This window comes from Enoplosus armatus, chromosome 4, assembly GCF_043641665.1.
Source record: "Enoplosus armatus isolate fEnoArm2 chromosome 4, fEnoArm2.hap1, whole genome shotgun sequence".
NCBI classification, from domain to species: Eukaryota; Metazoa; Chordata; class Actinopteri; order Centrarchiformes; family Enoplosidae; genus Enoplosus; species Enoplosus armatus.
In genome coordinates this window covers 8,057,341-8,294,531 of record NC_092183.1, presented here as the reverse complement: position 1 = coordinate 8,294,531, position 237,191 = coordinate 8,057,341, and the positions used below count along the sequence as shown (strand labels likewise).

Below are 237,191 nucleotides of genomic sequence, written 5' to 3'. Positions count from 1 at the left end.
TGCTGCAGTCCATAAAGTAAATTCAAATGACCACAATTTGAAAGATTTTTTAATTCAGTTCAGACAAATCTAAACAAGCTTTATTTTTTTAGTGACACTATTTGTGGAACAAGTAGATGCAGTTGTTGATGTAGAAAAATGCATCAGCCTCAATCTATTTAAATGAATAGCCTACCATAATAAAACTATAAATACTTTTTCCATGGATGTCATGGGAACATTAATCACCCACTGAGCTCCGAAGATCTTACATACATATGTACATATGTAAAATAGTAGTACGCTGTTTACTGATTCAAGTTTTTACTCAATGTCAATTGCACAACGGCCCCGCCCTCTGGCGGAGGTCTGATTTGCGCATGCTCAGTCCGTCAGTCTCTGCTTTCTCCTTCACTGTGCCCCGCTGCACCGAACAACGCTGAGAAACTCTGCACGCTCCGCCCCATAAACAAAGGTAAGAAATAAATGACTTTAGCAAATCCTTATTTTCAAAAAGTTACTGTCTAATGTCGGTACATCTGCATTTAGCGTTTGTCAATTGTGGCAGTCAGTGAGATATGAGTCACACATAAAGGGGTGGGAGTGCAGCAGCGGGTATGCCAGGGTTTTGATGCCAGTCCAGGCCTGTAGCTACTTCTCATTAGTTGGATAAAATACACAACGGTAAACTGCCTGAAAATTGATCCTCACATAACACTAACCAAAACGTGTTTGCGAAATGGGATGGAGACAGGGGACCCGTTAATTGTTGTAAATGTAAATGCTATGAAGTAACATATTTGTTTACCACTGTTGTGCAACATCTAGAATGTAACAACTGAAAAAGAAAAGATTTTGTGTATGAAAAAGTTATCTGTTCCAGTGTTAGTAACCCCCCACAGCAGACAACAGTCGTCTTATAGACGCACGAACAATGGAAACCAGAGGCGGACGCATCTGGCAATTAATAATACTCGTCCACTTATGGGACAGGTCGACGTGATGCCATAAATCTTGTTCAGACGTCTTATCTGGCTGTTTGTCAAAAGGCACAAGGTCCATGAACAGCTACATAACAAGAACAGTTATCTTTTGGCATTGCCACCTTTACGCACGCTCCCTCCCCTGTAATTACGGAGTCTGCTCAGTGCTATTAGACACAGAGTGGAAGTGAGTATTTATCAGGCAAATTGAATATCATGGTCAGCTTGAAGGAATAAGCGACAGTAAGACCTATATTATTTTAAATTGTGTTAATAGTCAAACTGTTGTCATTGTACACCGTGAAACCCCACAGCATGTGACTCTCATGCTGAACAGATCAAACTATGGAACAAATACATCACTACCTCATGCACTTTACATTGAAGCTATAAATTGTCTTAGTGTAACTTGACTGCACTTGACCTTATCTCATACCCACACATTCCTCCCGTTATATGCCACACACACACACACACACACACACACACACACACTTGGTTTCATCTTATCTGCAGGTTTGGCCTGTGTTGGGAAACTGCCTGTTTACACAGTTTTATAGTTTACTTGTTCAGTATCTATTCATTAGCAAGGTGTCTATCATCAGTGTTTTCTATATCTAAATTATGTCAAAATTATCGCTAAAATTAGTCGTTTAGATACTAAGACAAATGAATAGCCAATACCAATTTTCATGGTTGATTAGACATTTATTAACTTAAAACATCCAACACACCTTTACAAATTTATATCAACACAAATTGAACATTTGCTCTCGATACATTAATTGTATCTGTATAATCAGTTTGCGGTTGTTTTTGACATTTCATAGACAGAGGAATTGAGTATTTAAAGAACCATTTTCAGTAGATTTCTCAATAATGATAACAGGTTGTTGCAGACCTATAGTCAAAATCAAGATTAGCCTTTTGTTTATATGAATCAATGAGTGGATGTAACACACTGGTGATCTGTGAGAGGACAAACAGCTCTCTAATCAGTCAACTGAGAATAATTGGAACCAAAAAACGGACAATTTACACAGATTGTGCCGTGTATATGTATAATATTTTAACAGCCTGATTTTTAGGAGCAGCTCTCTGATATATGATCTTGTATGTGTGATCTTCTTTTGTCGTACAAATGTAATAATTTGTTAGGACTAAATTACTACAAGCACATAAGACAGCGTTATCCATGTTAGACCAACATGAAAAAAATAGGTCATTGGGAAATAAAGACTTTGTACTGTTTTAAAGATACAGTGTTTGTCTGTGTTTGATTGTTGACAACCATAACCACCATCTTGTTGCTTGTGTGGGCACCGTTTTCCTTACACATGCCTCTGTTGTCGATGGTAGCCATTCCGACCTTTGAGCTCAGTCAAGGCTGTCATCTGGTCGCAGCTCATGAAAGTGTTACGATGAGTAACATGAGGAGTGTGTTTGTGTATAGATTCAGTGTGAAGGTACAATACAGACACATGAATCCATATTCGTAAGGGTTTTAATAGGCTGAACCTGCAGGAGGAGACATGTTGAAACCCTAGTCACATGTGTTGTAGTGTTAGGTTTACCTGAGCTAAATTTAGAGCGTTGAGACGGTTGAGACTGAGGGATGAAGGCTGGGAGGGACAGGGTCAAAAATGGACTGTGTGGTGGAGGTGGTGAGGGGGTACAGAGTCGAGAAGGAGTGCGGGTGAAATGACAAAGACAGCCCAAGAATTGCACGAGGTCAGTGAAATGCAGGTCAGTTGAGAAATGAAGAGCAACACTGAGACAGCAGAGACAAACAAGACTTAGAATGGTATAAGTTGATAATGTTGCTCTGTAACTGCTGCATGTGTAAATAAGCAGCTTTTTGCTAACAAGTTCATCATATCAACCTAAAAGGTGATGATTATGTCAATGTTGCTGCCCCCAAGGGGCCAGAAAAATCAGTTATTGCAGGTTCAGTAAAGAACTAAGGATGCTTCCAAACTTTAATTATCATAAATATCATAAATATTCAGTGTTACAAAGAAATACTTAAGATTTGAAACCAAGTTTTCAGGGTCTTAAAGCAGCACACCACCTCTGAATGTTTGGAGAGATTACTGACTCTGCTCATCTTGCCTGTAGGTGACATGTGAGAGGTGAATGACACTGTGACATCAAGTTGCATCACAGGCGCTCTAAGATGCTGTTGATGTAATACTTGTGGACTGAAGCTTACCTGTATGATGTGCTGTGTTTTCTGTGCTCTTGTATAAGGGGCACAGAAGCTTCTGTATCATCATTTTGTACCCATTCATGCAGCTAATCAGTATTCTTTGTCTGATAAAAACGCCATCTCTCAGTGCCATACAAGGGCTGTATCCTGTTCAAATGTTGTGCACAAAGTACACGCGTTCATCGTCTGCTGGCCCATGTACATACTGTACAATGTGATGCAATAGTTTGCCAGTTATCTGCATAGAAAGTACAGCAGCTCTGACTGAATGCCAAAGAAACATGCTAATATTCACCGCAGCTGCAGACAAACCCACATATTGTCCACTGTTGTTGTCAAAACAAGTGCAGGACTACTTGCCAAAGTTTTCTATTGTCCCTCCTTGCACTTCTCTCCTTTGAAGAGACATGGCAGAGAAAGGAATGGGGAGTGTGGTGCAGCAGGACAAGACAGGAAAAGGCAAGCTGGCAGAGAACAAAGGCCACTGTGTGACATGTCAGCACCACGTACCCAAGGGACATGGTGAGTGGGGGGTGCTTCTAGAGAGACAGATGACGCATCATCAGGGTCCCTGAATTGAGTTTTGGCTGCAATTACATTAATCTGGTGAGGCCAGACTTGGATATATGGGAAATTCTTGTAGCTTATAGAGGTTGCAAGTAAAGTCTTGTCTCCATCTTCTGCAGAAAAGATGAGATCAGTGAGATTAGTAGTGGAGGGAGCAGCAGGACAAAACCACAGATAGGAAGGCGAGTCAGTAGTAAAACATTAAACCAGCTTTAGGTAATAAGTGAATGCAGGATATTCTAAGTGCTCCCTGCAAAGTCACCTTGTCAAAAAAGAGCATGCACACACACTGACCCAGGGGACCCTGATGACTGTCTGAAGCCCGGTGCAGTGCAGTGGTGTGCAGGACTAGTAGTTGCTGACTAACCAAACCTGCTACTGCTTAGGATAGCTCTACTGTATTGGCTTGCATAGTATTTCTTTACACGTCATCATGCATATTATGTTTTCTTCACAAACATAGCATACTGGAGATGTTACAAGTGTTGAAAAATATGGTAGTGAGTCTAAATTTCTCTGTCAGATAGCTTTGTAATCTTAAAATATTTCTAGTCCCTTCCTCCTAGAGAATCAGTCCCATTTGCTTAACAACCTCCGCTGCTTGCTAATGGACTGCTGCCAGGCAATCAATAGGGGTCACATGGAAGATGAAGGGGGAGGAGAGAAGCTGTATATCACCTGCACCCTCCAGATGGCTAGGGTCTCCCAACCAAGACAAATATGTATACTGTTTGTTTGCAATTAAATATTTGGTAGAAAACGCTATCTGCAATGCATTATGTGTGAAGGAAAATAGCTCTATGTGTTTATGTCCTCTCTGAGTTGCTTTACTCAGCTTCCACAAAGGTGCAGAGCTCCACGTGTTCGCAAGAGGTATTCTGCTTCTATTTGTTCTAGCATTTTGATTTAAAGGGGCACTCCACTGATTTTACACAAGATCAGTTTAGTCCTCAGTCTGTGATAACGCTTGTATAATATCTTTAATAATGTATTTTGTGGCGGGGTTGTCTCAGTTTGGGCTTGAGACTTCATATTTTTAACAGAAAATCTGTGTTACAAACTGGAGGAGTATGAATGACAGATGCTAACAAGTTACATCATGGGAAATGTAGGGTCCATCATTTTTGGAGTGCGACCCATGCCAGGGACTAAAAATCTGGTTATTTCGGCCTCTGCTGCATCAATTGTGATTGAGTGTTTTTTTTAATCTGTCCCTTGTTAGTCCTCCAACTTCATGGAAGTGCATTACTCAATTGCTGGAGTATCCCTTTGATTATACCTTTAGACAGATTGATGCAGTAAAGTGTGTATTTGTATGCGCGTGTTATTGTAAAAACTGAATGTGCATGTCTATTTCCTCAGACACAATGGCCGTCCCTCCTGCATACTCAGACTTGGGGAAATCTGCCAAAGACATCTTCAACAAGGGCTATGGTAACTCAACAAATTCTCCTAACGTATACTATTGCTATGATGTTGCCTTTTAGTTTGAACTGTTGTGGATGAGTGCTGAAGCGGGACTGATATTGGAGAACATTTTGTTTGCTCTGTCGCTTTAAATGCAGGCTGTTTATTTTTTGCTGCAGCTGTTTTAGAGCCATGCTGTGCAGTACAAGGATGTGAGTTATTTTTCCACCCTTTCTGTTCTTCTGAATTTCCCTAATTTTCCTTTGTCCCCAGGCTATGGAATTCTCAAGCTGGACGTTAAGACCAAGTCCCAGAGTGGTGTTGTAAGTACTACTGTTGTCTCCCTCTCTGTAGATCAAACAGCTGACTCATGGCCTTGTAGCACTTCATGTCAGAGTGTGTTTGCTGCCTGACATGTACACAGTCCAACCTACAGAGTCAGCAGGGTAACACTGTCTGCCACACAAATGTACACCTTACTCTTTTCCCTCAAGCAACATGTTCTATCATGGTGGGGAAGAAAGTGCTCCATTTCAGTGTTAAGTTTGCTCCAGACATGCTGTGCGTCTGTGTTGCTATAAACCTGTTGCCATGGTAAAACCATAATGAGCACTTGCGTACAGAGGTTCCCACATGCCACAAAACTCAAACCTGAAAAAAACCCATTGTAAACTTATTTCCTCTGCATCTAAACTCACAGGTTTCCGCTTTCTGTTGCGCTGCTTTTCATTTTCCCAGTGAGCGGATAAGCTCTGCGTGGTTCTCCCTAACTTTCTCTCTTTTCTCTTTTTCTGCTTTCTTCTTTGGACGTTCCTGTCAGATGGTAAGAGAGAGAGTGTGTGTGTGCATATGTAATGATTAAACACAGGTGCACCACAGGGTAAGCCAGTGATACCAGTTATGTGTTTGTGTGCAGATGATGTGTGCAGGCTTTCTGCCAAGTGTTTCTTTGCAGCGGTAGCTCTTCTAAGTGACACCATTATTTCAGCTGCTGCAGCCGTAACAGCACTGACCCTCAAGTACACTCACAACCAACCTCTCCCTCACAGTCCTGCCTATATTTTCAGTTTTCCCTCCCAACTCATTTGTCCATCTTAAAGGTGTAGTTCTTCTTTTAAATAACCAGCCATACAAACCTGACAGGGATTGTGTGGCAGATGAAAAAGCAGATGCTATACTTGTTTCCCTTGTCTGTGATTTTTCTTATTTTTTCTCCGTGTATGTTTTTTCGTCCCTTCTGCGTCTAGTTTATGTCGTTGTGCTCTAACGTAGCAATGTGCTGTTCTGCTTCCTTCCTCACCTCATTTTCCATCTCCATCTCCCCCCACCTCATCACACCATCCCTCTTTGTCCTGCAGGAGTTCGCCACGTCTGGCTCCAACAACACCGACACAGGGAAGTCAGGAGGCCACCTGGAGACCAAGTACAAAGTGAATGAGCTGGGCCTCAACTTCAACCAGAAATGGAACACAGACAATACTCTCACCACAGAAATCACCATGGAGGACCAGGTGGAGTCACACAAACAAGATATTTAATTATGTTCAAAACATCAATATATTCACTTTCAGATAGAATATTAGCTCATGGTCTGTGTCTCCTGTCTATTTGTCTGTTTGTAGCTGGCTAAGGGCTTGAAGCTCAGTCTGGACACATCGTTTGTGCCCAACACTGGGTAAGAGCAACTCTGTTCATGCTAAGGAGTTTTCAGTGTTTTCAATAAACTGACAGCAAAGTGAACAAAATAGTCAATCAATACACATGTATATTATATGCGTATTAATAATGCAGTACTGTTATCTAAATGAATACATTGTTATTCCTTCTGTAGCAAGAAGAGTGCCAAGCTGAAGACTGGCTACAAGCGTGACTTTGTCAATGTGGGCTGCGACCTCGACTTCGACATGGCCGGTCCCACCGTCCACGCAGCTGCTGTGCTGGGCTTTGAGGGCTGGCTGGCCGGCTACCAGTTGGCTTTTGACACTGCCAAATCTAAACTGACCCAGAACAACTTTGCCCTTGGATACAAGGCCGGTGACTTCCAGCTTCACACCAACGTGTGAGTCACTGCATCACAGTAAAGAGAGGCGGGAAAAGGGAGTGACGAGGGCAGCAATGAAAGAGGAAGACTTTCCCCAACATGAAACATGAAGTTCAGACAAATGTCCACTGCTGCTAATCTCCACCTTTTGTATCTGTGTTTTGCTATTGTATTTCAGTAATGACGGCACAGAGTTCGGTGGGTCCATTTACCAAAAGGTGAACTGCAGCTTGGAGACAGCGATCCACCTGGCCTGGACAGCTGGCAGCAACAACACACGCTTTGGAATCGGAGCTAAATACCAGCTGGATAAGGATGCCTCCCTGTCTGTAAGAACTGACTTCAAAACATCATGGACACATCTAAATTTTTTTTTTTAAAATCACTGGGGTTAGCATTGACAATGACTGCAGTGCATAAATAATGATACACTCCAATTGGGGAGAAAACAGGAAAAATCCTACAATTACATTTAGTAGACAGACAAGTTTAACAGGTATATTTGTTTACTATGTTCATCATCTTAGTTTAGCGTGTTAGCATGTTAACATTTGCAAATTAGCACTAAAACCAAAGTACAGTTGATTTTATTCTTCAGCTGATGGAAATGTCATTAGTTTTGCAGGTCTGTGGTAATAAACTGAAGTGCCAGACAAAGTGAAATGTGACCTGATAATGCCAGTAAGTGGAAAGTCAGGGGATTACCAAAGCTATTAGAATTCATCCTGAGGGGGACATGAATGTGTGTTCCAAATATCATAATAATACATCCAACAGTTGTTAAGATCTTTTGCTAAAACCCAAAAGTGTCAACCAGCTGGTGACACTAAAGGAAAAGCCAGATAGTTGAGTCTGGACCAAAGTGGTGGACTGATGGAGCAACAGGCCAACATTGCCATCTCTGGAGCCACACTATCGTGGCTAATAAAAAACTCCCTGAACCAACACTCTGCATAACGACCTGACATACTTTTCAAGCCATCATCTAACTCTTCTGCAGTTGTTGACCTGAGGCTGATTTATCCATTTATATATATATATGATAAAAATCATGCAACTGCATCCCAGTTCCGATTTATGTACTCTCCTAATTTGTGTTCATGATTATCTCACCTGTCCATGACGTTTTGTTTCTCCTCACAGACCAAAGTTGACAACGCCTGCCTCGTTGGAGTTGGATACACACAAACCCTCAGGCCAGGTTAGCTGATTGCCTTTTTGTTTATTGTCTAACAACTATGCATAGGCATGGTTACTTGATACATAATCTGACACTCTTCCCTGCAGGAGTGAAGCTCACCCTCTCAGGTCTGATTGACGGGAAGAACGTGAACGGCGGTGGACACAAAGTTGGCATGGGTTTCGAGCTGGAGGCATAAAAAAAGGACAGACCAGGAGATAGGAAAGCAACACAGGAGAAGAATTAAGAGCCCAAATGTGGAAACACGGCAAAGGTCCACTCAGCGACACGTAAACACATCTTCCCTCTGAGTCCTACACACATATGCACACAGATACACACATTCTTTGGCCTTAACCCTGACCCCCCCCCCCCCCCCCCCCCCAAAGCCCCAAAGCCTCCAAGACCTCCAGTACTGTAAGTTTAAAGGAATCAAGCATTATTTTGTGTTGATTATTTTTAAATTTTACATTACTTACAGGTCCCACAACCAACTTTTCAGCATATATTATGCATTATTATCAGAATACAACAAAAGAACAAGGCAATTCATGCAAAACCACTGTTCTACAAATAATATGCTACTTATGACCGGTTTGATGAGACAAAGTGCACTTTTCATAAATCATTTGTGTCTCAGACATATCTGTTTTCTTCCTGAAATAAGATTTAAAGCACCTTTTTATTTTGACTGTGGTCTGCTCATTTTTGTTCAGATATACTCTGGGTTTTAGACATTGGTAGGATTATTAGAGGGTGCTTGTTTTGGTATATTGTGGTTTTGTTGCATGCTTTCGAGGCTAGAGGGAAGTTTTTGACTTTTCAGTGTCACATTGACAAGTACAGTGACTGTAAACTGATGCAATAAAAGCTGGAGAATTAAGCAGAAAAGAGCAGCTGATCCTCCTCAGACTGACTTTGTTTCTACCATTTGACCTCAGTAACACAGTTATAAACTGTGAACCTTCAGTTGCCTAAATGTCTATTTTTCAGGTCCTGTTTGGTAAAAGAAAGGAACTCTGTGTCACCTCTTTGGTATTGTTTCGTGTCCTGTACCTGTTCAACCTTTACCACTACATTTCACTTTATCTGTGCTGTGCTTTGTATAGGAGTATTTGGCAGTTAGGACCTCAAACAGATTTTATTGAATTAATGGAATAAAGAATGTTAAACACTATGATCTCGATAGGTGTGTTTTTTTTAAATTAAATTTTGGATTGCATGAAGCAGGTGAAGGATGAATGAAAGAAAACATCGCTTACAGTAAATCACTATTCAAGGTACAAAATTCAGTTTTTTTTGGAAAATGATAGAAAAAAAGAATGTCGAACGTTTTGTTATTCTGACATTTTTACAATCTTAACAGCATACAGTATGTACACAAATAGTCAACAAGATATCACAGACACAGGTAACATCTCTCATCCCGTTGTATGATCTACATACAGTGAAGACTCCCTCCAATAGTTGGGATCAACATGATGCAACTGTACAATATCAAACTGTTGTAGCAGTCACATCTATATTCAAATATAGATATATTTGATATTCAGATATTCAAAAGTAGAGGTAAAGTATTCACTTATTGGTATTGAAATATTAATTTAGCTGGCTTTGTAGCTGTTTTCACAGTTTTGCTTCAATCCATAAATTTGACTCTATTCTTGAATTTTCAGTAAAACAAGAAAATGTTTGAGGTTTAGACCATAATTCATCTGTTTATCACCATATTGGACAAAGCCAAGAGAGTTTTGGGATATGTTGGTGTTGTTTTATGGCCACAAACATTAACACATAGTCAACCTCTCTCACACAGTCTCAACATGAATTTAACATCATAAGCTTCACTTGAAATTATTGGAGGGACACTGGACTGCACCATATTGAACAGGTGTTCTTGTTATTGTGTCCACCCTCCATATAAGTAGCAGTGGATTTAAAAAAAACAAAAACCCATCACATTCATGCATACATTCATACAGTTATAAACATCACTCATGACATTCAATGATTGTCTTACTAAAATACAATTTGTAATAAAAATAATGGTCCAGTGAGAAACACATAACAACTGATACACATTTACATTTAGGTTCATAACACACAGTTCAAGGCAGAGATACCTTTAGAATATAACAAAAACCTGCTTTTTTTTATACTTGGGATAAAAGTACATAAGTCTTAAAATATAATAGTAGTCCACCAAACATGGTGAAACAAATGTAACTAAAATATATAGTTTCAAAACATAAGACAAATGTTTCTGTCTGTCAACATTATTTACATTCACGAATTATCTCACTTCTAAATTTCAGGATAACATTTGCTCTTTGTGTGTGTCATCTGTTTTAAGAGTTTGACACTTTGTGCAGTGTGCAAGCCTCTCCTCACACTGTAACACAGTAGGAATGTACTGTATGTACTAATAGGTATGTTCTGTTTTCTAAATGGTTTGTATGTAACAATCATCTTATTTGATCCATGATACCAATGGAATGAATGGTTGATGCAACTTTACCCCAAAACCTTTTTTAAGTTTTGTTAAAATTACATTAATAACTTCCTCTAGGGATTTGAGATTGGCTTGGTTTACCCACTCCTTAATCTCATTAAGCAAATATGTGCCAGCAGCTATTACTCCGTTCACATTGTTAAACAAACAGGCTGCTACCGCCTCCTCATGTAGTTTGACATCCCATCCACACAGAGGCAGCAGGGTACCACATGTACACAAAGAATGAAACCCAATTCAGGAGAGGTCGCTGGAGAAATTCTGGCCTCCCTGAAGCCACGTCCACTCGCTCAACATCTGGGACAAAAACAAAGGGAGGGGGGTTTAATAGTCATCACACATAATTCAGAGAAAAACAATGAAATGATCATAAACCACGCCAGGCAGCTGCTTGGCATCAGAACAAGACGAGTGTGAGAGCCGAAGAAGGGAGAAATATGTCGTTTGGTGGGAGGGATTGTGAGCACGAACGTACCTCCATACTGTTCTCTGATTCCTGGATGGTGTCATGCAGCAAACTCTGCAGTCGACTCTCAAACGTCCTGCTCTCCTCCACAAGAGACTCGTCACTGCAGACACACCCAAAGTGATTCAAGCAAACGTTTAATGAATTCAAAAGAAATTGTCAAAGTTATTTTTTTGTGTAAAACTTGTGTCAAGTCAAGTGTATTTTCTGTAGTCCCTAATAACATTTACAAAACATGACTCTTGACCCCTGAATGGAAAACATCCTTTAAACCCCAGTGTGTACATGTGTGTGCGTGTGTGTGTTAAAGTGCACTCACAACTGCTGTAAGCTGTGTCTGGGGGTCAGTAGAGGCGGCACTGAAGAGGGGGTTCGTAATCCATCAGGACTCCCACTCACCGGGCTGCGAACTTTACTCTACACAAGACAAGATGATGCACTTTATTCAGCGTTAGTTCATACAGCACCTGCTTATTGTGGAAGACATGACAGAAGTTGTTATGGTTACATTATTTACTTGGCTTTTGGCATTTGTATTTCTGACATCGAAACAATGAGTGTTGGAGCAGATATAAACATACTGTAAGCGGTGCTTGAGAATTAGGTAAATTCAACCGAAGTGAAACATGCTGCTATTCTATGATTATTATTTGTGGCATATCTTGATTTATAATTATATGCAATTAACAGGCATCCGTAAAGGGAAAGCAGAGCTGGGAGAGGGTCTGTGTCTGTGAGCAGCTCATGTATCCTCACACAGGCGACTTTGAGCAGGTTCCACAGCTCCCTCTGTCGCTTCTCCTGCAGACTCATCAGCACTTGTTCGCTCTCGGCCATCCTCTGGACCACGCCCTCAACTTTCGGCAGCAGCTCCATCACGCGCTGACGGCACACGGCTGTCTTACTGCGAAACACACACACAAAAAAAAATGGGATTCCCAAATTGTGAACAGGAATGTCCCGACCCATGGATTATTCGATCCCCTCTGTGTTCTGGAAGTAGAGCCTCCGAGCCTTCAGTCTTTTATTGACTTAGAAACATTAGTAACTGCAGACTGGAGCGCTTATTCTAAAAGTAAATCTTTCATTAATAAAAGGTTGTGACTTTTTAGACTTCGTTATAAATATCGGTATGCCCCTAATTAAGAGTTGAAAATTTGCCACCTTACACTTAGACATCACATTACAGTTGTAAATGTGTTGTATGTTGTAAATTCTTCCTGATTAGACCTCCTCTCAGGACTGTGTGGGTGTCTATATACCAGATAGACTGATAAATACTTTACACTCTCCTGTTTGCTTCTTTGTTCCTGTAGACATATTTCAGGGCAGATATTTTCACTTGTTATAGCAGGAAATGCACAGGTGTAGCCGATAACACCAATGGTTGTTCCGGTAAGCCACAACAGTGCATAAACATGCACAGACGGGTCTAAATAGTAACAGTATTTACACCTGTGCAGAGTTACGCAGTGCAACCACAGAGCTGCTCAGGACCCATTCAGTTCCCTAACCCACATTTTCCCAAACATGATTGGTTATTCTTCCACAGCTGTGCGAGCCATGTTCTAAGTGATCTGGGAATTGTATCCAGAGTTTAATAAAAATGTAGTGTTTTGCGTGAGTACCTGAGGTGTGTGTAGAAGTCTCTGAGCTTCCTCTCGTAAAACTGCACAGCCTGAACCACCAGGCGCACCACCTCCTGAGTGTCCCCCGAACACCTCTGGTCTGAGCGGAGGAAGGAAAAGGAAAGCCGGAAGATTGTAAAAGGAGGTTTACTTTCACATGAAAACGCTGTAACAAATGTTAGGTAAGAAGTGAACAGATGCATGACATCCAAACCTCTGCGTTTCTCTCTGAGTTTGCGGAACAGCTCCATGGCCTTTCCTTCACTGAGGAACAAAGAGGGGAAGAGAGCAGGGTCCAGGATCACAAAGCAGTTGTTTTTATAGCTTTGCTTTACAGTTAACAGTTTACAGTTAAGTTTGGTTCAGACTTACAGTGTGTCCAAGGCCTCTCCACTCCGCCACGGCTGCCTCTGCACATCCACTATGTCTGGCTGCAGCTGCATCATCTCCTCCTCCAGTTCACTCACCTTGGCCTAGACACACACACACATGGGTTTTAGACTTTTTAAAGCACACAAGAATACTCCTTACACACACATACACACACACACACACACACACACACTCAACTCTACCTGACCACAGCTGACAGCAGTTTGTTCCATCTCCCTCCACACGCCCAGGAGTTTCTCTGACGCTAGAAAAAAGACTAACATTAGTCAGTGGCGAGCTAAACTGGTGAATTCAGTTGCACTTTCCGCCTGAGGTAAACAGGACAACCAAATTAAGCCATTAATAATTACGATTAAAGAACAGATTAAATGCAGTTTTGGCAGTTGTAGCGTAAACTTCCTGCTATCTACCAACATGTTTTTGTAACATAGTACCGATCCCGGTGGCTGTCTGCTCCTGGTATTTGTCCATGTCTATGTGAAGGCTGGTGGTGAAGAAGTCCAGCTTGGCCGTGAGTCTCTGGTGCATGGACACCATCTCATTCTTCTGTTTGGACAGTGAAGAGTTGTGTCTCAGCAGGCTCATGCTGAAAGAAAAGAGGAAAAGAAATGTGTTTGTTTTTACCAGTTAACAGTTAATGCGTGTGTATGTTGAGTGTGTATTTGTGTGTGTCCTACATGGCAGCTTTCTGCCCCTGCTGCAGCCTCTGCCAGTCTTCCTTCAGGGTGCGGATGGTGTGCCACGCCTGGCCGCAAGTCCTCCTCAGAGGGCTGTAAGCCAGGACGTGTCTAGGGTCGATTTCTATGACAAAGACAAACAACGAGAGAGAGACACACACACACACACACACACACACACACACACAGTCAGACAAACCCAAACATGTTTATTGTTATTTTAAAAAGAGCTTTTTCCCCCACAGAGGTTTGTAGTTCATATAAGCCTCATACCTTAAAAGTATCTCAACAATGAATTCTGAAGGTGTATAATGTTCGTTTTCTCCGTATATGAACAGTATGTGTGGTTTAAATGTGTAAGTGTTGATTTGTGAGATTATCTTTTTTAACAAAACGTGTATGTTTTTGTCTTTTTTTATTTTATTTTCTGTATTCAACAAAACCCCAAAGCAAAACTTTCACTGGAACTCTGCTGTGGGAACCCTGAGTGGAACAAACATCCCAGTTGATCCACAAAAAAAAAAGACTTGAGTCCTCAATTAATCAGAAAGTTTTAGCAAAAGTGTTCAAAGATTCACCTGAAATCAACAGAGAGAAGAAGAAAGACAAGCAAAGAAAAGAAAAGCTTTGCAGGGAACTACAGGTTGTTTTGCTGTGTACTCACGGACGAAGCGAATGTTTTCTGGAAGAGTGCGAGGAGCAAACTGAGGTTCATAAGTGCAAGAGGAACGATCAAACAGGAAGACCAGAGGCACGTCTGTCCGTCGGCCATCTATCTCCTACAGAAGCAGATAATAAAAATACTATGACTCAGTCCATTATTACATTGTGCTGTAATTCTGTGAAGGTATTGTGTGTACAGTGTTTATGTTAGATATTACTGTGTAATCTATGGCACACTGTGTGGCCAGTCCATGAGGCTCCAAGGCCAACCCCGCCTCCAGCAGCAGCTCCTGATTGGCTGCAGGGATGCTGGTGTCTTTTTCTATCCTCAGCTGCAGGTCTGCCACAGTCTCATCGTCCGAGACTGAGTACGTCAGGATCTTTGCAGACATCATGTTCAGGACATGCACCAGCTGAGGGAAAAGACGAGGACCAATCACATTGCAGAAAAAACAAGTAAATGTGTGTTGGGCTGAAAAGGTGCACAATCCCGTCAAGCTGTAAAGATGTAACTCTCTCTATAAATTAGTCAACATACCAGACCAGTGATATCTGAGTAACAAAAGAACAACTTGTCCACTTGGAGGAAAATGAGACAAAGTGAAAGAATTAATGACTGAATTACTCAATGAACCTTGAGCTGCAGTATGACCTCCAGCTGGGAGAAGCAGTCGCTGGGCGTCGCCTCAGGGTCTTTGCCTCTCTCCTGAGGAGACCACTTTAACATCAGCTGCAGCCACCTCTCCAGTTTCTCTAATAACAGACTGTCAAACACCAGTTAACACGTTAGACTGATATAATACAAGTCTTAAATGAGCATGTTTTTGTGTGTCACAGATAAAATCACCTGTTGAGGTTGTTGGGCTGGGGCAGATGTTTAGAGAAGCGGACTTCTCCTGAGAGGTCCTCATAGACGACAATATCATTGTCCTGCTTCAGCCTCAGTTTATTGTGCCTGAAAAGGATACAGATGGATTATATGAGAGAAAAGCCCTAAACATTAGGTTTGGAGTTGCATATCTTTGTCTTTTTGTGTGAGTGCACAGATGTTTTTATTTCCCTTCTATCCTCAATTTGATCATAGGAAATTTTTTGACCTGCGAACACAGCCAGGTACGTGCCAGGAACTGAACCTGAGTTTTTGCAATAATGGGAGAGTATTTTTCCTCTATGTAACCCAGACCCCCCTAGAGTTTCATATCTGTCATTCATCATATTAGCGAGGCACGAGGGGCACTGATGTGGGCACAACCCACATTTCCTGCAATTCTTTGCTTTGGCAACTCCTGTTTATTTATGTATTCCTTGTGTGTTACAATCCAGTCCCGTAACAATAATATTTACTAGGAATTAAGCTTATCATTGGTTAACATTCAAAAATGCCATTGTTCAGCTTATTTTGGAAAGGCTAGACTTTAGTCACGGAGTTTCAAAAGCATAAAAAATGAGAAGGTGAAATTGTGGAAATTTTAACATGCATCACCCTCGAACTAGTTTTGGGAAAACATGACTTCACTTGCTTCATGATGACTTTTGTGACATTTGAAGAAATCACCCAGTTGGTTCACATATATGAATTTTTGAAATATGATACTACCAAGGAACAGGTTGCCAGGTTGGTAAGAATGGGCGAAATCCTGTGATGCACTCAAACACCAAGGTCCCGAAGCTCCAGTAGTCCACAGTGACCGTGTACTTCTGTCTCTCAATGAGCTCTGGAGCCTGGAAGACAGAGGGAAGAACTAGTTCAGCTGTTACTGTCTACAATACGGTGAGAAGATCGTGTGTCGACTTGTGTTTTCATCACTTACTAAGTACTGAAGTGTTCCCACAAATGAGGTGCAAAGGCTGCTCTGGTCCAGCTCTTTAGCATAGCCGAGATCTATAATCTTGTGGATCAACTAAGGTTAAGAGAAGAGGAAAAAAACAAAGTGTTCTTAGCAAAAATTTAATAAGCAAAATGATTACAAATGGACACTTTGGGAAATATGCTTATTCGCTTTCTGGCTGAGAGTTACATGAGAAGATCGATGCCACTCGTTGCTGTACGACAGAGCCAGACTGTTTCCCCGTTTCTGGTCTTTCCTGCGAAGCTAAGCTAACCGGCTGCTGGCCCTATACTGTATTTAACGGTCATCCAACTCTCCACCAGAAAGTGAACGAACGAACGTATTTCCCAAAATGTCTCACTATTCCTTTAAATCCAGAGGGACTCTGGACTTAGTGCAAATAAAGTCTGTTTGGTTCAATTTCTATAAACACAGCAATGTGCATAAACATGAATATATAACCTCTTTAATATGTCTGGCCTCATTTATACAACATTCTTCATTTTCCTGTGTCCTATTGGCTGGAGGATGAGGATGTGATTTGTTACATAACGAACAAAATAAAGGGAGGCCCAGAGAGGAAGGTAAGAGCAAGGCGGTCCCAATAGTTCCTTGTAACTGCAAGGACTGAGTTTTCCGCATTAAATATTCAGTGCAGCAAAGTTGTGCTCAGCTGGTGAGGGTAGACATGTGGACGTGAGAGAGACGAGTCTCCTCCACTTATTCCACATAACCCACACACAAACAGGCCTGCATATGAACTCTTTGTTGTGGTTTGGGTGTATTTGTCATAACAAGATGGTTCACAGGGTCTTTAACTCACTCTCTTCTCTCCCTGCTGCAGCACAATGTTTTCTGGTTTCAAATCTCTGTGGATGATCCTCTTATTATGGAGGTACGTTAGAGCCGAAGCTGAACGGAGAAAGAAGAAGAAGGGATAAGAGTCAGAGGAAAAGAAGAACGCAGAGTTAGAGTTGCATTGTAAATTATTTGCTTCAAGGTTTACTCTCATGTTAAAGAGGGTAATGCTGCATGTAAAGCAGAGCTAGGGCCAATGTATAGGCTGATATTAAAGCTGATGGAAGATATATACAGTAGGTATTGGCGTACATATAGGGCCATAAGTTAAAAGAAATCAAATACAATCAAATACAGAGGAAGGAGCTGGTGACAACATCTTTTTCTCTCAACAAGCTGCTCTAGAGGGACCCCATAGTATTTTAGTTAACTGATTTATTCAAAGCACAGTTGAGACTCAGCACACATCAATGGTGCATATACACAGATTAACCTCAAAGTGTAACGTAAAAGAGTACTCCACAGATTTAGCTTTGCACTCCTTTAACATTGTCAAACTCATGATGGTCAGTTTAAGTATAAAGGAATGAAGGAATATCATCTTTTTTATTTCACACATTCTTCTTTCTTGTCAAAACCTAGTATCTACATTGCCCACGATGCAACTTGACCACTGACAGTTTGTGTGTGTTATGCTAGTGGTGGCTAATGTAGCCTCGAGCCGCTAGCCTCAAGCAGAGATGAGCAGCGAGCTACAGAAGCTGGTCCTGACTTCTTTCTAACTTCACACCCAGATTTTATGTATGCAATTGTACTCCCCAACACCTGTGAACAGACTTTAACACCAGGCGGAGAAGCAGTTTTACACCTTACCACATCCAGGGTCACTGATGGATGTCATCAGAAGTGACCTCTGTTGCACCACAAACAAGTGATGTCACAGTATACTGACACACCCTGGAGTACACTTCTACGTCACTGCAGCAAGGTACTATGCTAAATTAGACCACTAGAGGTCAGCAAAAACAAGATTCTCAGCCAGTGTTAAGTTTCTCTTTAAAAAAGTAAATTGAAACCCTCTGAAAATCTTGTTTTTGCAGACCTCCAAGGTTTAGAAAATTTCAACCAGAGAGGACAGTAAAACACTGCTTTTCAGCCTGGTGTCACGTCACTCTTTAATAAGAGCCATAAGAAGATAAGACTCGTATTTACATTCTGTAGCCTTTAATCTGCAGGAAGTCTAATTTACAACTGAAACTATAATGTGTCTTTACGTGTGCGTCAAAGGGTGACTAGTGTGTGTGCTGGCAAAGGGTGTTCAACAAAGCAGAACTCATAACCTTTGAGCACCTGACTGTGTGTAAGTGTAAGTATTTGTGTGTGTGTGTGTGTGTGTGTGTGTGTGTGTGTGTGTGTGTGTGTGTGTGTGTTTGGGTGTTTGGGTGTTTGGGTGTGGATGTGCATGCCTATGTCTTTACCCTCGGTCATGGAGAAGTTTAAAGGGGATCACTCATTATCAGGAAATGTACACCAGTGGGTAACAGGAAAAGGAGTTTCTGTGTGAGTGTGTGTGTGTGTGTGTGTGTGTGTGTGTGTGTCTTACTCTACTACTACTACTACTCTGTGTGATCCATACCATATGTGTCCTCTCTCACACCTGTTTATACAGCGTGTATTATACAACGTCTTGTTGATGTGAGCATTCGTACATCATGTTTGGGATACAGTGTTAGTGTCCGATGGTTGACGTAAGCCTCTGTCAAGCCATGGTGACTAAGAGGTTGGTGGTTTAGGGTCACCGATGACATCATGATACTGGTCACCAGGACCATTTCCTCCATACTACAGGAAACTAATCACACTGCCAGCTCACTCCATCACACCATCAATCTATCGCTCTCACATGATTTAAAATGTTACAGTGGTCACATTGAAAGCGGGGATCGTGCAGGATACTCACAAATGTCAAACAAAAGAATCAGAACAGAGCCCTCCCTCATTCCACAGCAGTTGTCCAAGAGGTTCAGACACTGCAGAGAGCACAAACACAGACTCTTGATACTTAAATAACATGAACCACGGAAAGAAAACAATACAAGCGGACACAGTCACAGTCTTAATTTACATCCATTAAGTACATTGTGTTTATAAGGGATCAGAGATACATTAGAGGTCATGAACAGGCTCAGATTCAATTCTCTCTAATACATAAATAGAACTTTTTCACAAGGCTGTCTGATCTGATTTTTAAGAGCATTTCTGGTAGCGATGAAGTTTTGCAAATTGGCAAATCAACACTTTTGTTGTAAAGCCTTTGATTTGTTTTACTTTAAACAATATATTTAAAGCGTTCCACTGCTGGAAACTTGTGGCAGGCCTGACAAAAGAGGATGGTGCTGTTTTCCGCTCTCTCTCTAACCACTCCATCTGCCCCCAATTCAACCATCTGGGATGCTTTGAAATTTTTATGACACTGCGGTTTGTGATAGTTGGCATTTTCCTCCTCTACTTGCTGTCCGGTGCCAACATTGTTTATCGCCTCAGGCTGCACACTCAGTTGATTTCGGATTGAAAACTGCTCCAGATTTCTCCTCCAGACAAAAAGTGCAAACAATCGCCTGGTTGTTGGTCCAAACAAATTAGTCACATTCATGTGTGAGTATCTCAAACTCAGTGCTTCATAAAAAAAGTGGTTCAAAAAGGATCACCACACATGATTACTGCTCCTTGTTCATTTTTTGTGATTCAACGCTTTGACCAAAAGGTCTATGGTCTCACATCCAGTGTCCTAAACCACATGAGTGCACAGGCTCTCACAAACACACCACAGACTTTTACCTTTCTCAGATCCCCTCCCTGACAGTACTCCATTGCCAGCAAAGGAAGGTCATTGGTGGTCCCCAGTTTGTGCATTCCCTCAGGAACCTCTCTGGCTGCAACAACGTTAACATGATCCAACCTGTGTGAGCAAAGATGAGCAGGCATCAGTCAGTGGGGCTGCACAATCATATTTTCATCATTGCTGAAATATGAATTTCCACAATAATCCCCCACTGCCAAGTTCTGCCATATTAGATGTCAGAGATTCATAACTCAGAGTTGTAATAAGAGTAATAGTCTTCTTTGCAAGGCTTGAAACAGGTAGTGAAATTGATGTGATGACAAAAGATAATCACAGAAAAATGTGCAAATCTAGATCTGGACCGGTGTTTCCCAAAGTTTTTGGCTTGTGACCCATTAAAATGAAGCAATGTCAAATGGATTTTTTTCTTTGTCTTATTTGAACAGGTTTCAACGTTTTAGAGGCCTAGAGAGATTATCTAGTAATTAATATAATTTTCTACTTCCCTTTTCTGTTGGTCTACTTCTCAGATTTATCTTGCAACCTTTTGGGGGTCCTGACCCCCAGGTTGGGAACCACTGATCTAGACCAACTTTTATGAAGCTCCACAGTTACACAGCTACATTATTTTCACAGTATATACCTGCACCACATCAGACATGCAGACCTTTTCTTTTTTTTCTTGCATCTCTCTCGCTGTGTCCAACACATTTATCAAAAAGGGTGCACTTTCACAATTACTTTCACAAATACGTGCAAACCTTTTCATCAGTTAATTAATCACCTTTAAAACTGATTACATCATTCTCTTCACCCTACTCCCTCTGTTATTTGACCTGCTCCATTATTTTGTCTGTTTCTAATTCTTTGCTGTTTCATAACTCTGATTGAAACAATGTGTGTCTGACTGTCACAGGGTCGGGCTCTCTTTAAAAAAGCAAAGGAGAAACATAAAGATAACAAACTCCAACTGATACCAGATCTACCAGGAAGATAATTTACACTGGAACAATAACATTGTACAACATGTGAACAGTGTGTGATTAGCAACGGATAGTCATCACTACAATAATAAGCTAATAACTTGTTGCGTTATTATCAGTCACTAGCATGTTTTCTTACTTTGAAACCTAAGCTGTTTGGTCAAATGAGTGAACACTAAACATAATTAGAAGTACTATAATCATATGGTGTTACTGTAGGGGGGACAAGTGCTATATATATGATATGATGTGGAAAATATTTCTCTCATTTTTGTTCTGCCTCTCTTAAGCTTATTTGAAAACAGAATAAGAGAAAGAGAGAGAGTGGGATGAAATAATGAACCTGTATGAGTTTGTGGGATAATTAAATATTTTTTCCAAAACCTTCAGCTGATGAAAAAGTAATGCAATACAAGCTCTATAAACACATCATAAATCAAAAACATTGTGAAAGTGATGTGTTTTCCAGTATGTGTGTATGTGTGTTAAGTAGCTGTAATAATATAATAGCAGGTTGCCATGTATGTGTCCCCTGCCCTGTGGTTTTTCCACGAGCTGAGCGTGGGTGCACGGGAGGGTTGTGGTTGTGACCATGTCTGTCTGAAAACAACACACTTGTTAAACTGGGACTAGGAAAAAAATGGTTTTATGCTCATGTTTGCACCCGCAAATGACAACACACACACATACAAGCGCATGCACGCACGCACACACACGCACGCACGCACACACACACACACACACACACACACACACACACACGCACGCACAGACACACACACACACACACACACACATACACAATCAAAACCCACATTAGCTGCCATCCAACTCCAGTGACCCGACACCCAAACTGAAACTGTTAATAAACAACACAGATGTGTGTGGAAATGAAACACACACCACAGCACAGCGAAATGAGGAGGCGGAACATTATCCCGTCAGAAATAACCACCAACAGACCAAAATAACCTAAACTCCCATGCTGTTCTAATTATTTAATGTCTTGTGTTCTTGACTTTTTCAGGATACAAATTTAGTTTTTGTATTTTGAGAAAACTTGTGAAACATACAAGTACATCAAAGTCAAAGCTTGTCATGGAATGCACCACAGTGAGTCACAACACGTCAAAACCAAAACTACTCTCCCATGCCAAAAAGAGCTTTAAGGCAAAGCATAAAAGAGTTTTGAAGGTAAAAACAAACGGGGAAATCACCGATTTCTTCAGCAGAGTTAAAAAAAATAATGTGTCACACAACAAGATGCATAACTGTGGAAAAAGAAACCCTGAATCTTTTGTAAACAGAAAGACAAGCTCAGGCAAGATGCTGTGGTCTGTAAGCCTCTGTAAGAGTAAAACTAAAAGATAAGGCAAACATATTGTGCCTTCTGTACTTTTTGTAGTACAAGTCGTAAATAAATATTTGACTCTATAATGTGATCTTAGCATGACCCTTTGCTTTATTACCTAATCCTGAGTGCAAGGCCTGAGTCTAAAAATCAGGTTTATAGTTGTATTATTTTAGGCAATGGTGTGCTTATAATGTTTTGTATGTAAAGTCAAAAATATAATGAAGCTGCCATGTGTCTGCTGTGTGTCAGTATGTTGATGCATGAGAGAGCGAAACTGACCTCTTCATGATCTGGATCTCCAGACACCATCTCTCTTTGTTTCTCTCACTCAGCTCCTGGCGGCACTGCTTTATAGCAATCTGTTCCTCCGTGTCCTGAAAGCACATAAGAACACAAGAATTTATGTTACAGTTCATTGTGGGTTTACATTTAGGGCAACAACCTTATTTTCATAATCGATTAATCTGCCGATTCTTTTCTTGATTTATCTATTAATTGTTTGGTCTATAAAACATCAGAAAACTATTAATTCATTGTGTACACCACAATTTCAAATGCCTTTTTTTGTTCGACCAACAGTCTCAAATACAAAGATATATGTATGTATAACCACCACAAATGATGAGCAACACGAGTGCATCTCACTACCTGTTTCTCATGGCATCATCAAGGAAAAGGCACCCACCCTGCTTCCCATAATGTGAATCATGAACTAATAATAGCCCACAGTATTGTCATTTATACAGGAAGACAGGAAATGTCCTATAGAGGAAGTTTAATCATCACGGCAGCAGCAGTGCCCTCTTCAGTTATGCCTCTTAAACCCTGGTCTGCCGTGGCACTGATGATCAGCAGTGCTTCACTGTGATTAAACTGTTAAACAATACATCATTTACTCTTGAACATTACTTCCTTGATTACTGTAAATAGGAATGCAGCCACTTAGGGAGCAGTGATGACAAGCATTTACATAAAAATATTTTATATTTGAAACCGCGATCAAATTCTCGAGTGCTTTACTCCAGTTTCCGACTCTCCACCACTTGTATATCGACATTCACATGATGACGCTGCCTGGCACAATGCCAGCTCTAAGTTTGCCTTGAAAGTGAGTGTGAGTAATACGACTGTACAGTACAGTTTTAAAGAGAGGAAGAGGAAGGTCCTCTAAGCGGGCATGTTCATATTCCCATAGTGTCGTCTTTCTAATGATGCAACTCTACAAAGCTCTCATCCTCTGACTAGAAGTGATGTCATTACAACAGACACCATTTCTATTGGTCTGGGAGCACAACTAAGCCAGCTTCCTGGACTGATGTTATAGTATTTACAACGGTGCAGGTGAAAACCCATTCTTAAATCAAATCCAGGATCCAGGATTAATTTGTAAATAGGACAAGAAGGTCTTTGTTTTTTGTTCTCTGTTTTCATTCGGCCAACTATGATGTCCTATCACAGCCTCAAATAAAACCAGATTTTCCCACAGAGACGGCAAAGACATAACAGTGTGTTAAGAGTGTGTAGGCTGTGTACCTTATTTTGCCATCTTGTGACTTTACCAAAGCCTCCAGTGCCCAGCCTCTCCTTCAGCTCCCAGGCCCCACAGCTCTGCTGCTGCTGCAGGGGGACTCGATTCATGGCCTCCTCAGCTGGTCCTACATCCAATACAACAAATAACAAGAGTAACATTGAGTCCACAATCATACTAGAAGCCCTGTGACGCTCACACCAGAAAACAAAAATGTTGGATTAACAGAGAATAGAGAAACAACTTTGCTGCTCTTAGATAAATAACATCACTAGGGCAAAAAATTGTTTGGCCTAAGAAGATGCCTTGCTGTTGTCTAAATAAAGAGAAATTTTAATATTTTTTCATCAGTCTACACTGTACTTTCAGCCTTAGATGTACCAAAGCTCAACTGGTCTTTGAGCATGTTAGCATGCTAACGTCACCATGCTAAAAAGAGTTGAAGTTTGGCATGTATTTATAATGTTAATTTTAGCATGCGATGTTAGCATTAATCTTAAAGTACAGCTGAGGCTTTGGTCTGAGAATTTACTCTAGTTCCCAAACGATTAATCGATTTATTGATTAGTCAATCGATAGAAAATTAATCACCATCAATTTTGATTAGCAAGTAATTAAAGACATTTATTAACCAAAAATGCCAAACATCCTTTGTTTCAAACTTACTTTTTTCTCTGTTTTATGTCATTACAAGTTAATAATAATAATATCTTTGTGTTTTGAACTGTTGAGTGGACAAAACAAGCACACGGGACCTCTGGGAAATTGTGATAATGACTCATTGAGAAAAATAATCATTACCTGCATCCCTAATTTGGTCATTAGTCATAAGTATAAAGAGTGAAGTTTTATCTGATCCATCCTATTCTTACTGAGACAGTTCACTCTGGACTGTCACAGAATCGATATAGGAATGTGTAGTCAGGTCTAGTTTTACAAAGTGCTCCTTGTATATATCTGTATATAGTTATACAGTTACAGTAAGTTTATTATAGTAGTAGTAGTAGTATACCAGTATAAGGTTATTACCAGGCCTATTCAGTACTGTACAGTACTGCAACGTACAATTGTGACAGTGCATGCATCAGGCTGCTTCAGTTTTTTTGACTTTACTGTTAATACAGACCTCACCTGCTCATAACAAAAGTATGCATTCAAACACACAAAAAGCACTTTACGTCTTTCCTGGAGTTATTAAAATGTCGCCTACTACAACGGTTTCATTTTCATGCAGAGAAGCGTTTCAACTATTAACAGTATTATTTCAACTAAATCCTACCTTAGACTTCGGAGGTAGCGTTCGCAAGTTTTCACACCTGATTATCTTTGAACACTGTGTGTGTATCCGGTTTTTAACCGAGTTAAACTTTTAACACTAACGATACATAAGTATTTTTGGCGACACAAGTCTGAAAAACTCTCTACTTCCTGATACTGATGTTTCCTGTAAACCTGAGGAGACCCGCCCACAAGGAGGCAGAGCCCTCGGCTCGGACCTCCAGCTGCTGGTTCCACGCAGATGTTTTCAACCAATGACGAATGATGAATCTGTTTCAAGATGATGTTATGTGAAAGCCTTAAATGTCTAATATATTTGTGCTACTTCATTTGAGGTCTGCAGTTACATTTACACAACTCATTTTCCTACATAGAACAATTTAAAATATACAGTTATTTAATGTTTTTGTAATTTAATGAAATACTAATAACAACAACAACAACAACAACAATAACTCTAGGTAAGCACAACAGCTTCTGCTATCGCAGTCGTGAAACATACGACCTGTCAGATGCTACGACTTATGCAGTTATTTTATGTTTAAGAAATACTAAAAAAAAAATATACACACATTCACATAAAATAAAAATACCATGGCCTCTTAAAATTGTCCATTCTGATTGGCTGGGAGGTGTCCATTAATTTCAAGTAACAGCACAGTATAACCGAACACCTATGATGCAAGTGTTTGCTTTCAGTTTCTAAATGAATGTGCCAATAACTCTAATAACAACAACAACAGGTTCTGGTATGGCAGTAGTGAAACGTACGACCTGTCAGGTACTACGCCTTACAACACCGTTTATTAGCTACATGACAAAAAGAGGTGTTGAATTTTGAATATCTGTGCTACAAAAGTGAAGAATGCATCTCTGCAAATGAAATATAATCATTGCTTCTTGTAAAAAGGTAGCAGGATTATCTTTAAGTTATATCCTTGTGTTGCTATATTTGTGTGTTGTAGGCCAGTGGTGCCCAAACTGTGGTTCAGGGGCCCCAAATGGTCCTTCACTATGCTTCAGTGGATCCCATAGGCATTATGAGGATTAGTTTTAATAATGAGGCAAAATGAAGTATGACATTTATCATTCCTGGGGAATAGTCTGTTAGTGTATAAGCTTACAAAAGCACAATTAATGTTGACTTTTGTTATTATGGAGCCTGTAGCTGCCACTATTTTGGGAATGGATATAATACACTCTCGCTAATGCTTGGATCAACTTCCCAAACCTTGCAGGACAGCAGAGTCACCCCCATTTCAGCTTCCATGACCTGACAACTCATCTTACTGTAAGTATTACTTCACATCTCTCTTGAATTACACCTCTTCTCTTTAGTTGTGAGAACATTTTTCTATCTTCCGTTTTCTGGCTGGATCTTGTTTTTGTAGCTTAACTTAATCATAACCATATCAGAAATATATTATGTTACACACAAGGACGTCTTTTGATGTGTTGGCAAGATATTATGTTTCAAATAACACAATTCTGTAATACAGATGTTGTCATTTTCAGGTAGATGTGGTGTACCAGATATACTATGTACGTTTCTGTGAAGATTGAGATTTTCAGATCATCCAACATCTCACTTTCATGGAGGTTGAAATAAAGTCAAGTTAAAGAGTGTCAAAACACTCAAAAGACAATCTTATTTGAACTGGCTTCAAATCATTTCAGTATTCAACATCGTCTAACTTTGCCAAGTCAATGTTGATCCAACAGATATTTGGAGAGGATGCACTTCAGAATTTCCAGAGTATTAACAGTGATGCTTTTCCTTTCATCACCTGTTGTTCTTGGATTTACTAGCCTTGTTCAGTTGAAACTGACGACACACTCTGATGCAACTAGCAAACTTCATCTACTTGATGACATTTCTCTGACGTGATCTGTGGGTGTATATTTAGGTTACTTTATCTGATTGGAAATGTTTGTAAGAAAAAAAGGCCTTTTCTGTTTATACTAACTAAATATGGTGCTGCTTCCTTATCATTTCCAGTGAATATAGTGCACAACAGAGAGGACTTCATGAAAGTCAAGAATAAATGCAACTCATAATGACAGACCTTTGTTGTCTTATTTAGCTTTGTTTTGTCATGTAAACCTAGTCTGTGGAAATGGCTCAATTGTTGTCCTCAATTACATATTATTAGACGTGCTTGTTCTGCCACCAGCAGTTAAGCATTCTGTTGCTAGTAGCAACCCTTACTAGCACAGTTCCACAGCAGTTTAACTGGCATTGTTACAGCCACCATTTTGTCAGCTCTGTGACTTGATAGACATCTTTTTTGTACCCCAGATTCCCTTGTTGGAGCTTTATCTGTTGATACTTTTTTTGTGATTGTTGATTTGTGACTTGTTAATTAAGTTTCCCTGCAAACTGCTAACCAATCAAGCCATTACACTAAGCTAGCTGTCCGAGGCTAATGCGCTGCTAATACAACATTCTAACTGTTGTAGCATTACACATTTTTCCAAATACACTCATTTGTCTTCCTGCCAAGACTTAGTTTTATGCAAAGGTCAGTACCACTCTCTTAACGTAAGCCTACAGCCAGCAGTTAGCTGGTTAGCTTGGCTAAGCATGAAGACTGAAAACAGGGGCTAGCCTGGCTCTGCGCAAAAGGTAAAATAATGTGCTCATTAATTAACACATTATATCTTGTTTGTTTAATTCGTTAAAACAAAATTATGTGTAAGATTGACAGTGGTTTTATGGCAGGTTATGTGCAGCACTATCTCTAAGCTGTAGTCTTTGTATGGATGAAACAAACGAGAAATAGCCTAACATATTATCTGGTGAGCTGAGGTGCAGGTACGAGGATTTTGTTACCTTAATTTGGACAGAACCAGGCTAGCTCTTTCCCTCTGTTTCCAGCCTCTATGCTAAATTAAGCTAGACTAAGCTAAACCAAGCTACTGTGTACTATTTGGTGTAACTCTTGTTTATGGTGCCCCATTGTTTTCTGGTTTGTAATCCCTATTGTTGAATTTGTTGTCCACTACTGTTTTCACTACTGTGTTCACTGGAGAGTCTTTCACATATGCTTCTGGTAAAAACTGCAAAGGCCAACTGCTGTCTTTAACATTTATTGGAAGTGTGTTTAGCTCGTATTTTTTAAAAGTATTTCTTTACTGTGATATCTATACTACTGGTGTATGGATCTGATGTAATATATATATATACAAATATGATAGCCTCTTTATGTGAGGTTCTATTATCATATCAGATTGGAAACTCTTAGTTGTGTGCTCAAACTTCACCAAGACAGATTCTTGTACATTCATTATACGTGGCACTTCATACTTTGTTTATGGATTTGGAGAGTCTGAGTCCAGGGAATCATGAAAACATTCACCCACACATTAAGACAGAAAACAAAAATGTTTAAAACAGTGGTTTGCGTAGTTTCTGTAATTCCTCCACAGACTTTATAAATGCCTTTCATTGCATAATGTAAATAATGGGCAGTCAAATCAAGGATAATTTAGATACTTTTTTAATCACTCAACACAAGCGAGGAGGCGTGCAGTAAATGATCATTTGTGTTTAATGAATTTGATATTCTGTGGTAAAAGAATGGAGAATAACTAATAAACAGAAAACAGATGATTTAATGCATAACTTTCTGCTTGAGCCATTTGTAATATTTTACATTTTTAAAGTAACCCTCTCTACTCAATGTGTGTGTGCGTACGCTCTAATCTAACACAGATGGAAAACAAAGAAGACAGACGCCAAACTAACTACCCCCGCCTATTATATCCTCGAGTACCATGTTCTCAGCTGTTTAATGTGGAGTTAAGAGACAGTAAAAGCAATGAACATGAATTATCCAATTCAAATAAAATCACTGTTGGTACTAAGAAAAGATTCTTGAGCTATTCTTGAGGCTAAGTGACTGATTTCCTGAGGAAGGGATGGGTTGAATAAAGAGGATATTGGCTGTAACAAATGACTCCTGGTGCCAACTGGTTAACCAGACAGATACAGTGTCGCACAGACTGCCAGAGGTCACTAATGGTGTGAAAAATCAATAGTATGCCAGTCTACACTTACCAGAGTCAGTTTAAAAGCTCCAGTAGTTTTAGAGTGGCTAGAGTAACACAATATATATATGTATATATATATATATATATATATATATATATATATATATATATATATATATTCATGAGGTTACATCCCTCATCCGTAATATGCATCTGTTTTTGTACTTCCTTTTGCTCTTTGACACTTTTTTTAAACCTGTGGGATCAATGAAGTTTAACTTATCTTATCTAACAACGCTAATCAACAATATATATATATATATAATTGGTGGGTTGTTTGAATAAAACATCTTGACAAAGATCGAAGTGATATTACTACATAAACGCTGACTGTTGACTTTTAAATAATTTAAATTGAAAATTGATTGGCCTACCTAATGATTTCCTGTTACAACTCCCTCAGATTATTTCTGTTAAAGTGTGTGATTTTCTCTGGAGCCCCTGGGACAGTCCCGTCCGTAACGACACCGCCCAGCAGGCTGCATCATCATCCGCCCGGCCAGCCTCGCCTCGCTTCCCCGCTGAGGTCACAGCAGCCCTCCCCCTACAGCACACCGGCAGGACCGGAGCTCTCCGATAAAAACCGAGAGCAGAGGTGTAACAAGTTCAGTCCGAGCGACAAATCCCAGGGACACTCACACTACTCCTGCAGAGACACAGAGAGGTTAGCGATTCAGAAGAGTTTGAACTTGGTAAGTTTTTCATATTTGTTTTACTCAGATGCTCTCGCGGTAAAGATTTATACAGATTATACATCAGGCTGTCATCTGAACAGCTTCAGTTCTTATTGTGTTTCATTCTGAATCGTTTTGCATGTTTTTCATTTGATGTGTCAAAGGGAAATAGATACGTTATGTTACATTTGATTGTCCCATTTGCATTTGATTCAAAGTGGGCTAATTAAAATTGTAACTGAATATCAGTTTGTGTGGCAATGTACAATGTTGTTGTATGAAGTCTTACACTAGAATCTTATATGATTAGATGATAATATGGAGTTATCTTGACACACAGTTCTCTTATTCAATGTTAAATTGATTAATTAAAATCAAAAATGAAATTAGAAATACAGTAGGGAATATACATTTAAAACATTAGTGCTACTGTGTAGTAACCTGCAACTCGGTATAATCAACAATTGGTTCAAGGTGACACAGTTTGTATGGATATGGTGATTTTTGTGATCATGGTGTTTGCTCATTCGAGCAGCTTTTTACTGACTTCTCTCCATCAATCTGTAATACAACTGTACAAATTCCCTCCCAGTGTCTCACACATACACACTCTTCATCTCAAACTTTTCTCAGAAAATGGAATCAGTAATTTGTGCCGTCAAGGTCACTTCAAATCTTAATTGCAACACACAAATCTGAATGTTACAAATGTTCTGCTGCTGGACTCAGTGTGTATTTGTTATCGAGGAACATCCCTGCTATGATGCCAACTATGTACCACTCTGAGCCAAGCAGGCTCTTATCAGGCTAATGAGTTGGACTTGCGTCTGTGCCGGCACTTTGGGAATTCTCCTCCCTGTTATCCGTCAGAGCTGATACTCTCCATCACGTTGATCCTCTATACTGTTGCATGTTGTGAAAAGAGTTTGTATCCATTATCTGCATTCCCGGGCAGTGATGTTTGTGACTCACGGGATCAGCGGGCTGGGTCTTAAAGCTGTAAGTTAAGAGTAGGTCAGGCAGATGATAGTGCTGGATCAGACTGTAGGAACATTGACCAGAAGGTGACGCTGAATCCTTTGAGAGCGAATCCCTCAGTACTGAGCTTTCACTGGAATATGGACAAAGCCCCTCTTTCACATCTCTTTAACTCTCTTCTCTCTACAATTTTTAATTGTATCTTCATCAAATTGCCTTGATATTGGTTATAAATCCCATCCATGCCTCCCTCTGTCTCTGTGCAGTCCTGGAAGCTGGGGTGACTCAGGACTACTCACTGTCTTTCTGCTGACCTCTGGGATTTAATTTCATCTCCCTCCTCTCCCTTCTACCCTTTCTCTCCTTCCTCTCCCCTCTCTATGCCCTGCTCTCTCCACCCTTTCATCTCCTTCCATATAGCTGTCTCATGCTCCATTATCCTCCTCAGATTTATACTCTATATTCTAATGTCAACACCTTCTCTTTCTTTCTTTCTTTCTTTCTTTCTTTCTTTCTTTCTTTCTTTCTTTCTTTCCTGTCTCTTCTGGCTGCATGAGTCTGTGTTTCTTTCTGATAAGGAGTTCAAGGCTTCATATTGTGCACAGGGGGAAGCCATAAGGCAACAATACAGCCCTCTGTTCTTGGGGACTTTACAGAGAGGGATCACAGCTGGTTTACTGAAGCTTGACTGAAAACCCCTGAGTGAACAATGCATAATGCCTGCTAAGTACCTTACAGACATGACATTGCCTGCCATAGCACATCAACAAACATACTACACACATGAAAACTTTTGAACTATTGAAACTGAAGGAGCAACACCTAAACTGAAGCTACTGTAAAGGTTGAATGCAGGTTTAGGGATCCCAGCAGGTCAAACCAGTTCAAGAACGTGTTGTAAGGTTTTCTACCGGAAACTGACACTGCCAGCCTGCTGTGACAAGAGAATGGGAATAGTGTTTCCAATCCAAACCCACAAATGTTGAGCTCTCTAAATATTGTATAATATATAATAAATTGTTAAGAAACTAACTTCAGTGCCAAACGACTATAAAAGTGCTACAGTGCTCACTGTAAAGGTGTTTCCTCTGCCATTTGCATAGAAGAGAGACAGGAAAAGTAACCTCAGGGATGCTTTAAAGCGCACAACGAAACATAACTTGAACTTCACAGGCAGATTCAACTATGTTCCCTGCGCGCTGTCTGACCGTTCTCACCGTTTCAGACTTCGACATTTCAGCCTTGTTACTGGAAGACCAGAATGTCTCACCTACGACCTTTACAACCTCAGCGCACCATCATCATTACACACCCTCGCTAATGGTCCGGTGAACTCACCGCTGAGATGTCAAAGATTGTGGTCAGCACTTAAGACCAGTTCCTTTAAATACACTAAAGCTGCACACTAAGAGGACATTAATAATGATGAAAGAGAACATTTACTTTCAGTTTTTCATATATTCTCTCTCTCTCTGTCTGTGTGTGTGTGTGTGTGTGTGTGTGTGTGTGTGTGTGCGCCTTATCATCTCTTGCATGTGTTTGTTCTACCAAAGTGGAGCATTTTCAAACTGCTGTTGTAGCTGCTGCTGACTCACAGTCTGGCTGCTGCAGCTCCAAAGATGTTTTCATTTCTTCCATTCATATTTGACCTACTAGGGGAACCACACTCTCCTCAGGCTGCATACTTGGTTGTACATGTTTCAACTATTAACTGATTGGGTGTAACAGACAAATACATTAACCCCATCAATGCCAGTGGGATGCTTGTTTTTTGAGAGAGGCTTGCGCATGAAGTGGTTGCTGTATCTCAGTCAACATATTAATAGTGCTGGTCCTAGATGTGTTGTTATGGCGATTCGAAGTTTGGTTGTGTCCCATTCTCCTTAAATGGAGAAGAGGCTGAATCAAAGGTATTTTTTGGTAAATGTTTGTTGTTGCACTTTAGCATTTTTTGCACGTTTTCTTTAACGGTTAAGAGGTTGTTGTGAGCCCATAGTTGTGGCCAGTTACACCAAAAACCTCACATATATCACGGATTAGTTGGATTACGGTTCTGTAATGAGCTATCGTATTTGACACCTTCAGAATTCTAATAAAATACATTTTATAACAGAAATTATCCAGGCGAGCCTAAATTCACATTAAAGAAAACGAGCAATACACCTTTTTTGCAAAGCTAATAAGTCATATAAATGCAAGTAACACAAATACTGCTGTTTTTGGCCAGAGATTCTAAAAGTTGTTAGTTCCACTGTATACCACATAAGACTAAAAGAGCAGCCGCAGTTCTACTTTGTATCCTGTAAATGACACATGTTTATGTTGTGTTTGTATGTCTGTTCATATGCATTAAATGTTGTGACACAGACCACAAAAACAGCTAAAACTCAGGCCAACTGCATTGTGGGATTGTCGAAGGAGCAGTGTTGATGGCGCCCCAAACAGGGCCTCTGCATGTCAGATACCGCAGACTTTAAAAAGGGTGGGATACACATATGTTTATATCCGATGTGTGCATGTTGGTGTGTGTTTTTCTGTGTGCATGTGTTGATATGTACGCACATTTCCGAAATGCATGGGGCCTGTACTGGCAGTATTTCAGCAGGAAACACATGTTTTCGGCTGACAGGGCTGGAGAGAGGGGCGACTAGCGGAGCTGAACAGCTGCACAGAGGAAACAAAAAGGAAACTAGTGTGTTGTTGTCGCCCAGCCAGGGAGGCTCAGTTGGGGGTGAAAGCGCAGGTCACCAGGGTTTTTATTTGTTAGAGGCAAGGATCGCTTTCAAGGGACCTGTCCTCTTAATGGTGAGTGTGTGAATGCATGTGTGTGTCTCTGTTTTAAGAGTCAAATCCTGAGAGGGAGTCTTTGTTGAGTAGAACAATGAGATGAACTGAAATCTTTGTGTGCAGGGGTGTTCATTAGCTCCACGTTCCTGAGCACTTTGTGTATGTGTGTGTGAGAGAGTATATATGTGTGTGTGTGTGCAGTTGCCAGCGTAGCTGTTTTACCTCACTGATATATCAAAACACAGCGCTGTTTGCTATTAGCACAGTCAACCACAGAAGGTGAGTCAGTGGAGAACCAGTCGACAGAGAGGAGAGTATAAAAACGTACAGGCATGTAGGCACATGGTTATTATAGTATGTCTGGGTCCTTGTATGCATGTGTCTGTGGAAGAAGTGGTTATTTTTAAAGCATCTTTTACTTTTCAGCCCTCATTGTGTGCAACTTTCTTTTTCTTCTCTTTCCCATTTTCCTCTCTACTCCGTCTTCCACTCACCCCCTCTTTCTTTTGTGACTCATGTTTACTCACACTTGATTGAGGAGCAACAGACGCTCTCCTCTATACCTCTTTTTCTGCATATGACCATTTAAAACAGAGAAGGGGAACAAGTCTGATATCAGACATCTTTTTCTAAGTATAAAAGGGAAATATGAGTTTCCTTGACTTTTTCTTGCTCCAGGCTTTCCTCCTCCTTCCCTTTAATGTCCTGACTCACTTTATCCTCCCACAGCTGCTGCTTTGCTCTGTTAGAGAAGGAATGCTGTCACTATGGTGCAGAAACTCTCTGCTGTGCGTGCTGCCTTTCATCGCTCCAGGGTTGTCCAGATTGCGTTATTTGATACGGTGGTCAGTGCCCCATTTTTTGCATAAAGCAAAGATAATCTGCTTCCTGTTCATTACCAGTGGGGAAGTTATAGAGGCATTATGATAATAGGGAAATGAATTTAAGCAGGACAGCAAAGATATATACAACACAAATTTGTTGAACTCATTCTCCTATCAGATGGTCCTGTACAGGCTGTTAAAACTTCCTGTCTGAGTCAAGAAGTCAACACAACTTCAAGACACTAGAAATTACCTCTGATTTCCCACAAGCCCCCCACCTTGCCCACCCTTTCCTCTCCAGTGGACTCCCTCAGTAGCAGGCGTAGGGATGGAGGAAGGAAACTGAACAGAGAAACAGTATAGTTGGGAGAAGGTGACCAGTGTCAGTCGCTTTCCTGCAATTGTTGGCTCAGTGTTAATGACAGAATCATGACAAAAGATTTACACGGATGGAGATAAAACAATGAAATAATTTTCAGTCACTCACTCAACCTTCTCTGGCTTTTCACCAGTTTTGTATGTGTGTGTTATGTCAGTATTGATTGTTAATATGTTATATGTATGTTCTTATTATTGACAACTTATTTGGTGATTTCAAGTATTGCTCATTTGCTACTTTAGACTCTTTGTAGTCAATTTGCCAGAATCAGATTCTGCATAATTGTACATTGTTCTTAAGTTCCTCAGTGAAGAGTAGAAAATAATATGTACATCTAAACTGTATTAGCTTGTAAAATCTTCTGTCAATGATTGTGTTGTTTGAAATACATGTTTCTAATTTATATCTAAATTTACATTTATATTCCACTTCCAGACCTCTACACTTGAAGACCACTTGAGTAGCCATGACCAGAACACTTGGACTGTCAATGCTCCTGTCCACTCTCTGCTGCTGCCTAGTGGACAATGTAAGCGCTACATCCTTGTCATGATAGGCCCAACATGTGGTTTCTGCATACTTATTAAGGGTTTATCTTAATACATTTCAGTCCATGTGGTTTATAATCCTTCTGAAGAAACATTTAGTGTTTTTGAACATCGGCTTGGTTGAAAACACCTCCCTGGTGGTGCCTGAAAGTTCAACATTTGAGACTTAACATTTTAATGCAAAACACTACTTCATTAATCTTTTAACAGAAAAAATATTCATTCTTTATTTCGATGGTTTGATTTTGAAAAAATATAGCCCATAAACTCACTGCTGTCCTGCAGCTAACTCTCAAATCTTGGGTATTGGAGTGCTACTGCACTGTATGTACCAACAAGTGATGTTTGACTAAAACTTAAAGGCAGCTTGTGAAGCAAGTTTCAAGTCTCTGCAAGTTTATTTTCACATCCAGTATCCAGAAGAAATGAAATAAAAGCATTGGCTGCCTGGGATGGAAACCAGTACCATGCAACCATTTCCCATGCACTGCTGCTCTGTGTTTAACGTATCTGTTCTGTTGCAGGTGGAGCTGCTCCGCACTAAGAGAGGGACTCGTTTTTACAGAGGTGAGCCTGGCAGGCAGCCAGCTAGACGGACGCTTTTGATTATTCATGTCGAGAAGTCTTCACCTTCCTTTGACACCTCCTGTGAGCCCCATCACACTTCTGTTTGTCTAATAACACCATCATCATCAACACCATCCTCACATTCTTTTAACTCACTCTTCATGTGTTTGTGTTCCTCTGTATTTTTGTACCTTTATGTTTGCAACCGCTTTTACATGTGAGAATGATTTCGTTTTCTGTGTCTTGGCTGTATACTTATTGTTTGTGTGTGTGTGTGTGTGTGTGTGTGTTTTCTCTCAGTACATTGTGTGGATAGTAAGACGTCAGCTGTGCGTAATTTTGGGGACACGTGGCTGCGATGGAGGGGACAGCGTGTGGAGTATTGCCATTGTGCATTAAGAGGACGAGAGCGTTGTCATGTTGTGCCCGTCATCAGTGAGTGTGACATGGATGCATACACACACAAACACATGTGGACTGGTTGAATTGTCTTACTTTCTTATCTCTTATCTCAGCAGACTTTTTTTGTTTGCAATGAGCAGAATACAACCTTCAGTTTGTTCATGTGTCTGTCAATCTGCTTGCCTGTCCTTAATGACCTCTCTGTATAACTTCCCTTTACCTCTAACTTGCTGTTACAACCTCAGATGATTATTTTTTGTTGGCTTGCCTCGCTCGAGTCTCCAAATCCCTGTTATTTCAGTGCATCCAAACGAAGAGCTGTTGGGTTTCTGTGTTTTTGAGTGGGCGCAGTTTAGTCTGAGATTTTTTTGAAATACTCCTGCCAGACGAGCCGTTGTGCGCACTTTCACCCCCATTGACGAATTCTGTGAGGCATGACTGCCCCTCCCGCACCCAAATTACAACCACATTTACAGTCTGTGAGCTCATACCACTGGGAGTGAGTGGGGTGCTGTTATTCTGAACGCCAGCCTTTAGGAAATGTTGAAATAATAAATGAAAAACCGGACTAGTGATGGCATAAAACCAGTTCTGAAACCCTTGGTGTGACATGATATTTTAAAAGTGAAGCTATGAAGATGTTTGCCTGTATGTAAGAAGAGAGTCAGGATGAACCATGCACACAGACACAGACCTTTTCACACTAATCAATGTTGCTACGTCAAATGTGACGCACAAGGCCGAAGCCACAAATTTTACTCTCTGTTTACGCAAGTGGCCATGATCACTCAATCATATTCTGAAAATTCAAATTGTTTGTGTGCTGAAGAGCTGGATGACTTATGACTGACTAACCGGCTCTCTGTCTGCCCCATCCAGACTGCTACGTGTCTCAGTGCTACAACGGAGGAACCTGTAAGGAGGCCGTGTACACTTCAGACTACATTTGCCAGTGTCCTCCAGGCTTCAGTGGGAGTCAGTGTGAGATCAGTAAGTACTCAACAAACTCTTTAATTTTGGGCACAGTTATTTTCGATTAACCTGCAAGCATTTTTCTCAATTAATCGGTGAAATTTTCTCTCTAAAATGTCAGAAAATAGTGAAATATGAACATTATTATTTACCAGTGTCCAAAGTGATGTCTGATTTTGTCCGACCAGCAATCCAAAAATGCTGTTTTATATCTGTTTTATAATTATATAAAACAGAGAAAAGCAGCAAATCATCACAATGGAGAAGCTGGAATCAGAGAAGGTTGATCGACTAATGAATCAATTGACTTATCAGCTCCACCCTGGCTATTCCAACACATCTAGTATTTGCATTTGCACATTTTACTTTAAAACAACAATAAACCAAGTGATTTCCATAACAGGGTGGCCAGTGACACAACACTGATTAAAGCTTTCTACGAACTTGTTAATGACACTAGATAAAGTCACAGTCTGACTGTGTGACTCAAACAGTAGACGTCATGGGCCTGTGGTTTGGAGAGAAGAAGAAAGGATCATAAACCATGGAAAGACATTCTGGGATATGAATGTTTTTGTTTCTGTGGGCAACTTTTTGAGGCTTTAGGGACACCCCACCCACTCAGTGGGATTATTACACAAACCCCAGTGGTCACAGCCAAGTGATTTAAGCATAAGTGTAACAAGTTACGATGGCCAGACTCAATAAATCTGATTGCATTTACGATCATCATAGTTTACGTTTGGTTATTGTTTTCCACCACTAATTGGAAAAATACTATATAAATGCCATTAGGACACAAGTTGTGAGTTTAATGTCTTAATAACAATTAAAAGTATTTTGAATGGCCTATGTTCTCCCAGATCCAATAAACATGCTTTATTGTGTCAGAATAATTGAATTAGGTCAGTTATTAGAGTGATATCAGCCTCATATATAAATGAGTGAGACTATCCAGTTTAACTTTGTCTCTTTCTCCAACAGACACCAATGAGAAGTGTTCTGTGGGGCAGGGTGAAGGATACCGCGGCACATGGAGTATCAGCCGTACAGGAGCAGAGTGCATCAACTGGAACTCCACGTCTCTGAGAGGAAAGAAGTTCACAGCTAGAAAACTGGATGCCAGCAGTCTCGGACTGGGCAACCACAACTTCTGCAGGTATGTGACCAGTGTATAAACAATAATGCAAATATTCATTGTTACCATGCATTCAAATCAAGGAAGGTGTCTGATCATCCAAAACATACTGGTCAAATTTTAATGAACCCCGCTGGAATGCATTTGCCACAGTTTTCTGGCATTTAATTACATTAATTGATTGACCTGATTGTGACACTATAGTGGAAGGTGAGAAAGTGAAAGGCAAAAACTGATATGCCATCTTTGTAACAGCTCAGTTTACCAAAAGCACGTCTCACAGACATATATATATATATATATACCTTGTTGGGATGATGCGTTTTTTTCATCATTTATGTGAACCATGCACATGTTTACTCATTGTCCTTCCCCTCAGGAACCCTGACAATGACAGCGGCCCTTGGTGTTACGTCTACAAAGGCTCTCAGATCAACTGGGAGTTCTGTTCTTTGCCCAAATGTCCAGAAGGTACAGCTTTATAAAAAGCCGATAAGCTGAAATGCTAATAATTAAACAATTAATTGCTTTAACACTTGGTCTCTCTGCGTGTTTTGGAGCAGATAAGTACCAAGGCTGTGTGCTGGGCTCCGGTCAGACATACAGAGGCGCAACATCTGTCACTAAGAGCGGCTCTCGCTGCCTCCCGTGGGACTCTAATGCTCTCAAGCGCAAGCTCTACAATGCTTGGAGATCTGATGCATTGGAGCTGGGGCTGGGCAGCCACAGCTTCTGCAGGTAGAGATGCCCACAGCACACACAATGTGATAAAACTAACAAACAGGAGAGGTTCCCCTTGCAAGCAGACAGATCAGAATAACTTCATTGTATTTATTCTTCCTTTATCCAATAGGAATCCAGATGGTGATGAGGGTCCATGGTGTCACACCTACAAGAACATGCAGCTGACCTGGGAGCTGTGTGACATACCTAAATGCTGTGAGTTACCTTATTATCATGGCTTAATTTTGCAGCAGTGTTGAAATACAGAGCTAAGATTATCAAGACTGACGCTAGAAATTTAGTTTAGGAACTAAAATCTTACGTGCAGCAATGTGCTATCAGACTGTTCATACTGGTCCCCTCTTTTTTAGCGAGAGGTCCGTCTATCATCTCCACTCTCGGCCCACGTGCCCCCACCACTAATAACAATAACAGAGGTAGGTCATCTTCGCATCCAATGAAAATCACCCAGAGTCCATTTCCTCTGATGTGTTTGGTGTGTAGTAATTTTACAATTATTTAACCATCATCCTGCAACCTGTCCTCTCTGTAGCAACATGTGGCCAGCGATTAGACAACACCCTGAATATCCCGGCGTTCCGCATGTTTGGGGGCAGAGAGAGTGACATCACAGAGCAGCCGTGGCAGGCGGTCATCAATGTTTACCAGGCCCGTCACAAACAACACTTTCACCGATGTGGAGGAGTCCTCATCGACTCCTGTTGGGTCCTGTCTGCCGCACACTGCTTCGAGGACAAGTAAGAATGACTCACATCCTTTTACTCACACAAAATACACAATTTAACATGTTTGCCATTCAACAGACAAACATATTCTCTATTTCTTTCAGTGAGAAAGCAGAAAAATTGCAAGTGATTTTGGGAAGAACGTTTCGGAAACAGAATTCCAGCAGCGAGCAGATTTTCGAGGTTGAGAAGTACTGGATCCATGATAAATTTGACAAGGAAACATATGACAATGACATTGGTGAGTGAACATTTCAAGAGACAATAGTCATATTTTGAAAAGTTTTGGCAGGCCATAAAGTGAATCGTGAAAATTAAATGAGACACTTTAGCAACCATATTTTCCCCCAGCAGTGATGATATGGAACTTTAAGTGGGCAGCAAAGGCTTGTTAAAACTTTAAATCATCCCTCAGTCTCCATCCCACATGTTCCCAGTGCATTACCCTGACTTTCCTCCGGCCACTTTCCACTTGCAGCTCTCTTGAAGCTGAAGACCGACATTGGCATCTGTGCTGTAAACTCTCCAGAGGTTCTTCCTGCGTGTCTGCCTGAACGTGGGCTGGTGCTGCCCGACTGGACTGAGTGTGAGATCTCAGGCTATGGAAAAGACTCAGAATGTAAGCAAACCTCCCGCCTAATTCGTGGCATTCTCTAATTTTGCATGGCTGCTATTGTGGCAAATGTATCTCACAAGCAAGTTGGTCACATTTACTGACCAGCAGAGGGCAGTGTAAGCTTTTCCACCTTTAACTTTAACTTTACTAATTGATTTATTTTTGGATAGGAGATGCTGATGAAGTACTAATTTAAACACTCTCTCCACAGTTTCTGCAGAGTACTCCGAGCGCGTTAAGAGAGGTTACGTCCGCCTGTGGCCCAAAGAGCGCTGCGTCCCAGATGTGCTGTCTGGACGCACAGTTACCTCCAACATGCTGTGTGCAGGTGACACCCGAGGCCTGGACGATGCCTGCAAGGTGAGAACGCCTAACTTTTACACTTAACCTCCTCATTAAAACAATGCTGATAACATTACTTGATCTAATGTTTCCTTTCTCTCTCTTAATTTTGCTTCTTGAACTTCACCCACAGGGAGACTCTGGTGGCCCGCTCGTCTGTCGAAATAATGACAAGATGACTCTAATGGGTGTGATCAGCTGGGGCGATGGGTGCGGGAAGAAGGATAAGCCTGGGGTCTATACCCGTGTGACCCATTACATCGACTGGATCAATGGCAAAATTAAAGCAAACCCAGTCTAAAGTCAGAAAGACTGCAAAGACATTGTTGAAAGATGACCATACCCATAAAAAAGTGGGTAAAACAACAAACGCAGATGTGTTTATCATTGAGAAGATAGACAGAGAGATCTACAGGACTCTGTTCAGAGCTTGTTTATCTGTTGATCGAAAGACAAACTGATGGAGGTTTTAAACCGGCAGGACCACTCCTACAGAGGCGCACAAGAGGGACCTCACTCATGAGTGTTGATGCTCAATGAAGCTCCATGTTCTCAAGTTTTCTGTTCCTTTCTGTGTTGAATGTGACAAACTCTCTTTCCTCCTTCTGGGCCATGTTGATCTCAATAATATTTCAAGTTGTGTTTTCTCAATATTTCGCCTGCATAACTGGAGGTTTACACAGTGACACTAACAGGCAAAATAGGAGCGATCTATATATTCCTCTGCTCTTTCTGCTGGTTTATACAAAGATGTCACAGTGGTGGACTTCAGGTCGGTAGCACTTAATCCAAAAGAACCCTCCACTCAACATAAGCATTTACTTTGCACAGTGCAGTAAGTCACATAGGAATGTTTTTGCTTCTCCAAAGAACATTTTTTTAAAGATTGTTACAGACTTGTCTTACAGATGTGAGGTTATGTTGGCTTAACCAGTTTTATTTTCAGCATTTGCTTATTTTGGGGCTTGAGGGGTTCCAGACCTTCATCCAAGACACAAAATGTATCTGCTGGTTCAGATTCTGCTTGTTTTTGCAGTTTTAGCCCCGCGCCGCCTTGTAGATGGGAATAGATTTGGACAGATACTCACTCCATTCAACAAACCTGTGTCCTGCTCCTTAAGCTTCATGATCGAGGAAGAGCAAATTCTCACTTGTTCTCAACTATTTCTTTTTTACCACATTTCCAGAGCACTTCTCCATCGGACGCCTGGGTTGAGCCCAGCATGTATATAACATTTATATTGTCTGAATATTGATTTTACATTTAAAAAAACCTTCTGTTTCTTTCTGTTCTACATTAAAATGCTTGTTGACTGCAAAGCTTATCTCCTTTGTTTTGGGACTGGGTTTTAGAGGTTTTGTACTAAGTTAATATTTATGTGTATTTTATATTGTTTTGGAGAAACTACTTTTTTACTGTGTGTGCTGTCACTGTCATTATAACCACATCTGGCAACATAACCCTTTGTCAATAAATTAAATTCAGAATAAATCTTTTCACGATTTTCTTTTCATGATGATGTGGCATTTTATCATCTTCAGTAAATCACCGATAGATTTGTTACACAATGACAGCTAACGGATCAATAAGCTAAAAGTGATACTTAAAAACAGCTCAGTTTATAGGCGCCTGAATGAAATGAACACCTTCCTGCATCATGACTGATGAAACTTTGGAAATTCTGTCTGAAATTAAGTGATAAAGTTTCTTTGTATCAGTTGAATTAATGTTGTTTTGTTTATCATTATAACATTTTTGTTTCAACATTCACCCATATCTCACATACTGGAACATTACTGGAGCTTTTCTATGAACCATAATGTGAACATAAATCAGAGAATACTTCTGAGACTAGTGTGCATGGTTTTTCTTTGGCCTTTAATATTTAAGTTTAATGTTTCAGATGAACTCGGTCAAGTAACACGGGTCTCCCCAGATTTCAGTTTTCTCGCTGTCAGATTTGTAGGATCCCATCCCAGCTATGTTTTCTAGATCACAGCCTCTTTAAATGTACTTTCAGGCCTTTACTTTCATGTGTTGTAATTTTGTGGACCTCTGCCAGTACCCGTTACTAGTTCAACACTCAAAATGACAAGAGAAGATGTTATCAATTAAGAAACAGTAAGATATTTAGCTAATTTGAAAGAAGAGTGTTCAAGATTCAAGGTCAAGTCTCACTAATCATTTGATATTTCTCCCTAAAAGCAAATTATTTCTCGGAGGCAGTAAGTCTGACTGACCATACTGATATTTTCACCAGTAATTCAGCAGGCAGGGAACATTATCCAGTCATGAATAATAAGGTGACTTGTTGCCAAAAAGAAAACATATTGGGGAGGTATTCAAACCTACACTTAGTTACCAATTTATTAGGTGCACCTAAATATATGTTAAATATAACACAGTCATAGTCCCACAATAAATCCTTCTTCGTGAAGGTTAATTGAAGGTTGAATTAATTTTAGAGAGGTGTTGATTCAATCTTATTGTCATTTTGGAAGCCGCAGTTTGTGGTGCTGTTGAACTGTAGCTATAGTACATAATAAACAGGCAACTGAGTGTATGTTGCAGATAGTTTGTTTCATTTTGAGTGCACCCTGCATACTCTGTGGGATTACTATTGCTCACTTCTTGTGTTTTTTAACCTTGTATCAATGCTGTCTTTCCACTTAATGACAACTTAGCTTACTGAGCTTTATTACTGGCATGTGTGTATCAAAAGTTAATAATTAACATCTCATTTTCATTGCAGATGGAATACAAAGGAGATGTTATTTATCAGCTACAGTACATTAAATAAAATTCAGTTGGTTATATGGTCATTAGCAGGTTGCAGAAAGGTCATTTGTCGCCATGTTTGGGCTGCAGCTCATTTAAAGGCAGGCAGTGCAGCAGCAGGTGAGGCTATTTATCTGACACAGGTAGGAAATGCAAATGAGGTCAGTTAGAGCTGCTCTCCACATTCTCGCTGTATTGCTCACTTTCAATCTTTAAAACCATTTGCATCAAAGAACCGAAACAAAGACATTTCCTCATGACTGAGCTGTGAGACTCGACCCGCATCATGACAATGGTAAAGTTCTGTTTTATTTTTGTCATATTTTGGTTTACATTCCGGTAACTTTGGGTGGAGTGAGAAGGAAGTGAGCAGGTGTTGTCGATGCAGCTGAAAACTTTCCATGTAAACTTTCCATGTTGTTACTTTCATTCCAGCATTTTTTTCTTTTACAGTTTTGAATGGGGGTAAAGATATGATGGCAGCTACACTGTTAAAGTTGTGATTGCGTGGGAGTGTGAAGGCAAACAGTAAAAAGAACTCGGACAACTAGTGTTTGCAGATAACCTGAAAGTAAACACAGCTACAGTACAGACATCAGGAATGTGCTTTACTATAGAATAAAGTTCTCTGAAGGGTCAAACAAGTTTGCTAAGCTTTCTTTTATCTTTGCTTAACAATCCTGCATAAAATCTGTTTCATAGTTGACTAAATTGGATTTATTAGATTTGTTGGTTTGTTTTTGACATATGCTTCATCCCTGGCACATTTTAAACTTTCGCCTGAAATTCAGATGAAGTATTATCTGTTTTTTAAAAAATCTGAAATGTTAATGTTTCGTAGATATAGATTCAAATAAACTGTGAATCTAGCAAGCAAAAACATGCATACGTATTATTTGTTTCAGGTTGTCACTTCTACAAACTTGAATATAGCATGCCAAGCTTCATATTTAGCTCCTAGCTGAGGTATTTGAACCATATTCCTATCTGAAATGTAGTTACTTTTATTGATAACGGTATTGCTGTCACTTTCCTATGATGCATTTCAGACTGTCTTTCAGTAAACATGACCATGCAGTTGTTTAAAAGGTGCTATGGTTCACTCAGAGATGGTGTCCAGTCTGCAATGTTTCAAGCAGAGAAAAATATATTTATGATTCTGAGATGAGTTTGTCTTTTAAGCTTGGTTGTGATCTTTTTGTACAGTTTTTATTCTGTTGTCCAGAGCAAATGTTCCCAAATTTCTCTGAACATAACGTGTTTGCTCATATAGCTTTCCCTCTCTAAACCATACACAGATATCATTTGTATAAGTGATATCTAACCACAGAAGTATTCTCAGATGAGGTTTTAGTAACACAAAATCTTGGGAAAGCAGCTTTATGGTCTCGCGTGACCCTTTGCTGCCAGTCTGACACGACAGAGTTCAATTTCCCCTCTTTGGTGCAGACTATTGACGCAGATAAAATGTTTTGTGGTTGGAGGAGTTCCCCGTATGTTCACACGTTGAAAACAAACATTAAAAGGTACAGGTAAGAAGATCCAGTCTGTGATGATGAATGAACTGAAACTAGTGCGTAAAAGGCAGCGCAGACAGTGTGAGCACAATACAGTGTTTGGTGAAAAACTCTATTAGCAATCAGTACTTTCATGGCACATGCTTGTGAAGTTGGTTAACATAACATATGGTATCTTAACATCTCTGTCAAGAAAAAACTTAGAACTCAGAATGATACTTCACTAGCTGTTCATTTTTTATTTATATCTATAAATAATGTAATTGCTTTCGATACCTCTGATACACCCATTCTATTGTCTAATAGTGAAGCATTTGAATGATGCTCAGCGTGTCCTGTCCTTGTTTGCATCAGATCAGGTCACTTCATGGCTACATAACTTTTTCCTTTTTCCTCCTGTTGGCCTCCTCGGCCATTGACGACACTTTACAGGTGGTTTTCAAAAATGTCCCATCAGAGAGAAAGCAGTTCAACACTGTGGTCGGCACAAAGCAGAACATTGTCACTGTAACTTCATCTGACCCTTACAGATATTTTTGGGTTTACTGTTTGAGGAAAAGGCCATAAATAGCATTACATAACAGTAATATAGTTCTCTTCATCCTTTTTTATCACCTCTCAGCAGCTCCTCATTTATCAACAGTAAAGCAACAGTTGTCTCACATTTTAGGTGCCAAAGTGTGAGAGACAGAAACTCTGCAGTCCCTCCCTCTTTCCCTTTCTGTCTGTAATAACTTACATCAACACTTCCTCTACGGCTGCCTGGCACTGTGGGAAAACACAGAGATACAGTCACTCCACTTCCTGATTTCGCTTGAGGTGTTTGATTATCTCCGCCTCCTCCTGCCAGCCTCAGTTACATCCCTGTAGATTCACTTCTCTGCATTTTAACTGATAATGTTACTTCAAAACAGTATTGATTGTGAATTAATTGTAGCAGCAAAAGTCATAGAGAAACAATTCATGAGGACAAGATTCACAAAGACTAAATAAGTTACAGTCACTGAAACGCCAGCCTCCTATTTAACAGAATGGCTCATTTCAGAATAACGTATGTCATATTATTTATTTATAATTATCTGATCTCATCATTTATCTGTTGATTATAAGTTGTATAACATCTATTAATCCAAATCTGAAAAGTGACTAGTAACTAAGGTCATCAAGTAGTGGAGTAAAAGCGTAAAGTATCAGAAAATTGTTGTAAAGTACAACTACCTCAAAGTTGTACTTAAGTACAGTATTTGAGTAAATGTACTTTCCACCACTGCAAATAATAAATGGTTTATAACAGACTATAAAACACTATTATGTACTTATTAGCAGATATAAGGACCTATGAATGATATGTGTTTTATTATTTTATAAAATAATTTCAATGCCATAATCTAAATCTAAGCAGGCTGCATTTACTGTACATTGCCACCTTCTGTATGTATACAAATTAAATTAACCTCTTTACACTACCGCTTGCACTGTAGGTATACTTGTTTACACTTTCCAGAACAGTTTTCACTTGTACTGTATATAGACACTGTATGTTGTTATATATTTAAAAACTGTCAAAGTGTTACCTAGGTGTTTTTTTTACTGTACCAAATCACCTTGCGTACTAGATAAAGCTCTATTGTTCATCATGTTGACGTTCCCCAAAAAGCAGCCACTGACTCGGGTCTGAAGCTGATAGATAACTAAAAGTAAATGATTACCAGCCAGGCTTGCAGTCTCGTTTATTTTGTTGATGTTACATCTCTGAATACTTGATCTGAGGTTTCTGTGTTTTTCAGAGCTTCTTTGGAAAACTGAAGAACCTGTAAGTATTGTGGCCATTAGCAAAGCCTCACTTGTTTTGCTTTTAATGTATTATGCATGAAATAAAATGGCACTGCAGCATCTTACTTCTCCTCTTCCCATCAGACACAGTGGACCTCCGGCTCCACCCAGAAGGACAGGTGAGATTTAACCTCACCTTGGAATTAATGTCTTTGTTTCTTCACTGGACAACAGACCTTAATATCTATTATTCACTTATTTTTTTAATCTGTCTGCTACAGATAACAATGCAGGGTGGCCACAGGATGAGTTTGTAAGTAGAATGACGACAAGCTCCTGAATTTGTGCTTTTACAGGTTTTATCCACATGTTGTTAAAGGTGCTAAATGTGGCATTTCTAAACATTGTTATCTCTTTCTGATAATATTGCTACCACATTTCCTATAAGCTCTGTTACTTCTTTTTGTGGGAGACACCTTATTGCTGCTTGTCCTCCTCTCTACACCTCTCTTTCATTTTGCTTTTCTGAGGAGGATTACTTTTTTCTTATTAATTTAATTAACTGAATAACTGAATAATAATGTAATTCTTCTATTGGCCTTTCACTCACTCGTCAACAAAAGCTATATTGCTTCTACAGACCTCCAGCAGATTTCCTGAAGTTTTATGCTGTTGCACATAATGTACTGTAAAATGCTGACATAGGGCTTCTAGTTGTATTAGCTATGGTTTCATTTAACTGAAACTCTTATACTAATGTCTCAGTATTAATGTGGTAATGACTATTTGTGAAAATGCTAAATGCACGCACCGTTATATTTTCTGATGGCAGGATGACGAGGAAGGTGACACGTATGAAGCGCCTCCCTGCGAGCGTCCGGCTGTGAAAGTCCCACAGAGACAAGTGGAGGAGAACGTTTATCTGGGTAACAGCACTGAGTCATTACTGCGGATAGGGTTAACAGTTTTAAACCCTGTTCAGCATAGATACCTCTGACAATATAAAACTGACCATTTCCCCAAAATTCTGTTTCTTGATGCTACTTTTTGCAGAGAGGACTTCCAGTCCAGTTGTTCCACAGAGGCTGGCTGCTCCTCCACCCAGACCAGGCAAAGCCTCGGTAACAACAACAACTCAGTGTCCTGGAAGTCTGTTTCTGTGTGTTTCTCTGCATCTGTCAAATGTGTTTCAAGATGTTGCATTTGTTTTAATGAATTGATCTCACCTCTGTCATGCAGAAACCTCAACAACGTGCTGAGGATTTCTTCCATGATCGCAACACCAAGAAACGTGAGCCATTCATCTGTTTTTGTTAATTTTGTTAATTTATTCATCTCTTTAACATCTTTCTTCAATGTGGTACAACTACATCATTCTCACTGCCAGCACCTGAGATAGACAGAAATGACAAGCCTGGGAGAAAGAAGAGGATGCCTCCTCCACCAGTCCGCTCTACTTCAGCTCCAGTTCCTGCACCCAGCGTGGAGGAAGGTGCAGTAGTAGTTTAGTTCTACTGAAACAAATAAATAATGATAATAACCTTTCATAAGAGTAACTGACTGACTGTTGACTGAGAGGAAGGTAAATGCTTTTATCAGTCATGTGCTATCTACAGAAATATAACACACTCCATAAACCACCTGTTGTCTTGTAGATTTTTCGCAGGAAAAAACCCCACACGATCAATAAATATTGTTTTTTTTACAGCTGCAACAGCAGTTTGTTTGGAATAAATACATACAAGCAGAGTTAAGCAGAGATTGCAGCTGTGACTGAAACAAAGAAGAGAGTGCCACCTAGTGTAGTGCCGCTGAGCTGCACCTTCAGTGCCTCAGAAGCTCAAACTGATTGCAAAGAAGAAGTCATCACTTTGCCCTGAAAATGTTGTCAAAATTAGAAAGACAAGGACTCAGTCTGTCCCTCGGCAGAACATTATTTCCACATTCTCTGGCTTTGCCCAATTGTTCAAAACGTCAGGTCAAAGGTCATGAGCTAACTATCTGAGATTCTCTGCTTGAATATTGCTCTGTGCCTCACTGTTGCACTGCTCGCAGAAATCTCTCTATTACACATTTCTGAACACCTCAAACCTTTTCTGTCAACCTCAATAACCGTAGCCAAGAAGATGATATTACAAAACTGGAAAGACAGAACAAAATTGTGTATAAATGACCGTTAAACTTCATGACAGATCATGCAAATCTAGAGAAACTTACAACATCAAGACAATGTACAACACCTTGAAAAAACCTGGTCCCCTTTCTTAAACCACATCTTCACAGTAAAACTTATTTATCAGCAGTCCTGCTAGTTATCACACTTACCACGGTTTACATGCCATTAAATGCCTCCTTCTGTGATATTAATGTGCATGTTCTCTGGTTACCTGTGTTTGACTGTATGCACTGTTAAGTCTTCATCATACTTTTTCACCACCACAAGAGGCCTGTATGATACCACAACAACACAGATCACTGCAAGTGTTTTCTTTCTGCATTTCAGATGTGTATCTGGATCCAAATGAAGAACAGGTCAGTTTAACTTATCCTCACTTATTTCATTTTTTTCCTTTAATAGGACAGATCAAAGAATATGATTAATATGTGGAAAGGTTTATGATACCAGAGGGACGGTTTATTAGTGGCTCTTTGTAGGACGAGGGGAACTAGATAAACATTGATGGTGGCTGGACTACTGAGTGGGCAAATGAAGCTGCCTATCAAGCCAGTTGAGCCAATCACAGATGGATTACTGAATTGGCCTGCCAGGCACAGGCCCGGGCCCCCAAGGGGTCAGGGGGGCCCTAGGCCAGAGCATCTGTTTGCTCTTTTAATATCTACTATCTGACAACAAAATCTAATCCAATATTTGTGTTGATGTTTATTTTTTTTCTTCATATTATCGCTGCACATCATACTGAGGGTCAAATCACACCAGCAGCTTTAAGAAAATAGAACCTGCATCTCAGGTTTTCTTTGATAGTTTCCTGTAATATTTTGTGTACTTTGTTGTAGTATTGTGTATAATATCTGCAGAGGAGCGTCAGTGTTGATCTGCTGTGGCAACAGCAGCACCTGTGTATTGATAAATGTGCTCATATCTATTATCATGATATGACGTCATCTATCTTTTTGTGTTTCAGGAAGATAATGATGACCTCTATTTAGAGCCTACAGCTGGTAGGTTTGCATCACACTATTAAACTACAATTGCATTAAACTACAATTGTAGTTTAAGTTGTATTAGGTTTGCATGAACAGTTTGATCCGAGAGTCAACTTAAACATACGGCCAGATTTCATTTCCAGGTGATGGAAAGTCTAATAAAAATGATAATTTCCTTTATTCCTGCTCCCCAGCTTGCTCTCCTCCCCCTCGTGCACCGATGAGGATGCCTCCATCTCCCAAGAGAGCACTTTCTCCCATACGCATGTAAGTGCACTTCATCGTGGGTCAAAGCCAGCTTTCAACCTACTACCTAACCAGAGCATGTGATATGCACTAACCTGAAGTAACCTGAGATATAATCTGTGTGCATAACTTCATGCTATATGTCACATCAGACAATGATGCTGCTGTGTTTTTGGAAGCAAAATGCAAGTGTGGCAGATATAGTAGTGGCATTATACATTAAATTCCTGCCAATAAACATGCAATGAAAAGTATCATTTGCTCTGTCTGCAGGATGAAACCTCCAGTTCCCAGAGCTATGTCTGTGAGTGTGTCTATTCATCTCAGTGCTTAGTCTCATCATTTCCTTATGCTAAGCTCTGTCCTCATTTAAAGTAAGACTGTCAAGATAGAGGCTGAATTAGAAATGGAAGTTTGAATTCTCACTCAATGTTTCCATTTCCTAAATAGGAAATTAAGCTCAGTAACTTTTATTTCCTCCCTTTCAGAATTCCCACTTGCCATCTTTGAATGAGGTAAAAACAGGTAAAGATCACATCTTCTGTACTTATTAAAAGCTGATCAAATATCAGTACAAACCACATCCAAGAGAAATTACTTTGATCGTGATGATGTAGAGCACATATCTTCTGTAGCCCCTTCAGTTGAAGCAAGACGTGCCACATTTCCTACCAAACCCCCTCCACCAACTCCCAGTGTTAAGCCACCTCTGCCAGCAAACCTGAATCAAGCTAAACCCAGGTACGAGGCGAAGAATACAGAGAGGGTGGAGAGGTTTGTTATACAGCTCCGCAATGATTTACATTTATTTCCAGCTTGTTTTTGCAGTTGACCCCATCTGCATACACATGAATACATCAGAATTAAATTCAGTGTATAACATTAGCCTTCCTGTCTTTATTCCAGCCCTCCAAATCCTCCTATGGCAGACACTAAGCCTGTGGGTAAGCTCACTTTTTTTTTCAAAAAGGGAGTTTTTTAAATCCAGAGGGATGACTGGATGACTGTGATCATTTGGGATCTGCTTAGATTCTTCTTTTAATGTAATCCAAACATTACATGGATCATACTTTACTTCATTAAAAATTGTTGCCAAATACAGATTTCCTGAAACCTGTGCTTGACACATAACATGTTCTATATGTTTTAAGCCTCCTCTGGTGCTGTGAAGGCAACCAAACAATCTGGGAATGAGGTATGGTGTCCATCTGCATGGAAAATCTTAACACATGTTAGTGAGGAGTGGCTTACTGTTTATTGATAGATTTATCATATTACAGGACAAAGAATGGTTTGCTGGAGATTGCAACAGAAAGACAGCGGAGGACCTCTTGCTGAGGGTCAACAAGGTCAACCAAATAGTTTTATGTTTCATTTCATGGTATAATAATCAGCTAACGATGGGAGAGTCATTTCAACCACAATCAGTTTTTATTTCCAACCAAATAGGGCTTAAGGCAAGGGTGTTACACAGACAAATGCAGAGATTTTATGTGCATGTTGTTGCTGACACTCAAAGCCGAAGCTCAAGTAAAAACCAAACCTGAGTTAGAAACCTTCAGGACTTCCATTACTGTGATTATTTTTTTCCATTTCCACCTCTTACTCTGCATGATACGTACAGTCTTTTTACTTTCCCTCATTTCTTAATCCCTCACTCCTTCCCTCCCTCATTCTCCTATCAAAGCTTCCCAAACTTTCCCTCTCCATCCCTTTTCATTTCCTGTTCTTTGTGTCAGTTTTGCTCAGATTTCCCTGTTTTCCTTATTGTAGGACGGCGCCTTCCTCATCCGGCGCAGCTCAGCCCAGAGCGCCCGCCAGCCATACACCCTCGCTGTGCTCTACCAGCAGAAGGTGTACAACATTCCCATCCGATTCCTTGAGGAGACACAAGGTTACGCCCTCGGGAAAGAGGGCAAGAAGAACGAAGAGGTGAAGGCAAATTAGACAACAGGTTTCGGAGAGGGGAGTGGGCTATGGAGAGAGACAGGAAGGAGATGAAGAGAAAGGATTCTGGCAGACTTTTCATTTAATTACCTCTCTCCCTTTATCTTTCCCTCTTTCTCTCAGACTTTCTGCACCCTCGACGAGATGATTTCCCACCACAAGAATAACCAGCTGCTTCTGATAGACAGCAAGAGCCAGGCCAAGCACACAGCATATTTAACCCACCCTGCACGCCCTTAAAACTACACGTCTAGGAGCTTCTCTTACATTCATAAGAGTTATATGAGGATAATTGCACAGTTTGACGGTTTCCTACTTGGAAATACTGTAGGTCTACTGTGTGTCACAAAAGCGTAATTACAACTCTTTGAAATCAGTTATACAGCTGAAATACTATTTTCTTTATGTTGTTTATAATTAGAAATAGACAATGCAAACTTTTGATGCACTGAAATGTAGTATGTGAATGTCACAAACAGCTGCTCCAAGACTCTCAGCTGCCACATGACTTTCCTGTTTTGTGCCATTTCATCATGTTAGCAATAATTGCACAAGGTTAACCGTCTCTCGCGAAAAGGAAAATGTGTCATTGTTCAGTTCAGTGGGGATGTTTCCGAAACCAGACCTTTCAACATATAAACTGTATATTTCTGCTGTTTTAAGATATCAAACCACATAACAAGAGCCTCCAAATGTGCAGCTAAAGTCTTCACCATTACTTTATGCCTCATTTCCATTATCATGGTCATATGTGATGAACCATTGAGATAAATGTCTCCATGAACGTCATTTTCATTTTAGTCACGATTAGGGATTTGGTGTGTATCTTTTCACTAGTTTAGTTTGTTTCGTTAGTTGACTTTTCTGTGTGATATTGTAGATATTGTGTAATACAGACCCAAAGTCAGAATGCATCTGCTTTACTTTGTTTTTATTTTATTCATTTTACCACAGTTTTCCTGCATTTCCTGTTGTTGACAGTAACCGGTCAGTTAACCTGGACTTTATTTGGGGTTTCTGTGGTGTGTGTGGTTCATTTAGAGGATAAAGTATATTATCAAAGGCTTAGTGTGGTGAGCTGGGGGTTCGTGGCTTTAACTGAGACACCAGCTGCTGTGTGTGTGTGTGTGTGTGTATGTGTGCGTGAACTGCCTTCCAGTGGTCACTGACTGCTGGTTACACCTGCTTCCTGTCAGAGTGAAACCACCTTCTCTGTGGCCAAAACATAAATCTAAAACCTAAGCCTGTCGGCACACTACAAGGCAGAATCCCTCGAGTACGATTTAACAACAAGAGTGTAAAACTCAACATTATACACATATCAGAGTTAAATCTTACACTTAAATAATGTTGATTACCTCCTTCAGAGTGATATCAGCTCATTAAGTGGGACTTTTAATAACTGCCATTAAAATCTACTGTAAAGCGTGGATTCAATCCAAACTTGAAAAATAAGAAAAAGCCGAATTATGGCTGTAATGTGCCTGAAAGTCATGATATTACATGCAGAGCGAGCAACGCGCTTTTTCAGTTTAGCACACCAGACATTGTCATGATATTATGTCTTTTAGTTTTTAGAGTTGACTTGTGTTTTTACAGTAATAACACAGTTTCTAATCAAGTTTCAAGTTGTCTAATCATACTACATGCTGTAGATTTCAGTACAGGCTGAAAATGTAGAGGCTTGTACAACTGTAGCTGCTGTATTTGCATAGGCCGGTGGTGTAAATGAGCACCAAATAACTTCCTGGAGCCAGTGTAATTTGGCAGGTGGGTGTAAGGCATCTTGTAGCTCTGTTACAGGATAATTGCTGGGATGAAAAACTGATATATTCCCAGGATCCCAACCCCAACAACACTGCGACACACAGTACAGCAGCTCACCGTCCAGATCTTACAGAATCACTAACAACAATGTCTTTTTCATTTGTTCAGTTAAGTTACAGATTTTATTTTGCAGTTTTAAGGGATGTTTTGCTTGTAGAGCCAGCCGAGAGATGGGAGGCAACAAAGATCCCTGGTCGGACATCTCCATTACATGGCCAGTGACTGCCACCAGGACACCCCAAGGTTGAGATTTTCATTAAGAAATACAACTAATTAACTATAATATCATGGAGACCTATTGCCACTGGTCTATCACCATAGGTAAATAACAAGACTTAACATATCCTCTGCTTTATTAACCGTATAAAAAGATTTAAATCTACTGTGAACACAATGAGTGAACCAGCTGCTTTCCAGGGTGATCATAAATGTTTATACAGCACCTAATTCAAACAGGGGAATTAAAACTTTTTAAGTTCCTTTGGAACAGAAGCTTTTTGATTTCAGATGATGTCTGCGCTGTTCACATCCTGTGTGTAATCCTGACTCACATCAGTCTTGCGTAGGCCTCTCCTCTATCTGTCAGACCAACCGCAAACTGACAGCGTCTAAATGATTATGACTTTTAAATAGACCAAACACTGAGTTTTTATTCTGTTTTCCATTTTTTTTCCCACGTGCAAAAATGTGTCCACAGAGTCAGTCTCATCATATGCATTTAACATTGAATAAGGCAAGAATGTTTTTCTTAATAACTTAACTTACATCTAAGAGTACATTTTTTTCAATTGTGCACAACCTGCTGCTCACCAGGCACAATGAAAAGGAGGATGACGATGATGAGAGTAGAGGGCCATAGATGAGATCCTGTATCCTGTGCTCTCTGGTACAGATCTATGCGTCATCCATGCAACACACTTTATTTGGAAAGACGAGTGTGTTTGAAGAAATCATGCAAAGGTGGGGCGCTTGTCACGAGCCCTGATTTTGAAGTTTGTGGAAAGGAAGGGGGAAGGGGCTGCGGCGGAGGGGTACAGACTGCACATCCGACCGCCTGCATTGACAGCTCTGAGAAGAAAACAAAAATCCACGGCACCGGCTGCTTATGCGAAGTCATCACTTACAATAACCCAGCGCGGATTTTTAGGACAGCCCTGTATCCTTACATGGCTCGAGGAGGAACTGGTTCACGCACGGGGCTCAGTAGTAGTTGAAGTGGACTAGTTTTCTTAGCGGAGGCGCGGAGTTTCTGATTCAGGACTGGCGTAGGGGGGCTACTGAATGGGAGCAGTCACTGGATTCGTGTGATACCAACGCAAGCCACCCAGACTACCTACTACTGCCCATCATATTTGACTTCTGGGGACGTTTAGGGCACAAACAGAACAAGATCACCTCTATTCCTCCTGCTGTCCCCTTCCCCTTTCCTTCCTCACAGATTCTTCAGAAAGACAAATCCTCCAGAAATGGCTCAGATACTGCCGATACGATTTCAGGAACATCTGCAGGTAAGCAGACGCAGAAAAGCCCTAAAATTAATCTCAGCTCGTGCCTTTTTGCGCAGCTCCTCGCCCATGTAGCTCCGCACACACACGGCACATGTCGCATTTAAATGGAATCTGAAATAGGGCTGCAGGGTGGTGCTCAATATAGCTACAGGCCTAGTTTTCTCCTGCCGGGCAGATGATGACTTGTAAAAATTGACCAGTCAGTTCGTATACAGCTCCAATGCGGACCGGTGTGTGTGTGTGTGTGTGTGTGTGTGTGTGTGTGTGTTTGTGTGTGTGTGGATACGCCGCAGTTTTCCCCTTCAAGTGGAAAAACGCCGCTGTCATTTTCAATCGGTGCCGATGCAAACTGCGGTGTTTTGACACTTTGCTGTTGCAGACAACTGAGCTCAGCTGTTGGTGGTTGCATTGTAACTGAGACCTGAAAGGCACTTGCACTCAAGCTTTGTGGCTTCCATGTTGTTGTCATGTCCTGCGGCGACGTATTTCTACTTTCTAACCTTCAACAACAACAACAACAACACTGGTCAGTGTGTCTCTGCAAATGTCCAGTTTCTGCGCTGAGCTGGGCGGAACTGACAAAATCATAATATATAATATATTGTTAATGTGAGGTGTTTGGTGTAGACTGGTGTCCTTTTAGAGTAGGTGTGTGTGAAGAAGTAGAAGCATTTATTTTGCACTCACTCCGTTACAACAGTTAAATAAATTCAGAAAACTGCATCACTTAGCTGAAAGCAAGAATCAAGCAAAATCTTGCAATAACTCAAATCCTGCATGAAATCTAGTTTCACATTACAGCATCAATGTTATATTGATCTGGTGTGTCTCCCAGCTGTGCTTGTGGTATTTTCATGCCAGAGGAGCATCTGTGCAGCTTCAGAATGATCAACATCAACATGACAGAGCAGCAAAGGCCCCATAGTCTCTCACTGGCAGTCTCTTGGTGGAAAAAAACAACAACACAAAATGCCCTTTTATAATCTGTGGACAAAAAAGGAAAACAAACAGCCAGTTATTTGGTCGTCCGTAGAGGAACTATTTCCACTATGGCCCCCTTCTTCTCCCTCTGGTTTGGACTTTGATAATCGTTGTCCCATAGCAGCCCCAGTGCTTGGTGTCTTGCAGCCAAAAGAGAAACTTTGTGACGCACCCCTCCACCTCCCTCGTCTGTAGCCTGTTGTTATGGTAACAGCAGGCAGTGAAATGGCCTTTCACTAGAAAAAAAAAGCACAGAACCCCCACCCCCCTCTCTCTCTTTGCTCCCTTCCTCTGGCCAGTAGCCCCACTTTCGTTAGCCAAAGATCCTTTATCCCCCCCAAAAAAACTGTGCTGGCCAAGAGAGCTTGCAGGCTACCAGGCTCCTCTCCTCGCTGACAGGACTGGTAACACTGTTGCTCGCTGATGGAGGGCAGTGCAGTACCTGGCAATGTCTGGGTTGTTAGTTGAAATTGCTCTCAACAGCGCATACCTTTCCCTTATACATCTCCTAAGAAAATCTCGCCCTGAGACAGTGATAAGCAGCAGACTGCTTTACGTTCCACGTCCACCGTGAAATCCTTTGCTCTGCCCCAGTCGTATCCCTCTGTGAATCTAGGTGGCTCCAGCAGAGTGAAAAATGCTTGGAATTTGCAAACCCAGGACTTTGGGCCTCAAGTTGTTTAGCTTTTTTTTCTTGGCCTGGTATTTACAGCTCGGTGTCTGGGTTTTAGGAGTGTAACATGGATGGAGCCGGCTTCATGACGAGGTACCAGCCTGTTGAACTTGCGGTTTGCGTGAGATAAAGAGGAAACCAAATGCTCCAAATATCTCCACTCAAAACTGTTCTTTAACACGACTCTGGTGTTTAATGCGGACGTGGAGGATGAAGCCTGGATCTCACAGCTATTGTTTTAGCTGTGAGAGATTCAGTAGCATTCATTTTCTTACTCACTCTGGTAGCTATGGATTGCCTGCTTACCTTACATTGTCATTAACGTCTCCCTCTATCATTACTCTTTGTCCTCCTTGCTTGTTTACTTTGGTATGATTTATGATCCAAGGTCCAGGCTGTGTACAAGCATGTCAAAGTGTGCCATTAATTGACCAAATGGATCAGTGGCCTAGTTCGATGTGCAGAGCTGAATGTAGGCTACATCACTGTGGCCTCCAAACTGTGTTTTTTTTCAAGTTTCAAGTTTCAAGATGAAGGAAGACAAGTACAACGAAAAGGTGTGTTTAATTATGAAAGTGCTAAAGTGAGAGTCATTTGCCGCTCATGTGGCTCTGCTGCTGGCTGTCGGTGCAGCGGCCTACGTATTGTAGCAGCTTGTGTAAGTGCAAAAATGTCCTGCAGCCCCGAAGTGCCTGAACATTGTCCTGTCGAGCTGAGTTAGGAGAGTCCAACCTGCTGCTCTGCGGCTGTTTACAGCATCCCGGTGTGCTGCTGTGTCTGTACTCATGAAATAATGCCACCCGTCAAACCAACGGATGTGATAGACAGATGAGGTAAGCAGGCCCTATTTAAGTCTAGCAAATCACATCAGGATAGGAGGCAGGATGACAGAACAGTCTAACTCAGTCTTACAGAACACATCTGTGACCGCAGCAGTGGCTGGACACCAAAACTCAATCATGAATGCATTGAAAGAGCAGCCATTCACACATACAATACGCACATTGTGTCATTGTGTTATGTGACATGAATCACGGACTGTTAAACCTGAAATCACTGATTTAGGGCTGTAAGTTAACTAACGGTTATTGAAGATTGATTTGCAGATTATTTTCTAGATCATTTGAATCATCGTTTTGTCTGTAAAATGTCAGAAAATTGTTCCATTATAATTTCCTATTTCCCATTATGATTTGTTTTATTCAGCCAACAAAATCTAGAATCCAAAGATATTGAGTTTACTGTCATATATTACAAAGAAAAGCATCAAATCCAGTGAACCTTTGGCAACTTTGCTGGGAAAGTGACTGAAATTATTACTTTTGAAAATATTTGCAAAATAATTTTCTTTTGATCATTTCAGCTCTAAACTGATTTTTTTGGCCACTTGGGGGCAGCGGAATCAAGTTTTAAGCACAACACTGACGTATTATCTATCATATTAGATAAACGTGTTAGCCAACAGTTGTTAATTTACTCATCTAGCAGATAAGGAGCAACACTAGCATTCATTTGGAGTCGTGTTTCCATCAGCTGATGAATTTAAGTCCAGTATTCACTCTCCTTTTAGCTCGGTTTTGGTCTCCACCACCATTCTGAGGAAGATATCGGGTTCTTTAGCAGCTAAATGCTCCACTATGTTCTCCAGCTAGTTGCTAACTTTATCTGTCTGCTGTTTATTCTGCTGGGCAGGTTGCTTATTGCATTTTTAGAGCTTTTTCAATGAGAACAGCTGAAAACGGTGCAGATGAGAGCGGTGAGAGTGAACCAAAATAGTAAAGTTGTGGGAAAACCAATGAGCTGAAAGATGCTGTGAGTTGGGTGATAATTATATGTGGGGTTATCACTGTGAGCGTATTCATTTGATCCATTATATAAAATATTGATTAGAGCAGCTAAGGTTTTTCATGATCTCCTACACTCTATACCTCCTAACCTATAGGCTTCATACCTAACCTATACCTTCCTCTTGTGCAAGAAAGTGTGAAGTAACAAGACCTCCATGTCCTTCTGCTGCTTCCCTCAGTTTTAATTGTGCTTGTGTAATCTCCTCGTGAACCCAAAAGCCTCAGCTGCTGATGTGACGTGTCAGCGCCTCAGCAGTGTGTCCACCCAGTCTATGACTCACCAAATACCGTCAACGCTGTATCATCAGGGAAGTTCTGTCTGCCTTTGTTATAGTAATGCTGTTTTTTGTGGTTGTACATCTCAGCTGTTTAGAGACGAGGACTTCTAGGAGTCTGTGTGTGTGAAGATGTATTACTAGAGGTAGTTTGCAGGTCACAGGAGACAGTAGGTTGTAGTTAAAGTGTGATTTTAGTCTGGAATGTTCTACTTAGTGCGCCGGGGGGGGGTTCTTCCGGTGAGTCAGTTGCCCCACCCTGAACTGTATATTGCCAAAGGCCTGTGTTACTGGAACTGCACTACACAGGCCTAGCTCTCATCCCTCCTTCTTCATTTCTCATAAAAGGCACATTTATCACTTCTTCACACCGGTTCTCTCCTAACACCCACCCTCCCTTCGTATTTAGCAGGATGCTGGGTTGTGTCTTGAACTCCTCCTTTCACTCCCATCCTTATCTTCTCCCTTGCTATCTTTATTGTGGTTTCCCTCCCCTCCCCTCCCAGAGATAGTTTTGGCAGTCTTGAGGAGATGCAGCATATGGCTCCAATCCTCCCTCAGGTCTTCTCTGTGGCCCTTTCGAGAAGCCTTTATCTTGAACGTCCCCATAACCTCACAGAAGCCAACTGTACATTGAGTTGTGGCTGAAATCATTATTGCAGGGCTGCAACTATTATTTTCACTCTTGATTAATCTGCCAATCATTTTCTTGTTTAATAATTTGGTCTAAAAAATGCCCATCACAGTTTTCACACAAGTCTTCTTATGAAATTATGAGATCATACCGAAATATGCGTCAGTTAAAAGTTGAGAAATTATAATATTAAAGCTGCTGAACATAGGGTGGATGTGAGCAGAGTTTGCGGGTCATCAAACCAAAACAATGAGCTAAAAGAGATTAAAAAGCTCTGTAGAGCTTAGAGGAGCTACAGAGTTGGGGGATGGTTCTCTGTGGGTTTGTCACTGAAATTGACTCCTTTCACATTAAACACAGTGATTTGATCCAAAGTGAATGTAAAAACTATTGATTAGTGCAGCTTTAAAGGATCTTTCAGTCCTACCTAGTTAATTGAGTCTCAAAAGGCTATTTCTTGGACATAATGAAAGAACTTCACTTTCTGGAAAACAGCTTCTCACATCTGAACCCCTTCTGTCCATAACCACCCTGATGAGTGTTACATCCTTCCTGTTTTGCAGATGACATGATTTAAATGGCTCAGCAGTCATGATTTGTTGTCCTGCTCTACCAGCCAACTGCAAGATAGTGCAGTCCTTGTGATGAGCGTAAGGATTCCTTTCCGCTTGCCTCAGACTGCATAATGCAGTCAGTTCAGTCATCAGAGGGAGAGTGCATGTTTCGGTCTGCTCTCTCACTTCACAGTTAGTTTGACAATGTGCACAATAATTCCTCTGTTCAGCAGCTGTTAACCTTGGTGGAGTGTTTCATGTTTGTCAGTTCGGCTCAGATTTGACACAGCAGAAATTGACATCGGCTCGGTCTTTCGGTGTTGTTGCGTCTTGGGACTTCTTTTCATTAGAAAAGTAAATATGCTGAATAATGGATTGGACTCGCTGATGGTGCTTTATTAAAAGATTCTCATTTATTCTTGGTTTCATCTCTATTGGGGATTTTCTTTGGTGTTGTCTCAGACTGGTTAAGGCTGAATAGTCTTAATAGTAAAACTTCTTTACAGCCAACTGCTTACATAGATGATGTGTCACAGTTTAATTACAGGCTTTGCTGAAATATAGTAGCGCTGCACTTTTTCAGTATAATTGAGATGTGATGATGGTTACAATAATGGCAGTGCACGTAAAGAAGCAAAACATCTGTCATTAAACATAAAAATGCTTCAGTAAATCCAGGGGACTCTTAGCAGCTATAATAAGAGTGTAAAATAAAGCTCTGTTGAGTTAACATCCATTGGGCCCATGCTTGTTCCCTGGCTCCGTTTACCACCAGACCTCCTGTTTGGAAAACAACCTTTAAGAACATCCCTGGAAAATTGGAGCAGACCTGCTGCTATTTTAATCAAAACGCTGTTTTGGTCTGCTACTGGCTGCTTTTTCCCCCGGCGAGGCAAATGTCAGCTGCTGCCATATATACAGTATATTTTTTCCCACTACATTTTTTTGTTGTTGTTATGGAGGCGAGACTCCTTCAGAGGTCTTAAAACTCACGTTGGAATATTCCACTTCTAGCTGAGTTTTACTTTTAACACAAATGTAGGAAACAGTTGGCACACTGTAACGGAGAAGTCGTCTGTGTTTTCATACATTTTAACATGTTTTGGTTCAACCACTATTAAAACTATGAGGTGAATACTAACTCATAGCTCATCTTGTCCAATGACTGTTAGGTAAAACTCTCCCTATCTAGAATTTATAAGCAGTAAACAATGAGTAAAACGTTTGTAACAGATATGTGTTTGTTAATGCTTTCTTTTCGTGTGTAAACATATGTAATTGATGGTATCTGTCCCCTAAATGCTACAACCAGCAGCTGGTTAGCTTAGCATAAATACTGGAAACAGGGGGAAACTGCTAGCCTGGCTCTGTCTGAAAGCAACATAATCTGTCTACCAGGCCAGCACCTCTAAAGCTCAATAAATAACACTTTGCATCTTGTTTCTTTAATCCTTACAAAAACCGGAGAGTAAAAATGACAATTTGCCATTTCACAGGGAAGGTTTGTGCACGACTTAGCTGGGAGCTCTTGCCAGGCAAAGAGACTCCAGGCTTCGGCACATAAGCCCCGCCGTAAAACGGCAAATTGTTGTTCTTATAATTCGTTTGTTGTAAGAACTAAACAAACGAAATATAACATGTTAATTAGTGAGCTTTAGAGGTGCTGTTACCGTTGGACAGAGCCAGGCTAGCTGTTTCTTTCTGACAAACACATTAATCAACTCTACATCTACGTATGTGTTATAACAGTTTATTAAGCGCTATTCTGCATTAAAATGCTAAATAGGGTTAAAATAAAGTTACTCGATTACAATAAAGATTCTCATTGTTCCTGTTCTTTTCATATTTCCAGTTGCAGAACATGGGTGTGAACCCAGCCAACATTGGGTTCAGCTATCTGACCATGGAGTCGGACAAGTTCATCTGCATCAGAGAGAAGGTGGGCGAGCAGAACCAGGTGGTGATCGTGGACATGTCCGACCCCACCAACCCAATCAGGAGGCCGATCTCAGCTGACAGTGCCATCATGAACCCCGCCAGCAAGGTCATCGCCCTGAAAGGTAAGAGTGCGTATGGTAGCCACTCCACTGGCTATTAGATGAGAAACACTGTGTTGTTGTGAGAAAAAACAGTTTGCTGGTATTGTCAGTGGCTTTATACCAAGAGCTTAGGTTATTTTTGTTATTTACATTCCCAGGATGAAGTCTGCATGGCATTCGCACTGTTTATTTGTCTCTCGTTTTAACAGATTTAGCCATCTACAAGTATTGCTGTGGGAATGCCACAGTCATGCAATGAGTAACGCTCTGTCAATGCTGTAAATATGTAGAGTGCACTCAGTTTTATTGCTTAAATGTACTAAATTGGTTTTGCAAATTGATTTTATGCCACTGAATCTAGCCCTTTGAGCACAATCACAAGCGCTGATCAGGATGATTTGCCTATAATGCCCCCCCCCCCTCCCTCTGAGGTTACTATGCCCCTGTTTGCCCTTTCCCTCTGGTCTATCTTTGTCTGCTCGTTCTTACCTGATTGACTCTTTGCTTTTTCTCCCTTGCTTTCTGTCATTTCTCAGACGGTGAGTTGCTTTCTGTCTGTCTACCCGTCGGGCACTCTGTTGTGATGATACGGTAGCCATGTCTCTCCATTAAAGCTTCCCACATACCCCTCTCAAGTGCGCAGAGCTATTTTGACCACTAATCAATCAAAAGACGGACGACCGTTTAGAGACGACTTCTGCTGCCAGTATATTGCCTCACACCCCTGCTCCGAGCTAACCTGCTGGCACATATCCGACTTTTATGAGAACTATACATGTGTTAGCATGACTTGTTGTATGCAAGAAAGTATGAGTGTACGTGTGGTATGCATCATCAGATATTACACACTGAAAAGAGATGGGGGAACACCTGTGTGAGCGTGTGCCAGCAGCCATATAAGCATTCAGGTCTTTCCTTGCTGCATATAAGGGATTTCATAATCGTATCATGTGTGTACTGATACCGCTCCAGTGTTCACCTGTTCCATGCATCACCTCACCTGTTTGTTTCTATGTGACTTTATTGGTAAATGGGGGTTGTTGCTGGTCGTGTATTATGGCTCAGCCAAACCCGTAGTATCTCCAGGTTTAGTCAGTTAGTTATTATGACCTTCTTAAAGCTGCAGCCAGAGGTCAGGAAGTGTCAGCCAGGTTACTGTGTACAGAGGGTTCCTTGCTTCCTTGAACACCCAGATTGACAAAAAAACAGACTTTCTCTGTCCTAGTGGTATCTACGTAGCTATGCAGATCGTTTTGGTGCTCACAGCATTCAACAGGAGTTACACCATCACCTCCTTTACAGAAACTATGTCTCTGTTACTCTAAATCTCTACTCCACAGAACATGCTGTCAACAGTTTTCTTCTCCAAACAAATAGTCCCAATAAAAAGTAGTCCTGTTTAGTTTCAGTGTAGTTCCAAAGGGCTCCCATTCAAACCTGTTCATATGGAGGTCTGTGGATTATTCAGAGTAGCAGTTATGTTGTTTTTTTAATGTACCTTTTCAATGCTGTAAGCTCCACAAAGAAAATTCCTTTCAACTGTATTGTATTAAGGTGGCAGCAGAGATTTCAGAGGCAGATATCTTAAAACCTGCACAAATAAAACTAAACCTGTATGTGTGGCTAGATACCACAAGATATAAGTGAGTAAATACGTTTTTTCTTATAATTTGTGTGAACTGAATGGCCTTGCTGGAACAGTGAAACTTCACCGATACCAGAAAATAAGTAAAAGAGTAAAGTTTGCTCCACTCTGTGTGTTTGGTAAAATAAAAATATTTCCTGTATGCAGTTGGGTGGCCAGTGAGAGTGTAGTTTGGGACAAGGGGCCGCCACTAGGGTCATATATATATGTATATTTTCACAAAACAGCTTCTAACATCCACATATTCATTTATATGTCAGTTGAAATGTTGTTTTTGTTTCTGTTATTTATGCCTAAATAGGTTGAGTGCCGCTTTCCTTTATTAGAAAAAATAGGCCAGTACAAATAGTTAAAAATGTTAGTCAGCAGAAAATGCAATACAGACTTTTAGTAGTCGTTTACAGGTAGTAAAAACAGTGGTGTTTTGTAACCAGTGTTAAATAAGATATTGTTAATTTGTCATGATTGAGGTAAATGTGTGAAATGATGATGATTTTGATTAGAGGTTACATTACCCAGCTCTACTTTGAATCTACTGACACCTCTCTCTACCCTCTGGGCTCAGTTATCACCTGTTTGTCTCACGTCTTCGCTCTGTTTCTTTACCTCCCCTCAGCTGCCAAGACGCTGCAGATCTTCAACATTGAGATGAAGAGCAAGGTGAAGGCTCACACTATGACAGAGGAGGTCATGTTCTGGAAGTGGATATCGGTAAACACTGTTGCCTTGGTGACGGATACGGCCGTCTTTCACTGGAGCATGGAGGGGGATTCCCAACCTGCCAAAGTATTCGATCGGCACGCCAGTCTGGCGGGATGTCAGATCATCAACTACAGAACTGACGAACAACAGAAGTGGCTACTGCTGATAGGGATTTCTGCGCAGGTATGGAAGCACACATGTGACAGTGGAAGTGCATGTGAAAAATATCTTTGAAAGGAATTAGGTGTATCACTCTCTCTGATCCCTTTTCTACAGCCTCATATCTCACATTCTCTGTGTAAGTTAGCCTGCATAAGTGATGATGGAGAGCAGGAAGGGACAGAACGGGTGTTTAGCAAAGTAAATGGAGCTATATTAAAGACATGCAGATGTCAATAATGATTTCATTGGTTGGTAACTGAAAGAGGAGGAAGAAGAGATTCAGCCATTACTGTGGAGTTTCACTGAGGGTGCAGAACTTCACAAAAACAACCTGAAAACAGATTTAGCTGCCTTTGCTTGCTCTTAGGCTGTGTACAGCAGCACCAAGTTCCACCAGTCAAATTCCCAATTTCAGTCATAACCAACCTCCCAGAATTGTATCCTGATCTTAAAGACATAGTTCTATGCATTTTGGTAAATTCCCTTTCTTGCCGAGAGTTAAATGAGAAGATCGATAACGCTCTCATGTCTGTCTGTTAAATTTGAAGCTGGTATCCAGAAGGTGGTTAGCTTAGCTCAGCATAAAGAATGGAAATAGAGGGAAACCGCTAGCCTGAAATACGCCTACCAGCACCTTCAAAGTTCACAGATTAAAAGTTATATCTAATTTGTGTTAAAGCCGAAGTGCAGAAACAACAAGTTGTGGTTTTACAGAGGATTATGTGCTGGACTATTTGTTCTTGTCGCTGTGAGTTTGACTCTATCTTCTTGTCTAACTCTTGACTAAATACCAAATACAGTACACAAACTTAACCATCTGTAACCTACTAATTACTAATTACCTACTAATACAACATATTGCATACCTGTTAAGATCTAATGTCAGCATTTGCCTTGAACCTAGAACCATCTTTGATCTCTAATCATTTGATCAATATGGAGGTGCTTCTGACTTAAATACATCAATAATTTCTCTCACTCTTGTTTTGTCTCTTCGTCCTGCAGCAAAACCGCGTGGTTGGGGCGATGCAGCTGTATTCTGTTGACAGGAAAGTGTCCCAGCCCATCGAGGGCCACGCTGCTGCCTTTGGGGATTTCAAAGTGGAGGGAAATGCCAAACCCTCCACCCTCTTCTGCTTTGCTGTGCGCTCACAGGCTGGGGGAAAGGTGAGAGCCCCTGGATTGTACATATGGATTTCACTCATGATGCTATCACAGTGTACTGGGTCCCTGAACAAAGGGCTCTGAAGTTTTAGTTTAGAAACAACCTTTATGCTTCATGCTTTTTGGTCACCAAAATAGCTCCTGAATGTTGACATCAAGAAAAGTCAGAGTTCATTAGAGTGCATGGACTCCCCTCTGCTGTCCGTCATGTTCCTATTTGCTTTACTGTGGTTGTTTGTGTACTGTGGTCATTTCTTTATGAGGGCTTTCTTCTTCCAGTTGCACATCATTGAAGTTGGTCAGCCAGCTGCAGGAAACCAGCCATTTGCTAAGAAAGCAGTGGATGTATTTTTCCCTCCAGAGGCCCAAACAGACTTTCCTGTCGCTATGCAGGTAAGGAAAGACCCCTGCTGCTCATGCGTTTTTGGGGTAAACTAAAGTCGACTTAAATTCTCTCTCTCTGATCGTTCTCCTCAGATTGGTAGTAAGCACGGTGTCATATATTTGATCACAAAGTACGGTTACATTCACCTGTATGACCTGGAGTCTGGAGTGTGTATCTACATGAACCGAATCAGTGCAGAGACCATCTTTGTAACGGCCCCTCATGAAGCCACCTCTGGAATTATTGGGGTCAACAAGAAGGGACAGGTAAGAAACTAGCAGTAAAGTTTTTTTAATGAAAACTGATGCTCATGGTTATTGAATTGTATCATTAACGTTTTCTATTCTTTTCTTTCTAGGTCTTGTCTGTGTGTGTCGAAGAGGAAAACATTGTCAACTATGCCACCAACGTCCTGCAGAACCCCGATCTAGCTTTGAGGATGGCTGTGAGGTCAAACCTCGCTGGGGCCGAGGAGATTTTTGCCAGGAAGTTCAACACTCTGTTCGCCCAGGGAAGTTACTCAGAGGCTGCAAAGGTTGCTGCATTAGCACCCAAGGTACGCCTGTATCTACTGCTACACTGTAGTGTTTGCACATCCTAATATGCACCAGGTGCATTGGCAAAAAGTCAAACACAATTCTGTGAAAAGTTGAACATCATGTTGATATGAAATTCTAGTTAAATATTTAATGGAATTACTCACTCTTTCACTTTTTCTGCTCCCTTGTTTTTTTCCTTTATACCCATAATTCCTCCATTCTTCGCTTCAGGGTATCCTGCGGACGGCAGAGACTATCCGTAAGTTTCAGAGTGTCCCGGCCCAGCCAGGTCAGGCCTCCCCGCTGTTGCAGTACTTTGGTATTCTGCTGGACCAGGGCCAGCTCAACAAGTTTGAGTCTCTGGAGCTGTGCAGACCTGTCCTGCAACAGGGCCGCAAGCAACTCCTGGAGAAATGGCTGAAGGAGGACAAGGTAGGACTGGAGGATTAGAACCACAAGGTAGCTTTCAAAAGCCTGCGCTGATCTGTAGATATACATTAGAATCCCAAAAAGTGATAATGGAGAAGTTCTTAACCTATAAATGGTACGTGTATACCTGTAGTATCATCTACGAGATGATCATTAACTCACAGATGGTAACTGTGATTGTATATGTGTTGTAGCTGGAGTGCTCAGAGGAGCTGGGAGACCTGGTGAAGGCCTCTGACCCCACCCTCGCTCTTAGTGTGTACCTCAGAGCCAACGTCCCCAACAAGGTCATCCAGTGCTTCGCTGAGACCGGCCAGTTCCAGAAGATAGTGCTGTATGCTAAAAAGGTAATCACTTCCCTTTCCCATTCCCTTATTTAACTCTGCATGAAAAACTTTATTTACCTTGTTTTGCAGGCTTTCAGGAAATGTGTGCAGCATTTGGATGGAAACACATTGTGGTTGAATGTTAATTGTAAATGTTGTTTGTATGTTGAGTACATGATATAATACTGGATGTCAAAAATGTATTTGTATGAATTCATTATTACTGAATTTTCATCCCACTGTACTTCTGTAGGTGGGCTACACCCCAGACTGGGTGTTTTTGCTGAGAAATGTGATGCGTGTCAATCCAGACCAGGGACTGCAGTTTGCCCAGATGCTGGTCCAGGATGAGGAGCCGCTGGCCAACATCAACCAGGTAACTGAGGCCAACTTGACCGCCTCCCTCACTGGAGACGTACAGTGTTACTTCTACACATGCCCTCCTTTTTAAAATCTGCACGTTTACCCTCACACATACACGCAAACACACAAAGTGCCCAGTGTGGGAGCCTCCGTCTGTGTTATTCCAGATGTGCCAGCAATGCCAGGAATTCACTGAGTCAGTGACCCCCTCCTCCTTTTTAAAGCCACATCATCACTCTGCTCAGTCCAAATGTCTACCAGAGAACTTGACGACTTGATGCTTCTCTAAGTCAATGTGCCCGCCCTGTTTCTGTTGTGGCCTCCACAGATGTTGTTAAATATGAAAAGCAGAAACATCTGGCTACCGGGCCTGTGACTCTTAATAGTGTGTGCCTCTAATCTTACCTTGCATGCTATCTCACATCATTGTTCACAGATGGTAGGAATTCAAAAAATTTTTCCTTACTTTGTTCATTCTTTTCATTCCTCTTGTTTCTCTCTTGCCCTTTGGTAGATCGTAGATGTGTTCATGGAGGGCAGCCTGATCCAGCAGTGCACTTCCTTCCTGTTGGATGCTCTGAAGAACAACCGTCCAGCCGAAGGACACTTACAGACACGTCTGCTTGAGATGAACCTCATACACGCCCCCCAGGTAAACATTCAGACTAAAGCGACTGTCCTGATTACAAAAAGTCAACTTCGCCTCATGCGCCATATTAACCACAATATGTGTGTTCATGTGTGTATGAACTTCTTTAGGTAGCAGATGCAATCCTGGGGAACCAGATGTTCACCCACTATGACCGTGCCCATGTTGCTCAGCTGTGTGAGAAGGCAGGTCTACTGCAGAGAGCTCTTGAACACTACACCGACCAGTATGATATCAAACGAGCCGTGGTGCACACACATCTGCTCAACCCTGAGGTACGCCTGTGGATGTTCGGTCACGCCTGTGAATATCACTCTCTCGGGAGCATCCACTTTTTACTGTTTTGTTGACGATGCATGAAAATGCCTCTTGAACCCCCATCCTCTCCTCCCTTCTTGCCCTGCTGTCACACTTTCTCACTGTCTTCTTATTTTTTTCTGCGTTCTGATTCTCCTTTTAGTGGCTGGTGAACTTCTTCGGCTCTTTATCAGTAGAAGACTCATTGGAGTGTTTGAGGGCCATGTTGTCGGCTAACATCAGGCAGAACCTGCAGCTGTGTGTCCAGGTAGCGTCCAAGTATCATGAGCAGCTGGGGACTCAGTCATTAGTGGAGCTCTTTGAATCCTTCAAGAGTTATGAGGGTAGGTGTCACACATGAGTGGGGGTTTGAGTGCAGACTGAGTGCAACAATATTCCCATTTTTAAATCATCACAGATTGAGCTGACTGTCTGTGCTGTTTCTCCCCTTCTATCTCCATTCAAGGCTTGTTCTACTTCCTTGGGTCGATTGTGAATTTCAGCCAGGAGCCTGACGTTCACTTTAAGTACATCCAGGCTGCCTGTAAAACGGGCCAGATCAAGGAAGTGGAGAGAATCTGTAGAGAGAGCAACTGCTATGACCCGGAGAGGGTGAAAAACTTCCTCAAGGTAAAAAGGTCCAGAGTGTTAGTGATTGATTTTATCATTCAGCAGCAATTGTGATACATTTTATTACCCGTTTCATGTTCTTCCCTTTCGTAGGAGGCCAAGCTAACAGACCAGCTCCCTCTCATCATTGTGTGTGATCGCTTCGACTTCGTCCATGACCTGGTGCTCTACCTCTACCGCAACAATCTACAGAAATACATTGAAATCTACGTACAGAAAGTAAGATCAAGGCTACTGCTGAGACTTCATACATATCTGGTTACTACTTAACCCAAGCCTTATTTGGGCTCCATGTTAACATGTTCATTTAGAAGTTGTTGCACTTGTTTTCAGGTGAACCCCAGTCGTTTACCTGTGGTGATAGGTGGTCTGTTGGATGTGGACTGTGCTGAGGATGTCATTAAGAATCTGATCATGGTGGTTAGAGGGCAGTTTTCCACTGATGAGCTGGTGGAGGAGGTAGAGAAGAGGAACAGGTAAGACTAAATGATAAATGGCTTCCACTGCTTCTCCTCATCTTGCATAGTTGCTTCTGTAAGTCTCATTGGATGCAACATCTCATTCATATTTGTGTGTCAAAGTGACTTTGTTCCTATTGCAAATGTATCATGTGTATCTCAGTAGGTACCTAATAATAGGTGTTTAACTGAACCTCTTTAAATGTGTAACAAGATGTAGCGTTGTATGTAGATGTTGGTTATAGAGGCTACGCTTTAACCACTTCATACTGTACATTTTTCCGATAATGACAAAATGGGTCAGCTAGAAGAAAGACCAGTGATCATCATGTCGCAGAAGCCTAAAAAGAAATACTGACTTCTTCTCTTTCTCAATAATGTTTGAAAGGATCAACAGAAATAAAGTCGGAAGCACCTTGCTTGCTGAGATTTTTGTATTTTTAAAAAAATAAATCACCAAATGTGCACACACAAACAGAAGAGACTGAAATATGCGTAATAAATATGCAGGCTCCTCTGTTTGTCTTTTGCTCTGTGTATGCTTGGCAGTTTCTGCACTAGCTGAAATAAATATTTTTATTTCAGGATGAAAGATACTTCTAATGTTGGCTCTCTCTGGGATTTTGAACTGTTTCGCCACAGTATTTTAAGTGGATGCCTCAATATTTCTTGACAGATTAACAGCTCCTCAGCTATTTCCGGTGCAAATCCAAATTGTTTGCATTATGTATCAGAAAATGTGAATGTGAGAAAGCGTAAACATGAATACTTTGGGAGCTTTTTGAATGAATGACACTGCTGAATGCACAACACTGCCATCTAGTTTTGTGGCTGTGCATTACACTACAGAAAAACTACAGCGTAACATCAACACAAAAGTATAATTCTGTTTTATAAGCCTGGGCTATGAAAATGCATGTAAGTTAAAAGCTTCTTCTAAATGTTATTTAATGAAGCTGATATTTAAAAACAGCGTGTAATGTTCTGATTACCTCCTCAGGTTAAAACTTCTGTTGCCATGGCTGGAGTCCCGTATTCATGAAGGTTGCGAGGAGCCGGCTACCCACAATGCCCTGGCCAAGATCTACATTGACAGCAACAACACACCTGAGCGCTTCCTGAAGGAGAACCCGTTCTACGACAGCGCCGTGGTTGGAAAATACTGCGAGAAGAGAGACCCCCACCTGGCCTGTGTGGCTTATGAGAGAGGACAGTGTGACCTGGACCTCATCAAAGTGTGTAGTCCAGCATTTAGAGACGATCATTTACGTCATTCTGATGTAGATAAATCTTTAATCACTTAATATCTTTTCTCCTCAGGTGTGCAATGAGAACTCATTATTCAAGAGTGAAGCTCGATATCTGGTGCGACGGAAAGATCCAGAGCTTTGGGCGAACGTGTTGGAAGAAAACAACCCCTTCAGAAGACAACTCATCGACCAGGTTAGGTGTCATCCAGCTTCGCTCCTGACGCGACGCAGACTGTGAAAGAGTTGTATGTTTATTTTTGTTTTCTACTTATTTTACCTCACGACAGGTGGTGCAGACAGCATTGTCAGAGACCCAGGACCCAGAGGAGGTGTCAGTCACAGTCAAGGCCTTCATGACCGCTGACCTGCCCAACGAGCTGATTGAACTGCTGGAGAAGATTGTACTCGATAACTCTGTCTTCAGTGAACACAGGTACAGCAGCCCTGCAGCTTGTTAGACATCATAATAATTCAGCCACAATACTTTTTGTCATCTTTTTAATAAACCGTCTGTTCCGGGTATTTTCCCCAGAAACCTGCAGAACCTGCTGATTCTGACAGCCATCAAGGCAGACCGCACTCGTGTGATGGAGTACATTAACAGGCTAGACAACTACGACGCTCCAGACATCGCTAACATTGCCATCAGCAATGAGCTCTTTGAAGAAGCGTTTGCCATTTTCAAGAAGTTTGATGTCAACACCTCCGCCATACAGGTAAAATAAATGTTTTACTGCTCGAGCTGGACTGATACTAAGGTCTGAGGTAGTGTCATTTTGAATTAATAATCCCAAAGTTCAGGCCATTAAAAGTATCGATTTTGGTATCTAAAACTGAGTGTGAGTATTTAGAATCTGTATTGGCAATTGATGCTGCATGTTGTATTGGTGTATCTCCTAATTACTGGATTATTGCTGGAAATAAACTGTTAATTGGAACTGTTAAAACCTACTTTTATTCCTTTTGTGAATACCTGTATGTCACTGATCATAAAATGCGACTCTCTCCTCATTTCTCTAGGTATTGATAGAGCACATAGGGAACTTGGATCGTGCCTATGAGTTTGCTGAGCGCTGTAATGAGCCTGCGGTGTGGAGCCAGTTGGCCAGAGCTCAGCTGCAAAGAGATCTGGTCAAGGAGGCCATTGACTCGTATATTAAAGCCGTCGACCCCTCAGCATACATGGAGGTGGTCAACGCAGCCAGCAAGAACAGTAAGTCTTTTTGCTTTGCAGCACAACCCTGCCGCACACACCAGCAGCTCAGATTGGTTGTCTTTCTCGTGTGATTGATCTGAGTTGATCTTTAAGGTGTCGTTTGTATTTTGCAGATAACTGGGAAGACTTGGTTAAATTCCTCCAGATGGCTCGAAAGAAAGCGAGAGAGTCGTACGTGGAGACAGAGCTGATTTTTGCTTTAGCTAAAACGAACCGTCTGGCTGAGCTGGAAGAGTTTGTCAGTGGGCCCAACAATGCTCACATACAGCAGGTAAGCGTTGAGAGGATTTTGTAGCTGTTCTGCATGTTGTTCTTTGCCAGAACATTTACTAGGAACTGCATATTTATTTGCCAAATTTCTTGTTCTCCTTCTCCAGGTGGGCGATAGATGTTATGAGGAGGGTATGTATGAAGCAGCCAAGCTCTTGTACAACAATGTGTCCAACTTTGCTCGCCTTGCATCAACTCTAGTCCACCTCGGAGAGTACCAGGCAGCTGTGGACAGTGCCAGGAAAGCCAACAGCACACGGACATGGAAGGAGGTAACTGGCAAACAAACAAGTTTAGTCTCTGTTCAACTAGCCTTTGCCTGACAATAAATTATTGGGATTCTTTCTTCTTTATCATAGAAGGTTTTATCAGACTGTCTGTAAAGCTGATGTGCATATTCTAAGATAAATTAGTATCTGATACTGTATTGCTTTGTCGAATTAGCATTCAAGAACAACATACTCCTTGAGTCTTATGTGGGAGCAACTGTAATAACTTGTTTAAGTTTACAACTTAAATACATCCAAGTCGTAATTACTACTGGGTAATTCGATTTATCCGAAATGGTCCTCAATAAAACAACAATGCCTGGACAAGTAAACAAATATTGATAAAGGTAAAAGTCTAAAGGTAAAATATAGGCAAAATTAATGGGTATAGTGCTTTATTGACCACACATTGTATTTTTTAACCCCCATAAGACCCAACTCGGCAATCATAAAACTGAGTGAGCCTCATGGGAGATGTAGTTTTTGAATACTAGCAAACTAAAAAGCTTTTTAATCTTGATTGATATGTATATTTATAGTAGATACTCATTTATTAGAATGCGGACAGAAGATTTCAGAAATATCACCATGGAAAAATAAGAGTTTGGACTTTTATGGAAAAGTGACTCACATTTACTTAAAGAGAGGCACATCTGAAAGGTTCTTATGAGAAGCTAAGCTCAGCACGGTGCAGGACTTTGGCTCTCCGTCACTGTGTAATCCGATTGATGAATATTGATATATGGGAGCTTTGACTAGATTTCTTTCATTGTTTTTCTTTCCTCTTGCTAACTCTCGTCTCTTCGCTCCCGTCATCAGGTGTGTTTTGCATGTGTGGATGGCGAGGAGTTTCGGCTGGCACAAATCTGCGGCCTCCACATAGTGATCCACGCTGACGAGCTGGAGGACCTGATCAGCTACTATCAGGACCGCGGGTACTTTGAAGAACTCATCGCTCTGCTGGAGGCCGCGCTGGGTCTGGAGCGGGCCCACATGGGCATGTTCACCGAGCTCGCCATCCTCTACTCAAAGTTCAAACCTCAGAAGATGAGGGAGCACCTGGAGCTCTTCTGGTCCAGAGTCAACATCCCAAAGGTAGACCATGTCTCTCTCTCTCTCTCTCTCTCTCTCTCTCTCTCTTCACATTATGATTAAAAACCCAAAGATGGCTGAAATGATGAGTCTGCAATTTATTCAGACTTACACGATTTCTTGATCTGACAATGTCATGAGCTAAAGTTGTGATGTCTGTTTCGTTTGTTCTGTGATTGGCAGTTGATTAGTTGAATCTAGTTTTAAGATTTTGACAAAAGGGGCCATATAAATAAATGATCTTTATGATCTTTATCTTCTCCATGTCATGTTTTGCAGTTTGAAACCTGAATGACTTTGACATTGTTCGGTGTTTTCTGTGTTTACCAGGTCCTCCGTGCAGCAGAGCAGTCTCATTTATGGTCAGAGCTGGTTTTCCTTTACGATAAATATGAGGAGTTTGACAACGCTGTCCTCACAATGATGTCTCATCCGACAGACGCGTGGAAAGAAGGGCCGTTCAAAGACATTATTGCGAAGGTAAACAGAAGTATTTGTGACAAAACTGTTGATTTCCTTTTCAAACATCTTTACTTTTTGTAATCTTTGTATGTATTTTTTTCCCCTCCTCAGGTTGCCAATGTGGAGTTGTACTATAAATCTCTTTCCTTCTACCTGGAATACAAACCCCTCCTACTGAACGACCTGCTGACCATCCTGTCTCCACGGTTGGACCACAGCCGAGCTGTCAACTTTTTCAGCAAGGTAACCAGCAGCGAGGTCAACCTCTGTGAACCAAAATCTTCTGTATTTGGTTGACTTGACATGACTTGGGTTGTTGTTTGCTTGACCAGGTGAACCAGCTGAAGTTGGTCAAGCCTTACCTGAGGTCTGTCCAGAATCACAACAACAAGTCCGTCAACGAAGCCCTCAACAACCTGCTGACAGAGGAGGAAGACTACCAGGTCTCTCAGCCATTCTGTTACTGATGTTGATAATAGAAAGAGGACAAAATAATGTAAACACTTGGAAAAATGGACTTAAACTTTCCCAGTAAACTGGTTTGTTTGAGCTTGTGGTCAGTGTTCCTTGTTGTCGATACACTTTATCTGGGTTCAGCGTGTTGTAAAGGTTTTCGAGGCTGTTCTCTTCACACATTAAATAACTTTGTAGTGTAGACATTTGACTAATGTTTCTGCAGGTAGGACACAGTTGATTTGTCTCCTACGGAGCTGTGTTAGTTTTGAAAACATGACATTTAATCTAATGCGACATTTGTAGCAGTTTGTGGTTATTTGTGGTTAGTATTTGTTTCAGTTAAGTGTTGACATTGTTTGTCCATCCCCTGCATGTTGAAGATGGCATTTTAGGGGCACATTTGATGTAGTAAACTTAAATAGTAGTAAATATACCCAACTTCTGAGGTCATTAGGTGGCACTGAGGTTCAGGTATCCCTCGTCTCACTTTTTGGTCTGTGATGTGATATGTTTCCATTCTGCGTGTTATCCGCAGGGCCTGAGAGCATCCATCGATGCCTATGACAACTTTGACACCATTGGCCTGGCACAGAGGTTAGAGAAACATGAACTGATTGAGTTCAGGCGCATCGCTGCTTACCTGTACAAGGGCAACAACCGCTGGAGACAGAGCGTGGAGCTCTGCAAGAAGGACAAACTCTACAAGGTGAGAAGCGTTTAAAGACAATATTTGAGAAAATAAAAAGCTCTTACGTGTACCTGCATGTTCCTATAGGTGGCACTGTTTGTTTATTCTTTAGAGAGATACGCAGTATGTGGAGATACGGTAGATACATGGACCAACTAATGTCAAGACGTCTTCACAGAAACTTGCACTGTATTTCTGTCTTTTTTCAGGATGCCATGCTGTATGCCGCGGAGTCTAAGGAAGCTGAGCTGGCAGAGACTCTGCTCCAGTGGTTCCTGGAGGAGGGCAGGAAGGAGTGCTTCGCTGCCTGCCTGTTTGCCTCCTATGACCTGCTGCACCCCGACGTGGTGCTGGAGCTGGCCTGGAGGCACAACATCATGGACTTTGCCATGCCGTACTTCATCCAGGTCATGAGGGAGTACCTCGCAAAGGTTAGTGCTCCACTGAAGAACAATACAAATAGATGATGTTCCTAATTGTTAAGTTTCAAGTAGGTTTAATTATTGTAGTTTTTTTTAGAGGAAACAGGTTTGAAATTCTGCATATCTACTGTGTACTAAAATGTGTTTACTTCTCTTAGATTGTTTAATTTCCTGTAGAAACTTGTCGTGACAGGTGAGGTCTGTAATATCTCTGCAGGTATTGAAAAACAGGTCATACAGACAGATAATTACACAGATGTGCTGAGACGAGAAGAGAGAAAGGCTTTCTTAAGTAATGGTAGTTGAGTATATTTTGCCAGTGAACTCCCTCTGGTCATCATGATGTCCGTAAATGTTGACCTGTAGACATGTGAGGTCACTTGGGGTCATCTCTTTGGGTTCTTTTCCAGGTTGATGAGTTTGCAGCGAAGGTGACGGTCTCTGGCCCTCTTTTTATATCTCTTATGTGTTCTGTCTGTTTTTGTTGTAACTTATCTCTTAGGTTTCTGATGTAGGAACCTAGCATGGACTGTAGACCGAGTACGGCCTAACTAGCTCTGGTCCTGGAGAGCTGTAGTAGTATGTGCAGGCTTTTGTTCCACTTCAGCACCAACACAACATGTTTTTAATGCATTTTGAGTTCGAGGCAGTTTCTAAATGATCCTCCTGGGGAACCTCATTGTCTCGTTGGTATGAGTTGATTTAATTTTCATCTTCAAATAAAGCAGTGGCGCAGAAACAAATTCATAAAAAATCAAAGAAATAAGTTGAAATAGCGTATTGTAAGTGGCATCTCTTTTGCAGTTTCTACCATGGAATTTGATTCGAGAAATGAAAGAGTTCATGACTATAAAGGTTTAAGAACCACTTTATAAAGGAATATATCTGCTACCTGTTAACAATGGAAATATAATTTGCTGCTGCTTTTGTGTAAATATGCAACAGTTAAGGAAGTTGCTGCTGATGAGAGATTAAAATCATTCTACAGGTGCACTAGTTTGGTAGGTTATAACGTATTTTCTATAGACCCCTAACTTGCCGACATTTTGATCAGACTGCCAGATTTTCAGGTATAATGTGGTCTAAAGAAGAAGCCTCGGACCAGAACTTTAAACGCTGTGTTGATGGCTGGAGCCAAAGCCTGTGTACCATCTTGCTCTTCAGGACCAGGATTAGCCTGTCCTGGCCTAACAGATACCTCTCACCTTCTAACTCCTCTCTGTTGGGGCTGCATCTAGTGTTAAGTGGCATTTTTTTATTATTTACAATTTCAGTTGTACCAATGCAAAATCATGAGATAGACGTTATGGTACAATACAGTCTAATATAAGAAACATGGTGATCTTCCCACCTGGCTAACGCACTCCAAAGACCAGTAATGACTGCGGGTGAGGAGAGCGAGCCACTCTACACGTGTTAGATGCATCCCCATGTTTCTAACTTCAGGTTAGCAAGTTAGACCAGTGCAGGGCTACAAACACTAACTTAAGGTTACACAGTCCCCTCTCCTCTGCCTCTGGGGAAATTCTCTCGGTTTATTTTCTAGAGAGCAAACGCTTTGTTCCATAAATCACTGGTCAAACTGGTAGAGGTTGATTCTAGCAGCTGGTCAGTGCAGCCATTCAGGACGTGAAATACCAACTCCTTTTACTTGGTAGTAGTTGAACACATACCAAGAGACAGCACCGACATTATTAGACGTTATGGCCCCTATCTTCTGTTGGCTATCCACAGGCAGCATAGCCAAGTGATGTCTTGTCTTATATACTAAAATAACATCAGTTTCTATTAGATGTATACAAATTATTTTTTATTCACAGTCTATATAATATTTCATATACAGAGAAGTGCTTTACAGGTGCAGTTTAACCTTTTCATGACTCAACAGAAATTCTACATTTCTTTTTTTATTTTACATGAATTGAGCTGATCTGTTGTTCAAACCGACCTCCACTTACATCAGAAACCTTTTGCGTTCAGCTGTCTCCTCAGTTGAAGCACAATGCCTGATTCTTTCTTTGCACTTACCGGCTAGGAAAACAGACAACTCACTGCGCAAATACCAGTATGCCTGGCGAGGATGAGCTTAACCTGTGAGCTTCTAATATGTAGCTTGATTTTAGTCCAGAAGTACACTCAATGAAAATCAGTCAGGAGGGCCTGCTTACAGCCATGAATGGGATGCATGTGGAAGCTGTGATTAATTGATATGAGACTGTTAACTGTGAATGGCTGGACATGTAGCATCAGCACATAGGCATGTATAGCTTCCCCTTTACTTAATACACAATGTAATATTTCTTTAACCTTGAACCCCACTATAATTCTACTTTTTAAAGGGTCGGTTCACACAAGTCACTACAAAAAAACAAAACATTTTCCCCCAGTGGTCTCTAGCCATGATGAAGTTTTGTTGTTGTTCTTCAGGTTCCTGCCACTGCCTTGTCCCATCGATGTGAATCTACTTTTATTTCTGGTGCTCAAAACATTAAAAAACGGACATTTTAGAAACTCAAAAGCAGTCCCTTTCCGAGTATAACGTCCGTGTGATCTTGTTATTCATGATAATCCACAGACCTTGATGTCAACAGTTCTCATTGGAAACTGTTTTCTGCTGTAACGTAAAAAAATAGTCGACAACGAGGTCCGTGAATTATTTGATGATGAAGAAGGACATTATATCTGGAAAGACACGTTGCTTTTTAGGTTTTTTAACATGTTATTTTTTCTTCGATGCTTTGAGCAGCATACATGACGTTGTATTCCATTGAATTGGGGTGATAGTAGGAGTACCACCGGCATGGTTAGATACCACGAGGGGTTAAGTGGCTATTTCGTTTTTTTGTGATTTGGGTGAACGGATCCTTTCATTGTTGACTTAACATTTGTACTGGAAGCTGTTTTAGAAATTCTCACCAAACCTGCATGGCATCTTCTCTCAGGTAACCTTAGCTGCACTGTGAAGTACTGTGTGTTTTGTCTTTCAGAAGTGGGTACGATAAATCTACTGTGATAACAAGTCATGTTACTCAGTATTTATTAGTTTGATATGAAATAAAAACTTATGTTTAGTCTTGTAACTGAAGCATTAGAGTTTATGGTCTATTGTAGTAAATAAGAAATGGTCATTTAAATAAAACTGTACATCACTGAGATCACTACAATGTAGGTGTCCAGCAAAAATCTTTTATTTAGATTATTTTCATTGACAGATGACACTGTCTTATCTCTTTTATATCTGGACTGGACTCATTTTGAAATTTGCTAGGATTTCAGCTTAATCAGAGTTACAAGATTTGTGCAGGATACCTACGTGTTTTATTCTGTACAGCGTTTGAGTGATCCACGTCTGATCTCTCCTCTTTTCTTTGTTGCCCTCAGGTGGACAAACTGGAGGAGGCAGATAGCCAAAGGAAAACTGAAGAGGAGGTGACAGAGCCTCAGCCGATCGTGTTCGGTAGGTTTACAGATGGCACGTCACCCTGAGGGACGGACGATTGTGTTTCCTAACTTGGAGAAAATTGCCTCCCGCTGTGAAAACAGCAGGATGTGAGCTGCAGTATTCATCTGTCTGTGCCCAACTGTCTGTTAAACCTGCATGGAAAATGGCTGTTGGTGTTGAAATTCAGCATTTACCAAATGTATACTGAGTGGATGAAGGTAATGTTAAATCAGTTTGCTGAAACTTTAGGCACACATGCAAATCTGTCTCCTTGTTGGAAAAACAATTGTACTGCTATTGTCTTTTCCTGGCGAAAACCAGACAGAGGAGATTTTCCATTTTATCTGTTTTTACATTTTGAAATATTACAAAGAATGAATGTAGCCTTCTCAGCTAGTTGACCCATAATGAACAGAGACTCCTGTTTGTGATGTTATGAACTGAAACTACCAACAACTTATTCAAAAAGGGCTTTCATCCGAAGATACTTTCATACTACTTCATGAATACAAATTTCTGGCACAAAATCAGGACACTGAAAAGTTGTCTGTTAGCGTGTAACCTTGTGCATGTGTTTGTGTGTGATTAGGCCAGCAGCTGATGTTGACGGCCTCTACTGCTCCAGTGGCCCCCCAGCCAGCGTATCCGGGCTATGGCTACCCTGCCACTGCCGCTGCCGCCGCCGCTGCCGCCGCCACCGCAGGCTACCCTGCTCAGCCCCCCGCGTATGGCTTCAACATGTAGAGGCCTGACAGCGCCTCTCCCACCCTGCTCCCCTCTCCCCTCTCTCCCCTACACACACTCACACACCTTGGACCTGAACCACACTGAACCGTGCTGCTCTGGGTCTCAAGTGGCCAACTGACGGCCTGGAAACCCCTGAAACTCAACTGGGCCTTCATTCCCCAATGAGACTGAAACTGCAATAGAAACCCCTCATCTCTACTTTCTCCACACACACACACACACACACACACACACACACACACACACACACACACACACACACACACACACACACATCAAGGCTGTTGGACCCTCCCTCCCCCTCTCTCTCTCTCTTCTCCACTTGGACGTTATAACTGCATCACTGATCTACACAGCATGACATCACCTCTCAGCTCCTAGAGGAATTAACATACCGAAGATAACATTAATGACACCAAACCACTCTGTCCTGTTGCTGTTCCATGTAGACTTTATTAACCATAGAGCAGCTTTTCTTTTTCTTTTTGGTAGAGATTCAGCACTGATGAGGAAGAGACTTTGTTACCGAGGAGTCGAGGGGAATGTGTGTGTCTCCCCCTCCCTCCTAAAGCACTGCTACGGCCTTATATACTTTGAGGAGGTGTCAAAAAACGGGCTCATTTGTTCATGTTTAATTTCACAACTGTCTCATGCTCTGATTAGAAAGGCAGTAACTGTGCAATAGTTTTGTTTGTCCTCTCACAACAGGTACAAAGTGTTTGCTGTATACGGACTAAGAACGCTTGTTAATGAGGTTATGGTACTGTCTATGTGTGTGTGTGTGAGTGTGAGAGAGAGTGTGTGTGTGTGTGTGTGTGGCCTCTAAAGCCTTCGAGGGATACGTCACCAAACCAAGAGACACTCAATGAAATTTACACTCCCGTGCAGCCGCAAACCTTTTGCTTTGTCCGAGACGTTTGATCTCGTCAGTCAGCTCTGGTACCGGACATCAGGAGTTTCAGGATGATCGTGACAGAAAGAAAGAAAAGAAAGAAAGAGAAAGAAAGAAAGAAAGGAGGTGAAATAATAAAAAAAAATGCTATATGCTGTAGTCTGTGCATGTGCTGCCAAACTATAAAGCTGCAACCAGGAGCACAATTTTCATGTTACACTCAAGTATATCAAGTATTACTAATGTTGTGTCAAAAACGAAGTGATGTTCAATGAAACTTTCTCACCCAACTAACAGAAAAATGATGATGAAGCTCAGACAGACTTGAGGAGATGAAAACACGGGAACATTAGCTCACATCCTGGTGCCAGTTGGTTAAAAAGAAATCATTATTGTACTGAAAACAGTGTATAATTTAAGATATATTGAAATACCTAACTAATCAAAGAAGTCAAATATTATGGAATACCGTATGTATTGTCTATAGTGTGTTGTTGTAGTCTTAAAAAACATAATGATTTTTGTAAGAAAAGGACAAAATGCAAAAACAGCAGGTTAATAAACGGCAAAGTCTTGAAGCAAGGCTGCTCAAAGTGGTGACAGTTGAATTGTTTACTTCCTGTGCTGCCCGGCAGTCCCTGTAAGACACACACCGAGCTCTGTGGTGTCAGCTTTGGAAGCGGAAGAACCTGAGCTGCACACGAAGCACTCCCTGCACAAGTCATGCACACAGAAAGAGGAATAAAGTTTACACACAGCGTTGTTGCTGCATTTTCTTTTTTATTCATTCACATCAGGAGGAAGATTTACAAGCTCTCTGGAGGGTTCAGCCTCTATTGTTGATGGTGGGGAGTTTTACAGCTGTGAATGTGGTTCATGCCGCTACTCCCTTATTGCCGTCCCTTGCAGGACCCAGACTGACATTTTGGTAACCAAGCTGCCAAGACCTGATTGATGGTTTCTGTCTCCGTGAGAGCTGCAGTCTCTTTGTTTGGAGAGGGTGTGGCTGGGCTGTGTGGACCTATATTTTTGCCTGCTGCCGGGGAAATCCGGAAAGGTTTTGGTGGTGAAAGCTTTAACTACAGGGGAATCAGATTTTATTCTTCCTCGCTCAGCTGCATTCATATGGTAATACTAACAGGGAGGCTGCGCCCCGCCCTTCTTCTGATGTGGCCAGTCTCCTCTCTCACCCTGCGCTCATATAAGCACCCACAGAGTCACCCACTGGACCCGGTCACACAACAGGCTCGCCGGTTGTTGAAGTTCACTCGCTTCACGGGAGAAATTGCCAAGTTCCACGCGGCAGCAGGATACGGACACAACTCTTTTGTCCGCCCCTCCTTGCTTCCGGGTTGCTTTGCTCTCTTACGTACTACTGTCGTGATACGGCGTTGCCATGGTTACAAATAACAGGTACTCGACATAGTACATCCCAACTTCCTCGACAGCCCCCCCCCCCCCCGGTGTCCGCCCACTGTCAACAGAGAGAGCCGCTGGAGTCTCCGGACGCATCCGAGATCACCTGCATCAGGAGAGCGCACCAGACAGCAGCCGTCCTTGTGTTGCGCGCTCCAGTCTACTTGACAACAAAACTGCCAGCTGCCTACTTCAAGATAAACCTCATTAGACCAGAAGCTTTTTTTTTTTGTAGATTGTACTGTGTGTTTTCCGGTAGTTATGCAGGGTAAAGGCACATTTATCAGCCCTTTCCCCAGACCGCGGTGTCTGGCGGCAGCGGCGCCGGCGGGGAAAGCGAAATTAACTCACCCGGGGAAGGCGATCCTAGCAGGTAAGTTCATCATCATCAAGAGTCAATAGTTGGACAAAATGTCGCTTTTTATGCGAGTTACGATGAACTCATAGTTGAATGAAACAGTTTTCATATATTGTCACATACACAGCTTGTTTTTCTGGTGCGCAGCGGAGCGAAGTAGGTGTAACACTTATTAATACTAAAAGATAGTCTAAAGACTAAACAGCAAACCATTAAAACAGCGGAGTAAAGAAAGTCAACTCAAAAAAATAAGGTGACTGTGCCTTTTTTTTGCTTTTTGGTTTGTTGCAATGAGCACAAACAAGGCGTTTCTCTCTGAAGTGACACGTTTCACTTTATGCTTTGGGAGCTGAATGCTTGAAGTTAGTCGAGACTGTGTAAGAGCTGCAATATCGGTTTCTTAACAGAGTTACTACATTTTCCACCAACTTCTGCCACTTGCCCTCAAACCATGCTGACCCCGTGACCCTTGTAAAAGGGAAATGGTTTAGAGAGCTCAGTGCCAAAGAAGCAATTTTCTTCCTCTGTCCAGACAAACAGAGCTGTCCTGTCACGGTCAGATCTTACCTGCTGCTGCACTGATGTGATTTCATCCCTCTAATCTAAAGATCACCTCTAGTGCACTTTACTTAATGCTATTAGAGCAGACTGAAGCATGCAGCAGTGAAGGGGACACTCACTCCTGATGCAACACAACGCATTTAACGTTGAGCTTTCCTGCTGAATTGCAGATGTTCACATTTCCATTATTTTCTGAGCGTTTAACGGACTTCCTCGTCCAAAACTGGGCAAACAGACACTTCATGAACAGCTCCTGGTCCTCCTGGTCATTCTGTCAGTTCTGCTCTTTTATACTGTGACAGTACCAGAAAATATTTATCCATTCTGTCGTCTCAGTGCTGAAACAGGAATGGAAGGAGTTGCACTGAAGCTGTACCCAGCAAAGATTTTCTATTTTTGCTTGACAAATGTGTAAAATGGTTCATCAATTATCAGCATTTTGACCAATCATTTGATTGACGGTTCAGCACGACTTCAGTCATTCTTGTTTTAGCCATCTCTGTGATTCATCGGTTTATCCCCCGCTGAGGTTCAGAGACTCCAGGCCTCCTCTCCTGCTGCTCTGCCCCCCTATACCCTAAACCCCCTGACCCCCTCGAGTGTTGATGATCAGGATGCAGCAGCTCCAGCTGATGAAGAGCCACTCAGAGATGCTCCTTTATTAAGGCTACATGCTGGTGTTTGGTAGCACTCTGTTGATTTCAGCCTTGTTCGCTGGCAACGGTTACATGCTGAATATTTTATCATTTTGAATGAATTCCTTTTGATTGAGGATTTAAAACAAACATTGATTAATCAATGAATCATTTTAGCTTTAAAATGCCAGAAAATAGTGAAAATGCTCATTATATGTTCCCAGAAGCTGAGGTGTCTTCAAATTGCTTGTTTTACCTGGCCAACAGTTCAAAACCCCAAAATATTTAGTCTGCCTTCATATATATGACAAAGAGAAGCATCAAATCCTCACATGAGAAGCCGAAATGAGAAAGCAAATGTTTAGTATTTTTGCTGGAAAAATGCTTGAAATGATGAATCTATTATAAATCAATGGTTTGCTGGTGTCTGCTGCTGTAAATCACAAAAAATGTTATAAGGGGTATACATTTACACATTTAAATTCAGATTTCGATTCAGATTATTGACTTCAGACCATAGTTACATGATGTGGAGTACAAGCGACATATACCATCCAATAATGACGAAAGAATAGCACCCGGCTGAAATAAAGTACAACATAAATCACTTAAACAGTACGTACAACAATTTATATATAACTTTTGGCTTACAGTATGTAGCTGTAATAACAAAATGAATTTTAATATTGATTAAAAAATTGTCTTTCCCCTATTATTCCCTATATTTCTTCCTATATATTGTTTGCGGATTTGGTGTTTCTTATCATGAAGTCACAAGTAGCCTGTATGTAATTTATGTCTTTATGTCTTGTATGACTTTAACCTTTAAAAACAACTGTAGAGTTACTGATTTTGTGGTAAATAGAGTGAGAAGAGGAGAAGAAAATCTCCTCTCCCGACTCATGTCGCCCTGTCAGCCTCTGGGAAATGGAAATGTGGCCGTGATGAGACCTTCCCCTTCCCCCATCAGCCCTGTGCAGCCTGATTGACTGGATATGGCCCAGTGTTGCTCCCTCTTTCCCTCGCTGTGGCGTTTAGCTCGTCTCAAGCCTGTCTGTCCAGTTTTGCAACAGCAGCACGATTGCATTCACTCTGTCTCAACCCTGTGCACCCTCTGGCTCCTCCCGGGCCTCGCTGTGAAGAAACCATTGATTTATTACTGTCTTTCAAAGGATTTGGAAATGAAAGTGTGTGTCAGCGTGTGTAGTTTGATGAAAGTACATGTTCAGAGCATCACTGGGATGACTCAGTGGTAGATAAACTGTCACTGACTGTCTGACCTGAGATATCGTCCGTCAGAAACTCACAGCTGATTTTTTACATCGTCAGGATACAAACTCTTCTTACTCAGCTGTGGCAGTTCATAAATCCAGTTGACACGTCTCGCAGTGTGACATGCTAATGCTACTTTAAATTTATCTGTTATGGTTAACAGTATGTGTATGTGCAGAGAGCCTCATGTACACGCCCGAAGGCTCTAAGAAGACAAAGCAAGAAGTAGAAGGTCAAAGCTTAATGGATTAGAGAGCCCACATAGACAGTGGTTGAGGAGGAGGGGTGCGCATTTCACATGTCCAAAGCTTTTAGAGGTCCGTGAGCTCTTTCTGCTCCCATTGGCTAGTTCAAGTCGTCTCTCAACAGCCACTGGTGATGACTGAAGTTGAGACACGGAAGGAGGGAGAGTTTTATCTGTACGAGGCCTGAGGGAGAGAGAGAGAGAGAGCGGTCTAAATGGGTCTCTGGTCCTGATTTGCTGGCATTCATACACTGTTGTGGCTTTCATGTATGAGCCATCTGAGAAGCAGAGGGATGGACGGAGAGAGAAAGTTCCTTTTTTTAAAAAAAATCTTGATTTCATGATAGATTGGATGATTTTCCACTGAGACAGGCTTTCTTTTATGTCACTTTTCCTGCTCTCTTTTCTTTCTTTTCCTCTCCTCCGTCTCTCTTTCTCTCTTCAGCCTCGGGGGCAGCCAGTTAGGTTTTCTGAGTGGCTGTCTCCTCTCAGGCTCAGCGGCCTCGTCAAACTGTGCGCTTACTCCCTGTTTCCTCACGTCACAGGTGACGCACACGGTCGCCTGCCCTCCGCTGTTCAGACCCCGAGTACCGGGAGGCGAGATAATGAATGACAGTGCACTCCTCTGTCCACACCCCTCCCCACTGTAACAGCTTGTCAGATAGATGTTGGTATAAGGCAGCCATGGACACACAAACAAATAGCAGTGCAGAAATTTGTACAATAATTTAATATACAGCCGGCTTATACATTTTCAGTCTTTGCATTGCGTTTGTGGACGTCTTGGAGATCAATTACAGCTCCAAATTGGTGGTTTTACAAATCACACATACTGAACATTTTGCCCACCATTTTCTTCAACACACCTGAAGTTTTTTGACTGATTTTCTGCCTTTCAGTCACCACTTTTGATTCACTATTACGTAGAAATTAACTTGCAGAGACTTGAAACTTGTTCGAAGAAATCGATCAAGGTGAACATCTAATTGCCATACATTTTAGTCAAAGTTATATAATCAAAGCAGGGCAATTCATTTTCAAGTAATTACCATGTTGGGTTCAGAAACACGCTGCCATCTTAGACTTGAAAGATAGTTATTCAAAAACAATCTGTCAAAGGTCGCAATCAATTAGCTTGTTAGAATGACGGGCTGTGTAATCCTGAGTCTCTATGTTCACCAGCTAGTCGCTAACTTTTGCCTTTTTACATACACATAGTTATGTGATTGTGAATATAAAACTAATGATTATAGCCACCTCTGTGTTTATTTATTCTTTGTTTTGGGGCTTTGAAAGTTTGTGAATACAGATCAATGCGTAATAGCAATTAATGCTTGAATCTTAGATGTCAGAGCGTCCTTGAATGCACCAAACAAAGAGGAGTTTTCAAACGCTCATATTTGCATGAACATGTAATATGCACTCTGCAAGTTGATTTTGATACTGTAGAAGTAACTTTAACCAATGGCTGACTGGTCATCAATCAATGAAAGTAATCAATCAACATAATATAGAACAGAATAGAATAAGTAATGTAAATTTAAAAGCTGGAAACCACACTGTTTTAACCATTTGGCTTTAAAGAGCCTGGCCGCCTTGTCTACAACTGTACACACTGTCAAAACAACTTGTGAGTAGTTGTCCTCTTTGTGTAAATCACTGTACAGTCTGCTGCAGGGGTCTGAGCAGTTAAAACAGTTCCCATGTGAAATTAATCAGCATCCCTCCTGTAATTAAGTTAATCAGTGTAGCATTAGGGAGTGTTGTTCGGGACAGAGGAAGCCTAAAAGGCCAGACGTCAGATGAATAATTCTTTTCATGTTTTGTGCGAACGCAAACAGAAATATTACGGGTCTATTAATAGGGCACCTCATGTTTGAAGTACATCAGTCCTCTGGCTGTGTTCTTCGTTTGGACTGGACATAATAACATCTTTCCCTCAGACTTGACTCCAGAGAATTTAAAGTGAGAAATAATAATCTAAATAAGGAACATCTGGATGAATAATAGATAGATTCTGCTGCAGAACGGCTTATTAATTTGCTGGCACATGCACATATACTCACAAGTACAAACACGCACGCAGATACACATAGTTGACTGTTTTGGGTGAGTTTCATTGTCTGAATTGAACGAAAATGGCATCACTGAAAAAGAATCTTAATTTTAGGTTTCACTGCCACAGTGCTTTAAAAAATCCACAGCCTCAAATATGTTTAGAGCCTGTCACACTCAGGGGCCACGCTAGATTGTCATTTCCTTCTAAGAAGAAAGGAAGTTTCTTAGTGGACCAGATGTGTTGGAGGCTCATTAGAGTCACCGAAGCAGGCAGGACAGGATTTCAGAGACTGTTCCTCCCTGTCAGCTGGCTGTCTGCCGGCTCACCTGGCTTCCTCTGTGCCTCTCTGTACTGCGAAAGAAGTGGCTGTGAATTTGTGTTTGTGTGCATCTTGGATTCATGAATCATGGTTCAAAAGTATTTAGAGCTGAAATGATTAGTTGATCAACAACTTCATCGTTGAAGTAATTTTTACACTACCTATATCCAGCTTCTCATTTGTGAGGATTTGCTGCTTTTCTTTGTCTTATTTGACACTAAACTGAATATCTGTGAGTTTTTGAAGATGTCACCTCTTGTTTTAGGTAATTGTGAGAGACATTTTTATGGCAAAGGTGGCGACGTCGGCCTGTTGTTCACCGCTTAGGTGCAGATTGAAATATCTCAACAACTGTCAGATGGATGCCTGTGCACAAAGCCAGGCCCATAAATCAACGAGAATTTGGTGTGGAAGAACTTGATTAGAGCCCCGTCCTCAGCACCATCAAACAGCTTTGGGATAAATTTGAAGGCTGACAGCGAGCCAGGCCTTATCACCCAGCATCAGTGGCCGACTTCACTAACGTGCTTGTGGCTCAGTGGGAGCAAATCCAGCTTCAACATTCATGTAGAAAGCCTTTTCCAGAAGGGGGAGGCTGTTATAACATCATATTAATGCCTTCGCTTCTTGAATGATATGTTCAACAATCACATATGGGTGTAATTATTATCGCACGTCCACTTACTTTTGGTCAGGCAGTGTATAAATCGTAGCAATATGAGCTGGAGCCAAGCTGTGAAGTCTGAAGAGTGCTGATTAAATTATAAATATACCTTGTTCGAGCACAGTGCATGTCTGATTTATTAAACTGCTGTTTAGCTTGTAGAAGTTTCAAGTCTCTTAGAGTCTAGAGAAGCAGATTTGTATCAAACACTACCTGTTTTTCACCGCCTCTGGGCCCTGAATATCACTCCAATGCCATTTCCATTTCTTTTCGTGTAATAGCAAGTGTCGAAGATCTATGTGGATGCATTGATTTTATGACACAGTGTGGAGAAGAGTGGCCGGGGGATGAGGAGAGAGGAAGGAAGGTGCTGCTGGGAGAAATATTAACAACAGGAGAGGAGAGCGAGCCAGTGAAGATAAAGATTAATGGCCGTTCTGCTCATGTAACCCACGTTTGACAGCTACACCGGAGTCGTTTAGGGTGTCATCTTTGAATGTTTGTGTAAAATATGGGAGTGTGTTTTGGATGTAGGCTGCAAAATGGACAAGAAGACAAACAGACTGCTTCTCCTCCACCGGCTGAGGCGCTGTGTGCCTGATGAGGATTGATCATGTGCGCTGTGGGTATCTGTTAATGAGTCGCTGCCGGTTGGTTTTCACGTCGCTGTCTTGGCTGAAAACAGATGAATGAGGTTTATTGTTTCTTCCTCCCCAAGACACACTGGCCCACTGATCCCGGATCAGGGCGGCTGGGATGGAGCGTTGTAACGCTCATGTGATTTCTGTCTCAGCTGGCTAACATTTACTTACCACTCCACTGGGATTAGAAGAATTACAGCTCACTGGCCTGGTGATGAAAGTTTGTGTGTTATTACTGAGCGTGTGTGTGAGATCACATGAATGTCATGAATCAGCTTAATGAATGAACGAATTATGATTTGTGCTGATCAGGTGAATTCAGGTCTAATCAGTGATGGATGATTATTATTGTGTCAGTCATCCCGGCTTTATCTCAATACTGATGTGCTGATATTAACTAAATACTCAAAATCACAAAGTGCAAAATCAAGCAAGTACAAATCACATTTAGGCGAAATTCTAACTTATCGTTAATATATAATAATTAGAATTTTGTCACAATACAATCATATGGAGAGACGATAAATGAGCACATTAGATTAAATTGTGCAGCCTTAAATAAAAGCCATTTTCCCTTATTGATTTCTTTTATTAAATTAGCCCCACTCACAGAAGAGGAGATGTAGATGAAGTTAGAGTTAGTTTGCGTTGCAATGCCATCTACTTATAGTCCTAAAATGTATGTCCTGGGTTAAATATATGTTTTTATCTTTAGTGGACGCTCTGCTTCTAAGTGCCACAGTGATAAATGTTGTGGTGGCACCAGTAACGTGAGGAATGCCAAATTGCTGAACTAAATGACATGTATGCATGCTTATAAGTGGTGTGTCTGGGTGTCCGTATGTGGAAACGAGTAAAATACCCCAGCATCAACAGATAATTAACCTTCAAAACATGAAGGGAAATTCTGCCAGTGTTCCCAGTACAGCTTTCATTATTTCAAGAATCTTCTAGAAATTAATCATTATCTTGAAACTAGAAACAAGATAAGTTAGATCTCTGCACAGAAACATCTGGAAACTAGTTGATTTGAAATAGAAACATATGAAATAATCTCTTGTGCTTCAAGAAATCACTGGTTAAAGCTCTAAGGTTAGGATTAGAAGATATTCTGGCAATTTGTAGTGAAAGTATCACAAGAGACCATGAATACCCCACAGATCCAACATTGTGGAAGAATGGGATCCAAGCAGCACATAGACTGCAACAATGGGAAGGATGCTATAAACATGAATATTCTACATATAGGGGCTTTCAGATGGACATTGGACGTTTTTCTTCTTTGCAAATACATATTCATCGCTTCAGGTTTCCTGACTTGGCACAAATACACATCATGTACAGTAAAATGTTCCTCATAATTAACCAGAGGAATTATTTTAGATTGGGAATTTCTTTCGTTTCCTGGGGGGCATGTTTCTGTGTGTTTCTGTGTAACCGCTTGATATGTGTGTCTCCATTGTACAGTGTGCCTGTGTGTGTGTGTGTCTGTGTCATTGAGTTAATGGAGGGTCTTGGCCTGGGTAATGGAGCCCCTCCCTGCAGGCTGAGCAGATAATTTAATTAATGTCAGCCCTCTTTCCATCCTCCCTCCTCCCCTCGTGACTCATCTGTGTTGTGCATTAGCTTTTGGACACTTGTCCTCATCTACTCATCGACTGTGGCGAGTTTCAGGCTGAACCCTCTAGCGGTCACTCACACGTTCATTCATTCACTTCATTACTTTCTTTCTGTATATTTTCTTCTCTGCAATCATACACATTTGAGAGGCAGCTAAATTTGCTCACACAACCTCCTCTCGTGTTGACTTCCTGTTCATTCCTCAAACAGCACAGTCGCTGTGTAGTTTAGTCGTAGCAGAAACAGTTGATTTATCTTCGCCCGGCTCGTTACTCTTCCTCCCTCGGCAGCAGTGCTTTTAATGTTCATGGAGGGAAAGCCATTTGTGGAGTCACTGTAATGATCCATGGCGTAATGGCACCTCCTTATGATTCATAAGGGTGACTGGGCGCTGAATCAGGCTTGGTTAGGCTGCAGCTAGGCAGACATGGTATGCTAATAAGTTTAGGCAATATGTCAACAAAGCTTCCTCTGCACTCACTTTTTGATCAGTTCCAGGATAATATATGTCTTTGCTTCATGTTCTTTGTATTGATAAACATCTGCTCTGGTTTTCTGTGTTTTTCAGGTGGAATTGCAGGTGGCATCGAGATCTGCATCACCTTCCCCACAGAGTATGTCAAGACCCAGTTACAACTGGATGAGAGGGCCAATCCACCAAAGTACAGAGGAATAGGCAAGTATGACGTGTGTGTGTGAGGAAATGTTTCAACAGCTGACCTTCAGCTTTAGACCGTTGTATCATTTTTCCAATAAATTGAGCTGCATGTGGGATTTATTTTAATATCAGATATTTGCCAGTTCAGACAGCCACCACTGATATAAAACAATAAACTTTTCAGTACCTTTAAATTCAGCTAAATCTATCTATCTATCTATCTATCTATCTATCTATCTATCTATCTATCTATCTATCTATCTGTCTGTCTGTCTCACAGTATATTCTGTTCTTCATCCTGCCTCTCTCAGGAGCTCATTATCTAATTACCCATCATGCAGGTACATTAGGGATTCTGGCAGGCTGTCACTGTGCTTGTTTATATGACTTAGAACAGACCACTGCACACATGCACACTCACCATCCATGCATACCAGACTACACACACACACACACACACACACACAGACCCAGGATGTGTAATGTTGGCTGGAGCTCTGAGGATCGGAGACCATGCTAATGAGCGCTCAAGACAGCTGTTGCTTTTTCAGCACTGTTGTGCATTTGGCTTGAAGATAGCAGAACGTGGATCTCTGGACTGATTTTATTTTGTAATTCATTGAATGGGAAAGTTTGAGCCCTGTGCAGTCAAACAGCAAAATACTGACTTGTATGCAGTAATACATACAATCTTATCTTATTATCATTCTGTAATATGTGTGTGTGTGTGTGTCTTCCCCCAGGTGACTGTGTGAAACAGACGGTACAAGGTCACGGTGTCAAAGGACTGTACAGAGGACTCAGCTCACTGCTGTATGGATCCATACCCAAATCTGCAGTCAGGTAAGATAACTAAAAATAACTGAAAGGATTCTGAAATATTTAAGACTAATACATTTACTCAAGCCCAGGTCAAATATATTGATTTCCACGCAGTTCTTAAAGGACGAGATGAGTTCACATTTGATTCCTCCAATAATAAAAAGTAGAAATGACTGAATAAAGCGCACAAAGTAAAACCACATAACTCCTCTTTACAATGGTCCAGCTTCTGCTGCTGTCAGTATTTCTCTGCAACAGATTCATTTTAGGTGATGCAACGTCTAACATCCATCCATGATGATCCATGGTTTCATTCTAATAAATATAAAAGGTGGGGTGTACATGTGTGCTGTAAAGGCTGGAATAAAACGAACACTTTTAGCAAAGCCGTTGTGATCTTCTACCTGGAACCACTAACTCACACGTTCCAATTATTCTAGTCCATTACCCACAATGCAAGCTATAAATGCCACAGTAGCCTTCAGTATAATTACGTTATTCTTTCACAGAAATGACATTTATCTCCAGTCAAGTGTGCACACTGCAGTGCCTGTACGCGCGCGCACGCACACACACACACACACACACACACACACACACACACACACACACACACACACACACACACTCATGTTGCACGACTCAGACGCTTTTATTGTTACTGTTTTTTGTTCTCCACTTCATTCTTTCATTCCTTCCCTCTCTTTCTTTCTTTCTGTTTGTGTGTGTGTGTGTGTGTGTGTGTGTGTGTGTGTGTGCATGTTATGCTGGAGGGTAGAGCCTGTCTGTACGATGGAGAGACAGGCCCAGCCAGGCGGAGCAAAGATGCCACTCAAACTCAGGCAGGGTCTCAATAGGGGTACAGAGAGGGAGACTTGTGTTGGTACTCTGTCAATGGGTGTGTGTATGTTTATGCGGCCTACAGTATTTCTGTGTGTGTGTGTGCACATATGAGTGTGTCAGTCAGCCTTTAGCACCCTTTCCAGAGGGAGTCTGAATGGTTTTGTAGAGTTTTCTCTGAGGAAGTATGGCATGGAGAAGTACAGAGGTTTAGGCCATGTCGTCTTTCTGCTCTTGTTGTCTCATGACATTGTATATAAACATGCATATATGTGGCTACATTGTATATAAAAATATAACCTACTATGTGCAAGTTATATACATTTTGACTGAATTATTTAGCTCAGTGGTTCCCCTTTTTAGCTTGTGATCCCTTAAAAGGAATCACATCTACTTGTGACCATCGGTTTTCAGATGTCTATGGGCTGTTCAAACAAAGTGGGTTCTTTTTCCTTGTCTTATTTATTTATTTAATACTTTCTTGAAGCCAAAAGAGAAAAGATTCAGTAATTCACAAGAAAAAGCAAAGTTCAGAGGCAAGTTTGAAGAAATATACACATAATTTTGGGGAGCAGAAATATGTAATATTTTCTGTTTTCCTATCTTGTTAATAATCTCGTTAATCCTCAGATTTATAGTGCGATCATTTGGGGGGTTGCTGATCATCAGCTTGCGAGAACTGATTTAGGTGATATAGCAAAACATGAAAAGGTGAATAAGAAAATGAAACATGACGGAGAGATTGAAAGCTGCTGAGATGGGAACAGTTAGATTTGATTTATATGGCACTTTTCCATTGACCACAGAGCCACCGTGCTTTTCTTACTTCCTCTATCTTCCCTCCCCTCCCCCCTTCCTATCGCTCCTTTGCCTCCTCAACCCTCTTTCTCCTCCATCCCATTAACTGATTGCCTGTGCACCATCATGCACCACAAAGTCTGCTGGAGGGTTGCTACGGAGGTACGAGAGGGACAGACAAGAGAGCCTTTGATCTTTTCCTCTCCTTAACCCTTCATCCATATTTACATCCCACTCTCTTGTCCGCCTGGCCTTCTTTCTTTATTTCTGTCTTTCGTATGTCTTCTCCAGCTGAGTCTTTTCTCTCTCCTTCACCTCCTCTTCTCATCAGCACAACCGACCTTGTAGAAAGACCCACTAATGAAGATTGGGCAGCTCTCTGCTGTCCAGAATGACTCATCTCTGACTGTGGATGTCGGCCAAAACCTGACGTGTCATATTCTGTAAAGTTTAGTCCACTTGTTAAATGGGTAGGGGGGATTTGGAGAGTAAATTGGCACAGGAGCAGGCCTGACAGTGGCATATTTCTCTCCAGCAGCTTTTAATGAATAGCATTTGTTTCACAAGGTTAGTTATTAAGTGCACTGCCATCTCCGTGCAGTCTAAGCAAGCTGCTGGGAAGTACACTTTTTCATTCTCTCTCCAAAGCTAAAAAGCTGTTTGTAGTCAGCAAGTGGTGTGCATGAAAGAGAGAGACGAATGGATTTATTTTTATGTGTTGTTTGTTCCTGCTTGACAGTGGGAGTCGGTTAATTGTGTGGAGCCTGTCTTTCAAAACAAACTAAATCTGTGCGAGGAGTGAGACACAGAAACAGATGTGGAAGGTTAATGAGCTGAGGAAAATCCTGCCATAGAAAGGCAGATGGAGAAAGAAAACTGAAATCGCATGAGTCGAGTATAAGAGATGAATTTTCGGCAGGTAAATGGTTCAAGAAGACTGAGAGGACAACAAAGCATTCATCAAGACCAAGTGTCTGTCCTCCCCCGCCCTTTTGCTAAATGTACCGGGCAGCGTCCTGCCTTCACCACAATTCAATTCTATCTATAAATAACCTTTCTTGTAAAGGACCCGCTGGCACAACATTTTCTGATTGCAGAGATACATAAACCATACCTCTCTCTCTCTCTCTGGGCTGGCTTCCATGGCAGCTGTTGCTGGTCACTCATTGGTTACTGAGGCACTACAGTTTATTGGTGCATCTTTAATGAGGACGCATGCAGGACAATAAAGTAAAAGCCTTAAGCACATTCTGCACTTTCAGCAGTTTGTCTCCACTAAAAAATCTGAGGTGGAAGGAAGTTTCTTGCCTTGAGGTGCATCTGTGGTTCAGCTTTTATTTGTACTCAGTGAGTCATGGAGTGGAAACGTCGTCCTCCACTCGCTGATATCTGCTGATGAGGAGCAGCTTAATTATCTTTGTATCTGGGGACTTTTTCTTATACTGTAGTTGTAGCGTTAATGTCTGAATACAAGGGATCTCATTATGTTTGATGGTAATATTGTCATCTATTTGTTTTTCACTTTAACCTTTTACCTGAGCATTTTTAGTAAACACATTAAACATTATCTGGAAGATGATCTTGGATCAAGCTGCAGATTGCAAAATGAAAGAAAGAAAGAAATATTTCGGCCTTAAAGGAGTCAAATAAAGTTCCAACAAACAAGAGCAAAGCCTCAACCAACATACAAATAAAACAACATATAACTTCCAGCATGCCATGTTAAAAATTTAGGTTCTTTGACTAAGTTGCATGTAAGATGTGTTTTTATAGCTTCCAGGATTTTAAACAAAAGTAGGCAGTTGAATATACAGTATAGAGATGTACTGTGTAATTACAAAGGTCCTCCTCTTTTAGTAATACAAGAATAATATCTTTTTTTCCACATAAATAATAATTATTCACTTGTCGTGCAGCAGTCCTGGTCAGTTCTGCGTTAACGTCTTGCTGGCTGCATTCTGTTTCTCAGGTTTGGGGTATTTGAGTTCCTCAGCAACCGTGCGAAGGATGAGTCCGGTCGACTGAACAGCACCAGAGGCCTGCTGTGTGGGCTTGGAGCCGGGGTACTGGAGGCTGTTTTGGTGGTCTGTCCCATGGAAACTGTGAAGGTGTGTCACCAACAGATCTGTGGTCAGATTTCTGATTTGATTTGTTTGATTTCTAGTGTCATGCACACTGGGTGCGTGATTTTTGTTAAATAAGCATATTCTCTAGGACGATATATATGATGAGAAACATTTCGATATGAAGCACTCTTCTCAGCTAATTATATTTTCAGGAAAACTGTTCGATATTGTGTCTCTGCCCTTTCACTGAACTCATTTGAAAGTCTCTTTGAAAGAGATCTAGACTAAACATTTGTGCAGTTTTCACCACCTTCTGTGTGTCTTCCTTCTCTGTAATAGTAAAGCAACATTTTCTGTTTTGGAAGACTGATCATCCTGTTCCTTTTCTTATCTCCCAAGGTTAAATTCATTCATGACCAGACTTCAGCCAACCCCAAATACAAGGGCTTCTTCCACGGAGTCAGAGAGATCATCAAGGCACAAGGTAAAGACCAGCGTCAATGCATGTGATTCACCTGACATCTACTGGTCAGACAGGGTAATGCAGCTGAAAACATGGTGTTTGAAAAAGTGTAGCATCCAGACATGATGTTGTTTACTAAATGTAAGAAGAGCCTAATAAATGTACCCACTTGTCATGCCTTACCAGGATTAAGAGGGACATACCAGGGACTCACTGCCACGGTCCTTAAACAAGGCTCCAACCAAGCTATTCGATTCTTTGTGATGACCTCTCTCAAGAACTGGTACAAAGGTCAGTTTGCATACGGCTGTATGTGTTTGTCTGTAGAGTGTTCATATGGAATTGGGACACACCTATGATCTGAGGTACCAGGACTGCACTGTTACTGACTCCTCTGTTATGTCCTTTCATTAGGTGATAACCCCAACAAAGCTATTAATCCCTTGGTGACTGGAACCTTTGGAGCTATAGCTGGAGCAGCTAGCGTCTTTGGAAACACCCCACTGGATGTCATCAAGACAAGGATGCAGGTATGTAATATGGTGACCGTTATAAAGCGCAGGTTTTTGTGTTCCTTGCTGGTGTTCTAATCAAACGGACATTGATTAGAAGTAACAATGCCTTTCTTTTCTTTCCAAAGGGTCTGGAAGCACATAAATATAAAAGCACGTTGGACTGTGCTTTAAAGATCATGAGATATGAGGGCTTGGCAGCGTGAGTACGCCTCCACTTTGTTTTAGTTTAGCTTTGGTTTATAGTGTTAGTTTCACAGCAGGTTTTTATCACAGCAAGCCTCAACTGAACTCAAGTTACACACATACACATATAGGCTTTAGTTCAACCCTAGTATTAAACATATCTAATCAATTATGTCTACATCAATTAAATCTACGAAGATTTACCTCCAGACACCTAATCAAGATTTGGTCTCTCTAAGAACATTCAGACATTCAGTAGGATTTTTAGAATTTGATTTATTTATGGCTAAATTTAAAATTAGAACTTTTGTATAAAATGTCATGACTACATGTTGCTGTATGTACTGTACAGTTGTATCAGCCATCGATAAATGTGCCTTTTCCTAAACACTGATATTATATATTCACCTCTCTCTCTCTCTTTGTGTCCATCTGCAGTTTCTATAAAGGGACAGTTCCTCGGCTGGGCCGTGTGTGTCTGGATGTAGCCATAGTTTTCATCATCTATGAGGAGGTGGTGAAGGTCCTGAATACAGTCTGGAAGACGGACTGAGCTGCTGGACGTACAGAGAGGGCGGCGGCTTCTTGCTTCCCAGGCATCCGACACAGATCCGAGTTTCACAGACCTCTTCTGTATCATAAAACCAGACGCTGACGGGGTGAGACAGAGACCTGAACTTAGATCAGTGTCATATGCTAACCAGGAAGTTAAAGAGCTCATAGACAGGGGCAGCAGAGAAGAAGTAAAGCCTGAAAACAGGCTCAGTGTCGCCCACATCTGGACAGATTGTGAGAAGTGAATGCAGAGCTTTGCTGCTCAGCACCAAGACACCTGACAAGACCATGGATCAATTTCACAAAGTGGGATTATAAATTTAGCCAAACAGTTATGAAAAAAAGATGCTTAATCCTGGAGATATGTCACCAATTTCTAAATGTGAAACAAAACCTGAGTATTAGGGTCAACAACAGGATTCCTTTAAACATGTTGATGACTGCTTATAAACAACATATTTGCAGAAATGTCAGCCTTTTTTCAAGTTATCTGGTTCACTTTCTTTGCAAACCTGCTTTGTGAAATAGCCTCCTTCAGTGAAGAACATACTTTCTGGTCATTCACAGCTGTTTTACTGATGTTTACTGCAGGTATGCAGGTGTCATACTGGACTTTCTTGAGTTAGTGTTGCTCTCTGTCTCTTCTTGTGCCTGATATGGTTTTAAATCCAGAGGAGCCAGACTGCAGCTGGTTTATAGTCACAGAAACTGCAGTAACTTCCATAACTAAGCCTTTAATAGAATGATTTTACATTTATAATGTGTCACTTATTTTTATACAGTGCATATTCTAATTTAGTTCATTACCAGCATTATATTTTTTCTGTGAAGTACGATATATTTTATTCCTGTGCCAAAACCTATTATACTATGAAAGTGTGTTCAGAGCAAGAACATGCAAAAGTAGCCTATTGATCTTAAGAGAAGAGCAAATATTATGACTTATATTGTGACTTTATAGATGTATTTATTGAAAGTTGAATGTTGAATATCTAGATGGGTGAGAGACTATTTGCTGTTGATTTGTGCCACTATGTAATGGGGTCTGGGTGTTTTTAAGATGTTAGGAAAATATTTTATTGCTGTATTTCACTGTGAGACACTGACAAAGTAACCTCAGACCTCTTTTTCCCGCTCAATGGAAGCACTACTGTTCATCAGGTCATATTCTAACACCAGGTTCCTACCAATGGATGGTTATTTGTCTTTTGTTTACATTTGAAGCAGTTTTCAATCTTCTAATAATGTTCCCTACACCAATGGTTCCCAACCTGGGGGTTGGGACTCCTCCAATGGGTCACAAGATAAGTCTGAGGGGTCGTGAGATAATTAATTGAAAGAAAAGAAGAAACATATTCCTCTCCTACACAAACGTATCTTATTTTTTTCACAGTTGAGGGGTATAATAAGTAGGCACTGCGTCATCTACTGTAAAGGGGTCAAACACCAGAAAGGTTGGGAATCACAATCTCTTCAAGTCCATTTCCAGTGCCGTTCTGTTTAGGTGCCATGTTTCATTCAGGTTTGTTTTTACTTCTCACTCGTGCCTTTTACTGTCGTGTTTGTTGGTAAATGCTTCTTGAGAAATATCCGCGTCTATTATCAACCTGTTAAAATCTTTAATCATTTTACCGGCAGATTTCTGTGGTCCAGTCATTGTTTTTATATAACAAGTGATCTCAAGAGCTGCTTGTCCTCCTTGTGTCGTCACTGGTGACGTGAAAACAGTCTAAATGTGTTACTGTAATAATTGTATTCAAATACAAATGGATTATGTTTCCCTATTTCTGAAATAATGGTCATGTTGGGTTTTTTTGTGTTTGTGCCAAACAAAATGGGTGCGTTCTCTACTGCCAAATAGCCAAGAGAAACTGTTATTGTTATAGCAAATCAATGTATTCCAAGGCTGTGTGTGTGTAGGCTAATGTGTCTGGTTCTTTATGACGAAGCTTGTGCAATAAACACCGTCCCCTCATTTTGTCTGTGCTTAAAGGCCTTTGTTGTAGGGGGATTTCAAAACTCATTAAAACAAGCATCTGAAAACTTGAAAGTATGCAGACTGGTTGTTTTTTTTTATCCTCCCTCTCGTTCGTCTGTTGTTCTGCCCTTCTGGTTACAACAGATCACGTTGGGACAAACCATGGGGGGCAGGTAGGGGAGGAATCGAACAGGGAACTCATTGTTCCAGTTTTGGCTGATGGTCATGCAGGGTGATTCAACTATCCATCTCTCTCTCTCTCTTAGTCTCTTTCTCATGCACTCTCTCTCTCTCTCTCTCTCTCTCACACACACACACACACACACACACACACACACACGCGCTTCAAATCCCTGGTGCCCCAATGTTTGTTGTGAGAAGGAATGCACAGCTCTCTGCAGAAGATGGGAAGTGTACTGAAATACTATGTGTGTGTGTGTGTGTGTGTTTGTCAGTGGTGGAAGAAGTACTCAGATCTGTCACTTAAGTAAAAGTACCACAGTGTAGAAATACTTAAGTAAAAGTCAAGCATTCAAAGTTTTGAGTAAAAATACAGCTAAAGTATTAGCATGAAAATATACTTAAAGTACCAAAAGTAAAAGTAATCAATAATCAGAATGTCCCATTTCAGATTAATATATATATACTTTTATTATTTTTATCAGTTATTATTATAATCATTGATGTGTTCATGTACGTATCATTTAGTGTTGCAGCTGGAACTAATTGTAACTACTTTATATACTGCTGAGTAGTTAAATCTATCATAAGACATCATTCTGACAGGTGTGTGTCAGAATCAGTGCACCATGCAGCACAGAATCTGGGTTTATTATCTATAATAAGTTCATAAATATCAGTGTAACAGGAGAGAACGTGGAATGGCAGCATGTGACAGTATTGAGACACAAATACAGCACATGCCAAAACGTACATCTTGAACAGTAGGTGGAGCTGTTGCCAGAGCCTCAAACACATCTGTGAATCTCTCCTTCCCTACTGCTCTGGCACACACACACACACACACACACACACACACACACACACACACACACACACACACGCTGATGAGAGAGGCCTGCTCTCTCTTCATATCTGTACAATAGGGCTTTATGAGAAGGGTCAAAGAACCTACCAACCTCCCTTCATTTGAACATCATCACTCCCTCCTCCTCCTCCTCCCCCTCCTCTCTGCTGCTGGAGAGACGATTGGTCCAGAATTGCCCAAAAATCTCTCATCATCATCATCATCATCATCATCATCATCACAGACATTATCCACACAGCTCAGGCCTTGAGATCATCTTTGAACTCTAGAGAGGAGAGGAGTCCAACAGTGACTTTATAGCTTCACTTTCTGCCCAACATGTAGGGTACAAATACTCAGAGGTGGAAATTAACAAAGTACATTCAATGAAGTACATAGTTCCACTACATTTTATAGCTGGAATGACTTAAACCCTGGTATGCAACCTCTTAAGATTTACACTTAAGAAGCAGTGTCCTCCTTGTAACATATATTCTCTTCCTCATACCTTTAATTATCTAGTGACCCTTTAGATTTAGTTTGGGACCCCATGGGGGGTCCGGACCCCCAAGTTGGGAACCATCACTCTATATTGTATCCCATTATCTCGTGGCTTTTGTTGATTACTTTGCAGACTTCCTACAATGAGCTCCTATGTTAAAGTTTAAATAACCAATAGGCCTTTAAACAGCAATTAAACCAGCAAATCCTTATCCTTTATTATTATTAATACAGAATGCTTCTCGCAGAGTAATGCATCAAACACAACATGAGAATGTAGTACTAATATTTGCTTATGCAATACAATGTGAAGTAGAACATTTACAGTACTTTTGATCTAGTAGTTTTCCACAGACCTCTGAAATTGCTTCTTTAACTGAAGTAGGAGATTTGAATATTAATAATTACAACAATGGCGACTGTCTTGTGTCTTTCTCGTGCTGATGCCCTTTTACAGTATCCACCATTACTGAGTTTCTCCCCGAGAGCCTCCATTCACTCAGAACCAGTGAAGGGTAAGTAATGTTATTGTTCTCCAGTCAAAAGGGTGGATGCTCTTAGTGCTACGGGATGAGCAGAGATCATTCTGTTGCTGCACCTCTCGTCACTTTGCGCAGTAGCTGTTGGCTGAATCTTATTTTCATGGAAACTTCAGTTATATTTACTCATTTTGATATTAAGTGGCTGCGCCGCTGTCCGTGGTGCTGAATTTAAACTGATCTAGACGGGTTTAGACGCATTTCACAGATATCCTTCCGCTTGTGTGTAGCTAATCTTTTGGATTCCTTCCTTTGGATGTTTTTGGTTTCAGCTTTGGTGCAGCGGTGCAAGTCACTATAAAGACCTCCATTGGGGCTTATTTTGTGTGCTTTGGCAGTCTTTCCCAAAAAATGAACATCTTCTTGATTTGCATCTTACTTGTATCTCAGCAGCAGAGGTGGTCCAACGCCCTCTGAGAGAATAATAAGACATTGTGTAATACCACTCATTTGTTGAGTTGCAAATTGCACAACCAAGCGAGCAGGAGAGAGAGAGAGAGAGAGAGAGAGAGAGAGGGAGAGAGAGAGGTTGGTACTGTACGTATTTCCTAATAACCAACAGTAGCTCTAAGGGGCGGTGTCCGGCAGACGGATAGAGGGGAGCTGGTGAGCACACAGGCTCCACTTTTACGCATGAGTTGTTCGTGTAGGTGTCAATGCCAAAGTTACCCTGGATTTGGATTTTATATAGAAAATACAAGTGTCCTTATAATATAATTCAGGTTAAAGCAACATACAAGAACAACAAGTGACACATACACCAGCGGAGTGTGTGTGAGTGTGGAGCAAGTGGACCCAGAAAAGTGTCCGTCATGGGAGCGCATGGATGGAGCTCAGCGCGTCTTGGGTTTGTCGTTTGTGGATACTTCGCGTTTTTCTGCGGGGGGATTGTTCCACAGGCCGAAGCGGGCTGCAGGGAAAGGGAGAGCCCAAACTGCTGCACCGGCCGGAACAACGAATGTTTTGAGTACAGCAAGAGAAAAACAGTGTGCTACTGTGATACCTACTGTCAGAAAACCGGAGACTGCTGCGAGGACTATCAGCGCGTGTGCCAAATATCTGGTGAGTTGCTTGTTCTATCCTGGTCGCTGAAATTTGACATCAGATAACTTGATGGTGCTTTTAAGGCTTTAAAGCTCAAAGTTTGGGGGAAATAAACACCTATACTGTGCAGATTTTATGTGGATTCCAACTGTGCCCTGTCCAGTGACGCCTGTTGTTAATTGTTGACCAGTTTGAGCCAGAGATGGCTGGCATTGAGGTGACATGGAGACAGTGAGACATACTACACGTAGCTGTCTCTAGTGCGCCCATTAAGGCTATTTGTTTTAGGTGACCAGCCAGAGGTGACCATTTGTAGTGGAGACTTGGAGGGGTATCTCCTGTCTTCAACAGCAGGTTGTGTGTATGTGTTTTTGAGTTTGCAGGGTTGACCCTTGACCATTAAAGCTGCAAGTTGCACGACCTGGCCGTGAAGTGGTTGGAAAGTGGAGTCACAAACCAGCATGGCAGTCTCTTCTTCAACTGCGAAAGAATAAACTGCGCTTTGAATCACGAGCTCAAGGTTAATTGTTCACAAAATCCTTAAAATGTGACTGTGGATAACCTCTTCCCTCATCATCCTGGCTGCTGCTATATATGGACAAATTAGGGAATGGACACCATGGGAACAGACGGCCAAAGATGGTCAGGATTACAGTAGAGCTGTGTCTCGGATGGGACAGAGGCAGCTCTTACAGTATGTCGAAACATCCCAAGTTCACGAGGAGTGATTATTTGTGTATAGATACACTCAGAGTGTGACCCATGTCTTAAGTGCACCTTAACAATCACCTGCAGGGTCAGTCATACAAGTCAAAGAGCACTTAAAACCCTGCAACTATCCCTCTATTTAGGCACATTTGGTGTATACATAGTGAACCTTTGTTTCAGTGTTGTATCTGTGCTGTGATGTGAACAGGCTGCCTGATCCAGACTTGAATTAATCACTTAAAAGTGTGTACAAAAGTACTGATGGAAGCTGTAATACACTTTGTTCGACCTCACTGTTTACTGCAAAGATAGCTGAACCACCTGTTAATCGCTGCAGCATGTTATACTACTGCAGTTATTTTAAAAAATCAATTTCCTGCAACACTTGTATGCTTTACATTACAACTAGCCTTTTGTAAAGCATATAGTTTTAGTTAATTGACATTTTAATGCATTTTTACAACTTGAGGGTCCCTTCCTTTCAGTATAAAATCTGTAGAATTTCAGTGAAAATCAGTCTGTATGTTGTACAGATTGTATAGAAATAAAATCTACTTAAGTCTGAAGTCTTTAAATGTACTTGAGACAAGCATCATGTCTGCTTTTATTTTGGTTAGAGTGGTGTTTCTGTCATGTGGTCACGTATTGCAGACTTTTCTAATCAATCTACAATTCCAACTGCATTATGTTAAATGCTAGAAAGGTTTGCCTGTAATGTAAATTAAATGTGACTTCTAGACCGGTAAATGGGCCAAAACATTAGATGTGCATGGAAAAAGAGGGTTCTTGCAGTGAGGCTTTATCAGTATAAATTAATACATTCTGCCATGTTGCTAACAGCAGAGGCGTGGCTACTAGCAACTAAAACTACACATAGGAAGAAATATTGCAGACACAAATCTCATTTTGTGTTTTTTATCCACCAATCAGTCAAAGAGCCATGTAGAGACAGCATTTACCATCCAGCAGCCAGCTGAGTGCAGTCCAGGCATCACCTGATCCATCCCATGCGCCTGCCAAGCTGAAACTTAACAGAATAAGCACAGGAAAGCACCTCAGGTCAGTGTTGAGTCATCACTGTAGTGTTCAACAGCAGCTGGTCCCTCAGAGGTCAGCTAACGGCTGCCATGTGCATCGTTTCGATCACGTGTCGGATGAGGATTTTTAGCACCGTGAATCTGAACAAGAAAATTATGTCAACTTGGCTTTGACCTTTAAATGCTGTATGGATCAGTGAGCGTCGAGTGATGCTGGGAAAAGCACCTTGACTTCCTCCCTCTGCAACCTGAGCATCTTTACAGTATAAACACGAAGTTTGTGGTTTGGCTCAGTTCCATCAAAGTGTCCCGATGTTTTCTAATCCACATTACACTTTATCTGATCCTGATCCTGCAGCTCTGTAACGCATCAAGGAGTCTGTCTGTGTACTGTCTGTCACAGTCTGTAATTTAGTCGTGTCAGCTGCAGCCGAGCAAAGAGCTTGGAGTGGGTGACATCAGAGGAGAGACAGAAACAAACGGCAGACAGTTTACACCACTTGGACACAAACACTTGAAGCTCTTTTGATTGTGTGGAGGATGTTCCTGTGCACTTAATGTTTCCATTACTCTGTTGAGAGCTGTGAGGTATTTACTTAAAACAAGTGGAGTCGGCGGTGCAAAGGAAAAAGAAATCCTCTGTACAACGCATACAGTGAAATAACTTGAAGTGATGTGCCAAGTATTTCTGGGCCCATTTTGATCCACTCATTGTGGTCTGACAAGTCTTTAAGTCTAAGTCCCTAAGAAAGAGACCTTATTTTGAAACTTACAGGGAGAAATGCATCATGGGAGAGGCAGGGAAGATGCATATTTCTGCACTGACTGAAGATTCAGTATATCAGAATTCAATGCAGCCTCAATTGTTGCTTCTTTAATTAGGCTTATGAGACATTTTTGACTGGATAAACTTTCTCTTTCTTCACCTTGCTATGCTATTACTAGAGGACACTAAGGGTTGTTGACAGAACATCAGTAATGAATGATGCTGCATGTACAGTGTTAGAAATCCAATAGGGGAGTTGTCTCCTGTTGTAGGAGTATCTTTGGTACATCACAGCCCTACAGTACGTCTCTGATTGCTCATTCCTCTTCATTGACTCTAGAGATGATGCCGGCCCTCAGGAGGATGGTAGGGGCAGCTCCTCTCCTCTCCTGCTGTGGCGTCTGGTAGTTCTCACTTCAGCAGGAAGACATGTTGTAGCCTCTGCCTCAGATACACCAGAGGTTTGCTCATCTGTCTCTCCTGACGGCACTTCTGCTTCTCACTTCTTTCCTTTAGGGTGCACCGCGGTATGCTGTCATGCCATGATGTTTGCTTCTTTCCATCTATGTTCACTCCCTCTTTTTCTTCCTTGCATCCCACATGTTGTTTCCTTAACCACTATGAGTTGTGAATGTTTTTACCATGCCTGGCTGAAACGGGCCAGCTGCTGTAGTTTTTGGGACAAACACCTTATCGTCCAGTTTCTCCCGGAACTCATATACTTGATGTCCTTCAGCTGGCCTCTTCATTTTGAACATGAAGGGTGTCAACACTTTTCATAGGAACTTTCTTAAGTAGCACTGACATTGCTTCTTGGATTGCAAGGTAACGTAAGCGTAACGTAATGAGCAAATCTTTTATATTTTTATTTGGGTGAACCAGCCCTTTAAGAACAATTGCTTTATTTAGATACAATACATTCTCTATGGTTGACAATGTTGCTCTGTCTTGACTGAAATAACTCATCATCTACTTGATGAGTTCCCTTGACTTTTCCTCTAGCGCCAGCAGCAGGTTGACATTTGTAGTTTTGAGTGAAATCTCTCAACAACTACTGGATGGATTAGCATGGAATTTGGTTCACACATTCATGTCCCTGTGTAATAATGTTGGTGATCCCTTGAATTTTCCTTTAGCGACACCATCAGGTCAGCCTCGGCTGTATTTTCTGTTCTATTTAGCAAATGTTAGCATGCTGACGAGCTAAACTAAAACGATGAACATGGTAAATATACCAGATAGGCATCAGTATGTTTGCATTGTTATGGTGAGCATGTTTGTATGCTGCTAGCATTTAACTTGAAGCACCGCTGTGTTTATGTACAGCCTCACGGGGCTGCTAGCATGGCTGGAGACTCTTAGTTTGGTTAAAGTGAGCAAAACACATTGTGTTGTTTTGAGTGCAATTCAGGATCAGTCATCTTTATTATTCCCCGAAGGCATTTGTCTAACTTATGATGTTGATGAGGTATTCTCTGCCTAAAAGGGGGGGACCAGCTGTCCACAATTTTCAAATACATTTTTGCAACTGAGTTATTCGTGCAAGCTTCCACACTAGAGTACCCACTTTTGATGTTGCCACAACTCTGTGAATTAGTTCACTTTGTTTTTGAAGGTAGCAGGTGAACCTTCCACTGACAAGAGCACATATTTTGTTTCATTTCTTTTTGTTGTTGTATTGTTGTTAGGACATGGAGTCAGTATTCAGAAGGTCTTCTTCTTAGGTCCTGCAATTTTAACAGAAAAGCTGTCTCAGCTGTGTTTGTAATGAATCCTTTTAATTAGTTGGTTTGTTTGGCTCCTCTTTTCAAGGTGTCTACAGGAAACATTTATGTGCTAACCTGTTATTAGGGCTCAGTCCCGTGTCCTTCACCCCTATTAGCAGGCTTATGGTTATTCCTTGTGTTGACAAACATTATAAGGCTCATCTGATGGGACCAAGGCCCAGTTCTCTACATGGGAGGGAGGTTGGCTTGGGAGGTTTTTGGGGTGCAATGGGCCTCCAGAGCAACTGGACATCTGGGTCCCATCAGAGAGGAGATGGGGGGTGGATAGAGGGGGTGGGAGTGTGAAAAAGAGGACCAAAAAAAGGAGACAGATGGGGGAGAAAGAACAAGAGAGAGTGTAGGACAAAGTGATAAAGGGAGAAGAAGATAAAGCAAATTGGGCGGGCAGGTCTGATAACTCTTTTGTTATGAAACCCTAAAATGGAAGCAGAATTCAGGGAGAGTGAAAGAAAAAGCAAATGAATGCCAATCTGAAAAGCCAGATAGTACGCTATTATCTCACTGTATCAAGTGTGACTGGAGATTGGCCGACAAGTCGGGAGATAAAAGTGCTGATGTTGGATACACATTCAGTTGTTGGATTCAGTTAGTGGCGTTTGTCTGAAGCTCTGCCATCTGCCAGGGAAATCAGCCATACTGCCTCAGACTCTGCAAAGTCCTATTACTCTCAAGCTTAGATCAGATTTGATCAGATCAGATTTAATTGACGGTGGCGCAGGAACCACCAACTATTTTGAGATTTTGATTCAAATGCTGCTAAATCCTGCACGGTGCATAGAAATATGTGACTTCCAACTTATACCCACTCACTCCAAACTGGTGAAAAGAGCACAAAAGAAACAGAGAAATCTCTCAGGTGAAATAACAAAAATGGTTTTGATTTTGGCAGAAAGGTGTGTGTTCATGTAGGATCCCTTCATTTATAGTAAGAAGCTGATTGAGAAAATATGTTTTAAGGGCCTTTAAGTTTAGCAGATTCTGTAGATGGTATTTTCAGTGTTTCAAAGGTCACTCTAGCGTTAACCTTGTGCTCCAAAAGATTAGAGAAGACAGATATAAAGTCAGTCGCAGATAAAACACTCTCTTTGTTTAATTATAGAAGTCTTCTTTGAGGGGAAACATTTAAACTTTAAAGCACTTGAAAAACACTTTGTAAAAATATCAGATCACAAAAAGACAAAAGCTGAACATGCTGACGAGTGCCATTTGTTTCCTGTATTGGGGTCAGAGGTCAGAGGTGGTGGCAGGCTTTCCAACTGGGGACTTTCTCGTCAACAATGGGGACAGGGGACAACGGTGGCTGTAAGCTCTGTGGGTCAGGCTGTGTCAGACTGTCAGCAGGGTTATCATGTGGGTGGTGGGACTGCCGCACTGGTGGTACCAGAAACAGAGCGGGGGACCACCACAGTTTGGTAATTGCCTTTTGACCTCTGGTGGCTTGGGGCCAACAGGCTGTGACTCCCAGATTTAGTCCTGTCCTGTTAGTGTGTATGTTGGTGTCGATCAGAAGGTTAATAGCCCTATTTCCCCTCGGGTGCGGGAACTCCCTGACCCTATCGGTTTCATTGCACACCCTCTGTAGTAAAGACCTCGAATGCCTTGCTTGCTTGTTTTTTTCCCCACTATGTGAAAGAAAAACAGCAACATAAAAACTGCCCCTGTGAACGTCAGAGGATGCAGAACAGGGAAGGAAAGGCGAGGAGACAGGAGTAAGGATAAGAAGAGGTGGAGGAGGCAAGAGTAGGAAGTTGATATGGCTGCGGTGTCTGATTCGATCACGCCCCTCTGTGTTCTTTCAAGAAAGTTCATGTCACTCTACAAGTCTACACGGGGTAATGTGTATCCGGGTGTGTTAGGGTGATGACTTAAGGTGGAACAAGCCCAAGTGGGTGGGTTTAATCTGAAAGAAATTGTTTTCGATGTGTGTGTATGTGTGTGGTGATCTGGGAAAGGCGAGTGTCAGGTGGGCAGCACTAATGTGCAGGAATGCAGAGATTCCACAGTGGCTTTGTGGATCGGCTGTGTCACTGAGACAGCCACCCCCCCTCCAAAACCCCAACAGGACCATGGGAATGAACTGAACAGGCGGCACCTTGAAAGCTCTCTCTTTCTCTTTCTCCTGTTCACACACACATACTTATTCACTTGCAGCATTGTACTGTGCTGTGAGCGTGTATTATAAAGACAGAGTGAGGTAGATTAGATGGCGAGGGAGGATTAGATTCAGTTATGGTATATTTATCCCCTCCCTCCCTATAATTTCCCCAAGAACATCCAATAGCTTCAAGCTGTGTGCACCTGCTCTCATTGTATTAAACTTTTATTGTCTACAAAGACGCTCCACACCAATATCAGGCCTTTTGAGTAAAGTATTCTGGTGTAAATGTACATGTTTGCATTTATTAATTTGTGTGTGGTGTGGGCCTTTCCTCCCTAAAACAAGGCTGTTGAATGTCTGCTGCTATTAAATCTCTGTGTTGGACGAGGCTTGATTACTGCTGGAGACTCTTGGCTTTGATCAGAGCAGCCATCTAACTAATACGGTTTCCTCTTAGCCTGATGTAATTGGCTAAATCAGGCTACTGAACAGGGAGCCTGATTGCTGCTGCTGCTGTGTCTATGTGGTGTGCTGTATTTGTGTGTGCGTGTGTTTAAGTGTAGGGTAGAGAGAAACCAGAGTGAACAGGATGTAAAATTAGCCCCTTATTTAAATGGCTCCCACATATGACCTGGGTCACAGACTTCCTGAGTCTGGGGTTTGGCCAGTCTGACATTAGTAGATGGTAATGACCCAGTCACTCGTTTGCCACCCACCTACCTGAGTAAATGGGTGTGTGTTGCAGCGCACAATTTTCAGCCATGCAGTTAGGCATGACAGCAAAGATTAGGGGAAAGTTTACAACTGCCTCTGGGGTAAAGATCCATTCATTTTTCAGAATTAGAGCATTTGTTGTAACAGCACAGCTGGAGAGAGCTCATCTGTGTTTCCTTCTCGTACTTGACCTTCTCTGCTTGTAACACTGAGAAAACCGAAAGCAACCTAAAATCACTACAAGAGACCCCAGATGCTCTTTCTATTTTTCCTCATTCATATTTTACGACTCTTCGCCCATCTTTGGACTTAATGTTTTTCTCCTGACGTTTTTATCTAAAACCCCCAGCTGATCTCCCTGTCTTCCTGCTTCCCTAGCAGCCATTGACTGTGTGGTGGGATCATGGGGTCCCTGGTCATCATGCACATCTCCATGTGGAGTTGGCAGCACAGAAAGGAGTCGGCAAGTGTCTGTGCCCCCTAGAAACGGAGGCACGCCCTGTCCTGACCTCAAACAGCGCCGAGGATGCTTTGGAAACAACGCCATATGCAGCACTGCGAAAGGTGGGAACATGACCTTTTATACGTGCCCCTACACATCTGTTCTGAGGCCTTATCTCCAGCTGCACTATTTCAAATAACTCAGTGATGCTCTTTACCATTGAATCACTTTGCCAGTAATACAACACCACACACACACACACACACACACACACACACACACACACACACACACACACACAGATAAACGCTTCTCCAAGTAGGAGATTTCCAAGGAAAACTGAGTACGCCACTTTGAGTCATTTGATACACTGAGTCATTTTGAGTCATGGGATGAGCTGCTACAGATGAAATGTGGGATGTTTATACTTCCTCTGACTTTTCTGTCATTTAAAAAAAAGATACTCTTCAGTGGAAACAAGAGCTTATCTGACATGATTGTTGCCTCTTTCATTTCCACCTTTTCACCCTCACACCTGACCTGCAGAGGTGGCAAAGATCCTGCCTGATTCTTTCAAGAGGAACTTCAAGGACCCTTGGAGGCGACCACACATGCTGATGAAGGAGGAGAAGGCCAGGTAAGGCCTCTATTATAAGACTGCAAACAAACACACAGTCGACTGCTCACGACTGACCCAGCCAGCCCACTTTGTTTTCGTCTGTAGCGCTGGCTTTCATGTGCCATCGATGCAGAGAGGGGGTAATTACAGCAGAAGTGTGTGGAGCAGAGACTGAGATTTTGTAGCAACTGAGGAGCTTTATTTCAAAAATGCTATCTATGCATTTTGCGTGAAATGTATTCCTCCATATTTCAAAAGATTTGATACTATCCTTAAAAGCACAACTCTTACACATGTCTACAATTATAACCAACAATATGCTATGCCTTTTTTTGTCAGCAATCATTTTACATAAGAAAACGTTCAAATGTTAGCTCTCTTATTTTGGCATAAAGTTCTTTTGTTCCAGCTCCAAAGGTGCATTTCAACTTCTCTGATATACGAAGCTGGATTTTACTTCTGTTTCATATCAGTTTTTCTTCGGCTTTTCCTTAGTTTCAAAGGTCACTTTAAGATCAACGTTGTGCTCCAATAGATTAGGGAGTACAGACCAAGGCCGAGGTTGCCATAGCACGCCGAGCCTTGAAATTGCTTTGACTGTGTAACATGAACACCGTCATCAAATACTTGCATCATGAGCTGACCTTTACTGATAAGGCTACCATAATCCATGTAAAAGGCAAACCCTCCCTGCATACATGTCATCTTTGATCTGAGCTGATTGCAGATGTTCTCAGAGCTGGAAAAATCAGACACCAGGGAATAAAATCATGGCTGGTTTCCTGACAGCCCACAGCCTTTTACGCTGATTAAAATGGACATTGGATACCTTTGTTTTGACTGAAATACAAAGCATCAAGGGATTGGAAGCACATTATTCATAAATGTGAGCCATTCGGCGTGGGCGACACACAGTGATTTCACACAGACATCTGGTGCCCCGATATGTCCCTGGTGTTGTTATGGAAATTGACCCAGGAAACGAGGGGTTAAAATGACGTGAAACGATGATCAGTAGTTGTCTTTGGATCTCTAGTTACATCTGTGACATTATCTGTATGAATAATATTTCACAAAGATGTGGAAGTTGCCAGGAGGCTATTATGGCTGAACACAGATCTGTGCTAATATCTGTCAGGAATGAAGACATAACTGTATTGTGTGTTTTTATAGTACAGCATTTTTAGTGGTATGAACTGGGATTTACAGGGACAAACGTAAGGAAACCCCCCTTCTGCAATGTGGGCATGTACTGAATGTGTTAGAACTTCATTATATACTAACAAAAATTGCTGATAGAATCCATCAAACATAAGTGATTATGTTTTCTCCACTTTCTCTACCTTGTTCACTTCTTTTTATTTACATTTGCTTGTTTGCTTTGTAGCAAAGCTGTCTTCAAATTGCATGCATGAACACTTAGATCGCAACAAATCAGAATTTAATTAATTAATACTGCTTGAGCTTAAAATATATATATTTGGCCATTGTTACTGGTGGACAATGTCTTCAAGAATCACTCTGAGGAAAAAAACTGCAGATTTATGTTTTCTTGACAAACCACCACACTGGGGATGGTGTTTTGTCATAGCTGACTGAATCAGAGACAAAATAAATAGTGCAGAAGTTCAAAGTGCCTGCCAGAGAACACAGTGAGCAGAAAAACAAGACTTTATTATTGTTTCCAGTACACAGGCTGAGCTGTGTTGATATTAGGATACTGCAGGTGACCATGGCACTGCTGGATCTCCTTCAGATGGAGCAAATCTCTTATCGGGAAGTTTGATTTGTCTTTTGTCTTTTTGTTATAGTCGTGATCAAGAACAGCTTGCTGGGTTGGGTCACCACTTGGCTTTTTATCAATCAAGCCACATTGGATGGCTTTTTACTCTTGAACTACTTCAAGGGAAGGGAAAAGGGGATGTGCCGTTTTTAAGAGAGTTTAAACTTGTCTCTTTGTGTCTTCATCTGGACGTTTTCCATTTGCTTGGTTTGTTGTTGATGTTGCAGTGGTATATGTGAGTGAATGATAAGAACAAAATATTAGATGTTGAGGTCTTGGCTACAGAGCATCCTGTTTAGTTCTTACAAGATTACGTCAATAGGTTTATGAACCCAAAAATGTGTGATTTGACTTTTTGACCCCTGTATTTTGCCAGATTTAAGAAACAAATGTAAGTGAAATTGAGTCAGTTATTTTGTCTTTACTATTATGTCTCTGTGCTTGCAGTTACTGTGTGTACCTGCGGGTGAAACAGGCCAGTGCAGCGTGTAAACTCAAACTGTGGAGTGCTCAGCTGGTGAGAGAGAGGCTGGTCTGTGCAGAGTGTCAGAGTGATGCCATGTCGAAGTCAGACCGCTGTGGAGGCGACGGCCTAGAGAGCACCAGGTAAACCAAACAACCAAAAGAAAACTAAAGATATGTTCAACCATTACACTCCAGGGGTGTAAAGGGAGAGGGAATGAACAATTTATTTTCCCCTGTCAGCAACCAGTAAGTGAAGAGCCCATGAGCTAGACACTTAAAGGAACTAGGCTGAATGATGAGCTTAGCTTAGCTTAATTAATGGATGTCTATGGGATCAAGTAGCAGCTGCCTCTGAAAGAAGGGAAACACCTTCCACAATGCTGATGGTGTAATACTTTGTACTGCAAATATAACAAAGATATTTATTATGTAATTTTTTTTGTTAGTTGTGCAATTAGCAACTTCACAAATATGTAAAGTACAGCATAAGTCTGAATCAATCTGTGAAGAATTTTCCTAGTGTTTTAAACTCCTTTTCCCTTATTGTCACGAACTGCTTCATGCCTGATATGATCCTTTTCTTCCTAGAACGTTCTGGGCAGCAGCTTCTGTCCCGGGCTGTCATGGTTCCTGGGTGCGGGAGTCGTCTTCGGAGGGCTGCCGGTGTCCTCCCTACTCTGTGCTCTTTGTGTGAGCCGACATGCAAACCCCAGACATCCGTATGCAGGGACAAGATTTCCCGCAACACCTCCTGCTAAATGTGGAGAGCCATGCCAGCCAAGCCAGACCCCTGCGATCCAGATTACTGGATGGGTAAATCAAGGAGATCAGCAGCATCCTGCCACTTTTTCCTATCACCTCATACTCTGTACTGTACTATTGCTAAGCACACAGAAATTCTTGCATATAACTTCAGATTTTACAGCCACATTATGTACTTATTCTCCTCCAAAGCACAGCAACATCTATATGCCTTTTTACCTCTGAATCTTTGCTATCTACCTCCATCAATGCAAGTGCATTTGTTAATGCATAATGTATAAATATATAAATATATTATTTTGCTTTATACATTTTCTACTTTTGATTGTGTATGTGTTATGTATATGTGTCTATATAGCTACACTTATTTGTATCCAACAGTTTAAACACCAAACAGCAGTTGCTGCACCCAGTTTAAGCCCCAATCCAAAGAGTCATAAATCACCTGCTGGTTGGAGATGCTGAAAACTGGTTCATCCAAATTGTATCCATTGCTAGAATCATTGAGTCAATATATCTGTGTTTTACAGTTTTGTTCCTATTATTATTTCTGTTCAACAAAAACATTTATACCAGCAAGTCAAGTTGAATATCAGGTATTGATTCTCAGGTGATGAGATTTGTGTCTTCGTCTCCCTTCAAGCTTCCTCTTTCGTGTCTGCCTCCTCTGATGGTCACTGATGTTTCTAGTATTTTAAAGTGACTCATAGCTGAAATCAGTCCCATCTGTTCAGGACTAATATTGTTGGAGAGGAAAAAGAGCCATTTAAGAGAATTTCACTGTGGTTCTCTCTGTCCTCCGTGTCCAAGACTTAGAATAATTGCGTTATAACTATGTTTTCTCTCACTCCCTGCCCGGCTCAGAAATCCTATTCATCAAAGTATCATCCAATAAAACTATCACACACAGCCATGTTACTCCCATTTTATTAATTAACAGAATCTCCTCCCAGCACTCCCCACAGCTCCTGCATCTGCTCTTCTTGTTCTTCTCTGCCCTTGTTGTCTTTACAGACGTGGTGTTTTCTTTAAAAGAAACTGCCACAGTGTCACCATCTTGACTTAAAAACAGGAGTCAGTCAACTGACTCAGTACGCCTTCCCGCATCTCTTGTACTGCTGGTTTAAGAAAAGGACAAGTGTAGTCCCAGTAAAGGGCTTTTCTCTCTGGAAAGCTGAGACTTTCTCTTTCTCTCCCGTGTCTGTGTCTGTGTTTGTGTGTTTATTTATTATAAAACAAGTGATGATTTTATTAGTGCAGCACAGCATATTCTGTACACTGTCCATTAGCGAAAATAAACAACTATACTGTCATTTCTCCCCCTCTTGTCATATGTTCTAATGTGGGTATTTCATTGGATCATTGCATTTAGATTAAGCAACACTTGGAAGAGTGTGTTTTACACAGACCACCATTAGCATTTCTGACTTCTCCCCTCTGCAAATTACTACTATGAGCACAGCAATGCTAAGTATATCCCTCACTTTGACCAGTGTTTACATGCAGCACTTCGCAGTTAAAAGACGAGCGCCGTTGAACATACGTAACTTAATGCAAACATGTACCCATCAACATATTTTTGTTGCATTCTTTGCATTTTTTTGTTCCAGCGGTGTAAACGGGATGACGACAAGCAAAAAGACCACTAATGTGTATAATCCTTGGTGTTTTAATTTGGGGTTTGTTTTTGTGATGTAACTGCCAGAGATGATGTGTGGACAGGCTTAACACGAGACCTGAGACACTGGACAACTTACATCATCTGAAAATACATCTGTCACTCACATTTTTTTGTTTTTACAGCAGCTCTGGACAATTTGAAAGCCGGTTCGCCTCCTCCTTCATGTGATGTATGGACTAGTTAACTGAACATGGAGGAGGGGATGTCTAAACCTTGACTCTGACCCTGAAAGTTGTTTATAAAGCCATTGCTCCTTGCCCTTGAAGACAGTTTCTAAACATTTGCCAACCACATGTCACACAAATAATATCTGTAAAACCGCAGTGTCAGAACCTTGTAATGTTTTCCATATTATCTCGCCTTGTGCAAAACCCACTGATGTATCCATTTCATTGCTTATTAGACAGGCTACTTAGTGTACAGTATATCCCTTCATCACAAGCAGGGGTGTAAGCAGGAAGGTAATGAGACTCAGCACAGGAAAGGTGAGGTAAAGGATGGATTTGAGGATGTAAACATTACATATGGCACCTATTTAGGTTTTAAGTTGAGAAAATGTTAAAGGCCACTCATCGTCTTTATGAACGAAGAGCATTTTTTGTCTGAAAAATTTGAAAACTTGTGTGTTTGTGGAAAACGAGACGACCCAAGATATAACAAATCAACACTTCCCACATTAGTCCTTTGAGAAAAATTCATACTCCTGGCGACTTCCATGTGTTTCATCTCAGAGGCACTTGAACTTTACCTCCTCCATTAATCTCTCCAGCCACCCTCCCCCCTTTCTCTGTACTCCTCCCTCCCTCCTCCCTCTCCCCAGCTCCCTACCAAACTCCCCTCCGTCAGCACAACTCTTTATTTTCTCTTACTACAACAGTGGCAATAGAGTGCTGTCAGCCTGACCGTCCATCCCCTCTGAAGCAGGCTTTACCCCCCTGGCTGCCCTGCCTCTGCTGCTAACCCGCTTTCCAAAGGGCAGGAAGGCCCATCTCTGGCCCAGTGCCTGATGGGCTCCGACAGCAGTGTGTTCTGGGATTACGCCCGCTGAAAAGGGGGGCATTCCAGCACCGGCAGCCTTTGTCACAGCACGGCCACTGTTTGCTTTTGACAAGACAGCTGTTCAAAGCCCTCCCGGCCCCCACGGATGGCGTGAAGGGAAAGAACCTAGGGGTGACTTCCGTTTATTGGTGGTGTCGGTGGACGTGCGGTGCCACCTCCACCTGAGATCCCTTCAGCAGCATAGTTATCCGTAGTCCCAGTTTGTGCATCTTAATCACATTGTTTTTACATGATTCCATTTGAGTCACAAAAGCAAGTAAAACACTTAACAAACTTGAGACTTTTCCATCCTGCAGCTACAAAAATATTCCCTCCAACTGGGTGCATCTCCTTGATTTATCTGTACGACTCATTGCTTTGTCTACTGGAACATCCTTGATCCTCTCCAGATGTGTAGATGATGCTGTGATTACCTGCCACTCTGTGTTTCCATCTACCTTGTTTACTTGTTTGTTTGTGTGTACACCACATGTGCAATAGGAGGAGTCACATTTTCTGTGTTAAAGTGAAAGGTTGTAGCTTGGAATTATCTGCCCTATACACCCCTTCACCACCACTGCCATCTGCGTCCACCCACAACTCAAACACAGCCCGATACATTCATTTACTGATCAATTAATGGACTCTCCCTACATGAAATATGTTTTTTGGACACTGTTGATAGTGCTAATCAGATAATGTCCTAACCAGTAGCCTCCCATTCAAATCACTGCCTATTGTTGAGAGAGTTTGTTGGTGGTTGTGCAGCATTCAACCAAGCCAAATAAAAATAAAATAAATAAAATATTAAATACCTACAAACACATGCTTGAGAACTTGCAAAAACACCTTCTAGTTCAGACATGCAGGGGCCTCTCTCAGCTTGGGGCCCTGGGTAGTTGGTACCCCATTTTCCCCTCTGTGTTGCCCCAGTGTTGTATATTTATGTGTTTTTGGGAAGTGTGTACTGTAATTAGCAAGTCATCCTAATGAGGGCCTCTGTAGGAGCAGCTGGTCCAACACAGAGGAATGATAATGAATAGACACCTCGACATGAGGACCCGAGCCACACACAGCAGCACAGCTGGTACACAACAGAGCCACACGCATCCTATGATGATCATATTAAAAAAACAAAAAAACAATCATCAGTCATCTTGTTTTTAAGGACTGATCATCATTACCAGACAGAATATTTCACAGCATTTGGTGTATTGTAATTGCAGTAAAATATGAACTATATGAAATGTGAGCTTTGGCTAAAACTAAATTCACTTAATAATTTCTATTTTGATGTTTGAGACTTTTCTTTGAGAAGAGCGTACAGAGTTTTGAAATATATGTAAGAAGTTTTCCACAGTACTCGGATTGTAAAATGGCACCTATTCTACTTTCAAGTAAAAATATCACAATGCATAAAAAGATACTGTGTTAACATACGCAATACATACATCTTCCTGCAGGAGCTCATTCAAATTCCACCCTAGAAATTTGGCATCACCTTGTGGTGATTTTGACTTCCTGCTCCATTTTAACAGAAACAATGTATAAAAGACTTGAAACTCCCCTTATAACTGTTTTTATTTGGGTATGTGGTTTAGATTAGAATACATGATATAAATGGCAAAAATTAAACCTTGTGATAAATCCTCATTTATCTAATTTCTGATAATTTTATTAGAATAACATTTTGTTTTGGTTCATCTACTCATTAAAGTATCCCAGGTAAGATATATACGATTATGGCCAAAGAGATATTCCTTCGGTTTAAAGTGTTTATAGTCAAAGGGAGCTTGTTCACATTGTTTATGCTGTACAACCATTCACTCAAACACATTCTGTGGCATTCAACACAATGTTTTTCAATATAAACCATTCATATAAAGCTAGGGAACATCACATGAAAAGACTTCAAAAAAATATGTCACAGAATCAAACAAAGTGAAGCATCTCACGGTCAGATGAACCAGTGGAGAAAGAATCATGGCACAAAACCAAAAGCTCGTCTACTGTACATACAATGTATATGTAAGGCAAAAGTGACTTGAGCTGCACATCCAAAGTCTTTTTGTACATATGTGGAAGCAGGTCCAGGAGTTCACACCGACATATGAATCATACAAACAAAACATTCCAGTTTTAGACAGATGCCATGTTCTTGTCCATTTACAAATTATTAATTCAATGCGCTTCCTCATTTGTCAAACCATTCATCAGTTTTGCCCGACTGATGACCAAAACTCTTTGTCTTTGACGATCCAGAAAAACTGATCAAACTGATACTCCAATCACCCAAACCAATGCAAATTCAACAGACTACATTCAGACAGAAGTGCAGTGGGGCTTGATGGAGAAAAGGAGCAGACAGAGTCCCTTACATCTAATACACAGACATGGAATAGAGTCTTCCCTTCAAAGCACATAAATCAGTGAGGTGGCTGGGGGAAAGCTGTGCGTAAATCTAAAACAGAAATTACCTTTCAGTCATTCAAGAAGAAAACAATATGGATAAAATGTGTTCACTTGCTTATCTGCCAGTTACATGTTTCAATCCATAAAAATCAAAGAACACAGTTTATTCAACAGAGGCCAGGATAGAGAGCCACGTGAGAGGATGACCTGGTGACATTGTTTGTCTCTTCTCCATAAGGTCAGTCCAAGTGTTTGTTTTATTTGAGGTTTTTAATCTGTTGGTTTGTGTTGTGGATCTTGAGGTCCATCTTGTCCACTTTATTCAGCAGAGAATCAAGGGAGTCGTCCTGGTCGTCAATCTCAGACTGGAGACCAAGTCCAAGGTTCTTCAGTCTACTCAAGCCATCGCACATCTCATCTAGGTAATTCACAAAGGACATTAGACATTACTTAAACTGTGGATTAGCAGATAATACCTTTTTAAAAACATAATCACACATAACATTTTACACCTAACACAGAATATACAGTACACTGTTATTTTAGATTCTCCAATGGATATTCTATGGTTATACTTTTGAAAGAATAAAACATTTCATTGTAAAGGTGTCTTGAGGTAAGGTGAATTGCATTTATTTTGTCATACAAAAATGTTAATTACAATACCTAGCAAAATCAATAGAATTATCATTTAAACATTACCAAAAGCTTTAATGTCATCTCCTTGTGCCTTTCTTGTGACTGCATTGTACTGTATTATAATCAAGTAGAAATACAAGAGAATTTGACAGAAATGTTTTTTTTTTACCTAAATTTTTGTCGAGGGTCTGGTGAGCGTCCCTGAGGTGTCTGTTCTGAGAGTATCCATTCTGTCTAGATGAGCTGTCATCTATTGATGCAGAAGCTCCAAATCCTGGAACATTGAAATGAGAAATGATGGCAGCCAGTCTGTGGTATGGTTATGCCATACTGAGGTTCTTGTGCAAACTCTTACCTCCTGTATCCAACTTTCTTAGGTTGGGGTGGCTGGCTTGGTACTTATCTTCATGTTCTCTGCTGTGGGACATGGCGTTCTGTAATCTGAGGAATCAGATAAGCATTGTTCAACCATTTAGTGAAAGACAGTCAATGACGAGAAGCTGGAAATAGCTACAGCAAAAATGTTATGGTAGCATTACTCAAACACTAATTCTAAGTCATCTTTATAATGGCTTTGTTGTAAAATATGATCTCCAACCTGGCTCAAGAAATCTCAAATACATAGAATCGATCCGTATGTGAAGCAGAGCCCTGTCCGGTGTTGTCATATTAAACACAACCGTGTCTGTCTGGCTGTGACTTACTCTTCATTAGACTTTGTCTCACACTCTAGGTAAGAGGTTACCCTTACAACTGGAAGAAATATACCAATATCAAGGGTATACTAAAGGAATAGAGACTATAAAATATCTGCCAGGGGAGATGAGCTGGTACAGAGAGTTGTGTCTGCCATAATTCACAGAGTCTGCTACATAACTGACTGTTAAAAAAAGGTTTGGAGAGGAAGATACTGCCCATTTCCTGTCAACTTAGGAGGGTGAAGTACTGCTACACCTGAGCCTGAGGCCTTTCTATTGTTGACCCAACATACTGAGTTAGAGAGCAAAGGACAAACAAAGTATATTTGAGCAGTTGGTGTTAGGAGTACTCTACATTGCAACATAAAATTTTTATCATGTTAAATACCTGTCACTGGCCTGGTAGGCCTTTGGCTGCTCAGGTGGTGGCTTTGTCTCTGGCTTGCCCTTGAAGTAATTGACAAGGCCGCCCCACACACTCTTGATACCGTTTATATGCTTCTGGCTGGTTTTCAGGTCCTGATCCATGTTGTCCAACATCTTATCTGTCCTCTTTAGAACCTCACCCTGTCGCATCAGCTCCTACAACGACAGAGAGAGGAGAATGAGAGAAACTATTATTTTCACAATTATTTTTGTTGACTGTCACCCTCTCAGAGACAAGGAAATTCTTGTGTGCCAAAGTAAAGCTGATTGTGTAATTTCCCCCCGGGGATCAATAAAGTATTTCTGATTAGTTGGGACATACCTCTGCAGTTTCTACACCCATCTTCTCTGATTCAAAGATGAGGCCGAGGGAACGGTGACTGCTGTCCACAGCAGACTGAGCTGTACGCATCACTTCCTGCTGGAGGTACTTCTGCCTCCTCTCTGCTTCACTCATCCCACTGTCACTGGGGTCGTCATCAAACCCCCTGCTTTTAGGCTTAAAATCTTCCTCATCATCATCATCTGCAAACGGGTTGTGGGATTTAGGGTAGGCCATCTGTGGAGCAGACAGACAGTGTTTTGACAAAATAATCTTAACTCAACGTCTAATAGCCTTTTCCAGAGCTTTCAACTGTATCTCATGATCTTCATCTTCAAGCGATGCCAAGATACTATTTCTGGAACAAAATTAAACTATTAGCTAGTTTTAATAATCATTAACTTTACTGATTTGTTGATCAAACATTCTTAATACAGCCTCGCAAATGTCAAGAGTTGCTTTTCATATTATATCATTACAAATGAAAAAGTAGGTCAGTAGTTTGGGTTGTCAGGTAAGAAATACTACCACTTACTTTATTTTTGGGCTCTGGAAGCTTGCATTAATCAGCTTTTTACATTTCACAGACTATCTGGTTAGCAAACTACTAAGTTAATGAATAACGTTAAAGAATGCATAACATAAGTTAACTAACGCTAACGTTATATCAATTGGTAAAAATAATGCTTTGTTGTATCTCTACAATAAACAATTTTACGGATCATATGAGAATCAGCTGAAATGTTGATTCGGCAAATGGTATTCCAACTTTGAGAGAAATGAACTCTAGCTTTAGCCTGTTAGCTTCAGCTAGCTACAACTTCCACACAATACAACTAGTTTTGAGCAATGGAGAAAGTCTGTCAAAATGTTTGACACTATCTGCCACTACAACTACTGGGTTGTATTAGCGGAAAGTAATTAACATTATTGCTACAATATCTAATTATACTTGTGTTTCGAGTGTTAGTTCAAAGCTAGCTAACTGGTGTTGGCTAGCTAGTCAACCGTTAGCTAGTTAATTAACGAGGATTGACAGCTATTTAACCAAATAACCACACCCATAAGCCAAGACAAGACGGCGCTGTGCAAACATTGTCGTTTCCTTCTCTTAGAACAGATTATATCTAAAATAAAACTATAAAGATCATAGATACAACCAGATTAACTGACAAACCTCAGATCGTTGGAACTGTAGACGTTGTTGTTGCTCTGTCAGCTGACTGTTAGCAACTGAACACTTCCTGTAACTTTGGTGACGTTGCTGCTTGTTATCGCAACGGCTAATCCTGCGTAAAAAACCCGCATACGGTCATACTCACCCGTTAAAGAAAAGCAAATAAATATGACACTAGACGACAATGTGTTTTGCTTCACTTGTCACTTAAGTTCAAATAGTATTTGTATGGTTAAATACAATGCCACTACTGTACTGCCAGCTCTCGTCAGGATTGTCCCTGCTGAGTTACCGTACTGCGGCTTTGCCAGCGCCAGCTGCCGCTGTTTGCCTGTTTCCTATCCTCGCTGAATTGGGCTCGTTTGATGTAGGGGTAAACATGTCTGTAATGGGAGGTGGTACTAGAGGCTTTTATTTCAACACAGTTCTGTCGCTGGCCCGCTCTTTAGCTACTCATCGTCCCGCACCGGTCGAAAAGGTGAGAAAAGAGAAAACCGAGTGAGCACCAAAAGACACATTTGTATTAATTAGCTAACGTTAGTAACGCTAAGCAACAGGGTTGTTCAGGGTGTAGCTCCGCTTCCGCACAAACGATGGCTTATTTTGATCACTGACATGACAGCCAAGCTAACATTTGACAGGTGTGTGCGGGTCTGTAGTCATGAATCTCATGGAGCGGGGTCTTCTCGACAGTGTTTTCCCTGCAATAGAAGATGAGAGCAATGCAGAAGAAAGTGGCGTCGCTATTGTTTGGTGCCTGTTACTGCATCATACAGACAGAGTGGTCGGGCTCGATCAGCACTGCAGTCAAACAGGTTTACACAGTGAAGAGCGAGGGAGATGAGAGAGAAGGGTTCACAATGCACTCTGTTTAGCATGATAGACAGTTACTAACCTGTTGCAAGGATGGTCTAAAGGTCTAAATATAATTTAATTTTAATGTTTTGTTGCCAATACAGGAAGATCAGTTAGTTTCGGTTAGGTAATGCAATGTAATATTTAGAATTGGTGGAATCAAATAAACTATACAGGAACATATCGAGGCAATCATCAATACACTGTCACTTAGTAATGATATTTTATGGAGCATATGGGTTATGTTTGTTTGAATGGTACAGTTTCAATGTGTTTTTGTTGGAATGACCAGTTTTCAGTTAAAGTGAGGTGACAGTGTGGCAATATATCAAATATCACAAATATCTGAGTCATGATACCATTGTTATAGCAGCAACGTGGTTCCCATCTTGATGGCAACGTACAGTAAACTTTATTGATTCCCAGTAGAGAAAAAGACAGATAATGTAGGAACAGAATACAGGCAAATGTAGTTAGGTGCAAATCCAATTGTGCAAGTTTCCTGATATTACTGGTGTGACTCTAGCAAAGATCCAAACTCAATATTAAAACATGCAATCACTCTCCAACAGGCCTTTTTAATGTATCACTAAACAATTCAAATTTAAATTGCTGTGTTTTCTAATGCTGCAAGTACATACAGACAGCTCTTTGTGCTCTCTCAGGTCCAGAAACTACAATGTATGTGTCCAGTGGAAGTCCGCGGTGTGTTCACTCTAGACGTACGTCGCAGAGATGCTGTTATTGCGCTGGCTGTATTTCTGGTGGAATCTGGCTTACAGGTGGGTGGTGGTCAGTAAAAAAGTCGAGCTGTTGAGCCTTTTTAACACAGTGGATGCATTTCATCATCACTACATAGAGATGCAGCAGCATGATATATTTAAGAATTATTATATTAGTACTATTAGTCTGCTTTTACTACCAGCCTCTCACAGGACTCCACATATATCACCATGATAAGCTTATTCTCATAATCTGATTAAGCTGGCGATTAGACATGCGGCTGGCCATGTAAGCCTCTAACCTCATCACACTGAGACAAAGTGTGGAAAGCTTCCCAGCCATCTGATTATGTAGAGATGGTAGCTTCACTTTTCAGTGTTAAAGTAATGCTTAATATATTTTCTTTGACCTAGGTTTGATTCTGTGTCAGAATTAACAACACCTCTCAATTTTGTCAGTGCTTGTTAGGCAAACAAAAGTGCTGCTCTGTGCCAACAAGTGCAGTTGTTTGTGATGTGTAATGGTTTGCTTTACTCTCGCAGCACAAAGACATACTTGTTTCCTACTTGCTGAGCCTATTGAGAGGGCTACCACGGGTCCAATGGATCGAAGAGAGCTCAGGAAAGAAAGGAAAGGGTAAGAACAATCCTCTTATGGTGGAGCCTTTTGTTTTACAATGGCCTCTATTTACTTTCTGTAACAGTGCACTAAGTAATATCTGTAGTCATTCTTCATTCATTTTCAATACTATCTAAGACATATTGAGATAGTATTGATATCCATCTATAAAATGCCATGAGACAGCAGTTTCCACTTAATCCTCTGTTACAGTATTTACTGACTGTTTGTCATTCTTTTTATTGCTGCACATGTATGTGGCATTTAAATTAAGGTATTTGTGTTTTTGTAATTTTCTGCTCTTCAGAATTTCTCCCCGTTGCAGAAAACTTCAGCTTCTGTCTAGTGACTCTTTTGGCAGATGTGGCTCAGAGGGACCCAGACTCCCGCCAAGAGGTCAGATTAAAAAGTGGTGATAATATATCATTCTTAGGTTAGAGTGCACTGCAGTTAAGTGCTAATTTCTAATGATTCCCCTCCAGATCTTGAATACTATAATGGAGGTCATGCAGGCATTCCAGGACATGTGCCAAACACCTGATAATCATGACAAAGGTATACACACACACACACACACACACACACACACACACACACACACACACGCAGGCAACAAAGTGCATAACACCAGTCCTTCACAAAGCTTCAGAGATACTCTTTTGCCTCCAGTCTACCTGTGCAGGTATATTGCCCCCAGCCTGCTCGGCATGACTCGAGCATTCGGCCGCTACAGCAACACGGACGAAGCCCTGTTGTCCAAGTTGTTCCCCAAAGATTCGCCACAGGCCCGCTGCGTCACAGAGGAGACAGAGGGAGTGCGGCGCAGGTCCTTCAATGACTTTCGTTCTATCCTGCCCTCCTCACTGCTTACTGTGTGCCAGGGTGACACTCTGCGCAGATGCACCGGGACCAACCTGGATTCCTCTGCACAGGTGTGTGTATGTTGTGATAGAGCTGGTTGGATTCAAGACATGTTTTGTGTGTTCAGGACAATTAGAGGTGACTGCAGAATATTCTCACATGTTTTGTGATTTTGTTTTACTAGTCAAGTGTCAAAGAGAGAAAGAGAGTAGTTCTTGATGACTTTGTTATGTTTGGTTAGTGGTGAAAGAAATGTTCTGTAATGTGCTGTCTCATAGGTCTGTACAGATCCAGGAGGCCACTCACCTTGCTCTCCTACAGCCCCTGGCCCACATTACTTTGAAGGTAAAACTCAAGAAACAAAAACTTTGATTAAATTTGTGTTTGCCAATGTAAACCTGGATTCTGTCAGCTCATCATAGCGTATCACTGTCAGACATCAGCATTATGGAACAACTAGGTACTTGCCTATTGTTTCTTTGCTCTTGTGTCCTGAATGAATGATATTTTTTTAGGTCCTCTGCGGACATATCTCACATACTGTAACAATACAAGTAATGCACACGGTAAAGGTATTTTAATTTGCGTGAAACTTTTGTTGCTAGGTAACACATTGCGGCACATCGAGTGTTTACCCTATTGCCTTGAAGTCATCTCTCCCTACAGTCTGTATTGGCACTGGTCTTGTCTGCCTGCTAAGTTATGACGGTTTTCTTATCATAAGATAGCTAATAGCTGTGTTTGCTTTATGTGACATAACAATTAAAATATTTAGTATACCATCACAAACAGAACTGCCAGTGTTTTTAATGATAGCCCATCCATCAATTTTCCTGCTGCTTATATTGGTTCGGAGTCATACTGTTAAAGGGGTTTACAGACCAGTTAGGTTTTTGTTAGTGGCCAGACTTATATTTGAGACATTAGAGATATTTGCAGTTCAGCTTCATTTGACTTTGGGGCGGCATGGTGGTGCAGTGGTTAGCACTGTTGCACGGGAGGTAGAGCAGGCTAGAGAAAAACCCTAAGTTGCTCCCAATGGAGGCCAGCACCTTGCATGGTAGCTCGGTCTCCATCGGCGTGTGTGTGAATGGGTGAATGAGACTTGATCTGTAAAGTGCTTTGGGAACCATTAACTTTGAAAAGCGCTGTATATGTGAAAACCATTTACCATTTACCGGCAAAACAAATTTCAGCTCCCAGCATTAACTGTTATCATCAGTTTTTGGTGTCAGAATCAATAAAAGAAAGAAAAGAAATTCATTCCACCACTGACAGTAATCTCAGTAGACTAAAGTATAGTACAGCAACAAACCGTTATCCTTATATTATGCCATTTAAATGCTACCCATTGCACCCTGAACTTGTCACACGTTTTTTATGTCCTCTGGTCTCATTTCAGGAGCCTACCTCCCAGACAGCAGCTCCGTAGATCCTGACTACTATTTCTCTACAGTCAGCTCCAGTTTCTCAATGTCTCCTCTCTTCTTGGGGGCAGGAGAAAACGAGGTGGAGGTGCCTGTTGATCTGCTCCGACAGCTCCTTGGCATGGTACAGTAGCCCACTACCTGTTAACCAAGATACTGCCTCTGTTGTTTCCCATCCTGTGTACCTGTAGTTCATCTTTACCAGTGGTTTTGCATATTGTCGATTCACAGGTGAAGAAGTTTGTTTCTGACTCTTTTTTGAAAACTCTGGACGCCACTATGACGGAAGTTACAGAGGTAACTATATAACCATTGTCTGTACAAAAAATCGTGAATGGTAAATTCACAGTAAGAATTTTGCCTTTATCAGTTAAATAATCTTCTCTGTCATTTTCTCTTCTGTTTGTTAAGTCTAATCCTGGAATCAACCTCTGTTACAAAACCTTCAGTGACCCTCTCTATGTGTGTGTGTTCAAAATGCTGCGGGACACACTATACTACATGAAAGGTAAGGCATCAATAAAATAGCTTATTTGTTATGCATTGAAGCCCACACATTCCTGTGATTGCTATTGTTGTCCATTAAATAGACTACTTTGTCAAAGTTTCGTACTCTCTTCATCTTTTTCAGCCTTGCAGCCGGCGTTTGTGCGGGAAGTGCACGACTTTGTACTGGAACAGTTTAGCAGCAGTCAGTCAGAGCTGCAGCGGATACTTCATGACACGGGGGGGTTGCTGGGGGAACAGAGCCCCCTCAAGCTTCGTTGCCAAGCCAACGCTGCCTGCGTGGATCTCATGGTGTGGGCAGTCAAAGATGAGCAAGGTAATCAATTGTAGCAGAGCAGTGTGTTCAGATGTCAGAACCAGAGGATACTGGATGTGTCTATTTGTCCTGGTTGCATCACTTTTCCTTCCTGGTGTCATTTTTCAGGAGCTGAGAATTTGTGCACCAAACTGTCAGAGAAGCTGCAGTCGAAAACATCTAGTAAAGTCATCATTGCTCACATGCCCCTGCTCATCTGTTGCCTACAGGTATAATCATCTGTTGCCTACAGGTATAATACTACAGTGTAGAAGGAGCATAAAGATATTTGCTCAAATAGAAGTGAAATGTTACACAAAACACTAGATCATGGGATTTTGTCTGGAGAATTTCTTTAAAGTGGGTGAGTGTCAGGTATCCTGGTGATTCAGGGCGGTCAGGCACATGCTTGTTTGGTTTTGAAGCGGACACAAATCTGTGTTGCATGTCATACATTTCTATTATTTACTGGATATTAATTTTTTATTTTCTCTGATTGTCTCCCCCCCATTTCAGGGCCTGGGTCGTCTGTGTGAGAGGTTTCCAGTAGTTGCTCACTCTGCCACAACCTCTCTCAGGGATTTTCTGGTGGTTCCCTCTCCTGTTCTTATAAAACTCTACAAGTATCACAGCCAGTACAACACGGGTACAGATATTTATTTATTTATTTATTTCATTTGTAAGGGCCTATGTACAATATTACACATAAAGGTTACAATTTGATGTATTTTATCTTAAAGCTAATTTTCCTCTGTAGCCCCTCAGCAAGTCACAATTAAAACTTATACACATTGACAGAGAACCACTGAACTAGACAAACAAGACAAGACACTTAATACAAAGTTACACACGGTAGCATATCACACACACAGACCGACAGTCAGCAACAAGTGTATGTTAAACAAATTAAAAGGAAGGATATTTGTGTGGATATTATAAAGCAAACTGGCTGTACAATGGCTGAAGTTCTGAAATGTAATATTTAACCAATCAAAATTAATATTTCACAATTGAAACAAAAACAAAATGGCACATTTTCCTATAATGTATCTATAATACATCCAGCAGGAACCTTCTTATCCCAAATATAGCACAAATGTAAATGGGACACGAGCTGACTCTGGGCTGTGGCTGATGATTCAGTGACAAATATACATCAATAACAGTGTCATTGTCACATTCAGCCCTCATCCACTATTGATCTGAACATTGTGTTCATTGATGAGCTGCTACAATTACAGACAATTGGAAATGCAAATCCGGTTTTTGTGCTGTTCTGCACAATGTACTGCTTTTTTTTTATAGATTAGCTGCTAATTTGTGCTGCTAAGACTTTAAAAAATAACATGCTCTTTAGGTTTGGCACCACAATCAGCCATTTTCTTTTCTGTGCAAAAATAAATTGTAATAGATTTAAAACTGCTCATTTTAACTTCTCTCTGTGTTGATGTTATCACTCTTTTTAAGGCACTGGAGAAATTAGGATAAATGTGACCAATGAGCACTCTCAGTCCACCTTCAACGTCCTGTCAAACAGGAAAGACCAGCCGTCTATGTACGAGCAGCTGAGAGACATTTCCATTGACAACATATGCAGGTCAGACACAAACACCTGGCACAGCTGTGATGAGAAAATCATTTTTTTTCTTTTTCATTGTTCATTGGTGTGTTGTATCTCTTATCTCTCAGATGTCTGAAAGCTGGTCTGACCATGGACCATGTGATAGTGGAGGCCTTTCTGGCCAGTCTGTCCAACCGTCTATACATTTCACAGGAGAATGACAAGTGAGCAACATTTCTGGTTGGAAAAAAAGCTACATCGTGCCTTGTATTCGCCCTGAATGTTTTCAAGTCCTAGACACTCATGATTAGCTACTCTAAAAATAAGAGCTTGTCTTTCTGCCAGGGATGCCCATCTGATCCCAGATCACACCATTCGAGCACTGGGCCACATTGCAGTGGCTCTGAGAGACACTCCTAAAGTCATGGAGCACATCCTACAAATCCTTCAACAGAAGTTCTGCCAGCCTCCGTCACAGCTAGATGTACTCATCATCGACCAGCTTGGCTGCATGGTCATTACAGGAAACGTGAGTTGAAAGATAAAATGATTTTTTAGCATCTTGCCTCCATTGCATTTACATTTATGGTTAAAAAAAGATATTAGGGCAGTACATAATCACCAGGGGATCATTCAAAAGTGTAAAGCATTGGTGTAGTTGGAGAGGGTGTGCAGATTTATTTGATAGTAACTGTGTTATATTAGACTAAATGTTTATTACTGTTGCTTAAATAGAAGCAATGTAACCCTTTTTTCTTAACCCAGAGGGGCTGACACACTGTAATTACTGAAGACCTGCTGGCTGTTTAGTTGTTCAGTACAGTGTGCACTAAGAATAGGTTCCAGTATTTTAGTTAACACCCCCATTGGAGTGTAATGGGGTGTTTTTGACAGCCGGCATACCCAGAATGCGATAGACTATAATTAACAAAGGGCTGGAAAGGACCTGACCTTTATGCAGCAGATACAGATCACTCACAAAATGCCTTCCTCGGTCCTCCTGATACAGATCAGCACATTTGCTCATCCCTAATAATGGGATTTTTGATTTTGAGAAAATTGTAAATGTAATAAGAAGTAAGAAGAAGATTAGCTATCAAATATGAAAAAAAAGCATTTTACACATTATCTTTAGCTGATTGGTGCCTGCGCAGTATTACTTTTGTCTGTCTGTCTGTGTGTCTTGTAGCAATACATCTATCAGGAAGTGTGGAACCTGTTCCAGCAGATCAGTGTGAAGGCCAGTTCAGTGGTCTACTCGGCCACCAAAGACTACAGAGATCAAGGCTACAGGTCAGCATCTGCTCTTACCCTGTTCACAGAATTACCAGTTGCACCAGGGGACTGTTGTACTGTAGAAGCAGAATATATAGTTGTAAGAATGTTTATAATTGTTGATCACTGCTGCTAAGTGGTCAGCAGTAGTAGACAATAATAGTAATGCACATTCCCCTGATTTGTGTTAAATTGGTGTGTTCTGTTATATTTTATGAATAAAATAAATATCTATATCTCGTGCATATATATTTCTACATTGAGTATAATTGTGTTCAACTGTTCCCTCCATCTTTGCTGTCTTTCCCCCCCAAGACACTGCTCTCTGGCAGTGATAAATGCTCTGGCCAACATCGCAGCCAACCTGCAGGGGGAGCAACTGGTGGACGAACTGATGGTGAACCTTTTAGAACTGTTTGTCCAACTGGGCCTGGAAGGAAAGAGAGCCAGTGAGAGGGCCTCAGACAAAGGACCAGCGCTGAAGGTACGTGCTTAAATGCATCTATACACAACAGGAAATAGATAACAGCATTGTTGGTAAATTGGTAATGGCTCTTTATCTCCCATAGGCATCAGGTAGTGCAGGAAATCTTGGAGTCCTCATTCCAGTGATTGCTGTGGTGAGTATGTGATGTCTGTACAAATGGCTGCACCTTTGGAGACGATTCCCATTCATTGAAGACAAGAGTTAGTGTTAGAATACCCACATAGAGCACAGTTAAATGATCTACATAAGGATTTGAGTGCTTCAGATGACTCCAAGTGGTTAGTTAGCATTTAACTCTATCAAATATTTACCTTGTTAGCTGCAGTACAAACATCTGTGTCACCAGTTCACAGCTGAATGTTACAATCGTACAACTTAGTTTTTCTTAAGATATATTATTATATAGAATTATTATTAATGACTATTAACTTCTTAATACAATTTTATATATATATATATATGCAAGTGTATAGTCCTACAATTGTGTAACAAGAAGTAGTATTTTTGTCGTTGTATTGAGATGATCATTTTGTAATATTTCTATTATTTTTATGTTGTTTGAATTAATCACTTAATAATTATAATATTGTTTTATACCTATATAATTAATAAGAAGAATATTTCATTAAAGCACTCCCCTGGTAATAATGTAACAACTTTAAGCTTTTTGTCACAGAAAGTCTTGTCTAGTCAGTGTTATATATAATTTTATTATCCCCTTTCTTGTGTTATTCATGTTTTCGGTGGTCTTTCTGCAAGTATTACAGTACGACATTAGGTTAATGACAGTTATATAATGTCATTTTTTTGACAGCACATTTCTCCACTCACCTCATTGCATAAGATAAAACATTGACAGACGGATAACAAGCTTTCATTGAGTCACTCTGACAGACTCACAACATTTTGAGAAATATGAAGGAGAAAGTTTAAATGTTCACTAAGAGACTACATACACATAAAGACTCATTACTTAATGTTACATTTACATATTGTACTAACTGCCTATTTAAAAAAAACAACACTCCAGCTATTAAAATCAGGAATGTTTTAGTTGGTAGTTCTAACCAAACATGGAATTTGTAGGGAATAGTTTAGCTTTTTGGTGAAGTTTAGCTCTGTGAGGGATTGACCACCCGGCCCATGAACACAAGGCAGTCTGTGCGGTGCTCGTAGATCAGGAAGAGGAAGGGTTGGTCCACAGTGAAGCGGATCTGAGAGGAGAGGGGCATGAAGCCCACCTGGGTCAGAGCAGCAGCCTCTGTCCCCTCTTCATTCACAGTGATGGTTCCCTGGTGCTTCAGCTGGGGAGGGAGAGCGGAAGGCTTCTGTTATTTTGAAACAGTTTCTAGGGATTATTGATTGCAGTAGATAAGGTGTCCAGTGACTAAGTGACCAACAAACTTTTATTTTGTTTTGATGTTTGGTTATTTTTAAGTAAAATCATGACTGGTTTAGTCTTACTCACCCAGTTCATGGCAACCTTTTCAGAGGTCATTCCAGAGAAATCTCCACTCTCCTGGAACAAGTCTGTGAGGCCCATCTCCTTCAAATTTTCAATCAAGTCATAGTTCTGCTCCAGTTTAAACCGAGGTAACACCACCTCTCGAGTCCTGAAGGGGAGGCATAGAAAAGTTTCCTCTTGGTATGGCTTTTAAATCTCCACTAGGTCCAAACATTTTCAGCATTTCAATCCATTAACTATGAAGGAGCTCCCATTGAAAAGGTTTATTGCATATTATTATTTACAGTGTGCTTTCTCATTGGGAGAACGCTGCTGACCTGTTTGTCATGTTTTTGAGCCACTTGTTGACAACGGTGGGAGAGATCTCCTGCTCCAAGGTCCTCATGCCAGTAATCTTCCTAGGCAAGGCAATGAGCATGCTGATGTGTCCTGTGTATGGGAGCTGAAAATAAGAACGCTTACATTATTATTATGCAGCTCAGTTGACTTGCTAATGGATCAGTATGCGTGTTTAAAGTTAAAATTTCACATCAGTGTGAGGCCACCCACCTGCAGGATGTCACACTCTAGTTCGTGGTCGGCAGCAGCCAGATAGTTCCCTTTGTTGGTCATCATTGGCACGCGTACATTCGACTTTTCGTTAATGCGGAAGTTGCGATAGTGAGTCATTTCTTTGGGAAATTTCTGTTCCCATGTACCTGTTTATACAAACAAATAAGGCCAGAGAGTCATATGTTTACTTTGTGATTCAAATAACCAAACAAGTCAGACAGCTTTCTCCCACCTTTGAAGTATAGGTAGTTGAGCAGCATCAGCACCATATTTGGGTCCACGCTCTTGAGCGGTTCCTTGATCAGCCCTTTGGTTAGCTTTAGGATACGACGGTTGGCCTTGTTCAGAAAGGCAGGGTCCCTGAAGTCCACTGACTGCGGCTCTGCAAAATAATAAGCCTTTGTCTCTGCACGGAAAGTGTCTTTCACTGAGACGTTTTTCTTTACGTAGACGTCGTTTACAGAGCGTAGTGTGTAACCAAAGTTCCTCCTGAAGAGCCTGTGCGTCAGCTTCCTGAAGAGCTTGTGCACTGTTGTGTTGTCATAGTGATGGCTAGCATTGACAAACTCAGCGAATCCCAGCGCTTTGTAGATCTGATCATGGGTTCCAGGTCCTGCCCCTAAAGACATCATCCCCATAGCGATGGAGATCCCAGCTGGTGCTAGCAGGATGTTGTCACTCTGGTTAACATCGTTACGAAGACTTCGATAGAGGTTAAAACCGAAATGGGCATTAACAATGTTGAGGCGTTGGAGGCGAGACCGGCCGTGGAACAGCCGCAGGAGTCTGGCACGGCGAATCTTTGGGTCGGAGGGTTCGGCAAAGATGTCAATGTCTGGTGCCGGTGTGGCAATCTCATCTATCTCATCCCCTTCACTGAAAAATATCATGAACTCATCATCCATTGAAAAGTTGAATCACTCTTAATTTGTTTTGGTGTTTTGTTCCAAAATACTCATATCACATTGCATTGTACAGCAGCTGCTTTATAAGTATTAGTTTATTTTTGGTACTTTATACACACAATGATTATATACACTTAGATACACTATAGATATGAAGAATATGCAAGTCCTTTCTTTTGCTTTATTACTTAATTTTTCTTCAAATTTTATTTGTGATATAATCCACGAGAAGTAACAACAGTTAATACTCACATGTAGTCGTCACTGCCCGCAGCTAGGATCTTATCGAAATCAATGTAATCTTCATCCTCAAAGCCATCAAAAATTAGGTCATTAGTGACAGTGTTTTCTTTGTGGAACTCCAAGGGGATGGCCTCTATATCCAATGCCCCCCCTTCAAACCCTCTGGGGTCCGGTTGAGGCTCAGCAAAGTGAGAGCTGAGGTCTTTGATCCCAGCCAGGGATGGACTGACCAGCAGACAGACCACAGAGATGACAGTGATGACCCACATCCTAAAGGCAGAGGGAATGGACATTTAGAATGGCGTAATGAATAATCTGATCAACATTTAGTAGATTTAAGTAATAAATAAAAACAAAGAAATCTGTAGGAATAAAATCATGTCTTCACCGGCTAAAAATACAAAAGATTTTATGTAAAATTCCCTTAATAGAAGTCTCAGTCTGTAACATGTCTTACCTTTACTGTGTGCTGGCAGGAAGTGCTGTGTTGCTTCTGTTTGTAGGACTAAGAGCAAAGAATTGAATACAAAACTGAACTTTGATGTGGGCTCCTCCTGAACAAATAGACCAGATCAAACAGACCAAAAAGTGCTGTGATTGCCTAAAATCTTTAACTCTTCACAATTCAGCCTATGTGTTAAAAAGATTTCATATAATAATAACTATTAAAGGGCTTGTAGCCTTGTAAGATATATTTTGCAGTTGTTTGTTTGTATTATTTTCATGCTTTTTTTTATTCAGTTTGTAGCATATCCAAAAAGATTTAAGCTATTTGTATTTGAAGGAATTTCCATTTTACTTTTCCTTCAGATCACTTCACTTCACAAATGATCACTTCAACAGAATGTGATCATTTGTGTACTGCAACATCAATCACTCTACATTTTTCACTCTTTTCCTGTTTCCATTTTTTCTATCTCACACAGTTGACCAGGCGGCTTCCGCCAATCAAAGAGGCCAAGCCCCGACTCCAGAAGCTGTTCAGGGACTTCTGGCTGTACTCTGTGGTCATGGGTTTTGCTGTCGAAGGATCAGGTAAGCAAGGGATCAACTGATTTCAGTATGCTACATGTTTTGTAGAAGTCGTCTGCACGTCTGCACTATGTCACATAAAATAAGGGGGAGCTGATATTTAAAGATACACTCCCTGATTTTGTTTTAGTCACAAAATCTCCTCCCTGTTCAATGCTGGTGTTTTTGACCTGTGTGGAGTTTCACATACATCAAGGTGCCTGCTGCCTTTATTTGAAAGTCATAGATCCTATTTGTTTCACACCAAATGGGGAAATAGAAATATTTTATCTGTGTGAAAAAGGCTACATTGAATAAGATAAAGTTAGATTTTTGGCATCAGTTTCAACCCAGATATAACCAAAAACATACTACATACTTGTTCGCTGGTTTAAAAAATTGATTCAAATTAGAGATATTAGCATACCAACATACCAACACCAGTGTCAGTCACTGCAGTTCAGTGCTCCCTGCATTTCTGGATATATGTTTCGTCCTTTCAGGGCTTTGGCCAGAGGAGTGGTATGAAGGTGTGTGTGAGATTGCCACCAAGTCTCCTCTTCTCACCTTTCCCAGTGGAGAACCTCTTCGCTCCGAACTGCAATACAACTCTGCCCTGAAAAATGATACAGTCACGCCGGTACAGTGCTCACAGTGTTTTTTTGTCAGTAAGTTAGTTAAAATACCAGGACTACTCTTTAAATTGTCCGTTTCTGTCCTCCAGGCTGAATTAAGCGAGCTGCGGGCGACCATCAGCAATCTCCTCGACCCACCTCCTGAAGGATCTGCCCTCATCAACAAGCTAGACTTTGCCATGTCCACTTACCTGCTCTCAGTCTACAGACTAGAATACATGAGGTCAGCTCCATTTCACTTCACATTGTTCATTTTATGTATATTGTGAGGTCAGATTATGAAACTTTGTAATATCTCTCTTCGCTCTTGCACTGTTCAGGATGCTGCGGTCCAATGATCCTGACAGGTTCCAGGTCATGTTTCGATACTTTGAGGACAAAGCCATCCAGAAAGACAAATCTGGTGAGGGTGTTACACCTGTTCACCTCTAGCCATTCTTTTCCTCAGGCTGTGTAAATCATTTTCTCAAATTTTCCTTTTTTATCCTCACAGGCATGATGCAGTGCATTATTTGTGTTGGCGATAAGGTGTTTGATGTCTTCCTCCAGATGATGGCTGAGAAGGTGGGTAGCATGGTTTCTCTTAAAATTTTGGGTGATAGCAAAACTATTTCAAGAAGGCTTAGACGTCTTGTTGAACATATGTTTTATTCTTCAGTATCAATGAATAACAATTGAAGTATATTTCTTATATTTTTAGCCCAAGACTAAAGAGCATGAGGAGGAATTGGAGCGACATGCCCAATTCTTATTGATCAACTTTAACCACATCCACAAGAGGATCCGCAGAGTGGCGGACAAATACCTCTCTGGTTTGGCTGAGACGTGAGTGTTAATGATCCAAGAACCTTCTCTGCCTACATTTACTTTACATCATGTTTATACAGTATGAATCCTATTTCTCATTTACCTCTACCAGATTCCCCCATCTGCTTTGGAGCGGCCGTGTGTTGAAGACCATGTTGGACATCTTGCAGACACTCTCTCTGTCACTAAGTGCTGTAAGTATCAGTGGAGAGCTGGTGTGAACAACACAGTGCCAGGTTATTGGTTGGAATCCCTGTAATGAACATCTAGGGGTGGGAAATCGTGTGGAATTTTCTGGTGGAACAAAAGCGTTGTAGTTGGAGTTGTAATTATTCCCAGGGAAGTTTTTAGATAGGTGCATCTATAAGCTTCAATTGCAGCAAATGTCTTCTCTTTTTATTTAGGACATTCATAAGGATCAGCCATACTACGACATTCCAGACACCCCTTACAGAATCACTGTTCCTGACACATACGAGGCCCGAGAGGTGAGTCTGGACTGTTGTTACACTTATGACAACTAGAGGGCAGCACATTATTGGTTTTAAAGACAGTTGTGGCCTCTTGCTCAGTCTTAGTTCTTTTTGGATTGTTTAATGTGTTCATTGGCTAAATTATCCTTTTGTAATGGATTTTATGTGGTGTTTTTACATGACATGATTTGCTCAACTAACTAAGCCCCCTACAATCCAAATCTGTAAGGAAGAGTCTGCCTGATCTCAACATTTTGTGTCGGGATACATTTTTTTAAAATTGATTGTCTAACAGTCTGTCTGTATTTCATAAATATTCATATCCTGGTTTCCTTATCTCCTTGTAGAGCATAGTGAAGGACTTTGCTGCTCGCTGTGGTGAGATCCTGAAAGAGGCAATGAAATGGGCCCCTTCAGTCACAAAGTCCCACCTACAGGCGAGTTCCTTTACCTTTATGTGTCCTCGGAGTGGAGATCTCTTCTTTGACATCAGAAAGGGCAACAGAAGTGGGGAGATGAAGAGAGGGTTAACACACACTCAATTAAAGGGGTACATTTCATTGTAGCTACTGCTTCCTTTTGTGAAAATTGAGATGCTGGAAGTCTAAACTTCACAGCTGTTGACTTTAATTGTGTCTGTATAGTTTAAGCAACACTACTTCGGCTGTAATACCAATAAAACTAAGACCCCATATTACTTAAATTAGTTATAGTGACTATGGAGGGTATTTTTTTTCCTCTTTTCTCTGTTTTTGTTCATTCCTATATCGTACCTGTATGTGTTTTGTGCAGGAGTACTTGAACAAGCACCAGAACTGGGTGTCAGGACTGTCCCAGCACACTGGCCTGGCCATGGCCACAGAGAGCATACTGCACTTCGCCGGCTACAACAGACAGAGTACTACTCTAGGCGTGAGTCAAACACATGCGGACATCGCTGCATGTTTCCATGCAAACCCTTTCCCCAGATTAAGGGTGGTCTGAATTTTCCAAATTAATGATCTGAGCTACCTGTCACATTTTAGTATATTCAGAGACTGCAGAACAAGTGTCAGTCTGTCACCTTAACGATACTGTATTGTCTGAAACATTGTTTAGACACACATCATCAAAAACCACAACAACACAAGCACAGTATCTGTGTTTTGAGTCCTACCAAAGATTTTTGAGCTGTTACATATTTTTTAGCGCTTTAGAGCCTCAGGAAGTGACGAATGCCTTGTCACTTCCTGGGGCATCAAGAAGGACGCAGCACTTTTGTAACATCCTTGAAACACACTGCAAACTTATATATAAGAATATGGTTTCCTAACGTTGGCCCTACAGTCTTGTTGATTTAACGTTTATTAACATTTGTCCAACTAATGACTTTTTAAGTTAACAAATGTGCCAACTAGTTGCTTTGTCAAAGCCTTTGCAGTTGTGCTAACACGGAGCAGAAGTCTTTTGTATTCTTTGTGCACATTTATGTGTTTTATTATGTGTTATTCTGTGTGCGTTCTGTAGCGCCGTAAACACTGGGAATCTATTGGTTTATAGTGCTGTGTGTCCATGTGTGCATGCTTACTTGTCTGTGTGACATTGTTTCGCTTGCTATGCATTTCTTATGTGTTCTTGGGCTTGCATTCTGCTATATCTGTCTTTTCATTTGCTTCATTTGTTGTATTTTGTCTTTATTGAATGGCACCGAACTACCTACCTGGTTGCTTGGCTGGTTTACCGATTTGCTGGTTGCCTGGTTACTTACCTACAATGGACGGGTGGGTTGGTTGGCTGGTTGAACCATTTGGCTAACTGGTTATGCTGGTGCTGTCCTCCACCATGTGGCCAACCATAGGCTGCTTTCCCTCAGGTTGGTCTGAACACTAAATACGGAGAGACAGGGCTCAGGCATGTTACAGTACAGCTACGTATCTTACTTTCCTAGCTGGTGACTGTGTGGCCCTAAGTGGCTCCTAAACTGTGTTGTTCATTAGACCACCCAGCTGACAGAGAGACCAGCATGTGTGAAGAAGGACTACTCCAACTTCATGGCATCACTCAACCTGCGCAACCGCTACACAGGAGAGGTGACGTCTTAATATTGTGCAGATGATGTGACTTTCCCAGACTTTCTGCATTCAGTATGATTCTTACCTGTCTGTTTATGTGCTGCCTAGGTGGCTGGTATGATCCAGTTCTCAGAGGCGACTCACAGCCAGTCAGACCTCAACAAACTGATGATCCATCAGATGACCAGTGCTCTGGACAGAAAAGACCCAGAGGCCTTCACCCAGGTCATGTTCAAGATGGCCGCCCTGCTTATAACTACCAAAAGTGAGCAGCTCTGCCTCATTTACTTTTAGATTTAATGTCGTTCAGCAGTTTTTAATAATTCAGTTATGCAAATTTTCTATATTTTGTCTTTCAGACTGCGATCCTCAGCTCCTGCACCATCTGTGTTGGTCTCCTCTGAAGATGTTTACAGAACACGGCATGGAAACTGCCATCGCCTGCTGGGAATGGCTCCTGGCTGCACACAACGGGGTGGAAGTGCCAGTATGTATAATTATCACTTTTCATAAAATCATATGGACAACTTGTTAAATGATTGTGTATCTTGGTTTGAGACACATTATAGAATAGATTCATTCTTATCTTCTCTTTTCTATCTGCCTAGTTCATGCGTGAGATGGCAGGAGCTTGGCAGATGACAGTAGAGCTGAAGATGGGTTTGTTTTCGGAGGCTAAGGTAGAGGCCGGCCCTCTGGCCGTCTCAGAGGAGAGTCAACCTGCACCCTGTGCACCTGACGTCATTCCTCACTTCCTCTGGATAGAGGTCAGTGACACGCAGACATAAACCACCGCTTCGTATTTGATTTCTTGTCCTCTTTATGGCCAACGTGTACTTACTGTTAAAGTTATTATTATTACTGAGATAACGTAGCTTGATGTCAGTAAAAATCACGCAGCATGGTCATCTTCAGCAATTCACTGGGCTGTAATGTTGTGATGCTACTCTAAAGGGACATACTGTAGAATCATTTGCCAATCTCTCTGAAACATTTAACTGTCTTTGTGTAGGAGACAGTTTCTATTTTACTCGGTTTTGGTTTATTATTTTCTGTTATTATGGAGATCACCTACTTTCTATACATTGAAACTTGAGAGAACTTGAAAGGTAAACTCTTCAAGCTGCATCATGCAATAAAACAGTCTGATTTTTTCATCTAGAAAGTTTTTATCATTTTGATCTGTTTTTCATGAATTGCAGTTATTATTTTAAGGGTATAAGGGTCGGAAACTATCACCTCTTTATTCCTTCTTTCTGTTCTTCCTCCAGTTTCTGGTGCAGCGGTTTGAGATAGCCAAGTACAGCAGTGCTGACCAGGTGGAGATTTTTACCGCCATTTTGCAGAGATCTCTGTCTCTGAGTGTCGGAGGACCCAAAAGCAGCCTGAACCGTCATGTTGCTGCCATTGGACCAAGATTCAGGTACCGTGTCTCATTATGACAACAGCAAAGTGGTTTAATCTTAAATACTGTAATAATTTGTGTCATCATTTTGCTTCATTTCAGACTGCTCACTCTGGGTCTGACTCTTCTGCATGCTGATGTTGTGACAAATTCCACTATCAGAAATGTGCTTCGAGAGAAGATCTATTCCACAGCTTTTGACTACTTCAGGTAGAAAAAAATTTAAATCTGTTTTGTTGGCAAAAAAGAAAACTCAGTGTGTCTCTCTGTCCACTAACTTCTTTGTCATCTCTCTCTCTTTGTGTAGTGTCGCTCCAAAATTTCCCACTCAGACAGATAAGAGGCTGAGAGAAGACATCAGTATAATGATCAAGTTCTATGCCAGCCTGCAGTCAGACAAGAAGTATCTGGCTGCCAGTCAGCTGGTTCCCCCAGGTACCACAGTCTTTCAGTAATAATAACTGTCTATGTGTATTTGATTTTCCGTTTTTTTAAAAGCTTCTTTTTGTTTGTGTGGAATGCCCAGGTTACAGATTAGGGAAGGAAGGAAGTCAAAATGTAGAAAGCAGTCAAAAATGCCCTCAGAGAGCTTCTTTGTCAAGTCAAGAAGCATGTTTTCCCACTATAACTCACTTAAAGGCCTAATCATGATCATTTCCAAGGTGAAGTTGGTATGTGGGCCTTTACATTTTCTTGGTGGATGGATAATTGATTTGTAGGATAGATTAATGATATTTTTCTTTGTGTAGATCCCCAAGACATGTCGGTTAACAGCCTGTCTGTAGTGGCAGTGACAGACAGCCGGAGCAGTCTTGATGCAGCTGTGGGTCAGAGGCAGCAGGTGGCTCAGGGATGGATCAACACGTACCCTCTGTCCTCTGGGATGTCCACCATATCCAAGAAATCAGGTAAAACACACACAGGATGTGAAACTAGCATGAGCTATGCTGGAACACACCATGTCACAATGAAATTGAACCTCCATCTGCTTCTTATTCATAGATGGTCTTTAGTAATATTAGTAGTATTAATGATGAATTGCTGTCCTGTACTGTTTCAGGATTATCCAAAAAAAGCAACAGAGGTTCTCAGCTGCACAAGTACTACATGAAACGCCGGACTCTTTTACTGGCTTTACTGGTATTTACATTTTCTCAACCACTATTTATGTTCACAAATATGTGGTAGGAAATGTACATAACATTGTTACATTTCTACATCTATACTTGACACCTTATTGGACAATTATGATGAATCCCATTCCCTGTATGTCTCTCTCTAGGCCAGTGAGATTGAGCGGCTGACGATATGGTACAACCCGTTATCCACTCAGGAGCTTGCTATTGCTACTGAACAGTCGGTGGAGACCAGCATCGCTAACTGGAGGTCCAAATACATCAGTCTGACGGAGAAACAGTGGAAGGACAACGTCAACCTGGCCTGGAGCATAGCACCTTACCTCGCCCTGCAGCTGCCTGCCAGGTACACGGAGAAACAAAATGCATCACATCCCAAGTTTCATCAATGTCAAAACTCTCTGCACATAGTTGCCCTGTATTGGAGCGAGAAGTAATTGAATCATGCTCGAACAGCGACACAACAAAGATGCATGTAAACACCTACAATTTCCAGCTGAATGTAAATATCCTCAACGGACCAGCTTAATGCACTATATTACTGTTTACTTAATGTGCATAATATATTCACCAACAAATGGCTGACACGCCTTCTATGGCTTAGTTACAGGACTGTCTGTGATCTTGTTGTTGAATAAAGATAATTGGAATGTGAAACTACGAGACAGCAACTACACAACATACAACCATACACAGTGTTCTCTATACACACATACAGTTTATGACATGACAAGTGCAGTTTATCGGAATAGGTAAAGTCATTCCTTGGACAGGAACCCATTCAGTTTTTTATTTGTTTTTCAGATTTAAAAACACTGAGGCTATTGTCTCTGAGGTGACTCGCCTAGTGCGAATGGATCCGGCTGCTGTGTGTGATGTTCCAGAAGCAGTCAAGGTGAGGTCCAGGCAGTTGTGTGGCTATGGCTATAACTATAGATTCAGTCATACGCTTTCATCTTAGTGAATAGATAGTCCCTGACAGATATTACTGTGGTTTCATTAAGTGCTGTTGACTTTCTTTGACTTGAAGCACTTGAACCCCCCCCCCCCCCCCCCCCCCGATATTTTAAGTCGTTTGTTCTTTGGCTTCTGCATTTCAGTTAAGTTGCAAAAGTTAAAAAGAAGGGAAAAGTTTTTCATTCAGTGTTTTTCTTTCAAGTGGCCACACTCTGTCACTTGAGAAATGTTGGTGTTATTGAAGTAATATCTTTCTCTCCAGCTTCCTCTAGTCGTCCTCATTTAGTTCTACCCGACTGAACTCCTAATGAGCCTCGTACCTGTCTAAAGAAGAAGCAGGGGAGGCAGAGCACAGCCTTCCCCAAAGGCCACCATAATTTAGCGGATGATCCACCTTGACATATTGTTTGTTCCAGTCACTTTAGTAACTAATAAACACAGCTTCCTCTGGAGTACAACCTATCCTATTAATGATGTAAATGTTGGCTAAGTTGAATCATATTTCTCAATTTTCTTTCTCTCTTTTTTGTTTTTCTTCAGTTCCTGGTGACGTGGCACACAATTGATGCTGACTCTCCAGAGCTGAGTCATATCCTGTGCTGGGCGCCAGCAGATCCCCCAACTGGACTGTCCTACTTCTCTTCCCTGTACCCTCCTCACCCCCTCACAGCCCAGTACGGGGTCAAAGTGCTCCGTTCCTTTCCTCCTGTATGTTCACACATACACAATCAGCTGTTGTCATTCCTGTTGCATTTGTTTTTGTTCCCTTTGTAATGAAATGATCATTACTTTCTCAGGTAGCAGTAGTAGTAGTAGTAGTAGTAGTAGTAGTATTAAACATCATCAGAACTGATTTTGCGAAAGGTCTTACAAATAGTTGATCTTAGTACTGTGTTCAGGGGTCTATAATTCACACTGATATGCCTAATGATAAAGTCTTAACCACATTCAGACATAGTATCTCAGACAGCATTGAGGAAATTTGATGAAAGTGCGACTGAGAAGCCCAAGAGATGCACACATTATTTGCAGGGGACTGTTTTTCACTTGTATACATTGACACAGTTATGGCATTTCTTTCACTGGTAAAATATTTTCTTTCCACTGTTTCTAGGATGCGATTTTGTTTTACATTCCTCAAATTGTCCAGGCACTTCGTTATGACAAGGTAAATATCAGATTTTCTGAATCAGCAAATGCATTTAAAGCGCACATATTTTCATATTATTAAATTATCAGAACTTTCTTTGTCTTTCTCTCCTGATGTAGATGGGTTATGTGAGAGAGTACATCCTGTGGGCCGCTCAGAAGTCTCAGCTTCTGGCTCACCAGTTCATCTGGAACATGAAGACCAACATATTCCTGGACGAGGAAGGAAACCAGAAAGACCGTGAGATACTTACCCTCACCATCTCCTTCTGAGTCAACACATGCACAAGTGTAAAACACTATGATGTTCTCTCTCCCTGTAGCTGACATAGGTGAGCTGCTGGAGCAGATGGTGGAGGAGATCACTGGCTCTCTGTCTGGCCCGGCCAAAGACTTCTACCAGAGAGAGTTTGACTTCTTTAACAAGATCACCAACGTGTCGGCCATTATCAAGTATGAACACACTTTTTTACTGAGCCTTTAGCATGCGTTAGGCCATTAATTACAGTAGCATATTCTTTACATTACATCTTTACTGCACTTGTCCCAAAGTTACCATAACACTTTAGATTGATTTTCCTATTGACATCCATTAGTTTCAGTTCAGTATTAGTATCGGTTTTGAGAGACCTGAAATTTGGCTGAGGTTTCATCACTGTGAACTTTTACTCAAATGTATTAAAACCATTCCACAAATTGAGGGATATGTCTTCTGCCAGTAAAGTAAATATGACATAATAGGCTAAAACATGCAGCAAGGCCTGCATTCCCTTTACGATAAGACATAATCTTGATTTATTTTCTTCTCCTTTCTGCTTGATTTTATATCTCATTATTGTCATCATCATCTCATCTCTCATTTTCATCACACGTCTTAATCTCTGACTTTCTTTTATTAGAGAAACTTTTATTAAGCTGAGACGCTGATCTTTGCCAAAGGCCTCAAAGTAATACTACAGTTTAACTTTTCTGTTAAACAGATCCCTCTAGGTAATCTTCAAGGTGTTTATGAAGTGATAACAAGTTTTCCCCTGAGCCAAGATGTTTTCCCTGCCTTGTACCACCACTGATCTACTCTCTAAATCCCTTTGTTGTTCATATATTTGGCTATCGGTCGCTGTAATGTCTCTTTGATTATGCACCGGTCCCTCTGCCTGTGACTACCTGTCTACCAATGTGTACACTCTGCGGCTGATGAGAAGTTTTCTGACAGGTCCCATTATTGCCGGCTCTTACAGACAGGGTTTTGTCAGCCCACTAGAGACAGACAAAATTCCCCTCAGCCCTCATTACAGCACTAATTGCAACTGTCCAGGGGAGAAACTTCTGCTGTCCCCCGGCTTCCACTCTCTATTACTCTCTACCCCAGTGACTCCCCTCTGTGAATAACAACTGAGCCCAACTGTCACTTGCAGTCTGAAGTCATTCAGCGAGATATGTATGCATAATATTCTCAGTGAAGTCAGTCAGAGAGGTGTGGATACTCAGTGTGTTCAAGTTGTTTTTGTTTGTCTTCATTAGACCCTTTCCCAAAGGGGAGGAGAGGAAGAGGGCCTGCCTGGAAGCCATGTCACAGATCAAAGTCCAACCTGGCTGTTATCTTCCCAGTAACCCAGAGGCCATAGTTTTGGATATAGACTACAAGTCTGGGACTCCCATGCAGAGGTGGGCCTCAAAACCATCTTCTATAATGCTCGTAACAGTTACCAGAATTCACAAAGAAATGTGACAGCGTCACTGAACCTTTTCAAAAGCACTTTTGTATCCCTTTGTGTCTCCTTTTAGTGCTGCTAAAGCTCCCTACCTGGCTAAGTTCAAAGTTAGGAGGTGTGGAGTCAGTGAGCTGGAAAAAGAAGGTACTGCTAATGTTAAATGAACCTAAAATAGTATATTGAACTTCTCAAATTTGCGCACAGACAAACAGTATGTGGTGACTTCTCCCCCTCAGGTATGCGGTGTCGCTCAGATTCTGTAGATGATGCGAAGAATGAAGAGGAGGCCAAGAGAATCTGCTGGCAGGCAGCCATCTTTAAAGTGGGAGACGACTGCCGACAGGTCTCAGTTTCACACTTTAACTCACTGCACTGCTATCTCCCATCCATTTCATGATATCCTCCTCTGATTAATTATTTATGCTTGAATTCCCGTTTTTCCCATCTCGTCCTTTGTGTTCACAGGACATGCTGGCTCTTCAGATCATCAGCCTGTTTAAGAACATCTTCCAGCTGGTGGGCCTGGATCTCTACGTGTTTCCTTACAGGGTGGTGGCCACAGCCCCTGGAGTACGTTCATATAAAACTTTTCCTATCTTCAGGAACTACTGAATGTTTGAAACAAATGTTCCACCAAGATGATGAAACAGCAAATCTAACTTTCCCCTGTAATCAAACCACGGCTCAGTCTTCCTGTTTCTGATGTTCCACCACAGTGTGGAGTGATCGAGTGCATCCCGGACTGCAAGTCTCGTGACCAGCTGGGCCGACAGACAGACTTCGGCATGTACGACTATTTCAGGAACCAGTATGGAGATGAATCCACACTAGCGTTCCAGAAGGTAAATGCCAAATGTCACAACCTCCATTGAACAGGCTTTTTCATCATCAGTCATCAGTAATTTACACCTGTAACATTATACCATATTTCTCAGTGTTCACATATTGTATTTACTAACAGTTTAATCTGATATTTCTTCCAACACTTCTCTTTTCAGGCCCGGTACAACTTCATCCGCAGTATGGCAGCTTATAGCTTGCTGCTCTTCCTGCTGCAGATAAAAGACAGACACAACGGCAACATCATGCTGGACAGCCAGGGCCACCTCATCCACATCGGTGTGTATTGTGTGCATTTCCTTGTGAGTTTATGGAAGTTGACATGTATGTGTGGCCCTGATATGAATTTAGGGCTGTATTAGACTTAATGTTGCCCAAGCCAAATCAGATAAATGGTTCAGTATATCTTCTTCGTATCTTCCCAAAAGCTTTCAAGACTCTACTTGCACAACCGCATCATCACATGATAATAAAATAATAAAAACAACATAAACGATAACTTTATCACTGCCATGGATTACTAAGTCTGTGCCAGCTGACTTTTAAACTTGACTTGACTTATACTAATAGAAACCAATGTCTGCGTGGAAGGGAGGAAGATGCATTCAAAAATCAAAAACAACTTCTAGCAATCTTTGGAAAATGGTTGGTACCACAGATTGTCTTAAGTGCATCCAAATTTTCTGTCCATTTTTGAGACAATATATGAATTATAACCTTTGTAAGCCAAGCCTTTATTTTGCATCATTCTGTCTGCAGTCTTTGCCAGCTCTGTTGACTGATTGTATTTGTATTGACAGTGCCAGACATGATCTTCATGCTGCAACATGATATTGGAGCATTCTAAACAAAATGTGTGTGTGTGTGTGTTTCCAGACTTCGGGTTCATGTTTGAAAGTTCTCCTGGCGGGAACCTCGGCTGGGAGCCCGACATCAAGCTAACCGATGAGATGGTGATGATCATGGGTGGAAAGATGGAGGCGACACCCTTCAAATGGTTCATGGAGATGTGTGTTAGGGGATACCTGGCTGTCAGGTGAGTATGCAGAAGCATTATGAAGCAAACTGCACTACAAAGATGGCTGACATGTAACATTAAGACAAATTCCCTCTGGTGAATCAGGCCCTACATGGATGGAGTGGTCTCCTTAGTCACACTCATGCTGGACACTGGCCTCCCGTGCTTCAGAGGACAGACCATCAAGTTGCTCAAGTGAGTCAGAAATGTGGATGTGTTTGTATGTGTCTGCCAATGAGAATAAAAAGTTTGAACATCATTTGCTGTGTTTGCTCAAAATCTCTTTCTCCACATCCAGGCAGCGATTCAACCCTGGTTTGAGTGAGAAAGATGCAGCTTCCTTCATCATCAAAGTTATCCAGAACTGCTTCCTCAGCAACAGGTCAGTACGAAACCTAAACACTTGACATATTCTTCTTTATATTCTTGTTAATATTGACTTCCAGAAAGCATTATTCACATGTGTCCGATTGCTCTTATTTGTCTTACAGGAGTAGAACCTACGACATGATCCAGTATTACCAAAATCAGATCCCATACTAAACGTTTGTGCCTAAGCATGTGCATATATTAGCTGGTACATGGTGTGTGTATGTGTGTGTATGTGTGTGTATGTGTGTGTGTGTGCGTGTGTGTGCGTGTGTGTGAGTTTGTGCCTTTGTTAATGTTCACCATTGAAGATTGTGGTTCATTGTTTCTGCTGATTGTTGGATGTTGTCCTTTGTGTTTGCTTTAGCTTCTTGTTTCCTCTCAAACCATATTTTCTTATATTAGTTGTCTATTCCTTTATTTATTATGTTATGTTGAAATCACTGTTGTTATTAATTATTATTATACTATTGCACTAGCATCTTGACTTCTGTGCACTTAGAGAACACAAAACTCTTGGTAATCTGCACGTTCAGTAAATACTTAATCAGAGTTAGTGCCAATTTTAGATCATTTGTAATGTTTGTGAATGTGGATTCTCAAAGCTGTTGATTTTAGATGGGGTTTAAAATGTAATTGGATACTTGAAGTAGCCGAAGTAGACCGGTTTCAGTTCTGACCAATGTGGCCTATTCTGTCATCTCGTACTTGACTGTACTACTGTGCTTCTCTTTTTAATGGACCTGTCAGATTTCTTTTCTCTGTGGCATGGTACTCGTCTTGCATTCAACAGTGGCGACTGACTGTATAGACACTGAGTTACACTGTCTGTATTTTTGGGTTTCCATATTTGCAGTTACCTCGGGAGAAACGATGCACACTAGTTCTGGGAAACACTGGGGCTGAGTTTTATATATTTAGCATTGCCAAAGGGGGAGGGAAGATAATGCATATAAATCAAACTTTTCTATTGTTTATGATTGAAGGTAAGGCACAGCTTGAATGTTGTTGGGCAGTTGCATGAAGTTAAGCGTTAACTACCATGTAGCCTGTGTCCAGTGTAGCTTTTGGTGAAAGTTATTTTAGCAATCCAAAGTGCTGTGCCCCATGTCCATATGGCTAGCTTAAGCCTGTATGTAATGTTACTGATTGTAAAGATTTTGCCTCTCTTTGTATATTTATATCCATGACCCATTTTCTGTCGACTTTTCTATCTTCATGCCTTTTGAATGAGAATGCATAAGATATGAAATCAAATAAAAGTCTATTAACTTAAAGAAACGGTCTTATTCTTGCTGGTGGTGTTTCATTAATTATGAAGTTTTCCTTATTGAAAGTGTATCACAGTTACACTTGATGGTACCATAAAGTACTGTTTAAGTGCCTTACATTGGTAACAGGAGTTAGAGACAAATCAGTTACAATCAAGTTGGTTTTGTTTATCCAAAATGTATTATTTATAAAGAGTATAGGTATTATGTGTTTGTAGTTAGGGTCAAAAAGCCTCCTCAGAGGTTGTCTTGTAATAGCTGGGATAGGTTTCTTTTTGTGTAACTTTTAAACTCATTTGGGAGGCAAGCCTTTTTTAAAAACGCTTCTAAATGTTGTGTATGTTGTTGATGTTGAAGGCATAATCACCCAGTATGGTTGTTTAAAGATCAGTGGAGGTGAGCTTTTGAACATTAATCAGTTGGGCTTTAATTTTACAATAAGAAGAGTATGAAAATAGATACGCTATAAAATAGGACAGAAAAGATCATGGAAAGGGGAAGGAAACCATATTAAAAGTCTCTTCAGCACCTCCAGTACATGCTATATTTTATATTTACCTCCACCAGAGGGCAGCATATAATGACATATTTAATGTGTTCCTAAGTTCTTGAGGGGGCCGGTCCTGATAGAGTCAAAGAAGATACCACTCAGTTGTAACTAGTGTGAAACCAAATCCACGACCACAGTGTTCAGTATTGTTTTGAGGGTGGCGCTCTCTGTGGACATGTCTGAAACAGAGCTCAGGCATCACAGCTGTCAAACTGTTTCCCTCTCAGATCATGAGAGTGGCCTTGAGTGGGCCTTGAAGCATTTACAGATGCAATGAGCGACTCTGCTTTTGAAGAAGATCTTGCCCTCTGACAGCAGCATGACTTTAAACGTAGGCTAACATGTGCTCGCCTGCTTCTGCTGCTGTGAAACATGGACTGGAGACACAGACTTGTGTGAAATACTATGTATGGTCTCGCAAAACAGGTTATGTTAAACACACTGATGCTGGAAAATGACTATAATAAAACAGCCCAACCCCGAAATTGTCAGGTTTCTGGGAGTGGTGTGTGTGTTACTTTCTGCAAATACACTCACAGACGTATCTCAAAGAGGTGAGATCAGTGAATTATTGGAAACATTCAGCATCAAATGCATATGTCAACATTTTCTCAATAACTGTTTTTAAAGTGAAAGTTGACAAACTCAAAATCCCATGTTTAGAAACCAGAATGCAACAGAGACTGTTTGGCTTCTTCTGCTTTCTAACCATTATGGCTAAATAATTAATTAATTTACCTTTAAAGAGAGCAATGTTAATCTGTCATATAACTTATGTGTGTGTTTGTGTGTGTTTGGGGGCTGGGTGGGAGGGCTGTGCGGTTTGTGTTGGGTGCATCAGCAGGGGAGAGTGGAGGCCTGAGGAAAAAGCCGCCGCAGCTCAAGTCAACACGCTGGAGGCCAAACAATGAGTTAGAGATGGAGAGAGTGAGTGAAAGAAAAGATCCCATGACAGCACACTGCGCTGCTTTGGCTTGTAGTTCTCGCAGCTGATACTCCGGAGGTTTTAATGAAAGGCCTACAGATTTAATTGAAGAAAAAGGCGTTGATGGTTGTTTATGGGGGGGATCCTCGATACTCTATTTGGTTAATATTTCATTGCATACAGATGTCCGGAGGGGAAACACCTTGATGTATTTTTGATGAGATCAGATCACTGACTGTCATGGCTACTCCCTGTGGTCCTGCAGGTGTACTGGTCTAATCCCTGTAGCTTCACACGGAGTTTAAAATTCAAGATGTGTGTGTGTTTATACAGTGGAATGGACATTTTCACTGGCTTGAGGTCTGAATGAGTACTATAGCCAAAGGGTGACACACAAGCTTAGGTTGGCTCACATAGATGGCATCCATCTCTAATTGAGGTGCCATTCATGTCCTTTTGTAATATTGTCACGGTTAGGTATCTGTAGGACTGGTTTCATGAAATATCTCCCACATTTCCTAAATTACACTGTCAATGGCCAACATGTGTTCCTCATATTCTGTCATTGATTAAAGGAATATTTTCTGTGTTGTAGGTTTTATTTCATGTAGATAAAAGGGAAGAAAAGAACAGTAAAAATAGACACTGTACGACCGAGAGAAAGAAAACATCCAAGAAAAAGAGAATCAACTTCAAGATCTCGAATGGCGCAAAGAGACGACAACAGAACATAAAGAATGACATAAATAACAATCAGCTTGATGTGGGCAATCAAAGAGAGAGAGAGGATTAAAAATAATATACCGATAAATGTTCCAGTACCTTGCTGAGTTTGACTTGACCGAGTGTATTAAAATCAAAGCACGAGAGGATGATGCTGAGAGCTTTAAAGAATTGGAAAAGCAATTAATGGATTTTACGCCACATACAAAGACACATTGATACTGACAGTGTGAAGTGCAGTGTGTGTTCATGTGGGAGGTATGTGTGCGTGTGTCTTTGGGTGGTATATGCTAGCATGTGGGTGGTGGTGGTGTTGGAGGAATTGATATTTGAATTGTCAGCACATGTGAGTGATTATCCACCATTGTGCACACTGAGGTGTTTCTGTTTGTATTAGCTCATGCATGAATCGTATAACCGGGTAAAACCACCTAATCTATTAACTGAAAACTCCTCTTTCTTTGTTGCCTGTCTCTCTCTGTACTAACATACACTGTGGCTCCACATATCCTTGTTCATCACATGTGTTAAACTGCGGGGCATCTTGTGACACATTCATGCTTCTTGAACTGGTGCAGCCACGGTGCTGTATGCCAGCCATGTGCTATGCAATAATTAACTCTTCTCTGAGCCATTCCAGCCGTTAAAGCTGTAAGGAGTGAGGTTGAGTAGAAAGGGCTATTTATCCAAAGGCCAGAGCAGACAGTCAGGCCTATTGATGAGATGCTGGAGCTAATCAGGAATAGTGACTGCTGTGCCCTGAATAGCAGCGTTGATGTGGTTTTTTTTTGTAGCAGAAGGGAAACCAGTGCCACACAAAAGTCAGGCTGTCCCCCCTCGTCACCGCTGCCATAGTCAGAGTTTTTTATTTTCACATCATTAGGGCATCCAATAAAACTCGGTCTTGGCTGCAAGAAGTGCTGACATTTGTAATGTAGCCATGACTGCAAAGGAGAATAATGTTGGTTTGGGTTTACATAGATTGTTCATTTTGAGGGGAACCTTTACTATTTTTCCTGATTAACCAGAATCTGACAAACTCATGGATGCTTTTCTTCGTTTATGTTTATGGGATCAAGTAGCAGCTCGTTTTAAAATCACTTTTAGAGTCTAATGAAAGCACATATTGTAATTTGCATATATATTAAGTCCCTCGTTTCTATTAAAGAAGAATAAACTCATATCAAACCTCCAATCCATTTCCTGATCACATACACTCACAGTCACAGCACACAAGATGGATAGATATGCTTTATTGGAAAATAGCTCCATCTCTAATGTCACATCCTCCAAAATGAACATAAAGTTGAATCACCATTTCTCTAAAACAGTTTCAGCCAAAACGGAACATTATAAACTTCATTTTTTCTTCAACTTTTCATGTTCTGTAGCGTTAGACTACATTAGTTTTAGCTTGGTGTTTCTAACGAACTGGCAACTGAGTTACATTCCCCCCAAACTGAACCCTTTCACTAGTGCCATTTCGTTTGGTGGCCGTGTGCTGCAGTTTGCATGTGGCAGGAGGGTGGCGGTAGGGTCAACGTCTCCTCTGCAGTGTTGATCAGTTGTGTTATCTGATGCTGTGATGACTTTCAAGGGAGGGGTTGGAGCCACAGGCTTAACCAACATACGCTCACTGTTTACCTGCGAGCTAAAGGCCACTGGGAAACAAACACTGTACATTTAAACACGCAAACACATGTATGCACATGCAAACAGGAGGGCATGCACAAGTACAGTTAGTCCCAACGATAATGATATATTTCACTGTATTTCAATACAATTTGCCATATTAGCATAACAAATCAATGTTTTATAAAGCTCCTCTATGAAAAGACTTTCCCAGAACTCTCTAAGGGCTTGTCAAGACACACACTGGGGCCAAAACGCTCTCTTTTTTCCTTTCTCTCTGTCTTTTTCTCTCTGTTTCTCGATGCCCATGTGCTATACGCTATTGGCCCGGGCTGCTGAATGGGCCCCAGTGTTCGCCCTCTCCTTATCATGTGACCTTTGATCTGTTTGGACAGCGTGACCAACAGAGGCTGCAAGGAGAAGACAGCCAAGAGGGGCAGAAAAAAACTGAGCAGAGGAAACCCGGCGCAATTCAATTGTAAAGGCGCTAAATGAAATGCTGGGATGAAAAAAAAGCACCTATGGCATGTAACAAGCACATTTATGTGGATAAATGGAAATTATATAAACTATATTTATGATACCCTTCCAGGGCTTCACTGTGTATTGACATCAAAATATTGGTCCATGACTCATAACAGCACGGCTTTGTACTTTCATACATGAGAGATATGCCACACCTGCACTATCCAACCTACACAGTGACGTCTCAGGATGCAAATTTCCTTCTGACTCCCACATCAACAAAACTCTGATGTCAACACATTATTTCTCCCAAAGCTCCATTTCTGTGGAACATCATGGTACCACTTTTGGGCCTTTAGAAGAACTCGCTGCTTCTGGGTGTTCAGTGTAGGTTAAAAATAGCATATTCAGCCTTTGCCCTCTTAACTCTTTGTTGTTCCTCCCTCCTTGCTGTCCTCTCGCCACTCTTTTACCTCCTCTCCCTCTCCTGCCCGTCACCCTGCCCCGGATCTGCCTCTCTCTATTGACTTACTGTAGAGGTCCCCACTTTACATTGACTTTGTGCACTTTACCGTTGACCATCCAGATTGATACCAACCCTGCTACCTCAGAAAAACCGAATTGTATGGACATTGTGTGGATTTCTACATTTAAAATGGAAGCTGTTTTTCTACAAGGATAGCAAGTGACTGTAGTGACTTGTAATAATCTGTCAGTCCCAGTTATCTGTCATATGTCATTCTGCTTGCTTTTTATGTATTCCTTTAATAAGCATTTTATTAGTCCCTTTAATACTTGTTATGTACAAATGTGTGTTTTATTGATAATACGTTATCCCTCCTTTTCTCCATTTTGCTGGAACATTTCCGTGTGAAATGCACATTTTCATTTGATCTGTCGGCAAGAAAAATACTGATGTGAAACCATGCAGTTGTGTGTTTGCCCAGCAGAGGGCTGAAGCAGCGCCAAACTGCTGGGACGTCAGCACAGAAACAATAAATCCTAAACAGGCAAGAGGAGCTCTGCATGAAATATCCAAGACTTCTCTAAAACACTCTTTTTCCCTACAAGTCCAACTATCTCGCTCTCCATTTAATCTAATTTCCCTTTTAAACGCTATGATCTAAACCAATTTCCACATTAAATGACAACTAAAGATTTCTTTTTGCATCATGACCACTTTAAACAGAAGATGAGAGATTTTCTTCTTCCATCATACTTACGTTTTTCTCCGTGGAGCTGAATCAGATTAATTAAGCACTGTCCATGGCAACCAGGCAACAACAAAAAGCCTCTGCCACTCTCTCAACCGCCATGGCCACTGTTGCCACGGAGACCCATTCAGATGCCCGGTGGTGACCTCTGACCCGAGGGGAGGCTGGTGAATGTAGCTGAAAGGGGCGGCTGGGCCGGGGCATCTGGGGTATCATCTGGCGCCTAACAAAGCCCCTCGCCAGCTGGGGAGGAGGGCAGGAGATAGAGAGAGAGAGAGGGAGCAGGAGGAAGGGGCACAGAGGAGAGGGGAGTGGAGAGAAAGAGAGAGCACCCTTTTCTTCTTGCCCTCTTCAGAGAGAGTGGCCATTGACACTGTGCATCTCATTAAAATCTGTGCACCCCACTGTCCCCTCCCCTCCTTCTCTCTCTGGAGCACAGGGCCCAAGCAGCTGCCTGTCCTGCTCTGGCCATTCAAGCTCAAGTGCAGTCCACTGCAGGATAGAGAGAAAAAAGGCAGACAGAGAGAAGGTTGGGAGTTGGGGGAAGCCTTGGACATATGCCACCACCACTGGGACTTAAGAGGCTGCACGGAGAAAGACATCGCCCTGTTGTTATATCTTAAAATGCTTCCTTTTTCTTTCTTTTAAAAAGCAAAACAAAAATGCTGATCGGAAAGGCAATGTGCACGGAGAAGAACAATGTTTCTCCCATTTTGAATCACCTCTTGAAGCACTACATGTCTACTGCATGATTTCATAGCCCTCCTTCCTTCTTGGAAGAACAAATAATGCCAAGCACAGTATGCATCCTGAGGTGGTTCATTTTTTAGTTTCATTTTTGAAAGATGTAGCCTAGGTGATGGTGATGGCGCCAGACATGGCCTCATCCATGTGTAGCTGGACAGCAGGATAAAACATGCAAACAGCTGCCGGGTGGCAACACGCGTAATCACAGACAGCAAACAATGACACACACACCCGTCAACCTCCCAGAGCCCCTCTGGTGTCCCTACACCCCCGGAGGACATTGTGGATATGCACAGGGCTCTCTGAGGGTCATGGCTGTGCAGTGTGTGTGTGTGTGTGAAGCCAAGAGAGCACAGCAGGACTGCTGTCAAAACAGAAAATCTGCCATGGGGTGCAAAAGGTGGGGGATCTGTAATAAGGGAGGGGTGAAATGACTAATATGAGGGGTGGGGCTTAAACGGGTGGGTGCTATGCTAATGAGATGATAATACTGCAGGTACTAGAGAGTGAAGCATAAGCCACAATTACTGAGAGGAACACAACCTGTTTACATGTGTGCACACGTTCATACACACTTTCTGTATGATTGTATGGAGTACGGAGCTGATAGACATCATGTATCACATGTCTGGAGAAATCAGCCTCAACTTTCCTGTTTTTCACTCTATACAAGCTAGTTTGGATTCCTAAATTCAAGGGTACAGCGACGGAGCCCCATGTCCCCCACCTCTTCTCTCTCTCTCGCTCTCTCTCTCTGTCATCTCCGCTGATGAATGGGGCTTTGCGTGTGGATTTTAATTACTGCTCTGTCGAGGTGGGAATTGGCCATGCATTAAATTGGAATGAGACACATTTTTCCCCTCAGCAGGGGAGGGAGGAGAATGGAGGGTAAAAGGAGAAACTGGTTACTGTATATTAATTGAACCATCCAGTGGCTCAAAGTTCTCACATAACTGTGCAAGGCTAACAAAAAGGGGAGCTAGGAGAGAAGGAGTGCACATTTTTACATGCAGGGAAACTACAGATGTGTTACTGAAGTTTACTGAGAGGTTTCGTCAGATTTATATGTTTAAAAATACATAATCTGGCCAGTTTATTCCCAAGAGAGACATCTTATTTTCTGTAAAAAATCAGAGCATAAAAGTGAGTTCTTTGAGAGTTAAAAAAAAGTCTGGTGGCTTCTTCTCTTTGGATTGTAGAATTTATTCAGCCAATCTACTGTACGTAGAGGACGTCACAGAGGCAGAGCACTGCAGGGCTCCGGCATGGTTGGCAAGGGCATATGCAGTTATGATGAAGGTCTATCTGTGTCAATTACCTCTGATTAAAAAGGACATTACATAGGTCAAATTCCATTTTGCAGTCTGCCAGTGCAGCTTAGTGGCATCAAAGAAAATTGAGCTTTGAATCTATTCTCTCTCTCTCTCACACACAGGAAGGCTCATATTGCAGACGTGGTGTTCAGTGGACCGAGGAAAGCACTAGTGGTCCATTTTGTCTGTTTTTTCCCCCCAATTTCAGGGAGAGAAAAAAGGGCCAGTCTCGCTTTCTACCTCAAACCGCACATAAAGATGATGACCTGAGATCAGGGGGAAATGGTAAAGATGTTAAAGTTTATGACCCTTAAATGGCTGAAAAATGTAAATACCCTTGGGATCCTATAGGGCAAGTTCAGTGATACAACAACTTGAGACGTTTCACTCAAACACATGAGGTTAAATATATTCGAATAACTTCTACTCCTGCAAAGCTCTATGATTAACAATATATTTTGGCTGCCAACAAGAGCAAATGGTTGCTTTTTCATTGGTCTGGTTCAAGTGATACTATTACCAGTGATCAATAATTATCTGGGCTGTTTGACATGGTCCTGTCATATATAACAACTTTATGAGTTGATGAGGATCGCCTGCATGCTCCATTAAACAGCTGACTGGTGGTCTGACATTTTTAGCTACTCTATCAGGATGCTAGCTCAGAAAAACAGTGTATTTACTACGGCATCTCAGGCGGGGACATTTCTATCATGCTCTCAGATAACGTAGCTCATTCTGTCAAGTGGGAACAACAAAAATGGACAAGTAGTCACATAATTTGGCTTTAGAGAAAGGCGGCTCATTCTGGCAGGTAGATAGATACGTATCAGAGGCCTGCTCATCTTATGCACATTTGGTTTGGTTTTCTATGTTGATAGTTATTTCTCACTTGACAGAATGGGACACCTCGCCATAAAGCTTTTGTATTCCACTCTTTATCCAGAGGAAGTGACTCATATAGTCACTGGTGGATTATGGGATACTGAGGGCCGCAAAGGATTCACCTGTTGCCAGTTTGAAATGTGGCAAAGTAGGCCTGTTATGTTGAATTCAGTCTAGAAATGTTGGCTCTGGATCCAGACACAGCAGTGCACTGTTGGGTCTTGTGTTCCAGTCATTACATGAAGTTATTGGCTATTTCCTGTGTCGGTCCTCTTTAAAAAGGAGGATTTGTGTAACATTTGTACTACAAACAACACATGTATTGAATAATGCCATGAACAGTGTTTGCTGTATCAGTATCAGTTGGCTTGTAATGACTTAGACACACATAGCCTCATGAGAAATGATATCAATGTGATGTTGGTGGAAAGGAATACATTATTTCACCACACCCATACAATTGTTTCTTGCTCCAACAAGCTGACCCTCGATGAAGATATGGTAGATCATGCTGCAAAAGAATAGCCACATTTATTGATTATCATTTATATTGATCTGTAATTCCTTATCGAATTTAGTAAAACTGTACATAATCTGGTGCAGCATGAATCACAACAAGGTAAAAAGCTATAAAGCTAGATTTTCAGCTCCACATGGCAGCTCGGAAATCAACTCACAGGCAACTAAAGAAACTGCAAAAATGTTCGTCTGCAGTGACATTCTAATAAAACACAACAAAGGCAAGTTAGATTAAAAAAGGTCATGTTTGTTGTTCGAACAACTTGACACCGTTTACCTGGTGGTAGAGATGTATTCCCAGCCAGGGCCGTAGCTACCATGGAGGACAAGAAGGTCATGTCCTCAGTAGTTTTTGGGAATTGGACAGCTTTAGTGACCCAGAGAGATGGCATTTTGCAAAACAATATACACACAATGGGTATTTTATAGTCTGATTACAGTATTTTTAGTCTCAGCAGCATTCAAACTTGACTACTTGAACTTAAAAATATAAAGGATTTAATATATTTCTACCATTTTATTCCTTGGTGCATTGTGGGGGACGTAGACTCAAAACCTCTGCATTTTTAGGATCCTGTATATGGCACTGTTCCCACCAGCGTTCATACAAAACACCAGCCTTTTATTCTTTTAGATTCAGGATGAAAATATAGGTCTATTGTAAAAGCCACTGTATGTATCCTAATAACCCACTTGAGGGATAGCAACAGCTTCCAGTCCAGAATCTCAGGGCCAGTAAATGTTCATGTCAAATTGATGGATGACTCAAGACCAAACGTGATGCCTGTCAGTTGGATGTTGGGGGTGTGAAACTTAATAGGACCACAGCAGAAGGTAAGGACTTTGAAGTGCATATCTCATGGCAGTATTTGCCTTTACAACAATCCATGTGGGTCTGAAGATACCAAAAAATGATAGAGCTGAGTGTAAAACCGAATATCGCCCACATTTTCTGTCAATTATTTACTGTCTCTTGATAAGACCGTAACCTGAGGTGTCTCCAAGTCAGAAGTCTTAGCTTTGACTTGAGCCCAGCTGTTTTTGGCTGTTTTTGGTTCTCCCTTGTTGAAGGATGAGTGTGTCCTGCTGGCAGTGGTTCTGGGGCAAATGCAGCCCTCACATGATTTTATTAGAGGTTGCAGAGGTCAACACATGGTCATCGTGGTCAGCTGACAGGCCGAGACGCTCTCTGATAACAAGGCCAGACGGGCAAAGGACAGGAAAAGCATGACTTGGCAAACAACAAGTGACCCCAACAGATATCTCTGTCTATTTGCCCTTGTTTGTCCCTTTTATTCTCTCCTTTGATGTGTGTTACTCAGCTTTCCTCCACCAAGCACTTCTTTTCCCCCTCAGTATACTGAGTGCTCCAGAGATTGTTTTCTGAATTATTGATTCCTTGTTGGGATCTGTAGCATTCAAGGTTTCATGAGAGTGTTGAGTTTCTGAGGCCTGACGACCTGGAAGTAATGAGAAAGGATGTTGAACCCTTTTTTTTTCAGACTATTCCCATTTGTAATGCTGACATCGTTACTCCTCAAATGTTTGTTGTTGCAGATTACAGGTGCTCTGAAGATTCACCAGTTTTATGTAACTCAGCAAAAGTAAAACACAATAAGTCAGCTAGCTCAGATCCACAACAGTGGAGAAATAAAAGTCCAGTAAACTCTAGTAAACACTTTCTGGCTCTTTTCAGCTCCATGTAACCATCCATGTCAAATCAACACTGATGCTGGCAATTTGTCTGGAATATTTAAACACAATGAAGCTTTAGTTTACATGGCTTGTAAAACTTCATACAGCATTGAAACTACAGATTATTTCATCATGCTTATGTCTCCTAAATCACCATTTAAACACATTTTCTCCCTCTGGCATGCTTTTAAATGAATGTATGCCAGATCAACTTTAATAATAAGTATTGATAATCTGATTACTGTATTTTATAATAACTGCGATGGAGAACAGTTGCCAGTTTTTAAACTTACTTTAATCTTGTTAAAGTAATTTGCTCCATGAACCCTCTTATCCTATCAGCTCTAATCCTCAGATTATAAAAGGAATACACAGTCGCAGTTTATTCTGTCCTCCATTTCCCCCATACAATCAACTTTTTCCACTCCCTCTCCTTCCCCTCTGCTGCTGCTTTTCCCTCCCTTTTTCCTTCCTCTTCACCTCCTATTTTTCCCACTCCCTCCTGCTCTCCTTCTCCTCCTCCTCCTCCTCTGCTTGTTAATGGAGTGTTGGCAGCGAGCCAGGGGAAGCCTTGCTCTGTAGGTCTTCCCTCCTTGGCAGAGCTCCCAGTGTGTTTGTGTGTGTGTGTGTGTGTGTGTGTGGCGCAGAGCACTCTCATAATCACTGCCATTCAGCACCTCGCCGGAGTGTGTCCGTGTTTACACGAGAGGGGTCAGGGAGCAGGCAACAATTCTCTCTCTCTTTCACTTCAAACACATGCACACACCACACAACCATACGCACACAGGCACTAATATAAACAAATGCTCACATACACAACACGTGCACAAACAGATGTCAAGGAAGTAACAAGGCACATGCTCAAAATATTACTGGTATTCGCTGGTATCCGACAAAAAGAGGCTGAAAAGTTCTGTTTACCAAAGATGACTTTGTTCATTCCGTCGAAGATACTGTAGAATACATTTTATGCCATGCTCATGGAAAATACTAATTTCTGATTCGTCGTTAGGCTGATAAATTTAATTTTGCCCTCAGATTAGTCTCATGCAAGTTAGAGTAAAGTTATCCACCCTATCCCCAGGCTCACTCACAACTAACAGCCATGTTTCCATGGTAACAGTCAGTGACACCTGTTGACCAGTGGTCCCAAATGAAAAAAAAAAAGCAAAAACATGGCTCATAGTTTGTAGTTTGCTAAAAATATTGTTGTGTGATGAATGAGAAGGAAAAGACTTGCGGAAACTCCAGACTCCTGCTGGAGTTGACGTCAGTGAGGACGTCGTCAGACCTTTTTATTTGCTCAAGGAACCTATCCTGAGCCATCATATACATGTGAAAGTACACTCCCTTTTAATGTCACTGAGGAAATACAGATCTGCCCTGTCATCCAGTATTTTCCGATGTAATGAGACCTTGTGGTGTCACATCATTCGCTTGCATGTCAATCGAGACTGCATTTAGCAGGTTGGTATTTATGTCAAGAAGCTGACATCTGAAATGAGGTTGGCACAGGTGGAGGCCATAATTTGTCGGCCTCGCCCCGAGCAGTGCCACATACATAAAAACCTGAACTTGATAGCTGCTACATAAAACACTACTTTATCTGATGATTGATGGTTTTTGCTGTCTGTGCGAGTTTTCCTTCCAGGTGCACATAAACACATTACAGCTTTTTACTCAACTAACTGTACCAAAGAGTTTTATGTGCCAAATAATCTTTGGCTGCACTCATGTAAACCTGCACTACAGGTTTGATTGTACAGCTTCACTCTGCTCACATTGACAGGTATTGTAAGGAGGTAATTGTCGTTGCAGCAAAGACTCCCCTGGCATGGAGGAATGTGGCTCGTTCTCTCTCGTTCTGTCTGTTTTTGCTCTGTAATCTGTTATTCTTTTTTTTTCTCTCTCTCTCTCTAATAGCTACCTTCTGCACTTCCCCCTGAGGGCCTGCGAGCCATTCCCTTTACATTTGCATGTTAGGAGTGGGCGTGTGAGCAGTTCAACTGTCTGTTTGAATCTCAAATAGCCCAGGGATATGCTAGTCATCACTGGATGGCAATTCTGCTTCTTGGAAGAAATGATAAAACACCTTCAACTGTGACATGAACTACCTTTGGGGCTGTCCAAACACAATTACCATTTTACAGTGTTAGAGAGTTAATATTCATGATCCTGGTAACTGACTTTGGTGTGTGTTTTTATTAACTGTTGCAGTTCCTGCCAGTAAGTGTGCACAATATGTTTCTGGGTATTTGTGTGTGTCTACATGTGAATGTGAGCAAACATAAACTTTAAATCAACATTATAAAATCATGATTTTCCCAAATGTTTATATATAATCACTGGCATATACTTGAAAAAAACATTAGTAATAGCACACATCTGCTGAATGAGCTGCGCAGTTTGATGCTCATACGTACAGAATAACAAGTACTGGCCTTTACCATCATTAATTCAGTAATTCTGACTTTATCCTTCTTTTACACTGATGGCCTTTATTCCTCAGTGTGACCCACTCATCAGCAATCTGCTTATACCAACTGGGTCATTTTGCACCTAATGAGATCAAGGAAGGGTGATCTAATGCTTTGAGCTTGAGATCACACCAGCAGCACTTTCTATTTGAATATATACTGTACGTACATACAACACAAACTCCCCTGCCTTCTAGTATTCTAGAAGTTCTTTAATCATAGATTTGTTTCAGACATATGATACAATGTGATGAAAGGGCAGCTTGAAAATAAAGTTTTGTGTGAATAACAGTAAATAGACAGTGTAGCTATTGACCAGAGGGTTTTAGATGAGGTCCAAAACACCCGTCCCTCCTTTTTCCTTTATTGTTTTTCAAGAAACCGCAGCATTGAGCTTAGAGCTGGTTTAGTCATTCTCCAAGCAGATTAGGATGCCTACTGCATGCTTGCAGGGGATTGGGCACACAAGCACGGAGTCCAACAATACAGCAAGACAGATTACCTATCCACAGTGGCACACGGCGGAGCACAGCTACAGGAAAGACTCATTACTGCTGATTTCTTCCTCTTATAGTCTTACATTTAAAACCACTCAGGCATTCATAAACACTCATGATGCAACTCTTTCCAGATATGCAGCACATGCACACTGCACACACATGCTAGCACACATACCAACATGAACACACATGTACCCTGCACACACCAGTACCCAAGCACTTGAGCCTGATCACCTGGTGTTGATCTCTTCTGTTTGTACAGAGGTCATATTACATTCTTAACAATACGTAGCATCTACAAAAACAATTATATGAGCGCTCACATGCATGTAACTTGTAACGAGGCTTATTTTTACCTCAGAGATAATCTGTCCCGGTGTGTAATTTAAAGGAAATGCCAACCATTTCTACAGTGCATTCAACAAGTTATTGTGTTTTTGTGTATCAATGCTTAAACCTTCTTCACTCTATTTGTGATTTCCCACATTTCCCAAAATGCCTATCATCAACCCCCAGAGTATCTGTTTCATTCAGCTGTGTGTTGTACATGTAGAGAGCAGGTAAAAGCTGTAGCAAGAGCGCGTAATATACAATTGAGGGAATATGAGAACCACAGCACTTATTCAAAACAAGAAGTCCTTTGGCTGCAACACATGCTGGTCTTCTGTGCCTGCACTCACTGGATATATTGGAGAAAATGTATGATTTCTCCCTTTATGACTGTTTCATATCTGTGCAAAATCCACAAAACAAACACAAAAGTAGTAAACTTAAATTAGCTTTTGAAATACCCACCATGTGTAAGGTTTTAGCTGTAAAATGTAAACTCTCACTAGATTGCTAAAGCTCCTAAATTCCCACAAAAAAGTACAGAGGACATGTCCTCAGGGGTAGCTACTGCCTGCTGAGGGAAAGGTAATAATAATAATAATAATTATAATAAACTTCCTCTTAAAAATGTTACAAAGTGCTTTACAAATAGAAATAAAGTAAACGCAGAGCTGTTGGCTATGTTTCCCTCCATTATTCCCAAGACTGTTGTTTCCTACCAGAACTACAACACCACAGTTTCCTATAAAAAATCAAATTGGAGTCTGCTGTCCAATAACACCTCATATATACGGCCCTATTGCTCATTTATTGACTGCAAAATGTTCATACAAGTCGTACACGCACATACAAAGCGTGCCGGTGCTGCACTGGTGAGAGCTCTATCCACATGTCCACATAGAGCAGGTCTGACCCAGTCTAAGGGCTCAGAGTCCCAGAGGGCCAGGGCCCCGGTGGTTGAGAATAGCTAGGTGATCTATATTCATTGGCCAGCTTTGGAGAGGCCTGCTGTCATGGCCTCCCCACCCCCCATGGCAGACCAGACCAGGGACCTGTGTGTGTGTGTGTGTGTGTGTGTGCATGCTCCTCATGGCATTAATGCAGTCTGACAGAGATGAATGGAGCTGGACCACATGGTGAGAGCAGAGAGCAGAGGGAGTCATCTGCATAAAAAGGCAAAGAGAGAAGAGATGGAGAACATGTAGGTGAGGAGAGAGAAAAGAGGGAGGGAGAAATAGATAAGATGAGGGAAAAGAGGGACTAGAGGGGGGAGGATGCAGGTGTTGGACTGGGCCTCCAGAGAAGAGGGGAAGGGAGGAGGGGAGGTACGACCCACTCTTCATTGGCATCTGCATTGGAAGTGAGGGTGGAGGAGATCATTAAGGTAAGAGGATGGTAAAGACAAGAGAAGGGCGATACTGAAAGAAGACAACGTATAGTGAGAGAGGAAAGAAAAGGGGGTGAAAAGACACACATGGACCATGGAGGGAGGAGAGATGGTGATGGGCAGGAAAGGGTTTTGCAGAAGAAGAAACAGGGAGAGGGCGAGCTGGGAGAACGGTTTGAGAAATGGGGGCTGGTCCCATTAATGTTAATCAAACAGCCCTGACAGATCCTAATGAAGGTTTCATAAGAAGGGTTATTCATGATTTCTCCTCGTGCTCTCAGTGTCACCACCAGGGCTGGAGTGGCAAGAGCCAAAGTGTTCATCTTTGTGGGTTATCCATTACTTAATGAGATCGTTCCCTCAATTAAATGTTCCCACAGAAAGGGTGATATTTTAAATTAAATACAATAATAAGAAAGCTAAAGCAGTATCAAATATTTCTTGGTGCTCGCCGGGCTGCTGATAACTGGAGGCCTGTTTCAGCTCAGGGTCCTTTAAATCAGAATACAACTGAAATGAGCTTGTATGTTTGTCGTCGTACACAACATGGCACAAGTATAAAACAACAAGTACGGACTACACATTTGTAAATGTCAGGGATCAACCTATCAAACTTAAAGGCTTCTTTAGCATGTTCATAAACGGAACTCACATTTTCTGTCTTTCTGATTATTTCCTACTTCTCATTAGAAAAGACACAAACAGAGTTGTGGGGTTACATTTTACATTTTGCTTTTTTTTGTTCTTAATGTTTTCAGGGGAGGTGTTTTCATTTAAATTTGGTGACAGGTAAGGTCATGGGCCAACATAGAAAGCCTGAATTGAACGTGTTTGCAGAGTTATGCGCTCTCTGAGTGCCTGATAGTTTAATTATGTAATTCTGTATCTACAGCTTGGTTTAAAGATGTGTTCGGGGCTGAACGCCAAGCGACGTTTAGTGGCTGCAGAATTGCATTTAAAGTGGACACAAATTCACCCGGTGAATTGAGGCAAAGACACGTCTGACTGGAGCTCTGAGAACAGTCATTGTCTGAGCTGATTCACAAACACATAAAGCCACTCTTCACACGGTTGCTAAATAAACAAACAGCTGCTAAAACACTCCCGCAGTCAAATTTAGTGTTTTGCAGACTGAAACAGACACTTTAAAACCGGATGAGACAGAACAGTAGTTGAACTTTGAAATATTATTTTAATGATTTGTGGATTCTTTTAGGTCATTATGAAATCCTAAAGAGACTGTTACAAAGTGTAGGATGTGGGTGGTTTCGGGCTTATAGGATCTGTGAAATATTAAACTTGTAGAGTGATGGGACCTTATGACCACCATGCGTGCACCCCATACCCATTATGGCCATAATAATGACTGTTTTGCCGAGGACACATACAGTCCTTCGTTCCCTTTCTGCAGGGCGTCTGAGGTGGCAGCAATGATGTGTTTATGTACCATATGCACCATGCTGGCTCCCATTATGGACCCGGGGCTCTCTCACCTCCCTCCTCCGCTTGCTACGATTAACAGCACTCTTCTGTCAGACTAATGAACAAGCCAGAAAGCAGAGACAGAGAAAAGAGTGGGAGGAAAGGGGGGGGGGGGGGGGGGGGGGGGTTATGAAAGAGGTGGAATGAGAGGGAGATTGCGAGACACGAGAAAGGATATTAATAAGGGAATGAAGTGAGAGGGGAAAAATAGAGGAGGCTACAGAAAAAAGGGGTGATCAGAGAGGATGTCATTGTACACAGTCAACCATCAGATCTTGTAACAATCAGGTTTTGTGCAGAGAAAGCAAATCCTCACAGTGTGTGGTGAGGGCCTGACCTGCATATCAGAGGTCAAAAAAGGAAATAATGTAAACAAATAGAGACCCAGAAACACACAAATACACAAAAGACTTATGCTTATAGCAACAAAGTGCTATAGGCTGTAATAAGTGATTTAAGCAAGACATTTACACTACGTTCTTGTGCTGCCTGGTTTGTTTCCGCAAACACTGGTCAGTTTGAGTCAGATGCTGCAGACTGAAGTAGGATGAACAATAGTGGACTCATTCTCTATAGAAAGGGAGTCCAACAGATTTCATACTGTTTCAAGTTAGCTGGCAAAAGCACATTTCTTTATTCTTCTTTGGTACAAAGGAGTCATTTTTCTACGAGTCTAAAGTTGATCACATGAGAGAGCAACTTCAAAGCATCCATGATGAGATGGTTTGTCTGTGATTTGTTTCACTGTATATTATGAGAGCCTGGAGCATGTAAGATTAGTCCCAGTTATATGCTGTTGGTTTATCTGGTGTCATTATTTCTGTTTGTTGTATGTTGAGCTAAGGTGTATTTTTAAACAATCAAATCAAATATATCAATCAACAATGAGCTATTCTGTCATTTTTCTGCATAAGCACCTACTGTTTAGACCTGTAGAGTTCATACTTCTGTGATTTCTGAGTTGTATGTCAGAAATGTCACAATTTGCTGGTAAATGCAAGATGGGAATGGACTCGTTCCAGCTGTCAGGCTGCCTTGTACCACACAGACTGTACAATGCAGCTGCAGTCACACTTGAGTGAAACAGTGATGACAAGATTATTAAATCTGATAGAGCAGATGTTGTGCTCCTGTATTCTGTGTTAAATGAAAGAGAAGTGAGGTAAGATGATAACGATGACCCCAGTGAATGCCCAACCAGTAAACGCCTATTTGTACAGCAAATGAATGCATGTACAATGTCACATTTGAGCACTTTGAACATTAATGTCCATGAATGATGATCAGGAATAATTCTATCAGCTTGTTAATAAATCATTTACTGCCGCTTCCCTGTATCTGGGCTAGATTAGTGGGGGAAATTCATAAAATGAGGAGGGGGTGATGATGGAGGTTGCTGTGGCAACGCTAATGACACCCACTCCCTATGTCTATGTGTGCTGGCCCTTTCCTCAAGATACTGTGTAATTGCGGCCGCTGCAGAATTTGGCAGTGCAAACCCTTATGGAAAAATCTTTAACGTGGCGTATTTGTGTATATGTGTGTTTGATGTCTCAAGAAGAAAATTCCACAATAAGACGCTTTTTCTCTGACAGTTAAGATTTGTGATGTTGAGCAAGTTACTGCCAAACACTTAAAATAAAAGTGCCAAGATTGTGATGTATTTGATTTCATCAAGCTGGAGCAAACCTATTACAACATGAACAAATGGAAAACAAAGCACCAAAGGCATTTTTTATGGAGCATGTTCTAATTATCTGATCGAAGAGGATGAACAACTATAAAAGGAAGAGAAAAAGAAAGAGTCGGCAGATGCTAAACATTCATCTGTTTTCTTTTGACAGAATAATTTATTGGAATGACAAACAAATGTCGATAATCAGCTGAAGAAATGTGGCATTTAAAAGTCTGTACCAAGTGTGTCAGTTGCATGTCGTATAATAATAATAATATTTTCGATGTGTCTAAAATGTAATTTTATCAAGAACAAAGAAAAGACATTTCAGATTGACCACTGCATTATAGTGTGTTCATTAAGTGTCTGGTTTTATATGCCCAAAGACTCAAACCGTATTCTCAACATACAGAGAGAGCCCTGTAATCATGCAGAGTAAGTGAACAAACCAGCAGAGGTGGAGCTGCAGGGTTTTTAAGTGACAACACAGATGTGTTTGCACTGCTGTAATGAGAGTCTCATGTTCAGTGTTTACTCCTGTTGTATTCCTTTTGCTGAATTTGTGTTTACATATGCGTAAATGTGTCTCCCTGTGTGTCTATGCATACTCATCCTGATGCCACTCTGCATGCTGTCGGCATGTGTTCTCAGTTTATCTGCAGGGTAAGAGCGCTGGACGACTGGGCTCGCCATCATTCAAATTAAGTTTATCTTTTAACTGGGGTGTTTTCTTGTTCTCTAAAATTCTGCAATGCTTCAGAGCCAATCATAGAAACTATTTCCCATTGATTAAAAAAAAAGCCTTTGCCTGTGTGAGCAAAAGGCACAGTGATGCTCAGCTCCCTCGCATCCATCTGACTGGGATGAGATGACTGAGGAGCTCGGGCTGATGGTGTGGCGAGAGGCTTAGACCCATAGGCTGATTACTGATTACCACAGTACTGCTGAGTATGCTAAAGCACATAGGCTCAAGGTGGGCTGGGTCACTGTGATTAAGGGAAGGGGAAGGTGGGTGTTGTGGATTGGAGAGCGAAGGAGGTGAGAGAGCCACTGAGACCCCACCAAGAGAGAGAACTGCTGAGGTGGACCGAGTAAAGCCATTCCAGGCTAACTCGTCTCTGCTGCTCCCTGGATCCCACCACCCTGCATACCCATACCGGAAAACTCATTAGGAAACTGTCCACTTTTCAGAGGAAACACACCAGGGCATGACATAAATATTATATAACTGCAGTGTTTTGAGCAGTGGTTGGGAGATTCGCTGTTAAAGGTGTCAGTCACAGATACAGAGCTTGACCCATTTTAAACAGCGCAAGAAAAGGGCTGCAGAGGAAGCCTGGAGCGAATCCTGTCAGTACGTTTAGGGTCGTGGAGTCTAGTCTTGAGGGGAAGAGGTTCAACAGACTCATGAAGAAACACAAAAAGAAAATGTGCTTTCATAGAGGAAACACTCGAAAAATGCTGAGTTTAACTTTAATCCAATGTGCATGTGTGTGCGTAAAGACCCAGAGTGAAGATTATTAAATCCATTTGTGTGCGTGCGTGTTCATCTGTCCCCTTGAGGTAGCTCATGGTTTTATTGCCCGTCGACTTATTGCCACGGTGTAACTGTCCAATTGCTGGGGGTGAGACCATAATGAAGTTGTCTTTTATTGGTTTAACAGTCAAAGTCAAGAGGCCACTTCCCAGCAGCAGGACACAGCTTTTATGCATAGGTGTGTGAGAATAAGAAAGAAACATGAAGTGAGATATAAAGTACCACTTATATACCGGTATTATGTTTGTATATTTGTAGGGAGAGTATTATATATGAATATATAAATATATATCTTGTAGGAATACACTTGTACAAACACAATGCAGTAAGCCATGAGAAGACTTTAAATGCTCGTCTTAGCCACCTAACTATCATGTGTACTTTACATTTGTGTTGTGTTGTGTTTTGAGATTTTTTAATTTATTTTTTCCACTGCTCCTGTTGGCCATTGGTTTTCATTATTTTTTTGTTTGCATGAAATTAGTTAAAATGTATTAAAGTTACATTACCCATTGTGTGGTAACATAGTTTAAAAGGTCAATTGACTTAATGGAGTGAGCACCACAAAAGAAGTTCCATTCACCTCCTTGCATTGGGGTTGAGGCAAACAATCCCAGAGACAGATATCTTAACACTTTGACAAACAAAACCAAAGTGCAGTTAAAGTGGATTTCTCCATTTTCCTAATGGAAATGTTTTGGGCCGTTGTAACATGTTTGCCCTTGTAGGCCGTAAAATTGGCTATTTGAATGCAGGTTTAATTTGTAACACTTACAAAAACTACGCAGACTTGATGTTCACTCTAATGGATAAATTACACAGTTCAAGCAGGTTTCAAAAGACTGCCAATTGATTTTCATATCACACAGAAATGAATGAAAACCAGGAGCTGCTTGTAAAGTCAGAAATACATAAAAACACATCTAAAACACTGACAAAGTGACAAAGTCAGTAGGTGTAATGTAAAGTATGTGTGGTTGGTAGTAAATAAGCTAAAACATGCAAAACAAATGGTATGATCCTTTAAAAAAAAAAGTGGAATCATTCAGCATGATCACATCACTGCAAAGTAATGAGCTGCAGAGAAAAGGTCACTTTAAGGCAGGAGTGGCTGTTTTTCTGAACAACAGCCATCAGGGGCCATTCAAAGAGGACTGACCAATGACACGACATGAAGAAATGCCACAGTAGAGGGTCTTATGACCTCAGCCTCACTGCCACACCAAATCAATAATCATTAACACTGTAGCTATGTAATGTGAATTACATACATAACATTTTCAAAGCATAACACTGAGTCACACAAAGGAGAAGCTGAGATGTTTGCTTTAATCAATTGCACTGAGCCCTCCTTAAGTCCCATTGTACCGACACTTTTGAGTTATAGATCATCCGCACTTCGTTTGTGCTCATCTGGGGAAAATTGATATTGCTGCAGAAGCACATATTAACACTAAATAGATAAGCTCCTCGTCTTTCGCTCTTGTGTGAAATCTGGAATGCACTCGCAGGTTGCAAGCCACAGCATTTTTACCCTCCTGCCTGCCTGCCACGCACACATACACACACATACACACACATACAGGGAAACACACAAACAGTATCGCTGCCAGGCAGGGTGGAATTACCAGAGATGTGCTTCAACATGCCCAACGACATTCCCCAGAAACCATGGCAACCTAGAAATAGAGAGAGCGTGTGTGGTGTGTTTACTTGCCTTTAAGGATCTCCAGTGCCCATCAGCCTCACACACAGTCTGACTGACTGCTCCGGCCCTTGCTGGAGCCACTCCACATCTTTCAGGAGCTGAATAGGGTCAAGCCTGCATGGCAACAATCTCTTCTTCCTTTGTGGCTCTCTGGGATCCTTAAAAGAAACCAGGAGGGCATAAAACTCATTCACTCACTCATCCACTCACTAGCACACACACACACACACACACACACACACACACATGGACATGTACAGCTGCAGAATGTGGTGGTCTCGTGGGAGTGGAAGGGTAAGTGCAATGCAACCTCAAGCTGACCCTCGGTTGAATGAAGGTGCATGCATTCGTGCACACACACACACACACACACACACACACACACACACACACACACACATACACATAAAAACTAAAGAAGGACTCAAGCACTATGTTGTAAAAGGGAATCCAGAGTCCCCATCCATCTATCTTTAACCCTTTCTAATAAGTAGCTGGTATATTTTGATACTGTTGTGTACAGTTGAATGTGGATTCCTGAGCATGGCTGGCTACGGGTGAGGACTGCTAAGGGTCAGTTTACACATCTCTCCCTCTCTCTTTCTCTCCCTCTCCTCAATTATTCATACATTATAACATCCTCTCCTGCTCCCAGCCAATCGCCACAAGCAGAGAATGAGGAGAGGAGGCTTGGGGGAGGGCATGGAGAAACTTGGGAGCATAGAAAGAGCTGATGAGTCCGTGAGCTCCGTAAGAAGCTGCCACTCACTCATTCACTGTGGGCTCCATTATCTCCTGGAAGGTATCAGGCGCGGAAGTATCTGATTCCACAGGCACAAACTGTAGATGGTACACACACGCATGTACACATGTGCACTCATTACATACAGCAGCTTCACATACACACGCACACGCACACGCACACACACACACACACACACACACACACACACACACACACACACACTCTACACACGCTCAAGGAAGCCTTCACTGAACAATACTGCCACAATTGCTGTGTAAGCATTAGCATAGTAATTGTGTCTTGAATACAGGGTCAGGCACAGCTCTTAGGTTATTAGGCCCACTCCAGGTGCCTTCAATCTTAAAATGACCCTATTCAACAGTGGCTGCAGGCTCATTTTATGTGTCAAAGCAACATTTATCTAAGGGCTCACTGATATTCATGGAATACATGCAACTGAACATAAAGCAGGCAAACTGTGGCATAAGTACAAAGGTTTTTGAGCAGGATGAAAAAATATATCGAGGACAAGGACCCAGAGCAATAAAGCACTGCTCGGTTTGTCGGATGGCTCGATAAATATTGGAAAATGGGAAAACGTTGGCTAGGTTTGCTAAGTCCGTTTCTATCAATGTCTATTGTGTCAGCGTTTAACGAACAAAATAGAATTCAGGAGGAAGCAGGAAAAGGTCTTTGTGGTGATCAAAAGTTAAAAGTAAATGTGCTCTTTGTTGAGGAACATCCACAGATAAAAACTAAAAAAAAGACAGCTTTTCATCCAGAAAGTTATATGCTTTCTATTATGATTTCTATTTCATGATAAAATCCTTTGACATCACATTTATCCTGCATCAAGTTAGGGAACTCACAGGGGACAGATGCAGTAGAGGCCAAATTATCCAGATTTTTAGTCCCTAGCTTGGCTTATGCTCCTAAAATACTGGATCCTACATGTCCCATAATGCAACTTGAAGTAGACTTTTGAAGAAGACTGCAACCACATCAGTATGGTCAGATCACATTAGTTACCACATTAAATGCCATATAGTGCTCCATTAGTGGTGTTAACATGTTCGTTAATATGAAAAAACATCACTAACCTTGTGGGTCATTTGGTTCCAGTACTAGTCAAAAAACAGCTGGATGTACTTAATAAATGGCTGTTTACGTTGCATGAATATTACATATTGTTGTGAGGAACTGAGCAAACAGCCTAATCAGGGTTTCTCCCTAGGGTGAGGCCGCTACTGACCTCCTTCCCACAATGCACTCTGGTGGCTTTAGGGCAAAGGGTGTAGCTCTGTGCCGCGAGGGAGCTTTCCTCCTGCCCTGTAACACACAGCGCTTACCTTCATTCTCCTCCTCTCTTCCTCTGTCTTTGAACACAAAGCAAAGACACAAAAGAGAGTGGGAGAACAAGGGGCAAGAGAGCAATGGAGACAGTGAACAAAGGTTTTTAAAAAATGTAATATTTTGCATTATGGGGAAAGAGCGCAAGACAGAGAGGTAGCCGGAAAAAAAAACTGAAAATAAGGAAAATGAAGACAGAAGAAAGAAAGAGAAAGGGAAGTAGATCAAATTCTGTCCAATTACAGCAGGAGCTGAGGCGTAAAGTGAAATGGTTAGGGGAAGGAGGAGGTATTCTGACTAACCTAATGTAACCAGACAGAGAGCAGAGGAGAGGACAGGACAGGAGAGGAGGGTGGAGGAGGGGAGAGGGCTTAGGATTGAGGCCAGTGGATGTCGAGTCAGAGGGCTGAGAAAAGGACGGGATTGTGAAAAGTGATGGAGATGAAGAGGTGACAAAAGTTGCGAGAGAGATAAGGAATTCCAAATAATGATGAGTAACTACACCAGCAGCATAAAGGGGAATATGAATGGGTGATGTTAGGTATATATGTATGTTGTGAACAGTCATTCTGTTGATTCCTACAAGCTTTATTTTAACAACTGAGTTATTGAGAATTTTGCAAAGTAGAAAAATGACTTTCAGTAGGCCACAGCATATATAGAAAAAATCATAGTCAACATTAATCTACCATGACTTCTGGTTAACAGTGAAAAGATAAAGTGTCCAAATCAACATTAGCTCCAATGGCAGGACAAACATGTCAGTTGGTGGCCAGTCTATAAAAGCAGGCCCATTGGGACCTATAAAACTAAAAATAAAACTAGCACAAAAGATAACAAAAAAGGCAAAATCCATAAATCAATAAAGGACACAAAGGATAAAATAAATGGTAACACTTTACTTTAAGTATCATTTATAAGCAGTATACAAATGTTTAATAAACTGTTTATAAAACACTATAATGTACTTGTAAGCAGATAAAATGTTGTCAACAACTATAACTCATCCTGTGGGCATAGGTGGAAGCCCACAGGAAGGATAATGACTGACAATATACAGTTGTAATAATATAAGATATGTCCTCATAAGAGAAGTTATAATAGCTGACAAACACTGTACATTAATAAGAACTTAAAATGTCCTTATAGCTGCATACAGACAACTGTATGCAGCTATAAGGACATGTTTATTTTAACAAATGAGTTATTGAGAATTTTGCATTGTTAGCACCAATGTCACAAAAATTTGGTGCCAGTCTATAAAAGCAGACCAATTATAACCCACAAAGATAAAAATAAAACTAACATAATGTCTTAGATGTCAAAAGAAAGACAAGTAAATCCATGAAAGACAAGAGAGAGGGACAGGCCTGTAACGTGAATTCTGTAATAGATGCCTTTTGTAACTGATAAGAAAAACCAGAAGCTGATTCTGAAGAACAAAATTCATCATGTACGCAAAGTGTACCGTTTCAACAAAAAGCTTAGTATTTTAACATGTAAAGCCCATATAACAGCTTTGTGTAGAGGATCCTTTACTCCACGTCCTCTGGGCCTTTAATGAGGAGCAAAAAGGAAAGAAAAGGAATTTCTCTGAAACTGAAAGACATGTCTCTTCACAGAGTCACCGCTTGATCTTCTAACAGGGCCTGATCTTCCGAGGCTCTTTCATGCCATCATCGTTAATCCTTTTAAAATATTCAACCCTGAAATGTTTTTTATTCTTCTCTCACATGTACTGCTTTGATTTGCATGAAGGTGTCAGCAACGACTGGTGATCATAAGGGCACAGAGCATAAGGGAAGCATTTAAAATGACATAAAAGAGAGTAATACATCCTACTTTCTATGTGAAATCTTATTGTGAATGCATATATCTGTTTTTCCGCTGTTTTGTTTAATGATTTTTTGACATTGTAAAACACAGAGGCATGCAATAAAGTCACACTCAAGTTATTAAATGAACATTTATGTTTCACTATATGTAAGCAGCGACCGGCAATCTAATTGCTATGTTTTCCACACAAGATTATCTGTGTGATTGTGCCTGTGCATGTGTGAGATGAGTGTTAATGTGCTCACTCTGATTAACACTCAAAGTCAGCCAGCGAATGATAAATTAGGAGCAAGTTTTAATTCACTCACCATGGAAGGGAATTACAATCTCAATATAAACACACACACACACACACACACACACACACACACACACACACACACACACACACACACACACAGACAGAGATAAACAAATTAGCACAAAGGGGAGGAGATTGGAGAGCAAATGAGTTTACCCATACGCCATGACGCTGATTACTCTGAGACAAATACCTTTCCCCTCATGATATCCTTCCACTGTTTATGACTTGATTGTGTCTCTTATAGAGGGCAAATGAATGAGAAACAGTAGCAAACAGTGAATGACCTCGTATTTAGAGGACACTTTGTGCTGTGGAGGGGTTTGATGTTTGCCCTCAATGTTCCTTTAATATTCTGTTAACCGAATGAAGTATAGCTGCAATTAACAATGGTTTTCATTATCAATTAATCTGTTTTTTATTGTTGTTGATTAAATGCCATAATATCCCTGAGCCCAAGGTGACGTCCTCAATTTACTTGTTTTGTCTGACCAACTGTCTAAAACCCATGATATAAAACAGAGCAGCAAATCCTCACATTTGACAAGCTGGAAACCAGAGTATGTTTGGCAATTTTTGCTTGATAAATTTTGTAAATGATTATCCAACTATCTGCTGGAGCTTTTGATCGTATACACATGATCTTCATCAGCAAATAATGATGAGTCTGCCCAGAAATTTCCTTTTTTTCTGAGTTCTTTAGTGTTTTTAAAATTGTTTTGTCCACTGCTCCTGCTGAAACTCAACTTTCAAGCCAATGTGGACGAGAATTGCTTCGAGTAATAAATACATAAACAAATAAAATGTCAACATCAATAATATGTTGGACAAGTTCAGCTGCTGAGGAAGATCGTGGCTGTGTCCAAAATCACTCCCTATCTACTGTATAGTACTCTTTATTTACTGTCCGCCATTTTATTTGAGTGTCCGAATTCTGAGTGTGTAAATGTATGCTCTGTATAGTGCCCTCAAAAACTGAAAAGAATGGTGCCCATGTCATGTTCACCACTTTCTGCTAATAATGCCACTATGCAAGTGTCCAAAATCTCAATGTACTGCTCACTACTGTAAAGAGTGAACAACTGAGTGCTTACTAGGTGAGAGTACCAGTGAATGAGTCAGTGAGAGAGTGATTTTGTACACAGCTACTAAAAGGAGCTTGAGTGAGATTTTCAATGAATCAGCTAAATGTTCAGCCTTAAACCAAAGCTCTTCGTGAGACTTTTATGTAGGGGAAGTGTTGTTAGTTGTCAGAATGGCACCAGGACTTCATAGACATAAGTTAGCATTCAAGAATAGATCATAGACATGTTTCCAATGAGGTGTTAAGGGTATCTAGCCTTCTTACATGTCCTTGGATCAGGTCATAAGGAATGCAAAACCTTTTACAGATGACAGGAAAGGTTTACTGAAAGCCACTCTGATTTCTCTTAAAGAAAACCACAGCATCACCTCACAAAATAAAGAAAAAAAAATCCACAACTGCCATTCTGACAGAACAAAAACCAAAAACAGAGGCTGCAGCACAAAGCAGATCAGCCAGCCCCTAATTCTTATTTAGCTCTGAAAATGGGATAATGATGATAATGAGTATGATTACCGAAATAGACGTCTTGGAGCACAATAATCTAAACTGTCCATCACAAAGAGAAAAAAAGGATCTGTGCATTTTTTTGTGTGTGCCTGTGTGTTACAGCTTACAGTACTACTTTGTAAATGAACTGGCATTAGCATGCACTGAAAGGAGTAGAGCCGGGGTTGAAGGGAGCAGGTGAAAATCTCACTTTGAATCATTTCCCCTCCCGGTCCCTGCCATTGTTCCTGTCCTCACACATGGCAGAGGCAGAAAGAAAGGATCCTATTATTCCGGCCCAAGCCTGTTCTCCTCGTTTATCGTTTAAAGAGGGGGAAGAGAGGGGGAATATTCTGATGGAAAGCAGGGCCTCTGTGGCAGCCTAGCAGTTGTGTGCCAGCTGAAAAGACTCCGCGGGCCGAAGCTGCGGCGGTGCCCACCACCTGCCGAGTTCTTTCTCCTTCATCTCTCCCTTCTCCCTCTGCTCTCTTTCTCTGCCTTTCACCGTCAAGCGCTCGGTGACTCAGCAGTCCAGGTTCAATTCAGGCTGAGGCCTCATGAAATAAAGAAAAAAAAGAAGGGTACAGAAAAGAGAGAGAAAAGATTCATTTCTTAAGTGGGAGAGTAAAAAGGTGTGAAAGAAGCAGGCAGATACATAGGTACTGTATTTTGTTTTACATTGAAAGAGAGGCCTAAGCTGCACCTGGCTCTGGATTTTGAAGGGATTTTCATTGAGTGTTGAAGAAGAAAAAGGTTTATCTAACTCCTCCAGAAATCCACACAATTTCAGGAGTGTAAGAATCACAATGTAATACTTCTAGTTTGTATATCTCATAGCATCAATTCAGTCTGTTCCTATTTTGGCCTTGTCAACCCAGGCCTTGGACATCCTCCCCATGATCCATAAACAGACCCACTGAATTTAAGATCAGGTATTGATGCTATGCACTCAGCCCCCATCAATACTGATGGGTTATTGATGGAGTGAGTGAATCCTTGTAGCGCACCATCATGAGACCAGTACTGCCACAGAAACATCTGTTGGTGATGAAATAATGAGATAGGGCTAAAGCAAGGTGTTGTCATATATATGTGTGCACACAGCTAAAAATCAATGAAATCCTACACAAATGGAGATATATACATTGCCTGCAGCATTGCACTTTTGTGCCAAGACACGTGTCTTCCCAGAGGGACGGGATCTACTGCACTCTTCCCTGAGGAAGGAGAAGAAGGAGGAGGGCATGGTTAACTACATGGATAGAGGGAGCGGCCCCAGAGGCAGAGGCAGGGAGATGAAATGATGCAGCTATGAAGAAGAGACCAAGTGTTGGAACCCAGGGAGGAGCAGGACAGAGCTTTGTATCAGAGGTGAAAGCAGCAGTGAATCAACATTTCCCTGGATCTCTCCCCTGCTCTACCAGGAGCAGCATCTTATAACGGCTGTACAGACAACCTGGGGCTCAGAGGCATTAATTCAGCACATTGTTAATAATTGATGTGCATCAAAACATTGACAATATATGCACACATGATCAGAATGCATAAATTCCACTTGTGGGTGATCCACTCTCTCTCTCTGCGGGGTTTTATCCGTCTAGTTTGTAGGCTGCTGTTATATTTTTACATCAACTTTGGACCAATAGAAGACTCTCTGGATTCAGTTTCTGCACATGATTTAAAACTTTAAATCACACTCAACCTGTTGAAGATAAGAAGTCCAGGTCGGGGCCAGAGTTAGAGTCTGGATCTCTCCTCCAACACTTGGTCTTCTGTAGGATTTAGTAGCTCTTGGAGTCACAAACAGGTTCAAAGAATTCACTGGAGACGATCAGAGTTCGATGCAATAGAGTTTTATTCTTAAACAGAGATAAAACCTGAGCCAGTCCCAGAACCTGACTCACGAAATATGTTATGCACAACTTCTTATATATTCCAACATGCCCTGTCTTCTGGTGTTTTTTCTCCAGCTTGCAGGCATCAGCGGCCTAATTATTTTGAATTTACAGCCTACACCTGCTAACGTCAGCATCGGCGTCCCAATTATTTTGAATTTACAATCTACTGCTGATGCTCGCATCGGTGGCCCACCGCTAACACTGGCATCCGTGGTCCACGGCTGACGTTGGCGTTGGCTACCTACTGCTAATGCCCGTATCTCTTCTATCTACTTCTCTATTTGCAGCCTCATTTTATCTGTCTTTCCAGATAAATTCTAAAGAATTTAGTAACTGTCAGGTTACATGTTTCAACAAACACAGTTTTCTTCACTCATGCAAACCTTAATATCAGATTTGGATATAGTTGATATGCTGAGTACATTTTATTTTATAATACAGAGCACTTTTTAACTTCAACAAACCTGATCACAGAACCTCAAGAGTCTCCATCTTTATAAAATCATGCGGTTTTGCCAAACATTGCTCTAACCCACAGAAGAGCAGAGAAGTATACATTTTAATAAATGTAAAAAAAAAAAAAAAAAACAGGACTAAAATGGAATAGTTTGGCCACACACTTATTCACTTTCTTGCAAAGAGTTAGATGAGAAGATTGATACCACTCTCATGTCTGTGCGGTAAATATGAAGCTGGAGCCAGCAGCCGGTTAGCATAGCTTAGCACAAAGACTGGGAATAGGGGACACAGCTAGCCTGGCTCTGTCAAAAGCAGATCAAGATCTACCTATCTGCGCCTGTAACGCTCACTAATGAACATCTCTTTTGTTTAATCCTTACAAAAACAATTTGTGGGTTTGTGTGCCTGAATATTCAAAGCTAACCTGCTGCTGTACGGACATGAGAGTGAAATCAATCTTCTCATATATCTCTCAGCAAGAAGGCAAATAAACGTATTTCTGAAAATGTATTCAGCCACTTCTCCTCTATGTGAGGAATACTCACATAGAGGTTAAAACAGAGTCAGTGACCAAGACAAGACTAGAGTCCTTCTGCTTAATATCAGCATGGAGACAAGAGGGTCATCTGGCATTGGAGATAAAGGTGGGTGTGGGTCGTGTGTGTGTGTGTGTGTGTGTGTGTGTGTGTTATAACAGACGCTGTCCATCTCCCTCGCCCACCATGGGCAGGCCAGGCATCTCTCATTCACATTCCTCAGATTATAGAGGGCCATCCCAGACGAGCAGAGGCAAGCCTGGACCCACCTGGGCAGACCCTGGTAAATTCCACTCATGCTTGAGGACCTACTGGGATAAGAAAAGCTGGTGGAGAAGTGGGGGCATTTTTAGGAATTTCCCACCAGATAAAAATGAAAACAGCATTTGAATCTGCCGAGCTTCAGGCTTGTTCTCAAGGAGTCAAAACAGCACTCAGCATGACCCCTCGCAGGCAAACAGGCACTCCAGGTCTTTGCTGTGGGTAATGTCCACGCTGGACCGATCCACCTACCCACCCCCCTACGCTCTCACTATTGTGTTTACTTGGCGCTGATGTTAGGGGAGAGAGGGGCTCGGGTGGGGGAGGGCAGGGTAGGGCTATCGTCACCAGGGCCATTGTTTCTCAGCGACCCCCATTCAGGGTCATTTAACATGTGACACCTCTAGGGGCACAGTGCATTTCTAATGGCACAGAAGAGCAATAAATGTGCCAGCTCCCTACACTCTGAAATGAGCCAGGATGATGAGAAATAAGGGGGAAGGAAGGGGGTTGGCAGGGGGAGAGTGAAATTATCGACTAAAAATTAGGGACAAGAAAGCAACAGAAGAAACACGTGATGGAAGGATGGCAGTGAAAAACACCAATGTAGAGCAGACGAGAAGGTTGAAGGAGCTCATCTACATACCTGAGCAGGGCGTGTGCACGAGTGTGTGTGATCTATGCAAGTGTGTGTTTACTTTAAGTGATGGGCAGGCCTGCAGCCCACAGCCAAGGGCATTCCTGCCTGGGCATCAAAAGGATTATGAGAAAGAGACACTGGAGGGGGGGGCAGTCTGCAGACAGACTGGAAAAGGCAGTCCTAGGAGGTGGAGACGATGGTAGAAACTCCAAACAATACAGTCAGGTGAAGCCCATCATGTGAGACGTTTTATTTCATCTTAAAGGAATAATTTTATATTTTGGGAAATTTTTTTTGCCTTGTGCCGAGTGTTAGTTGAGAAGATCGATACCACTCTCATATCTGACTGGGGGGGGGGGGGGGGGGGTAACAGGCACAATAACTTCCTGGAAGTCACTCAAGGACTTCAGTATTGTTTAGTCAAGTGTTATTTGGTATATCCCTGTACCTCATAAGTCCATATTTCCTAATTTCAGTCAGAGACACTGACGTCAAAGAATGCACCATTAAATGGTTATGCAGTTAGATTTGGCAGAAAAGGCTCTCCATAAATCTGAGCAGCACGAGGAGTCTGCTGAGAGAGCTAATCCTCATACATTTAGGATACAGCATCAGATAGAGAAATGTACACGAACATAAGCTTAGCAAGATATTACTAGAGCTTAAATGACAATACTTAAATGATAACTGCAATCAGTGCTGGCATTAGAGAATCAGCAGAGAGAGTTTATACATTCCCTAAAACACTTGTATGAATAAGATTGGATAACACTGGTCACCTGGTAGCAAACATCTGATGCATCAATAATCCAACGATATGTGACAGCTGATGCAGATCAGAGACTAAGACTATCCGTCTTTACTTTAATACATCTTCCTTTAGTTTGTGCAGCAGCATATTGCTTTATGTGCACTTCACTAAATGTCATTGATTTTTCCCGTTGCCACATTACAGACTTTTGCAATGTTTGTAACTGGTCCAAAAGCAATGCAGGCTAATCCAAGCTACAAAGGCAGCTACATGAACATGAATATGTAAAGGCCATAACAAAGCTCTGATGAACAACATATTCATAGGAGAGTTTTCAAGGCATCATGAGGCAACTTTTAGAGGTACAAAGAAGCCAGAAAGTCACTGAACTGCTGGTGCATCAGTGGCAAAGAGTAAAGCTCAAGGTAACGACTCACGAATCATGACAACATATGCTGAATACAGGAAAACTGCATTTGCAAGTAGGACTAGTGGCCACAGCTGACCCCTATCAACTGCTACAGAAAGGCAGGAAACTAACTTACAACACTACAAACTATGAATTCAAAACTAACCAATAAATCAAGTCAATACCTCTGTCAAACACAGAATGTTGTGACCGGATAATTACTGCAGGTGTCTGGTACAGTCAAGTGTTATTTTGTCCCCACCCTGTTCCTCACTTCATAGGTCCCCATGCATGCTGGCCTTCTATGTACTGTCTATAAAGAAAACTGCCAACAGGTTTTCATTTACCAGGAGTGAAATGCACATGCACACCACCACATAACACGTGTCACTAAGGGATTTTCAAAGAATGTACACAAATGAACCCTGAGGCAAACCACACGGGTAGCAATACCTGAAAATGAGGAGGAGAGTTGAGAGGAACACACAACTAAGAAAAGTCAAACACAGTCTTGGTTTTCAATCAAGCTTTTAATGAAAAGATCATAAAATAACAGTTTATTTTTCCTCACTGCTGTACATTAAGACTGCAAGGTTGTGAGTGCTGAGGTCAGCTGTATTACACTTTTATGACACTTTGAGTTTTGCGAGCCCCATCGCTATGCACGGCGGTGGCTCTGACCTGAATACGAGCTCTCTGAGGAGTGGATATAAAGAGAGAGCCCAGCCTGGGTGCTGCCAAAAGCCACAAAGAGGGTCACAGAATCTCACCTTAAATACTGGTGTGTGCATGTTAGGTTGTGTTTGAAGTCTAGACGGTGGCATCTGCGTTCGCATGAGTGGAGGTGTACATGCATACATGCCAGCAAAAGTTCACCTGGGTGTGTACACCTTTGCATGTGAAGTGTGTTTGCCAAGGGGGAGGGCTTCTCAGCCTTTAATTATTCATCAGCAAAGACCCTATATGTCCATTCAGAGCCTCTCAGCCCACGGATCCTGATACATTATTGAGAGGCTCTTCCTGAAGAAAACAGACCAGAGAGGAAGCTTGATACACCCACTTCATGGGCAGCTCCACTAATCAACTCTTCAAGTACTATTTAGCAGCTAATCATGTCTTTCCATTAATGTAGCGCACATCAAGGTGACACTATGCCTTTGCGAATTAAGTTAAATAAACAGATATAAATTAAAATAAAAGGTGATGTATGAAAATATGCTGCTACAAACTCCATTAAAAAAAAAAAAGCATATTTTGGTTACAGATGGACGGCAAAAAAAAAAGTATAAATGCTGAGATGTAATGGCAAGATAGCACATTTCTGTAAACACTGAAAGTTTTGAGGTAAATTGGTGTTTTCTGTTTTTTAGTCACTACTGCACAATGTCACTGGAGGTACAGTGAATACTGTCAAATGTAAAATACAGCAGAGTGGAGGATACAGTCGCCTGCGCAGTAACACAGATTACAGAGGGTCAAAGGGCTAAAGCAGGGGGGTCAGGTGTGTCTAAGATAAAGCAAGGGACAATAAAGCTTAGACATGCTTTAATGGCACTGGAGGCCATTTTAAAACTGGCTTTGGTTTAGTCTGCCGAGGTAAGAAGGAGCATCTCCATAATAACTGGACAGACCAGCCCCTCTACTATACAACATGCGAGACGATGGTAATAGCAACAACTGTAAGGTGTAACAGTATTAAGAAATAAGATGGAAACTTGAATGCTTAGAGCCGAGTACTTTCCTGCTTTGTATATTTGTTTAAAGCTTTTGTAACACTGCATAATGATATGATATTTCAACAAACACACAGGAACAACGATGAGGTAAGAAGAGAAAGACAAAGAGTAAACCATCAGTTAAAATGGGAACTGATATGAGAGCGCCCGGGTCTTCCCAGAGGCTTTGAAAAAACATACAAAGTGCACTTAGTAAAGCTATCTCACCCAACGTTTCTAAAATCCTCTGATGTAGAACTAACAGACACTAAAAACATAAACGGCATGTAAAAGAGATGGAAGAAGTGGCAAGTGGTTTTAAGACAAGAAATGTAACAATAGTCACTTGAACACTACCGTTGAGCGGAGAGAGAGAAGTGTTGATTGTGTGCATGTTTCTGCTGTGTGAATGTTTGGTTTTTTTCTGACGGCAGCAGCATGGCAACACCCAGGGAGAGCAAGCTTGAAAAGATACAGTAGCCTCCTTTCTGCACAGGCAGGTCACAGTGTCCTGCCTGTGTCCACAGACACACACAAGGGGTTAAAGTTCAATTCCCCTGGTGTGCAGTCATTCAGCGAGAACTCAAGAGCACATGGGCAAAAAACACCCATAGTGAATCACATGAAATAAAAACCCTACAGACTGTCAGGTGTAACTGAGAAAGAAGATATTAAATGCCATAGACCGTTTTCTTTGAGTTGGAGAAAATAAAATCAGTTCTCCAACAACAAAAAAAGTCAACTTCACAGATTGTGGTTAATGGCTATGTTTTGTGTCTCATTTTTGATTCTCAGCTTGAAATCCTCAAAACGAAAAAAAAAAAAGGGGGTCCTGCCTCCACCTCAGTCTCACACACTGAGCATATTCTTTGCAGAGGTGAGGGCAGGACCAGAAATAAATACATTCATCACTGACAATAGACATTTGATAAAAAAAGAACACTGTCAATAAGTGTTTGCACCAACTTTGTATGAGGCCCGGCCAGCCAGAGGTTTGTGCTGCTTTTACCCACAGAAACACAGGCAGCTAAAAAGAAAAAGAAAAGTTTGAAAACATCATAAAAAGCAGAAATACGACAATAACATTCACAGTTAAGACTACCAGATAAGCCTGTTTACATGCAGTGAACAAATCAAAGCTACATTCTCCAGATAGGTTTTTAAGAACCGCCAGCATAAGAGATGTACCATGTTACTAAAACAACCCAAACCATTCAAGCATCACCCACCCACTCCTACATATTAAGAGACCCAATCAGCAGAGGTACTCCTCAAGTGCATTTGGGTAAACACAGAGACACAACATTGAGCTAAAGACCCTGACTAACAATGTCTTTTGATTAATACGTCAAGGACGCACTGCCCACCCCCTTTGCTGCGATCCCATCTGAAGACAGGCCAGAGGGCAGGGGGACTGGGGCGCAGGGTCACCCCAAAGCCAGCTGGCAGAAGGGGGTGGGGGGGGGTGCCCCTAAACCACACACCCCTCCCCTTAATTGAATATGCAGCAGTTCAACCCATGTTTGACGCTATGCTTTTGTTTTGGCAGCAACCTCTGTGGAAAAGCATCTTTTAAAAAAATACACACAAAACCACGTCTCTGATTGGCCGAGCCTCGACTGAGGTCTGTAAAACTGTAAAAGTTCATGTAAACAATGAGATAAATACATATGTTTCTTTTTTAGAGCCACACATGGTTCCATAATCATTCAAATGTGCTTTGGTTTAAAAAATAGTTTGTGGATTTGGGTATGAGCTTTTTTTCTTCTTAGTTCTTTGTACAACTTTGCAACTATTTCTGAACATATTGTGTTACTAACTAAAATGTAGACTTGTTTCGAGCTGCCTCGCCTTTGTCAAGGCTCTTTGTGTTAGTTGAAAAAGTACCCCCCTGTTTGTCTTAAATATGAAACTAGTGTTTTGCTTTTCCCATGATTAAAATACAGAGAAATTGATACAATACTATGTCTTACAAATGTAGCTGAGAGTCTGCATTCATAGATGCAGAACAATCCCTGAAGTATTTGAATAGTAGTAGTAGTAGTAGTAATAGTAGTAGTAGTAATAGTAGTAGTATGGTCACAGTTTGGAGTTCGTAGTTTTTTTCTTTGTTATGTCAAACAAGCAAGCATTCAAATGCAGCTGCAAAGTCTTTTGCAGAGATGGCTAGAGATCTTGTTGTACAAAAACACCCTTTGCATGACAGACATTATGCTGTACTGCAGTAAGTGCTGACAAGTACAATAACGTTTGAAGGCAATGCATTGTGGACTCCCTCTTAAGCTAGAAGAGGTCACAAGCAACAATGAATCAGGCGATAAATAACATGTTTGTGGGGGGGGGGGTTTGGGGGGGGGGGGTGTGAAAAATTCATAGATGTACCATGCAATCACTAAACAGCAACTGCTTAACAGCAAGACACCAACATCCAACATAACCAAGTAACAATTCTGGGAGTCCAGGACGCAGGTACCTTAAACGGTAGCGATGTTTGTGTAACTGTAGCTGCATCCCTATGATAACAAACATTTCACAGACCATAACATGAGGACGAAAGAGGAATAAAATAAAAGAAAAAAAAAATCAAGAAGACAGTTAAAACAACATAATAGAGGAATGCCTATACCAAAAACTTGTAGTGAAGGTTCATGCTCCACAGTGTAACTGTTAAGAGTAGATACACTGGACAGGTTTCAGTGAAACCCACAGATAACAGGGGGCCATTCCCAACTTATGGTTGTTCATAATGAGGTAAAGCTTTAGAGGTTTAAAATAATTTAAAATCATTCTGTGATATAATGGAATACAATCAGAAACAAAAGGATGCTGCAGGAGACCGATGAGTTGTCCAACTGTCCAGTGCATCTCTGCTTCTCCCTTCTTATTACAAGTTTTCACAAGTCTGGCTCAAAAAACTAACAAGCAACTTGAACTTCACATTAAAATTCTGATTATAATTCCTATCTTTTTTTTCTTTTTCTTTTTTTGGTCTGAACAGAACACATACAATGTCATCAAGTCCTGTTTTTAAAGTCAGGGAATATAAAGTGATAAGGACTCTGGATACAAACAAAAAGAAACCAAAAACATGTTCCGGGAACACGTTTTTAAACTTTACCATTTTCGTCAGGAGTTAAAGTTTACATTATACCGGCCCACCAATCAGCACAAGCTTTCCTTGCAAACAACAAGAACCTTCCTCAGTGTCAGAGTCATTGGCCAAAACTCCATCAAAAGAGTGGATTTCTTTTATCTGGACTTAGAATATAATTCATAATTTGTTTTATACAGCAAAAAGAAATCAAAAGTGAAATAATTTAGTATGCTATATATCTTAAGTACATCTTTTTAAAAACTTTGGTTATGAACTTGTCTAGCAGTGTTTGTTAGTTAGCTCTGTTCTCCTCAACATTTATAAGATCTTTGGAACACTATACATCTACACTAACTAACCACTATTTGCTCCAAGCAGGAAGCTACAGTACACTTTGAGGTGGGGCCACACTGAGCAGGGCACCCAAAAAGCTATATTTGACAAGTAAAAACAACAGCTAAAAACAATATTAACGTGTAAAATCTATGAGCATTAAAAACCTGTGTTGAGAGATGGGCAGGTTAAAGCATTAGGTGAAAAGTTACCATAATCTACACACTTTTTACAATTAATTACATAGGAACTTTCAACTAATCAACATAGAGTTCATAAGAGTAATCAGAGGTAGCGAGGTCACAAGCCTATATAAATAGACTTTTCTTTTTTCTGAGGGGAGGAAAGCTATACAGACAAAAAAATAAAAGTACCCACTGAACATAATGTTCAGTCTAAAACACCCTCTTCTTACCCCCATCAAACTACCCTCCCATCCCCACCCCACCCCAACTCCCTCCCCTCCACAAGAAAAATCCCAAGACCTTCCAGTTTAAACATTCACTGAAACATTACAAGTTCTTTAAGTAAAACAAGTACCTCAAGGAGCTCATCTTTCCAACCAGGATTCATTCCTGGGAGCACTAGCAGGCAAAACCGAAAACAATGAAAATCTCTCTATATAACTGTGAACAGCTGAAGAGAGGGCTTTGAGTATTTGTAGTCTGTAAAACTAAAACTTAATCTAATGTCATCCCACCATGAACCTTCTTTCAGGACTTTCAGTTAAAGCATGGAGATGGTCCCAAACCCAGTTACCCCTCCTCTTACACACAGATCCCCATCACCAACATAAAGAATATAAAGCTGTGAGGGTAGAAATAATCTTTTTGCTGAATTATTGCCAGTATTGTTTGCACGGGTTTTTGGTCAAAATAGCACTGGAGTACAGAGGGGACTCCCGAGTTGATCAGTTTGAGGAACAATCTGAAAAACTCAAAGACTCATGCTCAAAAGGTAGAAGAGAGAAAGGCTGCTGAGGGGTATGAGGTGAGGGGGCTTGACATTTCATCAGTACCCACATTCACATTTGACAGACTTGCAACGCAGACCAGAAGTCATGCCACTCCGCCATGGCTTTGTGACTTTGGAGAGAGACAGGAGTAATTGTCCCTCTAGAACTCCTGAGAGGTGAGCAGACGTCACTTGGTATGAATGATGACATGATCCTTGCATCCACAAGATCCCACCGTCACCAAGAGCCCACTGTGGCTAACCGCTACATCATTCACTTAGCCAGGGCGTCGTAAACTGGAATTAATATGTTGAACTGTGTATGTCTGCATGTGAATGTGTACGTGTGCGTTTCTTTGCTGTTGAGATGGAAAAAAAGGTAGAGAAATGTTTCTTTTTTTTTTTTTCTATTCCCAGAGTTCTTTGGCTTGATGCATTTCTAAGAGGGTGAGGTGTGCATTCTCAGGTGACTGATGAGGTTGCGCTGCTGGGTAAACTTCCCCCCACATAGCTGGCATTCATACGGCTTCTCCCCGGAGTGGACACGCATGTGCTCTGTCAGACGGTACTGGCGTGTGAAGCGCATGCCACACTCTTCACATGCAAACGGCTTGAGGCCAAGGTGGCTGCGCATGTGGCGTGTCATGGTGCCCCTCTGAGTGAACATTTTGCCACAGATGTTGCAGGGGAAAGGCCTGGTCAGCCAATGGCTCTTTTCATGTTGTCTCAGAGTTGCCGGGTCTTTGTAGCTCTTACTGCAGACTGTACACTTAAACGGACGTGTTTCAGAGCCAAAGTTGGAAGGACCCACAGGGGCAGAGAGGTCCTCTGCCTCCTCCTCGTCTTCCTCTTTCACAAAGGTCCCTCCCTCCTCTTTGATGTAGAGCTCATCCTCAGTGTGCGTCTCCACGTGAGCATTGAGCTGCTCAGAACTGGGGAAGCCCTTACCACAGGGAATGCACACATAGAGGTTGTCTCCAAATGCTGGCTCAAAACCTTCCTGCCGGTACACGTAGTTGGCGCTTTGGTGTCCCCCTCCTGTTCCTCCCCCACCTCCTGCACTCTCTCCGTCACTTTGCCCGCTCTCATCACTATGGTCCTGGCCATTCTCTCCTCCTTCTTCTTCATCTTTACACTGGAAGGACTGGTCAGAGGCGAAGCTGCTACCACTGCCCCCTCCAACCTTGCCATCTTTAGGACCCACAATCACCCCATTAACCAAGGGCCTGTCATGATCTTCAGACTTCAACCCTGATGCCTCTTTCTTAGGCCATTCGTTCTTGCGAGCACCCTGCCGGGATTTCTTCTGAGGTGGGGGGCCATCAGGCTGGTTTTGGGTTTCCTCTGAGGCTTTGGAGGAGGAGTTGAGCTCCACGGTCTCTGAGCCACAGGTGTCTACACCTGGTAGGGTGGTAGAGGAGTCATCCAGTGAGGCACTGTTGGTTGTGGATACTGAGGCAGATTGAGGGGATTCTTGGGAGTTGCTGTGTGGGCTGAGGGCATCAGTGGCTGTGCCCGCAGAGGGAGGGCTCTTCTTGGACAGGTCTAGTCCAAGGTCTGGCTCCCCAGCACTTCCTCCACTGCTGAGATTACCGTTACTGCTGCCATTCCCCCCATTCCCATTCCTCCCAGAGCTGCCGACAAACATTTCGTCGTCTGAGAGCTTGTCCCGAAGACCATCATCTGGCTGTGGCTGGTCGGCATCAGAAGGGGTCGGAGGATAGTGGTTCTTGGGGCCAGCAGGGGTAGAAGAGGAAAGGCGCTGGTTGTTGAGGCGTAAGCGGCTAAGGGGACCTGGAGTGGAGGGTTTACCTGGCAGGGGTTTCCCACCATTGCGCTTGAGCTTCTTTCTGCACAGAGCAGCGAGGTCATGGAGCTGGAGGTAGCTGGCTGCGGTTAAGAGGGCACTGAAGTTCTGCTCACTGCTCTGGTCCGACGAGGACAGGAGCTTCCCAGTGTAGATGAAGTCCAGAACTTGTCTGAATACAGAGGGGTTAACCATCTCTGTGTCAAGGTTAATGAGGTTATCGTGGAGGACTAAAGATTTGAAGTAGATGCTGCTTGCCGCCAGGATGTTCTTGTGGGCACGGAAGAGCGCATTCTCCACCACGATGATGACATCACACAGGAAGCCCTTGGCTCTCTGCTGGTTGAGTTGCAGCAGCAGTTGTTTGGCATGATTTGGCAGTTCCATTTCCACCTTCCTTCTTTCCTGCTGTCTCGCTCTCTCTCTTCCTACACGAGCACCACCTGAAGCTGAAAGAAAGAAATGAAAAGGTGGTTAGTTTTACACCACGACAGGTTGTTCAATACAGTGTGTAAGCCAGAGTTAAAGACATGAAAGAAGAGTAGTGGTCTTCAACAGAACGCACAAAATGTTTCCACGCTCAAGTTGGAAGAGAATGTAAGAGAAAAAGTCAAAAGACGCAGCATGCACAGGCTTAGTGGCCAAACAGAGCTCTTACTGTTTAAAAGCAGTATGTTTTTGCATAAGTTTGGTTTAAATTCTAGTTTATTGCAGCCTTCAATGTGATTAAAAAAGCTGACAGTTACAGTGCTTGCATGTCTTACATGTCTAACAATTAAGCTGCATGTGTTAGGACCCCCACTGTGAGTACATCAATCCAAGCTTTTAGCTCTCACAGGGAAATTAGCAAACTGTTAGCACAGTGTGCCACATAATCACACGGCGAGCTTAGAAACTGGAACCCTTCCCTCCCTCTCATCTTCCTTTTTAAACAAATTGCAACCCTACATGGATCAAGTTCTGATTGTACACCTTGCCACTGTTCTGGCACAAAAGCCAATGGGGCGGAGAAGAAGAAAAGGGTAAAGTAACTACTTTTCTAAGGTGCCTCCCCTCAGCTTCTCTTCTCTATCTCCGTGGAGTAACTCTAGTTTCGGTGGGGTGCCCTCTTTGGAGACTCGGTTCACTCAAGTCTCCATTAGGTCATGGTAATGTCAGCCCGGCCCCATTGTCTGCGGGTGGGGGTCGGTGGCACAGCAGGGCCGGGGGGAGAGATTAGGTGACACCTGAGCAGGTAAAACTACACAGGAGCTAGGGCACAAGAGGGGGGGAGAGGGTGTGGCTCGAAGACGAGGACAGCAACACCTGATCCTCCAGAGAGGCCCTCATTTATGGAATTGGGACAGATGAATCAAATTTACTGTTAAACTTCATACTGACAACCTACTACATACCCTAGTGCTCTACCTCAGGTCTGACACTGAAAACACAACATCTGTTAAAAGAAATGTAATGCAATAGATACAAAGAGCCTATCAAGTTCAATTCAATTCAATTCAATTCAATTCAATTTTATTTATATAGCGCCAAATCACAACAAAGTCATCTCATGACACTTTACAAAATAGAGCAGGTCTAGACCGACTCTTTATAATGTTATTACAGAGACCCAACAGTTCCCACCATGAGCAAGCACTTTGGTGACAGTGGCAAGGAAAAACTTCCTTTTAAGAGGCAGAAACCTTGAGCAGAACCAGACTCTACAAGTGTGATGGTAACAGTGTGTGTGTTTTAGTTGAAGCAGCAGGTTCTGTGTACTTGACTCATGTTTAACATGTTCTTAAGGCCCTGGACATGCTGGGAAAATGGACACACATTTATAATGCCCCTGATCGGAGCAGGGTATACCGTATTACAGGAGATTACACAGTAATGCAGAGAAATGCTTAACTCAAGCCGTAAATACATGTGAAAATGTGCCATTTCAACCCAGTGCCAACCTAGAGATTTATTGAAAATCATGTTTCATAATACGCAGAAGGAAAGAAAGTATTGGTTCCTAAACTCAGCTAGAGTGACAGAAGCGCCAAGCCTCAACGCAAGACACGCGACTGAACTCTGTGTCTGGAATGAGGGTTCATCTGAAGGCTGAAATTCCCAAAAATGTATGAGACCAAAGCTGATTCTAAAATCACAGAACCAAGAGCAGCTGGTACAGCCCTTTTTTCCTGTTTTGAATAATTTTCAATGTATACTAACCAAGACCAACTGCATACAGAGTAAGAATGTTGTAGCACCACCACAAATTTTGTTTCATCCATTCACATTTAATGAGTCAGTTAAGTTTAAATCAGGTTTAGCAAGCTTATGTTGGATCTGTATGAAAATCAGAAATCAGAAATAGTTTATTGATCCCCGATTATTGATTGATTGATTGATTGCTAATACATGCTTCATCAAGGAATCTGCCATTTGCACAATAATGACATGCATTCATAAACAAAGCCTTGTATATACTCATATGCCCTACAGTTAGGAACTACATTCACTACAGACTTTGATGAGAGAATAACACACATAAAAAACACAATCTGCCACTGAAGAAGGTGGCCATATATGAAGGGAGTTTGTTCAGCCTGGATTGTAAGGATGACACACTATGACAGGCAATGCCGAACATCGTCCAAGAACAACATGGTGAAAATTGTTAACTGGAAATGGCTGGCTGATGTACCAAAGCCGGCTCTGTTGGAACAGTCAGGCTAGCTGATACAATCAGCTGGAGTGATCATTACTCTCAGGTCCAGGCCTGGGCTTGCCTCTTCTGCTTTGACACTTCTACTCATGGTCTTCTTCCCCTCCCCCGTCTTTCCTCTGCTCCTCTCGCCCTTTCTCTCTATCCTCCCACCCTCACCAGCCTCTCACCGGGCATGCAGACACATCCCAGGAACAGTTCGTCGTCCCCAACGTGAATCATAATGAGCTATTCTGAAATACATAACCCAGATCTGCAGTTAATCGCAGAATGTGCTACAGAGGTGTACAGCACTACAGCAGAAGAGGGCTGCTAGAGAAAGAAGGGCCTCTGCTATGATGCCAGCCAGGAAGCCATATATCAGTCAGGTCTCTCCACACACACACACACTCACACTCACACTCACACTCACACACACACACACACACACACACACACACACACACACACACACACACACACACACACACCTCTGCGGGCTTTGTGGGGGGATTCAAGAGGCTTTTCCAGCAGACCGACATAAAAAGGGGGCCGGACTCAGTGTAGAGAAGCCAGCTCAGGAGGAAAGAAAAAAAAGAAAAAAAAAAAGAGCTCTCTCTCCCCCACCCCCTCCTCTTCTCATCCCTCGTTCTCTCTCTCCTTCCCCCATCAGCCACACGGCTACCCTCTCCCCCTGGCCCCTCCAGTGCTGTGCTGTGCCGGCTGGATTCCAGGGAGCTGCTAATGGATTACGGCTGATCTATATGCAGCTAGGGTGGGACACGTGTAGGCCCAGCTCCCCTTCCAATGGTGCTGCCCAGGAAAGCAGGCTTAATACCACAGGGGACAGATAGGCCTGCACCATCATGGCAGCTCCATCTGTGAGTGCATGGCACTCTTTGCATTTTGTAGAAACATTTTCAATACCATATCTATGTTCCATTACAGCATCACAGCCTCACAGTTATAGTGTAAAGTTAGTGATGGATGAACGATTGGGAAATCCTAGAACAGCTAGAATGATGTTTCCAGTATGCAGGATGACTAGTTCATATGTACAACGTTACATTTACACTTCATAGTTGGCAAGCAGCATTTCCTGCAGTGTTGGATCCCTGTTTTTTAAGCCCTTTGCAAAGACTGGCAGGGAGGTGGAGAGATGGCAAGATAGCTGGTCAAGAGGGCCGTGAGAAACAATACTTTCTCTGACCAAATATGGCACCACATACCAACCAACGACAGCTCTGGACTTGGACTGCAGACCAGGGTAGATGTTGCCCTTCAAGCTAAGGCACAGGATCAACTTACCTTGCCTACAGTGTTAACCTTTTAATAGTGGCTTAATGATAGCGGGGGATACCTCATTTTAAAAACACAGCACCCTACTGCTAAGCCTCAACCTTGACTTGTTTCAGGAGCCTGCTGATGAGGAGAGGAGCAGGCTGGGATGTTTACACAAACTTGACAGACATGACCAGGATAACACATCCATGTGTTGATTTGGGACTGAAATCTAGCGAGTATCAAAGTGCCCCCAGCAGTGAATTAATGCAAGTAAATTAAACTGGTTACACCAGAGATCTGGAAGATCTGGTTTATGGATTAAACCGCGAGCTAGTAAACCATTCAGAGTCAGTGTTCATGCAGCGAAGGTGACTGAAAAGGCAGTGGGCTGTGGCACTAATCTCCTGAACAGAGGGTAGAGAGCCAGGAGAGAGGGCAGAGGTGAGGCAAAGTCCTGTGGCGCAATAACAAAACACACCCTACTACTGTGAAAGGTCATCAGCTAAACAACCAATAGAAAACAAGACTAAGGATGATTTTAAAAACATATTCAACCTAGGCTTTATTACAGGATTATCTTTCACAGAGATTCCTTTAAACAATACACACAGACTAAAGTAAAACTGTGTAGATGGTCACATTGTGCAAATGGGCAGAAGAGACAGATGTGCAGGTAAAGACTGTTTGAAGCAGACGGAGAAAGAGAGCCAATCATGTACACGAGCAAAAGGCCTCCCTGAGTGCACGCACTCACAGAGACAGTGCACTTAAACACATGCACACAGCACACACTAAAATACACACACAGAGAGAGTATGCTGGTGGGCAGAGGGAGTGGGGGAGGGGTTAGGGGGATGGTACAAAGCCAGTTTGAAATACAAACACCGAGCAACCACCTCTGAGCCATTTCAACATGGCTGACGCTGCTGCATGGGTAAGGTTGATCCATGCAGGACTCGTGGGTACTGCAATTATCTGAGTTTCAGTTCTCGCGTGAGTGAAAGGACGGCTCACAATACAATGAGAAGATTAAACACGGCAGCTGAGCTTTTTTTCGCCTACCCACTCCATATGTTCCCTTTCACCTGTGTAATACCTGCTGCATCAGCAGAAAAAAAAATCCATAAACCTATCTCTAATGATTTGATCATGATTTCAGTTTTAAGAAACATTTTAGGAACTTACTTTACTAGCGCAAAATTGGAGAATGCATTTATATGCACCGCAGTAACCTGGTGAGTGTAAAACCTACAGTTCCATGCAGGTGGTCAGTAAATAATTTCTCCCCTGTGATATTTTTTTAATGCTGTCATATGTGTATTGGGATGGAGATTTTTTTCCCCCCCTTTTTTCTGAGCATTTGGTTTGGGCAGACTGTGCATGTTTAACAAACAGTCTGCTGTTCAACCATTCAAACTAGCTTATTTCAGTTCAATCAGAGTTTGGATTGGTTACATGCACTTCTAAAAGTAATGATGTTTCCTTTCATCCCGCCACACTGCTGTCACAGCGATACTCGCCCTGTCTGAAGTCTTTGTCATGCACATAAATAAACATAAATAAAAACCCCTTCATAAACCCTGTTAAGCGTATACATGGTAAAGAAATCACGTTTCTCCAGCTGAAATCCAGCAGTGTTAACCGTCTTTTCCTTAATCCTTTTCCTCGGAAAAGGAAACCTGGTGTTGTGTATGTAAACATGCATGAGCCAATGTCTCCTAAAGGGAAATAAGTTATTTTTAAAAATCTAAATTTAATCCAAACTTTTGGGAAATCTCATTGTATTGCATTGCCATTCTTAGCAAGCCACACAGTCTTGTACTGCATTCTCTAAACTAGAAACAGTGATGAATCTAGTGCAGTACAGTGGTGCCATGGAAAGCAGGGTTTTTGTTCCAACCCAAGACTACAGAGGGTGAAATAATAAGTGAAGTCACCTGCTGTGTTCTTTCCTTGAACTAAAAACCTGTCTATACTTGTGTCTCCATGGCAAAAGGTTGAATAGCTCTGATGCAGTGCATCTGCTGGAATTCTGGACACTGATCCAATTCTGGTTATAATCTCCTCAGAAAAGCTGCAGGGGAGACGTCCTGCTGTACAAAAGCTCAAAAACATTAAGACCAGACGTAAAAGCTGATCTGTCCTGTCTTGGAGACATGAATACAAATGCTAGGGAACAGGTGCATGACCCTGGTGCTGCGTGGCTGAAGGGGGAAGTACATGAATTACAGTGTCCCTACCACAGCCTGGGCAGAACCCTTCCAATTAAGACTAGTTTTCTGTCAGGCAGTTCGGCCATGTTGCAGACAAACAAGTCCTGCCCAGGGTGCAGTGGAATGAAAAGAGCCCCGTCCATTTCATCACAGGAGGGGGCCAATGGTTGCTGTGTACCCCAGATGTGCCAATGTTGTGCAGCAAGGGAAGAAAAGGCAAGACTCTCTCTCTCACATTCACACAAACATAAGCACATGAATCCTCTTACATGTGCACAACTCAGCCTGTAATCAAACCCATGGATCCATTTCTGTGTGATTTTCAAAAACAACGCCTGTCTAAATAACATCTTTTACAGTGTGGGGCTGCCCTTTGCAGCAGGGCATGAACACCAGTGAAAACAAGAAGATTTTTCTGAAGATTTCCGTCATATGATGAAGCAGTAGCATGAGTCTTATCCTTTTTTCCTACATCACAATTTAACTGGTCATGAATTAAATTGGTCTGTGGTGTGCATGTCATCCACAGGTAATACTAGATGCTAAAGCCAAAGCCAAGTCTGGAGGGAGTAACATGTATACAAGTATACTCCCTCATGTGTGCAAAAATAGCGCGCGCACCAACCCCCCCCCTTCACATTTATTGTTGTGACAGTGCAGGATACAGTTACCTAAACTGGGCACAATCCCTCCCTTTTATATTAAAGACTGTGGCAAACTCCCATTTAAAATCAATTTAATGTCATAATTAAATAGGTACAATAAACCAAGATGTGTAATTACAAAGACAGGCGGGACAGGGCAGAATGGCAGATTTAAGGATGGCTACAGGAATGCGAGTAGACAAAAGTTCAGTACCCTAAAGGCATACTGCTTTCTTAAAGTGTTTATTCTCTGCTTCTTTTGTACAGTTTTTTATGAATTTATAGTGGCTAAATGAGAGAAAAGTACATGTAATCAATTACATTTCATCTTTAAAACACAGTAAAAGTGTGCAAGAAGTGGGTCTGGATACTCTCCTTCGCAACTGTAACCAACAAGAACCAGGAAGCACCAACATAATAGGAGCAGGTTGAATTTACTGCATATTGTGTGACTTGTATTTTCTTGTTGGCAGCATTTTATTGAATCTCAAATTGAGTGTTGAATGTTAATCAAAGCCAAATCCTTTCAAATACCTTATTGAATATAGTATTCCTTTAGCTTCTGGCAATTTTAGGTAGAAAATGTAATATATAAGTTAATATTTAAATAATAACAAACAAAAGAGATATTCAATGAACTGAAAGACATATTTTGACATGCAGATTACATATTTGCTATTAAGTTAAATGATTATCTGAGATTGTGTTCTTCGTTGATTAAAAAAAAAAAAAGAAGATAAAAGATTATATGTAAGATTTGTGATGAAAAAATCCAGGTATTTAAGCAGATCCAAAATAGAAATGTCTGGACACTTGGACAACAAAGAGTTTGGCCATGCATCTTCGTTCTGTGTTCTCTATGCTGTATTTGTATTTTGTGGCACAGTTGCTGCATCCAAAGTTCCCCCTGAAGAAATTAAATAAAGACACCAAGATTTTCACTGAGGGTACCAGCAATACTGGCTAGCTATTGGCACCCACACATGCTGTATCCAACTGTGTACCCTCACTAAAAGTTAAGTATTCAACCACTTCATTAACAAGTGAACATATGATTGATAGGATAAAGTGACCTCTGTCTTGAGAGAATGAACTTTGTTGATGAGATAAACCCCCCCCCGTAAACAGCAGCAGATCCACATGACCTGGAGCCTAATGCTTTGGCTAAGAACAGAGGGCATGTTGGGTAAGGAGAGATCCTGTATGGTCCAAGGTTTTACAGAGCTGCCAACCCCTCCTCCTCCTACTCCTCCACCCTTTAAACACTGCATAACCTTCTGGCTATCAGCACTACATTCCACAGACTGTTTCTTCTTCTTAAAGAACAACAACAACCCTGCCCTGAGGTGCTTCAGCCATTGCACAAACCAAACTGCCCTCCAACAGGCAGCACAGAACGCAACATTTGGATCCGGATAGATACGACAGCCAAGCACAATCTATAAGTCCTCGTCTAACATGTCAGCAGAACATATAGCCTAAGTAGCCTTACTGCATTGTGCTGCCCATACACGCCACTGTAAGCCATGATCACAATGCACACAGGATACTGTGCGTGTGTTGAGAAGGGGAAGGGACAAGAAGGGTGAGGCAAGACCAACCGGCCGATCATGAGGATCATGAGGCACACACACAGGCCTCAAATTACCCTCCAGGCCACACTCAGTGGTCCGTAGTAATCAATGAATCTAGTCACACTGATCAGTTGACATGATTTGGTCATTTTAATAGCCTAAATTAACTTATTTGACACTTATTACTAGATGTGTGTATGTATACTGTAGATTTGACAACAGCTATAATATGCAGATGGTTAGGCTTGGCAATAAAATAAGAGTACAAAAGTTACTTTATTACACTTTTTAGTCATTATTTCCCTCTCATCTCTGTTAGGTGTTTTGGTAGAGATACCAGCTTGCTACACATCTGCCGCAGAGCCAAAATAAAACATTTTCAGAGAAATATTTAATCTTCTATCTGAAAGAGGAAATGCAACATGGTTCACTCGCTCACACACACAAGCTCATAATTTCTTCATACCTGAATAAGTTTATAGTTGACACGGTCTTGAAAATAATGGGATCACATGAACCAAACACTTCTGTCAGTCTTCAAAGCTTATTGCTGTTACAGATGCAGCATTCAAACACTTAAGCCAGTACATCCAGGAGCTCTATTCCAGCTTTACAAGCCTAAGCAAATTAGATTATGTATATAGAGTGTAAATTGTATTTGGGATGCACCTCGTCAAGCCTTGAAAATCTTGTGCTTTTATTGTTGAAAAGCACAATTCAGCTAATTGCCAAATTTTAGGCTGGCAGGCAGAGCAACTGCACACAACTACACTCCTGTGTGGGTGTAACCGGCCAACATATAGCCCTATAATCTTCATATTATAGGCTACAGCACATTGAGGTTGTGAAAATAGTTGAATTTATCTCCATATTGCCTTAAAGTTGTGACAAAACTTGCCCGAGACAAGAGTCTAGAAATGTCTCAGTATGTATAAAATGAAACAAATCAACCAACAAAATGTCTGCTTAACACCAACAGCTGCCCTGGAGGTATTCAAGTGAAGCCACAAATAAGAATATGAAAAAACGTTTTGTCATGCATGACAAGAACAAAAACAGGAAAATCATTCTGGCTGACCAACTTCAAACCCACATTTTACAGACAGACCTGTTACTGGACAACACAAAGCATCAGGAGTGACACCTTTAATACAAAAGTAGAGTTTGCCAGTATAGTATGTCACACATTGTTGTATAGCAGGTACACCAGTTCCATTACCCCCAAAATACAACAGATCTTAAACCAGCTTCTCAGTTGAAACTAAGCCATGTAAAACAGACCTGTAGTGGAAATTAAAACACAGGAACGGCAGTCAGTCAGGGGAGCCCACCTTACTGACATTCCTGTGCCTTATTATCTCCACGGCCCTTGGTACTTTAACAACACTAATCACCTGAGAAGCCAAGCTGCCTTCACACCTGAGCACATGCATTGTTACATTAGCCACCAAGTGATTAGTGGTTGGCCCAAATTAGAGTTTATTAATCAAATATTCAACATACTGATGTGGGTTTGTATTGCTTTATCAGAATGATGATTTACACCCGTGAACCAGCATCATGCAACACGGTTACACTGTAGCCGATAACAAAGATGGTCGATGTATAGCAGTGGCCCACCTATAGGCTACGAAGACACATACAATCCCCTGCATCGATACAATTCACGTTTTACCAGACAACGTTTTAAAGCAGAAAGTAGCAGAGTCTACACTGTACTGGGTATATTTGCAAGTCAATCCTGTCAGACCATTTTTAATTAGCCCTGCCTTAAGACCAGGGTGGCCTAACCTACATATAAACAATGCAGGTTACACTATAGGTATCGACTGTAACATCTCTATGATTAACTGGATGATTGCGCAAAATACCGTGCGTAAAATTCACAGAATCAGTCCCGTTTCATTTAAACACGTGAAGTGCAATTTATTGCTATTTGACGAAGTCAGTGTTGTGATTACATGAGCGATCGATTTTAATGAAACCTTCAGCTCATTATCCTATATGTTGGTAAACAATTCATTGAACGTATTGGAGGATAAAACAAGAGGTAAAACGACGTAAAGTGTGGAAACATTCCAGTGAAGCGCTGCGACGAGCCGTTTGTGGATCCTTTCTGTCGCCTAATGTGCTTTGCCAGCCTGGTAATTATTTGGTACACACTCGTCCTGAGGGGCATCTCTTACAAGCCCACTACGCCAAAATAAACGCCGCAAAATTTGCAAGCAATGTATTTTGCGGTTTCGAGCCGGAGCCGCGACGAGCTCGAGCACATAAAGTGGGATTTCTCTGCTTGCCAAGCAGGCTGGTAGAGCGAGAATAGGCACCAGCGGAGCCCCTTTTTGTTGGCACGACGTGGAAAAAAACACCACCGTAACGCCGAAAACCCTTCCGACCCTTGCAGCAGCTGGGAGAAAACCGATCCGATCAAAACTGACGCGAAAGCAGCCCCGTTACGAATTTACAATCCACCTTACAGAGAAAGAAATCATTTTAAATACCTTATTACATCGGTAGGATCGTTCTCAAGCGTTCTTTACCATCCTCCTGCTCATCTCACAGCCTTCGGGACGCCATGTTGCAAGCTTATGACGTTAGGCTTCCTCACCCCTGACCCACATTTGAATAGAAACCAGCCCAGAGTGCAGCAGAGAAAACATCCCACTGTGGGAGGGTTTGGCCACTTTCTCAGCCCAGGACCCCTGGCAACTTTACCTGCAAGATGGCAGAGAGAGAGAGAGAAAGACAGAGGGAGGGGATATACGCGGTATTCAGACTGCTTTAGGCCTTCTTCTTCTCCCAGCAGCACGACTCAGCCATGGTCCTATAGCCTACTGCTGAATGCAGGTCTACGCTGCAAAAAATGTCTGACTTGACAAGTTATTTAGGCCCGATTCTTTCACAACAAACCAAAAATTAAACAAACCAGATATTTTATGAGACGGTGTGAGAGAAACCCGCAGGTTTCGACTGCAAATGCTATAAAAGCGAGTGTCAGAAGGCCACGTTATGACATAAAGTTGGAACAACGATCAGCGGGATTTCCAATTTATGGTAGAACGTGTTTTAATCAGGGGTTGTATCGCAAGCAAATGAGATTCACCAGGTTTATATATAAAAAGCTCGGTGCACTCGTGCAGATGAAGTCACTTGATTTTTTTTCTTTTTGCAGTGTACACTTTCTCTGCAATTTCAACATGCAATGTATTTAATGCGCCTATTGCAATCACCATAGACAACTACATCAACCCTGTTTACTCTGAAATCAGTTTATCAGTTGGACTTGAGATACTAATTGCCATTTGAGACTTCAAATTTGACCTCAAAGCCATAACAGATCTCTGGATGATTGATGGGCAGATGATTTAGAGGTATCAGCAGACAGGAAGAGAGAGAGTGAGGGCGAGGCAGAGATGGTCGTGGTTTAAAATTTGGGCACCAGATGTGTGGCGATCTGTTGGCTCCTCCTCTTAGCACAGAGGACCCAGGCCTGCCTTCAACCAATAGAAAACAGGATTCAACCTACTCATGGGTCTCACCTACATACCATTTATTGGACCTCTATCAACGGGATTGCTTTGATGATGCCACCTGGCTGCAGCTAATAATGCATATTCTTGCCCATCGCCTGCAATGTGCTGAGGAGACACAGATTGATCCACATATTGTACCCGTTTAATCTGCCATGCTTTATGCTTATGGTTCACATTCCATGGATATCGAAGTTATGGCGCTGTGCCAAAGTGCTCTTCTGACACTCTGTGGTTGCAGCGGAAACTGCATCCTCTGCGGGGAAGCTCGCCACACTGAGTTGCATAATCAAGGTGCTTAGACGCACTGCAAGAGTTTCGGTATCATTAGCTCGCCTTACCTGAGGATCCTTCAATCCTAATAGTCTATGTGTCCAGTGGGAACTTATAGGAGAAGTCAGTGAATGCAGCCGATCAGTCTGGACACAGCTCATCCCCCTTTTACCAAGTTTCAGTGACAAACGGTTCAGATTTACTGCAGCAAAAATCTGTTGAATTAAGGCGCCAGGAAAACTACCAAACAGGAAAGATGCTGGAGGCTTATCAGAACAATTTAATTGTTTCCAATAAGGAACCTGTTATGTTGACAGTTAAAAGATAACACAACATGCCTGTAGGTAATTACAGAAAGTTGGCACAGTGAAGTTTCAGTTATTGATTTTAATTTTCATTTATTGAGATGCTAAATTCAAATACGCCATAGGATCAGTGTTCATATGAAGTTTCCATCAGCTCTTTGTGGAGCAACATTTCTCATGGAAAAACAAACATTCAGCGGAGAGGTGTAAAGCAGATTAGATGTGCTGAGGACGTGATGGAACATTTCCAAAGCCTTCCGACAAACGCAAAGCCAGAACTTGACGTTTTCAAACGAAAGTTCCTCTTCAGTCTCTTATTACTTTAGTTTACTTTGACGCCCATCCAACTTTTAAATCACGCCGCGGGGAGTTTATAGGGCCAAGTGGTCCAGGATGTCGCCTTATGAAGAGACAGAAAGAGAAAATAAAAAGCAGCGTGATAAAGAATTTCAAGCAAGATTTAAAAAACAAAACAAAACATATATATAAATTACAAAACACACTCCTACATTGTAACCGTAGACACATGGTAGACGTGCAGGGACATTCAGAATATTGTCATAAATACATGATATTGAGCGTCTAAGTGTTGTTCTGGGACCAAACACAATTGAACAAATAAATCCAAATAAATCCAAATCAGTTTTCTGCAGCATCTAGAAAGTGATTCTGGGCTCGGGTGTGAACCTTTGAAAATCATGAAAGGCATGTTAGGATAACACTGAAGAGTTAACGACTCTTACCTCCTCCTACAGCAGGGTCTCCATACTTTGGTCAGCAGGGTCGCTCTGAGCCCAGTGCACCCTTTGATGTACAGGATGGGGGTCAGGGCAGCATTAACTCGGGGCAAAATGCGAAGAGGGTCAGTGCCTTCATTCTTAAAGCTATAACAGGTTGAACCTAAGAAACTGCAGGCTATAATATGACAGAATATAGGAAGCCACGTCCCTAAGAAAAACCCAGCCACCACCAATATGAGATACACCGACGCGCGCTTGCTCTCTCTCTCTTCAGAGGGCGGCTTCCTCTCCAGTTGGAACCTGGCTATAATGAACAGTCTAATATTCAGCCCTATCATTATAATCACTGTGAATATGTTCCCCACAAACGTACCAATGCTCGTGATCTGTTTGGCTATCCCGACTGTGACCAGGTTGTGCAAAGCCACGATAAAGAAAGCATAGACCCAGTAGGCAAAGATGACCAGCAGGGTCCTGTTGCGGGTCATGAGCTGGGAGTATTTAAAAGGTGACACCACCGCGTGGTACCTGTCTGCCTGCGCGGCTAGGATGGCCATGTAAGACAGCCCGAGAAATGTGGGTACGATGTAGAAGGTTCTCGTAGGGGAGTCAATGCTATCCCTCACATCGAGAACACCGACATAATAATAAGACACGCCGGTGCAGATGTCACTGAGGCAGGTGCTCAGCATGTACATGAAGCGGTTCTCGCTGCGCAGCGCTTTGTTCAGTAGTATGGAGAGAAACACAGACACGTTGAGGAAAATGATGGTCGCAGCCAGGAAAATGCTGAAAAGAAGCATCAACACATTGCCGAAGCGTGTGGGGGGCAGCACAAGCGACAGACCCTGGCTTCTGTTACTCATCGGTGCGGAGAAAACGTGTGTGCAACAGACACTCTGTCAGGCAGAGACTGGCAGCAACGCAGCTGTGTGACTGAACAGCTGAGGAGGGGGGTTTACCTCTGCTCTGATTTATGTAGGAAGCACAGTCAAGCTTACAGGAAGACGTCGACCCGGGTGACTTCGATCGTCGATCCACATGGACAACAAGTCAACAAGTCCCCGACAAAAACATACAGAGGTCAACAACTTACTATAATAACTGCAGTAATAGGCCTAAAATTACAGAACAACAGGACAAAATAGAATAGGTTTATCAATTTCAGGTTTAAGTTATTGTCACATCTTATCGTCCTGACTTCAGTACTTTCATTATAAAATTCTGAGTTGAAGAACTTACAAATCTGATGACCGATGATATAATTTTGCAGGTTCTGCAAAACTTCACCCAAAGTCTGGAGCAGCCTCCCTCTGCAGCGCTTCACTCTATTGCTGAATTCAAGATAAAGGTTTTACTTCTGTCTTCCCTCATTTTCCTTGTCCAATATGCAACTCATACAAGTGTGATGTAAACGTGAAGCCGCACATACACAGAGAATGGACTTTACAGTGAAGTAGGAGACATCTTGTGTCCATCAGGAAAACTTTAGAAATAAACAGAATTTGCATATTCATAGTTTCTGGAATTTCTAATGAGCTAGAAGGAGATGATGCCTTTTTAAGGATTTGAATGTGTTTTATTTGTTTTAAAACATGTCTGGAGGGGATCTTTAAACTGTTTGGTGCAGCAGTATCCAAAGTTGTGGCTCCCAAAGAAAGGTTTAGTTTAATTTGTTGCTTTAGGGCCATAAAAGAACAATACCGAACTTGTTTTTTATTTATATAATGTAATTTTATTTTAATTAAATTGATTGATTTAAATTAAACAATACAGTGCGCTTTACATTCTCAGAGATACTAAAAAACAAAAACATAAGTAAATAAAAAAGAATAGTAAATTGATCAAATAAAAACCAGTCTATGCTAAAATAACCTTGTATAGCCGACGACTGTCTCCTCACTTTTTTACTGAATCCCAAAGTCCTGTCTCTGTATCCCTTCACCACCCATCCAAACCTACTACATCCCCCATCCTCCCCTATGAACTCTCAGTTTTAATAAGAAGAAGCTCCCTTACTCTTATCTCACCCATCTGTACTGATCTTAACAGTTGCATAAACCCTCTCTAACAGGGCTAATTATAAAACACATCGTTTCTCAATTAGAAATCACAGCTGCTGGAGACCTCTCATGATTCACAGTGTCTGGATGCTACATCAGCAGTTACGTATGAACAAAGAAGCTGCCAACAGCATGTGTCAACTGTTCAAAGTGTCTGTATTCAGACAGACTGACTTTTGTAAAAGCTGTTAACTCGACTGAGTGTTTCAGTGATGTCATGTTTTTACACTCTAGACCTCTTGGCCTTTAAGTCCTATTATCTGGGGAAAGAAAAGGATTTTATCAAATGTGTGTGTTTAAGATGAATGCATCTTCACCTCTTTCAATTATACTGGTTTATATTTCAAGTGTATGTTTAGAATTGGTTGTACTTGAAGAGAAAACCTCAGCGGATAAAGCAGAGAACCAAAAGCATTTCGTCATCATGATGTCCACTGTGAGGGCCAATTTATGAGAGGATTAAACCTTCATACATTAGGATTTACTACACTGCACTACACAATTTAACTGGTGCAAGATTAGTGACTACTGCCAACAGTAGAGAGAAGTCTTTGGCCATATAGTGAAAAAAAATTGTGTGTTGCTCCATCTAGTGGCTGAAAAAAGCATTGAATTCAGTCAGACATTGTAGGGTGAAAGCTCTTATAGATTAAATGACTCAATAACCTCCAAGAGGACAGAAGTCGCAATATCTTAATGTAATAAAGCATTAAAAACTAGCAGATTATTGTACAATTCAATGACAATTTAATGAAGAGGCCTTCAAGTGCTCAATGCTTATTTGTTCGAAATCATTTTGCAAAATGTACCTGGATTAAAAGAAAATACAGTTTCTGTTATGGTATGCATTTACAGTATGTTATAATACAATCTATGTGTGTTGGTTAGTTTTTATGATTGAAACGAGCACTTCATGCCCATGCAGGATCATTTGGATGAAATATGTGGACAATATGGCTATGAAGAACATAGCAACTTTGTTAACAACTGAAAATAGGAGTAGAGAGGACAACATCCCAATCATCCTCGGTTACAACAGTGTCGTAAAAAAATAGAAGAACATGAATGTTGATTTAGAAGCTAATTGAGTTTCTGCTCTGCCCTGAAGAGGAGGTAGCAGTGAAGGAAAGCACTGAACAAAAGTGACAAAAACGTGAGTAAAGCATCCCGGGGTCATCCTGAACCAAGACCTCAGACTTCAAGGTGAAAGGACATTTTAGGACCAAACCACTAACAAAGTGTTATGGAAACCACAGGACGCACAAACAAGTGACTGGTGATCATTTAGTTTAATTACCAAACACCCCTGGGACTTGTAGTGATTAGGCCTCATTTCTTTCTTTCCGTACGGCTGGCACGCGGCTGTTCTGCCCGCTAACATGTCACCTGTCTGTGCTAAAGTCTCTGCCCTCTTGAGATTAGGAGGTTTGCTTAAACTCTGACAAGTGGCCCCATTCTTATATAAATAATCACGCGTGTGCGTCTTCTGGCGGAGCGTCAGGATGCTCCTCAACGCCACCGTCCCTCTGTCGGTGGACTTCGACACTCCGGAGGACTTCCTCATCTTCATCTTCCATATCCTGTTCGCCACAAGCTCCGTGCTCGTCGCCGGCTCGGTGGTCATCGGGATATCCTCCACCCGGTCTCTGCGAGGCCAGAACCGTTTCATATTCATGCTGAACACGAGCATCAGCGACACTCTGACCGGCTTCTCGGTCTACTACCTCGGCCTCTTCGACGTCCAAGAGGGCTATCCCTCGAGGAACGGGACATACTACATTTTACCCTCATTTCTAGGCGTCAATGTGTTAACCTTCCTCTTCGCTCAGTTTGACCGGTACTTCGCAGTGTGCCATCCATTCTTTTACAACCGCTACATAACGAGGTCTTTTGTCATCGGGATTTGCGCGTTTTGCTGGATTTACACATACTCTATCCTGACGGTGCAGAACATGGTGCCTATTTCAAAGGCGGCTCAAATAAACGCGTTTGGTGTGATGACTCTACAGATTATAGTTCTCATTAAAGTGTTGATGACAATTCAATTATATGTCATAGCCAGGAGTCACCTGGTGAGAGAGGCGCCCAGTGCCGAGAGAGACAACAAAAAGGAGTCGCTGCGCATCATTGTGTTCGTGGTTATTTGTTTCTTGGCTCTGTGGTGTCCATCTTTTGTCAATATAATTGTCAGACAGTTGTCGCGGAAAGGTCTGAGGTTTAAGAATGAAGCCACTAACCTGTTCGCCATCATGGCACGCTTGAACGCGCTGGTCACCCCGGCTGTGTATATCTGGGGCAGCCCGGCGCTGCGGAGGGCCGTGTGGAGAATAGTGTGGCGGAGGGTCTGCCCCGGGCGGGGGGCAAGGTAAGAGTAGGTCTCGACACTTAGTGTGATTTAAAATGTCACTATGCAGGTGTTTTCCTCGTGTAACGCACTGTTTTAAGTCAAAGGACTATTTGTTTGTCCAATTTTGAGGCACTTCATGTAACTCCCTCTTTCTCTCTTTTTCAGAATTGGCTTGAACTTAAATGGAGTGACAAAGAAATGATAAAGAAGCCGCCAGCATCAACATGATCACGAGGTATCATTGCCACTAAATGACCGGATCACGCGGCCGACGTGAAAATGTTTCAATCACTTTTAAATGAATGTGAGTTGTCAACCATCACGTTTGTTTATTTGTTTTTTGGTTAAATGACGCACTTGACAGATGGGCTCGTTGAACTTTGCCTGGGAATTCAGGAGTGCTATCAAAGGTGAAATGTGGACTGTGTTTGAGATTAGGTGAGGGCACTCAGTTGAAAAGTCTTCCTGTGTGTGCTCACTCACTATCTCGTCCATACAGTTTGGGGCTAATTCAGACATTTCATTTGGAAACGACGCATTGTTTCATACTTGTCATAAACGCTTTTAACAGAATGAAATTAAATATGTGGTTAACAATTCTTGTTTCAACTGCCTCTTGAACTTGAACTAAAACTCATCCAGGTGCTAACATTGCAGCTTATGTCCCTGCTTCCAGTGTCCTACTTGGCTACGTGTTCCTTTTCGTGTTTTAAGTTTAAATTATATTTTAATTATGAAACTTGACATTATGGGTAAAACACTGTTGAAATAAGCATTTAATTATGTACAGGATGCCATTACAGACAATATAAATGTTTGGGGTTAATTTATCGCATACTGTATATCCCGCAGTTCAGATTTTAAATGTCTAAACACACCCACAAACTGATCCCATTATAGTTATGCTTTTTTTCTTTTCTTTTTTAGGCCCGACCATGTTTGCAGAAAGATACAATAACAGCTTGTTTAACTCAAGGAAACGAAATTTGAGCCACATGAAACGATTCAAAAGATAGTGGACGAACTATACTAAAACTGTGGCGACAGTCTCTAATAGCAGAAAACATAAATTGGTTAGAAATACATAGTTGGTCCCACCAACAGTACTCATTTCATAAGAGCAACATGTAGGCATTCAACAAAGCGAAGATAAATTAGGGAGAGCTAGGAGAAATAGTGCAAGGTGTACGACCGCATATACATGTATAAATTCAGGTTCCTTTTTCAGTCATAATTTGTTGGAATGAACCAAGACGACGGCGCAGACTGGAGCCAGAACATCGGACAGCCGCAGGTTCAGGACCACGGTCAGCGGCGCGGCCCTGACGGTGATGATGAAGGTTGAGCTCCGCAGACAGCCGCGGGTTCAGGACCTTGGTCGGCTCCGTATTGTTGTTGTTGTTGTTGACAGTAGTTTCGGTTGTGGTGGTTGGAGGCTCAACTTTAACTAGATACGCTCTCATCAATTCAAAAGATCACTTAACTTCTGTGGCTTTTTTGTTTGTTTGTTTGAATGAAATAAAAGGGAAATTATAAAACAATTAAAAATAAAATTGATCACAAGAGGAAAAGGCGTCATTTATCATCAGTCGGTCACCGTCTCCTCCTACAAGCATCAGTCGACGTGACAAAAAATAAATAAATAAATACTGACTTTAAAACACGAGCGCTTCTCTGCTGTCGTCGCAGTTCACGTCTGGCTGCTTCCACTGCGCACGAGCTCCCATCACGATGCTCTCCATCAACATAACGCTCCTTCCTCTGTGTGTTGACTTTGACAGTCCGGGAGACTATTTCCTTTTTATTTTCCACATCTTGGCCGGGGTTAGCACCGTGCTAGTGGCCAGTTCCGTGGCATGCGGTATTATTAACACCCATGCACTTTTAAGACAGAATCGGTTTATATTTATGCTCAACACGAGTATTTGTGATACAATGACCGGATGTGGTATTTTCTATCAATTTCTCTTCGATGTGAAACTGGGTTTCCCGTCTAGAAATGGGACGTACTACATTTTGCCATCTCTCCTTGGAGTTAATATCATGACGTTTCTATTCGCCCAGTTTGACCGATATGTCGCCGTGTGTCACCCATTCGTTTATGGTCGTTTCGTCAACACAAGCGTGATTATATGTGTCAACGTGTACAGCTGGGTGCATGTTTATGGCCAGTTGCTCGTGCAACACATGGTGCCACTTTCTAAAGCCATAGAGATCGCCACGTACAGCAGAATCAGTTTGATGCTGATTATTTTCACAAAAATAACCATGACTATTAAGTTGCTTATCGTGGCGAGGTTCCAGCTCCTGCGAGAGCCGCCGGGCCCGGAGAGAGACAGTAAGAAAGAGTCCTTGTTGATTATAGTGGTGGTGGTCGTGTTTTTTCTGCTGTTGTGGGGCCCATCCATGCTCTACACGATTCTGTCTTCGCTGACAGGGAAATTCTTTGTCATTAAAAACGACGCCGTTAACCCAATGAAACTTTTATCCAGGAGCAACGCTCTGTGCACTCCGTCCCTCTACCTGTGGGCGAGCCCCTCACTCAGGAGGGCCGTGTGGAAAACTGTGTGGAGCAAAATCTGCTGCTGCAAACGACCCAACAGGTTGGTTGGACTACAGGCCCGATTACTGTAAGGTTGCCGCATCTCCTGTAAATGTAAACACACGTGCATGTGTAATATAACATAGAGGTATTCAATGATTGTCACTGTCACTTTATATCTTAGCCACTGACTATATATTGTTTTACAATGCAATAAGAATGCAAATGATGACCACATTTAATTAACACTGGCGGGAGGCTTTTCACTGCCAACTAATTTAAGTGTGGCAACACCACAGCAGTGACCTTTTAAATGCAGTGTTAATCGTTGATTGTTAATTATTTACGCCGGAATTCAGACAGCCAAATGACTTGGCCGCTACAGGCCTCTTCCACGGCAGACCTTTCAGGGCCCTGGTATTGTGCACGGTGGCTCGTGGCATGATTTTTATGGCCCACCACGTCTCCAAGAAATTACCTTTATTTGATACTAATCTGCAACAGCAAATTGGTTTGGGAGGAAACGTTGTGTCCGGAGATTAGTTTTTTGTCAATATAATGAGGAAACGTTAACATATCTGGCAAGTCGCAAAATGCTGATACAGAACAGAAGATCTGTAAAATGCAACGTTAATTTGTTGTCCGCCAAAAGATTCGCTGTTCTATTCATGTTGTATTTTTACACCTGTGTTTTTCCTGCTATGACAAGTCAAAATGTCTTTAAGTGAAAGAGGCCTTTTAAATCAGCTCAACCCTGTAAAAGATTTTTCTTTTCATTTAAATTTGAGATTATGGCAACATAAAATCTCAAACCTACAGCAATTTTTATTCTAATGCAATGTAAAGTACAGAATTTGATTTAACTTTCTTGATTCAATGGTAATTCTACAAATTGACTATTGTTGAAATAGCAAAGTTAGCTCGAATTAAACTGGATTGTTTAATAAATTGCTGGTTTAAGATGGAAAGAACATCGGCGAATATAATTGTCTAAGCTTGTCATACTGTATTTGCGATTTTCTCAGGAAAAAATGACAAGAAATGAAATAAGAAAATCCATAATAGTCAGCATGCAACCCCCCTATTGGAGTCTGATTTTTCATATTTTGTGGCAAATAAGCTGCTGTACTACAAAAGCATTAATCTTGTTAGAATTTTACACAATGTCTTGAGGGTGTCACGTCAAATTGTATGTACATACAATAATAATAATAGAAATAATTCACAATTGATGAACACTTTTTCTTCCTATAGGATTGATAAGGTTGGACGGACGATTTAGAAGATTTCAGTGACAAAGAGCTCCTCTTTCTGTCTTTTTGAGTGTTGCCACAATTAGATTCCAGGTTTGTATTTGTGTTTTTTTTTAATCAATTTTGAAGTTTTTGTTTGTTTTTTCATGTCAGTCTCTCTCTCAGATGATTTAGCTGAACTATAGGCCTCCTATACAGATTTATTTCAGGCCACGAAGTTCAAGCAATGTTTAAAAATTCAGCAGCCAGTGTATTTAGACTGTCAGGGAGTCTATAGAATCAAAAATCCACGTTTCCAAAAGTTTTGTCAGCCTCTCATTATCACTTGACAATACGAAAAGCAATTAAATATGCTCTGTTTCTGTACACACAAAGTATCTAAAGAATATGATACATTTTTAAGATGGAAAAAAATGCAGTCCTTGTGACACATTTGATGTGCTCTCTAAAATTTTATTCATGATGTGTAACAATAAAGCAATACTGACAACAACAGTCTCTCTGTTAGACGTATACAACCAGTTGAGCACCTTTCCAGAAACACCAACTAAATGTTTCAATGATCAGTGTGCTCTGTAGTATCAGCTGCAACAGCTAAAGGAGGAGGACGAGGGCAGAAACAATCAGCCCTCCATCTGAATACATCACAATTCTGAAAGCCTTTTAACTGCATTAACAGGACTCAAGTTATTCAGAATAGATGGGTGAGGATTATTTTTCCTAAGGAGGGGACTAACACATTCTTAAATTGAAAAATACCAGTCTTAAGAACAGGTTACTTTGCTATTATTGTAACAATTGGTTTTCTTAATGTGCTAAAACAAAAATATTTGTAGGAGTACACGTATTATGATGGATCCAATATGTATAATTAAACAATTTAATTTATTACATTTTTATCTTATTGACTGTCTCTTATACCTTTTGTTAAGTACTTTAACTTGCGTTGGTGTATAAAACGTGTGGGGGGGGACCCACACAAAATAAAAACAAAACCTTGCCTTACTGGTTAAGTTTTTCTATAATCTTTGTGACATACAGTAAAATTATGGCAATCTGTTGTGTGGTTGCAGGATGACCCAGGATCAAGAACACAGGTTGATCTCACAATAAGTGCTGCTGCAGTTTAGACCTCTTCCTGCTGTGGTTGTGACATCTGGGTTTAAAAGCTGATTTTCTGGACCCATCAGTATTACCATTTGACCACCTTTTAGGCAAAAAACAAAATAATATTAGCAGAATATTAGAAACACCTCTCAACATAATTCAGTGCAGTACAACACCACCATTAACTTTGACCTCAGTGCTGAAACTATAACTAAATTAACACCTTTATGACAGTGTCAACAAAAAAAACCCTGAACATTATAGGCATCATAAAAGTAGACTTTATGGTGGAACAGTTGTACTGGATTGCATCAGACTGTACAGGTGTGCCTAATAATTATTGTCTCTATCAGGTTCAGTTAGCTTGGACACATTTTCGACAATGAACGTGAATCATTTGAAGTGATTATTTTTATATTGTTGCTGCAACAGGACGAGGACATGTTGTTAAATGACAGCACAACAAACGCTCAATAAAAGCCTAATGTGTTGCATGTGAGAACAATTATTAAAAGTGCTCAAGTCTTCAACTAAATTGTCTGCGGGACTCCTGCATGTTGCTGTTAAAGAGGGAAGAAACGGCGTTAGACAGCATCTCAAGAGACCAAGGCTGGTGGCTTCACTCTGCAGGAGGTCTTACATATAAAAAGGTTGAATTTAAGATCTACTTGCACATGAGCAATGCTCCTCTCCAACACCTCAGACTCTATGACAGGAGGAGTTCCCCTCTCGGTGGACTTCGACGGTCCAGAGGATCATTTCGTCTTTATTTTCCAGATTTTATTCGCTACAGCTACAGTTCTCGTGGCCGGAACAGTAGTCATTGGCATCTTGGCCACCAGAGCGCTGCGCCACCAGAACAGGTTTATTTTCATGCTGAACACAAGTGTTTGTGACACGCTGGTTGGGTTTTCAGTGTATTATCTGGGTCTGTTTGATGTCCAGGAAGGATATCCGTCCAGAAATGGAACTTATAATGTTTTACCGTCACTTCTTGGGGTGAACATAATGACATTTTTATTTGCACAGTTTGACCGGTATTTTGCGGTTTGTCATCCGTTCATCTACTCGCGCTTTATAACCCGGCGAGTGGTTATTTCTGCAAATATCTACTGTTGGTTTCATGTCTACGCTCAGACGACCATTTTAAATTGCTTGCCACTTTCCAAAGCAGTACAGCTGTATGTTTTCAGTATTGTCAGCTTACAAGTCATCGTGCTCACCAAAGTGGTCATGACTATCAAACTGTACGTTATTGCCAGGTTCCAGGTTGAAAGAGACCCTCCCAGCGCCGAGAAAGACAGCAAGAAGGAATCCTTGAGAATCGTCATTTTTGTTGTCATAAGCTTCTTGCTGTTGTGGTGCCCCTCTTTTGTTAATATAGTCCTCAGACTACTGATAGGAGGAGGGCTGATATTTAGAAACGAGGCCACCAATCTGTTCGCCATCATGGCTCGTTTGAACGCTGTGTGCACACCGACGGTGTACTTGTGGGGGAGTCCGGCTCTGAGGGAGGCCGTGGGGAGGACAGTGTGGGGCAGAGTGTGCCCGAGATGCAAGAGGAGGTAAGAGATTAAATGGCCCTATAATAGGGAACTATAATGCAATAAAGATGCCGTTCCTTTCTCTCGATAGTAGACTTGCAATAAGCAGCTGTTTGTCCGCTTCCTTCTCAGAGTTGGCTCCTGTCCCGTGAAGGGAAATGGCAAAGGAAAGCCTCTGAAGATTCACTCACCGCAAAAAAAATGTGTTAACCAAGGACTCCGTCAGCAGCTGCAAGGGTTTGCTGATAAGGGACTGTAGGAAAATTATGAGGGGACCGGGAAAAATATTCAAATTGTAAATGTAATAAAATAAATGTTAAATCATTTTCTTTGTCACATCATGTGTTGGCTTCGACAGGTTGTTCCTGACCTTGAAATGAAGGTGGCCCCTGTTCTTTATTTAGGCATCTTTACTGTTTACTGATTTTTCCTCCTAATAAAAGTAATAATATATTTTTTAACTCAACACTGATCTAGTACTTTGAAACATTATAGGGGAGGAGGTTGCATCTTTTAACTGTAGTGTATTGATTTGTTATTGCACAGCTTCATCAGCACGAGGTCGCACGTTTAGTGTTAGTGTTGTGAATTGTGGATTAACTTTTAAAATTAAATAATCGACTATTTGTACATTATTTAATATTTGCCATTTATAATTAGAATACCTCCATAAAAGGTCAATCACTCGTCTTCATACTTCAGTTATTCCATGAAGGTTTTTGATAATGTGGTTAGGCTTAAATACAATAGACTGTGACATATTAATGATTTAACCGACAAACTTTCCCTATAGCATCCTACAAAGTGAGTTGGATATTTTAAGGTTCAGTGTGTCATTATTATTATTATAAGATATTTTAATGCACAAGATGACCAAATTAATTATTCTAGGGCCTGGTAAAAATATACGAGGATTTATCAGAGTATAAGGGTAGAAATAGGGCAACATTGCAGCAAGAAGCCGAGTCGGGCTGTAACAACGATATATTTGACTTTGCTGCTGGACCTTTAATCTGTAGTGTTGAAGAGCTCAAGATCCTCACCCATACTCCAAAGCATTCAAAAAATAAAAATAAAAATAAAAAAGCGAATTGTTTCACCCACCAGTCTTCATACTGCTGGCTCTGAGAGAGTCAAACCTTTTTTTCGGCCTACAAATGAATCCTGAAAGTTTTCTTTGCTTGGCTACATCAAAACGTTTAAGACCTGTTCATATTTACTTTAGACACTGCCCGTGAGTCCCACTGAAAGTGACCTCATCACCGTATTGTAGCATAACCAAAAGCTTTAATGTGGCGGCGGCATTACTGTGCCTCTGGGCCGACTGACAGAGGGTCATTGTGGACCGCTCCTGGTGCTGAAGTTATTATGTCCCACAAACCTACCCGTCGAATAACAGATACATAAGAGAACCAATGAATTTAAATACAACACCTCTTGCTTAAAGTCCACAGCAGTAATTCATCAAACAAGATTTAGCCTTCGGCTCACGAACTCAGAAGATGAGGTTCAATTATTTGCCATCAGCAACTTCTTTTGGCATTGGCCACGTCACAGCAGCAAATACAGAAAGGTGCAGAAACACACAGCAGACAGCACTGTGTCAATAAGAATTAGAAGTATTTAAAAAAAAAGAAAAAACAATATACGAGGACGAGAACATGTTGTTAAATGACAGCACAACAAACGCTCAATAAAAGCCTAATGTGTTGCATGTGAGAACAATTATTAAAAGTGCTCAAGTCTTCAACTAAATTGTCTGCGGGACTCCTGCATGTTGCTGTTAAAGAGGGAAGAAACGGCGTTAGACAGCATCTCAAGAGACCAAGGCTGGTGGCTTCACGCTGCAGGAGGTCTTACATATAAAAAGGTTGAATTTAAGATCTACTTGCACATGAGCAATGCTCCTCTCCAACACCTCAGACTCTATGACAGGAGGAGTTCCCCTCTCGGTGGACTTCGACGGTCCTGAGGATCATTTCGTCTTTATTTTCCAGATTTTATTCGCTACAGCTACAGTTCTCGTGGCCGGAACAGTAGTCATTGGCATCTTGGCCACCAGAGCGCTGCGCCACCAGAACAGGTTTATTTTCATGCTGAACACAAGTGTTTGTGACACGCTGGTTGGGTTTTCAGTGTATTATCTGGGTCTGTTTGATGTCCAGGAAGGATATCCGTCCAGAAATGGAACTTATAATGTTTTACCGTCACTTCTTGGGGTCAATATATTGACGTTTTTGTTCGCACAATTTGACCGCTATTTCGCTGTGTGCTATCCATTCATCTACAGCCGCTTCATAACAAGACCGTTTGTGATAGGCATCAACATCTGCTGCTGGGTTTATAGTTTTGCTCACTTGCTCGCCAGGAATTTGTTGCCACTTTCCGAAGCGATACAACTGTACGTGTTCAGCATTGTCTTCCTTCAACTAATCGTGCTCACCAAAGTGGTCATGACTATCAAACTGTACGTTATTGCCAGGTTCCAGGTTGAAAGAGACCCTCCCAGCGCCGAGAAAGACAGCAAGAAGGAATCCTTGAGAATCGTCATTTTTGTTGTCATAAGCTTCTTGCTGTTGTGGTGCCCCTCTTTTGTTAATATTATCCTCAGATTTGTGGTAGGAGGAGGGCTGACGTTTAGAAACGAGGCCACCAATCTGTTCGCCATCATGGCTCGTTTGAACGCTGTGTGCACGCCGTCTGTGTATATCTGGGGGAGTCCGGCTCTGAGGGAGGCCACGATGAGGACAGTGTGGGGCAGAGTGGTGTGCCACAGATGCAAGAGGAGGTAATACTGAGGGAAACTGCATCCAGCATTCACTACCAAGCTCAACGTGTGCATCCTTTGATGGAGTTGCTTTTTTTTATCGTTTATATTAATTTGTCTGTAATCCCTTTCTTTAGAGTCGGCTCCTGTCATGGGAAAGGAGACACCAAAAATGAATGGGAATAACAAGAACCGGAGGACTTCCGCACGTTATTCTAATCAGCTGTTTTGTTTTGCAATCTCTCTTTCTCTGAGAATAAATTGGATTGAAACTGTATAGCCTACTCAATACAGTCAAAGAGTTTTAATGCAAACACTGTTTTTCCTGAAATGTTTCTGGATCTCAGAAGGCTGGGTTAGGGTTAACCCTAACCCTAACCCTGATAATGACCCCACGCTCAGACAGCGACTCCTATTAAATGCTGAACTAGTGCTGTAGTCTGAGAGGTAGGCTAGGCCTAGCGGTATACTGTCGTAGGGGCAGCCTCCCTAATCTGAAAAATGTAAAGAAATGTCAGATAAACTAATTCGATCTAGTGATGTGATGGAGGTGATGGAGGTGATGGAGGTGGGCAGAGCCGGAATGCTCGACCGGTAAGGGTCTAATCCAGGTGATATCTGTCCGAATCAACATGACAAGTGGACACATCATTAAGGAGCATTAGGTAAAGGATGTTTCCGGTCATGGTAAATTACCTGTAAGTTCATTTGTATGTTGTCAGCAGTGTCGCTGTCCACGGTGTGTGCTGCTGAATCGCGGTTATACCTATTTTTAAACACAGCAGTCTTTTAGCTTTTGTGGTGTTTTTTTTTTATGTGTGCGTTATATTATGTATTCCGTTATGGTTTTGGCATTAAGCTTTAACACACCAGCTAAAGATTTGGGGTGGTGTTATTGTACTTGCTTTTTGTACTCGCAGACCAAGTTTCCACTGAGCAGGAGAGATAAACGCGCCTGGCAGTCGTACATGGATTCTAGGAGTTAGGGCACAATAGTAGTGGAAGAGACCTTGACACGAGTTTCCCGTAGTGTTATTACGTAACTTTACGTAACAGAGTTGCTTATTTCACCTTAAATTATGCGCAGCTGTTGTGAATGGACCTAAAACGTTTCTGCTGCTTGTCACAGGACATCTAGAGTACATTAAATAGAAGGAATGGAAAGCTTAATAATATGTCTATAACTTGAAATGTAATTATCCAAATAAATGATTGATATGTAAACTAAAAAACAAAACAAAACAAAAAAAGGAAAAGCAACGGTATTCATCGAGTTTGGTTTTGTAACGGGCCGACGAATAACCATCACACACTGGTGTCAGTGAGCACCTGGTGTACGGGGAATCTTAGTTAATGCAGTAGTCTTTCAAATCCAGAGATAATTTATGTAGATGGAAAAGCCACAAGCTTGTAGCAAAACATTATCACTGAAAATAATGTTTTTTATTAATAATTGATATCTGTTAGGCCTATGTATTTTTATTAAAATGTTTATTATGAATTATGTCCCCTTTTTACACAAAATGTAAATGAACAACAACATGGTAATAGCTTTTACATTATAAGGTACTACAATTTTAAATTATAGACTACTTCTACCATCCCCATATGTGGAGAAAAAAACAAACATACAGACCCTAAAAACTTCTCTGGTACAAGTTTCTACTTTAAATCCATACATGAATACATACATGAACAATAAATAAACACAGGCCTATTTTTTCATTTCTTCATATTTTTTCTCCAAGTGAAAAGACCTTACATGAAACCCATTTTCATGTATTTTATTCTTTATTTATATACATGAATCTGAAAGGACCGCAGAATTTAATGTTTGTGTTGAGGCCTAGCAGCTGGTGTGAACTTCAAGTACTACAAGAAGCTCTTTTACTCCATGAAACTGCAAAGGCCAACGCATAGATGACCTCAAAACTTTTGCGCAAATTAAATAAAATAAATAAGAACTTCAACAGCTGTTCTGGACTTTCTGTAGTTTCAGCAAAAATAAATAAGAAATGCGGCCTGACTTGCATCTACAGAAGCAACGATGCTTTCAAGGAAACTAATACATGCAGTTTATCAAACAAACTTATCATACTGCAGACAGCATGTTGGGGAATGGCAAGCCAAAAGGATAGGAAACATGCATTGCTATAGTTGGCTTAAACTGATGGTGCTGTGCAGAGGTGTGGCCAAGTGTATTTAGTCCCTCCTTCATTTTCAAAATACAGTTGTAGTCTAGAAGTTGGAGGAACATTAAGGCCCAATGGGGTTTACTATTACTATTAGCAATGAGTTCTAGACCACGCCCAAGCTCTCTGAAGACACGGGAAGACTCAACATAAATTCACATGAAAATTTTCAGAAATATATATGTATTTATGACATATATATTTTAACATTTTAAATTATTGCAATTAACCGATATGTTATACCATAACAAGACAGTTTACTAGTATAGTCCAAAATGGAAGTGCAGTACTGGTATAAATCCAGTAAATTTAATGTAGTAATTCTAATACATAATAGGTAAGGTAACAAGTAGTACAGACTTCAGATGAACTCAAACTAGGGACATGTTGTATTGGGAAAAAAAGGGGGAAAACTGCCAGTCAGAAGGACGGACTATACACAGAAGTGGAATACAAACTGGTGAGTTCAATGGCGAGACATGTTCAGTGATTGTGTGGAGCCCCACCTCAGTGGTAGCCAATACCGCAGCATGGAGCGGACTGACTACCGCGAACAGCTCCTTGACCGCTGACGGCCGCAGATTCAGGACTCTGGTCAGCTTCACGTAGGTGGGGTGGTTTTGGCCAGAGGCTTAAATCCAAATGTATAAGCTATGCTCTTATTAGCAAAAAACAATTGATTTTCTCTCATTTATTCAATTTTTACGAGAGAATTAAAAATGCATTCAAGGGAATTTAAACAATAAAATATTACAAGAGGAAACTGAGTGAGTTTTTGTTTGTGTTCCACAAAGCAATAAATGAGGGAAGTTTGTTGGAGTCCTGTTCTCTGTCAGTCCTCCCTGCTCTGGTACACTTCACCTAACACAGCGCAGAGACCTTGCTGCCTCTTTGGCTAATTTGTTTTACTGTTTGCTACCTAGTGGTTACTCTGGACAGCAATTATTTGTCTTCAATGGCTTTGTAATCTGTTCATAATTGTCATACCTTGTTTTTTTTTTTTTTACTGTGTTTACTTTGTATACACTTGTAAACACCACACTGTGTCAATCCTGTTTATCCAAACTGCTCTGAACATATTTTGGATCAGGAGTATTGAAAATGTCAGTAGATACAAATACAAAGTTAATGAGGGTAACATGTTATACTATACAGAAATGTGGTCTAAAAAGCTGTATAGATGTGTACCTCAGAAAGGCAATAAATTATAGTCTTTTATGCAAAAGAATCATATTATATTTATTAACCATGAGAGAAACCGTGCTCATTTTTGGTGACCCTGTTTAAGTTCATGCAAATAAACAGGAATTTATTAACATTTTTACAGTGAGATGACATTCCTGGTATACTGCATTGTAGTGACGTTTCATATATGCTGACATGGCCTGTTTATTTCCCATAAAGGCCTACACAACAGCCTGTACTATTTGACAAGGCAAAGGAAATAGTGCACTTCAATCTGTATGTGCTATAGTAATGTGCATTGAATTCTCCAGTTTTACCACTGACTAGTTCCTGAAGACTCAATTGGAAAACAGACTTATTATCTTCAAAACGTTTTTCTGTCCACACCTGGTTCCCTGGCAAAGAATCCATTTGGACACTGTTAACAGGTTTGCTCTACGTGCCTTTGGCTGTGTGTTCAGCGTGACATAATCATGTGTATGTATGTTAAATCTATAACCACTACCGAAGAATTTCCCTGTGAGGCTGAGTTTCTTCTCAGCTGACAGGATATGCACTGATGAAAGAATGATTATTGAGTGAGGAAGTGCATGAAGTTGTGGGTGTGCGTCATTTCTACCACAGTGTCCATGGGGGCTGCTTGAGTGGGAACGAGGCCAAAGAGGAAACATTTACAGGAATGGAGATGACGGCCCATGGCAGCGCTTGTCTTTGAAGAGATCGTCTGATCATCATCCTACAATACATGGACAAGGGAGAAAATGTATTGTATTTATGCTTATATAAAATAAAATGTGTCTGCATATGTCTTACCCATCACGTCCCAGCAGAAACAGAGCAGGTATGCTTGGTCTGGCAGCGCTTCCGTCAGTGATCATATCAAGGTACTGACTGTCATTGTCCACTGCATTATCAGCGATCAGAACAGCTTTGCCTCCTGCTTCCTCCACATGTCGGGCCTTTTGTACAAAGGAGCAACCTCTGGAGTGCACACAAAAACAGAGAAAGAAACCATTTTAAAATATGCCAACAAACACAAGCTGTAATACTACTAATGATCTGTTGTCATGTATTTATTCAAACTTTACTGTCCCATAAAGGCTGTTTTATTTGCACATAGTTTACAGTAAAACATTCCAAAAATATAGTGTCTCTCCCCAAAACTTACAAATAGAAGTAGCATCATTTCACCCGCAAAATACCTTCATACACAGACCTGATAATTAGCACAGGTTAAGGGTTATAGGTCTCATAAACTATGTCGACACTTAAATGTTAAACATGTTTTTTAGCTATTGCTGTTCAGGTAAGAACCAGGCCCGCAGGAACAGGGCTGGGCTGTTCCATGCTACATTTTGCGACGGTGAGTCCTGTCAAAATTGCAGGTAATGTGATGCTCACTGGCCCAGGAAGACTTCTTCCCCATATACAACCATTACAAAAAAAACAACTGTAAAACAATGAAGAAAATGTACTAGGCATGCATTCTAAACATTTGTCATAATTTTAGCCATAGGTCCAATGTAAATTAAAAATGTCATGCACTGCATCAACATTTTATTTTTGTGCCAGTTATGAATGCAGGCAGGTGAGACTCTTATGTGCACATGCCTCAAAAATGTGGAAGCCTGAAGGGTGTATTCGGTGTATGTGTCAGGTGAGCAACTTCGTTTGGAATGAATGGGCACCATCTTGGAACAACATCAAATAACATTAACACATCTATGATATATACAGGGTACTATAAGGAGAATAAATGTGTTTTTAATGTTGTTGGGGTTTTTTTTATTCCCGAGGTAACACGTGAATTGCACCTACAATACAGCAGCTGTGACAGAACAGTCAAGAATAGCATTAGACCTTAGCATATGACATTTGCCTTACTGACCAGCCACTCTTAATTTCTTAAAAGCTTAATCTGAGGCCACAGCTTCAATTTGTCTCTGTCACCACCGCTGCTAAATGGCCCCATCCAAGTTTACAGTTGCAGTTTCCCACTCCTGGTTTGTGCTCACATCCTTTAAGGCTTATACAGGTGAACCTATAGGTGCTGAGGTATGCGTACATACCCCCTTTCCACCAGGATCACTTGTCCCTGGATGATTTCTCTGTCCTCCAGGTCCGAGCAGCCGTCAGCTGGTTCTGCTGGCACGAGGAAAATCTCATCATAAGATGACGTCTGGGAACCAAAAGAGAGGAATGTGATTAGATGGTGAGTGTACATGTGTCTGAGGATTGAGAATAATTTGGCAAACAAATGAAACTCAGAAGAGGGCCGAGTACTAACAAAATCTCCTCCGAAGTCTTTGGCAGGTGCTGCACTGAAGATGTACCCTATCTCCTCTGGACTGATGACTCGGAAATAAAGCAGTTCATTGACCCCAAAACCTAGAGCAGACCAAAAAAACAATAATAGAAAAGAAACACTTGCATGACTAGCTTACGTCAGAGTTGGGAATAAATGCATCATCAGTATGAAGTCAGTGTTGGTAAACCACAACAACAGGGTGTTATGGGATGGAAATTCACAGAGAATATGACACAGTACACCTCTACACTTGACTTCACCAGTGACGAATCGTGAAGGCTACAACAAAAGCCTTAGCATGCTTCGGAAAACCTTCAGCTAACAGCGACCCGTTAGCTAAATTAGCATTTGAGACTTGCCTCCGCCCCTCATGCTCACCTGACAAGCGACTGAACTGCATGAAAACACTCCAGAGGTATAAAAGTAAAGCTTTTGTCCGAACAACCTTCGCCATGTTCAAGACATTTGTAGAGCTCCTCAACGTTACATAGACGAGACTTCAGAGTGGCTAAGTATTTGACAGCGGTCTTTTGTCCACATGTAGCTGTCGCTCAGTAAACAGTGCAGCAGGTTAGCAGCCACTTCCGCGCTCCTCTTCATGCGCATGCGTATGTTGCAAAGCCGGATTAAAGTGCTAGGGGGCCGCGGGGCTGTTGGGCCCCATTATAGCCACCGTTTCTACAACTATAAAAAATCTCTGTGCAATGTGTAGCCTACAGTTTTTATATTCTAGAGTGGTAGCCTACCTGTGGGTATATGTAGGTTTCAACGCTTATGTGTAATATTCAAGGAGACATCAGTTAAATGGTCATTATATTAAAAGGGCATTTACCCAGACTTGCTTGAAGGGAAGACATGTTGTGGAGGGAATGGCTTGAATTACTAACCTCTTGTGAGATTTTCATACAAATAAAATGATATATATGAAAAGAAAAACCTCAGACCAAGAACAGAATGCACAATAATAGTGATGAAATAAAATACAGACAGACAAAAACTGAACACTATAGCCTTCATGAAGGTATAGATTTACTGCACGGCTGTTGCATTACAAGGCATTATAAGTACAACACAAGCAATGTCTTCTTCAATTCAGAACTTTTGGAAATTCAGTTTAAAATCCTCACCATCCCCAATATTGAATCTTTGTTCAAGCACTTGACAAATTCAATAAAAGGTACAATTTAATGACCTCATATACGTTCATCAAAATATTTTTCCACTATTCCCAAATAAAAGGCTTCTGTACACCAGCACAATCCCAGTTGCAATATGTTTTTATTGTTTATCTTCTTTTTAAGATGTTTGGCTCCAGTTAGGATCTTTGTTGCGTCTTTTCTTCCCTTTCTCCTTGCAGTGGTCCAAGGACCCAGATGGCAACTCTGGACAGCAAGATTTTGCTATGTTTTTGCATTTACATAGGTTCTTTTTCGCTGTTCTCACCTGCAATGAGTTAACGACAGATTAGGGTCTGTAAGTCTTGTGTAAAAAACTTAACTGTAAAATATAATATGTCTTTGCACGTTCTGGCTATGACTATCAAGAATGACTGCTATTACATTTTCAGTGCCATGCAACATTACATTAGTTTAACACTGGAGCATTTTATTTCCCTGCATAACAATGTCATTTACTTCTCAAGCTTCAAGCCAAGTAAACTCTGCTCCAGGTGTCTCTAAGTGAGATCGGGCCCCTCCAGTTAATGAGCTGTCAGCAAATACATTGATTCAACTTTTTAAGGTTTGGGACAATCTAAACCAAATGTTTCATTTTTTTTTGTCGGGCTTTTGGTATGTCCACCAATTTCAGTGAATAATATATGGCAAAATGTACCTGTTAAAGTGACAATTGTATAAACTATATGAAAAAATACATACAGATAGCAACTGATGCCATAATGCTAGCTTGATTTCAATGCATTTGTCATCTATAACAAATCTGGCTGGTAAAGCAGGTACAGCTATGATAAACTACATTTTACTGTTTGCCAGCTATAGCTGGTGCCTTAGTGGGTCTTTATTGTTCACACCAGCTTATCATTGATGAATGATCACATTAATATGTGAAAACTGAAATTATTAGCATTATACTGTTATACTGTAACTGACAGCCACTGAGAAAGAGTGTCTCATTGTTAGCCTTACTGTCTTAGTTGAAAAATGATTAATTTATATTCGTTCCTCTTCTTTAAAACAATGTTGGATTACAAGGACTATTCAGTAGATGCCAGACATGTACTTTGTAGGTTTTAGGTGATAGTATCAAATGAAATTAAAAGTATTATTTGCTGAAAAACAACTATTGCTCATTCATTACCAACTAAAAGCAGTAGACTATTATAAATAACCTATAGTCTTTAATAAAGAGTAAATTGTTTACCAATAAATGAATTAGTATGAATTAAAACAGTCATTAAATAAAATAAGACAGTCGTTATAATTGTCATTGGAGTATCATAACCCACATAACTGTGATTAGAAACTAAAAGTACTAGCATATAATTTTGTTGGTTTATCTCATTTTTAGTATATAATGGTGTTTCGATCCTAAAATATTTCTTTAATAGAAGCTCCATTAGATATAAATTTAAAACGTGACCTCCAAAATGCTGCTGCTTTAACCTTGACTTTAACATACATGACACACACTGAGTGAGTGTGAATGTTTCAAATATTTTGTCCACCCCAACGTACATAAATTACATAAATGTGGGTTGGCACTGTATTATATTAAAATTGAATTTGTATTTCTCTGGTCAGTAATTGTACAAGAGACATGAGCAACACATAAATAAAGAAGGAACATTTATAAGGAAGGAAGCACAAAGCTCTTTTAATAGCCTTTTTTTTTGTTGCACACCACCAAACCACCAAAGTACACAGAAACGCCAACACACATGTACAGAAATAACAGGCACATAAAACATACTGTGTGAAAGTCTGTCTAAAGAGCAGACTGAACTGGACTCCTCCACCTGAAATGCAAATTTAACTTCTGATTCATGTTTAATTATGTATCATGAAGGTTTCCTTAGATTTTAACATCAAAGATCCTTAAATGGACAAAACTGCAAAGAGCTATTTTATAAGATTTGGTCCCATGAAACTCCATCGGACATTTTTACTTCTACCATAAAACGAAACTCTTGATGTATTACTGAGCTTCTGGTAAGTGCTGTGTTATCTCTTGGCCAGCAGTGTGTGATTGCTCCAAAGGGAGACAGCCAGAAAGCGAAAAAACAGTAGGTGAGAGGACATGACAGGACATTGAAAGAGCAGGAGTTAGATTCAGTGTTAGGTTCAAATAATTTCAGTAGGTTACATTCTTCCAGGGAGTCCACTGGCTCCAGGTTGAGAACACCAGCGAGTCTCTGGAGCGAACCCTCAGCTTGCTGATCCTCTTCGGTATCAGAGGAGATGAAGAACGTCCTTTCTAAAGTCAGAGACATCGCACAATAAGAAAATAAAATGCAATGGAGAGAATAACAGGCATGGAGAAATCACCAGACTTTGTTTCAGTGCAAGATTGCGCGTACCTTGCCATCATCTTTAAACTCGTATTCAATTTCGTGCTCCAGACTGAAGAAGCTGTGAGGAGTTGACCAGCTGGACGGTGGCTCAATGGTCACGTTCAGGGCCTGCTCCACCTCCTGACACTTGACAATCCGGGGACTATCAGGTTTAACTGGACAGAAGAAAAACAAAAACACGTGTCAAAGTATACCAGTAAGGAATCATTAAAGTATGTCTGTAAGTATGTAATCACATTCATTAACAAAAAGGATATACTGGGCCATGACTGGTAAAGATCAATGGCATGACTGCTAACTTTTTTGTACTAATTTTAACGTTGTATTTTCAAGTTACTAGTCACAGCTGTCTTTGTTAAACTGTTAAAATGTTTTTGAAAATAATTTAATTACAAATGGACTTTTATCTAGTTTGATAAAGTGTAGAATATGTCATTTTACATGATCAGAAAGTGACTTTACTGAACAATGTATCATTGGAACCAAACACTAATTGTTTGTAATCAAATTAATTTCATCCTTCAAGACCAATTTCCTAAGAATTGAATATTTAATTTTGTGAACAACCTTGTTGGTTTTTGCTGTGTTCTGTTTAATATTGATTATTTTCTGTTGAATTCCTTTAATGCAGTTGACTCTCACTCAGCTTACCGATGTCTCTGAGATAAAATCTCTTGGTTCTCCTGAGGATTGAGAGGTTCTCCTTATTGATGGCCTCAGCAGTGAGTTCGAGCATGGTGCTTTCCTCAGCGTAGGGTGAGAGGGGGTGGGACAGCTCAAACTGGAATCCCCCATCCAGGAGGCGATCACTGCTGCTGACCCAGTGACACGACTTCCTACCTTCACTGCTACAGAGGCAAGCAGTAAAACAGACACTGAGTGAAATGTGTAACAGAGAAAGTCACGATTCTCTCTGCTTGTCAGTCTGTACTTAATACTTTAATCCTGTAATTGGTCTGTGTGTTTTTACTTTACCAGTCATGGCCCAGTCCAAGGCGCACTGCTGTGTATTCTGTCTCATTCCACTCACAGCTGAAGTCACAGTCATAAGACTTTGCCCGACAACTCATGAGAGAATCTATAAAGACACACAATGTGAGTGAATACAAGTTTAATGGAAAATGTTTGGATAATAAATTAAAATATCACTAAGTGTGAGACATTTATGTTGGAAGTGCATCACGGAGTGGTTCAGTATGCGTTCACTTCCAGTCTCATCCTCTACAGAGAGAAATATTCCACCCAGCCAGACATGCAGAGAGTTTAAGGGCTTAAACTGGCTTTTTCAGGGCTTAGCCTGCTGTGGATATGTTGGCTGTATTTTTGCATGGTGGCTATAAGTTCCTCTATTTGAGAGATTCCTGTCATTTACAGTACATGAATGATAGCATAAATGAAAAATGAAACAAAATTATCTCACCTAACTCCTGTTTCTCATCAGCCTCCAGCAGCAGATAGGTTGATGATAACATCTCTTCTCCTCTCCAGCAGCTGTATTCTCCCAACAGGGGTGTATCTTCTCCTGACATGGTAAGAGTTTGACCATTCTGCTGGACATCATCATCATCATCTTCCATCACCTCCCCATCAAACTTCCATGTGACAGCTCCGTCGGTCTTTGTGCCGCAGGTCAGAGTGATTGGATTTGCATGACTCTTTTTTACCACCACAACTACACAAACATAGATACAAACAGACATGCATACACACACAGAAGTCCACACAGAGACATACACATGTACAAAAACACATATATTAACACGTCAAGATTAACAGATTTAGAACCATTCAAGAAAATATGTGGACCATAAATAAGACGTACACTTTTCTGGAAAGTAGTTGATTCCATGTGCTCCTGTGAGGCTGCTGAACAGAAGCCCAAATATCCACAGTGACGTCTTCCGAGAGATTGTGTGACAGCGAGAGGAAGATTATTGAATTGAATCATTACTATCATAAAAACCCAAGGAATTACCCCTTGATTTGCTAGTGATTGTTGTTCAAATCATCTTTAATTGAGAAACTAAATAAAAAGCTGTTCACAAGACATTTTAACACTTTTAGTTGAGAAAATGTGTTATATTATACAATAAACAGAATAGCAAAGTTGGTAATTTACTACCTTTTATGTCATCCACTCAAGCAACTCACAGAAGTTATTTCTTACCATTTGGTTGAAGTTATTCTGAAGTGACGCAATGAAAAAAATCAAGAGCAGAAACTCAGTCGTGGAAATCCTGATGATTGTATGCTTCAACTACCCACTGACCATCATATTTATACTGTTGCACACAGCATGTATCATCAACATCAACATCACCATCATCATCATGGCACCTTTGGAGGTGACAGAAACTTAGCGATATGGTAAACTGATAAGAGCCTTTTGACAGAACGGTGGGCTGTGCATTCCCTCGAAGCTGTTTTGCATGTCAAATTTTGTAAACAGATTAACTGTGAGTTTCGAATAAGGGACAGAGATGGAGATAAGAAGAGTTAAGTGTGGGTGTTCAGTGGGGTGGGGGGTTGCCCTCAGCCTTTACACTGAAATACTACGGTATCTGATATCTGATTAACAAACCTGCAATCACACAAGCAGGACACACACACACATTTGACCGTCAATCTTTATGAGAACTAAACAAAATTAACAGGGAACAGGTGTCAAATCTTTGGGAACAGAACATATAGAAATGGAATGGAAATGGTTTTAGTTTTACAAATGTTTAATTCCTCTACAAGTCTAGTGGAAACGACTCTTGAAACGAAATATTTGCCCTTTTGTTGTCTACAATAAAAGTAAATTGAAGATTTGTAAAAATGTACTCCTTTCAGAGATCCCCCACCATCACACCATCATTGTGAGAACATCTGACGCTTCCAAAGAGCATGCACACGCACGCACACGCACACGCACATGCACACGCACACGCACACACACACACACACATACACACACAGTCATGCAGGAAAAGAGAGAGGGAGAGACACGAGGACTTTCCCTGCCCATGATTTTAGTCATGTTTGGGGCAATCCAATGTTCTTGTGCTAAATGTCAGCTATGAAAGAACTAGATTAACACATTTAGCTCATGCGTTTATCCTCACACATACGTAAATCATCTATTCTCGTCATGTGTGTGAAATAGTTCCATAGTAAACAAAGCTGGATGTGTTTGCTGGAGGGCTGCGTCAGTATCTGGTTCTTCATTGTCCTCTTACAGTTTTGTAGGTAAGTACATTATATTGTATGTTTAATATGATCTATCATCTACAGTATGACAAGCATATTGTAACCACAATGCTTCTGCGAAACCTGTGCGGTCATTTCAAGAGAAATAGTTGGGTTTCATGTTTCAGTTCCTTAAAAGCCTAAATAGCATTCTTCATGCATGTGCTGTAAAGGAGTATTTGATGTACTCTCCCTTTCTGTATTTCTTTAACTATAGTAACTGTGGTGAATGCTTACATTATTGATAATAATCTATAACTACAAAAATGTCCTGCTATTTGAAATGTCCACATCCAAAGTTCAAAAGATTATTTTACACCTGACTTCTTTTCCCCTCTAAATCAGATGAATGAATGTGAACACAGTCCCAGACAGTTTGATGTGTCATGATGTTCAGCACTATGCTCTGAGGTCACTTCAGTCCAAATAACAAAACAAATCCATCGAGGCTGCATAGGAAATGGGTCAACAACGGTTTCAACATCTACCCCAAAACACATTTAATTGATGTCATACAGAGATATGGTAATCTAAGTGTATATGATTACTTTTGTGCTCCTGATTCAGAAAACCTTTTTGGACCCTTTCATGTGTGAAACCCACATGACACAGTTGAATGTTTAACTTCCCCAGCTGGACTGGCAAAATATTGAGCATAACAGATATATAGCCAGCTGATATTCAGTGGCAACAGGTGACCCTACTTCTTGTGTAATGCCAGAGATAGGGCCACTTTAGCGCTAAAGCCCTCTTATGTATAGGAACATTACAATATTTTGAAAAATTAACTCCAATATGTTGCGGGCGTTTACACCAGAGCTTCACAGATTCACAGAAAAGCTGTCTTGAGACAGAAAATTTGTGTGGCACCTAAAATAGAAAATTTACTCCAGATCCTGTTTTATAATAACAGAGCTCCAGATGACCATTTATCATTGAAGGTGCATGAGGAAGAGGCTTTTGTTCAGATGCAATGCTCCAGCTCCAGAAATAATTGGCTAAATAGGAGTTAGGTGTCTTCTTTAATTCTGAGAGAGAGAGAGATTTATAAGACAACATTATAATAAAATACATTTGGGCATCATTAAGAGGGGAGGCTACACACAGCACTGGCCCGTGTTTGAAGCATACAGCTGTACTGTATAGGACAGTCTGTCTACACTGGATGCCTTTCCACCGCTCCTAATGGCTTGTACTTCACGTTTAACTGCAACCTGAAGGGTTCTTACCAAGCTTCTTTTTTTTTCACTTACACACTTCAGAATATGGGCTGTGGGTGGTGATCATGGGCCCAGTATAGGCCTACATTTACAGACATATGCTGTCCAGCAAACGATGTGGGCTTCGTAGATAATTGGCGGACTTTCTGGAGGAGACCTGGTCTGATGAGGAGAGACGGCATTCATCCCACTTTGGATGGAGCGGCTCTCATATCTAGAAATCTGACCGACTTTATTAGTGAACCAAAACCGTGACAACCCAGAGTCCAGACCAGGAGGCAGAGTCGCAGTCCTACACGCTTCTCTGCGCTTCCATTAGAGCAGTTACCCACCCAAAACCCCATAATGACTGTGTCTGCCCCCCGACCACTTAAATTAATTCAACCAAAGTTAAACAGGAGAGGAGTCATTAATAAAAACTTAATAAAAATTAAGACCACTACTGCTATAGGCCAAAACAATAGGAAAATTAAGTGTGGACTGTTAAATATCAGATCTCTGTCATCTAAAGCTGTATTAGTAAACGAGCTAATATCAGAGAATCATATTGATCTACTGTGTCTGACAGAAACCTGGCTGTGTCATGAAGAGTATGTCAGCCTGAATGAATCCACTCCGCCCAGTCATACTAATACTCACATCCCTCGAGGCACCGGCCGAGGAGGTGGAGTTGCAGCCATTTTTGACTCAAGCCTGTTGATGAACTCTAGACCTAAACTGGATTATAACTCATTTGAAAGCCTCGTTATGAGTCTCTCACTCCCAACCTGGAAAACACTGAAGCCAGTCTTATTCGTTATAGTCTATCGCGCTCCAGGTCCATACTCTGAATTCTTATCTGATTTCTCAGAGTTTTTATCAGGTTTAGTCCTTAAAACAGACAAAGTCATTATCGTAGGGGATTTTAATATTCATGTGGATGTTGATAAGGATAGCCTTGGTACTGCATTTATCTCCTTGTTGGATTCGATCGGCTTCTGTCAGAGGGTACAGAAACCCACTCGCTGTTTTAATCACACCCTCGACCTGGTTCTGACATATGGACTTGAAATTGAACATCTAACTGTCTTTCCACAGAATCCTTTATTATCGGACCATTATTTAATAACTTTTGAATTCCTATTACTGGACTACACGCCATTAGGCAAAAAAGTCTATACCAGATATCTATCTGATAGTGCTGTAGCTAAATTTAAGGAAGTGATTCCATCGGCATTAAATTCAATGCCATGTCTCAATACAACTGAGGACTCCTATGCTAACCTTCGTCCCTCTCAAATGGACAATCTTGTTGACAGTGCTGCAGGCTCAATGCGATTGACACTTGACTCTATTGCCCCTCTTAAAAAGAAGATAATAAAACAAAGAAAGTCAGCTCCATGGTATAACACCCAAACCCGCAAATTAAAGCAAACAGTGCAGAAACTTGAAAGGAAATGGCGCTCCACCAAACTAGAGGAATCATGTTTAATTTGGCAAGATAGTCTTAGAACTTATAGGAAGGCCCTCTGTAAAGCCAGAGCAGCCTATTACTCAACATTAATAGAAGAGAACAAGAACAACCCCAGGTTTCTCTTCAGCACTGTAGCCAGGCTGACAGAGTGTCACAGCTCTATTGAGCCATGTATTCCTATAAACCTCAGCAGTAATGACTTCATGAGCTTCTTTAATGATAAAATTCTAACTATTAGAGACAGAATTGATCACCTCCTGTCTTCAGGTGGTACCTTACCTTCAAACACAGGAATCTCAGAAATAGCTTTAAAACCTGATGTATATTTAGATTGCTTTTCTCCCATTGACCTTCACCAAATTACTAAAACTATCTCTTCATCTAAGCCATCAACTTGTCTCTTAGACCCCATCCCAACCTGGCTGCTCAAAGAGGTTTTACCTTTAGTCAGCACTTCTTTACTAGACATGATCAATCTGTCCTTATTAACAGGCTACGTACCACAGTCCTTTAAAGTAGCTGTAATTAAACCTCTTCTTAAAAAGACCACTCTTGATCCAGAGGTTTTAGCCAACTATAGACCTATATCTAACCTCCCCTTTCTCTCCAAGATTCTTGAGAAAGCAGTCGCCAACCAGCTGTGTGACTTTCTACATGACAATAGGTTGCTTGAGGACTTTCAGTCAGGTTTCAGAGCTCATCATAGCACAGAGACGGCACTGGTGAAAGTTACAAATGACCTTCTCACTGCATCAGACAAAGGACTTGTCTCTATACTTGTTTTGTTAGATCTTAGTGCTGCATTCGACACCATTGACCATCATATCCTATTACAGAGACTGGAACATTTAATTGGCATCAAAGGAACCGCACTAAGCTGGTTTAGGTCGTATTTATCAGATCGATCTCAGTTTGTACATGTTAACGATGAATCCTCCATGTACGCCAAAGTCAGTCATGGAGTTCAACAAGGTTCTGTGCTTGGGCCAATACTATTCACTTTATATATGCTTCCTTTAGGGGATATTATTAGAAAACACTCCATACATTTTCATTGCTATGCGGATGATACCCAGCTATATTTATCGATCAAGCCAGAAGAACCTCATCAGTTAGCCAAGCTTCAAGCATGCCTTAAGGACATAAAGACCTGGATGACCTGTAATTATTTGATGTTGAACTCAGACAAGACAGAAGTTATTGTTCTTGGCCCTGAACACCTCAGAAATACAGTATCTAAGGATATTGTTACCCTAGATGGCATTGCCCTGGCCTCCAGCACCACCGTGAGGAATCTCGGAGTTGTCTTTGATCAGGACATGTCCTTTAACTCCCACGTAAAACAAACTTCACGGACTGCCTTCTTTCACCTCCGTAACATTGCAAAAATCAGGAAGATCCTGTCTCAAACAGATGCAGAAAAATTAGTCCATGCATTTGTCACGTCTAGGCTGGATTATTGCAATTCCTTATTATCAGGCTGTCCCAATAAGACCCTGAGGACTCTCCAGCTGATCCAGAATGCTGCAGCACGTGTACTGACAGGAACCAGGAAAAGAGATCACATTTCTCCTGTATTAGCTTCTCTGCACTGGCTCCCTGTAAAATCTAGAATAGAGTTTAAAATCCTTCTCCTCACCTACAAAGCTCTTACTGGTCAGGCACCATCATATCTTAAAGAGCTCATAGTACCCTATTACCCTACTAGAGCACTCCGCTCCCAGAATGCAGGGCTGCTTGTGGTTCCTAGAGTCTCCAAAAACAGAACAGGAGCCAGAGCCTTCAGCTATCAAGCTCCTCTCCTGTGGAATCGGCTCCCAGTTTGGGTCCGGGAGGCAGACACATTCTCTACTTTTAAGAGTAGGCTTAAAACTTTGCTTTTTGATAATGCTTATAGTTAAGGGCTGGCTCAGGCCTGCCTGGACCAGCCCCCTAGTTATGCTGCTATAGGCCTACACTGCTGGGGGACTTCCCATGATGCACTGAGCTTTCCTCCTCTCCCTCCTCATCTTTGCACATTCATCACAGTCCAATGCATGTTACTAACTTTATTTCTTCCCCGGAGTTTCTTTGTGCTTTGTTGACTCGTAGGTCGCTGTGGATCGTGGTCCTGGTACGCCTGGGTGCTGCTGCCTGACTCTCATCTCTACAGTTATGTTTAGTTGTAGTTCTGTTACTATTAAAGCTCCTATTATTAATCTAAGCTAATATTACAGCTACTTCTACTTCTAGTTAGTGCTGCCATACATCTTTGCCTACCTGTCTATCTGTGTCTCTACGTCTATCTCTCTGTCTCTCTCTCTCTCTCAAACCCAACCGGTCAAAGCAGATGACCGCCCACCTAGAGTCTGGTTCTGCTCGAGGTTTCTGCCTCTTAAAAGGAAGTTTTTCCTTGCCACTGTCGCCAAAGTGCTTGCTCATGGTGGGAACTGTTGGGTCTCTGTAATAACATTATAAAGTCGGTCTAGACCTGCTCTATTTTGTAAAGTGTCATGAGATGACTTTTGTTGTGATTTGGCGCTATATAAATAAAATTGAATTGAATTGAATTGAATTGCTTTTGCCGCACAACCAGTGATGACAAAGAATTCAATGTTTTCTCTGGTATATTCCTTTTTAGTAATGATTGCCATTACCTAATCACCTGCAAAATTTTAGAAAACTAGGACCATGAGGTGGAATATAATAGAACCAGCAAAGTAAACATGCTTTTCCTTTCAATGTTCCAAAGAACTGGTGGAGCATTAAAAGAAAAATAAAATTGAGAAATTGAAATGTAATCTTTATTACATGATTAATTCCACCAATACATTTTTGATGTGTAGACATCACAATGCAGGAGAGGCAGCATGAGAAAGAGACAGGTTTGCACATTCCACTGAAATAAATAATTTCACTTGTATTGCAGAACGAGGCAAATCAGACAAAGGAGTAGGTAACAGTTGCCAGAAAAGGTAAATTTTACTTGTTTCAGCCCAATGGTCAAGATTACAATTAAAAAGCTACCTTTTTTGTAGCCACAGAGCAATAACAAAGACGAAGAATTCCAAAATGCTGCTATGTTAAAGTATGGTGAGTCAAGAGGAGCCTTGAAATGTTTGCTGGAGTTAGTTTGCCTCGTTCTTTGAAGCCTCGTCAAAGTTTTCAACAAGATCTGAAACCAGAAACAGAGGAAGAAGGGTGGAGGCCCTCTGAATTAATCCATACGGACTGTCAGTGACAGGCTTGTCTTATACTATTAAACACTCACTCAAATACATTGTGACTAAACCTATTAAGATATGTTCCATGCAAAAAACGTAAATGCAAACATCTAGGTCGGCCTGTTCTGATCTGTTAACAATGAGGATATTTTAATACTCCAATACATCACAGGATTAATGCAAATCTTGGTTTCATGTTGTTGGTTGTGTAAATTTGCTTACCTGGAACCTCATCATCTTCCTCTTCAGCAGCAACCATGGGCGCTTTGTTCTCTCCAGCTATGAGTGGGAGGAAGAACAAACAGCAAATTGTTGATAGATAGCACACAAAACTACTGATAGATGCAAACAGGTCAGTAAAGAGTGTTGTGGGTACCTGGTTTGGGCAGGGTCTCTGCTAATCTCCTGAGGCTGGTAAGACTGTCAGCTCCCAGCTGGTTCAGGATTCCTGGGAGCATCTCTGTGAGCTGCTTGTTCTCAGCATGCCCTGTGATTGTAAAGGTGTTGGCAGCCAAGGAGGCCTGAACCTTTGGGTTATTAAAGTGGATCACAGTCCCCTGGTTTGTGAACATATTCACCTATAATGGAACACAAAAGGAGTTGAAGGGAAGAAAAGAAATTAGAGGAGTTTGAGGCCAGTGTCACAGAGGATGACAAAACAGCTGGCAAGTCTCTACCAGCTGGGTAACACCCTTTTGAACAACTGATTAAAAACCCACTTTAAAAACTCCTATTTCTTCTCGTCTCTTCTTATTATGTTATTTTTGCTCATGCTGACTAGATCTGATCTCTCAATGATACAACCCCATGTTTACAAACAAAATGCTTACAGCATTCATGCTCTTTTATATGTAACATTACATTTTGGACAAATCTTTGTAAGCTATAAGGGGTAATAGACTACAGTCCTATTTTGTATATATTCTGTTATTTAAATTACCAAGATGATAAACTGTAATGTCATAACATATACTTTTTTTGCCTTCTTTCTTTGCTAATTGATGAATTAATTGTTTCAACTCTCAAGTACAGCAATTAAAAAGGCTTCGTCTGATGACATTTTTGTCAAAATTGGCCTCATGTATCACATTATATTTATTACTCTATTATTAAATGGAGAACCTAAGAGCATCAATGTCATGAAGAAGACCTGTCTATCTACTAGTTTTTTTGCATTTCAGAAAGAACTTGCTGTACCTCCTCAATGCCAGAGATGTTGTTGACTCCCAGCTTCTTAAGGGAGAACTGCAGCTTCTTGTCATCTGCTGTTGCTGTTCTGTGCACCACCTTCTTCTTTCTGCGTGCTGACCCCTACAGAGCACAACAATGAGCTATAATATATGAACCTATAGCCTGATGACATGACTCACAGAGAAAAAAATAATAATTTTCCTGCATATCCTCTAACTCACCTTGCCGCCTATGCGGACCTGCTCCTGCAGTTTGGCGAGCTTCTCCTGGTTCATTATCGACTCCTTCATCTGACACATGAAACAACACATCACCAAATGTAATATCTGCCCACAATTTTCAGTCATTTGGAGAAAAGAAAATCTCACTTGGCACAGCTAGGAGACACATGAAAGCACCAATAACCATTCACTAATGCAATCCCAACATTAATATGATGGTGGTAGTGAGTCAATACCGATTTTGTTTGTTACATCCATTTTCTACTCTCAGGTACATGCACACTAACAGTTTGATCTTGAAATGAGAACCAGATATATAAATATGCAAAATGGTCTAAAATTCAAGTCTAAATTTAATGAGTAATAAATTGTCAATTGATGAAACTAAGGTTAAGCACCCAATGTGTGTTACAGTTCACTGGAAGC

At 41.3% G+C, this 237,191-nt stretch overlaps 18 protein-coding genes across 22 annotated transcripts in view; 11 read left to right on the top strand and 7 right to left on the bottom strand.

Moving 5' to 3' along the window:
• Nucleotides 1-409: 409 nt before the first annotated feature.
• On the top strand, nucleotides 410-9,543 carry vdac3 (voltage-dependent anion channel 3). 2 transcript variants are annotated; one of them, XM_070904755.1, is made up of 11 exons: nucleotides 410-454; nucleotides 3,575-3,693; nucleotides 5,101-5,172; nucleotides 5,419-5,468; nucleotides 5,966-5,968; nucleotides 6,504-6,656; nucleotides 6,768-6,820; nucleotides 6,977-7,204; nucleotides 7,365-7,515; nucleotides 8,330-8,387; nucleotides 8,474-9,543. In XM_070904755.1, the coding sequence occupies exons 2-11, from the start codon at nucleotides 3,579-3,581 to the stop codon at nucleotides 8,563-8,565; spliced, it is 975 nt and encodes a 324-aa protein (XP_070760856.1). In that variant the 5' UTR covers nucleotides 410-454; nucleotides 3,575-3,578; the 3' UTR covers nucleotides 8,566-9,543. The 2 variants fall into 2 exon arrangements, with proteins under 2 accessions (XP_070760856.1, XP_070760855.1); XM_070904754.1 differs by lacking the exon at nucleotides 5,966-5,968.
• A 143-nt stretch (nucleotides 9,544-9,686) lies between these two features.
• Nucleotides 9,687-25,439, bottom strand: ikbkb (inhibitor of nuclear factor kappa B kinase subunit beta). 2 transcript variants are annotated; one of them, XM_070904752.1, is made up of 22 exons: nucleotides 25,319-25,439; nucleotides 24,045-24,166; nucleotides 22,791-22,885; nucleotides 20,171-20,291; nucleotides 19,293-19,362; nucleotides 17,358-17,446; nucleotides 16,517-16,606; nucleotides 16,303-16,427; nucleotides 15,553-15,660; nucleotides 15,340-15,469; nucleotides 14,924-15,118; nucleotides 14,707-14,821; nucleotides 14,043-14,166; nucleotides 13,800-13,951; nucleotides 13,548-13,621; nucleotides 13,345-13,445; nucleotides 13,187-13,236; nucleotides 12,973-13,072; nucleotides 12,101-12,248; nucleotides 11,664-11,761; nucleotides 11,354-11,447; nucleotides 9,687-11,175 (listed from the first exon to the last, which is right to left on the bottom strand). In XM_070904752.1, exons 2-22 carry the CDS (start codon nucleotides 24,147-24,149, stop codon nucleotides 11,116-11,118), a joined length of 2,244 nt encoding a protein of 747 aa, XP_070760853.1. In that variant the 5' UTR covers nucleotides 24,150-24,166; nucleotides 25,319-25,439; the 3' UTR covers nucleotides 9,687-11,115. The 2 variants fall into 2 exon arrangements, with proteins under 2 accessions (XP_070760853.1, XP_070760854.1); XM_070904753.1 differs by having other exon boundaries at nucleotides 13,548-13,609.
• A 10,007-nt stretch (nucleotides 25,440-35,446) lies between these two features.
• On the top strand, nucleotides 35,447-42,790 carry plat (plasminogen activator, tissue). Of its 2 annotated transcripts, none has more exons than XM_070904057.1 (14): nucleotides 35,447-35,541; nucleotides 36,085-36,208; nucleotides 36,428-36,562; nucleotides 37,409-37,519; nucleotides 38,486-38,660; nucleotides 39,019-39,110; nucleotides 39,203-39,377; nucleotides 39,493-39,578; nucleotides 39,734-39,799; nucleotides 39,916-40,120; nucleotides 40,213-40,349; nucleotides 40,587-40,727; nucleotides 40,936-41,084; nucleotides 41,200-42,790. In XM_070904057.1, the coding sequence occupies exons 1-14, from the start codon at nucleotides 35,479-35,481 to the stop codon at nucleotides 41,365-41,367; spliced, it is 1,827 nt and encodes a 608-aa protein (XP_070760158.1). In that variant the 5' UTR covers nucleotides 35,447-35,478; the 3' UTR covers nucleotides 41,368-42,790. The 2 variants fall into 2 exon arrangements, with proteins under 2 accessions (XP_070760158.1, XP_070760159.1); XM_070904058.1 differs by having other exon boundaries at nucleotides 35,479-35,541; nucleotides 36,085-36,127.
• A 1,205-nt stretch (nucleotides 42,791-43,995) lies between these two features.
• LOC139284649 (SH2 domain-containing protein 6) lies at nucleotides 43,996-52,733 on the top strand. The gene is given in 21 exon segments (XM_070904996.1): nucleotides 43,996-44,104; nucleotides 44,107-44,124; nucleotides 44,127-44,140; nucleotides 47,150-47,175; nucleotides 47,280-47,314; nucleotides 47,417-47,448; nucleotides 47,968-48,061; nucleotides 48,189-48,256; nucleotides 48,375-48,426; nucleotides 48,523-48,627; nucleotides 49,639-49,667; nucleotides 50,279-50,315; nucleotides 50,495-50,567; nucleotides 50,820-50,850; nucleotides 51,035-51,071; nucleotides 51,191-51,287; nucleotides 51,453-51,490; nucleotides 51,698-51,741; nucleotides 51,827-51,895; nucleotides 52,320-52,478; nucleotides 52,617-52,733. Coding segments are annotated over 21 exon segments (1,284 nt in total).
• A 3,053-nt stretch (nucleotides 52,734-55,786) lies between these two features.
• Nucleotides 55,787-80,961, top strand: cltcl1 (clathrin, heavy chain-like 1). The gene is made up of 33 exons (XM_070905103.1): nucleotides 55,787-55,828; nucleotides 62,645-62,852; nucleotides 63,368-63,370; nucleotides 65,093-65,361; nucleotides 66,346-66,507; nucleotides 66,784-66,897; nucleotides 66,982-67,155; nucleotides 67,248-67,445; nucleotides 67,660-67,860; nucleotides 68,052-68,204; nucleotides 68,437-68,559; nucleotides 69,061-69,198; nucleotides 69,306-69,470; nucleotides 69,656-69,836; nucleotides 69,959-70,122; nucleotides 70,216-70,341; nucleotides 70,456-70,598; nucleotides 71,581-71,815; nucleotides 71,901-72,023; nucleotides 72,118-72,263; nucleotides 72,363-72,546; nucleotides 72,851-73,043; nucleotides 73,160-73,317; nucleotides 73,424-73,588; nucleotides 74,405-74,680; nucleotides 75,008-75,157; nucleotides 75,251-75,382; nucleotides 75,472-75,582; nucleotides 76,131-76,301; nucleotides 76,493-76,714; nucleotides 77,116-77,142; nucleotides 80,087-80,162; nucleotides 80,737-80,961. The coding sequence occupies exons 1-33, from the start codon at nucleotides 55,787-55,789 to the stop codon at nucleotides 80,889-80,891; spliced, it is 5,088 nt and encodes a 1,695-aa protein (XP_070761204.1). The 3' UTR covers nucleotides 80,892-80,961.
• Nucleotides 80,962-83,346: 2,385 nt separating this feature from the next.
• On the top strand, nucleotides 83,347-99,194 carry LOC139284320 (tricarboxylate transport protein B, mitochondrial). The gene is made up of 9 exons (XM_070904549.1): nucleotides 83,347-83,575; nucleotides 92,144-92,251; nucleotides 92,977-93,076; nucleotides 96,663-96,801; nucleotides 97,159-97,243; nucleotides 97,409-97,513; nucleotides 97,637-97,752; nucleotides 97,863-97,936; nucleotides 98,359-99,194. Exons 1-9 carry the CDS (start codon nucleotides 83,464-83,466, stop codon nucleotides 98,471-98,473), a joined length of 954 nt encoding a protein of 317 aa, XP_070760650.1. The 5' UTR covers nucleotides 83,347-83,463; the 3' UTR covers nucleotides 98,474-99,194.
• Nucleotides 99,195-103,332: 4,138 nt separating this feature from the next.
• On the top strand, nucleotides 103,333-114,677 carry LOC139284735 (somatomedin-B and thrombospondin type-1 domain-containing protein). The gene is made up of 5 exons (XM_070905095.1): nucleotides 103,333-103,582; nucleotides 111,053-111,238; nucleotides 111,663-111,753; nucleotides 113,966-114,124; nucleotides 114,572-114,677. Exons 1-5 carry the CDS (start codon nucleotides 103,333-103,335, stop codon nucleotides 114,675-114,677), a joined length of 792 nt encoding a protein of 263 aa, XP_070761196.1.
• A 4,242-nt stretch (nucleotides 114,678-118,919) lies between these two features.
• On the bottom strand, nucleotides 118,920-123,177 carry snap29 (synaptosome associated protein 29). The gene is made up of 6 exons (XM_070904530.1): nucleotides 123,139-123,177; nucleotides 121,962-122,198; nucleotides 121,602-121,795; nucleotides 120,871-120,956; nucleotides 120,685-120,789; nucleotides 118,920-120,294 (listed from the first exon to the last, which is right to left on the bottom strand). The coding sequence occupies exons 2-6, from the start codon at nucleotides 122,196-122,198 to the stop codon at nucleotides 120,134-120,136; spliced, it is 783 nt and encodes a 260-aa protein (XP_070760631.1). The 5' UTR covers nucleotides 123,139-123,177; the 3' UTR covers nucleotides 118,920-120,133.
• A 1,484-nt stretch (nucleotides 123,178-124,661) lies between these two features.
• pi4kab (phosphatidylinositol 4-kinase, catalytic, alpha b) lies at nucleotides 124,662-148,895 on the top strand. 2 transcript variants are annotated; one of them, XM_070903604.1, is made up of 54 exons: nucleotides 124,662-124,775; nucleotides 125,259-125,352; nucleotides 125,642-125,730; nucleotides 125,817-125,889; nucleotides 126,004-126,266; nucleotides 126,474-126,540; nucleotides 127,598-127,746; nucleotides 127,854-127,919; nucleotides 128,034-128,130; nucleotides 128,254-128,445; nucleotides 128,554-128,654; nucleotides 128,941-129,070; nucleotides 129,892-130,021; nucleotides 130,114-130,209; nucleotides 130,331-130,514; nucleotides 131,175-131,278; nucleotides 131,576-131,744; nucleotides 131,830-131,880; nucleotides 135,839-135,947; nucleotides 136,427-136,563; nucleotides 136,648-136,781; nucleotides 136,879-136,961; nucleotides 137,052-137,122; nucleotides 137,259-137,383; nucleotides 137,478-137,559; nucleotides 137,770-137,853; nucleotides 138,186-138,275; nucleotides 138,631-138,750; nucleotides 139,676-139,690; nucleotides 139,815-139,907; nucleotides 139,998-140,154; nucleotides 140,249-140,376; nucleotides 140,498-140,656; nucleotides 141,161-141,312; nucleotides 141,397-141,504; nucleotides 141,602-141,729; nucleotides 142,044-142,202; nucleotides 142,355-142,434; nucleotides 142,577-142,776; nucleotides 143,235-143,325; nucleotides 143,928-144,095; nucleotides 144,502-144,555; nucleotides 144,657-144,777; nucleotides 144,860-144,989; nucleotides 146,058-146,201; nucleotides 146,322-146,392; nucleotides 146,485-146,591; nucleotides 146,714-146,818; nucleotides 146,965-147,090; nucleotides 147,247-147,367; nucleotides 147,965-148,124; nucleotides 148,212-148,301; nucleotides 148,405-148,488; nucleotides 148,598-148,895. In XM_070903604.1, exons 1-54 carry the CDS (start codon nucleotides 124,677-124,679, stop codon nucleotides 148,647-148,649), a joined length of 6,192 nt encoding a protein of 2,063 aa, XP_070759705.1. In that variant the 5' UTR covers nucleotides 124,662-124,676; the 3' UTR covers nucleotides 148,650-148,895. The 2 variants fall into 2 exon arrangements, with proteins under 2 accessions (XP_070759705.1, XP_070759704.1); XM_070903603.1 differs by lacking the exon at nucleotides 139,676-139,690.
• On the bottom strand, nucleotides 132,860-135,181 carry serpind1 (serpin peptidase inhibitor, clade D (heparin cofactor), member 1). The gene is made up of 6 exons (XM_070904781.1): nucleotides 134,922-135,181; nucleotides 133,997-134,640; nucleotides 133,762-133,910; nucleotides 133,530-133,654; nucleotides 133,216-133,360; nucleotides 132,860-133,051 (listed from the first exon to the last, which is right to left on the bottom strand). The coding sequence occupies exons 1-6, from the start codon at nucleotides 135,179-135,181 to the stop codon at nucleotides 132,860-132,862; spliced, it is 1,515 nt and encodes a 504-aa protein (XP_070760882.1).
• Nucleotides 148,896-188,804: 39,909 nt separating the features above from the next.
• Nucleotides 188,805-190,559, bottom strand: hic2 (hypermethylated in cancer 2). Its single transcript, XM_070905062.1, has one exon. The coding sequence runs from the start codon at nucleotides 190,557-190,559 to the stop codon at nucleotides 188,805-188,807; it is 1,755 nt and encodes a 584-aa protein (XP_070761163.1).
• Nucleotides 190,560-206,974: 16,415 nt separating this feature from the next.
• On the top strand, nucleotides 206,975-208,021 carry LOC139283773 (sphingosine 1-phosphate receptor 3-like). The gene is made up of 2 exons (XM_070903809.1): nucleotides 206,975-207,837; nucleotides 207,985-208,021. The coding sequence occupies exons 1-2, from the start codon at nucleotides 206,975-206,977 to the stop codon at nucleotides 208,019-208,021; spliced, it is 900 nt and encodes a 299-aa protein (XP_070759910.1).
• Nucleotides 208,022-209,550: 1,529 nt separating this feature from the next.
• Nucleotides 209,551-210,453, top strand: LOC139283772 (somatostatin receptor type 4-like). The gene has a single exon (XM_070903808.1). It carries the CDS (start codon nucleotides 209,551-209,553, stop codon nucleotides 210,451-210,453), a length of 903 nt encoding a protein of 300 aa, XP_070759909.1.
• Nucleotides 210,454-213,402: 2,949 nt separating this feature from the next.
• Nucleotides 213,403-214,290, top strand: LOC139283608 (sphingosine 1-phosphate receptor 3-like). Its single transcript, XM_070903602.1, has one exon. The coding sequence runs from the start codon at nucleotides 213,403-213,405 to the stop codon at nucleotides 214,288-214,290; it is 888 nt and encodes a 295-aa protein (XP_070759703.1).
• Nucleotides 214,291-216,166: 1,876 nt separating this feature from the next.
• On the top strand, nucleotides 216,167-217,057 carry LOC139283607 (green-sensitive opsin P521-like). Its single transcript, XM_070903601.1, has one exon. The coding sequence runs from the start codon at nucleotides 216,167-216,169 to the stop codon at nucleotides 217,055-217,057; it is 891 nt and encodes a 296-aa protein (XP_070759702.1).
• Nucleotides 217,058-220,450: 3,393 nt separating this feature from the next.
• Nucleotides 220,451-223,269, bottom strand: LOC139284555 (protease-associated domain-containing protein 1-like). The gene is made up of 5 exons (XM_070904860.1): nucleotides 223,096-223,269; nucleotides 222,697-222,797; nucleotides 222,479-222,588; nucleotides 221,223-221,390; nucleotides 220,451-221,145 (listed from the first exon to the last, which is right to left on the bottom strand). Exons 1-5 carry the CDS (start codon nucleotides 223,169-223,171, stop codon nucleotides 221,025-221,027), a joined length of 576 nt encoding a protein of 191 aa, XP_070760961.1. The 5' UTR covers nucleotides 223,172-223,269; the 3' UTR covers nucleotides 220,451-221,024.
• A 464-nt stretch (nucleotides 223,270-223,733) lies between these two features.
• il12b2 (interleukin 12B 2) lies at nucleotides 223,734-228,475 on the bottom strand. Its single transcript, XM_070904559.1, has 8 exons — nucleotides 228,414-228,475; nucleotides 228,069-228,144; nucleotides 227,667-227,918; nucleotides 227,222-227,324; nucleotides 226,898-227,094; nucleotides 226,253-226,401; nucleotides 226,039-226,149; nucleotides 223,734-224,160 (listed from the first exon to the last, which is right to left on the bottom strand). The coding sequence occupies exons 1-8, from the start codon at nucleotides 228,414-228,416 to the stop codon at nucleotides 224,014-224,016; spliced, it is 1,038 nt and encodes a 345-aa protein (XP_070760660.1). The 5' UTR covers nucleotides 228,417-228,475; the 3' UTR covers nucleotides 223,734-224,013.
• Nucleotides 228,476-234,919: 6,444 nt separating this feature from the next.
• LOC139283750 (transcription factor BTF3-like) overlaps nucleotides 234,920-237,191 on the bottom strand; it is a 2,891-nt gene continuing 619 nt past the window's right edge. Inside the window, exons 2-6 of the mRNA XM_070903780.1 lie at nucleotides 236,766-236,834; nucleotides 236,551-236,664; nucleotides 235,730-235,931; nucleotides 235,576-235,632; nucleotides 234,920-235,304 (exon numbers count right to left, since the gene is read on the bottom strand). Coding sequence (XP_070759881.1) covers nucleotides 235,258-235,304; nucleotides 235,576-235,632; nucleotides 235,730-235,931; nucleotides 236,551-236,664; nucleotides 236,766-236,834 — 489 coding nt within the window. The 3' untranslated portion in view covers nucleotides 234,920-235,257. The remainder of the gene's footprint in view (nucleotides 235,305-235,575; nucleotides 235,633-235,729; nucleotides 235,932-236,550; nucleotides 236,665-236,765; nucleotides 236,835-237,191) is intronic.

Bases quoted from the DNA above. Each gene is read 5' to 3' on its own strand.
- vdac3 (XM_070904755.1), top strand. From the start codon at position 3,579: ATGGCAGAGAAAGGAATGGGGAGTGTGGTGCAGCAGGACAAGACAGGA. The intron at 3,694-5,100 runs GTGAGTGGGGGG...CTATTTCCTCAG, and splicing joins CCACGTACCCAAGGGACATG to ACACAATGGCCGTCCCTCCT. The intron at 6,821-6,976 runs GTAAGAGCAACT...TTCCTTCTGTAG, and splicing joins TCGTTTGTGCCCAACACTGG to CAAGAAGAGTGCCAAGCTGA.
- ikbkb (XM_070904752.1), bottom strand. From the start codon at position 24,149: ATGAATCGAGTCCCCCTGCAGCAGCAGCAGAGCTGTGGGGCCTGGGAG. The intron at 16,428-16,516 runs GTAAGTGATGAA...TCTGTCTTCCAG, and splicing joins TGGGAACACTTCAGTACTTA to GCTCCAGAGCTCATTGAGAG. The intron at 13,073-13,186 runs GTTTGGATGTCA...TCCTCCGCTCAG, and splicing joins ACTCAGAGAGAAACGCAGAG to ACCAGAGGTGTTCGGGGGAC.
- plat (XM_070904057.1), top strand. From the start codon at position 35,479: ATGACCAGAACACTTGGACTGTCAATGCTCCTGTCCACTCTCTGCTGC. The intron at 36,209-36,427 runs GTGAGCCCCATC...GTTTTCTCTCAG, and splicing joins ACCTTCCTTTGACACCTCCT to TACATTGTGTGGATAGTAAG. The intron at 40,728-40,935 runs GTAAGCAAACCT...CTCTCTCCACAG, and splicing joins CTATGGAAAAGACTCAGAAT to TTTCTGCAGAGTACTCCGAG.
- cltcl1 (XM_070905103.1), top strand. From the start codon at position 55,787: ATGGCTCAGATACTGCCGATACGATTTCAGGAACATCTGCAG. The intron at 55,829-62,644 runs GTAAGCAGACGC...TCATATTTCCAG, and splicing joins GATTTCAGGAACATCTGCAG to TTGCAGAACATGGGTGTGAA. The intron at 73,318-73,423 runs GTAAGCGTTGAG...CTCCTTCTCCAG, and splicing joins ACAATGCTCACATACAGCAG to GTGGGCGATAGATGTTATGA.
- LOC139284320 (XM_070904549.1), top strand. From the start codon at position 83,464: ATGCAGGGTAAAGGCACATTTATCAGCCCTTTCCCCAGACCGCGGTGT. The intron at 83,576-92,143 runs GTAAGTTCATCA...TGTGTTTTTCAG, and splicing joins GGGGAAGGCGATCCTAGCAG to GTGGAATTGCAGGTGGCATC. The intron at 97,244-97,408 runs GTAAAGACCAGC...ATGCCTTACCAG, and splicing joins AGAGATCATCAAGGCACAAG to GATTAAGAGGGACATACCAG.
- LOC139284735 (XM_070905095.1), top strand. From the start codon at position 103,333: ATGGGAGCGCATGGATGGAGCTCAGCGCGTCTTGGGTTTGTCGTTTGT. The intron at 103,583-111,052 runs GTGAGTTGCTTG...CTGCTTCCCTAG, and splicing joins GCGCGTGTGCCAAATATCTG to CAGCCATTGACTGTGTGGTG. The intron at 111,754-113,965 runs GTAAGGCCTCTA...CTGTGCTTGCAG, and splicing joins ATGAAGGAGGAGAAGGCCAG to TTACTGTGTGTACCTGCGGG.
- snap29 (XM_070904530.1), bottom strand. From the start codon at position 122,198: ATGGCCTACCCTAAATCCCACAACCCGTTTGCAGATGATGATGATGAG. The intron at 121,796-121,961 runs GTATGTCCCAAC...CTGTCGTTGTAG, and splicing joins TGGGTGTAGAAACTGCAGAG to GAGCTGATGCGACAGGGTGA. The intron at 120,295-120,684 runs GTAAAAAAAAAA...TGAATTACCTAG, and splicing joins GACCCTCGACAAAAATTTAG to ATGAGATGTGCGATGGCTTG.
- pi4kab (XM_070903604.1), top strand. From the start codon at position 124,677: ATGTGTCCAGTGGAAGTCCGCGGTGTGTTCACTCTAGACGTACGTCGC. The intron at 136,564-136,647 runs GTACAGTGCTCA...TCTGTCCTCCAG, and splicing joins AAAATGATACAGTCACGCCG to GCTGAATTAAGCGAGCTGCG. The intron at 139,908-139,997 runs GTGACGTCTTAA...TGTGCTGCCTAG, and splicing joins GCAACCGCTACACAGGAGAG to GTGGCTGGTATGATCCAGTT.
- serpind1 (XM_070904781.1), bottom strand. From the start codon at position 135,181: ATGTGGGTCATCACTGTCATCTCTGTGGTCTGTCTGCTGGTCAGTCCA. The intron at 134,641-134,921 runs GTGAGTATTAAC...GATATTTTTCAG, and splicing joins GCGGGCAGTGACGACTACAT to TGAAGGGGATGAGATAGATG. The intron at 133,361-133,529 runs GTCAGCAGCGTT...CCTCCCCTTCAG, and splicing joins CTCAAAAACATGACAAACAG to GACTCGAGAGGTGGTGTTAC.
- hic2 (XM_070905062.1), bottom strand. From the start codon at position 190,559: ATGGAACTGCCAAATCATGCCAAACAACTGCTGCTGCAACTCAACCAG.
- LOC139283773 (XM_070903809.1), top strand. From the start codon at position 206,975: ATGCTCCTCAACGCCACCGTCCCTCTGTCGGTGGACTTCGACACTCCG. The intron at 207,838-207,984 runs GTAAGAGTAGGT...TCTCTTTTTCAG, and splicing joins TGCCCCGGGCGGGGGGCAAG to AATTGGCTTGAACTTAAATG.
- LOC139283772 (XM_070903808.1), top strand. From the start codon at position 209,551: ATGCTCTCCATCAACATAACGCTCCTTCCTCTGTGTGTTGACTTTGAC.
- LOC139283608 (XM_070903602.1), top strand. From the start codon at position 213,403: ATGCTCCTCTCCAACACCTCAGACTCTATGACAGGAGGAGTTCCCCTC.
- LOC139283607 (XM_070903601.1), top strand. From the start codon at position 216,167: ATGCTCCTCTCCAACACCTCAGACTCTATGACAGGAGGAGTTCCCCTC.
- LOC139284555 (XM_070904860.1), bottom strand. From the start codon at position 223,171: ATGGCGAAGGTTGTTCGGACAAAAGCTTTACTTTTATACCTCTGGAGT. The intron at 222,798-223,095 runs GTGAGCATGAGG...GGTCTGCTCTAG, and splicing joins GCAGTTCAGTCGCTTGTCAG to GTTTTGGGGTCAATGAACTG. The intron at 221,146-221,222 runs GTAAGACATATG...CATGTATTGTAG, and splicing joins TTTCTGCTGGGACGTGATGG to GATGATGATCAGACGATCTC.
- il12b2 (XM_070904559.1), bottom strand. The intron at 227,919-228,068 runs GTACGTCTTATT...ATGTTTGTGTAG, and splicing joins CAACTACTTTCCAGAAAAGT to TTGTGGTGGTAAAAAAGAGT. The intron at 224,161-226,038 runs GTAACCTACTGA...AACTCATTGCAG, and splicing joins AGTGGACTCCCTGGAAGAAT to GTGAGAACAGCGAAAAAGAA.